This window comes from Podarcis tiliguerta (genome assembly GCF_965153285.1).
Source record: "Podarcis tiliguerta genome assembly, chromosome: 9".
Taxonomy (NCBI): domain Eukaryota; kingdom Metazoa; phylum Chordata; class Lepidosauria; order Squamata; family Lacertidae; genus Podarcis; species Podarcis tiliguerta.
The window spans coordinates 42,261,155-42,549,512 of NC_139542.1; the positions used below are offsets into that span (position 1 = coordinate 42,261,155).

General features: G+C 41.9%; 4 protein-coding genes across 18 annotated transcripts; 2 read left to right on the forward strand and 2 right to left on the reverse strand.

Annotated features, from left to right (window-relative positions):
* Positions 1–20,610: 20,610 nt before the first annotated feature.
* On the reverse strand, positions 20,611–39,407 carry NPY1R (neuropeptide Y receptor Y1; the record flags this gene model as incomplete). 2 transcript variants are annotated; one of them, XM_083457445.1, is made up of 3 exons in its annotated part: positions 20,611–24,764; positions 24,886–25,553; positions 39,149–39,407. In XM_083457445.1, 3 exons carry the CDS (start codon positions 39,405–39,407, stop codon positions 24,306–24,308), a joined length of 1,386 nt encoding a protein of 461 aa, XP_083313571.1. In that variant the 3' UTR covers positions 20,611–24,305. The 2 variants fall into 2 exon arrangements, with proteins under 2 accessions (XP_083313571.1, XP_083313572.1); XM_083457446.1 differs by having other exon boundaries at positions 24,886–25,755; positions 39,149–39,257.
* NPY5R (neuropeptide Y receptor Y5) lies at positions 38,182–70,829 on the forward strand. Of its 5 annotated transcripts, none has more exons than XR_014515142.1 (3): positions 38,182–39,066; positions 39,172–39,413; positions 49,086–50,786. XR_014515142.1 is itself a non-coding variant. In XM_083457456.1 (3 exons), exon 3 carries the CDS (start codon positions 68,644–68,646, stop codon positions 69,964–69,966), a length of 1,323 nt encoding a protein of 440 aa, XP_083313582.1. In that variant the 5' UTR covers positions 52,819–52,871; positions 59,378–59,476; positions 68,635–68,643; the 3' UTR covers positions 69,967–70,829. The 5 variants fall into 5 exon arrangements, 4 of the variants coding, with proteins under 4 accessions (XP_083313584.1, XP_083313585.1, XP_083313582.1 ...); XM_083457456.1 differs by lacking the exons at positions 38,182–39,066; positions 39,172–39,413; positions 49,086–50,786 and adding exons at positions 52,819–52,871; positions 59,378–59,476; positions 68,635–70,829; XM_083457457.1 differs by lacking the exons at positions 38,182–39,066; positions 39,172–39,413; positions 49,086–50,786 and adding exons at positions 52,837–52,871; positions 59,413–59,476; positions 68,635–70,829.
* A 10,779-nt stretch (positions 70,830–81,608) lies between these two features.
* TMA16 (translation machinery associated 16 homolog) lies at positions 81,609–109,940 on the forward strand. Of its 2 annotated transcripts, none has more exons than XM_083457630.1 (8): positions 81,609–81,818; positions 86,721–86,833; positions 95,143–95,180; positions 97,080–97,164; positions 98,722–98,870; positions 102,306–102,348; positions 102,571–108,365; positions 109,416–109,940. In XM_083457630.1, exons 1-7 carry the CDS (start codon positions 81,816–81,818, stop codon positions 102,740–102,742), a joined length of 603 nt encoding a protein of 200 aa, XP_083313756.1. In that variant the 5' UTR covers positions 81,609–81,815; the 3' UTR covers positions 102,743–108,365; positions 109,416–109,940. The 2 variants fall into 2 exon arrangements, with proteins under 2 accessions (XP_083313756.1, XP_083313755.1); XM_083457629.1 differs by lacking the exon at positions 81,609–81,818 and adding an exon at positions 83,370–83,429.
* MARCHF1 (membrane associated ring-CH-type finger 1) lies at positions 103,940–220,107 on the reverse strand. 9 transcript variants are annotated; one of them, XM_083457375.1, is made up of 9 exons: positions 219,265–219,373; positions 196,129–196,402; positions 178,549–178,688; positions 145,602–145,652; positions 136,227–136,306; positions 135,189–135,938; positions 124,019–124,199; positions 109,946–110,093; positions 103,940–107,290 (listed from the first exon to the last, which is right to left on the reverse strand). In XM_083457375.1, exons 3-9 carry the CDS (start codon positions 178,648–178,650, stop codon positions 106,989–106,991), a joined length of 1,614 nt encoding a protein of 537 aa, XP_083313501.1. In that variant the 5' UTR covers positions 178,651–178,688; positions 196,129–196,402; positions 219,265–219,373; the 3' UTR covers positions 103,940–106,988. The 9 variants fall into 9 exon arrangements, with proteins under 9 accessions (XP_083313501.1, XP_083313500.1, XP_083313502.1 ...); XM_083457374.1 differs by lacking the exon at positions 196,129–196,402 and having other exon boundaries at positions 219,265–220,106; XM_083457376.1 differs by lacking the exons at positions 196,129–196,402; positions 219,265–219,373 and adding an exon at positions 195,674–196,114.
* Between the last annotated feature and the right edge of the window lie 68,251 nt (positions 220,108–288,358).

The following is a 288,358-nucleotide window of genomic DNA, read 5'->3' on the forward strand; positions in this document are numbered from 1 at the left end:
TACCCAGCAACAATAGAAAACAAAACTCTTGCAGTCCGAAGTAAGCTCCGCTGAGTTAGATGGAGCTTATTGTCAAGTGGGCTCAGCCTGGCAGTACATTGGTGGTTTTTCAAATTTTTAAAAAGATGTAAAAACAATTAATGTAAAAATATGAAATTATATGGGGAAGTAATTTATAGCAAGAGGGACGCGGGTGGCGCTGTGGGTTAAACCACAGAGCCTAGGACTTGCCGATCAGAAGGTCGGCGGTTCGAATCCCCGCGACTGGGTGAGCTCCCGTTGCTCGGTCCCTGCTCCTGCCAACCTAGTAGTTTGAAAACATGCCAGTGCAAGTAGATAAATAGGTGGTGGGAAGGTAAACAGCATTTCCGTGTGCTGCTCTGGTTCGCCAGAAGCGGCTTAGTCATGCTGGCCACATGACCCGGAAGCTGTACGCCAGCTCCCTCGGCCAATAAAGCAAGATGAGCGCCGCAACCCCAGTGTTGGCCACGACTGGACCTAATGGTCAGGGGTCCCTTTACCTTTACTAATTTATAGCAAAGTTTCATAAACTGTTATTTGAAGCACGAGCCACATCCAAATGGCCCACCACTAAGGTTGGTCAGGTTGACAGGTATCAGGGACGGAGCCTTTTTAGTGATGGCTCCCAAACTTGTGGAATTCCCTCTCCCAAGAACTCTGAACGGCTCCTTCCCTTTTAATATTTAAAGGGACCTTAACACTTCTTAAGCTCACCAAGCTTTTTATTGCTGATTCCTCCCTTCCCACCCCTATGCTTTTACACGATGCCGTTTTTATTAATACAATTTGTTTTATTTGTTTTATTGTGGGCCACTTTGTGTTCACTTGCCCTAAAAAGGGGATAGAATTAATAACAGAAGCAACAACCATGAAAACAGATACAATAATATAAATTGAATATGGGCTCTGCAATGACTCACAGCATTGATTCCTATAAGGCTTCACAAACCCCTGATAACTTAATTATGCATTTTGCCTCAGTGCAAAACCTCCTGGAAGTATGAAAAAAACAACAACCAAATGCTTAATACCTCTTTATCTTGACTGCCACATGTGCATAAAGTAGTGTTTTCTTGTTGTATGTGTTATTAAGTGCATTTTTTTTACCATGCTGAGGTCATTTAGATCCTTCCCAGCACCACTGCGTCATTCCCCTCTCCCTTCAGTTTAATTAGGGTCAAAATGATCCCGATGCTATTCCAGCGAAGTCCTCAGATTAACTAGCACACACACAAAGTGGTGTGCATAGATGGAAACACCACAGAACAGTCAACCCCTTTAATGGATTACAAAATTGTACATGCTAGGGGGAAAGGATCTGCATATTTTATAGTGTCAGTTATGCTATGACCCTAAAATATTAGATGATTCATTTTTTTAAGGCTCCTTCTGAAATCAGAGAATGAGAAAGAGAGAACTACTTTCATTGAAATATGGATTAGCAATGCTTTATTTGTTCATGTGTCGGAGGTATGCAAAGCTGTTGAAATTGGAACAACATTCTTAAATGTTGAGAGTTCTCAGCGGGTCACCTTGACAAATTAGACTGTTACCCAGCTATAGTTACGTAAGCTTTCAACTGGGAAGTTATCATCCTAGCCCCAGGTTTTTCAGAAAAATGACACTGAATGCAGTGATTTCACTTTTCTTTTGCTGAAGAACAGTCTCACATTAGCATGCCCTACCTAATAGAATGAAAACTCCCTCGTAAGTTCATAAATCTCTTTAAAGGCATCATAAATTGAACTATGAAATGAAGAATAGGTTTCAAGACCCTAAATCATCTTTGTTCAGAGAGACACACAAAGATTAATGCCCACAGATTCTTCGAAAAATTAGAAATATAATGAAACTAAATGCCAATAAATGAGGTGGTTAAAATTTAAGAGGCAATATTCTGTTAGAATTATTCTTTTGCTAAATGAACTACAGTGGTACCTCGGGTTACATACCCTTCAGGTTACATACGCTTCAGGTTATACTATTTCTAACCCAGAAATAGTACCTCGGGTTAAGAACTTTGCTTCAGGATAAGAACAGAAATTGTGCTCCGGTGGCGCGGCAGCAGCGGGAGGCCCCATTAGCTAAAGTGATGCTTCAGGTTAAGAACGGACCTCCGGAATGAATTAAGTACTTAACACAAGGTACCACTGTATTCAAATACTTTTGTGATAGGATTAGGAGTGAAGGAGCAGTTAAATTTTGGGTGTGGTTATGCTGTGCTTTGGACTCTTCCCGATGACCAGTTTAATGAGCATTCTTTTTTAAATAATAATATTTTATTAAAGCTTTTTTCATAATACAATAAGATAAAAGAAACTAATCTAAATAAAATCAAAAAGAGCGAGAGAAAGAAAGAAAGAAAGAAAGAAAGAAAGAAAGAAAGAAAGAAGAAAACACAGGGTCCTCTCTCAAAGCTGACTCTCTTAACCCTTGTCTCACACAGAAAGTGATGGCCCCTCCCAGCTCTCACCCTGGAGTTTTCCTTTCTTCTCCCAGTCCCTCACCCTAGGAGGTCTTCCCTTCCCTGCCTCTCACTCAGGCTCCTTCCACCAGCCATCTACTACTTTCATGTGTGTGTAATCCTTGCACCCCAAAAGCAGCCCAGAGCAGAGGACACTAAAGGAAAACAAAAAACTGCATTCTTTCTCATCTCCTTTTGCAAAGCTTATGCAGAGGTTGGACCAGGACGACTTCCAGACTGTCGTTATTTTCAGGGGGCAAATTCAGGACACACAAATAAAGCTCATTTGGAGCTCTTGTGGAACCCACCTGCTTCCCTAAAGGTTTGCACTTTTTGCACTAAGGAAAGTGATGGGGAAAGGCACTGGAAAGAGTGTGGATGATGCTTGATGCAATGTCCATTCAAATCAAGATCAATGCTCACTAAATTGTTGGCAAACAGTTCTCTAATTGCTTTGCAAACAAATCAGGCAGAATGGTTATCAAACAGGTCACCTGGAATCGGTCTCCATCCAGCCTTTATTGAGCATTTACATGACAGTGTTATAGGACAATGAACATAGATTCTGAATTCAACCTGATTTGCTTGCATAGTGGTTATACATCTTCCCATTAATCATCATTCTTCCCACACCTTTCTGCGCATTTCCCTGTCACCTTCCTAACTGCAAAAAATCTTTTTTTTAAAGTGGATTTATTGCTGACGGAAGAAGAGGGGAAACTCATTTTGCAGTCCTGTCTTTCATTTGCCAGCCTGTTTGATAGAAGGCAACTTTAAAAAAACAAAAACACACTTGTGTACTCTGTATTGCTTTGCAGGCTAATAATATTTGTGATCTTATTTGCAAGGCTGCTATAACTGATGTGCTGGGAGTCATTCTGCAAAGAAACAGTAAAGATGTTTGTACCTTTAAGAACTGTTTCTATGAACTTTGGGCAGATTGGGTACAGCTGGTCATGACTACAAAAGGAGGAAAAGTTGCAGTTTGAACTTTGCCTGCAAGGAAAAACACCCACAAGCTTTGTTGTTTGTTGTTTTGTAATAAAGCTTTATTTGATTTGGTTTTACACCGGTCTCATGGTGTCATAGCTTCTGTCTTCTGCCACCAGAGGAAAAAACCCCTCTAACATGATGCTCTCTGTTAGTGGGCAACAGTACCGACCTAAATTACAAGGTTGTTGCAAACCTTGCAATACGTATGTTTCATATCAAGTGCTCCGGCTACTTGAAAAAGCCAGATTAATTAATAATTTATTATTTATACCCTGCCCATCTGGCCGGGTTTCCCCAGCCACTCTGGGCGGCTTCCAACTGAATATTAAAAACAATACAGCATCAAACATTAAAAACTTCCCTAAAGAGGGCTGCCTTCAGTTGTCTTTTAAAAGTAAAATAGTTGTTTATTGCCTTGACATCTGCTGGGAGGGTGTTCCACAGGGGGGGCGCCACTACCGAGAAGACCCTCTGCCTGGTTCCCTGTAACCTTACTTCTCGCAATGAGGGAACCGCCAGAAGGCCCTCGGTGCTGGATCTCAGTGTCCGGGCTGAACGATGGGGGTGGAGACGCTCCTTCAGGTATACAGGACCAAGGCCATTTAGGGTTTTAAAGGTCAGCACCGACACTTTGAATTGTGCTCGGAAACGTACTGGGAACCAATGCAGATCTCTCAGATCCGGTGTTATGTGGTCCCAGCGGCCACTCCCAGTCACCGGTCTAGCTGCCGCATTCTGGATTAATTGCAGTTTCCAGGTCACCTTCAAAGGTAGCCCCATGTAGAGCGCGTTGCAGTAGTCCAAGCGGGAGATAACCAGAGCATGCACCACTTTGGTGAGACAGTCCGCAGGCAGGTAGGGTCTTAGCCTGTGTACCAGGTGGAGCTGGTAGACAGCTGCCCTGGACACAGAATTAACCTGTGCCTCCATGGACAGCTGTGAGTCCAAAATGACTCCCACATAGATATAGATACATGATAGATAGATATTGATAGATTCAGTGTAGAGTAGTGGTTAGAGCAGGGGCAGCTGATGTGGTGATCTTCAGAGGTTGTTGGGTGGCAATACCCATCCTCCTTGACCACCGGGAGCTGAATTCCAACAATAGGGTTGTGGGTTTGAGTCCCACAATGGGCAAAAAAAATAATCCTGCATTACAGGGGGTTAGATTAGATTACCCTTGTGGTCCTTTCCAACTCTACAATTCTTTGATTCTAAGCCCATGGAAGCCACATGTTGGCAACCCCTGGATTGTTAGAATAGGATTGGGGGGAGCTAGGTTAAAATCCCCCGCAGCCAAGAATCTCTCTGTGTAGCCCTGGACCAGTCACTATCTCTCATGCTGATCTACCCCAAAGGATTGTTGTGAGGATAAAATGAGGGGGGGGACCCATGTATGCCTCCTTCCACTCCTTGAAGGAAAAATGAGAAATGCACCCTGTGATTAGTCATCATCTGTTCATGTTTTGCTTTTCCATACTGAAAATCTATTTTTAATTATCAGGACTATTTGTTACCTATGTGCAGAACAGGGGTGTACGTCTCCTGTTTTGTAATTACCTTAAATTTAGCATCACCTCTTGAGACACACCGAAGATCATTAAAACAGGATTAACAGAACAACACAAACCTAAAGCAGATCATGCAACTGGCTCCATTTCATAGTGCAGCTTTGGCTGTCTACACATTACCAGCTTGAAATGCAGCCAGGTCATTCTTTTTCTCAATTTGAATTGAAGCTGGGGTTTTTTTGGAGGAGTGAGGGCAGTGGCATAGCATGGGGGGTGCAGGGGGGCCTGGCCGCACCGGGCGCAACGTCTGGGGGTTAGGGTTAGGGGGCGCAAATCCACGGGTTAGGGGGCGCAAATTACTTGCCTTGCCCCGGGTGCTGACAACCCACGCTATGCCACTGGGTGAGGGTGAGGGAGAGAATGTATCAAAATGCTGTAGTATGTGAGGAATGACAGGATAGATATGGATTGTGGCTAATGTCATGCGTACACCACTTCTGCATTGGATGAAGTGTGGGTGGGAACACATGCACAGCCTTTATTTCGAAAAATAATGATTGTGGGGTGGGGGAGATTCCACTCTGCAGATTCTACCCATCTTGATGGTTCTTGTAGATTTCCCCCTAGATGTCTGCAGAATGTGATTGGCATTCTTTTTCATAATCTTTTTGGGAAGATCAATTTTATACGTGATGAAATGCTTGTCTTTCGAGTCTCTGTTTATTGTTTTAAAGTTTGATTGACTGGTTTTCTTGTTCTTGGAGTTCGTGCTTCTGTGTTTTATTCTTTTTTTATCCTATACATCGCTGTGGTGGCTTTGCATTTGTTTACGAGTAATAATACTGTGTGGTATACAATCAAATGACAGATTGGCTGGTTATGTAATAAAAATCACACATCTAGGCAGGGCGACCAGACGCAAAGGAGGACACAGTGTCTGTATCTTCCACATTTATGTAGACAAGGAAGTGCAGCTTTTCATGCCATAATGTTGCAGGAAAAGTTCTACCTATTGAAATCCCCTCAGCTACACACCATTCACATTTCACTCCACAGATTATGCTCCCATTTTAATACTCCTAATTATGCAATTTGAGCATCATTGCTAATACATAGTTCCTGACAATGCAAGCCCACACAATCTACTCCTCTGGGTGACCTAGTTTATGCACATTCAGGTTGCTTCCATCCATTTTAATGGAGGCAGGATCTCTACACAAATGAAAGGATACAAGCTCAGCACTTCTGCATTGTGTAGAAGTGTATGGATTGACCCTCACGGGTAGGAAAGTTAAGTCTTCTGCAATGATAATGCAGAAGACCACGGTGAGAGGTTTGGTTATCCCAAAGGTTGCTAGATGAGCGTATGAGTGTGATATATATATATATATATCCCTAGCAAGACAGAAGTGCTGATGAAACTTTGAACATGTAAGCACTCCTGTTGACTAGGAAACGAGCTGGGAATGTATTCAGGGAGCTGTTCCCAATCTCGCTGTTTGCGAAGAGTCATCAGAAACCCATGTTCATTAAAATGCTTCTAGCAGCCTTTTCACTGTATAAACTAACACAGTTGCTTTTTGCTGCTCTAATAATCAACAGGGGTTTTTTTCTTCTTATTACTTCTGGATGATATTGCAGGGAATCCTTGCAGGGAATGGGAGATCACAAAGCCATCAGATATCTCACTATGTTTCTCTAGTAACCGAAGAACTGAGTAAAATGGGAGATGGGCCCACACCACCAGCTCAGGAAACGTAGGTGACATTAAAGGAAGCGAAGTATCTGAAGAATCTGTGATCCTCCAGGCGTTGCTAAACTAAAATCCCCATCATTCCGAACCATTAGCCATACAAGCTGTAGATTACGTGAGTTGCAGAACAACAATATCCAAAGGACACAGGTCCTCTGCCAAGGGACAGTTTTAAAAAATCAAATTCAGATAAAGATATCTGTGAAATAGAGAGTAAACTGACCCAGATCCTAGTCAGGGAGAGCTTCGAGAAGTAAGGTCTTGGTTATTTTTCATTGGTCAAATAAGTGAGCATTCTGCCGCGCCTCATTGGACAAGAACTGTCAGATTTAAAATGATTGGCTTGAGGAAGTCCCCGCTGGAGCATAAAAGGCAGATCTCTGACCAATGTGGGTGGGTGGGTGGAAATGTCCCTGAAGGTGAGCAAAGAAGATTTAGCTAAAGGTGGAGTCAGATGAGGGACATCCTGGCTTAAAGAGACCTGGGGAGCCTGAAGAAAACCCAAAGACCTAAAATCACTGCTAGAGCAGAAGAAGAGCAGTGAAGAAAAGGAGAAATCCCAGAAGACAAGTTTTGAGGGAGCTCAGAAGCCAAAATATAGCATGGAGTCAGTGCTAAGTTCCTGAGGCAAGAGAGGATTCCTAGACCAGAAGGAGGACTTTGGCAGGATCCCTCCACAGTTGTCTGAGCATCTCCAGAGGCTTGGATTTGTGAGAGTCATTTTATAGTGGGGCTGGCATAGGATGGCTGACAATTGGTTTTGAGTAGGGGGAGGTGCTATAGAATGCATCATTATTTGAAGCAATAGAAGCCAAACTAAGTTTGATATAAAGCAACCTTTAACGCTAGCAACATCATTTGTTTTATTTATTGTTATTTAAAATACATCTTACCTTTTCTCTGCCTGCTTTTAAACAGTGTCAGGACTGTTTTGTACCATGAATAAACCACAGTTACTGGAGGATGAACTGGGCTTTATAATTAAATGGTAATGGTAACTGAACTACAGCAGCAGCAAAGAAAGCAGTTGAATGATAGATGACTAGATGATAGAGAGAGAGAGAGATAGAGAGATAGATACTCGTATTTTTCGCTCTATAACACGCACCCGACCATAACACGCACGTAGTTTTTAGAGGAAAATCCGTAGGCATGCCACCCGTAGGCATTCCCTCCATAACACGCACAGACATTTCCCCTTACTTTCTAGGAGGAAAAAAGTGAGTGCTATGGTGCAAAAAAATACGGTAGATAGATAGATAGATAGATAGATAGATAGATAGATGATAGATAGATAACAGTAGAGATTTTAAAAGAAACATCCAAAACTGGAAGCAGTGTTGATGGGATGATAACAATAGACAGAAATCCTCCACAAGCAAAAAATATTCCCCTGGACCCGTTTGCCTGTAACTTTGCATGCTTTATCCACACTGGAGGGGCTAGCATGCTGATTTTACACACTTCTATCAAAAGGGTGCAGGAGTTACACTCATTTTTAAATTTCCTAATAATGAAGAGGGAAAACAAAGCAGACTTAGACAGATAGGTTGAAATGGGCAACCAAAGAACATGCTGGTCTGTTTTACAAAGTTCCAAATCCAAATTTAAACCAGTTCTTGTGGTCAATACACCCCCCCCCACTGGCTGTGTAAATGAGCTGCTCCAACTGCTCATTGGTGGACCACGGCTTTACTGTACCTGGGAACAGCCATTTCAGGGTGGAGATAAATGCATAGCCCTCTCCAAGGCCATTAAATCTTTAGGCACTATGTGAAGATGAGTGATAGCTCACAAAATGAAAAGATCATTAGGACATTTTTAAAAAGTTCTCATTGTGCCAGCTTCGCTGACCTTGACAGCTCAGCAGACTTTCGTTTTGTCAAGATGCTCCTTCTGGGTGAATCAGTTGGGGTTTCAGACAAAGAAGAGTGGAGGTTTTTTTCCACCCAGACAGTATTCTCCAGAGTAAAGATAATGAGGAGTCTCAGGAAGATGTGTACCTGTCACCTTGGCCTGCTGATACGAAAAACCGATGCTTCCAACAGGAAATGATTTAAACTAATAATTATCTCATGCATTAAATTCAATCAAGGAAAGGAAAGCCTAGATAAATGCAGTTATTTATGGGATAAATAGGAAGACTGTTTATGCCTTATCTTCATCAGTTTCTTTGTGCAGTAATTCCCCTCCCCCCCCCAGCCTGAAAAAAATATATTAAAGAAAACATTTTTAAGGATGTGCTGTTGAGACATGAGCACAGAAACACTAGGCGCAGTTGTGATTCTGTATCGTTTACTAAAAATGGAAGATATTTAATTTACTGCTTGAGCTATCTCTCATCAGCAGGAACTTAACCTGCAGAGAGAAATGTAAGTAGATAGAAGTGACATTTTGAGAGCTGCAATCCAAACCCCATTTGCACAAGGCTGGAAAGGTGGGGTTGAATTGGAAGGAGGTATGTCTCTGTGGATACCTCTGCTGGCTTCCACTGACCTCAGAGTGACCCTAGGATCACTCCACTGGTGCAGAGCTTCCCATTCCACCTGCCAAATGGGTGGATGGATGTACTGCCAATAGGATTCCAAATGGCAGTGGCAGTCCACATAAAATGCCAAAATGGATCACTCAGGGTGGGGAATGTCTGCGCTGACCCAGGATCCGCTGGATCCTAATTCAGCCCCATTGTCACAGCATGATCCAGAAGACGGCAGGGGGCACATTAAGGCTTCTGAAATGTGTTTGCAGAATGGACAACATTCTTTTAGCCTGCAGAAAAGAAAAGAACGATATGAAAACAAATTCATATTTGCCTTCTACCCTGGCCAGCAGGAGCAGCAGATGTGGTGGTGGCTCTTAAGCCTCACTGTTGCCCCTAAGGCTTGGTTTTCTTCTTAAACGTTTTATGTCTATTATATGCACTGAACAACTAATGACTCACTGAGGTGTTGCTAAAAGTATGCCATGATAGGGTTGCCGTATTTCAAGAGGTAAAAATCCAGAGACAACATTTCCCCCTGGGTGGGCATGTAGGACTCCCAAAAGGGGACATGTCGGGGAATTCCCGGACATATGGCAGCCCTAGCCATGCATCAAGATTGCCAAACCCCATTTCCAGAAGTCTCTAATTTGTATTTAGTGCATTTGCAAAAGACTCGTTAGCAGTTGTTTTTATTTCAAGCTTCATATCCTTCTCGTTTTTCTTAAGCACTGTACAGAAAGCAGGTGTACAACACTTTTCTTTGTGCTGTAGGCTGCTCTACAGCCCACACATTTCAGAGGTTCTGCACGTATACCCACACATACCTACCTCCTCTATGTAAGCAAGCAAGAAATACCATTATACTTCAAGTACACAATCCAGACAGGCGAACACATTTGAGGGGGTTGCGGAGCAGAGCCAGTGAGGGGTGTGACCTGGGGAGAAAGGGCATGGCCTGCAAACAACCCCCATGTCTGAGGTTTTCCACCCATGATTTGCAATGCACCTCTTTACATGTCTAGCTATAAGCACGTCCCATCCATTTCTAAATGTTGTCAGTGAAAATCGGTAAATAGGCATGGGATTGCAGCCTCAACTAATTATCTACTGGTTAAAGCTTGCAATTTGAAATATTTCAGATGCTATGAAAGCTCTGCCTGTGGCCTTCAATCTGCGATGGCCTCTTTCACACATGAAAGTCAACACGGGTGTTGCATATGTGAACCAACCCTTAATTTCCATAGTACTGTACAGTATTTCATAAAGTCTTCATCATTCTATCATTTTTTAATGAAATTAGCAGTTGGGTTGCCAGCTGCTCCTTTCTCTAATAGTGGTCTGACTATTAGCTGAAATTTTCCATTGCTTTATCAAACCCTTACCCAGGCTTATCTCCAGGAAGATTTCATCCGCTTACTTTCTGAACGTCTGGCATGGGAGCACATCCAGTAAATTTGACAAGTTTATAAATGTGATAAACGATCATTCTTTAACTTAACAGTATTAATGATTGATAATCGCCATTACTTACTTAACCACCATTCTTACAAGGAGATCAAGGCGACGTGATTTGTGCTCCCCAACTTCATCTTTCCTCAAAACAACTCTTTGAGGCAGGTTAATGCTGAGAGAGACTGAGTGGTCCACTGTTACCCTATGAGCTTCATGTCCAAGTGAGGATTTGAATCCAAGTCTCCCTGGCCTTAGTCCCACACTTTACCCACCACTGTGGTTTTGCCTATGGGTGATGACAACCTTTAATTCCCACCCACCCCCCACCCCCCAGGACAGAGAAACTTTCATTCTGAAACAACTGACTTAAGGTAGTTTCTCCAATTAACGAAAAGCCCCCAAACATCATGCCAGTGCCTAAGCAAGCTCATCTAAATCCTTTTTATAACTCAGCATCCTTATCAACATTAGGTCATCAGTCGCTTAGCCAGAGAAATTGGATAATAATCTTTTTAGTCACACAAATATTATAAGGCTTAATTAACTGCTGTTTGCATAGCTCTTCGAAACAGAAAGCATTGTGCATATAATATATAATCTTGCTCATGAATGACCGGTAAATGAATGGAAGCAACACACTGAGTATAATGAAAGTCATAAAAGAATATAAATGGTAATTGGGAAGAGGCTAAAGTGAGATCGGAATCTAAAGAAGGGAAGAACTGAGTGCAAGTCATTGCGTACCAATGGCATAGTGTCAAATTATGGGGTTAAAGGCATTTAGGTTTGACTGACTTGGGCCAACACTGGCCATGGCTCTCCGTGGTCTCAAGAAGCCTTTCTCATCACCTGCTACCTGAATATTCATTCACTCATGAATATGGACATGCATTTAGAAAATAAGGAACAGAGACTGGGAACAAAAGAATGTTGTCGTAAAACCAAAAGGCAGCACATTGTGAAAACCCAGATGCACAACAATAAGGCTGCAATCCCATACATCCTTACTTATCCATACTTTTATGTAGTTTTTCAATTTCATTGTTCTGCATGGGACAATGACAATAAAGATATTGTATCGTATCGTATTAGGATGAAGCTCAGTTGGATAGAGCATGGTGCTGATAACACCAAAGTTGTAGGTTTGATCCCTGTCTGGGACAGCTGCATATTCCTGAATTGCGGGGGATTGGACTAGATGATCCTCAGGGTCCCTTCCAACTCTACGATTCTATAATTCTATGATTGTGTGAAGTCCTGTTGAACTTAGCAGGGCTTACTTTTGCATGGAAATGCATAGGATGGTGCCACTGGTTGCTTAAAGCAAAACTGCATCCCATGGCTTTCTACATTCTCATTGCGAATTGTGGCAATTACTGAATTGCAGAAGTCGGACATTTTATGCCAAGACTAGGAGGTCACTGGAACTGAAGACCATGGATTGCAATTGTATCATTCTTCCCCAGGGAACCTACCAAATTTTCAAAATATAAGTTCCTGGGGGTTTATAACCTTTTCAGCCCCAAAAAGAAACTTCAAAGTAGAAATACACTGGATTTCACTAGAAGGGAGTTTTATAGAAGGTCATTTCTTTACTGGCACCAGAGAACAAGAACTACAAAACAACGAAGGCAATACATTTTTTTTTAGTCGTTGTTGTGACTGTTATATGCCTTGTCTTTGCCTTTAGGGCTGACTCCGGCTCCTGCTTGTGATGATTTATGTATTTGTTGTCCATAAGACGGGTACCAGTCTTGCAGCTCTAGATATTAAGTGAGGCCACAAACAGGCAGAAAATAACCAACCTCGCTTTTGCCTGCCTGCCTGCCTGTTTAACAAAAGTCTGACATGCAGAAATCAGGAAGTGAAGCTCTGCATGGTATGAAAGTATATGTTCATCAGCTATCTGCTTTAGAGCAAAACTGCTATTAAAGGCATCTAGAGGGGTCAGTTCAAAAGCTGGAAACCCTAAAAATATGGATATGGACTGCTGAGAACAAATTTAAACTGAAAAACTGGCTTCCCAGCAAGATCAAGCTGTCATGTGATAGATAGACAAAGCCCCAAATGGCATCACCAAATCTTTAATTTTTTCTAGATATTTTCCGCTGAAACTCCTTTGAATTCAATGGGGATCCTTTGAATTCAATGGGGATCACTCTAACCTAACGTATCTGAATGCAGTCTAAACCCTATAACTGCTTTGATCAAATGTGATCACTGCAGGAACAGTCTTGGCTTTCTCACTGTTGGCTATAAAACTGACTGCTTGCCTGGTAAGCATTCAGTAAGCATTCAATTCTCTCTAGACTTGGCCATTGGGAACAATTTAGAATCCATTGACTAAGGGCCAATCCTCTTCTAACCTGATGGTGCTGAACTGCACCCCCCCACACACACACAATCAAAAGGTTTGCATTATGTCTGCCCCTATGCCATTCCAATTGGAACTGAGTACCCTCTCATGCAAAACGATTATTACGTAATTGATTATCATTCTATTACTATGTTTAGTTATCTTTACATTATACTAGTACTCAAATTTTGAACACTTGGTGATCAAGCATAACTTTTTCATCATGTATTGCTCAATTTTTTTGAGGGACCGAAAGACTAATCCTAGTGGTTACAGTGGTACCTCTGGTTAAGAACTTAATTCGTTCCAGAGGTCTGTTCTTAACCTGAAACTGTTTTTAACCTGAGGTACCACTTTAGCTAATGGGGCCTCCCGCTGCCGTCACGCCGCTGCCGCGTGATTTCTGTTCTCATCCTGAAGCAAAGTTCTTAAACTGAGGTAGTATTTCTGGGTTAGCGGAGTCTGTAACCTGAAGCGTCTAATCCGAGGTACCACTGTACTGTTCTTTATCGATAACAGAATTTTAAAAACAACAACCACTCACTCACTATCATTAGCAAATGCAAACTTTGGGAAGTTTTGAATAGGGTGGATTTAAAGGAACAGTCAAAATGATTACATAGATATATAGCAGACAAGTGCTAAGAGCTCAGCACACACTGCAGCTGGAGCTAAATGTTGCTTTTTTTTTAGCGTTTCTTTCAGTAAGTCTTAAGAATATATTGCAAAATGTTTGTTCCTATTTTTGAATAGCCATCTGCTTTGACCAAAAGCAACATGGAAAATATAAAACACATGCTGATTTGACCCTCTTTGGCCAGTCTTCTTTGAAGTTAAGTAAACACATGCAGTGGTTCAGAAGGGATGAGCGTGGCAGCTCTGCCCCCTCCCTTGCCATTTCTGTTGCCTTCCATGAGTTCAGAGAGTGTTTGTCTAAAGCAAGGGTTCTTGTGGAGGTTCCCTGAGTGCTTTAGAACCCTGGTTCCAAAGTGCACTGGGAGCACCCCCAGTAGTCAGGACTTCCCAAGACATTTTGGCACCTGAGGCGAACCACAAAATGGTGACCCACTTTCAGGGAAGAAGGGGTGAGTGGAGATATACATAGGGAAGAAGGGGAAGGGGAATCAAATCAACCTTACTTGATGGTTGAAGTGGGAATCAAAGGTAGCTATGGCATGAGTGCTCTGAATCATGCTAGGCCACAGTGGCAACAACAGTGGGAGATGCATTTCTTGGAGGCCAGATCAGATGCCCCTGTGAATCCTGCCGCCTGAGGCAGTTGCCTCACCTTGCCTCATGGGTGGGCTGGCCCTGAATGTAGTGCAGGAGGCTCCCTGCTCCAGCTTTTTAATAGTAATAACAATAATTTTGTTATTTATACCCTGTCTATCTGGCTGGGTTTCCCCATCACCATGGAGGGTGATGGGGAGAGGGGAGAGCTAGTGAATTCATGCTACCCCCTCTCAATTGATTTCTTAACTCAGAAGAAGAATACCTCCATAAGGCTTATAACTTACTGCTGCTGATGCCTGTTGGCAGCTCACTGCTTCTGTTCATATAGTGTCTGAGAGACCCTTATCTGTGTACCCCCTCCAATAGAGTTCCGGAGGGTGGTGACACAAGAATGGGCCTTTTCAGTGATGGCTTGTGAAATGTTCTCCATGAGGGCATGCCATCCTTGTCCGTTTCTAGATGCCAGGCAAAAACATTTTTTATTTGTCCAGGTCTATGGTCATTAATATGGAGGACCTCTTTTAGTAGGATTGGGTGACTATGTGCTTTAAATATCTATATTTATGGATGAGCATTTTAAGTTATTGTTTTAATTGATGTCTTTATATCTCATTTTAATTATGCTCATTATTTCTTTTCTTACTTTGTAAGTCACTTTGAGGCATTTTCATGTAAAAAGCAACAAATTAATAAAAACATTTTAAAAAAATAATATTTTATTGTATTTTGAAGAAGTTCAGCCAAAAAGCGGAAACACAATCTATAGATTCATCAGGTGTTTATTTCACCAGTTTTTTAAAAAAATATTAGAGAGGCATGCTCCATTTGACATGGAAATGAAACAGTCAGAGTAGAGAAACCCACTGTAATTTTGATCTCGAATGGAGCCAAGAAAAAAAATCCAGTGTAATTTATCACTCTTATAAATTGCTTCTTTATCTCCCCACTCTATCCAGCTGTATTCCTTTTAGCTTTAGAAATAATCTGTATTGTACAACCATGCTATTAAAAAAAAAAACTGAAACCAAAATCAATTTCCTTAATTCCCTTAGGGATGGCTCTCAAGCATCTTAGGGAAGGGGGAATTCTACATTTTTTATTTGAAAATAAATAATGCATGGTGCACATCTAGCACTCACTAAACCCATGAATTGCTTAAATGCTTGAAGGAGCTTTGACAGCCACAAATCTTGCTGAGGAAAAGTCATGTGCCATGTACATTCCCCGCTCTGAAGCTTCTGTGTTGGTTGAAAAACTTTGTATACTTCCTTCGAACTTCAGCAGCTGCACATCTGTTTGCAATTAAACAAAATAACAAGATTCCCTTTAACTCTCCTAAGTTAGGGTGAAACTTCCCTGCCAAAGCTTACCTAAGGCTAAGCTGTTGAGGTTGTTATTTGAATGGGGTGTCTGCTTTGTAATAAAAAAAATTAAGGTCTTATATATATATAATAAATGTTCATAAATGTACCAAGCAAACACGTACATAAATATATAAACCACATGTCGGAAGCAGCACAGGAAGACAGTCCTGAAACCATTTTGATTCCCCAACTGACCAAATGTTTCTCTGCAAGGAGGGAGGGGTTGGGGGAACCTTCCTATTGTCTCAGGAATTAAGTAATTACCATCTCAAAGGAATGGCCAGACTACCAGAAAAGGCAATCAGATAAGGCATTATCAGATAACCTGGCAGACAGGAAAAACAACAACATTCAAATTCCTGTTGTAGACCGCATTTTCTGTGATGCAGGTATGATGTAGGGAGGGGTGGCCCTGAGCTCCAGGGCAGGGCAATTCAATGTCTATGTAAGTGCGGGCACGCCTTTGTTCTGGGTCCTCCTCCGCTCTTCTGTGTGTGAGGGGACAGCTTTAATAAAGATCAGGCTTACTAGCTGCTTTGCTTCTCAGTGTTCTCTGGTTGGCCTCTGTTATTCACTTACCGATGGAGAACCTACAAAAGACTCTATAAGGGCAGATTTTGTTTACAACAGCTTGCAATATTTCCTTATCTGAAAATCACCCTCCCAGCTGATTTCCACCACCACTCTCTGGAGAAATACATAATAATTTACTATTATAATAATAATTTATTATTTATACCCTGCCCATCTGGCTGGGTTTCCCCAGCCACTGGGCAGCTTCCAACAAAAGATTAAAAATACATTAAAACATCAGTCATTAAAAACTTCCCTAAACAGGCCTTAATGCCTGTTTCTTTCTCCTGGCATCTATCTCCAAGTTGCAGCCCCAGTGGCTATGTTTGATAAAAATAAAGGAACTTCCCTTAAAATAACCAAGAAACTACACACAGCATGGAGTTCCACCCTCACTTTTGATTTTTTTGGGAGCTTGTACGAAGCCCACTCTGACGGCCCCTTATGCAGCTCAGCTGATGGGTAACTAGTCAATACCCTGTTATGAGTGCTTACTAGGGATCCTTAGGGATTTCATTTGGTCCACATTTGCATCCTTCAATTTACGCACTCTTCCAAAATTTGTGATAAAGTTCTCAGCTCAAAAAAAGTGCCAAAAATCAAATGAAAACATGTACAGTCATACCTCGGGTTAAATTTGCTTCAAGTTAAGTGCATTCGAGTTGCGCTCTATGGCAACCCGGACGTCAAAATGACGTCCCGCGCATGCGCAGAAGTGGTGAAAAGCGACGCGTGCGTGCGTAGACGTGCCGTTGCTAGATACATTTACCTCTAGATGCGAACGGGGCTCCGGAACAGAGGTACCTCGTATCTAAAGGTACCACTGTATTTACTAGGTTAGAGTGCAGACATAAAAGTGCACATTAGGATAAAATGCCTATTAAAATACATATGGTGTGTGGGGGGGGGGGAGATATGTTAAAACATAGTGGAATTTTCATGTGATTTAAAAAGAAATGGCAAATTGATGGGAACGTAGGACAGAAAAAAATTACAAATGATCATATTAAAAATTGACACAGATGGAGAATAGAACGATCTGTCCATCCCTAGAGCTTCTGTCCAGCTCTACCCTTGCAGACATGTACCTGGGACCCCCACCCATGAGGAGGAAAGCAACTGGGGAAGAGGGGCTGAGTGGGCAAAATGTTCAAACGTTCAGCTTCCAATTGCTGCTTTTCTTTTCACTTAGACAAAGGAGCATTGTTCAGTACAGTGGTACCTCGGGTTACATATGCTTCAGGTTACATACGCTTCAGGTTACAGACTCCGCTAACCCAGAAATAGTGCTTCAGGTTAAGAAATTTGCTTCAGGATGAGAACAGAAATTGTGCTCCAGTGGCGCGGCAGCAGCAGAGAGGCCCCATTAGCTAAAGTGGTGCTTCAGGTTAAGAACAGTTTCAAGTTAAGAACGGACCTCCGGAACGAATTAAGTACTTAACTCGAGGTACCACTGTACTACAGAACTATTTTGCCCAGGCCCTTGAGATGCAAGAGAGTAGCACTCCTTGAGTCAGGACCAAGAGGGTGGCATCTGCAGGTTTCCAGGGAATGGAAGAGAAATGGGGCAGAATGAGAACACCATGCAGATGCAACTCTGTTCCTCATGGTTTCAAGTAGCAATGAAGGAGAACAAAGGATCTGCTGACTCTTCCAGGAACCTGAGCAGCTGCAAGTTGTGCTGTTTCTCCTTAATTCAAGCCGAGACATTAGTGCCAGTTGAGTGTGTCCTACTCCCAGAATGGGGTTACTCTTCAATGCATTTGCCTTTTATCCATGTATTTTCCTAACCCCATCACATAGGGCAAGGCAGAGGAATATGTAACTCTCCTGAGGTTGTTACTATAGCTCCCACTATCTCTGATGGTTAGCTCCATCTGGCTGGGGCTGCGGGGGAGTTGAAGTCCAACAAAATCTGGAAGGTTACAGTTTCTCCATCTTTGATGTAGTGAATCAGTATATGACTTCAGGTAAGAGTTTAACTTTGTTTACTGGATTTCAATAGCCCAGGCATACTGAATGCAGAGTCTTGTGCAGCAAACTGTTTAACCAGAGCAGGAGGGAGAAGAAGGGTACATGGTAACGTGAATATTTAACTTTCCATTATGTTCTCTGTTTAGCAGATAACATTGTCCTAGAATATGTTAACTCGTATGATGTATTAGTGCAGCTCATAACAACAAGGCTAAATGAAATATGAGATTCAGGGTTAAGTTCAGGTTCTCTACGCCAATTTTGTCTGATGTTACTTGTAATGTTTCCAAACATACCAAGGCCTAGGGACTGAACACATTTCCTCACTCTGATTAAGAAACTACTCCAAATACATCAAAGACAGCATTTTATTTTATTTTATGCCATGGCTGATTTAGCACTAAATCTGAATCGAAGCATAAATATGCCACTAAGATGCCGGGGATGGCAGAGGAAGGAAATGCAGTTTCTGTTCTGGACTGAACCACCCAAACAGATTCTGCCCTAGCCCAGTCCGCCAGTAAGAGCAGAAGCAATCAACACACTCCCCATATCATTTCCACTACTGTCAGGCATGCTAAAGGGAGCTAGGAGACGACTATTGGTCAAATGCGCTGTCCCAATGGGTTCAGCGAGAGAATGGCCACACTGCCTTTCCTATAAAGTAGTGACTGAACCCAGAGGTGGGATTTTACTAGGCCCAGCAGAGTGAGATGACAGGTAATGGGGGCAATGAATGGTGGTGGTGAGTTGAAATACAGAGCTGTGTGAACCTGTCTGACCTGCCCTGGATCACCGAAACTAGCCTAGTGTCCTCAAGTGTGGTGGAGGATGCTGTTCCCTCAGCTGTGTTGAAGTAAGATTCAGTTACCAATCTGGTTTGGTCTGGTACCTGGGATGCGAGAGGGCGCCATCTTGTCTTTCACCTCAGGAGGCAAAATGTCTTAGGCCAGCTCTAAAGGTAAAGGGTAAAGGGACTCCTGACCATTAGGTCCAGTCGTGGCCGACTGGGGTTGCGGCACTCATTTCGCTTTATTGGCCGAGGGAGCCGGCGTACAGTTTCCGGGTTATGTGGCCAGCATGACTAAGCCACTTCTGGCAAACCAGAGCAGCGCACGGAAATGCCGTTTACCTTCCCGCCGGAGCGGTACCTATTTATCTACTTGCACTTTGATGTGCTTTCAAACTGCTAGGTTGGCAGGAGGAGGGACCAAGCAATGGGAGCTCACCCCGTCACAGGGATTCAAACCACCGACCTTCTGATCAGCAAGCCCTAGGCTCTGTGGTTTAACCCACAGCGCCACCAGCTCTACTCCCAAGCAATCACCACTCACGACATAACCCTCCCTCTGCCTTGCAAGCAGGACCTAAATTAAGACCCATTCAGTACCTGCAGCTTTTGAGTGCCATGGAGCTCTGGAAAGTGCCTATTCTGCAAAGTGCCTCTCTGGGGGATCTGATATAGTGCAGTGGATTTGCTGTTGGGAGTGTTTTAACATTGTCCCGCTTGTGAGAAATATAGCCAGGATCCAACGCACTGTGAAACTAGCTGTGTGAGCATAAGGTAGGCTGTAACGGCAAATTGCTTTGGAAGCCCACAGGAATTTCAAAAGCACTTTGCAGCAACACTGTTTGTGGCATGTGTGTGTCAATTGCTGAAAGACACAAAATTCCACTGGGCTACTGTGAACATTTCTTCGGATTCCAGGCATAGCATGCTGCACTCCAAAATAAGCTGAGAAAGGTAAATGGTTTTTAAATGAGGATAAATAAACAAGAGATTATTAGTGCAGAGACAAAAATCCAGCAACAGCTAGTTGCTCTATTCTACTCATAATACTAATGGCTCTCTCTGGGATGCTAACACAATAATTCGTAACAGCAATGATAAATAAAAACCCTGGCATGCTATAACTGTCCTGTGGTAGCCTATTGTAGCCTAAACAAATATCTAACAAAACTAATGAAATCTACAAAACTTCAGTGTGGTTTGAGGCTGAAATCAAATGCACACCAGACTGGGAGTAAGCCCCAGTGAAATTAGTGGTTCTTGCATCAGAATAAACCCGGATGGGACTGGGCTTCACATTTGACTAGTTTGTAGCCTAAATATTCTTTGAAATTTGAAATACAGACATGTATGGATGGAACCAGCAGTTTCCCCCTGACTGTGGCTATCAGAATTAATGACTTTGTTTGCAGAATGAAGAGCCAATATTTGTGAGTTGATCAAAATGTCACAAAGAACAAATCAGCAGTGTACATTGGTCTACATTTTATGTACAGTATTGAGAACACAATGAAATGATAACTGGACTGATGTTAGTACAAAGACATACTGTATGATTTTTGCACTGTGTGAATGCATTGTTCAAAATATTGCACAAGGCACAATTTAGTTTGAGATTTTTCAAGACACTGGAGAAAAGTTAAGTATTTTAATCTCATAGGCATTTATTCTTGGCAAATTTATAATAATATATAAAGTTCATCATCATTATTGGTACAAGTCTGTCCGTTACTTATACTAAATTCCTTGGTCACTGCATGGATAATAACAAGAACAAGAACGAATGCCTGACCTGGACCCTTGGTGATTATTGAATTGACAGGCACAATCAATATATAGAAATTTTAACAGCTGTAAGAAAACAGTGTCTTTCCATTTGCTTCAATAAATTTATGTCAACACAGATCCCACAACCCAACTCTGTAACTATATATACTGAACACCAGAAAGCCTTCTAATATAATATAGTTATCTACAAGACTGTACAATACATTGTTACCCTGCAATCCAAAGTTCTGCAAGAGCCCAACCAAGCTCTGAGTTTTGTGTGAGGTGGTGATGGCCCAATCACTTCAGTGTTGGGGGGGGGGGTGATGCTACAGGTGCACACGCCAGCCAAGCTGCTGCGTAAGACATTTTGCGCTGAGGAGGCCTAAAAAGATGTCAGTTATGGGGAAACCAATGCAGAACAGTTGGAATCTAACTAAAGTAGCCTAATATGTTTATAGTTATGTAGCAGCATTACCTTTTATTATGAGGGTGTGACTTCAAAAAAAGGGTTATATAAGGATATAACTTGGGGGGTGGGCAACCCTCCTTGTCAGTTAGCCCAGTAAAGGGCTCTCATTAACAAACAAACTGCGAGGAAAATATCAGTTTATTTCTTAAGGAGCTACTGGAATAAAATACTAGATGTATGTGTGTGTTTTTTTCTTTACATGGCCACAAATAAAAGGTCTATTTAGCTTGCCTTGCAGTCTTATTGGTGGTGGTGAGGTTTAATGGTGACTGCTCTGCCATATCCACAGCCCCACCAGCTTATTTCATGGTGGTTGCTCTGCCATGTCAAAAACCCTGCCAGGGTCAGCTTTCCACCACCATTTGGTTTGGTTTGGTTGTTCATTCCCTTCAACTGATATCAGGGAGGGAGGGAGGAATCACTATGCCATCTTCAGGGCTGGTATAGTTCTTTGCCCTTTTCAGGGGCATGTCAGCAAAATGAGGGGACCTGGATCTTGTGTCTCTAAGCCAGGCATCCCCAAACTCGGCCCTCCAGCTGTTTTGGGCCTAGCTAACAGGACCAGTGGTCAGGGATGATGGGAATTGTTTTGTAGTTCCAAAACAGCTGTAGGGCTTCCGAGTCTGAGGATGCCTGCTCTAAGCTCTCCCCCAAAAAATTCTACCTGCCCTCTTTCACGCTTAACACCAGTGGGTATCTGTGCCCACAGATCTTAGCATCTTCTCGGGTAAGGTACATCACCACAGAAAAACACTTGCACCACTTCAAATGGTCCTTTAGCAGGCCTTTGGCCAGCTTTAGGATTGCTTTGTTCGTATTTTAAAAGCAGAGGATCAACAGCAGTTGTATAGGGAGGGTGGGAAAGCCATCAAAAGCCAAAAGAAAAAGAGTAGATATGATTTCCAATGTGTGACAAGGAAACCCCTTCATCAAGGTGTTGTTGGTTAAAAAAAAAAGAAATGCTTCTGAAGGACAGGTTGATGGGGGAGGGTTTTCCAGAGCAGCACACCTAAGCATTCCATTTCCTCCTTTTATTTCATGGGGTGCTGTCTACCTTGTGGCTACAGCCCTGAACATTTTCCCAGTTTTATGTGAATTAGACAGCCCTGGCTTGTGTAGATTGCTATGGTGCACCATAGCTGCCAGACAACAAAGAGCCTCAAATAATCAAGTTAGTTTTCAGTCAGAAATCACAATGGATGCAGTCGCTGCCACTACCTTTCAAGACGGTTAAACCATGAAAATCTGGTCACAGACCATGAGCATAATTATGCTACCGAATTAGGCTAATGACTACGAATGGTATCAAGTCACTGGGACATATTTTATGTAATAACCTGAGATGCTTAGAAACAATAACAGTGGCTAATACTGCCTATTAGGTCGTGAGTCAGCCTGCATACTGAGTTAATCAAATGTGGCGCCTCAGAATTAGGACTTAAGTCCTAATTTACCATCTCAGTGTGCTTTGTCCCTGTGTACATTTGTGTAAATTGAGCTGCCCTTGGGATACAACTAGATGTGGCATTAGGAGACCTGGGACCAGAACTCCTGCTCTGTTTTTTTGTTTTAAAGAAAAGGACTTTAATGGCAGCTGTGGGGTCAGGAGGCTCTAATCAGGGCTGTGGGACTGGGCTCAGGAGTGATAAACCTTGCTCCCTGCCTCATTTTCCCAATTAAACACCCACACAGACATTTAAGCTGCTAGTTACCCTGTGGGACAAAATATACGGGTACAGGTAGTTTCTTTACAAAACTCAGTCAAATATATTTGTGGATACTGCTGTCAAAGTTACTGTGTGTATGAACTGCACAATTTTAAGACCCAGTGACTTACAAGAGAGGGTGTTAAGCATGTAACCAACTATCACCAGTATAGATATTAAAATAATAGTTAGGATTACACATCACACGCCATGGATGCTAAAGGGTGTGATGTGTAATCCTAACAATCCTTACCTAGAGGAAGGTGCCGCTTAGCCAGGGTGATTTACTCCCCTTGCATGTGTGCTTAACATTGGGGCCTTAAAGTGCTAATCCTAGGCTGGACAGGGTCCACGACTGGCTATTTAGTTCTGTTAATCCTGTTCATTTTTCATTTTGAATTACACACACCTTTAAATAACTCAGATGCAGTTAGCGAATCGTGTAAATTTAAGTATAATCTGCAGGTTTTGCAGTAATACTTCAATGGCAGTCTGTTGCTTCTGACACAGGAAGGTATTTTCTAAGACTAAGGCTGAAATCCTTGCTTCTGAGTTAACACATGGTTAGGATTCTGCTGCAAAACAGCTGCTCAAAGCAGAATGGCCTGATTCTGTTTAGAAGTGGGTTTATGCTAAAGCCTTGAGTCTTATGTGGGGGAGGGGGCCCATGGTAATCTACCCCATTTACTACCATTCCTCTGAAAACATTTATTTCCCCCATTCCTACAGTAATGATATTGGGGGGGGGGTCCCATTTTTTCTAATTGCTTAGTGTGGGGAACAGATATATAGGAATATAGATAGCTATCAAGTCGAGACAGCTGGCCCATCTGTCTAACTATTTTCAATACTAACTGGCAGAGGATTTCAAAGATTTCAGGCAGAAGTAGTCCTACTTGGAAATGGCACAGATAGATACCTGGGAACTTCTACAATGAAAAGTATATTTTCTACCACTGAGCTACAGTCTTTCCAGGTATACCTGCAAGTATTCTTTGGGCAGGGAGGATAAAATCTGGGAAAAGAAGGGGTAACACACCCCCCCCCCGAAAATAGTATGCATTCCCAATTAAAATATACTCTTTTAAATAAATACAGTTAACAAATTTAAAGGCAGAAATGTATCAATGCACAAAGAAAGACTCAAAAACGTTCTTTTGATGAGAGCTTCAAGCAGAAATAGACCCAACTTTCATTATATATTAGGGATTAGATAGATTTGCTCTGGTTTTTACAAGCATCAAAAAGGGGGTAGGGACCAGCAGCAGTTGAACCACAGAAATGAAAGTGACAGTTTAATGTTCCTCAGTGAGGGAGAGGGGAAGATATTGACTTCTTTAAAGCATTGTGCTTGATCCCTGAAACTATATCATCTGTTGCGGGAGCTTTGGGAGCTATAGTCTTTCATCGTCACTGTCACTAATTTTCTTAAATGCAATGGGGCTCGCTTGCTTCAAAGAGGTCTTTGAAATGTCTGTATGCATGGTGGACATAGCTATCGTCTCGTAGTCATCATCCCTAGGGTGGAAATCGCAGAAGCGAAAGAAAACCTGCAAATCCCTCTGGAAGTTCTTGTTGAGGAACCCATAAAAGATGGGGTTCACGCAGGTAGAGATCATAGCCGTGAGGTGACAGATCAGGAACAGCAAATTGTGGCTGCAAGAAGCAACAGGTAGAATTTCATGGTTCCAGTCAAAGACTGTGTTAAAAACGGTCAGAGGGAGCCAGCACACCGCAAAGGCCACCACAATCGAGATGAGCATGATGTTGATCCTTTTCGTTTCAGTGGCTCGGTATTTATTGTCTCTCATCTTATCCATCATGTTGCTCCTCCTTTTTAAGCGCATGTATATCTGCGGGAAAACAAAAATTCAAAAACAACTGTGTAACCTAAAACTGTGGATCCTACAGGCATTTCTTTGGAGGAAACAAAGAACGGGTAAGACACATCACGAAAACAAGATTCTCTCTTACCTTTAAGTAGCAAATAAATATAAAGCAAAGGGGTCCCAAGTACTGTATCACCAAGAGAGCCGTGGTATACGAGAGCCTGATTGTCTCCAGTGGAAAGGAATCCAAGCACACGTACTTCCCTTTGTATTCCTCTATTGTTAGATTGGTGAAAGGTTCGTCGGTCAGTATGTGATACACCAGGAAAGGCAAAGAGGAAGCCACTGCTAGAGTCCAGATCGCAGCAATCCCTATGTAGGCATGTCTGTTGTTTGGCCTCCAGCCACGAGGGTTGATAATCAGCTGGTGGCGCTCAATAGCAATGAGGACCAAAGAGAAAACCGAGACTGTGATGGAGACACACTGCACAAAAGGGTTCAGCTTGCACATGGCCTCGCCAAAGACCCAGTGGTCCATTAAGGTGTAGACAAAGGTGAAGGGAAGACACATGATGGTGATGAGGAGGTCCGAAAAGGAAAGGTTGACAATGAGGATGTTAGTCACGTTGCGCATCTCCTTTTGTTTTAAGATGATGACGATCAAGGCCAGGTTCCCAGAGATGCCCAGAAGGATGACGGCCCCGTAAGCCAGAGCCAAGGTGAACACCATCGCCAAAGGCACGTGACAGTCTTCATCCTCAAAGTGAACGAGTCCAGAAGCCTCCTTTGAGACATTCTGAATGGAATAGTTTCCTGCCGAGGAAAGAAGTGATGAATTCATGTTGGGTTTCCCCACACGCACACAACAATCTGGGCCCACGCTGAGCAGTGGTCTGAAACGGCAATCGGTTTCTCAGAAGCACATTCAAGGCGTTAATGTTGTTCTCCTTACACAAAGAACAGGCTCCCAGCAGAAGCTGCCACAGAAATGTTCATGCCATCAATAATGCACAACCTGCAAAGGCAAAAATAATGCACATGGATTTTTCTTGGGTTTTCAGAAATGGAGGGAGGTATTTTGTACTTTATTGGAAAACCAGGGACCTTCTTAATCACAGTTGGAGTATTTATTCCTCCTCACTGCCAGGAATAGGCTATTGTTTTCAATTATGTAGTGGCTGTTTAAACCTGAATTTTCACTGCTGAGGTAATATTCAGAAGGGACTGTAGGGTTATCAGTTGTGTGTCAAGGCCCCAAGCCAGCCCCCCATAAGAAATAAATTGACACTAACACAGAATTTTGGTTTAAGTTTAATGGGCAAAATTTAGGCCACAACTTTATTGATTACGGTAAATGTATTGGCTTTGGCATTGGCAATAGACTATATCTGACTCCTGCCCACCTTGCAGGGAGTCATGAAAGGGTAAACCACCGAAAGAGGTACCACATTGGGGGAACCCGCCTGTAGCTCTCCTCCATGTTCCCAGAGGCCTGGCATGGCCCTAGCCCCTCAAGTGGACTTCGGACAAGATCCAGGCCCTGGATTCCTTTAATGGAATACCCTTGGACATGGAGGGGCAGGCGATGGCTGACCTGCCCTCCCCCCTCCCACATCCATAAGCCAATGCCTAACCGCCAAACCTTACAAAGTTGTGACGATTGATAAGAGGTAGGTGAAAACCATGTGGCCAATGCCAGTCTGCCAAATGGAAAAATTCCTACCTGGCCCCCGTCCCAAGACAGGTGACCAACCAAAGTCCAAAGCAAGGCCAGAGGACACCTAAAATAAAAGGGTGGGTGGATGGGTGTTTGGCAGCGCGAAGCAGGTGCGCAGCACACAATGCGCTGCTGCTCATATACCACCACCCCCCCCACACACACAATCACCTCTCTCAAAGTGATTGGCCAAGGAGGCCTGGGATGATTGTGGTGCCACCCTGGCGTGTAAGGCCTCACTCCACCTACACTGGGGGTGGGGTGGGGTGGAGCTGTATTGAGGGCCTGCCCACAACCAGGATCATTTTTTAAGATGATCCAACTTCTCATTCCCTACAGCAGGCGTGGCTAACCTATGGTGCCTCCAGATTGCATTGGAGTACAACTCTTATCATCCCTAACCATTGGCCATGCTGATGGGCACTAGAATCCTACAACAACTGAACGCCCACATGCAAAGCTCCCCTGCCCTGCACAGAGACAATATTAATTAGACCTACATCTTTGTACCCAGAGAAAGGATTCCTCTTTGCATAAAGCTTAATTGCAATGCATTGCACCCAAAGACAACAAGCAATATCGGGTTGACTCACAGGCATCTGGCTGAAAGTCGTTCCTGGGGTGCGTGTTCCCAAGGACTTTGAGACAATAACCATGGGAGATCTACACATGCTGCTAGTTTTAGTGCCCAATGTTAAGCATGTTTACCCAGAAGCAGTGCTGGATTAATACACAAGCTAAGTAAGCTGCAGTTTAGCACCCCCTAGATACTAAATTTCAACTTTTACATAAATTATTTCAAAATCAAAAGGAGCAGGGTGAAGAAATTCTGAAACCAGACATTATTGTTCTGTTGTGTATATACTTAATAACTATGCAATTATTGGTCATATCACGTACAGAAACAACCACAATTAATATCAAAATTTCATTCAGCCAGGTGTCCATAAGCCGTCAAAGAGCACTGGTGGCAGACCATACCAGGCTTGACTGCAGAAAATATTTGGCCTAAACATAAATTAGTCTCATGTCTCATTTCAAAGGTTCTTTTTTTAAAAAAATCATGGAAGTGATTTAATTTTGATGTCATGTGTAGAACACACCTAGTGCATGTTGTATTGTTTCTTCCAGTGAATAAGTGTTATAAGTGCTCTTGCGTTGCTGGGACACAAAGTCTACAAATATGCTAACTAAGAAATCATAAGGCAGCCTCACTTAAAGTTATTCCACATGCAAAAAGGCTTATTGCAAAAATATTCATTTTAGTTAGATTGTTTCGTTTTTGGCTGCCTCCTTGCCTATGTGGTGGAATGTCTGCAAATATAAAAGTGTGTTGTTTCGATTTTCAGTGTCCTTTCTGTTGAAATAATAAACATTTTTGGATAATGCTCTGGGGCCTCTTAAACTTGACACAACTCTGCTCAGAAGTAAGTACTACTGAGTTGAAATGCAATTTTCTGCCAAGTAAGTGTGTCTAAGGTTACAATAGCGCAGCCTAATATAAGAGAGCCTCAACAGGAAATCTATCTTTGTGCCAGCATAAACCCACAGATGAGTTATGATTAAGAATGATGCCATGATACATTCATCTGCATTATTTTCTGACACTCAGTTCAAGGGTTTAGCTGCCATAATTTTGAATTCAGACTGCACATATAGGAACTTTTCTATAGACCCAGAGCATACGAGATTCCAGCAGTAAACACAGTTTAATGATCAAACCGAGTACTTCTTGAGTACTAACAAAACAACACATAACACATTCTTGGCCAGTTCAAAGCACTTATTCATTTGGAAAGGTCATGGAGTAGAGAAACACTAAGCAATCACCAATCTCATTCACATTAGGAATAATATTGCAGGTCACTGTGAGAAGCTCAATCCTCAAAGAAATCAAATGGAGGGGGCCAGCCCACTGAAAAATTTCCAGCCACCAGTCAGGCTGAGAGCTCATGAAAGTTCTCTCAAAGGTGAAGACTCCTTGCCCTTCAATATCATCTTAATGCAAGATTAGCCAATGTGGTGCCCTGCAGAGGTTGTCACAGAATACAACTCCCATCACCTCTGACCATTCACCATCCCAGCTGGGGCTGATGGAAGTTGTAGTCCAACATTGGGTCACCACATTGCTTACCTTTGTCCTAATGTCCCCAGAATTCGAAGACCATGATCAAGATGTATTCCTTGGTTCTTCAGTCACCTTGCAAAAGCATGAAGTTTGACATGCGCTGCAGGGTTAAAATGACAAGCGCCTAGAATTCTGCGTACAGATATAGGTTCAGATGATTGAAGTTAATTGCTAAGTATTTCATTCCAATAGATGTTGCTACAGGTTTGTTTTGTTTTTAAATTTGTTCCTGTTCTTTATATTGTAACGTACAGCAAATGTCAGTGGAGCAGCACGGTTCAGAATAAATTCCATGCACATACAAAACTGAAAACATTTTAAAGTGACTCTAAGGAGAGGGGTTAAAATGACTTGAGACCGACCCAGCTGAACACAGGGCAGTAGATATATATGATGGTCCACTAGAGGTGTGGTAAACCTTATGGGTTTGCCTCCTTTCTGCCTGCCTGCCTGAGATCTCAAAGACAGAAGGGCACGATGCAATAAATAGACTGAGGACTGCATTTGGATTGGTGGGTCACTAGTTGTAAATGCCTGAGATATAGATAGATGATAGATAGATAGATAGATAGATAGATAGATAGATAGATAGATACAGTGGTGCCTCGCAAGACGAAAAGAATCCGTTCCGTGAGTCTCTTCGTCTAGCGGTTTTTTCGTCTTGCGAAGCAAGCCCATTAGCGGATTAGCGCTATTAGCGGTTTAGCGGCTATTAGCGGCTATTAAAGGTTTAAGGGATTAGCGGATTAGCTGCTAAAAGGCTATTAGCAGCTTAGTGCCTTAGAAAAAGGGGGTGGGGAGCGGAAAAAAACCCCCAGGAATCGCAAGACATTTTCATCTTGCGAAGCAAGCCCATAGCAAATTCGTCCTGCAAAGCACCTCCAAAACGGAAAACCCTTTCGTCTAGCGGGTTTTCCGTCTTGCGAGGCATTCGTCTTGTGGGGCACCACTGTAGATAGATAGATAGATAGATAGATAGACAGACAGACAGATATAATGGCGCTATACTTTCAGCTCAAGGATCTAATTAGCTGTGATAAACACCTGAGTGGCTGTCACACACACACCCCGCCCCCTAGATCTCCTTGGAGCTTGCTGCCACCTTGTCAGGCCCCTACACAGTGGTGAGAGGATGCTACATTCTCCATCCACCTCACGAACCACCACAGCACAAATCCTGTGTTTTGTGCTTTGGATTCTCCCCCCCCCCCAAACCAGCCTCCCTAAGCCACCCACAATCTGGACTGGGATCACAGCCTGAGGGGGAGAGTTAACCCTTTCTTTCTGAACCTTTTCCCTACCAAGCCCCCACCCCACCCCCGCTACCTTTAAAACAAAGAAAACACAAAACCATATTGTGTTTCTGAGCTGGATCATGCCCCACACACTTTTAAAGTGGAGAATTCCAAGCATGGCTTCAGACAGAGACACATTTAACTTGCCATTGGGTTTGGCACTGATCTACTCAGTGGTGACTGGTGCCCATTGGGACAGAAGGCAAGGAGACCAATAGGCAGAGCCTGATGATGATAGTTTTGTTCCCATCCTCCTCCCTGCTGAGTGCTACAAGGGCCAGGATGCTGACAGCCAGTGCTACCCCATGGAGTGCTTGTAAATAAGTAAGCATGCGGGCAGGTGGGGGCTGGCTGAGGGCAGAGTGAGGCTGGTGCCCCATTCACCCTAATGGGCCAACCTCCACTATATATATATCTTTCGTGTTGTGACCTACTCTGAACCTCTTCTTTTTCTTTACTCCCCTTTACTCCCACTTAAAAAAAAAACCTTTTGGCCATGCTCTTTTCAGCTACCAAGAGACAAGCGCCCAGTGCATTGGAGCAGAGTTACTCTAATGGTTCTTGCAAGCAGTCTCCTTCCCTAGTTAATATTCCAGCTGGCCCCCGGAAGAACAGTAGGGGGCCGAGCACAAATAAGCTATCCTGGTTGCTTTCATCTCTGGCAGAACTGCTCTCTAGCAGGGATAGGGCAGCCACTGAGGAGACAGGAACAAAACGAAAAGGATTCAAAATTAAAGAGGATTTGAGGAGGGAAAGAGCAAATCAATATTTATCCACGGAACTCAAACATACACACAACAGAGCAATTTCTTGCCATTTATGAAGAGGCAGGATAGAAAGACAGAATCAATGGAAACTTAAACCAGCAATTAATTGACCCACATTTGATGCAATCAATAGACCGCAAAGCCTTGTGGGGTATTTCCCCCCTCTTCTGAAACCTCTTCATGCAACTTAAGTTTCCCCTTAAATGGAAAGGCTTGAGCTGAAGGCTGAGTTTACCAAGGCAGCCCACAGCCTTGATCCATAAGAGCACCTACTTTTCATTGGCTTATATCACAGATGGGGAACCTTTAGCTCGTGGGCCAGAGGTGGCCTGTGGGTCCCTCCAATCTGGCCCACAGCCTCTCCTCCTCAGCCCCTTGCCTGTGCTTAAAAGGGGAGGTGGTGCTAACAGAAACCTGACTGCTGTCCAGTGGGGTGAGAAGCAAATACAGTGGTACCTCGGGTTAAGTACTTAATTCGTTCCAGAGGTCCGTTCTTAACCTGAAACTGTTCTTAACCTGAAGCACCACTTTAGCTAATGGGGCCTCCCGCTGCTGCCACGCCGCCACCAGAGCACGATTTCTGTTCTCATCCTGAAGCAAAGTTCTTAACCCGAGGTACTATTTCTGGGTTAGCGGAGTCTGTAACCTGAAGCGTATGTAACCTGAGGTACCACTGTACAGCTGGAAAGGAAGAAGGGAATAAAATAATACATTCCAGCCATACCTGAAGAGTCACAGTTACACACACACACACACACACACACACACACACTTCCATTCAGGCCCTATCAACTTTCAAGGAAGGCACATTTCAGCCAGGCAAAAGTACTTGTGAGAGAACGGAGCAAAACTGGAGAGGTTCTGAGGCTTCTGGAGGGGAGGGAAGAGTCCTGAGGATTAGATAGGGAGGCCTACATTCAGCCCCTAAGCCTGAGCTTCTCCACCAGCTTAAGCCCAAACCAGCTTCAACGGTCTTTGGAGCTTGCTGGCTGCCCTGTTACTTTCCTCCGAGTTCTGATAAACAAACTAGCTTCATTTCTCGTGGTCAGCAAATGCAACATAGATGACAAACATGAAAGCTACAATAGTGGAAGTGTGGTAGAAGAAGACATGGCATTTCAACCAGGGAGGTTATCATTCACCAGCATCCACTGCATGCCCTCCAACATTTCTCTGTTGAAAATAGAGACGTCTCACTTCATAATGATAATTTTACTATTTATACCCCACACATCTAACTGGGTTGCCCCAGCCACTCTGAGCAGCTTCCAACATATATAAAAATCTAATAAAACATTAAACATTATTTTTTATTAAAAAAAACAACCCTTCCCTATACAGGATTGCCTTCAGACAGCTTGGGGGTCAAATAACTCCATGTCGTCCAACATTTGTCCAATAAAAATAGGGACATCCTAAGGACGCTAGGGACGCGGGTGGCGCTGTGGGTTAAAGCCTCAGTGCCTAGGGCTTGCCGATCGAAAGGTCGGCGGTTCGAATCCCCGCGGCGGGGTGCGCTCCCGCTGTTCAGTCCCAGCGCCTGCCAACCTAGCAGTTTGAAAGCACCCCTGGGTGCAAGTAGATAAATAGGGACCGCTTACTAGCGGGAAGGTAAACGGCGTTTCCGTGTGCGGCTCTGGCTCGCCAGAGCAGTGATGTCACGCTGGCCACGTGACCCGGAAGTGTCTTCGGACAGCGCTGGCCCTTGGCCTCTTTGAGTGAGATGGGCGCACAACCCTAGAGTCTGTCAAGACTGGCCCGTACGGGCAGGGGTACCTTTACCTTTAAGGAAAAGTGGGAGATTCAGGGATCAAATCAGAAACCAGGATGGCTTCTGTAAATCCGGGACTGTCTCTGGAAAATAGGGACACTTGGAGGGTCTGCCACTGTGGTGTGTCTGGTTTTTTTAACAGGAAGCCTAACACAGGAGGTAAGATGAACCAAGCGCCCAAGCAAGGTTTCAGTAACAGGACTTAGATTGGACTAGAAAGCAGAGCCCCTCAGCATGGAGAAAAGGTGAGCTTCAGCTTCTCCATTTAAAAGAAGACCTAACCTGGGGGGGACGGGGACTGTAAAGACCTGATGAAGAGAGCACAGCAGAGGTTACATTTTCTGAGAATCCTCCAGAAAAATAATCTCTCAAAGGACCTGTTGATGGCATTCTACCATTGTACTGTTGAGAGTGTATTAACTTATGGTCTGTGTGTGTGGCTTGGGAGCTGCACAGTCAGGGAAAAAAACAATGCTGTCCAGGGTTGTAAAGACTGCAGAGAGAATAATTGGGTGCACTCTTCCCACCTTGGATCAAATCTATGCTCCAGGTGTCATAAGAACATAACTGTCAACGTTTCCCTTTTTCCCTTGCAAGAAAAGGGGAAAGTTGACAGCTATGCATAAGAAAGCTGCAGAGATAGTGCAGGACAGTACGCACCCTGGAAATGATCTCTTTCAGCTTCTGCCTTCTGGAAGAAGGTACAGGGTTATAAAGACTAGGACTAGCTGCCTGAGAAACAGTTTTTATCCAAATGCGATTTTGGTTTTAAACAGAGTGTAAGGTAGTCTCTGTGGGAGTACAGTGGTGCCTCGCAAGACGAAAAGAATCCGTTCCGCGAGTCTTTTCGTCTTGCGGTTTTTTCGTCTTGCGAAGCAAGCCCATTAGCGGATTAGCGCTATTAGCGCTATTGGCAGTTTAAGGGCTATTAGCAGCTATTAAAGGCTTAAGGGATTAGCAGTTTAGCTGCTAAAAGGCTATTAGCAGCTTAGCGCTTTAGAAAAAAGGGTTGGGGAGCGAGAAAAAAACTCAAAAATTTTCGTCATTTTCGTCTTGCGAAGCAAGCCCATAGGGAAATTCGTCTTGCGAAGCGCCTCTGAAAACGGAAAACCCTTTCGTCTTGCGGGTTTTCCGTCTTGCGAGGCATTCGTCTTGCGGGGCACCACTGTATATTGTATTTAATTATGGGGTATCAGAGTTTTAGGGGGTTAACCAGGCTGGGATAGCTAGGATAGCAGACTTGTTGGTTTTTGAATGTCTGATGTAGATTTTTTCAATTTTGTTGTTCTGTATGGGACAATGACAATAAAGATTATCGTATCGTATCATATAAAAGGCATGTTATCTATGCATCTAGAGCTTAGAGGAAGAGCTTCCAGGCTAGATGGTGGAGTTGCATTCATGCGTCAACATCTCTCATTTTAGAAACATGTGGTGTGATCCTAAACATGTTTAATCAGAAACAGGGCTGCGAGTTTAGCGAATTTTATCAGCATGATGAATCCATTAAAATATATTGGTCAGCTAAAAAGGTTCCCCTAAATTACTGACCAGCAGGTTTAAATAATAATAATTATTTAGATGTTGTTTTTGTTAATTTATTTAATTTGTTATTCACCTAATGGCCTCTCTGCAATTTACAGCCAGGTTTTAAAACATGCATTTGTAAAAACAAAAGCCACCAAAAGTTAAACAATTGATCAGAACATAAAATGAACACCAGATTCCAAATGGGATGGGGGCTTTATCAGCAACCTAGACTGGTAGCAATAGAAATCTTGGCTTAGCTGGGTCATATTCTCGAAGCTACCAGCATGAGTCTGACCAAACTGCGGGAGGCAGTGGAAGACAGGAGTGCCTGGCGTGCTCTCGTCCATGGGGTCACGAAGCATCGGACACGACTAAACGACTAAACAACAACAACATTCCATCAAATGCCTAGATGGAGAGAAGAGTCTTAATGTGGTGCCAAAAATATGTCAACGTCAGTTCTAGGACAGCGTGTCACAGTCTGGAGATTTGGGGATGTCAGGGAGGAACAAAGGACAAGTCCCTCTCTACTGCTGCCACCCTCCAAAGCTTTCTCAGATGGGGCAAACAGAGAAGGAGCTCAGAGGACACTCATATGGTTCAGGTAGAGTTTTCTTAACAACAACAACAATTTGCACAACAAAATTGATAAAATGGATGACAGAATTTACTAATAAAACAGCAGATGACAAGCACCATCTTAGACAGGGAAGGGGAATCTGTGTTCCCTCAGATTTTCGTGGATTCTAGCTCCAACACCCATCGCTGAGCACTGGACATGCTGGCTGAGATGGTTTAGAGTTGTCATCTAGCAATATCTGAAGGGCCAGTGGCCCAATGCTCAGGGATGGGTGTTGGAGCCCGAATCCACGAAAATCTGCAGGAACACAGGTTCCCCTTCCCTGTCTAAGATGGTGCTTGTCATCTGCTGTTTTTATTAGCAAATTAGTATATTAGTAAATATGAAGCATCTATATATTAGAAGAGGTATTCCCTTCTGTGTGACAGAGAAGAGGGGATGTGTCTTCTCAGTGATGCTTGCTGCGACAATACATGTATCATCATCTAAAAATGAAGTGCATATTATTCCCTTATTTTTTTTCTCCTTTATGCATATTGAATAATCAACCAATTAAAATTCATTTGGGGCTTTTTCAGGTTTGCACATTATTTAGCTGCTAATACACTTCCCCTCTATTTGAATTAGATGGGGGCTGCCCACACCTGCACATATCTGAATTTGTATATGAGGTGCAGCTTCAGCTCTTCCTGTTCATGCCTGTAGCTGTTCTGTGCTTGTCCCTGTCTTCCAATTGGTTGATACTATTATGCCAGTTAAGTACTGTCAGGGCATGTGTGCAGGTAGATGCATGAGCCTTGTTTTTAATAAACATTTCACCACCCCACCCAAGAAGTGTGCAAAAGCAAATTCGTTCATTCCGTTTTCTGATTTTGTGCAAAAGAAAGAAAGGAAAACAGCCTTTGCGGAGCACACTGGAAATAGTTACAAGAACGACCACAAAAGAAATGAAAGCAATGAAGAAGTACTGGGTTTGGGAAGGGGAGGAGCAGAAAGTGGCAATCGCTCCAATCAACCACAATCACAAAAACAAATAATAATAAGTGATCCCAAGTGGAGTGGTTTGGAAGGGAATTTGCATTATTCCAGTATCAGGTGAGCCTGAATTTACAAGCAGAAGCATTAAGATGGGCATTGTTCAAGGGTAACATCATGTGAACAACACAAATTAAATGTGAATGCAAACAGCTGCAAACACACAGTAAACTGGTGTGGAAGAGCCCATGATTAATCAGTTAAGATTTCTTTCATTGGAAAACTATCCTCCTTCTAGGACCCATGGAGTAAGTTACTTCCTAGCTAAGTATGATTAGTTTTGCAGCCTTACATACTGTTCCACATGACCCCAATCTCCACAGCAGTGCAAGATTCCAGGGGACCGAGCGCTTACACAGGACCTGTGTTTCCTTTAGAAACAGCGAAGAATGTAGTTCATTTACACATATATACAACCTGAGTCCAAGCTGGAGGGCAGCAGCATTGGATTTAAACAGACACCTGCCATTTCTCTGCCTCTCTCTCCCGCCCACTGCTTACTAATTCTGTTGAATAACTCTACAACACTCTGCACGAAGCTTCGGCCCACATTACTCCTAACTCTCTATCTCTCCCTGGCTTTTTGCAACACAGGCAGAGGAGACCGTCCCACTCGCTTTGATCCTGTGTTGTGCTATATTACCCCCAGGCTGCCATCTCAAAGGGGATGCGTCTGACTTAATTAACACTTAATTTATGTTGATTCCCTTGGATTAGCATTGTCTAGCACACAGCCTAATCACAGGGGTTAGGCCTAATGCACACACAGAATCTGGCTATTTCCTGCTTCTAACACCCCCAAGCCTTTGTTAAATTCTAATATTGCTGGTGCCAGGAATTCAGGAAAAACTAAAACTTTGGTATCAGGCTGCATAGGTGCCACCCTAAACACACTAATAGTGCAACAACAACAACGGTGCAATCCTCTTTTACTTCAGTGGGGCTTGCTGTCAGATAAGAGGGAATGGAACTGCCTCTTTGTAATGCATTCCTGTACCACTTAACTGAGAGTTAGCCTCATTGAACCCAATTGTTCCCAGTAGAACAGGATGATTGCACTGTTAAGTAAGGAAAGGCATGGTTAAGATCATGCTGGTGTTTAATATTCACACCCTGCCTTCTTTCCCATCTATCAAAACTTTCCAAAGTTGATTGCCCTGAGCAAAGGCTGGACTGCCAGGCAAGAGCCTATTCCTGAAAGGGAATCTTGATAAACCTTTCTGACCCAGACACAGGCAAATCCTCGCATCAGAACGCAGGGGTGCCAACTTGAATACAATATTGGGGGGCATAATCGATCACAAGACGCACACATGCACACCATTTGAATGGCAATGTCCACTGATGGGGATGGAGGGGCTCAAATATTTTATGAGGGGGAGAAGGGACCTTGGCCCCTAGGAGTTGGCTCCTATGTCAAAACATAGCTCAAGAGGATCCCAGTCACTGACCAAACTGCAACCCTTTCTGCTTCATTAAAAGGGCAAAAAGCAGGAGGTGTAGACAGAAAACTTACACGGACCCCAATATAGCCCGATCCAGAAACCAGTTAAGCCAAAGGACATAGGATGGGGAGCTGAGGAACTGGCTTCTATGCATGGCAAACTTTTTGACTCAGTGAGACTTGATTCCAAACAAACACGCACACCCAACTCCCTACTCTTAAAATCTCTGTTGAAATCTTCTGAATACATTTATACTATTGTTGTTGGGAGAGGCCTATTATTATTATTATTATTATTATTATTATTATTATTATTATTATTATGTTGTCTGCCTTGCAAACGATGTACCCTTCCATGGGAATATGCTCATTGAACTCAATGGGAAAAAATATACATGGGATGAGACTAGACATAGTCAAGTGCATCGGCCAGAACGCTCTGTGTGTGTGTGTGTGTGTGTGTGTGTGGAGGGGAGGCAGGGAATGCAAGACTTCCAGTTTTCCTCTTCGGCCCTTAAGAAGCTCCCACATTAAGTCAGCATCTCGCCCAATCCCCTCTCTCACGCCCTGCATGGCTCCTGAATCCTAGGAATCTAAAACAGCACACTTAGAGGAGGGAGGAGGGGGATAGGATCCGCCTGTCTGTGTGTGGACGCAACCAAGGGAGGTTAGGAAAGTGGGATCTGAACCGGCTTCAATCTGATTCATCCTCACGACCAGTCTATGGAGTGCAGCAGACGTCAGGCCGTCTTCCTCCAATTGTCTTCCATTGTTTGAGCCTCTTTGCTTTCATGCAACAAAAGCCCCCACTTAACATGGGGAGAACCCTCCACCAACGACGGACCCCCTCGTGGGACTTGAGGAGACGTGGCTAGTTCGTTTCATCTGCTCTAATTCCATCTGCGCTTTTTCTGCGGAGGAGACCTGAGCCTCCTGTGTCTTGGTTCTGGGAAAACGGGGGTCATTTATTTGCCACGATCGCCTTCCTTTCTAATACATTACCCACAATGCTGTCCTCCCCGCCCCCCGGGTCTCCTGGAGACCTCGTGCGCTCCTGAGCCGACCGGCTGTAACTTGACACCCATCCCGTCCCATCCCACCGCGTCTCTCCAATCGGACCCTCCAGTCCGGATCTGCCCTAAACAGGCGACTCCCTGCAGCCATAGCTGCTGCGTCTGCCGAAGATTCCTAAGGGACAAGGTTCAGCGGGGTATTTACTGCCCCTTCCGTATACTTTCTGGAAAATAAAGGCTTGGAGAAGGACGGGGAACCTCCAAATGTCTCCAACGCCCATCACCCCTGACCACTGGGGATGCTGGCCGGCGAGGAGGGCAGGCGGAGCCCCACCACAGCTGAAGGACTACACAGGCTTCCCACTGTTGTCCCTTTCGACGGAAAGAGCGGTCCCACTTCCCTTCAGCGGGTTACCCTAATCCGAAAAGACTCTCAACTTCCAGCAGAAGGTGGATGGCCATCTGTCATGGATGCTTTAGTTGAGATTCCTGCTTTGCAATGGGCTGGGGGACCCCAACCCCCTACAATTCCCCTCCTTTCCTCCCTGTATACCAGCTTCTTCCCTGTGTTTACATTCCTCCTGGCTGAGAGAGCCAGGCGTGCGGGTGAAAGGGGCCAGAGATCGCGCGTCTAGGTCCTTCTGCGAAGCGCTCCGCGCCTCTGCCCGCCCTTTAGCCCTTCGCCGTTGCTGATAGATTCTCCCCAGTTTTTCGGCATCGGCTGGCTTGAAGACCTACAGAACAGCCTTCGGCTCTACTCACAGCTTCTTTCCTCTCTCTTCCAGCAGAAAAGAAAAAAGCCCCCTTCTCCCCTCTCCCTCCCTCTCTCCCTCCGATCTTTTCGGAAGTTTTGGTGGCTTGAGATGCGCCCCTTACAAGATGCCCAACAGGCGCGTCCGACGGCGCTGCCTCGGATCGGCTCGACAACTACGCTCGAAGCGGTTCTCTTCCCATTACTGCGAAGCCCGGGTCTAGCACGTGTCAGATTGGGGAGATCGCTCGTTTCGCGGGCACGGTCATTCCGTCCAATGTGCAAATGGGAACAGGTAAACGCCTTTAGGGGGTGGGGAGAGATCCGCTGGCTTTTTTTAAAAAAAGGATAATAACAGCCACAAAAGAGTCTCTCACCTGCATTCTTCCTTTCTTCCAAGCACCATCCTAAGTGCTGAAGCGAGAGGATAAGAGACGGCTGACTTGGGAAGCGAAAGGCAAAAGAAGGACAGACCCGCTGGCATTTGCCCACCACGGATCCCGAAGATTGGGTGAGCGGAGCAGGAGGCGTCCCCCTTAAAGCTGAACTCCACCTTATTCTCCCACTATCACATGACGGTGTGCGGTGCGGGATGTGAAGATCCCAGCACACGCGCCTCACCTTTAAGCTGCACATCTGGAGGTGGGTTGCCTAGTAATTCCGAAATAAATGTAATTAAGTATGGAAACTGCAGGGAAGGAGGGGGAGCGGGGAGGAAAGGGGCTGGGAAGAGCTCTCGGGTGTGGGAGACAGTTTCTGAAATGCTTCTGCAATCCGGATTTTTGTCGGCGTGGTGGTTTGCGATCCTGCGCCACCTCGTGGCCCAAGCCCGTCGGTGCCGAACCCTTCTCTGGGCATGGGGTTATGTAAAACGATCATTAGCGGGAGTAGCGGCTGGGATGTGATTTCATATGCAACCCCCACACCACCAAAAAAAAAACAACCCGCTTTTTCGAATGAGAAAATTCGACTGATGGAGAGGCCCAAACGTTTTGTGTGTGTGTGTGTGCTTGTGTGTGTATAAAAAAAATCTATTAGTTAAATGGAAAACACAAAGAAGATGAGCTATCACTTCTGAAATCAACTAACAGAGCAATACAGTGGTACCTCGGGTTAAGTACTTAATTCGTTCCAGAGGTCCGTTCTTAACCTGAAACTGTTCTTAACCTGAAGCACCACTTTAGCTAATGGGGCCTCCTGCTGCCGCCGCACCGCCAGAGCACGATTTCTGTTCTCATCCTGAAGCAAAGTTCTTAACCTGAAACACTATTTCTGGGTTAGCAGATTGTGTAACCTGAAGCGTATGTAACCATGAACTGTATGTAACCCGAGGTACCACTGTACATTAGTCCAGAACTGAAAATATGCCATTGCTATGCTGGCAGAACAGGGTACCACATCCCAGGATGGCAGGGAGAAATTAGCATAAAAAACAAAAGTGATGTCTCTGGGGAAATGACAGACACAGCCTCTTAGCATCTCTAGAAACTCTGGAAACTGCTGCCCACCATTCCAAAGCTGTGCTGTGCCCAGCGATGCCACTCCCCCACAGAGGCAGCCAATGAACTCAGCACAATTGGGACACACCCATTGCACCCCAGCACCACCACAAAATGACAACATGGAACCTACTCTGTTAAGCCATGGTGATGCAGCTAGCAACCGCCCCATTGCGACCAGTCCCCAGGCATGCTCTCAGGCAGGGCTATGAGTCCACATGTGTTCCTTACTGTGGCATTTGCCCATTCTTTTTAAAATGTCTGTACAGGGGGAGAGAAAGAGTTAATAGATAGACCAATAGAAAAGCCAGAGGTGGAGCCTACCTGTGTATAAAAGGGCTTAGCCCCAGGTTTGGGTTGGTTGGTTTTAGTTGGTTGGGAAAGGCAGTTGGGAAAGCAGTTGGCAGACAGTTGGAATTAGAGAGACAGTTAGTGCAGTTGGTTCTTGAGTGAGGGGAGGTAGAAGAGTTAGAGACAGGATAAAATAAGACTAAGAAGGTATAGAGTAACAATGTTTTGAATGCAGTTAAAGTTTATTTGTGTTTGCAATAAACTACACTCTTCTTTGTTAACTTGAGAACCTGACTGAGATTTACCCGGGAGGACCTGGTTGCTGGCAGCGGATTAGTGGTGTACGGGTCAATAGTCCATGGGACGACCGGGGGCCTCTGTACAAACGCCACACTTACAACTACTGTTTTCCAGCACACACACACACAAGGGAGGAAAGAGAGTCCACATGACATAGCATCTATATAGCTCCCTGGGCAGACCCACACACCAGCAGACACATTGGACAAGAGTGCATTGGCCCAGGGTGGGGCCAGGAGACACAGCAAGTGCAGCTACAGAACATATGAAAAGCCTGCTGAATCAGGCCAGTGGCCCACCTAGGCCAGCATCCTGTTCTCACAGCAGCCAACCAGATGCCTGTGAGAAACCAAAAGCAGAAGTGCACTCTCCCTGTGCTTTCCTGGAATTCAAAAGCATACTACCTCCAGCCATGGAGCAGACTGGAACAGAAGCAACATCCAGTGGCTCATTGTATAGGGCAGAAGAGTTAGCCTCTGAGGCTAAATGGTGGCTCAGTACCACTTTCCAAGGAATACAGAGAAGTATATCACAGAATAAATAACTCTCTATGTGGTTTACAAAAATTCATTGACAGTAATGTACCAAAAAGGAACATGCAACGGTTGAGCAGTGAATTGCCATTGCATTGTTCCTTTTTGGCCCAACCAGAAGAAGATTCATGAAACAGAGATTGAAATCTCATTGTCAGAGTTCTGTTGCAGCAGCAACAAGTATACACATCGAGAATTATTCTCTTGGACTCATTGCAGGAATATTTGGAATGCCTTTTTTGAAAAAACCTTGATTGCAGGCTTTGCTGGCTTCTTGCCACGCCCAGACATCCTGGATACTTCTTATTACAGCAGACAACTACAAAGACAAGAGTTTTCTATTTGGAATATTTGACTTTGATATATTGAATTGTGTATGTCACTATGATTTCGGCATTGTAGATATCATTTAAAACTCTTAAGTATTAGGTGGTGTTGATTACTGTCAATGAATTTTTGTAAACCACATACAGAATTATTTAGTTTGTGATAGGCTCTGGTGGCAGCAGCAGCCACCCTGCTTGTGCTCCCTGAGAGGTCTGCTCCCTCGTGGTACAGGGCATCTGAGTGAGCAAGGAAAGGAGGGACTGTGTCCTCTGCCCACCTCCTTCTGAGACCCATCCTGAGGCAGGCAGCTGATGCTGGATCATATTAGGGTCTGACCACTGTAGTTGCAGCCCATGTGATAGGGCAGAGCCATGCAGCCACCCTCTGGACACCAGTGGCTCTGCACCTTGGTCACAGCATACAGCTGTATGTACATTGAGCCCGTTTCATTGAACTTGTGTGCAGAACTCCCCAGGCCAGGCTTAGCAAAGCGAAAAGAGCAGAAGTTTGATGCCCGTGGATGTGACTGTTGTGATTGGTGCAGAAAGGTGGTTTTTGGCTGCCAAAGTTAAAATGTAAGAGAAATATTGATTTTTGACACCCACGAAAAACAAAATAGATCCTGCATATTGGTGGCTCACGCTTCAGAAGCTGCGAGTCCAAGGCCACATTCATTTTTTAAAGAAAGAAAACAAAAAGAAATCCGCCTGAGAGCACCTTGTATTTTAGCTGTTGTGGCAGGCTCCAAGCCAAGGGCCAGCTTGTCATTTCAAATTGCCGGATGAATGCCGTGAATAATTATCAGTCATACTCCCAACAGACTCAGGATACTAAACAGATACAAATCGCAGTGCTCCTGGAAGAAGACTATTGATTAAACAATAACTGGCAAAGGAAAGAAAATGTCAGATTGACTGCTGCGTTTAACCCAGATGCATTACGTGGAGAGCATATCCATAAGGCCTAGGGTGGTCAGATGAGGGTGCTCCAGTAGCCCAGTTTTTTTCATCCTGGCATATTAAGCCAAATTCATTTTATCTTCTAAAGTCCCTCCTTTGCTTCTGGTTGCCCTGTTTAGACTGCATGCAGTTGCTTCTGAGACGGGTTTGGGATAACTGAAGCAGGAGTGGTCATCAATGTGGTGCCTTCCCAATGTTTTTGGACTACACCTCCCATCATTGCTGCCCTTTGGCCATGCCAGCTGGGGCTGATGGGAGTTCTAGCCCAATAACCCCTTGAGACTACCACTGAACTAAAGCCTAATATCTTGATTTAACTTTAGTATCTCAATGATATCGAGCAAGGGATGATCATTGTGCACCTAAAAACTCATTGGTGCTCCTAGACAAGGTTTGGCTCCTAGATGTTCAGGTTCCAACTGCAACTATGAGCATTTCTCCATAGCCTTGTTTGTGCACCAGCTGCATCCTTTTCTGGAGAAGGCAGATCTTGCTATTGCCAGCCATGCTTTGGTCCTGTCCAGGTTCAGCTTCTGTCACAAATTCCAAACCTTAAAAACTACGGGTGGCGCAGAGTGCCTTGGCCAAATTGCTTTTAGGTTTCCTTTATAGCTGAGGTGGGAAACTCAGGCTCATGGGCTAAAAGCCACAACTCCAGGCCAGCCCCCTCCTTGAGTGATTTTTGCCTGACTGGAAGGTGTCCTTGATCTCTGATAATGACTGTGGTTTGTTCAGATGGAGGACAGAGAGTGTGTATATGCAGAAGCTATGAATGCAGAAGTACAAAGGTGTCCTGGCTCCCAGTTTCAGACTCAGTATTCGGACTCTTGGCTCGGGTATGATGCTTGTTCCAAAATTCATTACAGCGCCCCAACATAGTTCATGTTACAGGTTACAAAGTCAGAAGGCACAGCAGAGTATTAAGGTACATGGCCAGGTGTAAGCTAAGATGCTGTCCAAACAACTGCCATGTCCCATAAGCTCTCCTTTTGCAGAGTGGGGAGGACACAGTCATTTGTGTGGTTGTCCCCAACCTCAAGACTGAGCAAGCAAGTGGGCGCTCCAAGTAGGCTGAGCGTGCAAACTGTGTTCATGCCACTGAGGCTGCCTTCACGGCCTTGGAGATAGAGGTGGGGCTAGCTTGCTGTCCGATTTATCCATAGGCACCTCTCTTGAGAAGAATGGTTCTTTGCTAACAAGGAGTGGCTGTGGAGTCAAGTTAGCTCACTGGGATGCAGTATGCAAAGGATCCATTGACACCTGGACTAGTTGCTGTCCTAACCATCCACTGGACTCCTTACCTGGGTCCTGATCATTGCCTCCCAACCTGCTGTGTCTCCTCCCAAGTCTCCCACTCCTTCTCCCCATCTGACCACTCACAGCAAGCAGTGCCAACTCACCCATGAGGTGGACTGAAGCAGCTGCCTGGGGCGGCAGAATCTCATGGGACGGCACCCCCGTGAGCGCTCTGTTCCTCCCCCCCCCCCCCAACTCACCAAATGATACCATTAGGTTGCTGTGCAGACGAATCTCCTGCATGTTTCCTCCAAAGTAGGTTTCAATTAGTTCCACGGGACTTACTCCCAAGTTAGTGTGCAGAAAATAGCAGCTTTAATTAAACTGGGCTTTGAAATCCTGCCCAAAAGTGCCAAGCTCGTAATAAAATCAGCATCCAACAATCTATAATTAGGAAGGCAAAACGGATCAAGAATGTATTGCTCTTTTCTAGGCATTAAGGAACATTGAATTAGCCTTGTAATTAATGTCTACCATGCATTTAAAAACTTCATACTTTTATAACTCCCAGCACTTCTCAAACAGATTCCTGCCTATTGACGTGTCCGCTTCAGTGGAAAAATGAAATCTGAAGGTTTATTGAGTGAAGCACACTAATGGTTTTGGGCTTTCCCTACTCCAACTCCTGTGGGGCGGGGGGAATATATTGAAAAATTAAACAGTTGAAAACTTAATCCAGTTGCATCCATATTTTTCTTTAAAGCCAAAAACCTCTCAGTAGCTGCTGCTGTGAAATATAAACTCCCAATATTTGCATAAAGGATGGGGGGTAGATTTGCATTGCATAACGACAAACACTGCAATCCTCCACTCACCTGAGAATAAGATTCAATAGGATTCACTTCAGATTTGTTGTTGTTTAGTCGTTTAGTCGTGTCCGACTCTTCGTGACCGCATGGACCAGAGCATGCCAGGCACTTCTGTCTTCCAGTGCTTCCCACAGTTTGGTCAGACTCATGCTGGTAGCTTCGAGAACACTATCCAACCATCTCATCCTCTGTCGTCCCCTTCTCCTTGTGCCCTCCATCTTTCCCAGCATCAGGGTCTTTTCCAGGGAGTCTTCTCACTTCAGATTAGACCTGGTTAAGACTGCAGCCTAAGAGTGCAATCCTATACACAGCTACTCTGCAGTAAATCCCACTGAGTTCAATGGGGCTTACTCCCAGGTTAAGTGGGCATAGTATTGCATGTCTCATGGACTTCAGAGAGATGCACAGGACTTCCAGGAGTGACATTTGGAGACTGCAAAAGAGTGTGATGGAACCCTTTGCATCCTGGCTATCACAAAGAATTTATAAAATGTTTCACCTGCAGAGCCCAGCTCTGTGTGTGCCTCTGTGCTAACTATACACCAAGCCGAGGAGACGCAAAATTGAGAAGATCCATAATTGAGAAGGTCCATGTGGAGGCACCAAATTTTGGGCTCACTCTGGGCGCCATATTACCAAAGTCCACCCCTGGGAGTGAGCTGTGGAGAAAGAGGAGGTCAGAGTGGAATGAATCCGAGCAGCACTGGAAGCCGGTTGGTGAGCACAGCAGAGGAGCAGAACCCCCCTAATACAGCAGATGACAGAGATTTGTTCAGCGCAAGCACACAGCCCCACTATTCCACCATCCAAGCTGCTTCCCTATTAATTTCTGGGCACAAAATGTTTGTTTTCATCCATAGAAGTCCCTTCAATGGACACATTTCTTCTATCATGACTTTAAAGCCTTAATGGCTGTACCATTTGAACACTGTATTCAAGCAGCAAGAAGGTGAGCGCTGTTCTTGGTGGAAGCTGTGAAGCTTCTTCCCCACAGAAATTACTTTTGGGAATGCTGCAACACTTTTTCTTTGGGCTGCCGGATTCAACACCCAGTTGTGATTTAATGGATTAGGAAAACGTGTCTTGAAATCCCTGTTCAGCCATCTCGCTCGCTGCATGACTTAAGCTGACACAGGCGTTCTCTGTCAGCCTAACAGACTGCCCTTTGGCTGCTGTGGTGATAAACAAACTTGTGTATATCACCCTGACCTCCTTTGGTAATAATAATTTTAAAAAGTAAGTGTGACCTGAAACAAACATTGCAGTGTAGAGTGCTTTTGTTCAGGGTTCCAGCCAGCCAGCTATATTCTCGTCCAAGACACTGCAATCCATCCCGGATAGCTCAGTTGGTTAGAGTGCGATGCTGATAATGCCAAGGTTGTGGGTTCGATCCCCAAATGGGACAGCTGCATTATTCCTGTATTGCAGGCGATTGAACTAGATCCTCAAGGTCCCTTCCAACTCTACAATTATATGATTTCTTTCATTTCTGTGATCTCTTGCCTGTTTTTTTGTTTCCCACCCACCCCAACAGTCAGCCAGCATTCACGGCAACTCAACACACTCAGCCTTCATTGGGTTATCCTCCCTACCTGCTACTTTTAACTATTTCCCCCTAAGTTCCTTTTTTTGTACTTTGCCATTCCTCCAAGTCTCCGGACAATTCACTTTTCTGCACAGATGCCACCATTTTGGCTACATAAACGCCTGCATCTGCACTCTCGTTTGAACAATAGAAATAAAGAGACAGATAAATTAAACGTCTTGGGTTTAGCAAACATGAACTAATATTCATTGGCTTTATGATAATGCATTCTGCAGTTTAATACAGAGTTTTATCTTACTGATTTGAGTAGAAGTTTCAGTAGCATTAAGTGTCCCTTTGTCCTTCAGGTAGACCAGGAAAAAATCTAGCAATAAAAAGAAATAAATCGACTTTTTTTTTTTTTTAAGTTACGACGTTAGGGTGCAACACTCTGTACACTTACGTGCAGGTAAGCTCTATTGAGCAGTTCCCAAGCTGTGGTCCACAAGCATCATCTGGGTGGGCTGTGGCATGCCTGTGGATTTCAGGTTGAAGACACAAGTTGACACATTCATCATATTAAATATTCCTATTGATTTTAATTCATAGAATCATAGTTGGAATGGACCCAAGGGTTATCTACTCCAGCTCCCTGCAATACAGGAATTAATAATTGCATTTTATTGCTTCTTTTTATTTCTCATGTTGTATTTCATTGTATTGTAATAAAAGCAATATAATAAAATACAATGTATAATAAATAATTTAAGCAATAAAATACAATTAAAAAACCATACAGTATTTAGCGCGGCACATTATAATTGCTACAATAGGCAGAGATATCTTAAAGTAGTCCACTTTAGACCCTTAGCAATTTGCAAGTGGCCTGGGGAAAGAATGTTTGGTAACCATTGTTCTCTTGAACACAGATGGACTTACTTCAGAGTAAACTTACATAGCATTGTGTTGTAAAAGTTGGGAGACCCGCACAGTATGTTCAGAAGGTATCTTATGTACCCAGCACTTTCCTAAATGGAGATAGAGACAGTGCTTTTAAATAGAAGTCACACCACACATCTAAAGCACTCTTATACCGCATTACATGGCAGGCTAGAGTCTGAAACAAAGATGTGCTCTCCCAGGCTCACGTTCCCAACATGTTTGCACTCCTGTCTCAGTGATTTGTCTGCTGGCTTGGTCATGTCCACAGAATGGGAGATGGCAAGATCCCCAAGGATGTGCTCTACAGGGAGCTCGCTTCAGACCCCAGGCCTGTTGGCGGACAAACTCTGTATTAAACAGATGCCTGCAAACATGGCATGAAGGCTGGCAATATCAACCCTCCATGTGAGAATCCCTTGCTGGCGACTGCAGTGCAATCCATAGCAGTGACCGGAGGAGGAATGACTGCTGGTAGGAGCACAGAGAGAAGAAATGCCATGCTGCATTTGCAGCAGCACAACTAGATGACTTCATCTGCCCCAGCTGCAACAAAACATGTCTCTCCTGTATCAGTGTATACAGAAGGTGCTGCAACCTTCTAACAATTTGACTTCACCCTCAAAGTCACATTCTTCCATTGTCTTCCAAAACAGATGGATGCCAACTAACCAACCAACAACACTTTAAAAGTCATGGCTTCCCCCAATTAATCCAGAGAACTACAGTGGTATCTCAGGTTAAGTACTTAATTCGTTCCGGAGGTCCGTACTTAACCTGAAACTGTTCTTAACCTGAAGCACCACTTTAGCTAATGGGGCCTCCTGCTGCCACCGCACCGCCGAAGCACGATTTCTGTTCTCATCCTGAAGCAAAGTTCTTAACCTGAAGCACTATTTCTGAGTTAGCGGAGTCTGTAACCTGAAGCGTATGCAACTTGAAGTGTATGTAACCTAAGGGACCACTGTATAGTTTGTTATAAGCACTGGGAATTTTAAGGAGCCCTCTATTCCCCTCACAGATCTACAATCCCCAGAGGTTATTGGGAAGAATAAGTCATAAACCACTATGAGAATGATAGATCAGTTCTCAGGATTCTTTGGATTGAAGCCACGGCTGTTGATGTGCTATTAGGTAAAAAGGTAAAGGTACCCCTGCCTGTACGGGCCAGTCTTGCCAGACTCTAGGGTTGTGCGCTCATCTCACTCTATAGGCTGGGAGTCAGCGCTATCTGCAGACACTTCCGGGTCACGTGGCCAGAGTGACAAGCTGCATCTGGCGAGCCAGCGCAGCACACGGAACGCTGTTTACCTTCCCGCTGGTAAGCGGTCCCTATTTATCTACTTGCACCCGGGGGTGCTTTCGAACTGCTAGGTTGGCAGGCGCTGGGACCCAACGACAGGAGCGCACCCCGCCGCGGGGATTCAAACCGCCGACCATGCAATCGGCAAGTCCTAGGCGCTGAGGTTTTACCCACAGCGCCACCCGCGCTGTGCTATTACAGTGCTTTAAATGTAAGGTACGGATGTGGCCACATCCCACACTTCAGAACAAGCACTGCTTCTGTTCCTTTGGCTGTGGTATAAAAGTTGCAAATGTTCCACTGAGCAACTTCTAACTTCGCAGAAAGAAACGGCAGAGCTGTCACAGAACGTATAATCTAAAGTTCAGGCTAAGTTCAGCATGAAATATTCAGAAGTCCCTAAAACAGCCCCTTGACAGGGGTGTAACCAAGCATTTTTGCACTTCTCTAAAAGATCCCCTTTCAATAAAGCTTTTTCCACACTCCTGCCTTGACGTCCCCTATAATAATGATGTGACCTTTTGTTTCAGCAGAACTTCAAGAAAGTGTGACTCTTTAATGGCTTGCATAGATGGGATGGGGGAATAAAGACTATAGTCATCACCATGGCTTTACTTCAGCCAGAAGAAATGCAAGAACATGAGCCCTGCTGGATCAAGCTGTTATAAAATTAGTTAACCCGTTTAGCATTTGATAGAATGTATAGAATTTAGCATTGAATAAAAATGTATCTACTTTTGTAATCCCTGCATCTACACTCTATAATGGAGCCTATGCATCAGTGTTCTAATTTCTATGCCGTGTGGACTTCTCAGCCCTGACCCTCCTATCTTTCTAAGTGCTTCTTTGCATAGTTTAGGAATGGAATGCTAATGTGAAATTACCTTGAATCCTTCCAGGCATAGGAAACTATAGAAATTGTATGTTGTGGACTTTTTGAGGGTCTGGATGTCAAGAAAAGGGACAATAAATGAGTAAAATGTTAAATCCTAAGATGCCAAGGGGCACCCAAGATAATGGATGGAATGAGCTAACGAAGCCAAGCAAGACAGTTTTAGCTCCCTGACCTGTGACCTTCCCTTTCATGCATACATTCTATGAGCGAAAAACCCTATAAAAGCTGTGTTAAAACATGTCTCAAACACAGTTCTCCTAACTGGTGGTTCTCTGAACTCCTGGTTTGAGTAACTGTTGAAATAGCTTATCTCTCAAAGTGGGTCCCTAGTGGATACTGAGCTCATATTTCTCTCTTGGCTGTGTTTTTCTTTAAAGTGTCATTCCCTCACCTGGGCATGAACTATTGAGAGGTGGTTTAGAAGTAAATTCTTACCGCAAGGCCAAAGACCATATAGTCCAGCATCCTGTTCCCAAAGTGTTCAACCAGATGTGCCCATGGGAAGCCCAGAAGCAAAACCTGAGGGTAACAGCACTCTCGCCACCTGTGATTCCCAGCTCGTATTCAGAGGCATACTGCCTCCAACAGGGGTAGTAAAACACAGACAAGTGGGACTTGGAGTTTAGTTGGGACACAGAGTTTAGTTTTTCCCCTTTTGAGCCAGTCCCTTCTGACCCTTTGAAACCTTATTTTATTTTTTTCAGCTTTCCTTACAGAGCGTCTGTCACACTGCAAACTGCAGTGTTGCTGAGATTCTGGCCATCTGAATCTATGAAAAATATTTCAGTGCAGAATGCTCCTGTTCCGGATACTCCATTTCATTACCTTTCTCACATTCCTTCACCCTTCATTCTGCGGCCACTGAGCATGCTCATTCCTCATTGGGCTGTTTTGGGGGTTGATGCCCAGAATTCTCTTCTAACCCTCCCACCCTCTTTTTGTATTTCAACAAGCCTCTGGATTCCTCCTTGTGTGGGGATGATTACCACTTTGGCTACCAAAGGACTACCACTATGAGATAAGAATGGGAATACAGTTGTACCTTGGTTTTCAAATTTAATCTGTTCCGGGAGTCCATTCGACTCCCGGAACCATTTGAAAACCAAGGCGTGGCTTCCTATTGGCTGCAGGAGCTTCGTGCACTCAATCGGAAGCCGCAGAAGCCACGCTGGACATCCAGCTTCCAAAAAACATTTGCAAACCAGAACACTTACTTCCGGGTTTATGACATTCAGGAGCTGATTTGTTTGGGAGCCAAGTCATTCGACAACCAAAGTACCACTGTACATACATTCTAAATGTTTTAAACATTTAAAATAAACACCATACTAAATAAAAAGAGCATTTCATTTGAATGCCTTTTTATGCAAGAGCTCTTGAAGCCCACTCCTTATGTGAACTCTGACAAAGTATGCATTTTCCTTTGTTATTGCACCACTGCTTTCATCCATCCATAAATCTGAAGTTAAAAGGCCAGAGTCAATTACTGGGTTTGGTCTCTCTTCTACCCTATATGAACATTTCAAAATAATTGGACAATTAGCATGAAGGAAAGAATTGCCCACAATTATAGAAGCCCCCACCTTCTTAATCAAGGATGGAGGTGAAAATAAATTATATTGCAAGGGGTGCTTTAAAGAAGACACAAATACCAACATGGAATACTGCAGGCATAGGCAAACTCGGCCTCCAGATGTTTTGGGACTACAACTCCCATCATCCCTAGCTAGCTAACAGGACCAGTGGTCAGGGATGATGGGAATTGTAGTCTCAAAACATCTGGACTGGTATATCCAAAACATCTGGAGGGTACCACATTGGCAAAGATTGATGTAGATGAAGGATGGGAACCTGCAGCTCTTCATATGTTGCTAGGCTGCAACTCACATCATCCTTGACCATTGGCCATGTTGGCTAGAGCTGATGGAAGGTGAAGTCCAGCAACATCTGGAGAGCAAGGCATTCCCCACCCTAGGTATAGATTATTAGTGTCATGATTCATATTCATGCATGTTGCTATATATATATATACACATTGGGAAATGATCACCCATTGTTTCCAGTTGCACATACACAGAAGGGTGTGTCCTGTACAATAATAATAATATAGAAAACCTTTTCACACAGGCTATTCCCTATGCAAAAATGTGTTCCAGGTGGAATTTTGCTGTTTCAGGTAAGCCTAAGAGGGGCTCTAAGAACATATAATTACAGCTCTGTCCTTTGTGCTAGAATTAATGGAGAAAGTGTGAGTGGATTGGTGATGTCTGTGATGAAATTAAGTCAGAAAAGAAGATAACCAGGCGTGGGGTGGCAGGGGAAGAAATTCGTCCTCAAGCTCCAGGGGGGCTGGCCCCTTAATTTTAAGTGTGGCCCTCTAGTCTATGATCCTTTTGCATGCAGACGAGCCCAGGGTCAGTTCCTGTGTCCCAAGGGAGGGCTGGAATGTCTGAAACCTTGAAAAGCCATTGCCAGTCAGTGTGGAGCTAGATGGCTCAATGATGTAACACAGCCTCCTATGTTCCTAGATAAAATGAAGTAAGTCCAGGTGTGATGGGCTTGTAGGTTTCATTAAAGGGTCCACTACCTTGCCCCTCCCCACAGCATTGAAAGAAGCAGATGAATTTTGCAAGGATGCTTGGGAAAACATTTTGGCTGAAAAGCCAAAGTCCTGCCATAAAATGGTAGGAAGAGTGGCCTTTTTCATGAAATAAAATAGGGAAATGCAGAGATTAAATTGACACAGAGCTCAGCTGTGGAACCTCATTTTAACACAGGACTCCGCTCTGGACAGTGGAAATAATGACAGAGAGAGAGAGGATTGTTCAGCATATGCAGAGTGCATCTCTCTCTTTACTAAAGCAACCACAGCTCACCCCGCACAGGTTAACAGCATGGCAGTCCGAACGGGAAGGGAAAACCCTTCCTTCCACCGCTGAACGATATTTTCCTAGTAACACAAAGTGTGAATTATGAGAAACAAATCTTAGAGAAGAGGAGGAAGAGGAAGAGGAAGACTTATTTCAAACGTGATAAATCTCCTGTGTGAATAACTTGCCAGGCAGGTCATTCCGCGCACGACCAATTTATCCAATATGCCACCATAGCAGAAGTTACAGCCCGAGGATTCTGCCGGTCTCCACCTCCTGCAGCTTTTGCAGCAGCGGACCCTAAAAAACGCAGGCAGGCAAGGGGCGGCTGGTGCCTCCCACCCCCCTTCGGCATCTTAATTGGGAAATCGACGCGGAGAGAGGAAGGGAGATCGATCCAGCGGAAAGTTAGCCGAGGGAGACGCTGCGGTCGGAGGGCCAGGCGAGGCAGCGCGCTATGCGCAGCAGCAGCGCACATCTCCTTGGAACCGGGCGGACGCGGAACGGGCAGCCTGGCTCTTCCCCATCCGGCGCGGAGCACCTCGAGACCCCGGGTAAGCGCTGCTCTCCCCGCTAAGCGTTTCGAAAGGCAGATGCCCAAGTGCAAGGCAGCTTTAACGGGTCGGCGAGAGCTTCTTCCTGGCTGCCCGGGGGCGCTTTTGGTAGACCCAAACCAGGCACAACGCGGAGCCCCAGGGGCGAGCCGGTCCTCGGGGGGCGCTGCTGCCGGAAGGTTTCTGGAAGCCGAGCTTAGCCTCCGCAGCGAGCACGAGGTCAGGAAAGGGCCGCGCTGGGAGCGGGGTCCGGGGGAGACGCCGAGACAGGGCCCCGCTGCCGTGCCCCAGGAAGGCGCGCAGGGCCAGTAAAGAAAGACGCGCAGCCCCGATCCTCCGTAGCTTTGGCTCAAGGCCCCCCGCGCCTTTTAGATTCATAAGCGCTTTGTCAACAACCCGCCTTTCCCCATTTTTCCTCTTAAACCCAAAACACTTCTCAGCGCGCCCTTCGGTTGGAGAGCTTGCGTGGATCGCGCTGCGTGCGTCCAGAAGCACCAGAAAGAGCGTTTTCTTCGCACCAGGAAGCCAGGGAACTCGACTCCGTGCCAGAACGAATCTCTGCCTTCTCTTCTCCCTCCGCGGTCTGCAGTGCCGCGCGGTTAGGTGGTGGATGAAGGGGAGAAGGCGGCCCTGGGGAGGAAGCAGGGGCGAGGATCTCCGGGCCCTGCTTTTTCCACCTGCCCCTGGCGACGCCCTCCAACGCGCGACCCAGACGGGGGAACCCTTCTCTGAAAACGCCCTTACTTTGGATATTAGGGGGTTAAGGAACTTCTTCTTGTGGGATGTAAAACACGGGAGCAGTCAATGACAACATTCCTAGAGTGTAGATGGGGAGGGATGTCTGTCCAGCAAGCAGGTAAACTTCCTGGGGACGGACTTCCTCCGCATGTGACCAGAGGTGGGTGTGGCCTCACCTGTGCAGGTAAATGTAAAAGCACAGGGCAGGCAGCCATCTCTCTCTCTCTGCCATCTTCCTTCGATGAGGAAACATCTAAGGATGCTCTCTTGGCTCCCAGCCAAGAGAGGACTAAGGGACTATCTTCCATAAGATAGATTCTGAGTGTATTTTACCTTTTTAAGTCTGTGTGCCTTCTGGGATCATATTGTGAACAGAACGTGAGTAAACTCTTTTATACTTTTATGAAGACTGTGTCGTGTCTTATATTTTAAGAGGGAACAAAGGGGAAATTACCAGAGTAATTATTATAGAGGTTCTAGCGAACCTGTGCACACGTTACCGTTGCGAGCTAAAAGGGGAATGTCTATAAACTCTGCTAATATTTTGGGAACTTGTTAGCACAAGTTGGATAAGGATATAATTAGTCAATATATCCTCTCCTGCACCCCTGAACATTCCCACAAAGGGTTACGGGCCCAGTATTGCATATTTCTGCGTATTTTTGAAGGATTGCGTTGGATTGTGATTTTGAGTTGAGTAGTATTTTTCTGAGTTAACTTCCTGGTAAGCACATGGTCCTTTGTTCCATTGTGCAGTGGGGATTAAGCAACCCCCCCTTCCCTCAGAGTTCACAGTGACCCAAGGCAGTGAAGAATTGTTTTGAATTTTGAGATTTTTGAGATTTTGATTTTAAAATTTTGAGAAATTTTGAAATTTTGAAGAATTTTCAAATTTTTGGATTTTAAGATGGCTAGAGCAGCTTTTGATAGTGATGCAAAGCTAGGAATGCCTGTGCTGAATGAATACAATTTTATGCACTGGAAGCAGCGCTTGATAGCATGTTTAGATTATAAGCACATTTTGGAAGCTTTAGAGCCTCAGCCTACAGGATCGTCTGAGGAGAATTTAGCCAAGATAAGTGCTTGGAAACGCATGAACAGCGAAGCTAGACACATAATTTTGAGTGGACTTCGTGATGAGCAGCTATCATTAATAAGTAGCACAGATGATGCATCTCAGATCTTAAGAGATATTGAGCGTGTGTATGGAGAATCTAGCATAAACTGCTTCAGAAACTTGGTGTGTAAATTAACCAGATTGAGGATGAATTCAAAAGAGGAATTCACAGAGCACATCAACAAGTTTACTGAGATTATTCAAAGAATTGATCTGACTCCCAAAGCTTTTGATGAAGATATAAAGATAGCATTTTTGTTATCATCGCTTGGACCACGCTTTAGCGCATTTGTAAGTTTGATGGATCATAGACAAGGTCTGACTTTTAAAGACTTGATTGGTTATTTAAAAGAAGAATGCAGAGATAGAGCTGAATCTCCAGTGAGAAATGCTAAAATCAAGGACAGCGGTTATGCATCTAGGCAATTTACAAAGTCCAAAGAGATGCCTAAGAAGGTGATTTGTTTCAATTGTAACAAAGAAGGACACATTGCAAAGAATTGCAGGGCTCCTAAAGCAAAGAAACCCCACCCCTTTCAACCAAAAGCGGAAAAGAAGGGGAAATGTGAATGCACATGGTTACTGCAAGAAAGGAATTTAGCTGTCCAGAATCATGAAAATAAACGTAATAAATGGATTTTAGATTCAGGTGCCAGTTCGCACTTTTCATATAAAAAGGACTATTTTAATGAGATTAATGAGATAAATGATGAAGAAGGATCTGAAATTGAAATTGCAGATGGGAACATTGTTAAAGCAAAAGGTGCAGGTTCCATGAGTCTGAAATGCAATATAAACAATGAATGCATTGAGAACACAATCTCTAGAGTTTTGTATGTTCCAGAGCTGAGCTGCAATTTAATCAGCGTGTCCACATTGGACAAGAAAGGTTTCCAGATCACATTTGGAAATGGAGAATGTAAAGTGACTAGAAATGGCAAAGTGTTTGCTCAAGCAAAGCTAATAAATGGTGTATATGAGCTTGATCTTTCAGAGAACCAGTCTGCAAAGGTGGCACATTCCAGCCAGAAGGATGAAGCAGATCTGGACCTATGGCACAGAAGGCTTGGACATAGAGACACCAACGTCATTCTGGATCTACAGAAAAGAGATCTTGTAAGAGGTTTGCAGGTAAAGCAGAGCAACAAAGCTCCAGGAAAGTGCATAAGCTGTATTACTGAGAAGGCTGTAAAACCTTCATTTCCACGTTGTGCAGAACAAAGAAGCAACAAAGTGCTTGACATAGTGCACACTGACATATGTGGACCCATGAATGTTCCCTCACTGGGAAAGAATAGATATATTTTAATATTTCTGGATGACTTTTCAAGATTTTGTGTTGTATATTTCCTCAAAGAGAAGAGTGAGACAGTGGACAAGCTCCAGGAATACATTGCCATGGTCAAGAATAAATTCCAGAGAGCTCCAGCTGTGTTAATGAGCGACAATGGAGGTGAGTACTGCTCAAATGAAATGCAGGCTCTCCTGGCCAAGGAAGGAATTGCACACGTAACCACAATTCCTTACACACCACAGCAGAATGCCATAGCTGAGAGAAAGCTTAGGTCCATTATGGATATGACAAGGTGCATGCTAAAGGATGCACGTTTGCCACAGAAGCTGTGGGCCGAAGGAGTGTACACGTCGGTCTATTTGCAGAATAGACTGCCAACTAAAGGGGCAGAGCGCACACCATTTGAACTTTGGCATGGGAAAGCTCCCAATCTGTCGCACATACGTGTGTTTGGAAGTCCGTGTTACTTCCACGTGCCCAAGGAACACAGACACAAGCTTGACTCCAGGGCAAAAGCAGGTATCCTTGTGGGATATGCCTCTGGAGGCAAAGGATACAGAATTATGGACTTACAAACTGGTAAGACAAATGCATACCATGCGGTTTATGTTGATGAATATGGAAAAGTAGACACTAAGAACACTGTTGTGGATTCTTCAGATGAGTCAGAAAGGACTCAGGAGTTGGTATATTTCCCTTTTGAGACCCCACAAAGTAATTATCTGCCTTCGAGTGTTACAGCGCACCCTACAGGCGACGCACCAGAAGATGCAGAGGACCAGAACCCTGGCGGCACCAGAGACGAAGATGAGGACTCAGATGGGGACATGCCTGCGTTGGAGGAGGATGAGGAAGCTGATGCGGTCGCAGAACCAGAGGTCAGGCGCTCGTCCAGAACCAACAAAGGTGTCCCACCATTACGGTTGTCCTACTTTGCAGGGTCGGCGTTTCCACAGGAACCTTCCACTTGGGAAGAGATACAGGAGATGCCAGCTGCAGAAGCCAGTCTCTGGAGGAAGGCCGCGCAGGAGGAGATGGATGCACTGTATCAGAACAAGACCTGGACACTCACTGAGCTGCCTCCCGGTAAGAAGGCCATTGGCAGTAAATGGGTTTTCAAGGTTAAGAAGGGGTCAGAAGGAGAAGTGCAGCGCTACAAAGCTAGACTTGTAGCACAGGGATTTTCACAGCGTTTTGGTGAAGACTATGATGAAGTTTTTGCACCAACTGTGAGGTACAGCAGCGTAAGAATGCTTTTAAGCATTGCAGCCTCCAAGAAAATGAGAGTGAAACACATAGACATTGCTACCGCTTTTCTACATGGGCAGATTTCTGAGGAAATTTACATGAAACAGCCCAAAGGTTTTGTAAAACCACATGAGGCACATTTAGTGTGCAAACTCCAGAAAGGACTTTATGGACTTAAACAGGCTGCTAGAGCCTGGAACCAGAAGTTGCATAAAATGCTGACGCAACTTGGGTACAAGCAAGGTGACGCTGACAAGTGCTTGTACAGTAAGTCAAATAATGGACAATTCTCATATATCTTAGCTTTTGTTGATGACCTGATTATTGCCACATCAAGTGAGAAGGACTATACACAGATAGTAAAACACCTTAGCAAAGAGGTGGAAGTCAAGGAGCTAGGGGATGTCCAGTACTACCTCGGGATCCAGGTGGAAAGAGAAGAGGACGGCTCATTTCTTCTCAGCCAAAGACAGAAGGTCCACGAGCTAATTGAGCACATGCAGATGCAAGACGCACATCCAGTTGCTACACCGATGGCTACTGACTTCCTGAAGAATCAGCAGGATTCAAAGCAGTTGCCGGACAACAATGACTACAGGTCGGCGATTGGTAAACTTTTGTATTTAGTTACCACATGTAGACCTGACTTAGCTAATGCTGTGGGGATTCTTAGCAGAAAAGTGAATTCTCCCACTGAGCATGATTGGGCAGGTGTAAAGAGGGTGGTGCGATATTTGAAGGGTACCATGAATTGTAAATTAAGGTTACCAGCCGTCAGAGACCCTAAGTTGGTTGGGTATACTGATGCGGATTGGGCTGGGGATAATGCTGATTATAAATCAACAAGTGGTCATGTTTTTATGTTCGGTGATGGACCTGTTGCATGGGGCAGTTATAAACAGAGCTGTGTAGCATTATCTTCCACAGAATCAGAATACGTTGCAGCAACAGAAGCCTGCAGAGAGATCGCCTGGCTTGATCAACTTATGAAGGACTTTGGGTTGGTGAGAAAAGGGCCTGTCAGCTTGCTAGAGGACAATCAAAGTTGCCTGAAGCTGACGCAGAGTGAGAAGTTCCTGGCCAGAACAAAACACATTGGGGTTAAATACCACTACATACGCCAGATGATCCAGGATGGACTAGTGGAACTATCCTACTGCAGCACCCAAGAGATGACTGCTGACATCCTGACGAAACCCCTACCAAGAGAGAGTTTCCAGAATCTACGTGTCAAGCTGGGACTCTGGGTGGTTGAATAAAGTTGTTTATGTTTTGTGTATGTTGTATTGCCTGAGAAGGGGTATGTGGGATGTAAAACACGGGAGCAGTCAATGACAACATTCCTAGAGTGTAGATGGGGAGGGATGTCTGTCCAGCAAGCAGGTAAACTTCCTGGGGACGGACTTCCTCCGCATGTGACCAGAGGTGGGTGTGGCCTCACCTGTGCAGGTAAATGTAAAAGCACAGGGCAGGCAGCCATCTCTCTCTCTCTGCCATCTTCCTTCGATGAGGAAACATCTAAGGATGCTCTCTTGGCTCCCAGCCAAGAGAGGACTAAGGGACTATCTTCCATAAGATAGATTCTGAGTGTATTTTACCTTTTTAAGTCTGTGTGCCTTCTGGGATCATATTGTGAACAGAACGTGAGTAAACTCTTTTATACTTTTATGAAGACTGTGTCGTGTCTTATATTTTAAGAGGGAACAAAGGGGAAATTACCAGAGTAATTATTATAGAGGTTCTAGCGAACCTGTGCACACGTTACCGTTGCGAGCTAAAAGGGGAATGTCTATAAACTCTGCTAATATTTTGGGAACTTGTTAGCACAAGTTGGATAAGGATATAATTAGTCAATATATCCTCTCCTGCACCCCTGAACATTCCCACACTTCTCTTCCGGCGTCCTTCAGATAACGAGCGTTTCCTACTTTATTCAGCCTTGCTTGAAATAGAAGTGGGAAATTTTCTTTTTTTATATAAAGAAGAAGAAGGTGGAAACTTTCCGCCACGGGCGAAGGCGTAATGCGCCAAACCGTCACTAATTGCCTTGTGCTTGACTTGGCTGCCAATCGGTTTCAAATTATCCCACGTTTCGTGTTTTATCTAAAGCTAAATCAAACTCTTGCTCTTTTGGGGAATATCAGCCAGGCTTCCTCTTAAACGGAGCGTTCAGAAACTCTGCCTTCTGGAGTCGCAGTGGTGCAACAGGTTAGTTGTAATCCATTTGGCAGATTCACAATTAAAGATTATTTGTAAAGCCCACTGAACCCACTAGGAGCTACTCCTGAGAAGATATGCTTAGCACTGCGTTGTTAGAATAAATTGTTAAGTGTTTATGTGCTGGTTTTTTGGATGTATAGCTAATGTATAGAAACCGAGAACAATACAGTGGTACATCGGGTTAAGTACTTAATTCGTTCCGGAGGTCTGTTCTTAACCTGAAACTGTTCTTAACATGAAGCACCACTTTAGCTAATGGGGCCTCCTGGGGGCTCCGCCGCTGCACGATTTCTGTTCTCATCATAAAGCAAAGTTCTTACCCTGAAGCACTCTTTCTGGGTTAGTGGAGTCTGTAACCTGAAGCGTATGTAACCTGAAGTATATGTAACCTGCGGTACCACTGTACCTTATACCAAATCAGACCATTGGGCAATCTAACTCAGTGTCATCCACTGCTTTGCAACAGATATCCAGGGTTCAGAAAAACTGTCTTCCAGTCCTAGCTGGAGAAGGGAAAAGGGGAAAAGGCAGATCTAGATGGATCCTCGTGAATTCATATGATTTTTTTCATTCAAATTAAATAAAATCACCATGATACTGTAGACCATGTCTTACTCTGTAGACAGCATCAAAAAAATCATGCACCCACTATTTTGTGCGGCCGCAGGGGCGCAAAAACATGGTTAATAAACACGGATCCTCATGATTTTTGCACTAGATCAGCCCAAAGTCACCATCAGATCAAACATCATGGCCAGGGGCACAGCATCCACCACAAAAATCACGGATCCACGGCTTCCTGGCCATACCGTGGCCCAAAAACGTGGTTTTGAAGCACAGATCCTCATGGATCCTCACGCTTTTTACATTGGGCCAACCCAAACGCACCGTTAAATCATACATCATGTCCAGGGGCACAGCCTGCACCAACAAAATCACGGATCCATGGCTTCCTGACCACTCTGTGGTCCAAAAACGTGGTTTTAAAGCACGGATCCTCATGGATCCTCATGCTTTTCGCATTGGGCCAACCCAAACTCACCGTCAGATCACACGTCATAGCCAGGGGCACAGCCTGCGCCACAAAAATCATGGATCCACGGCTTCCTGGCCACTGCATGGCCCAAAAACATGGTTTTGAAGTACGGATCCTCATGGATCCTCACGCTTTTTGCATTGGGGAACCCCAAATTCACCCTTTATTCAAATATCTTGTACATAACCACAGATCTGACCACAAACATTATGGATCTACTGCTTCATGGCCCTGGCCAGATGCTACCCTGGATATATAGGCCACTTTTTAGGTGGGTGTGCTGGGATGGAGGAAACGGAGTCAGCTGAATCTCTATCCATTAAAGATGGTCTTCCAATGGCTGGGTCAGAATGATTTTGGTTCGGTTTGCCTGCTCCCAGCTCTTCATGGGGCGCAATAGTCACCTGTAGCTGCCATAAGGAGTCCCGGTGTGATCCTGGCTGCTTCTGTCTCTATGGAGGCATTGGTCACAAATGTAGCCAAACTGGCATTTTTTAATCTATGTCAGATTAGGCGATTGGTACTGTACCTGTCCCTTTCCAACCTATCCATGGTGATCCATGCAGTAGTCACCTGCAGACTAGACTACTTTAACTTGCTGTACACCTGAGCCAGCGAGCGCAGGGTATAAATGCGAGAGAGAGAGAGAGAGAGAGAGAGAGAGAGAGAGAGATGCAGGGCTACCCTTGAGACTGCTCCAGAAACTCCAAATGGTCTAAAATGCATGAGTTCTTACTTGGACATTGTGGAGAGCCCATATTCAGTTGGTTGTTCATCAGCTGGATTGGCTCCAGGTGGAGTATTGAATCAGGTTCAAGGTTTTGGTGCTGATCTTTAAAGCCCTAAACAGTCTGTGACCTTTCTTATCTGTGCAAATTATCTTCCAATACACCCCCATGAGTGTGACGCTCATTAACAGCAACCTACTGGTGGTCCCTGGCGCAAAACATATCCAGCTGTCCTCGACCAGAGCCAGAGCCTTTTTGGTGGAATGCTTTGTCTAATGAGACCAGGGCTCAGTGCAATCTATCTCAGTTCTCTCACTTGTCATGGTGAGTGGGCTTGCACATTCCTATGACCCTTGTGAGTGAAGCTGTCGGGAATCTCGTAATCCCAGCAGGGTCAACCAAGGCGGTAAGGTCAAAGAAAATTAAATATTCTCAGAGTCCTGTAGTGATTTCATGCTCTTTATTGCAGCTTGTAAAACAGTGACTGAATTCCCCCCCAAACCTCAGGCCTTTATATACATTATTTACACAATGAGTCCCGTCTGATTGGCTGATTCTGCTTCCCTCCTGGAGCCTGATTAGTCTTTTCCTGCAAGCCAATCAGTTCTTGCATTCTAGGATCCTACTTGCCTATTGTTCTAGGATCCAAGCTCCGTATATAACAGGGAAGGAGCTAGACAAAGAATGATCCAAGAAGTCCTCAATGGCAGAACAGGCGGATGATAACAAGCAGTGTGTTACAACGGCTGTGAAGGGGGATGAAGGCTGCAGCAGATAGGATCCACCAGTTCGTCGTGACTACTCATGCCATCAGAACAGAGCCCTACTGCGAAGACTGTGCGTTGGTCAGCGTGCACTGATCTCTACACATAAAACAAATTCACGCACAGGCGTATTCCAAAAACCCAACCCAACCCCCACAAACCCTCCCCCCCCCATGGCGATCACTAAATGGCTACGGAGGCAGGAATGTGAAATCTGGAAGCCCCTAGTCTTGAACCGACACATGGGCGTTCAGTCATTCTGACTCAAGGAATGAGGCAGTTGAGCAGCTCAGCAGCTGTATCCATGACTGAGCAGCCCTTTTTAGGATCCACTCTGCTCACCCCAAAAAGGGGAAGGGGCTGGAAACGGTGCCCTAAACATAGTCTGCCTCCCTTTTTCCCTGACTGGATTACCGCGCACAGTGGGGTCACCACCCATGGGTCGTAAAAGACAATTGAACTTTGGAACATGGAATATATGGACTTTGTCAGATAACACAGACAGCGAACGTCCTAAACGCAGCGCTTCAAGACTCTCGAAGAGCAGGCGAGGGACAACTGAAGGAAGAAAAAGGAGGCTACACATTCTTCTGGAAAGGTCTATCTGAACAAGAACATTGAATACATAGGTAGGCTTCACTATGAAAAACAACCTTGTGAAGCTCCTGCCAGAAGTCCCTACTGGCATTAATGAGCGACTTTCAACCCTTCGAATAAAGCTCACAAAAAACCAACAGACTACTATTATAAGCACTTATGCACCAACACTGGATGCTGATGAAGACATTAAAGAAAAATTTTACTCTCAGCTGGATACCATCCTGTCAGAGACGCCTAAGGAAGATAAAATTATCCTTCTGGGTGATTTTAATGCAAGAGTTGGGTGAGATTTTGATCTGTGGCCTGGGACTATTGGGAAAGAAGGAGTTGGCAACAGCAACCAGAATGGAATCTTACTTTTGACGATATGTGCAGCGCACAACCTTGTTATTACCAAAACACTCTTTTGACAGAAAAATAAATTTAAAACTTCATGGTCAAACCACTGGCACCTCTTAGGCTATGTTATTGTCCGTGCTAAAGATCAACGTGATGTGCTCCTTACCAGAGCTATGACGATCACCGACGACTGCTGGACAGATCACCAACTAATACGCGCCACGATGGCTATCAAGATTATACCTCAACGCAGGCTTCAGGGAAGAAAACCAAGGCACAAAATGAACACTCAAGCCCTTCACGTTCCCATTAAGCGGGATTGCTTCTAAATGACTCTTAAGGACCATCTGCTTTCAGAATTCCCTGATAACATCAAGGAACACTGGACCAAGCTAAAAACATCCATTATTGCAGTCTGTGAACAAACTATTGGATACCAAACCAAGAAACACCAGGACTGGTTTGATGAGAATGACAGTGAGATTGAATGCCATGACAAGACTGACAAGAAAAGGAAGGCATTTCAGATCTGGCAAAGAGAAAGAAACTGTGCCACTAAGAAAAAAAACAAACATATGCCAATGCTAAGAACCAGAGAACTAAAAAACACCTGGTGGATAAAAAAAAAGCTCAAGAGATCTAGCACTTAGCCGACACTCATGATGCACAGAGTTTCTTTAAAGCCACAAAGACCATCTATGGACCAATAAATCATGGCATATGCCCCCCTACACTCAGCAGATGGTACCACACTTCTAAAAGATAAAGAAGCTATTGCACTGTGCTGGAAAGGACACTACCAATATCTCCTTAACCACAACTCCCCCATAGCTGCTGAGGTCTTCTCACAAATCCCACAAAAACAAATTAGAGATGAGCTTGCAGTATCTCCAAATCTGGGAGAGTTGTGTACAGCTATTAACTAAGTGAAAAACAACAAAGCCAGTGGACCTGATGGGATACCTGCTGAAATCTTCAAAGTGGGTGGAATTGAACTTACACAACAACTTCACAAGCTCATCAAAAAAATCTGGGAGAGAGAAGCGATCCCAGCAGACTTCAGGGATGCCAAAATTATCAATCTCTTTTTAAAAAGGTGACAGAACTGGGTACAGCAATTGTCTGCTGCAGTAGGGATTGCCTAGTGATAAATATGCTGTTTGCTTGAACCTGGAGGAAAAGAAAGACCCCCCAAAAGCTGTAAGAGAAGAAATAGTCCTCTCCTGCCAGACAGCATTTTACATCATGAGTAAAAACAATGGTTTCGTCTCCCGTGGTAGCTAACTGTACCATATAAACTACCCAGAAGCAACATGGAGGAATGTAAGACCCAGAATGGGCCAAACTTGAATGAATCCATGTATTTGTTACAGTAAATTTATCTTTCCGCTTTCTCATCTGTGCCAGTAAGTGCATATGACCCCAGTGATAACTCCAGTTGAAAGGTGTTTTTTTAAAGAGATCTGGAAGACCAGGAAAGTGAAACCTCAGGTGCCAGGGCAGAATGTCTCCACATTGAGCATATTGCAAAAGAAGTTATCAGAGCATGGAGTTCAAGACATTTCTGTCCAAAAGAGGTTATAGCTGGTGAACCTGCTGGAGCTGAAAAAGGCACTCCTAGCCACTGAATATAATAATAATAATAATAATAATAATAATAATAATAATAATAATAATAATTAATAATAATTTATTATTTATACCCCGCCCATCTGGCTGGGTTTCCCTAGCCACTCTGGGCGGCTTCCAAAAGAATATTAAAATACTGTGATACATCAAACATTAAAAGCTTCCCTCAACAGGGCTGCCTTCAGATGTCTTCTAAAAGTCTGGTAGTTGTTGTTCTCTTTGACATCTGGTGGGAGGGCGTTCCACAGGGAGGGCGCCACTACCGAGAAGGCCCTCTGCCTGGTTCCCTGTAACTTGGCTTCTCGCAGTGAGGGAACCGCCAGAAGGCTCTCGGTGCTGGACCTCAGTGTCCGGGCAGAACGATGGAGGTGGAGACACTCCTTCAGGTATACTGGACCGAGGCCGTTTAGGGCTTTAAAGGTCAGCACCAACACTTTGAATTGTGCTCGGAAACGTCATCTGAGACTCCAATGACAGTGTTAAATCCAGGAATATCTCCAAGCTCCTTCCAGGGGAGTGCAACCGCATCCAGGGCAGGCCGTCTCCCCACCTCTTAGACATGAGAAATGAGGACGCACAACACCTCTGTCTTTTCAAGATTCTGCATCTGTTTATTGGCCCACATCCAGCCTATCACTGCCTTTAAGCACTGGTCTAACATCTCAACCACCTCTCCTGTTTCAGATAGAACAGAGAGCCAGAGCTAGGTATGATCTGTACAGTGGTACCTCGGGTTAAGTACTTAAGTCGTTCCGGAGGTCCATTCTTAACCTGAAACTGTTCTTAACCTGAAGCACCACTTTAGCTAATGGGGCCTCCTGCTGCTGCTGTGCCACCGGAGCACGATTTCTGTTTTCATCCTGAAGCAAAGTTCTTAACCCGAGGTACTATTTCTGGGTTAGCGGTGTATGTAACCTGAAGCGTCTGTAACCTGAAGCGTATGTAACCCGAGGTACCACTGTATATTGATGGCACTTCGCTCCAAATTTGTGACACCCAGAATCAGATGCCTGAGGTGACCACTATGTCCAATGGTAGGACTGGCTGCTGAGGTGAGGCAACAGTAAGTAAAAGGGCTGCCTATTTAGTTGGTATCATTCATGAATAATACTACAATATGTTGCAATTCTGAAGAGAAGCCCATGTGGTTTGCTAATCCCTCATCTCCATAACAAACAACCCCTGATTCATTCATGTTAAGCTGTTGGCAGAAATCAAAAGTATAACAGGAATACATTTTCACCCTCATGGAAGAAAGACCTAGCAGTGGAAAAACATGTCTTGGCCCTTCTTATATGTGGTTTGTAATCTATGTTCAATACATCTGATTCTTGGGAGCCAGGGTTGTTGTTGCTCAAAGTGATGGCACGTGCCTCTGCTGGTATTAAGGCATATTATAAACCAGGGGAGGCAGAGCAAGCTAAAAGTTACAGTGGACAAACAGTAGGAAGCAGCTGTTGCCTACATGCTTCTGACTTCCCAGAGATCTTTGGCTGGAAATAGAATGGACCATCAGTGATGAGATCACTTCCTCCTTGTGATACACAAATTCCTAACCCAGGGATGGGGAAACCTGTGGCTTTCCTGATGTTGTCGGACTTTAAATTACGTACATCCATCCCAGCCAAGATGACCAGTGGTCAAGGATGGTTGGAATTGCAGTATAATGGCAAATACCTGATGGAAAACAGGTTACCTACCCATATCGTAATCTATTCTCATTATGATCATCATGGTAGATGTGAGAAGAGCCTGTGAGTTTTGATTCTTTGAGCATGGCAAGTTGATCGTATGCAAACACTGCCATGCATAGAATTTTGCTGGGAAGCGTGAGAAAAAGGACTTCTTAATGCATACAGAAAATGAAATAAAGTATAGAGGGATGGTTGGCGCACCATAGACTGGAAACCAAAGACAGTTTATCAAGCAACCTCTATAGGCTAAAGTGCCATGGTTAGGAGAATAGGCTCGTAGCCTTTAATCAGAGTTATTTTAGAACACAGTGTCTCTCAATCAGTTGGAAAGAACAAAATGATTGTGTTCTCTTTTTTTATTAAATGCAAAATACATGGGACAGCAATGGCCCCACTGTCTGGCCTTTGGCAGATTTCAGGCTTTGAATGAGTAGAGCATGAGAAAGTGTGTGCCTCTTTGTATAAGTGTAACCAATGAGAAAATATAATACATGAAACAGAAAGGTGGAGTCTGGGTTTGCTCAGATCTCTTACATCCTTCAGGCTAGCCCTGTTCGCCTAAGCAGGTTTAAGAATTCAATATATGCTTACTACCCATTTTTCAGAATGGTGTTAGAAAAATTATCCCAGGCTGTTTAAAGTATATAAGAGGTCTGGTTATTTCACAGTGGGCAGGGAACTAGTGAAGGCTGTGACCGAGATACAGGCAATCAATAGCAATTTTCATGCTGACAAAATATAGGCACCTGCTAGAGAACTTAGGCTGCTGGAATTGTATCATCTATCTCTATTTGTTTTTCAAGAGTGCTGTAAAACTTAATGATCAAATATAAGGCAGTAACCTTCAGAGAATGTGTGGTGTCCTTTTGCAAAAGAAAATGGTATTTTATTACCAATCCATTTCAGACAAAAGGGGATAGGAGAAAAAGTAACTCACAACCCCAGCATGCTAATTGCACACAAAATCCCTTATCTAATCAGAAGAGGTCCTCACTTCACCCTAGTAACCAAAATCAAGAGTCATCTCTTGACACCACTGAAGAGCTTTTTCACATTAATGCTGACTGCCTAGTGGGAAGAATCAGCTATTGGAATAATTACAGGGAATTCTGTATTATTTGAGATTTTTATTTTATTTTATTAAAAAGAGACTGGTATTTCATCCCAGCAAAATTATATATAAGCAGACAAAATACTGATCCTCAAAATACAAATAATACAGCTACTGGTAACATATGCGGTACCCAAAAACTTGCTGGCACGTAATCTGAAAATTTCCTTCCATAACAAATAATACTGATGTTTGTGGAAGTGAAAGGCAGAAAGCACATTTTGCATAATACGAATTATCTGTATTGTAGAAAGTATGACTGCTATTAACTGCTATGTGTGGGTGGAGAAAAGGAGTCTCAATTCAATAAAAGGGGGATTGGTAAAATAATTTTGTAGTCTCATTGGTTCATGCTTTAGTTGAGGGATCCCAAACTGTGGTCCGTGAATCACCAATGTTTTGCAAGCTTCATTTGTGTTGTCCGTGGCATTTCTGTGGATTTGTGGTTGAAGGCAGAAGATGGCACATCCATCACGTTAAATATCCATACTCATTTCAATAGTATTTTTATTGCTTCTTTTCATTCTTTTATATTGCATTTTATTGTATTTGAGATCAAAATCATCAAGTCATCTGCCAAAAGCCTCAGCAGTCTTCAAGTGGTCAACAGGAGGAAAAGGTTTGGGAACCACTGTTCTAGTTACCACCAGATTAGATTACTATGATGTGCTGTACAAAAGACTGTCCTTGAAGTTCTGGTGTTTCTTAGAACCTGCCTGTGTTCTCTCTCTCCTCTCACACAAACGAACCGTTTTCAGTACCATGGCTGGGTACTGCACAGAGTTTGGCCGTTGCATCCAAGATCTGGAGTAGCCTCCTGCTTTTAGACAGTCAGCAGACAGTTTTTCACTTTGATGAGCTTTTGCAAATTATTTCCATTAAGTTGATTTTACACTAATGCTTCCTTTTTAGCTTATTGTGATATGTGTTGTTATTTGTATTATTTATGTATTATCTTAGTTCTCTTGTTTTGCAACTTGCCTTGAGAAAGGTGGGAAATACATTTTGAGCATCAATTTTAAAAAGCTGCTTCTGAAAGATGATTGAGAGAAAAATCTTTTCTTTTTTTTGAAATTTTTAAGAGGGAAATTTAGCTTTGGATAGAATACATTCTTTGGAATACATTTGCCACTTAAGATAAGTAAAATTACAGCACCACACTTATTTATTAGGTATTGAAATGTGGTTTGCATGAGTGCCCTTGTTTCTGCAGCTGATAATCATTCTATTTCCGGTTCCAAACAGGACTTCATTATGGACAGAGACCTCAAAGATTACAGTAACAGGACACTTGCCACAGAGAACAACTCAGCCCCTTCCAAGGGCTCCCATTTTCCTACCTGGGAAGACTATAAAAACAGCGTAGATGACATTCAGTACTTCCTGATTGGGCTTTACACTTTCATCAGCCTCGCTGGCTTCATAGGAAACCTGCTGATCCTCATGGCTCTAATGAAGTGCAAGCAAAAAACCATAATAAACTTCCTCATTGGCAACTTAGCCTTTTCCGACATACTAGTGGTGGTCTTTTGCTCTCCCTTCACCTTGACCTCAGTTCTACTTGATCAGTGGATGTTTGGAGAAGTCATGTGCCATGTGATGCCTTTCCTCCAATGCGTGTCTGTCCTGCTGTCCACCTGGATGCTGATTTCCATTGCTGTGGTCAGGTACCGCTTGATCCGCCACCCTCTTTCTAGTAACCTGACGCTGAGACACGGCTGCTACCTCATTTTCGTCATCTGGACTCTTGGCTTAGCCATTTGCTCCCCTCTGCTTGTTTTCCACAAGCTCGAAGATCTCCACCTGGAAGCACTGAAAAGCAAGCGCTTGTGTGTGGAGTCTTGGCCATCTACGTGCTACAGGGTTGCATTCACTATTTCCTTGTTGCTCATGCAGTACATTTTGCCTTTGGTTTGCCTCACCGTCAGTCACACCAGAGTCTGCAGGTCCGTAAGTTCCAGATTGTCAGGCAAAGAAAACAAACTGGAGGAGAACGAGATGATAAACTTAACCCTCCATGTACCCAAGAGCCAGGGGCCTCAGGGACAGCTCTCTAGCTCCGAGAGGTGGAGTTATACTTTGGTTAGGAAAAATCGGAGGAGGTACAGCAAAAAGACAGCTAGCGTGGTGCCAGCAATATTAAGGCACCATCGGGGCAATACTTCTGGGGATCTCCCTGAAACATCAGGGACAGAAAGAAGTCAGCTTTCATCCAGCAAATTCATCCCAGGGATTCCCATCTGCTTTGAGGTGAAACCAGTGAGTTCTGAAACACAGGATGGGATGACAATAGCCCGATCCACCACTCGGATTCGGAAAAGGTCTCGGAAGGTTTTCTGCCGACTGACGGTGCTGATTATAGTTTTTGCAGTCAGTTGGATGCCTCTTCACGTTTTCCACGTTGTAACAGATTTTAATGGCAATCTCATCTCAAACAAGCATTTTAAATTGGTGTACTGTATTTGTCATTTGCTGGGCATGATGTCCTGCTGTTTAAATCCCATTCTATATGGATTTCTTAATAACGGCATAAAAGCTGATTTGATGGCCCTTATTCCATGCTTACAATTATCATAAAACGGCTGTAAATGGAACAATAAAACACAAATCATTATCCTCGCAGGTTCAAACTGTGAAACATATCATCTGACTGCTTGCGGGAATGCGTTACGGAAAGTTCCTGTTGTCCATTTAATGTGACAAAGGTTAACTCGGTGGTTGGATGATTTGATAACACTTCTCAGTTTGTAAACATGCCAGGTGTCAAGGTTTGACTGGTCAATCTACAATCCTCTTATCATTCCCTCTATGACAACCACTCATGTCAGATTTTCTGTCAGGAGGCATCTATTTGATGTACAAAAGAAACAGATCGTTTTCAATATGTACACTATGGGTGGCATCCAGCAAAGTATTTCTGTTAGTGCAAGGATTCCGACTTGTGCAAGGGAACTTCCCCTCCCTCTACCCATAAACCCCATGCTCCCCAAATCTGCTCCAGAGTGTTGGGGGAATCCCCTGGACAGATTTAGAGGATGCTCAAAGAGAAGAAACAAAGGGGAAGGTCTCCTTTGTAGTCAAAAATCCTTGTGTTAGGAGCAGCACTGTGTTGGATGCTACCAGGGCTTTTTTTCACCAGAACTCAGTTCCTGCACTTCTCAGGTGGGCCCCATTGCCATGATAAGAGAACGAGAGAGGCATTCATGGTGAGTCCCGGAACCTCTTTTTCTAGAAAAATATCACTGGATGCTACCCTATAAACAGAAATGCAATATCGAAACGCAGTTCCACAAAGTTCCTTCTAAAGCTGCTTTAACATCATGTCAAAGATACCTAGATTGCAAATCTTGCTAGCAGATACTTAAAACAATGTATTGTCACGAGGTAACAATCAAATATAAAGAACAATGTATCGTTGTCATGAGTGAACCCATTGCTCTTTAGGCAATATTTCTTTTTAAATAAATCGTTGGCTTCTGTGTGAATGGAATAAATAAGGCAATCTCTTTATTGCTTGATATAAATAATTTCTATTTTAAGAAATCTGGTTGAATCTGGTTGAAAAGAAGCTTGTGCATACATGATGACTTTCTATCGTTTAGTACTACTGAATCAGAGTTTTTGGCTCTAGAAGCTTGCAATCTAAATAAGACAATAGAGGGAAGGAAGAGACAATGATAAGAAATAACCAGCATTACATTTTAGCACATACCCATGTTGTGTATATTGAGGGCTGTCTCAACCACGTCATACTCAGAGTAGATCCACTACAAGTCCATGGACCTAAGTTACTCATGTCCTTTAATTTCAATGGGTCTTCTCTGAGTAGGATTAATGTGGGATGCAAGCTACGTTTTAGACAAGTACAATAGAAGCACATGCATCAGGGAACTCTTGCTTGAGATTATTTATTTATTTAGAAAAAAATTGTATAACACTTCATTTTTTAAAAAAAAATATCAAAGCAGTTTACAACAAATATACATAGATATACAGTAAAAAAAAGGCAAAAATTTAAAATCAGCATTCAGCTAATTAGTTTTGCTGGAGTGCAGCTTTGAGAGAGGAGACAGAAAAAAGTAAATACTCTGTATCTCTCCTGTTCTGGAGCAGCCTACTGTATTATATCACATCAGAGACTTTAGTGGGATTGCATGCACGTAAATCCTTGCACTTTGGTATGTCTGTACTGTGGATCAAGCAGCTATACTTTAATACCAAAGTTTAGCTCAGCAAAGGGATGTCTTGCTTCTGAAAGAATTGAGCTGTGTTGCTGATCTTTTCTTTAAAGTGTGGTATGACAACTTGGTCATATCTCCCATTATATCTCTCTCAGCATAAGCATATCTTTGTGCCCCAGGAGGTGCTATAATCACATTGACTGTTTTCCAATTTGGCTACAGCTTTCCAGTTCTGCTCTAGCTGCCTCTCTAAGACCCCGTGCAGAGCCTTTCTGTGCTAGCTTGACAAGTGTAAGGTTGTGTAAATAAAAGACAGATGGGACTATAGGTTTAAGGATGTCAAACTGGTACCATGAAAACATCCCATAGCCCCATCATGTCTGCTCTTCAATTGTAGGTGGACCTTTCAATGTTAAGTTTTCTGATTACTGGTACTCCAACATAAGGAATGGAACTCATTACCAGAGACTGTGAAACTGCAGTATCCCCTTGTATTGGGGGTAGAAGACGCTAGTGACTGTTCCTGTCATCTACCACCATTTCACAGTGAAGAAAAGAATCCGTGGCCCCCAACCATGCTCTTACAGCTACAGTCTAGACTCTCTAACTACCCGAGCCAGTTGATACATAAGAACTGATCAATATTGCAGCCTGCCTTAAGTGCACAGTGGTGAGTTTATGTGCAGAATCCAATACAAAGTTAAAGCCTGGCAAACAAGAAATATCAACACAGATAACTGGTAGTTGATCCAGGGTCTTAAATGAAAAATTAAATTGACCTTTGGGAGCAGAACAGCAAGATCTGATAGCAACAAGTTGAGTATAAATTCATTAAATTAGACATTTTTATAAATCCATAAGCTTACAAAGAAAAACACGGATAAATGAATGCTCAAATGATTGTCTTTTTCTAACTTGTTATTTATATGAACACATCTAGATGAAATGAATATTATTTCATGCTGTTTTGCATTCATTTGTGTCTCTGTGTGTGTACGAACACAGAATGATGAGAAAATTGTATAAGCACTAAAATGTTGTAGCAGCATTTCTACCAGGCCATCCCTTCTTTTCATCCAGGCAGCATGGGATTGGTACATAGTGAAATCTTGATCCTATGGTCCTACTAGACTGGCAGCTTTTATGCTCTTGATATGTTGGTGATTATGTTAGTGCAAGGGAGCGCCCATCTCATGCACTCTCAGTGGCAAAGGAGAGAGCAAAACGGTATCAGTAGAAATGAGATTACATGACAACATCCATGGTAGAATGTCCATGGTAACACCATCTACCAACCACAGCAATTATGCATTAATGATGACCCCACCCCAAGCAAGGAAAGCACCAATCGATACTCAGTAATTGCACAGTATGCAGCATATATCTCCCATCACCCTTGAATACTGGCCATGCTAGCTGGGGGTGATGGGAGTCAGACTCCAACAGTCTCTGGAGAGCCACAGGTTCTCTATCTCTACACACACAATGCACAACCAGACAGCCATTGATACCCTATAGAGCAGGCATGTCCAAAGTCTGTTTCAGGGGGCCAATCTGCCCCCCCTCAGTTTTATCCAGTCCCTGTCAAAATCCTAAAAAAGCTCAACAACTTTGGGGTAAAATCTTTAAAAAAGCTCAACTTCGATCCTAAAAATTTTGGCTGGCCCTCACACATGTTCACTTCATCAAATCTGGCCCTCTGAAAAAAGTTTGGGCACCCCTGCTATAGAGCATGCATATGCACCAGAACAAGCCCTTATAGTGCAATGGACAGGTCAGAAACAACCACCTGCGAACTCCAGCCCTTTCCATAGTTTGACTCCCATGCCAGCCTGCTAACAACTGCCCTTTTGCCAGGGAAACTGTCGGAGCAAAGGAAGGCCTCACGGCCTTATCATAACTGGTAACCACCCTCCAGTGCCAGCACAATACATTTTGGTACCTGAGGTAAACTACAAAATAGCTACCCGCCCACCACCAGACAGTAAGGGATGAGCGAATATCTACATCAGGAACAAGAGGGCAATAAAGATATAAGGATCTGCTGCCCCTGTGGATCCTGCTGCCTAAGGCAGTCACCTCACCTTGCCTCATGGATGGGCCGGCCATGCCACCCTCATTACCCAGCAGGTAGGACGCCTGCACGGAGAACCCATGGGCCCCCAAAAGGGAAGGGCCTGAATCTCACCATGGGAATAATGTTCCCACAGAGATTGTTTTCAAAACACTCCACCAAACACACACACATTGGCGTCTGTGCGAGGGGAACAAGCATTTTGCAAGGGCTACATGTGCAAGGAAAAGTAGCAACAAGCTTAAAGCAGGCCGTAACAGGAGCTGCCTGGTAAATCTGTGGGCAGCTTCTGGTAAGAGCAGTAGAATGGAAACCAGGAGATACACAAGGCTTGCCATAGGGAGAGGCTGAAATAACTTGAGCTGTGGTCCCCATTGCCTTACTAGTGCCTCATCATTTATTTTCATAATGCATGGAACTTACCTGCTTATTTCTTTGAATGGTCCCTGAGTTGGATGTGAGTCACTAATGTGCATCTCTGCTTTACAAAGGTACTGCTTTACAATGTTTTACATGGGATCCATAGAAAACCTCAAAACAAGACTTATCCTTTGCTTCTCTATCTAAGGTGTGGATTCTGTCCACAATCATTGTCTCGTTGGCAACACTAGCCATAAATGATTTCACACCTCCTGGTGATTGAATGCTTATTAAAGGATACTGTTATGCTTACGAAAAGACAAACATATTGGACTATTGACTTTCATCAGCTGGTTATAAAGATCAAATCAATTTATGAAGGAAACAGGATGAAGATCAGCACAGCACCTTTGACAAAGCAGTCCCCATGAAGCCTGGAATAACTCATCTATGAAACTCTCACTCTGTGATATGACTCTCTTGCTGAAATGTGTCAGATAGGTGACAAACAAGTGAGCCCAGCAGGAAAATCCTCTTGCATCCTAGAGTTGAGAACAGGGAGGGCAAACCTGTGGCCTGCCAGATTCAAGAGAAACACAATAACAGCTAGCTTTTAGCTGTTGCTCAGTCAGTGGGTAAGACTAATGATTATTAAAACACTCTTGTCTTGGTTCTTTTCTCTGCTGGTCTTTCCTAGGTAGGCTGTCTGATTATATCCATGTAGCCAAAGAGAATTTTAAGAGCATGATATAATGGTTGGACAGTGTTCTCGAAGCTACAAACATGAGTTTGACTAAGCTGTGGGAGGCAGTGGAAGACAGGAGTGCCTGGCATGCTCTGGTCCATGGGGTCACAAAGAGTCGGACATGACTAAAAGACTAAACTACAACAACAACAACATAATAAATATTGATTTTGTTTAGCAACACCCACTATGAATCTATCAGTAATGACAGATATGGGCTATAGGCAACCTGCTTTCTTTCCGTCCCATCCCAGTGGCAGTTTATTGCACCAATATACAGCAGGACACAGTCTCTTCTAAGATATTTCACACTGCGTGCACTGCTGCTCTATCTCACCATGGCTTTATTAAAAGCAGGGCACTTAATAGGAATACTGCATGTGAAATTAACAAGCAGATACATTCAGCATGTCTTTACAAATGCAGCAATGAACACAGACAGAAGGCAGCAGCAGAAGCAATGGAACAATTTTTAATTGGATTCTGGAGTAGCCTATTGCCCTTGTCAATACCTAAACCTCTGCCGCAACTCTCATCTTCTCTGCGCGAATATTATTAATTGCATAGGCCACATTAATGAAAGAATTTTAATGAGATTCTAATTGCAGAAATAACTGCTAGCCTGCTTATTTGGCTAGCAGTGCGATTTGCTGCAAATGCCATTGTCGCTTTCATAGATCCTTGGCCAAATTTCTCAACTTGATGGTGTGATGGGAGGGTGGTTTGATCTTTACGTAAGGTCTAGAGAAATCAGGGCAGGTATAATGCTTTACAATCAGTTTGGTTTTGTAGCATAGAAGGCTGAATGATTTCCTGGAATCAATATTATTAAAATATGGTTGGGAGGGGGCAGGAACATATGTCACCAAGACAGAGCATGTTTACTTAAACTTCCCTAAGAGAAAATATCAAGAGAATTATGATTGAAACAGGATCTGGGGTCTTAGTAGACCACAAGCTTAACATGAGTTAACAATGCGATGCAATGGGGGGAGGGAGAGATAACGCTATTCTATGCTGCATCAACAGAGATAAAGTGTCCAGATCAAGAGAAATCATAGCACTGCCCTATTCTGATTTGGTCAGACCACACCTAGAATACTGTGTCCAGTTTTGGGCACCACAATTTCAGAAGGAGATTGACAAGCTGGAATGTGTGCAGAAGATGGCGACCAATATGATAAAGTGTCTGGAATTCAAGCCCTATGAGGAACGGTTGAGGGACTTGGATATATTTAGCCTGTAAAAAAGATTTGATAGCCATCTTCAAGTATCTTAGGTGCTTTCGAAAGATGGAGCAAGCTTCTTTTCTCCTGCTCCAGAGGATGTCCCAAACTAATGGGTTCAAGTTACAAGAAAGGAGATCCCAACTTCACGTGAGGAAGAAATTTCTGACAGTAAGAGTTATTCAACAGTGCAATGGACCCCACCCAGAGGCCGTGGACTCTTCTTCCTTGGAGATTTTTAAGCGGAGGTTGGATGGCCAGCTGTCATGGATGCTTTAGTTGAGATTCCTGCATTGAAGGGGCTTTGACTAGATGACCCTTCCAACTCTATTCTAATGAATAAAGAACACTCAACATCACAAATGAATCATATAGCTTTAAAGATAACTTTATTTTCACTGTGGCATACTGATTGATTTATTAATTTTTTATTATTAAATTTATTAAGAAGAAGAAGAAGAAGAGTTTGGATTTGATATCCCGCCTTTCACTCCCTTTAAGGAGTCTCAAAGCGGCTAACATTCTCCTTTCCCTTCCTTCCCCACAACAAACACTCTGTGAGGTGAGTGGGGCTGAGAGACTTCACAGAAGTGTGACGAGCCCAAGGTCACCCAGCAGCTACATGTGGAGGAGCAGGGAATCGAACCCGGTTCCCCAGATTACGAGACTACCACTCTTAACCACTACACCACACTGGCTCTCATTACCCACTGTAAACAGAATACCTACAGTTAGGTTGCTAAAAGTCATGCCTATAGTGAGGATGTTAAAAGAAAAAAAGTATTTCTCATTATTATTCATTGGTTGCTATGTTTACTAACATATTCAGTCCAAAGGAAAAGATGGAAAGTCTTTTTTATTTACCCAAAGATCCAGTTAGCTAACTTACCATATCAGGCAGCAGAATATAAAACCAACCTGAGACAAGACAGCTATTAATATATATTCATATCGAAATATTGTCCACTTCATACCGAGAAGGTGATTATTTTACCAAAGACATACTGTAGCACAGGAGGCTGGTCTGTTAGGGTGAATGGCGTGTTGCCCCGCCAGCCTCTGTAGGCCCTCAGTCAGCCCCCATCACCACCTGCCTGCCTTCTTAATTACAGCCAGTTCAGGTGCTAGACTGGTACTTGGAAGTGGTGATGGGCTGGATGTGGATCAATAAATTGAGGGTTCATTCTGGTAAGACAGAGGTGTTTGAATTCTGGAGTCTGAGAGATGAAGAGATGGTCTGTTCTGGCTGGTGTTGCACTCCCCTGGAAAGAGCAGACCTATAGCTCGAAGGTGCTCCTGGAGTCAACATTGTCACTAGAGTTTCAAGTGACTTTGGTGGTTAGGAGTACCCATTTCCAGCTCTGGCTGGTTTGCCAGCTATGACCACTTTTGAGCAGAGATGATTTGCTCTGTAATCAACACAGCACAAGACTCTCAATCTCAGTGTCATGGGTCAAGCCTCATGTTGGGCAAAATATTCCTGCATTGGACTAGATGACCCTGTGGATCCCTTCCAGCTCCACAGTTCTATGATTCCAGATTTGATCATTGCAATGCTTTCTATGTATGCCTACTTTTGAAGATGGTTCAAAACTTCGACTTGTCCAAAACACAGCAGCCGGATTGCTACTTGGGGTTCCATTTAGAACTCAGCCCTTTTTGAAAACAGCTGCACAAGATGCTAGCTCATTTCTGGGCCCAATTCAAGGTACTTGTGTTGGTGTTTAAAGCTCTAAACAACTCAGGCTCCAAATATTGGATGGGCTATATCCTTCCCTACAGAGCCTCTTGCATGTTAAGGTTAGCAGAGGGAGACATCTTGGTAGTTTCATCACAGCCAGAAGTTCAGGGAGTAGCATCCAAGAAGAGGATATTCTTCTAGATGTCCCTTGGAAGAGACATTGCTTGCTAAACCACTCTGGCAATAGAGGACTTCTAGCACCCTTAACAAACTCAATTTCCCAGGATTCTTTGGGGGAAGGTATGACTCTTTAAAGTGGTGTGCTACTGCTTTAAATGCATAGCGCAGTAAAATGATAAAGTGTCTGTTTAGCTCCTTGACTGGTGTGTCCTCAAAGACTTCCATGACAACTGCCTGTGGTTAATAAATGACACTTGCTCATAGCATGTAATGGAAAATGTGCTAATCTTATTGTTCCAGCCAAATGAATGAGCGCTATTATTTACTCCTCAGTTATTGTGGTAATTCTAAAATCAATTAAAGATTTGCTGGTGTGTTGTTTAGCACTGACTAATCCTACCTTCCCTGATAAGGACAGCTTCTTAAGTTGTCTAGTGGCACAGCCACGGGGATTAGCTGTTGATCAGCAAGTTTATTTTATTAAATAAACCAAACAAGTTTATTTTATTAAATAAAGCAAACATATGATAAAGAGCAGGATAATTTAAAATAAGAGATATATTTGGGGGGGGGGGGCATTACTTGTAATTTTCCATTCTGTATCCAGGCTGTAGATGCACATCACATTTATTGTTACTCTTACGACAATCAGTTAATATAGCACTTTCATTCTGAAAAGTGGTTATTGGTCTTTTGGTTCTTTTAAACCAAGCAAGACCATTAGTAGATTGTGAATTGGACCTACTTCCCCTTATTTTAATCCTATAGTTGCAGTGGAGGGGAAATAGAAATATTATGCACTATAGGAGGCAAGCTGTGTAGTTTTTGTAATAAAAACAAGAACACAGTCGAAACCTGTCTATAGGTATTTGAAAATGTGTTGCAGTGTTTTAAATTTGGAAACTACTATTCCAAAATGTCAATAGAAAATGCCCTATCAGACCCTAACCCCCATCTATATCTTATTGAAAAATAATATTTATCCAACCAGACGTTGTCCAGATAGCAGCTTCTTTGAGTGCTAGTCTTTAACACTAAACTGGAAGTACCTTTAAAAAAAACATAGGAAAAGAGGTACCAACTTTCATGAGGATTTGGACAGTAATCCTCGGGGAATCTGAAATGTAGATTATGTTATCCACTGCTGCACTGATACTTCCCTGATCTGCCATTTCTTTCCACCCTTTTTGCAATGAGCAGAGAGAAGCATTTTAGCCTCACAACAATCAAGCAAGGTAGATTAGGTTGTGAGAGAGTAACTAAGTAATCTAAAACCACTGAATAAACTGCAGAGCTAAGATCCAAATTACGAACTGCATGTGCTGGTGATCTATGCCTCCCTTGTCATGTGTAGTTGAAGAAACAGGCAGTGCAGCATAATCATATACTGTATGTTTTAACATACCCCATTCTACACCTCCCTTTAATAGGTTTCAAACTGGGTTTCCCACTGTCAAACCCAACACTCTGGCACTGTATAGATCTTGTTTCAGAAGATTTTTTTAATATATAAATCCCCCCCCAACAACTTCTTGAACTGAATCTGTATCAACTGAAGCATTCCATAAAGTACAGTAAATTTCTGCAGAAGCCTTGTAAATGTATTCATCTGTACCTAAATCAGACTTGGCGGAATATCATGACTGGCATCTGTAGTTACCATAATCAAGGCTCAATAAAGGGCAATCTTCTCTTGAAGCCGTGAAGTCGTATTCATCATTTCTCATCTTACTCATGCCATTTAGAAAATTGTTTTCAAATACCTTGACACAGGATGCAGCGTTACAAAAAGCACCTCACATTTTCCTACACAAATCAGCATGGCTATCTAGCTAGAGAACATGAAGCCTAGTAGTCAGATGCCCCGAGTCAGATGCCCCCAGGTGGCACACCCATGGGTGCCATGGGCATAGCCAATGGGCGGGGCAGGGGGCAGCTGCCCTCCAGTCAAGTAAATCAATAAAAATAACTAACTGAGGTTCTGCCCCCCCCCCCCCGTGAAGCTTGCCCCTGCTAACATAAATCCTGGCTATGCCCGTGACTGGTGCCCTGCCTGCCCTGCTGCTTCCACCAGAAGTGGAGAAGCGCTACTGTCATTGGTGCTGATTTTGGGCAACAAAGCATCCACTTGGGGTGAAATATTCCAAATTGGCACCATCTCACCTAAAATCAGCGCCGATGCAGCAGGGAGCATGGCAGTGGCTGAGTAGACAGCTGCAGGAGCAGGTAGGCAGTGGCAGAAGTGGCGGCAGCAGCAGGGCAAGCAGCATTTTCAATTTCGCCTCGAGTGGTGGAAAAGGATGCGCCGCCCCTGTATATAACCATCCAGGCAGTGTGAGCAGAGTAAATTGTTGTAAGTTGCTGCCGTCTTTACAGAAGGAGATGGGGACAGCACTTGGTGCCAAGGCTGCAAATCTTATGTGTCTTTAAATAGGAATCAATCCCACTGAATACTGTGGATTGTATCCAGTGGTGACTTTGCATTAATGCAAATAACTTCCGCTTTTGCAACTTGGGGTGCTCTGTTTTTCCTTACCTGGCTCCTTCTAACCAGAGCTGGTCTAGCCATTAAGCAGGGTAAGGCCACTGTCTCAGGTGGCAGAAACTCCCCAAGGTGGCATCCCTGCAGATATCCTGCCTGCCCCTGCCAGCAGCAGGAAGCGGAACCACCATAGGCACATCTATTTTGAGAGAATCCTCACCCCAAATGGGCACAATCTTGCCTGAAATGTGTGCCCATGCTGGTGGCACTTCACCAGTCATAGCTGAGGCAGGGTGGCAGCAGAGCAGGTGATGTAGGCAGCTGTGGCGGCAGGTATGGTGGTGGCAGCAGAGGCAGTGGCAACACTTCCCATTTTGCCTATGGTGGTGGAATGGGGGGGTGCCACCCCTGCTTCTAACCACCTATGTGCTCCTCAGAGTTGTAGGACCCTCCAGAAAAACAATTTTGGACTTGTGAAAAACCTTTTAATGTTGGCAATAATTTGCTATGGAAAAATGGCATAAACAACAGTTCATTTGGATGCTTGTTTTGCTAGCTAATTCAAGTGCCCTGTCCCAATTTACTTTATCAATGGGTGGGTGTCTAGTAGATTATGGGGACCTACTGCTATTTCTTTTTAATAAGACCAGTAGTACCCTGGAGGAAATGTGGGGCTAAACTGAATAATAAATTACGTTAAAAGAACAGCAACAACCATTCAGCCTCCTGCAACCTCGTGGTAGGTGGCCGCTTCTAAGTAGGATTATTATTATTACAATTTCTTTATGCCCTGCCTTTCCCCCTGAAAAGGACTTATTTCTTGAATTCAAAATATAAGTTCATGTTCTTGGGGGATGGGGGACCAAATTAGTGGTTGATGGAATACGCACCACACTTTTAAAGTACATTCAAAGTACCACTTGCCAAAAGCACGGGAGCTACAGTTTGTTAAGGGTGCTGGGAATTGCAGTTTTGTGAGCAGGGATAAACTTGTTTCCAGGATTCGTGTGTGTGCTCTCAATGTGCTTTAAAGTTCTGTGCATGCAGGCGCTGTTGTGAATAAAACTCACCAGAGAGCTAATTTAACAACAGATCTAGAACTGAATAGCTCTCTTTCTAAGGGATCCTTTTGATCGCTAAAGGAGCTACTGTAAACGCTCATAAGGGGCAAATCGCACACACGGAACCCGCGGATTTCCGATTTTTCGACGCACACGCGCACGCAGCTAAAATAAGACTAAACAACCGGTCGGGTACTTTCGCTCTTCTGACGGTTGAACAACACCCGCTCCTCCCAATCACAGCTCGGAAGCAGGAGTGACGCAGCCAACGGCGAATCAGCGGGAGGCTGCTGTTAATTGGCGGGAGGAAGCGGAACCGAGGGCTCGTGGGTCGCAGGGTCTAGCCGGGTGGTTTACAGCGACGGACTCCTTCCCCCACTCTGAGGCGCACGCCGAGCGTGCCGGGAAGCTCTGCTTGGTTTCTCCCTCCGCGAACATGGTGAGCTCGGGAGGGCGGTTGGGCTTCGGAAAGAGCGGAGGCGAGGGGGAATGTACACGACTCTTTACCGAGCGCGGTTGTCGCAGCAAAGGCCCGTGCGAGAGAGACAGGCTTGTTCCGGCTCGTTTCCAGTGGCTGCAACCCACGAAAGCTCAGGCCAAAAAATGGTTTTCTGCCCTTTAAGGCAGGCTTCCTCAACCTCGGCCCTCCAGATGTTTTTGGCCTACAACTCCCATGACCCCTAGCTAGCAGGACCAGTGATCAGGGATGATGGGAACTGTAGTCTCAAAACATCTGGAGGGCCGAGGTTGAGGAAGCCTGCTTTAAGGGGCCCCTGGACTGCTGCGGCCACTGCAGCAGGCCGCAAATGCTGTTGGATTGCAACTGCTACTATCTGGGGGGGGGGGGGGATTATTGGTATATATATATATATGTGGGTATATATGTGTGTGTGTGTGTGTGCATGTATATATGTATGTGTGTGTGTGTAGATATTTTATATATATATATATGTATACACAAACACATATATATTGATTTTGTTCTGTGACCCGCTCTAAGACATCTGGGTATAGGGCGGTATACAAATTCAATAAATCATCATCATCATCAGGACTTGAGTCCTACTGTGAATTCAGTGTGACTCATTTCTAAGCAGATGTGCCTGGAAACTACATGGTTAACAACGTTCTGTCCCCCCACCCATTCACACCTGCTTGTGCTTAGTAAGTTAGTAACTGGCTGTGTCCTGTCGATGATGGTTATTTAATGTTTATGGAGAACATTTGTGCCCTGCTCTTCAGTCAAAGAGCCTCCCAGAATGGCTTATGTTGGCCATCAATTGAAACAAGGCAGTCCCTGACTACAGGTTTTACAATCTTAAAACACAGAACACGCAGTGGAAAAGGGGGTAGGGAGGGAAGAGGGGAAAGGATGCTACAGCCAACCTGGCTGCCATATATTGTAGAAAAGTACTGCATATAGTAAATGGTTGTCTGTATTATTGCTTGTGTATGAGCACATGTTTAATCACTAGAGGTTATTCACTGCTAGCTAACAGCCAGCCCATATCAGGTGTTTGCAGCATTTGTTCCTAGATAATCTATGGTATTTGGCAAGTTATTGGTAGCATCTGTGCTCAGATGCTACAAGAAAAGGTTATTCTCTGCACTGTATAATATTTTTACTTTTGCACAATTATTTTCTGCTAGTTTTAGGGAAGATAAAGAACCTATAGGGGGCAGTGAAGTCTCTCTTTGAGTCCTTGAGGTATTTTTGGGGAAGTCGTATCTTAGATTTTAACAGGTTCCCCCCTCAAAACTTCCAAGTACATCTTTGTGACCATCCTTCTTTTACATGTTATGTGGAAATGTTTTGTTAACTGAATGATTATATTATTTTGGTAATGAATAATAAAAATGAACAATAAGAAGTAATACTAATTTTGTAGCACTTTAAAGTACCCAAAGCACTTCACTTGTATTGTGTAATTGTAGTTCCTACAATAATGTTGCATGGTAAGTCAATATAAATATCTCCCATTTTGCAGATGGGGTGGGATCGAGTTTGAGAGTGTCTTGCCTCAGGCCACCTAGTGAGTTTATGACAGAGGTGAGATCTAAATTTCCTTACTTCTGATTTGTAGGCCAGTCTCTTAGTTGCTGCAGTATGGAATAGTGTGGTGATGCTACTCATTCTTAACCACCAGTAGCCTTTACTTGGAAATAAGTCTCATTGATGTTATGTTCATGGATCTTTTCTGACTAAATATGCTCAGTTCTGCTGTCTAAAACTAAAATTCTATCCATTAAACTTAGTGAGATTTCTGCAAAACATTACTATTATTGGGCAGCATATGTGCATAAATAACTGCTTTTGACTATTTTTCATCATCACAAGAAATTCAGAAGAGGAGGTGAAATGTTTTGGCTTCATATGGAAAAATATAAAATCTGATTTGAAATGCTTCAGAGAAAATTAAGGCTATAGTCCTGTGCCTGTTTACCTGGAAGTAAGCCCCATTGAACTCAGTGGGACATACTGTTGAAAAGAGATGCATAGGATTACATTGTGCAATACTTTTATTTTTGATTGTCACACTCTTCAAAAATGTCCCCAATAATACTGTACTGAATACAAAATGAAAAACACACCATCTGCGCAACCCATTATCATAATTTGCTGCAGAGCAAACACATTTTTATTTTAGTTCTGGATGTCCCCCAACTGTGTGAGTTGGCTGGCAGTAAAATAAAAAATGTGATGGAACACTATGTTTGGAAAATGATTACCCCCTTCTTAAACTAAGCCTGCCAAGGTGGAAATGTGCTTTTCATTACGCAAGACTCCGGGAAAGTTTGTTGTACATAGAATAATAGTGTGGTTTAGAACTCTTGGTGATTGACACAGAATATAAGGGAGAAAGCATGAAGGGCCGTTTACTCAAACCTTTAATCTTGAATTGAGTTTGGAAGATAATAGGGAGATTGTGTCAAAGAATACACTTGAGGTTAAATTATATTGGAGCCATCCTACATAATCAACAGGACAATCCTTGTGGAAAGACAGCATATTGGTAGAAGGGTCCAAGTGTAGCCTTCTCCCAAGATATTCGGGTTTTATATGTGTTGAGCTAACATTCAGTTATATAACCCCCGCCCTGCACATCCAGTTTGATCTCTGAATATGAGTGCATCGTAATGTTTCTGACTTCAGGATAATGCAGCCTTTATGGTATCCTTCTGTGGTATGAATACATAAAATGTTGCTATTCCAATTCTCATAATGGACCTTAGTAAAATACACCCTTTAACCATAATCATGCCTGATTTTACAGAAATACATTTAAATAGAACAATTAAGCAACTGTTACATTTGTTAATGAAGTTGCTAATATAGGGTGTGCAGTTTTGTCTTTGGCTTTCTTCTCTTTTTATACCAAGAATGTTGTTGTTGAACTCCCATCATCTCTGACTCAGCCATGTTAGCTAGGAATGATGGGAGCTGAAGATCAACAACATCTGGAAGGCTACTGGTTGCCTCTCCCTGCAGGAGACAAATACAAGATATACTTTACTATAAATCCAGAAATAAACTTTATTTTGATGTTTGTAATTGCTTTATAGCCCATTCAGTGTATTTTTTCTTTCTTCATAGTGGTAGGTTTTCATTCTATTCTAGCTACTTTATCTCTCTTTTTAGGGAAAAAAACTTTAGCAATTCAATATTTTTCATCTTATTTAAGTTATAGCCCCTTCTATTCCAGAGTAGCTGGCAGGATAACAGCATGCTGAATTTGCTTTGCCCATTGTGAACAGACTTCACGTGCTGTTTTTCTTGTCACCAGTGTACTGAGGAAAACTGAGGGAGAAGGAAATGGCTCCTGGAAGTTATACAGAATTTTCGTATGTCCTAGACTGCAGTTGTCATTGGTTCTCTGCAACAAAAAGTATCTTTTATCTATTCTTAATCTTCTGACAATCATTTTCACAGAGTGACCCCCAAGTTCTAGTCTTAAGGAAGAGGGAGGAAAAAAATCTCAATTTTCTCTACAACAGGTGACTGGCCCACAGGCTAAATTTGGCAGTGTGATAGTTTTCCACAAACCATGCCCACCTGCCCCACTCCTGATTTCATAAGTAATCTTAGCTGTGGGGCATGTAAAGACATGGCTGGATCACCTGTGCAACAGATTAGATAGCCCCAGCTAGTTGTCACATATGGTATATGAGTGCTAGGGGAAGTTCCCCACCCTGCTCTATTCTACCCATAATTGTGTACACCTTGTTGATGTCTCTATTTGGTCATCTTTTTCTTCCCTCTAAAAAGCTCAAACACCATAGCCTTTCTTCTGTGTTGAATGCATCTACTCTTGGATTCTTTTGATTATCCTAGTATGTACCTTTTTCATCTCTCTCTCTCCTCTCTCCTCTCTCTCTCTCTCTCTCTCTCTGTGTGTGTGTGTGTGTGTGTGATTAGAATACCATTCACCTGCTAGACACTATGCAGAGAGTAAGGCCACCAGTGCATCTCATTGCTGTTTCCTAGTTCACAGTTAAAGAGTCCTGGGATTCAGAAAGCTGATGTATCTGTAAGTGTTTGTGGAGTTGGAGGACAACAACACATTTAATGCAGATGTAAAAACTGAACACCCATAGTGGTTGTTTGAGATTAATTACCAAGTGCCTTATATAGATCCTGTTCATAATTCTTCCCTTGGTTGTTTTTAGTGCTCCTTCTAATATTTAAACCTAGTTTTGGCAGCAATCCTACAAACTGAATAACACTGTCAGCAACACCCATAAAGGGTGTTGATTATTATCACTAACATTTCAAAAGGTAGACTGCAACAGGAGCTGTGTAGCCAGTAGCACCCCCACAATCCCATTGCACATACAGCCAGGGTGAAATTTACTGGGGGTGGGAAGGGAAGAAAAATTGGCCCTTCACTGTGCCAGTTCCCAGGGTGGTGCAGCAAAGACGTAGATCAAGTCCATTGCTGCCATGTGATGACAGCAATGTTCAGGATCCAGTCTGTTAGCAATGGGGTGTCGGGAATAAGTCTTATCAGCTATGCATTTAGAAATTATTGTTGGTATGTAAATTTGCTTTATCTCAGATAATAGCTTTATTGTTTTAGCGGGTATGATTGTATTTCATCAATATTTGAAGGTTAAATACGTTGAGTCTATTAAAATATCTCATTTTAAACCCTTACTTTGGTAAATAGAATGTTTTAAGTGACATAATCTGTCTTGAATTTAAGGTTTGACTGTTTATTTTTCATCAGGTCCTGCTGCTTCTGAGCTGCCTTTCACCCGCATGCAATAACTCCCAAGAAGCCTTTGAAGGAAAATACTTCTCAAAATTCTTACTGTGTCTTTCTTCTGATTCTTTTTTCAGCCTAAAGCAGCAAAGGGCAAAAGGGGAGCACAGGAGAAGAAAGTCATCCATCCCTACAGCAGAAAAGCTGCTCAGCTTACAAAAGAAGCACACAAACAAGAAAGGAAGGAAAAGTGAGTCCCTTTGTACTCTTCAGAGGCAGGGAAGAGAAATACTGACCTGCTGGGTTCTTCAGAGATTTTTCTTGCCCTAGAAATGTCGAGAAATAACTGAGTTTGCAAAGCTTCTCTTAAAGTGGGTTAACAATAAGATGAATTTGTCCGGAGGCGGCGCGAAACCGTGATGGCGGACCTCTTCGAGCTCTGAAGAGGGGCACCGCAGAAAAGGGTTGTTTCGCTACGGCGCAGCGGCAACCCATCAAGAAAAACCACGGACAGAGAGAGTCCGTGGCCGTGGGACTCGGCGGGCACCTGGAGCGACCCCAAATTCGCGGAAGGGACCCCGTAAGGGGCTCCGGAGTGAAGGAGGGGGAGCGGTGCTGTGAGTTCATCGCTCTTTCTGCGGAGGCGAAGCCGCGCGGCTGTCACGGATGAGCGCTGACCTTTCTTCCAAAAATACTATTCTGAAACAGCAAACCCGTGAGTAAGGACTTAAGATTTGTTATAATAACTTGAAGAAATTTGGCTGAAACCGGGAGACGAGAAAGAGGAAGTCCGTCTTCCGGCACTGCTTATAAGATCAAAGCAGACTGTTTAAAGAGCGGAAAGCGCTGTGAACAGGGAAGCTTTAAGGCTTTAAAGTGGGACTTTCGTGCACACTTGAAATTCTATTCTTAAAGGAAGAAAAAATACAGTTTAAATTGGACTTGGAGCGGTCCCCCATGGGGCGAGGGAAGACTCTAACCCCAAATCTTCGGGTGGCCGGGTGAAGTTGCTTGACTGCGGAACTGTTACAAACTTCCAGATACTTTTGTAACTGAAGTGCAACTTTTGGGCTTACTTAGTTTGAGTGGATACAATTGCAGGCACCTTGTTGGAACATTGTTAAACGTTTTAAAGTGCTCTGCAGGACTTTTTTCTTAATGTTTTGGAACTAACTTGCTTTTAAAATTGTTTTTGAAAACGGAAACTTTAATGGCGGAAAAGTTACCTTCTTCTTACTAACTTTTGGTGGCACTCCCCCTAGAGGACATTGGATAACAAAGGCCTGGGAAAAGTTTTTTTGCTTACTTTCTTTCTCCAGACTGTTTATAAATTTGGACTTGTCTTTCCCATGGGATTACAACATCTGACCTTGAACATTGACTGATGAGTGGTACAGGAAAGACAAGAGCAGCCAAAGCTAAGGAAGCTAAGGAAAATGAAAAAGCAAAAAAGCAGGCACAGCTTTTGCAAACAACTTTAACTCAGGGACGTAGACTATCAGTGCCTGCTGTGCTTGCAACACAAAAAGTAGAAAGTGAAAAGCCTGAAAAATCTGAAGAGGAAGATATGGCATCAGGAGGAGCAGAGGCAGCACTGAAACAAGTTTTGGAACAATTGTCAACATTAAATCAAAAAATTGATAACCAATCAACAAAAATTGACCAAGCTACATCCTTGATCCAGAAATTGACAGATCAGGTTTCCCAACACACCCAAGCAATTGAAAAATTGCAAGGAGCAACGGAAGAGAACCGTAAATTGGCAGGGGAAGCCGTTGAAATTGCAACATCAGCTAAAAAAGAGGTTGAGGAAGTTAAAGCAGAAGTCAAGCCTCTGCATAAACAGATAGGGGACCAACAAACCTATCTCTCTTTGGTGGAACTGAAAAACCGGGAGACTAACCTTAGGCTTAGGGCGGTCCCAGAAATCGAACAAGAAGATTTGATTGGATTTTTGACAACAGAATTTTCAAAGTTCTGGGGCTTAAAAGAAGAAAGTGATTTTAAAATAGTATCGGCTTTTCGATTGGGAAGATTGGTAAGAAAAGATAGATTTAGAGACTGTCTAATAGCTTTGAGATCAAGAGAGGAGAGAGACAAAATATTAGGCCTACACTTCAAAAACTCAATCGAGATACAAGAGAAAAGGGTGGAAATCTACCGAGATATTCCTAAACAGCTATTGGATCTGAGAGCCACCTATTCAGAATTGGCTAAGTTGTTGAGACTCAACTCAATTCCTTATAGGTGGGAGTTCCCACAAGGACTATCATTTACTTACAAACAGAAGAAGGTTAAAATAAGATTACCAGAGGATCTACAAAAGTTCCAGCACGACCACGGAGAAGATCTCCAAAAAGAAGCAGCAGCCCTTTGGCCTATACTTAAACCAGGACCCACTCTGCCAGCAGGCGGAGGGACGCCTAAACCCTCGGAATCAGAGGAAAAAGAAGATACACCGCTCTAGGTGTAACAGAATAGTTCAGGATGTCTCTGCAGCTATTCAGTTGGAATATAAATGGTGGAAACTCCCCGGAGAAAAGAAGGAAACTGTTTCATATATTGAAGAAAGAACAATTGGACATTATTTGTTTACAAGAAACCCATGTGACCAGGCTCCACAGGAAAGTTTTGGTTAACAAAAGACTAGGCCAAGAGTTTATTTCCTCAGACAAGGTAAAGAAAAGAGGAGTGGTGATTTATGCTAAGGAGAGCCTGATACCTAAATTTTTATTCAAAGATGAATATGGAAGAATTCTGGCAATTGAAATCCAGATCCAAGGAGAAAAAATATTGATACTAGGAATTTATGCTCCAAACGACGGGAAATCAGAATTTTTCAAGAAGCTGCATGAGACGCTGCTGGACTATCTGGACTATGCTAACATCATAATGATGGGAGACATGAATGGAGTGGTGTCTACACATATGGATAAGTCTTATAACCAAAATCTAACATCAGACGGCAGACTGCCTAAAACTTTTTTTGAAATGACTGACAATCTGGATTTGATTGATATATGGAGGACAAAGAACCCCCTAGGTAAAGAAGGAACTTTCTTCTCTGAGGCCCACCTGTCCTGGTCAAGGATCGACCAAATCTGGACCTCCAGGGGGCTGGCACCCAAGACTAAAAAGGTGGAAATCTGCCCAAAAACATGCTCCGACCACAACGCTCTGAAATTAGATCTCAGACTTACTCAAACCGGATCCTTCAGATGGAGAATGAATGACACTCTTTTAAGAGATCAAGAGATTGTGAAAAAGGCCCAAAAAACATTAAAGGACTATTTTGAGATAAATTTGAATACTACAGTAGAAAAAAGAACGATCTGGGACGCAAGCAAAGCTGTCATGAGGGGGTTTCTGATACAACAGAATACAATTAAGAAGAAGCTCTGGAATGGAAAGAAAGATAAAATATTGGAGAAAATACATCAAGGAGAGAAAAAATTGAGAACTAAACCAAAGTCAAAGGATCTGTTGAGAGAAATTAAATTCCATCAAGCAGAATATTCAAAATTGATTAATCAGGAGATCGAATGGAAAATAAAACAGATGAAGCAAAGATCCTTTGAATCAGCAAATAAATGTGGAAAGCTGCTAGCTTGGCAGCTGAAAAAAAGACAAAAGTTGAATACAGTTACAAATCTAGAGATTGAAGGAAGAACGGTGCAGAAACCAGAGGAAATTAGGAAGTGCTTCCACAGATATTTTAAAGAACTTTATGCACAGGGGCCTCAGAAAGAATCAGAGATAGATCATTTTTTAAAGACAAATGGACTATCAAAAATAACTCAAGATAAAAGATCAATCTTGAACTCTACAATAACCACCCAGGAAATTGAAAGTGCCATTCAGAACATGCAACTAGGCAAATCTCCAGGCCCGGATGGGCTTACCTCCAAATACTACAAGACTTTGAAAGACTATTTAACACAACCCTTGTTGGAGGTATGCAACCAGATCATGGATGGGAAGAGGGCACCAGAAACGTGGAAAGAAGCGTTCATCACATTGATACCTAAGATAGAAACTGAAAAGACTCAACTTAAGAACTACCGCCCCATCTCACTCCTGAATGTGGATTACAAAATATTTGCAGACATTTTGGCAAGTAGACTTAAAAAAGTTTTAATTGAAGTAATTCACAAAGACCAAGCAGGCTTTCTCCCTGGTAGACATTTATATGAGAATACCAGAAACATCATCGATATCTTGGAACTTTTACAAACTAACAGGAACACAAGGGCGGTGTTAATTTTTGTTGATGCGGAGAAAGCATTTGACAATATATCTTGGATGTTCATGAAGAAAAACTTGGAAGGGATGGGAGTGGGGCGGGGGTTTGAAAATGGGTTACGAGCAATTTATTCAGAGCAAAAGGCCAAATTAATAGTGAACAATGTGGTGACGGAGGAGTTCAAAATTGAAAAAGGGACACGACAAGGGTGCCCTCTATCCCCTCTTTTATTCATTTCAGTCCTGGAGGTGCTATTGAACATGATAAGGGAGGACCGGCTGGTACAAGGGATAGAGGTCGGAGTGAAACAATATAAACTTAAAGCTTTTGCAGATGACCTAGTTTTGACATTGCAGGAGCCAGAATCCAGTACAAAAAGAGTTCTTGAACTTATATCTGAGTTTGGTCGGGTGGCGGGGTTTAAGTTGAACAAACAAAAAACCAAGGTTTTGACCAAGAATTTGACACTTACAGAAACAGAGGGGTTTCAGAGAGAAACAGAATTAAATGTGGTAAAGAAAGTGAAATACCTAGGGATCTATTTGTCTTCCAAAAATTTGAATTTATTTAAGGACAATTATGAAAAATGCTGGTTGGAAGTAAAGAAGGATTTAGAAATTTGGTCAAGATTGAAACTTTCCTTGTTGGGAAGGATTGCAGCAATAAAAATGAATGTATTGCCGAAAATGTTATTCTTGTTTCAAACCCTACAGATCGTGGACAGAGAGGAATGTTTTGGAAAATGGCAGAAGGATATATCTAAGTTTGTCTGGCAGGGCAAAAAGCCCCGAATAAAGTATAAAATATTAACTGACTCAAAAGAAAGAGGGGGATTTGCCCTGCCGGATTTGAGGTTGTACTATGAAGCTGCAGCCTTCTGCTGGCTGAAAGATTGGTTTTTGCTAGAAAACACCGACGTCCTAGATCTGGAAGGTTTTGATAATGCATTTGGTTGGCATGCATATTTATGGTATGACAAGGTTAAAGTTCACAAATTGTTTAAAAGCCATATTGTCAGAAAAGCGATTTTTGCAGTCTGGATGAAATATAAAGACTTATTAGAGAGTAAAACACCGAGGTGGCTATCACCGGTGGAGGCCAAAGCTCGAAAAAGAACCAATATGGAGGCCTATTGGCCGAAATATTGGGAATTAATTGAAAAAATTGGAGACGGTTGGAAGTTGCAGAGCCAGGACAAATTAAAAAACAAGGTGCGAGATTGGTTACATTATGCTCAAATTCAAGAGGTTTTTAAAATGGATAAAAAGGTTGGTTTCCAGGAGGGGAAATCGAAACTAGAGACAGAATTGTTAGAACCAAAGACCAAGATTTTATCTAGAATGTATAACTTGCTGCTTATGTGGAACACACAGGATGAGACAGTTAAATCTGCTATGATAAAATGGGCACAGGATGTTGGACATAATATTATGTTTGAAGACTGGGAAAGGTTATGGAACACCGGAATGAAATTCACGGCATCTACTGCCTTGAAGGAAAACATTATGAAAATGATATACCGGTGGTACATGACCCCAGTCAGGCTAGCCAAGATGCATCACCTGTCTGACAACAAATGTTGGAAGTGTAAGGAAGCAGAGGGGACTTTCTTCCATCTCTGGTGGACCTGCCCAAAAGTGAAGGCCTTCTGGGAAATGATTTATAATGAATTGAAAAAGGTATTTAGGTATACCTTTCCTAAGAAACCAGAGGCCTTCCTGTTGGGCATGGTGGACCAGAAAATGTCAAAGAAAGATAGAACTTTGTTTATGTACGCTAGCACAGCAGCAAGAATACTCATTGCAAAGAGTTGGAAGACACAAGATTTGCCCACGCTGGAGGACTGGCAGACGCAGTTGATGGACTACATGGAGATAGCTGAACTGACCGGCAGAATCCGAGATTTGGATAAAGAAACAATTGAGGAGGACTGGGGAAAATTTAAAGATTATCTGAAAAAATATTATAAGCTGTATGAATCCTAAGAAAGTGCATGATTAGGAAACGTTAAGCTTCTGCGAATATGATTAAGTAAATGGTAAAATTAGTGACAAAAGAGAAAAGGAGACAATTTAAATTGAATATGTTATGTTTATTTTAAAGGTATTGAAATTGAGATATAATATATTGTATTTGGATACATAACATTCGAAAGTTACAACAAGGTATGAAATAAGGTAACAAAATGCTGACATTGTTAATGCAAAGAACGCAGAATCGGAAGGGGTGGGGAAGTCCAAGTTTTTTTTTTTATTTTTTTTTTTTTTTTGTTTTTGTTGTTAAAAAAAGAGAAAATTTGTTTCTTGTAACTACTCTATTTGTTTATAAACCTATAAAATTATGGAAAGAAACGCAATAAAAAAATTTATAAAAAAAAAAAACAATAAGATGAATTTACAGGTAGATAGCTCCCTGACAGCCAATTACCACTAAGGCCATAAACACTTTCGCCTGTGATCTCACAGGATTGGTGACACATTAGAGGCTGTGATGGAAAACATCAAGCTACTGAAAGGCCTTCCTCTCAACCTGTTGCATCTTGACCATGTAACCACTGCACAAATATTCCTCAGCATAACTGTTTTCTGATGTCTGCATCAACAAAAGCTACTGTCAGAAGATTTTGCCATTGCTCATGATTCAGTTTTATAAAACTTGACAATTTCGCATGTGGTTTTCGAAGAAACAGAATTGTAGAGTTGGAAGGGACCATGGCGGCCATCTAGTTCAAGCCCCTGCAATGCAGGGATCTTTTTGCCCCCTTCCGCTGTAGGTCAGGGGATTTTCAGGAGTGGCTTCGGATACAGGGTAGGCAAATGCAGTTGGAGTGGAGAATTGGGAGACATTGGACAGGTGGTGTAGACGTTCACTTGATCCTGCTCCAGAAAAGCAGCGCTTTCTTGGCTTGCACATTCTTGACTTACCTGTGTGCATGTATGTGGAAGGGGTGGGGGAAGTGAGAGGTTGCATTTTTCATGGAGCGAGTGCTGTGAAGGTGCATCTTCTAAAGGTCTGCAAATGCAGGTTGACTGAGCTTCTACACAGTACCTGCTCTGGGTGAAATGGGCTCACTAGATCCCAGGAAAGAAGAGGAGAAGCTAGTACATCAGTCAAAGTCAGCAATACCAGAGACAATCACAGTGGCTTCTGTCCTGTTTTACAGCTGTATGGATCAGGGTTACAGCCGATAAAAGCCTTATACAGGTCTGGTGTGTGTGTGAGAGGGGGGTGGGAAAAGTGATGGTACCCAGAGAGAGGAAGGTATAAGGAACCCATTTGCACTACTTTTACATAACCTTTAACATTTTGTGACCTTAAAAAAGCACGCTTTTCTTTTACATAGTTTTAATATACAGGCGGCGGACTCTTAGAATAGCATCTATATTGCCAGTGAATCATGGATCATGCACATATTTTAAAGTGCCAGGACATTCCTGTATTTCACAAGAAGTAATATGTCAACTGAGATTCTAACTGTATTTATATCCTAGAAATATACGCCTTCATGTTGACATGCAGAGCTTTTTACATGTAGGATGCTCTTTCAAAGGTGTTCACCTTGTCTTCCTGAGTAATGATGTTTTGCTTCCGTTGACTATTATATGGGAAAGTATTTATGGCATTTGTAGGCGTGTAATGCTATTTCTATTGTAAATATATATTGCTCACCTATTGAAATAAAAGATTATAAAAGAGCAAAAATCTTCAAGGGAAAATATTGAACTGACAGAAGAGGACTTTCTGGAGACTCTAGCAAATGATGCATATTTTTTCTTCCTTTCTCACCCCCAATATTTACTTCATTCCTCATCTACTTACAGCTATGCCTCCCCTTAAGAACTCCCACTAGCAGCTTCTCTGAAGATCTGCCACAATCTGAATTTGTGGAGTAGCAATGCTAGTAAACTTAGTCATAGTATGGATGACTAACTTTATTTTTATAACTGCATTCAGGCATGGCCTTGCCTGTATCAGCTATTACAAGAGAAAATAGAGCTGGGTATCATCAGTATACTGATCCTAATCTCCTGTTAACTGCCCCCAGTGGTTTCATATAGATTTTGAATAGCACTGGGGACAGATTTGTGCCCTATGGCATTCTGCAGGGGGCTGAGCCACAGTGACCCAATAATGCTCTTTGGTACTGACCCCATAAGCAGGAGTGAAACCACTGTAAAACTCTGCCTCCTTCTCATGAATGTGAGAAATTTAATCTTACCATTCTGTCTTTCACCCCGCTATGTGTGTGTTTGCGTATGTGAGAGAGATAAGTTCTTTATATAGGGAATAATTAAATTGGAGCTATCCTTTTGCAGGTTGAAAAATGAAAAGGCCTATCGTCTCAGCGTTGTGGGTGAGTGTGAAAAACTATTTTATTTTTAGACTCCAAGTTCAGCAGAATTAAGTTTTGTAGCATGCCTTAAGCCTTTAAGCCTTTTTGGAAAAAGGCAGCCTACATAAGGCAACATGCTCTATACCTTTAGAATGACAATGCTCTCAGCTTGGCTTCATGAAAGCTGGTGAAGTCACTGCTACTAGGATACTTGGTTCCTTTGATGTCTGTTCTTTGAAGCACATGCAGACATTTCTATTACTGCTTCCTTGTGGAGCTGCAGTGGGCATTTTGGCATCCTTCAGAATAGAATTGCAAATAGAATTCGGCCACATGTGGCTAAAGGTATCAGCTTTTTGCTTTGGATTTAAAGTGTGCATCTTGGAAACTGTGTTGTGTGATGTTTTTTTAAAACAAACATCAGCATTTCTAAAGTTCTGATTTGCCATTACTCACACTTAGTGCATCTAAACTTTTTTGCCTTTTACAAGCAAGTGGACTAACTTAGTTTTCCGCATCACGTTGCCAAGATGCTTAACTAGCAAATACCTTGCCTGGCTCCTCCTTCTTCTCCTTCAGTGAGGGAATGGGAAAAGGTTGCAGCTCAGTGGTTGAGCATATGTTTTACATGCAGAAGGTTCCAAGTTCCTTCCTTCCCCACAAAGGATGTTGGGTAGAAGGGTAGGGAAGAACCTCCTTCGACATAGGAAGAGTTATGGCATATCCTGGAAAGCAGTGTTAGGCTGGCTGGACTAAATTGTCTGATGGTGCAGTTTTATCTGTTCACTGTTAGCTTTAACAGCAGACACGGCTCCTGCATATTGAAGTTTTAGTTAGGAACATCACTGTCACATTTGTGCAGGAAGTCAGTCTTGGCTGTGCTGCTTCTCTGCTCCTATCTAAAAACAGGTAACTACAAAATCTTAAGAAGAGTGGTTCTTGACACTTTCCCAGTATAGCTTGGATAAACATTTGATAAAGGTAATCTATGTCCTGTTCACAGCATATCTAGTTGATTCTCATAAGTGGCCACCTAGTCCTCTGCTGAAAACGTTAAAAGTTCTCCATCTTCCTAGGCATCTTAGTGCACTGTGGAACTGTAGGATGTTCAGATGTCTCATTGTATTTTGGGAGACCTAGACTTTGGATGGGTAAAACCCCTATGGCATCCATAAGACGGGAAAGCTACAGTGCACTTGCCACATGCATCCTGCTGGTTGCTTTCTCCACGCCATCAATCCTGAACATGCTCATACTTTTTTCAATCAAGACAAGGAACTTAACTGGAATCACACAATCAGGTGGCACAAATATGATTTTTTTTTTTAAATTGTTGCAGCTACTACTAAAAATCCCTCTGGGTGTATCCATTTATATTGTCACATGTTATGTTACTTTATGCAGTTGGTCTGTTTGAGAATGTTTAAGAGCAGTTGCTTAGAGAAAAGTAAGCAGCAGGACAGATGTGTGAACCTACTCCATGTGTAAAGTGTCTGAACTCATATTCGTCTCTTCCTGTAATATATGTTGCACGTACCTTGTTTGCATTTGGGGGTTTATAGCAGATATCCTTGAGCTGAATTAAAGACTGTCCTTGGCAGATAAAATAAGTGACAAAAGATTGCCATAACCCATCATGCCTCTTGGACATTCTTCTGACTTCTAGGAAATGCATTGCTCTTGACCACCTTTTGTCTTCTAACAGCCACTGCCTGGGAGTTGGCAGCAGGGGCCTGTCCGGGAGCCAAGACTTCACTCTTGGATCCCATACAACTTTGTGGAACAAGTTCTCATCGTTTAGCTAACTGTCCCTTAAAATATTTATCTCTGATTTGTTCCAGAAACAGTGGGAGGCTTTTACTTCACCTGTGTTATATAACAGGTGTAGTAAGCTCTTGTGCCCTTTTTTTTCTGTTATAGGGGAAAAATTGCTTTGGTTTCAAAGTCACCTTGATCCCGACAAAGTGGAGTACACAAAAAAAGAAGCCTGTGAACTAACAGAAAAGTAAGTTTGCAGCACACAAGGAAACAGAAGGCCTGTTTTGGTGGCAGCAAGAGTGATGAGGTGCATTCTCCCAGCTGGTGTTTACATGTATAGGATGCCTTTCCTTTGCCATTATTTTCCCCTTGATGTTCACCAACTCTTGTCTTATTTCAACATTTTATGTGCGCTCAGTTTTCATGACTTTGTAGAAGACTTAAGTATTACATGGCTAAAAAAGTAACTCTAATAATTAGTAATCCTTAGCTCATTAATGTTCCAGAATCATTTTATTTCAGTTGTGCAGAATTATTTTGCACCTATTTACAAGTAGCTGTGAAATACCTGACCTCGTTTTTTATTTAAGTTGTTTGAAGCCAGGAGATAGGGGAAGTAAGTGAAAGCAACATAAGCAATCTAGTACTTAATGAATTGATGTTATAATCAATATGGTTGGTGAAAATGTGTTCAAAAGAGGTGGCACAGGTCTGTTTTCCCATTCCAAAAGCTGCTTACTGGGTGGGATGGAGGAGCTGGGACAATTTCCCAGCTAGTGGGTCTCAGTTGCTTATGAAGAGGAAGAGGTGAGAAGACAGCAACCTTGCTCTTCCTACAGCAGGCTTTAGTGTGGGTGTGTATGGTACTGTCCTAGAAGCATGAATAGCCCTATACCCTCCAATTTTATTTCTACCTTCTGGGAAGCTAGCATAGTGGTTTCACCCTGCCACTTTGTTCCTTTCATAGCTTTGTCATGCGAAATCATGGGTGGGGAATGCTTTTCAGATGGAGGGCGTCACTCCCCTGTGGCTGACCTTCCAGGAGCTACATGGCAGCTGTGAGTGGGGCCAAAAGTGAATGGGGCAACCCCAAGTCTCTCACACAGCACACATTCGTTCATTCATTCATATTCTCTCTCACACCCACACCAAGTTGCTCTTGTTCCTCCACTCCTTTCCTCTGCAGCAATGACTCCTGAAGAAGCCTCCCTTTGGAGCCAGTGCAAGTCATTTAAAAAATATTAATTGCTTCATCAGGGATTTCCAGAGGGATGGTGATCGCAGAGAATTGGAGAATACTTCTTCCGTGCCTGGCTGCAACCCCTTCTGCTACACCCCCTCTCCCAAGCACTTAAGACTTCAGTGCCAGTGGAAGGCATTTTTCAAGCCTAATTGCTGCATGGAGTTGGAGCTAGGAGCAGAAGGCCCTGTAGGCTGTAGCTGTCCTACAGGCCAGAGGTTCTTCACTCTTGTGATGCATATAGATCATAGGTATAGACCAGTGTTTCCCAAACTTGGTTCTCCAGCTGTTTTTGGACTACAGTCCCATCATCCCTGACCACTGGTCCTGCTCGTTAGGAATGATGGGAGTTGTAATTCGAAAAGAGCTGGAGACCCAAGTTTGGGAAACCCTGATATAGACAATGCTTTGTTGTTGTTGTTGTTGTTGTTGTTGTTAAAAAGCTGCCAGTACTTAAGACCTCTGTCCGAGCTGCTTCTTGGGGGCTTTGTAGAGCAACTGCAAGGGTGTAATGTTTGAAGGATGAAAACCTTTCCCCTCATTGACATTTTTACTGTGTTACAGTTATTTGCAGCGTTTCAGCGATGAGTTAGAGCAGATTGAACTGCGTAACAGTATTAAAGGACGGCAGGGCAGACAGCACAGTTCCAGAGAAATGGCCATCAAACAGACTATGGAACGTGAAAGACAGATGTATGAAGGATATGGGCTAGGTATGACTGCATTACTGCCTTGCCATGCTAATAACTGAATCTGTTACGAATAATTTCTTGCAGGCAAATCAGAACTCTATACAGGGCAGTAGTTCACTGGATTTCTGCTTTTGGACATAACCCCCTTCCATAACCTGCAACAGTTTCCTTAGCATTATTTTCCTTTAATTTGCTGTGTGACACCTTCCCCTCCTCAGTACAGTTGTATCTCACATGGCCTTCACAATAGTGGGTTAGAATCTCCATGGGGGAAGCTGGTGAGTAGATACTTGAGTTGCTTGGGAATCCTAGGAATCAAAAAAAGGCAGTGCAGTTTTGAGAGGGTTAGTCTGCCATCTTGATTAAAAATGACATCCATTTGTATCTAAACGTAGATGAAAACCTGCCTTTGATCTTAGGACCCACTGTGCAAAATTTGGTTACAATAACTTAAGGTTTCCAAATGCAGAGTAAACAGACAGACACAAGACAGGCAACTCTGTATTATTCAAGAAGCAGAGTGAAAACTCATTTTAAAGGTTGCGTGTTGTATAGAAACTAAAAATACACCTCAGCAATATTCAGAAAGTGTGATTTGTTGGTGGCCCTTTCCTTGTTAAAGGTAACCTCCAATCATTCATTCCTTGTTAATGCTCCTGCTGTGGATGTTGGCACAATGTCTGTACCGAGCTTCAATTTAAGGAAAATTGTTGCAGCAGATAGTGTAATTAGAGCCTGCAGTCTAAAATCTAGAAGTCATTTAGACCATGTAGCGTTACTTAGTTTTAAAACCTTTGGCATCTCCAGGAAGTCTCCCCCCCCCCCCCCCCACCCTGCAGTTTCCTTTCTCTTAATGAGAGAGAATTTATGTAGGCTTGATTTAATTAGTTCTTTTCTTGCCGAAGATAAAGTTTCTCATCCCTCTTGGGAAGAGAAAAATAAGTCTATCTGGACTTGCAAAAGCAGCAAAATAGGAAAGCTTGTGTGTCCTTCCAAGATTTGTAGGTGTTAAGCAATGAGCAAACTGTCTCACTTTATGTTGTCATGGTGCGTGGTGGCACACTGCCCTCCTAACCACGCCCTGGAGCCAGTTTGGGGCATGGCAGTGAGGGCAGGGAAATCACAAGATTGGTGGCCAGACTTGCAAGTTCCTACACATCTGTTCCTGTCGCTACTGCCATCGACCTGGTGGTACTCTGCTGTGCGCTCTGGCTTCTGTCACAGGGTTCCATTGCGTCAGAAGCAGTTTAGTCATGCTGGCCACATGACCCGGAAAGCTGCCTGCAGACCAACGCCAGCTCCCTCGGCCTGAAGTGAGATGAGCGCTGCACCCCATAGTCGCCTTTGACTTGACTTAACCAACTGGGGGTCCTTTACCTTTTACTTCTCTGCTCTTGCTGTCACACCCCATCCTGGTCCAGGTGAGCAGTAGCACTACTGCAGTTGAGAGACTGGTGTGCTGGCAGCTCTGCAGTTCACACAAGTGTTTGTTCAGCAAGCTACATATGTTTTTTTTAAAAAAATAGTACAGTAACAAACTGGGCTGACCAGGCAAATCAGCAGGTGTTGCCTAAAGATCAGAGGCTTTCTGGCAGTTGGAGACAGGGGTTTCCAAAGAGATGCTGTGACCTTCCCTGAGTTTCTATACCTGCCCTAATATATCAAACCCCCAAACATGTGGTTGATGTTACTTCCCATGCATCATTCTTTTCACTTTCCTTTGCTGCACTGTGTCAATGGCTGAAGGCAAAACGGAATTAGTAGGTTTTACTGAAAATATTATCTTTCCCCTTCCTGTTCCCGTCAGTATGGTAAATGAGCAGTTTGAGCTGTCAAGCACTCTGTTCTTGGTTGTTAATAGCTCCATTTTGGGGAACTGCATGGTGATGTCAGTAATCTGCAAAATAAATCCAAAATCTTACACCCCTGACACACACAATGGCTGTATGAATCAGTTACTAGACAATGGACAGTTTAGTGTTAATTCAGTCAGAACATTGCAATATATATTTAGTATCAAAGTGTCCATCAGAATAATCTCATGCAGCAGTCAAATTGGGAACTGCATGCTTTAATGCTCTCAATGTCAAGAGTGTTCGTTCTGCACCGATAATTATTTCCTGCTCTACCTTTCTCACGATCACCTATGTTGAATGAGCAATTTGCTAGTATGACTACCCTACTCTGACCCAATCTGCTCCCTGAAATTGCAAGGCGGCTGTGACACCTGCTTCTTACGGGTCTTACTTCAGTGGATTCTCAAATGAGCTAGTTCTATTTGACAAAGAAATATACTTCTCTGATTAGGAGTGGTTTGATTAAAAGCTTTCAATCAACTAAAATGGTGTCCCTGATTGGGCATCGGATTTTTCAAAGCATATTTTTAAACACAAGTGTTTCTAGAAACTCCATACGGCAAGCACCAACTTGAAGCATTCTCCCTTGTGTCAAACACAGGAGATATGCTTCTTCTAAGACTATGCTTGCTGTAATACTTGTTTCATCCAAAATGAAGGGGGGGGGGAGTATTCTTGCTTCAGAAATGCTTATTAATTATATACAAATTTAATCAGCCAACTAACACTCCTATGCAAATTTAATCAGTCAACTGACACTCATATGATCAATTTAAAGTGTCTTCAATTGAATTGCATCCCTGCTTTTAATGGTAGCTTTCTTTAAACAATTTGTTTTTTGCTCTTTGTTAGGGGCATGACCTTGAGACTTCTAAAGCAGCTACCATTTCATTTCAGTGCAGCCTTCCCCAACCAGGTGTTATCCAAATTGTGGGTAGGGGGCTGACTGGGGCCAAGAGGAGTTGTAGCTGAAAACATCTGGAGTTGCTATGATTTTGACCTTTCTAAGTAGTATAATCAGTAGAAAAATGATGAAAATTCAGTAGATGAAGTGCACTATCTGGCAAGGTTTTCTTTTGTTTCAGAATCTCTGAGCACAGATGTTATATAATCTATGTTGCTGTGCATTTGGAGATACTGTAAGATTTTGTATGTGACCAGTAATATAACCACAGCTTTAAACCATTGGACAAAGGAGTCAGAAGTGAGGTATTATCATTATCACCACTGATACATCCACAAAGATCATTGAGGTTTAGCCAAATTCAAAAAGCTCTCAAAAGAAGCACCCTCCCTGATGTACAGTAGTACTTAACAGGTTGGTGCTAAAGATGCTTTCCCTAATAATTCTTTCTTTCATAGTAGACAGAACTCTTGGCAAGAGTCCAGTATTTGTTTTCTGTTTTTTGAAGGTCGGGGGTGTGGACATTCTCAGTTTCTTCTAGGTAGGTACTAAGTCTCAGAGCAAATTGATTAGTCTCTTTCATACTATCAGAACCAGAAGTAGAGGGTCCTTCAACTAGCCTTTTAAAGTGTTTCAAATCAAAATTTCTGTTTAGAAATGGTTAGATGATCTTGGTTTTTATTCTGTTTCCAACAGAGATCCCCGACATTGTGAACTGTAAGCACCTTAAAACATTCAGGTGAGTTGTTTTCTTATTTAAACTCACTCATGCTGTAGCAGTTCTACCGGGGGGGGGGGGGGTATCAGTGTGGGGCAGTCTGCACGTCAGAACAAAGTTTGGTCACTCCCAAGTCGTTAATTTAAGGCGGAACACCTTAAATTCACTGGTAGAAATGTTTGATTAGCAGTGGTTTCCATGGTCTAAAATACTGTCATTTCCCCTCCTTTCCCTACTTCACAGTACCTGGGATGGTGATTTGCAGAAGCTACCAAACATTAAAATGAGGAAGATATCCAGTAAAGATGCTCTTAGCAGTTTAACTAAGAAGGCAACAGTTGAAGCTGAGACGGACTTGGATGTAGCAAAGGATGCAGAGAAACAAATGCTTACCGGTATGGGAAATGACAGCTGAAGCAAATTGCCAAGCTGCTATTTTAATGTTCAGTTAGAGCTAGACTAAATCACATTTTGAGTGCAAATGTGACAGGACCCAGGTATCTTGACTAAGACCAGCACTGTAATTTAGCCTTCAATTCATGATGTAATAAGATGATGTTGCATCATTGTCTTTTGAAAAACATTAAAATATTTCAAGTTCATAGACGTAGCAACTAGATGCGGGGTACTCTGACCATGCTGAATTTATTTGAAGCAGCAGGAGAAGGGAAGGGTGAAAAAGCTATTCCTTTTGACAGGTTCTTCCCAGCTGGTTTTTTCCTGGAGGGTGAGGAGTGGTTTCCTTTCACACCTGATCTCAGCAGTCATTAAACCTGCTGGGGTATATCAAGCTGGGAAGTAAAATAGAGACAAGGAGGCAATTTCAGTCCCCTTACTCCTGCCTGCTTGCACTCTGATTTAGCTACAATCCTCCTTGCTTGAATTTGGTGGCAACCTGACTCCTACAGAGGGTTCTGCTGCCATAATGTCTATTTTGGCCGAAATGGATCCATTTTTATCATGCGCTTTCAGGATGTCGTTCAGTAGGTTTAGGGCAGGGATGGCTAATCTGTGGCTGTCCAAATGTTGTCCGAGTCCAACTCCTGGCATCCCAGTCAGCCATGCTGTCTGGGGCTGTTGGGAGTTGGGGTTCTGCGACATCTGGAGGGTCAGTGGTTAAGCACTCAAGATAGTGCATTCTTGAGAACTGGTACCCCACCTCCCTTCTTCCTGGATAAGACTGTTATATAAAATTGGCAGCTTTCAGGTTTTACCAGTACAGAATTTGTGGGTGCCAGTACCTCCTGCAGTGCCCTCAAAAATCCAGAGTGTATGACCACTTGGCCCCCTTGCTCAGTGCCTGTTTGCGCTGGCTTGGCCTGTTGTGTACTGAACATGCCCCCTTAAACAGGTCAAGATTGGATACCCCCCCGCTTTTCCATTTTGAGGAGATGGGCAGTGAAATGTTATTTTCTCCATAGGTGGTGCGTCTCTTACCATTTTGTGGCCTTGTTATCTTTTTCTGCTCTTTAGATTTAGCAGCCTTGTTGTGTTGTGCCATGTACCCCCCAAGTTGCCGCATCATTTTCTCAAAATTTGAAATGCATCCATTAGCTTGGAAAGGGTTGGCAGCCCATATTATCAACATACATGATTGCACTTTAAAAGCAAATGACTTACAAGTAACCCTAGAGTCATCTGTTTAATACAAATACAAATTTGTTCCACAACAATTAGTAGTTTATATTAAGTTTCTTTCCCATCCCAAATACCTTTTTAATACACAAGTCACCCACAAAAGCATCTAAGCTCTTTTGCAAAAGAGAACTGGGTAAAACAAGTAACAAAACTTTTGGGTCTCAACAATATACACAGTAAAATATTTGTATTGTAGATTGCATTGCAGTGCAAGTTTCAGAATTTGATTGCTAATTTTGGTGGTGGAGTTGTGTACTGATGTACACATTTTAGAACCAAACTATTGACTGCTTTCCAGCTGTGGCAATAGCACCAGTAGGCTGCTTAGTTATGCTTGTAAAGCTAATAGAACAATCCATAGGGGAAAGCCCCTGATAGCCCCATACAGAGTTGATGAAGACAATTAATTTGGCATTTAACACTACCTCATTGTTAACTTTCCATCATCTTTGTTTTCTAAGGGTAACCTTATTCCACCATGTAAACATTTTCTTTGATACAACTTCTGGTATCTCTAATGGTCATCTATTAACTGGCACTAGAAAAGACAGATAACACTATAGTCTGTGTGTGACAACTGGCATCTCCATTTCGTGGAAAAAAAGTGGTAACTATTCCTTCAAAGCTGCTTCAGCCAGCTGCATTAAATTTCAGAAGCATCATCTTAAAAAGGAAAAGCTCTTGGTTCTAAGCAATGGAACCAAGTCACTAGTATGTCTTGAAAACATGGGCTCCATACATGGTCTCCTTCTGATGATAAAAAAACAATTTCTGCCCTATGCATTGTGATTTATACTCATGCCCGTCTGAATGAATCCAATGCTTGATTGCTATGCTGTCAGGAGAAATGATCAGTTGGCCTTCTTTTAATTTGGTAAATGCATGGGGACCTAAAGATAAAACGTTGATTTGGTTGCATTGAGACTTCAAAAATTAGCATTTTGAATTGACTTACTGGAATTCAGTAAGCAATTTATATTGTGCCCTGTCCAGTATGGTGCGATGTGCTGCAGCTGCCTTATCTTTTAAAGTATTTATATCACAGTAGTCAGCTGTTTATGCAAAGCAATGGTACATTATTATAAATGGCTATAGCTGGGCAGAAAATCACCAGGTTAGCTATCACTTCAGTTTACAGTTAGACTATATCTGGATGTGTGTGTGTCTTTTTCTTAGTGAAATGGATATGAACCACCCAGTTTGGAATTAATTTTATTCTTATCTTAATTTTCTTCGGTCCCTCCTATGACCTCTATTCAAATACACAGTGTTCTAAACCCCACAAAGAATTTGTGCTGCTCCTTCATCTGACAGTTTAAATGTTAAAATGCATTTCTTCATTTTAGCATTAAAGTCTTCATCAATGGGTTATTTATGCAACTTCTACTCAAGATCTCCATTATCAACTCTTTTTGCTAAACTATTGTCTTACATAATCTCATTTTAATGTTTCCAACTAGTGCCATGATTCCAATAAGAGAGGCCCTATTTCAACTACTGAAATCACTGGAGAAAGGCCCATTAATTTTAAGGAGGCTATGTGCTTTTTGCAATGTCTCAGCTGATCCATCACATACATCTGCTGAGCATTTTCAGAATCTATGTCTTACTGTGTTTTATAAGTATGAAATGTGAAATGTAGTCCTTTTTAAAAATTACTTAATCCACTGCAGTTTGCCACCATAAGTTCCTCTCATTACTAGTAACACTGCTCTTGTATAACTCACATTACTTGGGCACAACTCACAATACATTCAACAAGCATAAGAGTGGTATAAGGACAGGTGCAGTGCCCTTTCTTTTTAGGACATCCAATCATTTAGTCTGCTGAGGTACATCATTCTGAAATGGGATGCCAAAGTTATTGGCTTCCCCCCTGTGCAAGTCATCCCTGCTGGGTACAACATGATACTGATATATATCTTCTGCATTTTCTATTTAGTCACACTTCAGTCTTACATTACTATGCTAAAACCACAATAGTAACAACTGAACTACTGAACCATTAATGATTCAGCTTTACTCCTGTATAGAAGGTACCACATACTTTGTCAATTTAGTGGACATCAGAGAGATACTGGCATATGGGTAATGCTGCCTACTTTGACTCTTTCAATACTGTCCTAACAAGTTTCAGAATCTGTTCTATCCTGATCTCTTAAACAAAAGAATAGAATTTAATCTCCCACCCTTTGCATATTTTACACACTAATATGTAAGTACTAAAAACATGTTTTCAAAGTTTCCTGCTGCTCTGTCTGCAATATACCTCTGATTATAGAACATATTACCCTTTAGCAGAATTTTGGAGGTGGCAGGAATATTCTGTCAATTTTAGCTCTTATGAATAAGCAGCCGTCAAATTGCTGCACCAAATGAATATAAAAATGTGAAAGAAAATGATCATTTGTGCATACAAGGGATATTTTCAGCTACCTAGTTTACAAATACTCACATTTTAAACATACGTTTTCAATGGTAACTTTTGGAAAGGATTTCCTTCATATCGCCTTCAAACCATATATGCTGCAGGTCAGCCACCTCTTTGTAAAATTATCACATTATGAGGTTCGGGTACTTTGTGCTATGGTGCATATCTCTTTGCATGACTTTAAGGGTAAATATGAATCGTTTTAAAAATTGCCTTGAAGAGAGTGTGTCCAAGATTACGATAATTAGCAAAAAAGACCATAGTAACAAATAGATGTAAGGGTTTTCTCCTTGTAAACAGAACACTGGTAGTAAATCTGCATATGCAGCTCTTTTCAGCCATCAACAGTGGTACTTGCCATGTTTGTTTGCCTGTTCGAAAGTCATCTCTGATGCGCTTTCTTCTTTGCATTTTCACTATGCTTAGCCACTTCACAATTACATTCCAAAGGTAACGTGTAACTTCGCTTGATCGATTTTCCCATTTGTTCTTCCCTCAGATTTACTTAGTGGTTTTGCTGTTTTAATGTGGCTGAACAGTAGGAAAGCACATTACTTTGTTCTTCAGTAAAGAAAGAGAAACGCAGCTTCCATCAAACCGGCATCACATCAGAAACAGTTTCTTCTCCTGATTGTTGAGAGTTTGTACCTGTCTGTGATACTGGCACCACTACGGAGTCTTTGATTTCAGTGTTCTGATTGGAGGAATAATTTTTCTCCTCTAGTTTTTTGGCAGTGTCTGGACAGTTTTGAACAAATATCACTCGATTGTAAGCCTTAAGCCTTCGCCACAATTGAATGTAGACTTTACATTGCACGTACATGAAGACAAGGCCTCCCGTGAACCCAATGGCCACCACAACCAGTTTTGTCCAAAATGGCCACTCCAGCACACCTTTCAGAGTTAAAAAGGGGGTGAAAGAGGTAGAGTTAATATCACTGTTTCATTTCCCTGCAAAGTTGCTATTTGCTTCTAAATTGCGCTTAGTGAAACCTCCTGACACATGGAGGCTGCAAAGGCTCCCCCTACCAGCTCAGTTCTAAGGCCTCGTGTTGAGCAGTGAAGCTCTGAAGTTTTCTTAATATTATGGTTTTAGATATAGGAGGGTTCCCAATAATGAATTTGCCTGTACTGAACAGAAAGAATAATTATTTGCTCATGTATGCAAGCTAAACTTTCCTGACATTTATGTGAAAGGGTTCAATTCCATGAGATTAGGTGGGGGAGAAGCTCTAGGCTGTCATTATCCTGCCTATGGAGTTCCCATAGGAATCTAGTTGGGTACTGTGAATAGAACACTGGATTAAATGGGTCCCTTAGGCCTCTTTAAGTTTTAAACCGGATGTGGAAATCACTTATTTGGGGGTCACCCCCTGTCAGATACCCACATTTGCAATTGACTTTTAGGTCCTACTTTGGGCCTACTTTGGGCAGAGCATTTCTTTTTAACATTTATTTTTAGAAAATCCTTTTACCCAGGAGATATTTCTTTTGAGTGAGTTAAGATTTGCTAGAAGAGAAATTGTTTCCTGCAGGATATAACTTTTAAAATGCTCTTATGCCGCTGAGATTAAGAATCTTGCCTATTTGAATGCCAAATGTATAATTTGCCACTGCATAATTTAAGCTTGCTGAGGGCAGTTTTACTGGGTGTATGAAAATGTTAAACACATCAGTAAAATATCATTTTTGCTTCATTTATTTTTTGCCTAGCAGGATCTCTTAAGCTTGAAAAAGAAAAATAAGGCATGCATATATGCATTTTTAAAAGGAAAAATGCAACGTTGGAAATTGTATTTCAGAGCAATCTTGGGCACAGTGATACTCAATGTGTTTGTTTCATGTAGATATACTCAGTTGCTTGTCTTTGGAATATCATGACACCCAGTGGCTAGCCTCAAGATAAGTCACTTTACGAAGTAGCCAGGGCTGCTTTGTAAAGTCAGAACGTCTTCTGAGAATAGATACCGTATTTTTCGCACCATAGGACGCACCGGAGAATAGGACGCACCTTGTTTTAGAGGGGGGAGAACAAGAAAAAATAATTCTCCCCCTCTCTGCCCAGCACCCCTTCAGCGAAGCGGCAGGAGGCGCTGCGCAGAGAGAGGGAGAATTTTCCCCCTCTTGTTTTCCCGCTCTAAAACAAGGTGCCGTTTAAGGTGCGTTCAGGCGGCTACCTTGGAAGCCTGGAGAGCAAGAGGGGTCAGTGCACACCGACCCCTCTTGCTCTCCAGGCTTCAGGTTCCTTTCAACCTGCTTTTTGGGGCTGGCGGGGGGAAGCTCACCACCAGCCCCAAAGAGCAGGTCTGAGAGCACCGGAAAGGCACAGCGGAGAGGCTGCTGCCATAGTCGCACGTCACTTCTCCAGCTAGGAAAGGGTCGCGGGGCTATGGCTTCTTTAGCCCCACACACGCTCTCCCAGCTGAAGAGGTGGCGTGAGGCTAAAGCGGCTCCTGCCATAGCTGCGCGTCACCTCTCCAGCCGGGAGAGGGTGGCAGAGGGGCTGCTTTAGCCCTGCGCGCGCTCTCCCGGCTGGAGAGGTGACAGGTGGCTATAGAGGTTCCTGCGCGTCACCTCTCCAGCCGGGAGAGGGTTGCGGGGGGCTGCTTTAGCCCCGCACGCGCTCTCCCAGCTGGAGAGGTGACGGGCGGCTATAGAGGTTCCTGCTATAGCCGCCCGTCACCTCTCCAGCTGGGAGAGGGTCGCGGGGGGCTGCTTTAGCCCCGCGCGCGCTCTCCCGGTTGGAGAGGTGATGGGCGGCTATAGAGGTTCCTGCCATAGCTGCGCGTCACCTCTCCAGCCGGGAGAGGGCCGCAGGGGGGCTGCTTTAGCCCCGTGCACGCTCTCCCGGCTGGAGAGGTGACGGGCGGCTATAGAGGCTCCTGCCATAGCCGTGGCGTCACCTCTCCAGCCAGGAGAGGGTCGCGGGGCTATGGCGCCTTCGCTCCATAGGATGCACACACATTTCCCCTTCATTTTTGAAGGGGAAAAAGTGCGTCCTAGAGAGCGAAAAATACAGTAAACCATGTTAACCATGCCTGCATATGCTTTATTTTAGAAACATAGGAAGGGGCCTCAGACCATTTGTCCATCTAGCTCAGTGTTGTCTACACTGACACTTTGGGGATTCAGACTGGAGATATTCTCATCCCTATGTAGAGATGCAGGTCATTGAGCCTGGGTCCACCTGCATGCAGTGAACCCCATTTTGAATAATTGCTCTGTCAGCAGGGGTGGGGCAGTCAATGCAGTGCAATCAAACCCCCCTAGATGCTGGAATTCCCACCCTAAGCAGCGCCTGCAATTTCACTAGACATTGGCCACATGTTTTGAAACCTGTTGCCTGGGGCCTAAAGGGCTAGAAACCTGCTTCTTTTATGTTCCAAAGTTCTCAGAACACTGGAACTAGGGAAGTTGGGTCAATGCTCCCATTTGAACCTGTTGCTTTTGGTTCTGTACACTCACTTGCCTTTACAGCTTTCCTCTGTCTCCATTTCTAAAATCATACTACCTAAGAACACAAAGAAAGAAAATGATAAATACACTCACCATTGTCATTGCCTTGCTTAATTTCCTCAGCGGTCCGATCTATTAGCACATACAGTGACCAAACTACGCAGGTAATAGCAATAATGTGGAATGTGACTGAGCAGACAATCTTCCTCCTCTCACTTGTTGTCATCTGTAGTTTTTCCCACTGCGAATGGCAAACAGAAATGGTTGGGTTTGCAGGCGTTCTTATGTTACTAAACTCTCCCCACCCCGCTAAAATTAGCAATGAGGATGACTTAATTTTGAAATCTCCTACTTGTTCTCTAAAATACAGGCATTCAGGGCTTCCTTAATTGAAGGGAAATAGCAAAATTAATAAAATAAGCTCAATTTTGGAGAAAACCCATGATGTATTTTATTCAAGGAAGGCACCCTTTCATTAGTTTTGTGAAGTGCCGAGCAACTGTTTAAAAGTTTCCCTGTCCCATTAAAGACTAGTAGCAACTACCAGCAAAATAATATACTGTATGTGCAGTTTGATTTTGAAGAGAGAGTTATGCCACTACAGGCACTCTTGAAATGGGAAAGTTTGTCTCCTTTTAAAGTGGTACAGTTTTTATTGGGACAGAACCAGGCCCATATTGGGCGACTCTGAAATCTCTTGCATGTATTTAAAATGTCTGCTGGCAGGTATAGAGGCCTAATATACACAAGGAAACCAAAGGCCTCTAAGGAATTCTTGAGTAAGACACTCAACCATGAATTCCAGTGGAGTTCAGGGTGAATTCAGACATCATGCTAATCACATGGTTGGTTCCTTCTCTGCTTTTAACAAGAAGTAAATATCAACTGAAGGTGTAGGGTCTTATCTGGATCATGCCCATGGTTTGCTCCCATTGTAGTCTTAATCTGGATTGCCTTCCTCCCACAACTGCTATTTAGTAACAAAATAAGAAAGCAAGCGAGGGCCAATCATGCAATCTACTTTGTCCCTTAGCTATCATAAGGAAATTTGAATTAACCCAATAGTGGGCCTGAAAACTTAAGCAAAAAGCATTTTCTTCTCTAGATCAAATGTGGATTTTTAGCCTCATGCAAATCATGTTTTCCTCTTTCATAAGTAGATTAAAATACTGAGCTGTTGAGGCTTTTCAACTTTGGAATATTACTTTTGGATCTCGTTAAAATATCTCAAGTGCTGGAGAAATGCAGTGCAACGCTGCCACCTTCCTGCTACATGGCTGAAGTGCATGTTTGAAACAACATTTTAATGTGCGCACTGCATTTCTTTCAAAATGACTCCAAATAGTTGATAAGGCCAGAAGGGAAATAAAAAAGCAAACTTGGAGAAAGATGAAGAAATAAGGTGAGTTTTGCATGCCAACCAAATTGCTTCCAGCTTCAAACGGAAGTTGCACACATTGTCATAAGCTGCTCATCTTAAAATTGCTTTTTACAATATACAGTATTGTGATGTTTCCAGTGCAGTATTGCCACACTAAAGTCATAAATATTTCTATTTCTCTTATTTGTAACAAGTTACAGCCTGCCTGTCTTTTAATACTATTTAAAAGAACGCCATCATTGAACAATGATGTGTGCCCCTGCCCCCATGGCAAAAGAAAGGAAACAATGGCTGCTTAAGACAGAAGTGATTACGAGCTTTGACACACAAGCAGAAAACAAGAGGCAATAAGCAGAACCATTTACCCGAGATGTGCCAGTAAGGTGTTAGAGGTACTGTTACATTAGAACTCTAGTATCAGATTAGACCCTACACCTTCAGTTTAGCCACTATGGGAACATCTTTCGGCTGAAGAAGAGCAAAGGATGGGGATATACTTTATATATCCCAACAGGATACCAAGTCAATTATGCACAGAAGCACAATACATTTATTTGGAGAATTTTTGGGGGAGTGGGCACAGCACACTGCTTCTTTAAAAGATGTGCAAGTGAAAGCGATCAAAAATCATAAGAATGACTTGCACTTTCTTCATGCTCACTGCTACTAGCAAGTTCAAACTTGGAAAGAAAAATCAACTTAATGATGCTTTTGTTTGGTTTGCCTCCCGCTTTTTCATATTTCTTGAATTTTACATTTTTAAAAAAAACCAAGGGACGAGCACAAGTGCTTTTTTTTTTCAAAAAAAATGTTTAGGGGTACTGTCATTTTGACTCAAGAAAATCACCATTTTATAGTTCAAAATGGGGGGAAATACAGTAAATGGACAAAAGTACAAAGATTAACATAATGTTTGGGGGTATGTATACCTCTGCGTCCCCCCAGAAATAAAGCACTGGACATAGTAATTCATGCATGCCCGTCCATCCCCCCATTTAGGGTATTTCTTTTATAATTTCATAAATATCATGCCACTTAATGGTTGGGCAGCTTACCGTATATCCTGCCTTTCCAAGGTGTCTATTAATGGTGTGTAAAGGAATGCAACCATTGAACAACTCAAAAATTTAACAGACAGATTAAAACACCAAATAACTACCTTGTTGGTCAGAAAGTCTCATGATCACAGTCTGCTGTATTCGACTTCCTCATTCAAACCAAGTGCAAACTAAAGCTTTGTGGGCAAAACATTGCAATAAAGGAAAATGAGACTGGGACAGATGAAGGAAAAAGTGAGAGCGTGGGATAGCATAGCTCTTGGGGAAGGGAAAATAGCTAAAGAGTCATGGGTGCAATGGAAGGAGCAATAGCATTGACAAAAGTACTAGAAAGAGGCAAATGGGGTGGAAGCTGGAAGCAGAAAATGCATATGCCTTCCCATAGTTATTTGACTGGCCACTTCAAAGACAGCTTGCTGAACTAGGTAGACAATTGGCCTGGTCCAGTTTGCTCTTCTTATGTTCCTAAAGAAAGAGCTAAAAAGCCACACCAACAGGGAACAAGCCAGGAAGAGAAGGAAGAATAGAGAGGGAACATATTATACCAGGTCAAGACTTTGTCTGTCTAGCCCAGGATTGTCTACTACTTGATTATTTTGATAATTTGTAATTTCAGGTTATCTAAAGGGGTATACTAAAAAAACTCAGTACACTCAAGCTAGAAATTAGTTACAACTATAAAATCACAATTCAATTAAAATGCCTGCAGCAATAATAATAATAATAAAAAAGGTCTTCAGTAGACACCAGAAGTTCCACAGGGACAGGACTGTCTGACCTCACCTTGAAGAGTTTTCAGCCAGAGCTATACCTAAACATACCAAGGACAGAACCTGGTACCTTTTGCATACAAAGCAGATGCTCAGCCACTGAACTATGACCCTGGTCACTGATGTCAGATTATTGCATTTTCTGTTGCAGAGAGTCAAAATGAGAATAAAAACATGGATTTTTAAAAAGTAAGTTTGCAAGCGTAGAAATGTGTCCCACTTTGCTGAATTAATTGCACCTAGTTATATCACAATCCAGACATTCCAAATTTCGATAGTGTTATGGTTACATTGAAATGTTAGAACTAGAAGTGCAATCTGTTAGACACTAGAGGGTAGCAAAGAACTGTACAAAAGATGTTCCATATTCTCAGTGATTTAAGCACAACCATGCATGCCTAGATTAATGTTAAAATATATTTCTTAGAATACTGTATCTAGGCTCCCCCCCCCCCTTTTTTGCAGACTACATAGGATTACAAAAACAGAGTAACTGAAAAACAATCCAATCAAAAATAGCATTGAATAACTTCAATAGTATTTAAAGATAGCCACTAAATAAAACAGCCTAAAAATGGAAATTAAATGATACCACTGAAAGAAAACCTTCAATTTCAAAAACAACATATATTTATAGACTGGTTGTTCCATCTGCCAATTTTATATTGTTTTCATTTTCAATTATCAGCTCTGTCATTAGACTAAAAGCAAAAAGGGAATTATATTGAACACCATATAGTTTTGACACTGCATTTCATTTTGGCTTGAGCCTTCTATAAAACATGAATCCAAACAGCTGTACCATCATTAAGCAGAGTACATTTCCTATTATTTAGGCTTGATTTCCATAGCTGAAATTTAAAATTCCCATACTTTCAAGCAGCTGGCGTTCTTGTTCAATCATACATGTGCCCGTGATCAGATGGGGAAATGTTTGTGCAAAGCAGGTCATGCTCTGATTCTTGTGATCACACCAGCTGGGGAAAGTGAGGTACAGCCGAGAAAATGGCTGATGGCTTTCTCAGTCTGCAATTTAATTTATGCCGTTTCCTGCCACAATTGTGGAACAGCACTTTTGAAATGAAGTGGAATCAGATCATGTGAAACAGTCCTAAAGATTCTGCCTCATTAGTTTTCTTCTGTACTATTTGTTGACACATTTCCACAGAATCTGGGCTTTGCTTTTCTCCCACACTGCTTTAAATACAGGATGCTATCCCACAGACACTGCTTTTGCTTCAAGAGGCTCAGCATCTCTAAACTTAACTAAGAACATCAGGAGAGCAACAGTGCAGTAGATTCCTCTAGCAAGTGATGAAAAACATTTTTAGTTTGCCTTGGGCAGTCAAGCTCACAGTGGTGGTCTGCATAAAATAAATTCTTATATTTAGCTGCCGCCAAAGCTACTACAGTGTGGCAGCTAGGAGAGTTTTATTTATTTTCATTTATTGAGTTTCTATACCACCCTTCTTCTGAAAATCACAGGGCAGTTTACATCTTAAAAACACAAAATAAAAACACATGAAGTCTCCAAAACACTTGACTATAAACTTGTTGCTGTTATTTATATAGTGCTCTCTTACCCAAAGGCTCCCAAAGCAGTCAACAAAATATTAAATAAAAATAGTAACTAAATAAATACAACATAAAACAGCAAAATTACTAAATGACCACCACTGCACCTAGGAGCAAGCCCATGCATAAACAATCACCCAAGGGAAACTGCCCTTAGCCTCATCACATCCCCCCTCCCAGCTAGGAATAATCTGGGTGGCCTTACACAAGTCACTGTCTCACAGCCTTAGTTGGCAGCATAGTTATAATAGCCTCCTTTACAGGGTTGCTAAGGTTTGTGGAGAATGCTCTTAAAGCCCTTTGGGCACTTGGAAAAGTATAAATGCCAGGCATTGTTATCTTATTCGTGCATATTAAGCTTGCCAGACACTTGGTGGCGAGGCCTCTCGAGTGTTAATTCTGCTGAAGATGCACGCCTTTAGAACAGGTTCTTTCACCCCAAGTCACTGCAAAGTGACTGTCCAAAGCAGCATTTTGCAATAAACTAGCCCCACTCAAACATCCAGGGCATGCGATGATAATTCAGTGAATCGGGAGAAATCACTCAGCCTGCCTCTATTGTCATGCCTATGTTGGTTCCTCCCCAACGCTATCCACATGCTTAAGAACATGGCTGCATGGGGCAGGCTGCCAAGACGTGTAAGCTCTCCCCATGAGTTAGAAACTTGAGCGCTCAGGGTTCCAGCTCACAGGGACAGCCTACTCATATCATACAGAGTCAGTAGTCTTTATACTGCGTCAGATCACATGCATTGTCTATTTTGACTGGCAGGCTCTCCAAGAGTTTTGTAATCTTGCCACCTGAGATCCTTTTAAGTGGACATATCAGGGCTTAAACCTGGGGCTTACGGCCTGCAAAGCATTCACTCTATTAGACAGCTGTTTAAAACAATCATGTTTAGATTCATCAAGCAAGCTTCCCCAGAACCACAGAGGCATCCTCTTCCCTTTCAAAATATGTTCTGAATTGGTGCAACAGAAAAGCAGTTCAGCATAGGCATTTCTTCATCAATGTTGTATAGCAAGCCTCCTGCCTCACGCACATGATCTCCATCAAGGCCTCCCGTAACCTCCAGCTAAATGAAAAGGTTTGGCTCCCAGTAATTTACGTACTCCTATAATTTTGCATCTAATTACAAGCTTCCAAACCATATGCTATTTACATAGACAATTTTGTCATTTAGAGATGCAATCAGTCTGTGTGTGAGAGAGGGAGAGGGGAAGAGAGAATATAATTAAAAGTGCAAATGTAGAGACATTTCATAACTGTAGTACCCTAGAACTGCTTGCAACAGGGGAAAACATACCTTTGTAGTGAGCTTCAAAAAGAATGAAGATGATAAAGAAGGCTCCTCAGAGCGCAAGAAATTCAGTTATCTGCTAGCAAAGGAGAAATGACAGCTCCAGGTCAGTTAGTGTCCTGAATGCTAGTGCCATTGAAGCAACTCAGAGAACTGAGTGGTTCAAAGGGGACATTCTAGGAATGTAGTGCATGATCACATAGCAAAAGGGCAAAAGATTATGGCATCTGGATTTTGTCACATTCCCAGGCTTCTAGTCAGGGAAGTCTGAGAAAATGTGTTAACAAATAGTAAAAGGTAAAGGACCCCTGGGATGGTTAAGTCCAGTCAAAGGTGACTATGGGGTGCTGTGCTCATCTCGCTTGTCAAGCTGAGGGAGCTGGCGTTTGGCCACAGATAGCTTTCTGTGTCATGTGGCCAGCATGACTAAATTGCTTCTGGCACAACAGGACACTGTGACAAGTGCCAGAGCGCATGGAAACCCCATTTACTTTCCTGCCATAGCGGTACCAATTTATCTACTTGCACTGGTATGCTTTTGAACTGCTAGGTTGGCAAAAACTGGGACCGAGCAACAGGAGCTCACCCCACCGTGTGAATTTGAACCGCCAATCTTCTGATCAGCAGGCCCCAGAGGCTCAGTGGTTTAGACACAGCGCCACCCAAGTTCCCAGAGAAATAGGACAGAAGTCTGTTATAGACTGTGGCCTGGTTCATGCATCATGCTAAAACAAGCCTCAGGTTAGCATGAACATGTGAGCTTCGAGATAAGTGCACAGCAGCTTTGCTCCTCCCTGCCCCCCCCCCTTTATATAATTTTTTAAAATTGAAACTTTTCAAAATTTAATTTAAAAAATCAAACTAAATGAAAAGAAGGAACAGAGAAAGGGAGGAAGGAAGTTAACAACAAAAAACGGAGAGCCCTCTGTCAGAGGTAGATCTTAACCCTTGTCCCACACAAATCGGGGTGGACCATCCCAGCTCTCACCTGGGAACTTTCCTTTCTTCCCCCCGCCAAATATCTTCCATTCCCTGCCTCTCATGCAGGGTCCATCATCAGATACCCACCACCTTCCTGTCAGTATCCTCATTAACCCTGAATAGAGGACATTAAAACAAACAAGTTCATGTTGAGCAAAGCAGCTACAAGCTCCTCTCTGGGAGCCTGGTATTCACACCAAGCTAAAATTTGGCTGTGTGCATGAGGCCTGCGAAATTCACCAATGACTCGTTAGCAGTCTTGTAACAGTGCTGATTTCCCGCTGTAGAGATTTGCTGGATTTGTTCTTCCCAACATGTGATCATTGGCAATTGCCTCTCACAGCCCTATAACTGAAGATGCAAAAATCGAAAGTGTTCCGACTTACTGGTCACATTTTCTACATATAAGGAAATGGATATAATTAACTTCCAATCTATATACCTGCCAACATTTCACAGATGCACAGTTGTGGTTCTTTGTTAGCTCCAACTTTCTTAATCATTGTGTTATACATTTTCTCCACTGTTTAAAAATGGAAAGAGAAGGCCACTATATTTCTAATTAGATTTCCTCAGGTGCAATTAAATACACTCATGGTAGCAGGAAAAGCACAGAACCTTTCCAGAAAACTTTGCAGAGAGTGACATGCAGCCTCTTTCTCCATGAATTCAGAATGCAAGCCAAAAATATATCAGGTAAATTATGAGAAGCAAGGCTTTCATTACATTTTTCTACTGCTGTTAAAGCTGTTGAAACATCAGGTGTGACCTACATTCTGTAGGTGCATGCCATTCCCTTCCATGATTTGTAAACCTCTTTCTTGGTGGCAAACAGATCACCTCTACTTGTGTAGGTCCTGAGAGAGGCATGCTATCCCACACACGGTGGGGCCGACTGCAGACAGAGAGCCTTTATGGCAGAGCACAGTGTGAACCAGCCTGCACCTAAAACTGAGATCTGTGACCTATTTTTGTGTGTGCAAATGTGTGCCATGGAAAGCCTGCACTGTAAAAACTAGTGGGCATGATCATCTATATACAAATTGGCAATAGCTGTCTGTTTATTGCTAAAAAAAATAAAAAGGCTGTATCAGGACTTGTTTCCTCAAGGCATCACAACCAGATTTAAATGCTGTAGAATTAGTTTAACTTTAAAAGCCTTAATATACACACCTTCCCCCGAGACTCTAGCTGTTCTCCATAACAACATGATAGCCAATAAAGAAAAGGGAAATATTGTGCATAACGGTTAGGTATTTGACCTTATGTATTACCAGGAAAGACAGTGATTTAAGGTGGGCCATGTCTGAGGCACAGTTTACTAGTGGAAAGAAAACACTGAAGCTGGTTGCCTTGACAACGTGCCGCAGCGGTGCTGAAAATTAAAGGAAACATAGGCCTCTCTGTCATGGGAAAGGCTTGCAAAGCATCCACCAAATTAGGTTAAAAGAAAACTAATCCTACAGCAAATCAGTGTTACCTGTCCTAAGCAATATCAGCCATCACTTTTTATCATGATCCTTGTTATAAAACTGATGGGAAATCAGAGTGATTTATATAAGCTAAAGGTAATAGGCAGAGCCACAACAACAAGAATACATTATGGTGTTGAGAGCTCAAAAGTTTCTGATTTCTCCCAGGAAATTGTGCAGGTCACTAGAGGTTCTTTGTGGAACCTACAGTGCTGAGGGAAAAGGAGAGAATTCAAAGAGGGACTAGTTTAATTTCTCAGCAGCATCTCCCATAGCTCTCCCTGCAGGGAATACTGCTTTCAAGAGCCAATACTGCACGGCATGGTTTTAAATAATGAGAGTAAATAAGAAAGATCAAAGTGAAGCTATGTTTTAAAACAAGACATCAATATCATTCAACAGCCTAGTTACTTTGTAGCTCACAGTATCCAAAGCCTAATTTTCTCTGTAAACAGTGGATTCTGAAGCAGACTCACCAATATATCCGTGCATTCCTGTTTTATTTGCTACTTAAATATATTACTGACTTCAGGGCATTAATTGAATCCCGTTTCAAACAAAGCATGCTATCAAGCTATTTGAACCAAGGAGCCAGATATTTCAAATATCTTTGACAGAATCCTTTGATTGAAAGTATTGTTGTATGGCTTTCGGCAGGGAAAAAAAAATTAAAAGCCCCATTGATTTCAGCAGGACTTACTGCTATGTAATGGACTGCAGCTCTGGAATGAAAAGTAACTCTTGGCATAACACTACATACCTGTATAGATAATATAATGTTCCTAATTGGTTAACTGTGGTTAAACAAAAAGAATTATGGACTCCCTCCTCACCACCATCGCTCTTCCAGAAAACCAGTTCCTCCACCGTACCCATGTGTGGCTAACTGCTTCTAATGCAGTCACATAGGTGGAACTAACTAGAGTTTCTATTTGGCTTCAGATCTGAAATAGCTTTCATTGGTTTTAGATAAGCTAAAGGGGAAACATTTGGCTAGCTTTAACCATGATTAATGTTGTCAATATGATTAAGCATGATTAGGCCCAGTTGGAGGAATTCCCCAAAGCTGAATTGGTTAAGATGTTACATCAGCCCAGTCAGTAAGCTGGTATCGTCAGGGCTGGCCCTCTCATCAGCTAAGTTGAGTCTCTTGTCTTGAGAGGATGGCAGATTGATGCCCCCAATGCATTCACCACTGCCTCCCCCTGCCTGCAGGGCTACCAAGCACCATGGCTTGCTTTCTCATGCTGCCTTCCAGGCTGTCTGGCCCCTGGTCGGTTGTCAAGTGGCTGATGACAGCCGCCTAGGACTTCAGGAATGCCAACACCAGTTTGCCACTGCAACAAATTGGTAGTGGACCTCCTAATGTGCTCTCTGGGTTACAACCTTTGCCTTGGCCTATTGTGAACAAAGCTGCCCAGAGAGTGCCTGTTTAAAGTTTACTACTACTACTACTGTGAAACTTTAAACAGTATTTGCTACTGCAGCCTGCCAACAAAGATTCTGAGATCACCTTACCCACAATGCCATGCTTCACCTTCCCAAACAGGGTTTAGGAGCAATCCTGTATGACCCAGTAGGTATAACTGAAGAGTGGGATTTCTAATTACCGTATTTTCCCCTCTATAAGATGCACTTTTCCCCTCCTAAAAAGTAAGGGGAAATGTGTGTGTGTCTTATGGAGCTTCAGGGATAGCCGCCCGAGGCCTCCTGAGTGCAGCGGGAGCGCTCTCGCTGTGCTCCAGAGGCTTCACGTTGCTTTTGCTGAAGCCTCCTTCCGTTTCTCCTCCCGCTTTGCTGAAGAGGCGCTGAGCAGAGAGGGAGAGAATTTTTTTTTCCTTGTTCTCCTCTAAAACTAGGTGCGTCTTATGGTCGGGTGCATCTTATAGAGCGAAAAATACGGTAATGTCTGACCCTAAAATATAAGCTAAAACATTGGGTGTAAGTGGGAGAAAAATGCTTGCTCACGTAAGTCAGCTTTAAAAGCTATTGCGGATTTGGGGTTGTTTTTTGTCTATGAGTCAGCTGCCTGTGAAGTCAGGACGTCTGATACTGTTGCATTGCACTGCCCCCTAGAAATGAACCAGAAAGCCCTTGCAGACAGGGACCTCTGCGTGTACACTGCCATTCCTAAATTTCAAAATCTATGGGTCATCATTCAAAGGAAAGAAATATGCTCATATTCACCCCTCCCGAAAGACTAAGAAAAACGGGAACAATGTGTTTCAAAAGAAATATAAACCTCAGAGACCAAATGTCTATAAATAAATAAAACCAAGGAATTAAATAGGCAAAGTCATTTGAAAAGTAGTCATAGCAAAAAGCTTTGGGGAAATCTCTGTTTGGAGATACATTACTGTGTTTATGTACATTTTAATTCTCTCATCCATTCCATATGGATCACAGTAGCATGTTGATTGCCTTTATATTTTTATCATGTTTCACGCTTCAGATACCAGATTAAATATACATCCGGTTCTCAGTTATTTTTTAAAAGGGGGAAATAGTTTCTCTCAGGAGTGCAGAGATATCCCACGATGAAAGGAGGTCAACAAAAAACAACACTAAAACAAATGAATTGTATAATTTAGAATCTCTGCACTGCATTGCAAATCTACTTTCTAGTTTTCAAATACAGAATGGGAAAGCAAATTAAACTTCTTTAAAGCCATTAATAATGGTAATAAACACGGGAGAGGGGAAGATGATAATATACAGCAAACACTTTTTCCTCTATAACCTTGCTCTTCCACTGCTGTCATCAGTGCTTGCTCAAAAGTACCCCTCTGCTTTTTGAAATGTGATTGGTAGGGACATGGAACAAAGGCTTTCCGGCTGCATTGTCCATGCTGCGTGACTCCCTATCCAAGATGGGCCAACTGGCCTGCTCTTTACTGGTGTTTGGTGTATTGTTATGAACTTTTGTTTGCTGTGTCTTTGGATTGATTTGATTTCATGGCATTGTAGAATTGTAGAGTTGGAAGGGACCCTGAGGATTATCAAGTCCAATCCCCCTGCAATGCAGGAATATGCAGCTGTGCCATATCGGGATCGAACACGCAACCTTGGCATTATCAGCACCACACTCTAACCAACTGAGCTATGCTGCAAGGGTGACAACCAGCCTTTTGGCCACACACCATATTGAATGAAAGGTAAATTTCACATTTGATCAAATCTGTACACTAAATGGAAATTTAAAGTTAGCATTTGATGAGTACATCTGATCAACATATATGAATTTGAAAGCTTAATGCTTCATAGAATTGCAGAACTACAAAGTTGGAAGGTACCACAGAGGCCCATCTAGACCAATCCACTGCAGTGCAGGAATCCTGCCCACAGCTGTCCCTGGGTGGGCTCAAACCAATGACCTTCTGGTTAACAGCCAGATATCCTGACCCATTGCAGTTCATCAAAGACCTCCTTTCTTATTTCTCTATGAAAATATTTATGTCTTTCAAACCCACTGAACCCTAAGGTATGCCCAAAACATCAAGTTTGAAAACAATGTAATAAATAAATATAAAATCTATTGAATAATAGAACAGAAATGTAGATTCCTAAAATCACAGAGCAGTAGGGGGAAAATAAAGCAAGACAATGCTAGTTCACTACAGCTGCTTTTAAGACTTATCCAGACCCAGCTCACTTTCATAGTTATTAAGGACAGATTTACCTGATGTCTTCAACTTTGTTGAAATTAAATGAGATAGGCATGTATTATTGGTTTGAGAGATAAAAGCTCAGAAATTACATTTTTTTCCACCCATCAATCTTGCTAAAATAAGTTCCTTTTAATGGCAAGCCTGTATGTGTTGTAACTAGAAAAGCAGACGGTATGATAATAATCGGAGCTTAGATTCAATATAATTAACAGTTATAAGAGAGCAGCACTGGGAATGTTACAAGGATGTTATAATAAAGCCAATCACAGCAGAAACAAACTTCAGTAATCTGGGCACAAGAAATAGGATATGCAGCATTTCAGCTTTCATTTTCTGCTGCACACCTAGAATGTTTTTGTACAGTACCAGACACTGAACTTTCATGCATAATTGATCTTTTTGGAAAGATACAGCTTTTCCCACTTTAAAACAGGAAATATTTTTAGGCCCCAAGGCTGAAAAATACAATGATCCAACCTGTAACACCAGGGAAATGTGATCCTGACAAAGGACACTATCCCATCACTAGACTCAACTGCCTGTCTATTCAGCTTCTGTGCATGGAGTAGAGGCTGGGGGATGCAACATGAAAAGCAGAATTTTGCAAACTATATATTATTTTAAGATTTCCCCAATTTCCCCTCTCATTGTGAATGATTTATTCTCCTTCTACCAGTCACACAGATAGAAATGTATTGAAGCTGCACACTCTGACCACTGGAAACCTCAAGCAAGTCCTTTGGCTTCTGACATTTCACTAGCTATTGCTCACACACTTTCAAGCATATTTCGCAATAAAAGAACTAGAGACATCCTTTTTTAAACATTAAAGCCCGGAAACTTGGGGATCTTGATCTATTATTCCTGGTGAATTACACATATGGCTGGTTTTCTGGTCGTCTATGGAATTATGGCATACATACAGGGTGTGTTTGTGTGTATAAGCAAACCTTTTATTAGCTTTTTGGTGTGTCTTAACTCTGCAAAGTGCATAATTATTTTCATAAAATAATTTTCATATATTTAATTAATTCAAGTAAGCAAGAGCCTGCCATTTGCAAACTTTGGAATTTGGCGAAAAACTTTAGAAGTCAAATTCAAAAACTGGAGAAATAGTGCTGATGTGGAAACCCTCAAATAAATATGTGATTTCTGAAAGCCAAGGGATCAGTCTGTCCTCTTGAGGATTATCCTATGGATGAATGATATCTGGTAATGGTAGCAATGTAATTAACAAGAATAATCATGTCTATGACTTTTAGATAATAACGTTAGACTCACTGTACAGTATGCTGTGAACAGGATAGAGAGGAGGACAGGACACAGGTGTGCTTGGCAAGGAGTTAAAAGGTTAGGAGTAAAATGAAAAAAGAATGAGGAACAGGGCCAAGGACAGTGAACTGAAGGCAGGGGGCCCAAAGTAGTGGCTGGGGGATGGGTCAGTTATATGAAGCCAACTGCATATAAGGAAACTGAATACATCTGGGGATACAATGTGGCAAAACAGAGTAGACCATCCATGGGCCAAGGACTCCAAAATAATTGAACTGGCGTGATTTGAAAGTGAGGGAGACTTGACTTCCACACTGATTTCAGCAAAGCAGCAACTGACTGTTCAAGATTTGTCGTATGTACTTGATTAGCTTAATACAGAGTCTCAATCAAGGTAACCGGAAATGAGCAACCTCAGAAACTGTAATACAGTGCTTTGCGTTAAGCATATGCATAAGAAATATGCATCGTAATATTCCAGCGGAAGGAAATTAAAAGAAATAGCAGTTATAAGATGACAAAGCTGAAATACGAGAATTGATATAGCCCAAGATCGATGGTGTTGTAAAATACACACTCACAGAGCTGCATGCATCAAACAAAGCAGAAGAAAGGATGACCTAGACTGGAAATGTTAACTTCAGCTTTGCCAGCTCACATCGGCTGGATTTAATTCTTAGCACCGTACCTTTCGAAGAGGCTTGAGCTTGGTCTCCATTATGAAGTCATACTTGCAGAGTTCACAGCAGCGTGTGTCTGAACTCTTAATCCATTGATGCAGACAGGCCTGATGAACAAAACGCAGGGTCCCTGTGCAGCGACACGGTGTGATGAGGGGGCTTTCGTCATCTCCCTCACAGTGACAGATCCTGACAGGAAGGACAGCAACAACGAGTGAGCAAAGGTAGAGTTTATTTGCACTGCCTTTCATACCAAGGGTTGACATTCAAAACACTCTGAAAGTGCTCAACCTTTGAGATTAGATCTGAGAAATGTATTTCTTTTCCTGTTTGTTGCTTAGTTACTATATGTTCCATTTTTAGCATTACTCAGACATGGAAACATACAAGGTTTCCCCAGTGACACATATCAAACTCTCCTTCTCCCACCTTAATATTTATATAATATGGCTAATTGAACCCAGCAGCTCTGGGCTTGTATGCTCCTTCTTGCATGGCAATTCCATGCTTCCTACTTTGGTTCGCAATCAAACCATAGTTTAATTTGCTGGCTCAGAAAAATGGTTAAGTGTTGTTTTTTGTAAACTAGAATAGGAACTACCTTGCATAGCATCACTGTGCATGATTGAGATGGGGTAATAGGAGGGAATATTGTTGGCCCAAGGCTCCTGACAGCTTGTTCATGGAACCTGATTTTGATGTTCCACTGTGTTCAATAGGATTTACTCCCTAGGACCAAAGGCTAACTCTCCCACTTAGATAAATGGTACCTAGATGTGTCCTTAACTGGACTGAATCCTGCCTACTGTTGAAAATTAAGTTCAATACTCTTTAAACATAGACAGTTTACACTAGAATTCTATGCATGCTTACTTGGAATTAAGCATTAACTGTGTTCAGTGGTATTTGCTGTCATGCAAGTGCGTACAGGATTGCAGTTTATGGCTCTTGAAATTCCAAAGCATATTGTAGTCATACGAAGGAAATGCAATCTGCATCTCATCTGTTTTTGTGCTGAAGTTGCAACAGCTCTGAGTAAGATGGAATCACTTTCAAAGATGGGCTATTTTCACTCAAAAATGTAAATGACTGTAACTGTAAATGTGCATCCAGTTTTAATTTAGGGGGAAAGTATGGCCCAACTATTTGGTTGTGGTCCTGTAGAAGTGCATAGGTTCAACTGAGAGTGAGTATTGTGTGGTGGTTAGTGTTGAACCAAGACCTAGGAGATCAGGGTTGAAATCCCAACACAGCCATAAAACCCAACACTACCTCACAGGAAAAAACAGGGATGAGGAGATCTATGTGCACCACCTTGACCTGCTTGGAGGAAAGTTGGGATATAAATATAGTAAAATATAAATATATGGGATTTATGAACAAGTAACCATGGACACAATCCAGTTCTCATGAGCGCAGTAAATGGACTAAGTGGTATATAGCGGGGGGACGGAGTAAAAAGAGAGCAACAAGTTCCCACATGGCCCTAGCCAAATCCATTACTACCCACCCCATCGAGAGTGCCTCATCCTTTAGAAATAACTTACCAAAAAGTGGGGAAAGAGGGAAGCAAGTTTTCCTTGGCATACAAATGCATTTTCCGACTGATCCTGTTCCTTAAGGGCAGCATTGAAGGAAACAGTTTCCTGTCTGGAAACTGTTTCCTTCAATGGTAGGAAATAGTATGAAGCCCATGTAGGATCAACACATAAATCCATCATCAATCTACATAGGGGTTTCACTCTGTTTCCAACATAGAAAGTGTTTTCAGTGCAGGAAATCTGTAATGTGTGAAGCAACCCTGAGTAACAAAAAAAAAGAATAGTGATATGTAAGGCAGTAACACCCCTAGCAGCTAATTAACTTTTGTGAGTGTCCTCATGATTTCGCCGGTGCTCCAATAGCAATTTCTAAGTCATACCCTTTGCCAGTTTAGATAAAACTTTTATCTCACTGTAAAACATTACACGAAGAGAGCAACATCATTTTCTTTTTAAATTAAAGCCATTTCCCAAAGGGGAAATACAGGGCTTTGTTCATTTTAATCCCAGCTATATATAATTTATTTTACAGACTTCAGTGTTTAAGCCATTTAGAATTTAGACAAATAAATTGGGTACCCAGGAGTCCTTTTCAACCACTGTCAGAATTGTTTTGAATTTTAACAGCTAAAATATCAACCTAAAATTCCACTGGGATAGACAAATAAAACGACACAGCCACTTTGAACACACAATGATTCTTCAACAGAAACACTTAACACAAAACACTGAGTGAATTATAAATTAAAAACGTGTAATGAGAATATTGAGTGCTGTGGCAATAGAAATAATGTCCAGAGGAAATGATTATGGAAACAGCTTTAAACATATTAAGCGCTCTTGTCTTCTGTTTGTTTTTGCTCTGTTTGTAATTTATTTCCCTATAAAAAGATTGGTTGATAATGATGGGTTTGCCTAGGGACAGAGAGAATAAATATGTCTGTGCACGGATGGAGCATGCGAAGGATAGTGGGAGAGCTTGAACCGCTTTGTGTCCTCTTGACGAGTTCCTTCTCCACCAGTACTGAAGACTTGATGTAGCCAGAGCTACAGAACCAGGCTGCTTCTGTGCATCAGGTTGTATAAATAAATGCCCTCTTTGTATGCATCAATAAGAAATCTTGGGAAGGTTACAGCTACCAGGCCTCCTCCACTGTTTGCAGTTCAATGCTGGACGTATACCAACCCTAAGAGCAGGAAAATAAATACTATACAAGGAGTCATGCCCCTGTGCCAGCAGCTACTGCTTCTAGAGAGAATTTGCTTGGGTGTCACCCGCTGAAAAGGGTAACATATGGTTAGCAGATTTTTTTCAATGAATCTGGGGACACTTTTTTTTTTTTAGCTGAGTAGCAACAGGGAGTCAGTAGTGGGGATGGTGAGGCAAAAGACCCTGGGCCCAAGCACGCATGCATATTGTATAAAGGTGCAAAGCCCTTCTTGTCGCACTTTGTGAAACATAAGCTTCATCCTGTCGGTATCTGCTCACAACATTCTTGTGTGTGTATTCTTAAGCCCTCAACCAATATGTAATTGATTACTGTTTTAAAAACGCACAGTTTTGCTCCTTCCTTTACACAGAAATGACTGGTGTGAAATGATTATGTAATTAATTAAATTCATAACTCAAATAAATAAATAAATAAATAAATAAATAAATAATATCAAACAGCATTTAGCAGGAAGAATAACAGTACTTGGTAGACATGGAAACAGCAGGTTGTGATGAAGATGGGTCAGAACAAAAACCACTATCTTCTTACACTCCTGTTTTGGAGTTTGCTTAACACTTAGTGTAATGGTTCTAGGGGTTGCTCGTGCATAAGCCGGTGCTTATCTCCCCGGCTGGGTGCAAACACCTGGCTGGGTTGCCAAAGTGAACCTTTTCTGTCCGGACAGCCACTCACCCGTGGCTGACTCAATCGCTGGCAGAATCCATCAGTGGGCATTTCTTAAACTTCTTCTAGCAAAGAAGCTCTTTGACGCCTAGTCTCCTCCTCCTCTCTCTGCGCGAAAGCCTTCTGCGCAAGGAGGGCGTGGGCAACAGAGGACCCCTACTCTCCCCACTAGTCCCAGGCAAGGAGTCATGGGACCGCCTCGCCACTTCCCCCATCTGCCCCCCTTCTCCACTGGTGCTACGCTGATTCTCTTCCCCAGAAGATGGGCTGCTTCTCCCGATCCCTGGATGCTCTCTGGAATCCCTCTGGCTTTTGCTCTCCCCCTCCGGCACTGATGGCAGTTCCCTGACACTTAGCAATGGGATTAAAGCTGGCTATTATTTATTTATTTATTTGAAAAAAAGAAGAATGGATGAAATCCATGTCTGAACACAGAAGTATAACAGAACTCTGAACATAATCACGAAGGATCTCAAAACAAGAAAAAGGCATTCAGCTATTTTTGGTGACCTGATCTCGGGCTTTTGCTTGGACGTTTCCCATGCATGAAGTTCCTTTGCCACATGTCTTGATAAACTAGGAAGTCAAAAGGTTATAACAATAGCCTGCTGGATCAGGTCAGAGGCCTATCTAGTCCATAATACTGTTCCTGCATTGGTCAGTCATATGCCCATGCTAAGCCTGCAAATAGGGTCTGGGTGCAACTCTCATCTGCAATTCCCATTAACTGGTATCATCTCTGACAGTAAAGGAAGAACATAGTCATTGTGGCTAGTAGACACTTTCACAGAGAATCAGACTAACTAACCGGTTTCCTGTTTTATCCAAACTGGGAAGCTATGGTTAACACCAAAATGTTAAAAACCAATTTGAAGTTGGTTAATGATCCTGGCTTCTTTTGAAGCTGGAAGCATAATCAGAGACCTGGCTTATCAAGGGATACCACTAAGGAAGGACAGAAGGGCAAAAGACCTTTTCATTTCTCATTATTAAGATGAGAACAATTATCCAAATGTAGCCTCTATGGCCTAATACCTGTGAACCACAGCATTTTGGTTTCAGTTACATGAACATTGTACTCGAACATTTCCACCCCTATCGTTCAGCCTGGACACTGAGATCCAGCTCTGAGGGCCTTCTGGCAGTTTCCTTCACTCAAGAAGTGAAGTTACAGGGAACAAGGCAGAGTAGTCATGCCTGTCCTGTGGAACACCTCCTGTCAGATGTCAAGGAGATAAACAACTACCTGGCTTTTAGAAGACATTTAAAGGCAGCCCTGTATAGGGAAGTTTTTAATGTTTGATGTTTTACTGTGGTTTCATAGTTTGTTGGAAGCCACCCAGAGTGGCTGGGGAACCCAGTCAGCTGGGCAGCATGTAAATTAAAATACATATAATATTGTTGTTGTTGTTTTGTTGTTGTTGTTGTTGTTGTTGTTGTCAGCATGTAAATTAAAATACATATAATATTGTTGTTGTTGTTGTTGTTGTTGTTATCCCCCTCCTGTTTCATGAGCATGCCAGACAACTGTTGTAGGGTGGAGATTTAACCTGTCACCATGATCTTCAAGTCACCAGTCTATGAAGTAATGAAACTGTTTCATCAATTTATATTCTGTTCTTTTTTTATAAAATGGTTGCTTTCTTTTTTTAGAGTGTGTTCTAAGCCAAAAGGTTCAAAGTTAAGAGGAGGGCCAAAAGTTAATTTGGCGGTTAAGAGGAAAATGAAGCCTCAAGATAAAAGGAGGGTGGGCAGCCTAACCAATTAGGGGAATTGGACTCTATCCTCCCCCCAGTTGAAATAATGTATTTAAGCAGGGAGTTGAAGCAAATTAGACAAAAGAAAAGCTGAACTATAAAGTTATAAAACACGCTTGCAGCACTGTAGAAGAAAGAAGCCATGACAGAAGGCCACAAATGGAACAAGAAGCAGAATTCTGAGAGAACTGGTTAAGTATTGGCTTAGTGAGGCAAGCAGCCTAGTATACGTTTAGCTTATTTTGCTCTAATGGGGAACTGATTAAACTATTTTTAAAGTTTTAATCTTAAAGATCCTCTTTAAAAAACTGCTGACTTGCCAGTCTGCTTCGGTAAAAACCACATTTGTTTGCATTTAAATATGGCTGCTATCTTCTTATTCATGCCATACTTAATTGCCTTCTCACTCCAGCCAGTATTGAGAGCTGGCTTGGCCAGTTTGAAAAAGAGGCATGATTAGTAGAGACAGCGGTGGAAAAGGATATCTGCTTGGTGGCAAAGGCAAAGTTAGCAAAGAGGAGGAACTGCGTTTGCTGGCTTGCCTTCCTTCCTTCCCTTTCAAAATGCAGGCTAAACCTCATGCTGTCACAAATTCCCATTTCAGGTATTTGAATAAGAAGGGGGAGGGAAATTAGGCAGGTTGTTCTAAAGTGTGTGTTTGAAAAAAAGAAAAGGGTGTAAGATCAGATCCTATATACTACAAAATCTTAAGGGTAAACAGCTGATTCAAGCAGGGCTATGAGAAAATGTGTTTTAAAAAAGCAAACCAAAATTGACTAATTTCCTCCCAATGTGAAGTAGCTCTAAATGAGTTCCTCCTCACTATACATACATCAACATATTTTATGATGACAGAAGTATAGCCTGACTCAGTAGATGACTGAAAAGCATCCCCTGTTGTTCCAGTCACTTCGTTCTCAGATACAACAAATTTGCATTCACAAAGTACATGGTTCTGTTTTCAGTAGTCTATGTACTACACTGCTATTGTAACGTACGGAAAAGCCTTTATGGAAGACAAATCCCTTTCACCTGACCCCTACAACTAAGTTTGGAGAATATCAGACCAGGCCTATAAATACACTGAGATGGCAAATACACCAGCAGAATTCTCAACTCTATTCCACAGCAGATCCAGTTGACATAGTATATTTGGACTTTCAAAAAGCTTTTCATAAAGTACACCACTAAAGACTCCTGAGTAAGCTTAGCAGACATGGGATAAGACATGGGTAGGCAAACTAAGGCCCAGGGGCCGGATCCGGCCCAATTGCCTTCTAAATCCAACCCACAGACGGTCAGGGAATCAGCATGTTTTTACATGGGTAGAATGTGACCTTTTATTTAAAATGCATCTCTGGGTTATTTGTGAGGCATAGGAATTCGTTCATTCCCCCCCCCCCCAATATAGTCTGGCCCCCCACAAGGTCTGAGGGACTGTGGACCGGCCCCCTGCTGAAAAAGTTTGCTGACCTCTGGGATAAGAGGAGAGGTCCTCTTGTGGATCAGGAACTACCGTATTTTTCGCACCATAGGGCGCACCTGACCATAGGGCGCACCTAGTTTTTAGAGGAGGAAAATACGGAAAAAAATATTCTGAATCAAATGTTGCACTAAACTATTTAAAGCAGCAAAGCGGGCGGCTCCTGTCCACTTTGCTGCTTTAAATTGAGCCTCAGAGAAGGGTAGGAAGGGGAACCATGGCTTATCTAAGTCCAGTTAATAATGCTGAGCCTGACTTATGGCCATCGAGATTAGCCTGACCATCTCAGTGGAAATCTGGGGAGGCTGAGGTGGACTTTCAGTGGTCAAAGTGTGGTTGTGTCTTCCTGCCCGGCCTCTATTTCCTGCCCTCTTTCCCCCCTGCACCCCTGCACCCTGCTTTGAGGAAAGGAAGCGGAGCCATGGATCCTCTGCTCGCAACTGCAGTGGATTCCCTCCACTTCGAAGCAGGAAAGTGGGAGAGGAGCTGCTTACACAAGTGTAAGCTGCTCCCCTCCCACTTTGCTGCTTCAAAGGGAGCCCGGGAGAAGGGAATCTGCTGCATTCGCCAGCAGAGGATGCATGGTCCCCTTCCTTCCCTCCTCCGTAGTTGCTTTGAAGCAGGAAAGTGGGAGAGGAGCTGCTTACACGAGTGTAAGCTGCTCCCCTCCCACTTTCCTGCTTCAAAGCAATCAGGGAGGAGGAATCCACTGCAGCCGTGAGCAGCGGAGGATCCATGGTCCCCTTCCTTCCCTCCTCCTTAGTTGCTTTGAAGGAGGAAAGTGGGAGAGGAGCTGCTTACACAAGTGTAAGCTGCTCCCCTCCCACATTGCCGCTTCAAAGGGAGCGCGGGAGGAGGGAATCTGCTGCAGCTTCCCCCACCTCCCGCAGAAGCCGTGCGCTCTTTAAAGGGGCTGCGCGGCTTCTCCTGGCTTTTCTGGGAGGTGTGGGGATTCCCCCACCTCGTAGAAAAGCCCGCAGGAGCCGCGCAGCCTTTAAAGAGGGCGCCGCTCTTTGGGGCTTTTCCCCGAGGAGGGAGAACGGACCGATGCGGCCAGTCAGTCCCTTCTCCCTCCTGAAGAAAAGCCCGCAAGAGCGCACGAAGCTTGTGTGCAGCTCTTGGGGGCTTTTCCCGCCTGCCTCCCGCTTGCATTCGCTCCATAGGACGCACACACATTTTCCCTTGCTTTTTAGGAGGGAAAAAGTGCGTCCAATGGTGCGAAAAATACGGTAAATAAGCAAAAGGAAGTAGATAGTAGGAATATATGGTTAGTTCTCCTGATGGAGGGATGTAGAAAGTGACGCCCCTCCAAGGACAGATACTTTTAATTCATGGATACAGCACAGAGTCAATTCCTGGAATAGCCAGGCTAGTTTCCTGGTGAGGTAATAACCCTTTAAGTATGGGCCATTAAGAGAACAGTCTCCAAGGGCTTTTAAAAAGGATTGGATGATTGTGCCTATTAGCCACAATGGTTATTTCCACCTCCACTGTCAGAAGCCAGTATGGCTCTGAATACCAGTTGCTGGAAATCACAGGTGTGCAGAGTGCTGTTGCAAAAGCTATATTCTCTGCTACTGAGCTGCCAGTATCTGGCAAGATACTGAGCTGCCAATACGTGGGTCCATTATACCCAGCTGGAACCATCTGAGCAAGTAGTGGTTCTCTAATCCAACTGCGCAGCTTTCAGGTGGCTCTGCTGGATTTCAAGATAGCCACTTGTCCCAAGTATGTCGCAGCAGTAGCACCATTGTTCAAAAGGTTAGTGGCAGATTATGTGCAGTTCTGCATTAACCACTTAACAGTATAAATAAAATATGGTTGACGATGAGGGACAATCATTAATTGATGCAGGACTAAGTTCTGCACCCAGCACTCTTTTCACATTCACAGATTAGTTAATTGATTGATCAGTTTTACTGAAAGGTAGCAACAACAGGAAGAAGCAGATGTAATGGGACTGTTGCCAGAGTCTATTTAAAAAAGGTTGTTTCCTGGACTCCTGACACTTTACCTGTCTTTTTAAGAAGTATGCGTACCCTTTTAGTTTTGGTATGCAAGTTAAATTACCCAGTGTTCAAATGAGACAGTGTAGTAGATAATCTCTCTTTTCTCAATGAATATTTTATTGCATTTTTTTTCTTTTTTTCGAAGAAAATGATGACTATCAGAAAAGGGACTACAAATTGGCTTTTGACTCAATGCAGGAATGTATCACTAAAGTAAAAACAGGAAAGCCTGTTTTTAGCTGAATCAGTATTATTGGGTCATAAATCTCTCCTACTTGTTCTCTGATAGTTTAACAAGTAAGATAGCTTACTGGTGATAAAAATTAGCATGCAGCAGTTTTTGCAGCATTTACTCTTCATGTACTTACTACCTCTCGGTGTGATACATTTAGGAATGATTACAAGATATATATCACTGTCTTGGAGAGCTCAGTTTGTGTGCCAGCATGGAAAAATAGTAGTCTAATTTTCATTACAGCTGAAGAGACAGAAAACATAAATGGAGGCCTGCTGGATAAAACCAAAGGCCCATCCAACCCACCACACTGCTCTTGCAATGACCATAGACAAATGCCTATGGGAAGTCTGCAAACAGGATGTGAATGCAAGATGTGATGTTGTCATGCAACACGAACACATGCTCCAGGAAGGTTGGCCAATCATAGCTTCCAGGTTTGTGATACCCATCACCTCAGGAGTCACCATAGATTCAACTTTTTATCCACAATGATTATTTCTATCCCAGTCCATCAATATATGGCCAGTCAAGTCCTCACTATATATGAGGTCCAGATGATATTAGTTGCACACTTCCTGTAGACATTGCTATATGTACACTATGGTAGATTACAGCTGTGACACAATTAGGTACACAGGCTGATGCATGCAACTAAATCTGTCGGCTCATAAAACATTTTAAAGCAATCACCATGAAATGCAAAATCCCTACAGAACTCTGCTTTGTGAATGAGTCCCTCGTGGGCGTATCTCCAAGGCCCCACATAACTGCCCCCTTTTTAAAAAATCACATTGCCCCAAAAGGTGCACATGGTCTGAGTTATAAAAAGAAAGTCATGCTTCACTTGGTAGGCTTTGATCATGCCTATGTCTTGGTGATAGGGAGAAGACAGGCTAAGATCTACAACAGGATCTGCTGCCCCTGTGATCCTGCTGCCTGAGGCAGTCGCTTCATCTTGGCTCATAGGTGAGTCAGCCCTGAGCTAGAGCATAATTGCTTGCGGTCTCAGGGAAAAGGAAAGCTGATTCTAGCACAGGCACAATTGTTAAGATATATCAGGCAACTGTTTTTCCTTTATATAAAGTAGTTCTAACTGATTGATATTTTCACATTTGCCAAATTTCTATATTTCGAAGGCAACTGGTGCAATCTCTACATCCAAAAAGTAACAGCTGATTTTGAGCCTTATCCACTTATATGACTCAAAACATTTCCTCATTTCAATTCCACTTATGCACACTTCTGCCTAGGTCATCACAAAAGAAAGCCAGCAGATCTTTTAGCAACATGTAAGGACCAGTCACACAATAATTACGTGGACCATTTACCCAAGTCTAACAGAATTAATGAACTTTATATATTTATTGCGGCACGATAAGGGAGTAAAACAGGGATCTTGTGATATCTGCTGCTGTTGCTTTTCAGCGGATTTTAATGTTGCTTATTGTTTGATTAACTGTTGGTTTTTTTTGAAATTGCATTAAATTACTGAAAGCTGCCTTGAGTAGTACATGGGGACTAGAAAGGTGGGATAGAATTTTATTTTATTTTTTAAGAATAAATAAGACTGGAGGAAAGCTTATTATCACAAATCTCCAACAGTAACTAACTGGATCAGGGGCAAAGGACCATCTAGTCCAGCATCCTGCTCTAACAGTTGCCTATGGAAATTTTGCAAGCAGCAGCTGACTGCAATAGTAGTCTTCCCCCTTCTGATTTCCAGGAACTGTTATTCAGAAGCATATTGCCTCTTACAGTGGAGGCAGAACTGTAGCTATCCTGCCTATGTTCATATTATTATACAGGCATAATAACTTGCATAGTGCTACTTAAAACTATAGATTGATGACTTAAGCCTAGGAAAGTTGGTATTATCATATATAGGTTATAATTCATATCATCAGGAGAACATATACTTTTCAATGCAATAGTGTTCTTGCCATGCACACAGCATCTCAAAAATCCCACCCCAACATAAAAGAAGGAGCATCTGAAAGAGGATTCTATATCCTATTGCATTTTAACAACTTTTTAAAAAATGACCCAATATCATGTCTCAAGATGGTTTTTGTGATTCCAAGATTAAAGTCTGTATGAAACCCAGACTACCTGCTGCTGTTTAGTTGCTAAGCATGCTTCTTATGTATCTAGACACCAAAAGCAGTATGAATCAGGGAGGAAAAACAACAACCAACCATCTCCTTTATATAATTCATAGCACTTAGAAATTCCTTTTGCATTAGGAGACAAACCTGCACACTTCGAAATCATCAGACAAGTCATCATAAAACGCAGGTTTCTGAAGAGCAGCCGATGCAGCAAGCCCTGTCCCAGCAGGTACTCCATTTTCTGGAACTGACAAAATATCACTGTCTGGGCCTTTCTCTGAACCACTTTCCTCCTTGCTTGCTTTGACTCGTCTCATGTTCCTTGAAGGCTCTGGATCCTTGCGGCTGCACTTGTCCTGGCGTTTCCCACCTTGTCTAAAGGAGCTCCTTGCCTCCACAGAAGACGGTGAGCGGCAGGTCTCTTTACACCGTGAAATCCTTCTCCTGCGGTGACTAGGAGTGAAGCCTTCAGGCTCAATCTTCTCCTCTTGCTTCTTTTCCCTACCTGTCCCCATAGTTACAAGTTCAATGGCATTCTTCCTGGAAGAATCATCTGTCCGAGTGTTTGAAGTACTCCGCCTTCTCATTCTCCTGGGCATGTTGGCTCTCTCTCTCTTTCTAACCAGGGCCCAATGGTTCTCATCTGAAGATGATGAATCGGATGATACTTTGCGCAAGGCATTCCATGCACGATTTGCAGTGTTGGGGTGCAACTTGCCATCCTTCTCTCTTTTTTGCTTTTCTGCATGCCCATTATTCTCCTCAGGTTCTTTCCTCCGCCTAACCCTTCGCTTCACTTGTTTCCTACCAGTTTCTTTACTAGCTGGACTCAGTACCGTGACAGGGGTCGAGTTTTCAAACTTATCTTCTGATATGTCATGCAAGGTGGGAGGTCTAAACACAAAGCAGCAAGCGAAGGAGATGGATGGAAAATGATAAAACGAAAAGAGAGAGAAAGAAACGAAACAAATCAGGATTTTGAAATGAAAACAAAAATAATTGTGACTTAAACAGAAAAAAAGATATGGAAAAGACATAACAAAACATTGAAAATGACAAACCAAAAGTAGATTTGAATGTAAATCCATGGGGGGGGGGGGTTAGGCAAAAGCAAGAGCTACGGATCATTAGATAAAGAAGACTATGCATCAATCAGATTAGGACCACTCTTTTATCACGTACCTACAGATGTCCTGAGTAGAAGGGCAGACAGATAACCGTGACTGGCTTCTGGGTGCTGTCCCTGTGGTAGGACTGCTTGCCTGTTGAAAGAAGTTAGATAATTTTGAATCTTTATCAATGAAATAAAGAGTCGATATTTTACTGCTTTTCCACATGATTAAAACAAAAGTTAACTTGTGCAGCTCTTTACGATGTTTTCACATCTACGCACTTCTAAAATACAGGAAGTGCCTGCAAAAGCAAAACCCTTTTGAGGAACTAAATGTTCCAAGGGCTACAGTTGCAGTCCACATACATATTTTATCTTGTTTGAGGAACAAACTTCTGCAGGCTAAAGGTTTCATTTTGCAGCCGGGTTTACTGAGAGAACAGAGCATGAAGGAAACAACAGCTGCCAAATTTCAACAACGATGAGGCTCCTTACTGGAACAAAGTGAACTGCACTGATATTGTGCTGAGTAAGGGCTGAGGCAGGGCTGCCAGACCGTTGCAGTGTGGGAGGGCAGAAGCAACATGAAGCTTAAATACTATTTTTAAAAACATCATCAGAGCAATCAAGTTCACTTTCAGAAACTATTTACGTGTCCAAACATCTGAAGCAAAACACTTCCACAGTATGAGCGAGTCGCATCATAAAGCAGCCACAGCAATTTGCAGACTAAACCTGTTGACTTGTTTTGGCTAGAAAACAAGATTGTTCCATGGTAGCTAGAAGGTTACTAACAATATAGTTTTGCACATAGCTAAACTCTGTAGTTAGCTTAATTGTTAATGACCTGAAGGCTTATGTTATGCACCAGCTACATTACTCTTAAAGCTCTAAACTGAAGTCCTCCTTGGCATAAGCCTTGTGATTAATCAGTATTCTGGCTGGAGGTGTAGCACAGAAGACTGCTTAACACACACAGTTTCACGGGACACTGTGAATGTCTTTAGTATTATGAACAGTTTCTGAAGTGATGATTGGATATACACATTACTCTGAAGACATGCATATGAATATCAGCTGTTGAGGAACAAAACCAGGACAGTGCTATCACATTCAAGTCCTGCTTGTAGGCATCTTGCTAGCCGCTGTGGGAACAGACTGCTACCCTAAATGGGCCTTTCACGTGACCCTGCAGGGCTCTTCGAATGTTCTTATGTATAATCGGCCCATGTTGCAAAATGTAGGAAATTTGTCATGTTGAAGTGGACCAAAAGCGAAAACAATCAGGCCTATACAATATCTTAAGATTCACAATCAAAGTATTACAGTTAAAGGCAACACTATTTCCCCTACCCTTACAATCATGTATTGCCACAAATCTACCTCAGAGCTCTCAGGAATATATTTTTTTTCTTAATTTTGAACAAAAAAAATCCTAAATATATTTCTGTTATTAATTATTATTATTATTACATTTCTATACCAACCTTCCTCCAAGGACCTCCCACTCTCCATTATTGATTTGTTCCCCCTCTCTCATTTTATCCTCAGAACAACCCTGCAAGGTATATTTGGCTGAGAGACTATGACTGGCCCAAGGTCATCCAGTGAACTTCATGTCTGAGTGGAGATTTGAACCCTAGTTTTCCAGGTCCTAGCCCAACACTAACCACTGGCTCTGTCGATTACTAAAAGTCTTCTCTTGTTTAAAGTGGGTGTGGTTAATCTACAGGCCACATCTGGACCCTGAAGAGACTTTCTGTAGACTCCACAAAATCTGTTGCTTTTAAAATAACAGAGCAAGTGTCAGAATAACAAAGAGCTCCTAACATGAATTTGACCAAACTGTGGGAGGAAGTGGAAGACAGGAGTGCCTGGCGTGCTCTGGTCCATGGGGTCACGAAGAGTCGGACACGACTAAACGACTAAACAACAACAACAAATGTCCCTTAATAGAGGGAAATGGCCAGTAGGGCTCAAAAGGCACAGTTGAGCTGGGGGGTTGCCACTGCTGCTCCTCCTTATATACCAGCACCCACCGCCTCAGATGTCCCTCACATGCTGCCCAATGGTAGGGCTGGCCTAAAGTCAGATTTTCACCAGGCTGAGTTATAAATTTAGATGCAGATCACTCTGCATGTTCATTTCCATTTACATCACAATGCTAACTCAGCTGATGTGTATCTACATCCAGGGCCATTACATGTGACAATGTGCACTGGGACCTTTAGGCTGAGTAAAACCCACTGAAATTAATAGAACTTACTTTTAAGTGGGCATGCACAGGTTTACACTGTTAGTTTTTAAGAGACATCCACACTTTGTAAGCTTATTGTCGCCTGGCTAAAGATGACAGTATAATTCAATTATAAATTTAACCAGCCTGAAACATTTTGGGACCCATTATTGCTTTTTAGAAGCACAGAACTTATATGAGTATGCTTGATTGCTATTCTTTATTGCATAATGTTTCTTTGCTGTGGTGATCCTAACACACAACCCACAGACACTGCCAGCCAGATGTGTCACATCAAACTTTGTGCAGTAGAATGTACAAACGAGACCTATGTTGGGAGGGGGTAGGAAAGAATAATTTCTTGTTCTTGAGGGTTTTCTTTTTCCCATATGCAACCATTTCAATTAACATTTCTGTAAGAAGAACTACAAAATTGGAACATTAGGGGAAAGATGCCTGCTGCAGATATTGGCCACAGCTGGTGGGTATATGACACATATTGCATTCCGTCTTTTCTTAACATCTGTGATCAGTTGCGGTAACTCATGCGGGAGTTAGGCATGCGTATCCAGAGATAAACACAGCCTTTTTGTGTGTGCATTTCATGTATATTTATTCAATTTTTATGTTGCTTGTTTTCATCCTGGAAACAAAGCTAGCTGAAGTAATTTGGGACACCCACTTTGTCTCCTGAAGCCTTCTGGACTACTTATTGCTTTATTATAAACGGGCTGGGAAGGAACTGCTTCCTTTTCATCCTAAATAGCCATCATATGTACTGGGCATAGACCTGGGTGAGGAAATCCATGCAATTGCCGGATAAAAATCACTTCAGCTTAACAGAAGTTGCAATCCCATGCATGCTTTTATTACTTTTCTATGAGGTAGGAATTCTTTAAAAATTCAGACCCCACGCTGGAGTAAAAATGGACCAATCCATGCAGCCCACCACTACCTATTTGGAATTTTGCAATCTACAAGCTTTTGCAGTTATCCTAATAAAAGCAACATCGTTCTTGGCTCTTTACACCTATCAAATACGTATTTTATTTTAACAGATTTATTTGTTTGTTTGTTAAATGTGTATACCACCCTTCATCTGAAGATTGCAGAGGGGTTCAAAGGCATAAAAAATATATAAAAACACAAAATACATAATGAAAACAAGGGGGAGACAAAACCGATAATCTCCCCCCCTCCGCCGTCCTCCCAAACTTATTATTTTCCCACAGCTGGTAGTCAGTATGGTACAGAGGAAGCAAGTATATAACATGGCACACAGCAAGTACGCAACATGGCACAAGGATTGTATATTCATTGCCCTCCTGGAGGATGACAAACAGCTGCAGAAACCATGTTCAATTTAGGCAGACAGCGCATTGAGTACATGATTCAAAATTAAATGATTTTTAAAAATATAAATTCTAATGCAATTGTCACATCAAAGAAAAAAAATAGAAAATATGTGCAGCACATATAGAACTACTAATATGCAAGGTTAACATGTAAAACTTCGCTGTCGCAACCTCACATTTAGCACATCATGATTGTAGGCTGTTACTTGATTGGCTACACAAAAGACTTCCATTTCATTTCATGACAGCATAATTAACTTCAAATGGCAAATTCCTTTAATAGACACTTCATAAAAATACTTTATTTTAAAGCACTATTTAAATGAAGGGAAAAAGTTACAGCAGAGGACAGCTGCAGAAAATTCATCAACGCAGATTGTATTGGTAGCATAACTGAAGGCAGCAATACAAAATTATGTTTTGCAGCAACATATTTATAAACAAGAAAGCGCATTTCTTTATGGGAGCAGAGCTAGGCCTCAGAAACAGCACCAATTCTACCAGATTAGTTCTGGCCTTCTGAAATGTTTCTTTTGTCACTATGTCAGAACGTAGCAGTTACATGGTGCTTTAGAGCACTCGCATTCAACAAATGTGTCGCGAACCATAATTGGGTCGCCACCTCACTTAAGATGGATCACCGCAATGCTGCTGTCCCCATTCAAAAAACAAAAACAAAATCCTGGCGAATTGTTCTGAGCAAGGGTGAGGTGAAGAAGTAATAGGAGCTTAGAGCCCCAGTGGCTATGAGTGGAATTCATCAGCCCTGCTTGCCCACTACATGGGGCAGGTTGCTTCCTAATTCCCAGCTAGTGGTGTGGTGGAGTCACTGCTCCATCTGGAGTTCCACTACTTGAGCCGGGCAGGGCAGAATATGTTCGTGTGAAGAGGGCTATTTGTGAATTCTGGTGTGCCAGCTCCAGGCTGCCACAACAGAGAAGACACTCTGGCTGCTGGACTAGTTTAGGATCCAGAAAACCCAAGCCTGATCCAATTCTGTCCCTTCCGCATTGCCATTCTTTGGGGCCTTACATCAGCTACGGTGGTAGGAACACCATTAGTGGCTACCTGTTGATTGCCTATGCCACTGGTGGGTGCAGTAGGGTCCTCAACCTTGGCTGCAGACACCCCTCACCTCCCAGGCAGGCAGAGATCACCAGTGCCAGGTGGAAGGATATCTCCACCATATCTTACCACCACCACAAACACGCACACACATGCGCGCGCACACACAGAGCGAAGAGTAGGGCTCAGGGGTTAGAATTGATCTCTCAAAGGAATGGATTCCTCCTATGGGATATCTGCCATCTACCTTAAAAACTCTGGATTCTGGAGTTTTTTCTTATGAACCAATAAACAAATAAAACAAAACCACTATATGCTCCCGTAACTAGGCAGTAGGGAAAGCTTCAGCCACCTTGAGTGTATGGAAGCATGGGATATAATTTATGGTCACGAAATATATAGACAACTCCACAGAATTGTGACACTAGTAAAACACTCTGCAAATAAATTGGCACATCATTTTCAGCCTCGCCAAAACATGATCCACAAGCAAGGCCGTCAGTTGCACCAAGTTCAGTTTCAGAGTTAGTGTCTTTTATTCTGGCATGTAAGAAGGAGATGTCAGGTGTACTCATTCATTCCATGGCTGACACGTTAGATCACAGCTTTTCATTTCTACATAACTTAAGTTTTGGGTTTTCACTCTTCATTTTGGCCAGTCCTCACCAGCAAGTTTGAAATGTAGCTCATTTCTCTCTCCCCCCCCCCCCCAACTTGTAATGCTTCCACTTGCAACATTAGTGACAGCAAAGGAGTGGGTTCCCTCCAACACAATGAATGCAATGTGTCCTAGAACAGCATTAGCTGCCATAGTAACAAGCTCTTCTCCAGTCAGCATCATTCACAGACAAGATTGTTGAAATCATTGTCCATATAAATGTCATCATATTTGTGTAATACTAGAAGTCAAAATCAGTGGGACGCGGGTGGCGCTGTGGGTAAAACCTCAGCGCCTAGGACTTGCCGATCGAATGGTCGGCGGTTCGAATCCCCGCGGCAGAGTGCGCCCCCGTCGTTTGGTCCCAGCGCCTGCCAACCTAGCAGTTCGAAAGCACCCCCGGGTGCAAGTAGATAAATAGTGACCGCTTACCAGAGGGAAGGTAAACGGCGTTCCGTGTGCTGCGCTGGCTCACCAGATGCAGCTGTCACGCTGGCCACGTGACCCGGAAGTGTCTGCGGACAGCGCTGGCTCCCGGCCTATAGAGTGAGATGAGCGCACAACCCTAGAGTCTGGCAAGACTGGCCCGTACGGGCAGGGGTACCTTTACCTTTACCTTTTAGAAGTCAAAATCAGAGGGCTGTGGTGGTGTTTTCCAAACCTTTAATGAGAGTTTGGCACATACGCTGATGAGGATGGCTAACTACATCATATCTAATCGGGATCAGAAACGCCTCCCTCTATAATAATTAAGGGGAAAGTCTTTGAAGCAATTCACATACTTAGCTGAAAGGTACTAAAATACTGGAAGTAAAAAGTACTGATTTGAAGATATGAATACAGAAATCAAGGCAAATTATTCTACTGAGGTCAATATGACTGTACAGAGGAATAAGGGCATGTTTACGAAGACATTCTTGGCTTTCATTTTCCTTTTAACAGATGTACTCAGTAATATTGTTATAGCTTTTAGCAAGTGCATTTTGGTATGTGCAAGTCAGTTGCTCAATTTAATAAACATCTGTTTATTACCCTCTTTGAAAACAAGCATAGTATGGTTAATTTGAAAAGTCCACACAGACCAAACCTTTGGTTGTTTATACAGATCATATCCAAGTGTGTGTGATGATGTGTCTAAGCCAAGATGAATTACAACAGGCGTTTCTTGCACAACCATTATATTTATAAATTTTTAAAATAAATATCTGATTAAATAAGTCACTCTGCTGAATCTGCATAGCAATTTTAAAAATCAGTTTAAAGAGGTCAAGTGTATCCAGAAACAAACTGAAAATGTTCCAATACAGTTTAAATCATTGACGCTGCTTTAAACACTCTCAAATCTTACTAGGGCATGACCAGACTTAGACCTGCAGCCATGGGCATAGCCAGGATTGGGGGGGGGCAGGCTTTTTGTTAGGGGGGCACATAACCTCATTTGGCTATGTATTTTTATTGGTTTTGGGGGGAGGCAATTTCTCCTCCCTGCCCCCCCTTGGCAATGCCCATGCCTGCTGTGTTATTTGGGAGGGAAAAGAAAATTCTAAGTATGGAAGCAAGAGAAAACACCTAGAGCAGTTTAAGGAATAAACAATCTCCAACATGCAACTACTAGAGATGTTTGCACCTCTCCGAACTGGGAGACATGAGTATGAGGGGCCTTAGGCTACAGCACCTGCATCTTCCTTCAAAAAAACAACAACCCAAAGCGGGAGGTGGCATACACATGGCTGCCTTTCTGGAGTAGATGATTATTTGGTTGTGACTGAGTTTTATCTACTTTTTACTGTTAACATCTAACTAAAAATTTCCATCAGGCTTTTACTGGCACATCATATTTTCGCTTTATTACTTATTAGGGAAGACCCGATTATTAAATGCCAAGCTCTTATTTGTGGCCAACTGACAATGCATCAGTTTAGAACAAAGCGACTCGTTCTTTTTACTATGTGCTAAATTTTAAATATGTGCGATGAAGAGAATCAGTCTTCTAAGAAATCCTTTCACTCCCACACATCTGAATGTGGTTGTAACAAGAACTATTCAGTACAGATCTATACAAACCATTCAATAAAAAAGAAGCATTTTTTAAATAAATCCCTCTTTGAATTTCTTATACTTCTCAGTGAGAAAAGAGGGAACCCTCAAATAAAATATGTGAACATTTTCATACAAGCAGATAGTCTCACACACACCAACATATTACAAAGAGTGGACTGTATCACACCGAAAAGAAACAAATCTAGATTCTTCTGACATTGTTATTGTCATATTAACTCACACATTTCAAAAGCAATTAAACATTTAGAAAGAAAACACAGAGAAGGTAAAAAAAAAAAGCAGCATGCTTTACACTGCAGAAATAGCTAGAAACGTCTGCTGGGAGAATCAACACTAAAATGTAAAATAATTAATGTGAAATTCTAGATAGAATTCCTAGATTCTCCTGCAAAAAAAGGTAATTTCCTCCAAAATGGTACACCTGCTCTCACTGTTTTAGATAAAGGACAGTCAGGGAATGATCCAGCCCCTCCCCTACATGTATGCATGGAACTGCACATGAGGCAGGAGGCTGGAACTCATCACTATGGCAAGCACTCTCTGCATGCATGCAAAGCTACAAAAATATTTGAGAAATAAAATGTACGGTATTTCCCCCCTCGAGACAGAGAGATGCATGTCCCACCCCTGAAAGAAAGGGGGGGGGGGACATGGATTTTCTGTAACAAATGCCATCCATATAAACAAAACACCAGCCGATTACCAGGAGAAGTGGACACTTTCCCATCCTCCTGTCACTTGTGCAGATTCACATACTGCCAGCCGAAACCTTTATGTGTGTTTGTGTGTGAAGTTGCCGCTGGCAGGTAATTCAAAAGAAAGCACTACATTGTTTGAGCCCTTCTTTGATGTGTCTTTCCACTGTATAAATGAATGTCAAGAGGAACAGTAAATTTGGCAGGTGGGGGAAAAAAGATTTACAATTGCTTGCCTAGGTTGGCAGGTTTACTCTAGAATGCCGCTGCTTTCACAAACACCTAGCAACTACCCTGCCTTCAGGTGTAATAAGTTACTGTTCATATTACCCTCTGATGTAGTGCTCACCTTCTCGTATCTTGCTCAGCAGCTTGGTCAACTATGTTTAGTGGCCACAAAATGCAGCTATTTCTTCCTTACTCATTCAGACTCAGGAAATCAATTTCTTTCTCCATTTATTCAGAGTTTTCACCTAATCTGATTTTCATGCTCCAAATGACTATTATTATAAAACTTATTAATCTCCTTCCATAATCTCCTGTGCTCTTGGCACCACAAACATTATGGAGCAGGCTGAATATCTATATCTTCAACCTGCTTTTGAAATGTGAAAATATATGGAAGGCAATTTGTCAAGAGCCTGCAAAATAAATTTAGACACACAAACACACACAAACATATAGGGAACCGAAGGTTTGAGAGAGCAATATTCAGATCTAGTGAAGCCAATGGACTTTATACTGTTGACTTCAGTGAGATGTGGCTTGTTTCCAGAGTGACACATCTTGGCCTTGGGTGGGGAGAGGAGTATAAGGCAAAACCTTGGTTTAGTACTATGAGAGCAAGCCATAGTGATTCTTAGGCATGCATACTCCTTCTCCAGTGCAGCCACAAGAAAGTATTGGGAAGCTTTCACTTCTGTTTTAAATTAACCACAGCTTTTCATGAAATCTGAACTGGGACAAAATATGGTTAATTTTAACTATGGTTTGCTGAAACAATTCAATTTCAAACCATAGTTTATAGCTCACTTGAACAAACCATAGTTGAGGTTAACCACAGTTTTCTATTTAGACAACACAGCAAAAGAGAAGCTTCCAGACTTTCTCCTTGTTGAGAGGAATAGAGGGCATGGGAGAGGTGTCTGTGATCAAGGCTTGCTTCAGCTCATTCTTGTAATGCTAAACCACAGTTTAGTGTTAAATGAAAACATACTCAAAGTATTAGAAAGCCCATTTAAAAATGCAGCCCAATCATACTCATGTTTACATTCTACTGTATTCAATGGGACTCACTCCCAAGTAAGTGTGCCTCAGATTACAGCAAGAACAGTATATGTCACAGTAGGTCTGCCTGAGAGTAGTTCGTAACTTACCTTTGAAATGTTACTTGAGAGGCTTGTTGAGCGGCCTGGAGATTTCTCATTCTGTAAAAAGAATAAGTAAAGGTTGCTTAGCTTCTGTCTAAACCAGAAAATTAAAATTTGCACAGCATTATCTTTTGCTTTAACTCTCAGCATCTGAAAACCTACGAAGTTCATGTCATTGAAGGATTACCAGCTGGTATCCAAAGAAGTACTTTAAGCAAGCTCAAGACCTCAGGAATTTTAGTTATTTCTTCTTTCCACAGCAGATCTTTATGCTTTAATCATAATTTTAAAAATCCCCACAATCTGTTGTCCAAGAAAGGAAGTTAGAAGCCCCTTAGGGCATGTGGAACATTTCTTTGGTTTCTAGCCATTGTTTAAAATTACTTAATAAATGTCAAATCTGGGAAAGAGAGAAAGCTGACAGTCTCTGTAGCTTGTGAATGTTGCTCTGCACAGCTGCAGGCACTATATGTGGGACACCACCAAGAACATGAGGAAGAACTAGCTATGTATCCTAGACATTTTCCAACAATATTTAAAGCGTATTTACAAATCAAAGAAAACCATGTACATCTAGGCATAAAACTATCTTGACTCATATGAATGGAGCCTGACCCTAAAACTCAGCTAGATATTGTTATGTATGATATACATATACATACACAGACACAAGGAGTCAAAGGAAAGTATTTCTTAAGCCAGGGGTCCCCAAACTAAGGTCCGCGGGCCAGATAAGGCCCAAGGGACTCGTTTATCCAGCCCATGGCGACCCCCGCTACCCGCTGCTGCCACCCGCTCTTACTGGCGCTGTGCTGTGTGGGTCGGAGGGGCAGCAGAAATAGCTTGTGCACATGCGCAAGCGTTATTTCTGGTGCATATCTGGGTCAGAGGAGGCCTGTGCACATGTGCACAAGCTATTTCCTGTGCTCCTCCGCCCCGGAAGTGCGCTGGAAATAATGTTTTCGCATGCACATGGGCACGCGCTCCTCCGCGCAATCAGCGCTGGAGACACCATCCCGAGGCACGGTAAGTTTGCTGACCCCTGGCTTAAGCAGTAGTTATGCCCAAGTCAGCAGAAAGATGTCTCCTAGTTGAATGGTACTTAACTCCCAACACGAGTGGGCATATATTACAGAAACTTGCCAATGATTAAGTCCTTGAGGGATACCAACCACCAAGCAAAGCTTGAATTTGTTATGTTTCCAGTAAGAATTCTAGACAACAACACCCTGCAATATCTCAACTATGAAGCCCCTATTTCTTTTCATCCTGAGAAGCAGCAAAAAAAGAGAAGGTGGTGATGTTCTGAGAGGGAAACCATCTTAGTAGGACAGATCATAGTTGGATGACCTACAATTTTGTCCTTGTGTATATGGAGAAACAAGTGTACCCAACTACAGCCAAGTTTGTTCTTTGGAAAATTGGACAGAGGCGCAAAAGCCGGGGAAGTGGGGGAAAGTAGAGGAGAATATCTAAAAATGGTTGTGGGCACAATGGGTGGGAGAGGTGCTTACTGGACTTTTCTGTGTACTTTTAAAAACATAACTGCACCACTGGTACAAGCAGAGATAGAGCTGCAATCAGTGGCTCACCATGTCTCCACACAATACTTCAGTTAGAATTGCTAAGCTAAAGCCTATGCACAAAAAAGAGCAAAATTATGTTCATTTCACAATGCATATGTAAAGATACTGCCATAAATATTAATGCATTACAGATGTTACTTGCTAATTGCTAAGGCATATGTCAAGCGCATTTAGGTTACGAACATCTATGGCAACAGAATAAAATACAGTACTATTTCTATATTTTCCCCGTCAGACATATCTCTTATTCAGCTCTGGAATTTTTCTTTAGTTTCCTACAACATTAATCAATGCATCCAAGTAACAACCTAGTTTTTGACTTGTCTGAGCATGTCACAGTCACCTTCTGTTGCTTCTTTGCTCATGCCTAAATTACAGTCATACCTCATGTTACGTCCGCTTCATGTTACACTCTTTCAGGTTATGTTCCGCGGCAACCCGGAAGTACTGGAAAGGGTTACTTCCAGGTTTCGCCACTCACACATGTGCAGAAGCGCAAAATAACGTCACGCGCATGTGCAGAAGCGGTGAATTGCAACCCCTGTGTGCGCAGAAGCGCCGCTGCGGGTTGCGTTCTTTTCATGTTGCAAACGGGCCTCCAGAACGGATCCCATTCGCAACCAGAGGTACCACTGTACCTGGAAATCATTAATAGAATGTGAGAGTGCACCAACATTTAATACTATGTTAAGGCTAAGGAAGCTTGAGTATTCATTTACAGTTTTACAAAAGGTATGAACAGCAAAGTATATTTTTGTTGTTTCCTTTACCCCCAGCCTGCAAACATGTTCAAGTTGCTGTGCAACATGTACAAGGTACACTAGCCTGTCAGCTAAACCATGCTTTTATAATTAAAATCATTTCTATGTTTCCAAGCACAATTCGCAGGCTATACAACTCTAGGGGGCAGAGATGTCGTCAGCCTCTTCAATATTCCTTAGCAAAGGGCTCAGCCCCCCAAATATTCAAGGCGCAAGGGAGACTGGCATAGCCAGGCGCAAGGCCTAGCTGAAAGCTGCGCTGGCTCAGATGGTGTCAGGAGAAGTTGCACAGGCTGGTGCAACATCGCACCAGCCCAAGCCAGTCCCTGCAGCATCTCCTGACACCAGGGGGACTTGCATGGCCTAGTAGAAGGCTGAACTGGCCTGTGCTGAATCTCCCATCATTGCACAGGCCAGTGCAGCCTTCCGCTACACCACGTCAGTCTGGCCTGCATGGCGTTGGAAGATGTGTATGACATCATGTGATGAATGTCACACAGATATAAGAAGGTAGGTCCTAGAAAGAAGAGAAAAAACACCTAGCAATTTTATCCATAAAGGATTTTGCTGGGCTCTCAGTCCGTGACTTCCTGGCTGCACAAATATATCACACAGCTTGCTTGAGATTTAATGTTTTCCACCTTGACTCCCAACAGGAGCCTATAGTCCTCTTCAACATTTAATGGTTCTGTTTTAGAACTCCTATTTCTGCTTTAGAAAGTTAGTGGTAATATGTTAGGATTAACATGGTTACTTCTTTGGAAAGTATATATCAATTTCGAAACTACAGTGCTCTCTTTGAGGGAAAGAATGTGCTTTGGAGGTGACGTGTGTACACAGCTTTAGAGTGGCTGTATGGTGCCTGTGATCAATGGGCATCCCCTCATTTCCTCAACCTGGGTTCACATTCTGGATCTCTTGAGGTTTCATTCTTGATCCGGTAAAGTGTCACTGTGAGCAAGATGGCGACGGAGGTAGTAGCCTAGTTAACTTCGTCTGTTTTTAGATTAAGTTTTAAGTAGTTTTAAGTAGTCTTTTTTAAAAAAAAACCCCCTCTGGGCTTTTATTGTTTTATTGTTTTATTGTTTTAGATTAAGTTCCAAGTAGTTTTAAGTAGTTTTCAAACCCCTCTGGGCTTTTATTGCTTTATTGTTTTATCACCTGATTCGAGCTTCAGCTTTGCTGCCTTGCCGCACCCCCCGTTGTGCATCTGGTGCTGTGGAGCTGAGTAATCTCCTGAAACGAGTGAGTGGGGAAGGGAAGAGGTCTGGCCTGACTCCCCTGCCGTGAAGGGATCCCCCGTCACTGGAAAGGAAAAAACTCAAGACGGTAATTAACAGACGGGGAGGCCAGCTACTCCTCTGGAAGGACGCCGAGCTTTTCATCTAAAAAAAAAAAAAAAGGAAGGAACCGAAGCAGCTACAACCCCAAGAAACATAAGGCAAGTTTAACTCGATAATCATTCCAAGGGGACTTCTCTCTTTGTTATACTGCCTAGCTACTTTACTGGTTACGTCGTGAGGCTGCTGAATGAGGGAGAAAGAAAGGAGTTATAGTATGAAAGCCTAGGACCAGCAATATTTTCTAACATCTTAAATGACTGACACCTCACAAGCCCCGATGTAAATTGCTGGAGAAATTAGCAAGTTGGTGAGGTTGGAGAGGTTTAGGAGGTAACTTCCACAAACCGGCATCTCTGCTATTACTTACTCCAGCTTAGAACAAAAGATAAATCGCCGACAAGTAAGCACCCTCTACCATATACCCATATATACTCATATATCCACTATGGTCCTCACTAGGAAAAAATACAAGGACCAAGGAATTTTGCCTAACTCACCACAGAGCCCGATGGAGCGCCGAGAGAGACAAAGTAAAATTATCAGTTACTTTCCCCAAGAAGACTCGGGTAGGAGAACTCAGAAGGAGAGTATTCTAGATGTAGCTATGCCTTTGCCACCCACAGTGCTGGATTGGTCAACACAGATAAAGGACTTGCAAACAAACAACAAGAGGACAAACTATCCAACAAATCTGGCCCAAGAACTTGCCATAGCAGAGAATGCTACAAAGGCTAATACAGCCAACACACCTGATGCTAATCCGCATTTGCCATCGCGGGAACTTGGAAGTAACCTTTCAACCTATTGGTTGAAAGCCAATGACAATGGAACAGAAACGCGAGGTGATTATCTTCGGGAGCAGATACGCCAGATCTCTACGGATCTCCTTAACGTCAAAAAATTTTTAGCAATAACAAACGGGCTCCTCCTGACTCTAGTGGATAATTTCAAACAACATGTGAGCGCTTCAGACCAGATTACAAATCCCCTAGCCAGCCCGGATCCACCATTGTCCACCAAACCCCGGAGGAAAAAAGCTGAGCGTAAGACGAAGAGAAGCAAAAATATGAAAAACCTAAGGCGGCCTAAGACAACTCACCGTACTTGTAAAAAATATTGGCAGAAGCTCTTTAACCTTCTCCCATCCCTTTCCACAAGTGGAACAAACAAATCTAACTCGAGTGCCACCAATGAGACACGTAAAGTAAATACATCCATAAAAGAATCTAAACCAAGTCTTGAAGAATTAACTCCGAGCTGGGACAAAGGACCTAATCCATCTACAGTTATACCGCCTCAGAGTCCTCTTATGGCCAGCACAGAATCTGCAGACAGAGGTGCGCTGGCGACCCAAACTATTAAGGGGAACCACTCCTCTCAAGTTCGACAGATGTTGTGTCCCAAAAGAGAATGGAGTTTAGTCCTAACCCCTCAAAAGCTCGTCTTTGCTAATTACCCCAAACCGCCCAGATTTTATGTAGGGTCGGACCGTATAAACCATTTCTTGTCCATTATAAGTGGCATTTTACCGGGGGTAGTAAAAGCAACTGACATAGCCGCTATAGAGTATTTACATCAAGATGATTGCTCGGTACGAGCATTGATTACTTTTTTAGACCACAATCTGGCCAGTTTTATGTTTAGAGCTAAAAACCTATTCAAAAAAGAAAGAATAGTCCTATTAAGAACATTTGAAAACAGAGCTCCTTTAACCTCTCTGATGGGGCCCAAGGGCATAGGAATGGAAGTTCACAAAAGGGAAAAAACCAACCATCAAAACCATCAAAATAGAAAGCATAAGTTCCAGCAGGATCATCTCCATCAAACAGTACCAAATGAAAAAAAGGAAGCCCCACATCCAACTGGCGCCTGGCCTCTCACGTGTGACAGTGAGGACTCCGCTTGGGAGGAAGAACTCTCGCTGATAAAGCGTTTCTGGTCACTGCATTCTCCAGCTCAAACTGAGATCTTGAAAAGACTTGATTTACTTAGAAGCAGACTAGTAAAAAAGGATGACCAAGGTGAGACAATGAAGGACCCTTATGTGCAGCCCATATCTCCCAAATGTCTAGTGGATAAGAAGACAGTGGGAGGCACCTTCAAATGTGTAGACGTGGAATTACAATCTGAGCCCCCTGTGATGTACAATAAAGTAAAACCTAATCAATGTGTGAAATCTCAAAGCTCCTGGCACAGCTACCTTAAACTGTCTCCGAATGAATTAGCTTCCCCCCCAACTCCAAAATCTAGCCCCAATTCACCAAGAAGAGAGGATCAATACACTCTCTCCAAGCAATCATCCTCGAAAAGAGCCAATGGGTGTGTTTTTTTAGACACCAAAGAACTGCTGGACGTGGTGGTGACATAGATCCAGCTCCCCGAAGGGCCCGGGGCCTAAAAGTGCTGTCTTGGAACATTGCGGGTTGGCACGCCAAGAAAAATAACCAACAATTTATGTGCTACCTTAAGCAATTTGACATCATCTTCTTTCAGGAGACATGGCAGAACGACCCCATATTTCTCAATGGGTATAACTGCCACTACCTGCCTGCCTCTCCATCTTTAAAGGGCGGCAGATCTAGTGGCGGCCTAGCTTGCTTTATTTCTACGGAGCTGGCGCATTCTCTAACAGCCCTACCCAGCTGCAATTCTTTAGCAACAGCCGCCCTACTTAGCCTCAAGAGAACTACCCTTTTGCTGGTCAATGTCTATATTCCCCCAGGCCAAAAAAAACCCGTTGTCAAGGCTACATGGGCTGAACTAGAGGCGTTTTTAGAACCTCTTGAATCTACTTACCCGTCTGCCCTGACTATTGTGTGTGGAGATTTTAACGCTCGTATAGGAACAGATGACATCAGTCTATACACTCACTTCAACCTATTTATGGACCCTGAAGAACAGACGGATATTGGTGCGACACGACTGTCCAAAGATAGCAGAAGTAATTTTTCAGGTCTCTGCCTAGTGCAGGCTGCCAGACGGAGGGAACTGCTGATATTAAACGGCAACATAGAGGGGGATCGTCCCGGGGAATATACCCATTTTTCCAAGGCAGGGGGAAGCGTTATAGATTATATTCTAATTTCAAGATTTGCCCACAGCTTTGTAAGGAAGTTCCAAGTAGGCCACAATACTCTGAGTGACCACCTACCTCTAATCCTAGAGCTTGCAGGTCGGCCTTTTGACTATTCCATTGCCGAGCCACAATATATACCCTCTGTAAATTTGGGTATACCTGCTCCCAAAAGACTCAAATGGTCCCCAATATTGAATGAAAATCTAACCCTCCTCCTTCAGTCAGCGGAGTTAAAGCTTATTCGATCCGCTATTGTGACAGGCAATTCAGTAGATGTGATTATGGAACGCTTTAAATTACTTATGGAAAGACTGAAATCCAATTTAACAACAGCGATACATAGCTCCGCTACAAAGAGGGCAAAGAACGGAGCTAGCTGGTTTGACTTGGAGTGCAGGCAAACAAGGAGACAAACGAGATCAGCCTACCAGAGATATAGGAAATCAGGGACTGCCATTCTACTTAATGCTTATATTTATCTGAGACGGTCCTACAAACAATTATTAAGGAGAAAGAAGTTGGAAGCTGAACGAGCCGCATGGCAAAGTTTGGTTAAGGCATCGCACGAGAAAGATACTACTTGCTTTTGGCGAACCATATCTGGTCTACTGGACCAGGAGCGCACTAATTCCATCTGCTCAGTGGAACCAATGGAGTGGTTGCGCCATTTTCAATCTTTGTTCTATGACCAGGAAGTCCAACATTACAAACTATGCATCCAATTGGAGGACCTACCTCATTGGCCACCAGTAACTGTAAAGGAAGTTGAGAACTTAATCGCACAATTAAAGAACAATAAGGCCCCAGGGAATGATTACATCCCTGCCGAACTTCTGAAGTCCAATATGGGCTGGTGGGCCCCCCTGCTGGCCTCTTTATTTTCTTGGATTGACTCAACGGGTCTACTTCCAGATGGTTGGACAGAGGCAATAGTTATTCCAATCTACAAAAAAGGACCCATGCCAGACCCGGCGAGCTATAGACCAATCAGCCTTCTGCCTATACCCAGCAAACTATATGCCAAACATCTTCATATTAAGCTAACTAGCTGGCTGGAAACCGAAGCTATTCTAGCGGAAGAGCAAGCGGGTTTCAGGCAGGGCAGATCCACTATAGACCATTGCTTCACCCTAGCCTATTTAATTGACAAATATGCCAAAAAATCCCGTGGGGTGCTATACGCAGCCTTTATTGATCTAAAGGCTGCCTTCGATTCAATTCCACGTGCAAGACTCTGGGACAAATTGAGCACATCAAGTATAGACAAAAGACTATTATTTCTGATCAGCTGTTTATATAAAGACACGGTGCTGCATGTAAGAACTTCGTTAAACGGCCACCTTATAGGACCAGTTCCTGTCAGCAAGGGGGTCAAGCAAGGTTGCATCCTGGCCCCAGTTCTATTCAACTTTTACATCAATGATATGGTCAACTGTTTGTCATCTCCGGACTTTCATGCCCCCAAACTGGCTGACAAATCAATATCCGTGCTTTTGTATGCTGATGATGCGATACTCCTATCTCGAACAAGAATAGGCTTAAATAGGCTCATAGGTGAATTTTCAGCATACTGTAGGAGAGAGCAACTGGCAATAAATTATCAGAAAACCAAAACCATGGTTTTTGCAAGGAAATGCAGACAGTACAGCTGGAGGATGGATGACCAGATAATTGAACAGGTTAAAGCCTTCAAATATCTGGGTATCGTTTTCCAGTCGACCGGGTCCTGGGATGCCCATCAAAAATATGCCAAAGAAAAAGCAGCTCAAAGTATTAAGATGCTGTCGCGCTTTTTCTACACGAAGGGGGGCAGATACATCCCAGCAGCCTTTGAAGTCTTCCAAGCAAAACCTCTGGCGCAGTTACTGTATGGGGCACAAATCTGGACGGGGAACCACTGCTCCAGTCTTGAAACTGTTCAGTCTAAATTCCTAAGGCAGATATTCGGCGTCCCCTCCTGTGTTCCAAACGCTGCTTTACGACTCGAGGCCTGCCTTCCATCTGTAGAAACTCAGACCTGGCAAAGAACACTCAACTATTGGCTTCGTCTTAATTTAAATCCATCTGGTCTACTGCCTCTAGTAATGCAAGACCCTCATAAAAGCATGTGGTTCAAAACTGTGCATCAAAAACTCCTTACATGCGGTCTGCATTCGCAATCCCTATTATCAATGGGCCTCATTAAAGCAAAGAGTCTAATAGGCCAGCGCCTGAAAGACATTGAACGGCAAAACAACCTGACTATCTTAAAGAAACTGTGCCCATGGTATACCTACTATCACCCTTCCCATTTTGACTCTCCAGCTTCATATTTGTTTAAATTAACCATCCCAAAATACAGACGTGCCTTTACATTGGCTAGATGGGATGTTCTTCCCTCTGCCGTACTCGAAGGTCGTTACCAAAAGACTCCATTTGAAAAACGACTCTGCCCATGTAGAGATGGTAATACGGAAACAGTGTCCCACGTCCTCCTATCCTGCCCCCTTTACAAAGACCTAAGGAATGAGATTATTACTCCACTCATTCTCCCCAACCCTGGCCGCTCACAGGACATTATACTGTTTTTTCTCTTATCTGATACGGATAGTCAGACAACAGAGAAGGTCGCGAGGTACATCGAGAGAGCTATGAAATTGAGGGCCACCATCTGAGTGAAAGACTTGTTCATCTGACGGACCTCCTTCTGTTTGTTCTTATCCTCTTTTTATTCTCAGTTTGTTTTATTTTTAATTCTTGCATAGCTGTGGCCTGTTGGCTTTGCTAATAAAGTTCTGATTCTCATTCTATATCAATTTCTAGAGAAGTGGGCATGTTAATGTCAAATAAATGAGCAACTGTTATGAAAAGCTGGTGTAAAAGCTATGCATGTAACAAAAATAAAATTATGACAAGGGCCAGTGTATATAAAAACAAAGCCTCACTCAATACTAAGTTCTAAGTTAAAAAAAAAAGGAAAAAAATCTAGAGATATGAAAGAAGCAGAAGTAAAGAGATGCTGTCATCACCTTTCCAAACCACAAAGGAGAATAGGTAATTTTTTACACCAGGAAAATCTATAGAATGAGGCTCACAACTACCATCTTTGATCATCCTTTTTTCCAGTATCTCAATCAAATTTAAGCACTTTGATTAGTATTCCTTCTTCCCATTCTGATTAAAGTACATTTAACCTTCAAATATGGACGCGGGTGGCGCTGTGGGTTAACCCACAGAGCCTAGGACTTGCCGATCAGAAGTTCGGCGGTTCGAATCCCCGCGATGGGGTGAGCTCCCATTGCTCGGTCCCTGACAGAGCCAACAACTGAAATGACTCACAGAAGCTGAGGAGGTCTCTGGGTGAAAGTCACTGTCCCAGAGGTAGCCTTCGAGAAAGTTATAAGACCAATTCAGTAGGGTTGCTGAGTACCTGACGAAGCAGAGTTTGCTGGCACTGAAGATTACAGGAAAAGTCCTGATAGAAGCCTGATAGACGAGGCTGTGGACCTGAGTGAAGACTGCAAGTAGAGTCCTCAATGCCTATAGGTGAGGGATTGAATCCCTTAGAATAGTCTTCTTAAATGTTAAGCCTTTACATGCGTAAGCCTTTTAGTTAAAGAAACAGTATCCACGTAAAGTTCAACATATGAATTAGCATTACCATCTTTTTACATTGTTAATTAAAGTAAAATATATTTTGTGAAGCTTTCCACTGCTTTGTACCACTCTTATGCATAGCTACTGATTGGTAAACCAAGGCTTTGACTTTGTATTTATACAAGGTGGCAGGAGTAAAAGGGTGGGATAGATAAGTAAAAGTTTTCAGCCTGAAGTAGAGAAAGCAAAACAGCTGAATTGTGCTTCAATTAATAATAATAATAATAATAATAATAATAATAATAAACAATTGTGTCGGAGATGGGGGTAGTTCGTTACGATCTGGTGGCAGTGCGGTGGGAGTTGTGACAGAACTTCATCTAGCTCTGTTCTTAGTGGAGCAGAGATTTATCTACAAAATATAAATGTTTAGATTCGTTAATTTAAAAGACAAATTGAATTATTTGGGAGCCAGAATAGCTCGCAAGGAAATCCATCAGGCCATGCTAATTGGCAGACAACAGTCAATTAACATCCAAGATGAAAGAGTAGCCAAGTACTTGACAAACAGCCAAAAGCATTTCAGAAAGAAAAGTGCATTAATTAAATACACAGAACAGAGGTGCCTCAATTAGTACAGAGCTGGAAAACAACCTTGTTTATTTTATTTACAGCACATAAAATGTGGATCTTTTTCATACCGTACATTCCTGCACACTACTCAAAAATGAGTCCCACTGAGTTGGGTAGGACTTGCTCCCAAGCACATGGGTAGTGGATGACAGCAGAGCAGATTTGCTTTACAGAAGCCATGGGGTCACAATTCATTCCATGAAATCCTTTTTAGAAAAAAGCAAATTTGCGAATAAGAATCTTGGAAATCAGAGAGCTGAAAAGAAATGGCTGTTACTTCTGCACCTTATATGTTGATGTAGCATAAAGTGTAAAATAACTACAAGAATAGGTTTTGTTGTACCTAACACTTTCCTTCAATAATATTTTTTTGTAGCCCAATAGCTCTTTTAGCACTATTGCTAAATTTTATCAAGTTGCAGAGAGAGCCACATTCCTACTCTATATCTACCAATTGTATATATTAAAATAGATGCAGTAGCTATTTTCCCACTGCACAAACAGGTTATTGTTGCATGCCAAATTTATATACAATAGAACACTGGATCTTACTTGCCCTGTCAGTTGTATTTATTTGGATATTCTGTATTTTGCTCCAAAAACAAATTTCATTTGTCATGAAACTCATTGGGGGACCTTGGGCCAGTCATCACATTGAAGGATTGTTGTGGGAATAAAATGAGGAGTGAGGTAACGAATGCTACCATGAGCTCCTTGGTGGAAGCTCCTAAGAAATCTAAATGTAATAAATTAAATATTCTACAGCATCCATCCAATGGCTGACCAGTAAAGGTACAGCAACTTTTTTTAAAAAAGGAAATACCTGGACGCCAAAAATATTCATGAAAGCGTACATTTTACAGTGGTACCTCGGTTTTCGAAGGTAATCCATTCCAGAAGATCGTTCAGCTTTCAAAACCAGGCATCGGCAAGCTCAGCCCTCCAGATGTTTTGTTACTACAACTCCCATCATCCCTGACCACTGGTCCTGTTAGCTAGGGATGATGAGAGTTGTAGTCCCAAAATATCTGGAGGGCCGAGTTTGCCTATGCCTGTCCTAAATGTTCGAAAACTGAAAACGGAAGCCTCAATCCAATAGGAAAACTCAAAACGGAAGCTGTGTGGCAAATTCAGCTTCTGAAAATCATTCAAAAACTGAAGCAGTTACTTCCGGGTTTTCGGCATTCAAAAGCCGAAACATTCAACTTCCGAGATGACTGAAAACCGAGGTTCCACTGTATATGGAATTTGAAAAGTGAATGCTTGAAGGGTAAATGCAAATAAAAGTATCCTCTTCTCCCTCTCTTTGGTCTATGAAAGCTATTTATTATGATCAAACACTGACCTCACTCTCCATTAAGATGCTGCTTTTACAGAGCTATGGCAGCAAACATCTCACATAAGCAAGCTCCATGCTGATCTCCATGACAACAGGTTATATTCTCTACCAATAAAAACTACTGTGTCCAAGGTTATTCCTCTTTCTTCTTCCTGTGCAACTATCATAATGCAGAAATATAAAGCTGCAATGATTAGCTATTCATTGTGAGATTACACTTAATGACAAGATGTCTGCAACCCCCCAAAAATCAATGAAATAAAACTTTTAAGACATTGTGATAGTATGTTCATAGTAGATGCTTACATTGTGATGGTCTTCATCTTGCCGGTTAAGTGAATATAGCCTTTATTTCTACTAGAATCCTTTCTAGTAGAAATCCTTAGCTGGTGGATTTGTAGCTCTTTTGTAACTGAACTATGGGATAATCCATTCAGACAGGAGAGCAGACCATGGGGATATTGGAAGTGTGCTGATGTGGCAAATAGTGTTTGCCCAGGACACAGTTTGCCATGATAAGATGCAAAGGGAAACTGTGGTTTCTCACCAACTTGAAATCTCTTCCCTTTGGGCTTGCGGGAAGGGGCAGAGGAAGAAGATGCTGAAGGCCTATATGATTCCTTTCCATATCTCCAGAACATAGTAGGATTCATAATACAAGTGCACTCTAGTATGTAGCCTTTCCTTAGACTTGGGAGATTTCCTGAGCTGGTCTGGGCTAGGTTTTGATCAAGTGTCAGACGCTAGCACAGTAACTCCACAAAGCAGTTGTCTAACTAAAAAAAAAAAAATGTTTTGGTAATCTTAGTGGCATTCTTGTTGCATCCACTTAAAACCACACAACACTACCTTGTCATCTAGGGCATAGATCACCTGACAGAGTTGCACAATGCGGTGCTCACCGTTACAGACACATTCAGCCTCAATTTTGTGTGGACCACACAGGACTAAAGGTAAGGGATGGGGCACCTCTGACCCATGGGCCAAATTTGGCCCACAAGGCTGTTTTCCCCATACTCAACTTCCTAACATCTGACATCATTTGCATCATCGGGTGTGGGGCAGGTTACATGACCATTACATTGGCTACATGACCAAGGTCTCTGTGAGGAATTCAATAATGCAGCTAATCCCTATATAAAGCAACTCTGTCAGCCCCATGCTTGTGGCTTGGGAAGTTCCAAGTGTAGGGCTGTTGTCAGGGTCCAATAAGGATCAGGCCCACTAGACCAAAAAGATTCCCCATTCCTGCTATGGAGCCTTGCAGCACAACCCATCAATGAGGGTAACACCACATCAAACATCAGTTGCTTTCCTATATTCATTGAGAAAGAAGTTGTTGAAATAGATAGAATGGAGGCATAGTGACAACTTCCTACTTTATACACAAATGTACGGCTAAATACTCACCACCCTCAACCAGAAGCAGCAGAGGACAGCCTGGGTAGAGAGAAAATGAGAGGGTTTCTCTCCTCTCTGCCTGTGTAACAGTGATACCAGATCAATCAGAAGGAGGAGAAACCTAGCTGTCATTTCTTCAACTTCAGAGAAAAGAAGAGGCCACTCTGTGGCCTGGTTTGCACATAACACTAAGGGCATGAGTTGTTTAAGAAACCACAAGTTAAACACAGGTTGTCTGAGATGACTAGAGAAACAAGTCCTATTTCCCCCAATGTTTGTTTTGCTTTCCAGCTACTCTTGCCTCTTGTCTTTATAGCTCGATGAATTTGTGGAGTAGGGTGTTCAAACAATCCATGGTTAAGACACATTATGGTTTATTGCCAGTAAACACATAGGCCAGGAAATCATGGCTTAGCTGTGCAAACCAACTAGCTTGGCAGGCAAAGTCATAGATAATAATAATTTATTATTTATACATCACCCATCTGGCTGAGCTTCCCCAGCCACCCAATCGAGTGTTAAGATCAGGTGATGAAATATGTGGCTGCTCTACAACTCTGCAATGATTTACATTTATTGATTATTAATTGAATTTAATAATCAGGCTTTGGGGGAGTTCTGCTTAGGTACAATATTTTTCCTCTTTTGTATTTTAAAAGCTTATTTTTGTACAGAATACAACTGAATACAAAACAGCTTGGGGAAAATTGAATATGGTAACCAGATTGTTCAGTTTAACTTAATTGAAAATGATGCTAAATTGCAAATAGTGTCTTTAACAGAAGGCATACCTACTATATTAACACATGTTTTGTGAAAAATGCAATATTAAAAACTATACAACATTTTCTAATTGAAATAAAATCTAACGATCACATAGCTCACCTGTATCAGAAAAAAAGTTGCAGAAAGTTACATGTCATAGGATGGGTTTCACAAATTGTCTTTGCTGACTTACTGCATTTTAGGGAGCCTGAATATGAATATGCTAATATAAAGAGACATGAGGTTTAAGATCAAATCAGCAATCCTTTAGATGACAGTCTTCCATTTATTCTGAGATAAAAGCTTTGAGGAAACAATTACCTTATGTGTCTTTTCCATTAGCCATGCAGTACATGGAACTGACCAGATCATTTTTATCTTTTGCCACATTGTATTTTTGTGTGTTAGCCTGATCTTTCATTCTCTGGACACACTGGAGAATTCCCTTTATGCGGAGGAGGATCAGGAAGAAGTGTCCTTGCTGCCTACTATAGGGTTGGAAGAATGGGTAATTTAATTGTCGGTGAAGCAGGGAGTGGATAAGATCTAGTACTGCTCATTTTATCTGGAGCCTAGTTTGGGGGGGGGGAGGGTTAGCTCTTGGGTTGGGTCCTAAACAAGAATTCATTGAGAGAAAAGTTAGTAAGAAAGAGTGGAGAAGAGCCCTGACAGAGGGAGATGGGGATGAAGGACTTGGAGGACTGGAACTTGCTGTTGAGTGAATACGTTTACAGTTGCCAGAGATGTTTATCAATTTACAGGTGCTCACTGTATATTTTACATTTATTTAAAAGTATATTATCATTTTTTCGAAAATGTTTCGTTGGTGATGCTTTTCCTCAAACATATCAGGAATATATGCAATGGAAAGAGCAAGCGAGTGAAGGAGGCTAACAGCACTGATTGAAACCAGCAATATAAAAACAGCAAGAAAATACCAAACACTGAATCACAGAATCATAGAACTGTGGAGTCAGAAGGGACCCAGAGGATCAAATGGGTCAGTGCCCTGCAATGTGGGAATCTCAACTAAAGCATCCATCACAACCTCTGCTTAAAAACCTCCAAGGAAAGAGAGTCCACCACCTTCCAGTGGACTTGGTTCTACTGTCAAGCAGCTCTTACCACTGGAAAGTGCCTTCTGATGTTTGGTCAAAATCTCTTTTCTTGTATCTTGAAGCCATTGGTTTCCATGTGTCAGCCCTTTAGATATATGAAGATATGCTCCTCTTTTCCAGGCATACCCAGCTCAATCTACTTAACTGTTTTTATCTACATTGCTCTACAATTGGTTCAACTAAAAAACACAACTCTACAAAATGGCTGAACTAATTGTAAACCTTACACATTTCAAGAGCTAATAAGGCTTGAATGCTGAAGAGGAAGAAATTTTGTGAGGTTTGGAAACATTTTATGGCAACAATCAGAAGAAAACTGACTTCCACCACAAACTGCATCAAAACTCAGTCTCAATGCCCATTTATCATGTAAGATAAGTGATGATATAATTATATGAAGTTGATGGACTACATGGAACTGGTGGAAATGACTGGCAGAATCCCAGACCAGGGAGAGGAGTCGGTGGAAGAAGACTGGAAAAAGTTTAAAGATTATTTACAGAAATACTGCAAAATTAATGAATGTTAAAAGATTGTTGGAATGAAACTATATGGCTTTAGTAGAAATGTTATAAGGATTTAAGTATAAATAGATTAATGGAATTTCAAAGGTAAAATAAGGTTAGAATGTGTTAGGATAATTATGGGACAGATAACAGAGGAAGATGGAAAGGAATTGCTGAAACATTTGACAGAAGTGGATTACAAAAAGGGAGGTGTGAGGAGGTCGGTGAAATAAGTGAATGAAAGATAAGATATTGAAATTGTTTGAGTGTTTTAAATTGGTTTTGTTTGGTTTTGTTAGTTTAATGTGTTTAGTGTTATGTAGTGTCTTTATATGGTATTGTATTGTATTGTTTTTTTCTGTTTCTATTTGGTTTCGTAGTGTTTAAATTGTTCAAAAAGCAATAAACATTATTTTAAAAAAAGATATAATTATATGAAAATACATGAATTGTAAAATAAATTGCCATGAATACTTGATCAGCTAAAGAAGCTATATAAAAAAGTTATAATACGAGAATACAATCTGAATTTGGAATAATCGCTGCCCAGGTTCATATAAACTGTGTTCAATACAAAATTTTAATTGTGAGAGACCAAGGCAAAGAGTGATGGCATGAAGTCTAGAGCTCAGATGTTTTGGTCTCTCCCTAGCAGAGAAGTCATGAACAGTTATTAATTCAGAGTAAGCTTGCTCATAAGGCACTACCTTTTTATGCCTCATTTTTTTACTAAACCTCTGTGAAGTCTTATTTGCCTCTTCCATCAAAAGTTGCAGCAGCATCCATCCAATGACTAACTTACTAGACACTTTTGCTGAAAGATTAGAGAGCACGAAACTGCCTTGAGGAAAAAATGGGGAGCAGCTAAGTGCTCTTTAAAGAGAATGGACCAGATGCTGACTGGTAGTATAGGCATATAATTTTTCAGACTGCCATCACTGAAGCAAATTAAAGATGTGATTTATGCAAGATCAGTGCAGACTCTGTGCACTATGACTCCCAAGGATAATTATTATCTGTGTTCTGAAGGACAAACTACAGTTCTATAAAGGTCACTAAGCACTATAGAATCTTGTGTGCTTGAATATTAAAGGAACAAAAAGAATACCCAAGGACCTGCAAAATGATGGATGAGAATAAACTACTGCTGTGTTTATAGCACTGTCAAACATTATACAGGATTCTTACTTATTCCCCTAAATGATAGGCATCTATCTAGGCACTAGTTATAGCTCATTTCTGAGCATCACTATATGCATAGGTACTACCTAAATCAGATCACAGCTGATAGCCAAGAAAGAATGAACAGCAATAAATGATAGGTGCATCCATACTTTTTAGCATGTAAAACCTGAACTCCATTCTCAGTCCTTGGCAACAGCCAGAGAGCTCTGGGATCCAATATAAACATTTTGTTAAGCATGTTAGTGGTCCTTGAGCAATACTAAATAGCAGCTACATTGGGGAGGGATCTAGATTTTGATCGAAACATTACCACACTTCTGAAATGGAGTGCTCCACAACTGATATCTAATAAACAACTGATACCTACCGTAATAAACAATAGTTTATTAGTTTAGAACTTTCCTTTCCCTCCTACAATGGATACAGCAAAACAATTTTACAAATATTCATTTTGATCATCATTTTCCAAATCTGAAGTCAATGCAATGAAACTAAATTCAGGACTGATTAAGAAAAACATTTCATCTGCTAATTTATCTCAAAGCACTTAATGTTTTGCTCTTATATTTATCATTTTAACTTCTACATTTCAAAGTACATTTTTTGAAACATTGCGAGTGATTTATTTTCTTAATGCTGTAAGTTCATTAATTGTAGCACTCTATAGGGCCCATTTGGTTGTACTAGCTTTCTCCGCTGCTCAACATTTAACAAATCATTTGCATTTAGAATCTTTTCAGCATTTTTCAGACAAACTTAATTTTCAGCACTAAAATAGCTAAACAAAAGAATGTTTTTAAAAAGACAACACAACACTTTCCTATTCATTCAATGCAAGCTCATTGTTTCTATAAAAACACATATTTTGTTTTTAAATGAACTACTCAAATTTTGTTGCATTGTTTTGAGTTCCTAGGCTATATGAAAAATTCTATGGCCCCAGAGTATGCATTCTATAATCAATGAATGCAAATAAAGTTTTACAGTTTGTTTAAACAAAATGTGAACTTCAGCAGCTATATTGAGGTGAACTGGAAAGGTGTAGGCAAGAAAAAGAAAGCTTGGGTTGATTTGTAACACACATTCCATTTTTACATTACCAACCATTGTGTTTCTCCGAAGCTTATAGTTACCAAATAATTCAAATCCCTTGTTACCAAAATTTCATCCCAGATCAACAACCACAATCTGTTTTATCTGTTAAATGGTTTCCTGCCTTTTTTCAACAGTTTTCTCAGTTGCCTTGAAGGGCAGTAGAGATCCAAGAATATAGGAAGTAAATAAAATGTGTGGCCCTAATAAAAAGGTAAAGGGACCCCTGACCATTAGGTCCAGGCATGGCCAACTCTGGGGTTGTGGTGCTCATCTCGCTTTATTGGCCGAGGGAGCTGGCGTACAGCCACTTTGAATAGTCACTTTGAATTCAGCACTAAAATATATAGAGATTTAAGGGAAGGGAAAGGATGCGGGTGGCGCTGTGTGTTAAACCACAGAGCCTAGGACTTGCCGATCAGAAGGTCAGCAGTTCGAATCCCCGTGACGGGGTGAGCTCCTGTTGCTCGGTCCCTGCTCCTGCCAACCTAGCAGTTCGAAAGCACATCAAAGTGCAAGTAGATAAATATGTACCGCTCCAGTGGGAAGGTGAATGGCATTTCCGTGCGCTGCTCTGGTTCGCCAGAAGCGGCTTAGTCATGCTGGCCACATGACCCGGAAGCTGTATGCCGGCTCCCTCGGCCAATAAAGCGAGATGAGCGCCACAACCCCAGAGTTGGTCACGACTGGACCTAATGGTCATGGGTCCCTTTACCTTTACCTAAGGTAAGGGAAAGGGGGGATCTTGTCAATTGTAACAGGTTTGCATAAGTGCTCCATGGTGAAATCCATGTGTTGTTAAGATACATAATAATAAAATAATAGCTAACTGCAGGGGCCTTCTGAATAGATGCCAATTTTACTATTAGTAGGAATGACATAGCAGCCTGTGTTTTGTTGGCCCCAAAATGGAAAGTGAGCAAGGTCCTTTGCAAAGAGGATTGGCAACTTAAGGTGTTAGAATATGCAGAACTTGTAGTTTTAACCTACAAAATAAGCGAGCACCAAGAACATATATTTTAAGAGTGGGAAATATTGAATGTATGGAAAATAATTGTACACAGTTAAAAACGCTGGCAGCTTTAAAATAAATTCAACAGAGTAAATACAGTGGTGCCCCACAAGACGAATGCCTCGGAAGACGAAAAACTGTCAAGACGAAATAGTTTTCCGTTTTCTGAGTTGCTTCGCAAGACGGATTTCCCTATGGGCTTGCTTCGCAAGACAAAACGTCTTGCGCCTTTTTTTAAAAAACCGCCAATGCATTCCTATGGAAAACCGTCAATACACATTGGTGCTTCGCAAGACGAAAAAACTCGTAGAACGAAAAAACTCGCAGAACGAATTAATTTCGTCTTGCGGGGCATTAGTCCAGTAGCATCTTAGAGACTAAGTTAGTTCTGGGCATCAGATTTCGTGTGCATGCACAATTCCTCTTCGTATCTGAAGAAGTGTGCATGCACATGAAAGCTTATACAGTACCCAGAACTGGCCTATTTTTTAATTTCTAATTTCGACTGCATCAGAGCAACACGGCTACCACCTGAATCTAGAGTAAATAATATTTGATTTATGTAAAAGTGGAAAATTGATTTGAATAGTTATGAACCATGGAAGGAGAAGGAGGGAAGTCTTTGGATGTTTTAAAAGTTTGTAAAATAGTGTGTGTGTGTGTATGTGTGTGTGTGTGTGAGAGAGAGAGAGAGAGAGAGAGAGAGAGAGAGAGAAGGGTAGGGGGTGGGGGGGGTGGCTGAGAGAGACGAATGACCGAATTTATCAGAAAATGCCCAGTCACCATCTGTGATGCTTACATGAACTGAGGAAGACCTAAAAGTAATAATGGAAATAGGACATTTTGCTGCATAATGGTCTCCTGCTGCTGCTTAAAAGCCAAAACGAAGTGACTCACTCATGATTATTCAGAAGTAGGAGATATTGATCTTGGGGCAAACGGCTGCAGTGACATTTTTATTATGCCAGGATATTGAAAGAAGCATAGTCATTTGCATTGTTATAAGATCAAGGCAGGTATAGTGAAATAGTTGAATATTCTTCAAAGTACTGCATGGACCACAGCAACAGACCTGAACACTTCAGTCCACTCCATATGTATAAATTGCAGCAGAGACCACAGCTAAGTGTCAGTGTTGGCAGCATTCCCTACTCTCCCTCCCTCAGTTAAAAAGAAAACAAAAGCAAGCTTGCTATGGGCTTACTTGTTGAAGAGGACTACGGAGGAATTTTACTCACCACACAATTGGCTAATTCATGATGAGATTTTTGCCTTCTCATAGCAACATGCATAGTTGGTAGATTACAAAGTATACTCAGTACTTTTTTTCTAGGAAAGTAGGTGCCTGTAATCACCACAAAGTTGTTACAGTAAATGCCACACTTTTTAACAACAACAAAAAGAGGTGCCAGTACTGGTTACCCTTGAGTGCTCCCTGAAAAAAGCACCGAATATACTTGTTTTGTTCTCAACAACAACAAAATGTTTTGAAGTTGTTCTTTGTCACAACTTGCAATGTTGGTGGGGAAGGGGCAGGATCCATAGTCTAATAAGGGGACCCCCACAAGGGAGCTTGGGTGAGGCTATCCTAAGGCCTCAGCTCTACGTCAGGGGCTGGGGCTGGCTCCCTTGCACCCAGGTTCATGTGGGGGCTTACTGGAATAGCCTAAACCAAGCTGAACCATTCCCTAAATTCTGACAACTCCCTCCCTTCAGATCCCAGCCAGCAGGCTCGATATGCGACATTGGTCAGCAATTGGGCTACCCTAGTCCAGTATCCAGCTACATTATAATCATAATGGGGATTGACCTTGGCATAATCAATAAAAATTGTGTGCGGTGTTTGCTCCTTCTTGCTTGCACACCTGGGCCTGAGGCACCGTAAGATGATTATATTCTAAAATCAACATACAAACACACAATTACATCTCAAGAGAGAGACACGTTTTCATCTTTGTACATAAATATAATGAAAGTAATAAGGGGCTCTCACATGGCACTCTTTATTCAAAACTATCCACAGGCCAAACAGCAAATGTTTATTATATGTTAATATGTAAAATGAACATTAAGGTTTTACACTGATCTCCTATGCATGCCTAATCAGAAGCAAGAAAATCCCATTGAGTTCAATAGGGCTTATTTTAAGGTGAGTGTTCACAGGATTGCAAAGAAATCTAATGTATGACAAAGTTGTCATCAAACTGCTTATGCATTCTCTTGTGCAGCGATGTTCCACTAGGGCAAAATATTTCACCAAAAGAACAAGCATACAACTAACTGATTTTAATATAGCACGACACTGGATTTGGTCCATTGTTTTTATGTTGCTTTATTGTATACTGCACTGCATAAACATTTTTAAATACTAAGTGATTTAGAACTGCATATATATAGATATAAATATATAAAACTTGACAAGAAATGTTTCTCAAGGCTGCACACACCAAAAGTGCACATCATAGTAGGCTGATATGCTACTATGCAAATTAGTGTCAAAACATCCAAGATTTTCCAGGTACCAACACTCATTAATCAAAGAAGACTATGGATGAATAAATGTAATTCCTGCATCTTATGCAGTCCATTATATTTCAGTGAAAAGCAGACAAAATAGAAAATTGTATTGAATTTTCTCATGTATAAAAGAACAAATTTCATTCAATCTACTTAATTTTTTTTATCTACATGAATCTCATTACAGAGTTGTTTAAATAAAAATAATAATTCTACAAAATGACTGAACTTTACACATTTTGGGAGCTGATAAGCTACAAATTTCTAAGCAAATACACAGGAGAAACGACAGAGCTAGCTAACACAGGTATCATTTAAGGAACAGTATTATTGAAGAGCAGCTTTACCTCCATAGCCTGTATTTACAGGAACATACCACTTAAAATTCCAAATCACTGGCTGCAAAAACAGCTGGAATTACTGTGTACCGCTGAAAATATTCTGTACCATAAGCAACCATTATGGCTGCATGCGACAAAAGCAAAATGAGAAATCACTATACCTACCGTATTTTCCGCCCTATAGGACGCACTTTTCCCCCTCCAAAAATGAAGGGAAAATGTGTGTGCGTCCTATGGGGCGAATGCAGGCTTTTGCTGAAGCCTGGAGAGCGAGAGGCGTCGGTGCGCACCGACCCCTCTCGCTCTCCAGGCTTCCAGAAGCTATCCGCAAGCCTTGGGAGCCCGGCGGGAGTGCCCGCCGGGCTCCCAAGGCTTGTGGGCAGCAGCCTGCAGCCCGAAGCACGTGGTGCGCTGCGGAGCACGCCCCGTGCTTCGGGCAGATGTCCGCAAGCCTTGCGCATCCGGCGGGAGCTACCCACACAAAAAAGTTACCCACACAATAGCTTCCTCACGAGCCTTCTCATTTGTTCTCTAAAGTTTTCATCCAAGTTTCCCCCAAATCCCCATATAATTATAAAGTTGTGACAATATCCTCAGCATACTCATTTTGCCTGCAGGCTGCTAGCAGGTACTCTTTCGTTCTTAGGTAGCAAATTGTGTTTTGTCTCATCACTGCTAAATGAGTAATAAAAGTCAAGTTTCTAAACAGAATGTCTGGAACCTGAGTGATAAAAATGTAAAATCCAAGGAGTCCAAATGTAAAAAAACCAGTGGGACCAGATGTTGGTAATTACATCTAAGCTATCAGAAAGGCATGAAACCAAAACAAGGATAAAAACAACCTTTCAGTTTATAAGAGAATGAAACCTGAGGACAAATCAGTCAGTTCAAAATCATTCCTGTGTGGTACCAGGGATAGTTCTGTCGGACCATTCCTCTAAATTAAATTGATCTTCATGGAAGAAGGATTACATTTCCATGCTAACAGAAGAAGCATGAACTGATTTGTGTGTGTTTTTTTTTTTTAAATGGCAGGGGGTATTTCAATAATATTTCAATTTCCTTTAGTTTTGTTTGTTTGTTTTTAATTCTACAATAAGATAAGCAAAATATGACTTCTTGTGTTCCATATAAGCTTCCAAGCACTTTCAAGTCGTTCATGGCAGTGGATTCAACTAGCAATTCAGATAAAATACAGCCAAGTAAACAATGTATTTCACTGCCTCTGTGATATCTTAGTGTAAAACCACCTGAATTTCTTTGATACTTTCAGAAGAACTCCAATTACTTTTCTAATTAATTCAAAAATCATTGCGGTTTTTGTCCTATGTTGCTGTATTGCATTTAACTTGCTATTGTACAGCGCACCAGAATTCTGTTAGCTATTGTATAAACAAGCAATATTTATTTATTCCAGAAAGGAATAACAGCCAATGAATGAATACAAAAACCAAAGGTAAAAGCACAATAAATCATGTTTAAGATAATCAGAATATATTTAAACGCTTGGATGAATTAAAAGAAAATGCCTTGAAAAGACGGAAGAGTTGGTGCCAGGCATACATCTCTGAGGAGGGCAGATTGTTGGGGAGGTGGCAATTCTTCAAATATTATGGTCCCAAGGCATAGCATGCTCACACTGTGGAGTCCCTATTGTGTGGGGGGTATGTGTGAGAGAGCTTACAGAGGGAAGTTGTCTAGTCTACTCCTCATAAATACATTTTATTTGATAACTGGCCTCTGGACATTAGGCAATAGGGCACCTTCTAGCTGAAGCCTGCATAGCCAGATAGATGGAAAGTGCATCATAGCACATTTCCATGCCAGGAGTTACAGTATAATCAAAACTGTACTTTGTTGTGGGAAAAGATAACTATGTATTTGCTCAAATTAACTGCATGTACAATGAGACAGAAGGCTCCAGTGAGCTATGATGAGAACAACCCCTTTCACCTTTCCAACAGGGAGGTTAATTGCTTAGCCCTTGCCTGACTTGCTAATTTTCCAGAACAGATTTTCACAAGTAACAGGAAGATTACCCTCTGGTAATGTTACAGTGAAAGCTTATGACTGGCTTTCTCATTAATTATTTCACTCTCTCTCTCTCTCTGTTATTTGTATACAAAACTAATACTCCTCAATCACATGGAAATCCAGGTCTGCATTGATACAGGTGAACCATTCCTGCTATACTCCAAAGAGAATCTAGTAATCACAATTAACACCTCAAACATATTTGGAGATTTGATTATAAAACAAAGGCACCACTGTGATTTGGAAACAGAATGGTTCTTGGGGGACTATTTCCAGCCCCAAAGTGACAGGCTTTATACCATCCATACAGATCTCAGAAACTGGGAGTCAGCCAAAGGAGGTTCTTGCTTTTAGCACTTGATCCTGATGAAGACCAAGAAACTCTGATGTCACCAAACTATAATGCAAGCATCCCCTTTTACATGGATTGTGCCTAGATTTTCTTTTTCAACCACAGAACCAAGAGACTGTTTGGTGCTAATGCCAGGCTTTATATTGCTAATCTCTCTTCCAATGTGTATCCAGTTACACCCTTAAGAAAATGTGTGTCCAGTTTTCCCTTAAGAAAAATATAATTGTGTGAGATTTAGAATTTCTCTCAGTGTACTCTTTGCTACATTTATGGCTATCTGTAAGACAGGTAGGCAGCACTGTTAATTTAGGACCAACTGCAATTAAAATACTTAGTTTTTAAGGTTTCAAGAGCAGCCTTTGTGTACGTATGCAAGTTCAGGCACAATCAGGATTAGGAACACGGAGCTTAGCCTCTTCCCCACACCACGATCCCTGTGAATATCCCCTATGAAGCTGCTCTTAGCCTAGAAGCAAAGGTTAATTGGTGCCAATAGCCTTCAGAGTCTAGTCACAGTTGGGAGGGGTAGAACCAGAGGTGTACCTAGGGGTTGGCAAAACAAGCCCCACTGACAGTGCAGGCTTTGAGGAGGCACAAAAATCACCCATCAGAGTATGGAACATATAATGTATAGGTGTGTTGCAGCAAGATCAAATGCAGGAAAAACTTTCCGTCCTTCTTGCACCACAGCACAAACCGTGTGGTGAACTGATTTGGGTGGGGAGATACAGCTCTTTCCAAGGGCACAACAGACCCTAGGTACACCTCTGGATAGAACAGTCTTAATCCAGTTAGTTTCCATTCCATATGTATTCACTAGAAATGGGATAGAATAGACACAGAAAAATCCTTTAAAATAAACTGCTTTTCTTCTCTTTTTACATATGCCAGCTGTCTGGAACTGCTAGTGTGTGATGCTTCTGCCACATCTGTGGAAAATCTTGCTGCCATTAACCCTAAGAGGGAAAAAGGAGGTGTGATGATGTGCCATCACTTTCAGGGAGGTTGTACAAGGGGAAAAAACCCTGCCCCTAAGGGTTCAGGGAGACAGACATTTTTCCCGTGTACACTCTCCTTGAGAGTGAAGACATGCTGTCATATCCTGTGGAAACTGTAGTAAGATTTACAAAATGTGCCGCATAAGTAACACTTTCTAGCTGTTCCGGGGCACGAGTACGTGTAAAAAGGAAAAGGAAAAAAGCTCAGCTCTCAGACCACATTGTAATGGAATCCAATAGGAGTGCAGATTCCAAACCAGACCCACATCTGATCCACACAATAGTCTGGGAGGTGCAGATTGGGCTAAGTCCGCTTTGGGTTACGAACTCACCAAATATATTCTCCATCCCTACTAACGAGTCTCTGTAGGAAAGGGGGCACACTAAGTGGCTATAAGAAATCAGTAAGGTGCAATGGGTATCACAGGTTTCAAAGACGATTCATCATAAATCACTTAAAGCATACCCAAAATAGGTCAGGTGAAAAGAAAAGAGGGAAATATGTCCAGGATGGCTAGCAATGAAAGGTGGGTGGTGGCAATATGTACACATCATAATGCTAATAGTTCAGTCTTCGGCTATATGTAAAAAGATAAATCTTTATGTATAAGTGGAAAACAAACATGAACAGCAGATTTTTCCAAGAGGCATTAACACCGATTCACTGGGTATACTAGCAAGGAAATGGAAGGGGAGCCATAGTTTTTCCTCCTCTTAGATTCAAGCATTTTACAATCCTACTGCTAGTAGCTATCTTGAATAATGTAGTTCCCAAGGCAGCAAAAATTGTTTTTGCATATGCTCTGGAAGTCCCAATGGTAGAGATGTACACATTGGGGGTTGGGGGTAGGACAAAAATATGTACTTTTTAATAACGAAACTTAAACAGTGTTGTTGAGATTTATTTGTTGTATAGCATCCATTCAGACCTGCAAATCAGGCTGAATTTTATTTTCTTACCTAACACAACCAAGAAAATATTATTCAGAAAGAATGATAACTGCATGGGAAATGGGTGAGCTACAATGTTCATGGTAAAAATAAAACCCCCAATGATTTATTTTCTTATAGAATGCTTGAATTGTTAAATTTATTGGCATAAACACATAGCTAAGACATTACAGTAAACCATATCTGAATTAGATTTCAAAATGCTTTTTTCTGCATGAAAGTGTAAATTTGTTCTCTGGCCCACTTAAGATAATTCTCTACATATATTTAAATGAGGGAATAAAATGAATATAAAAATGACTTCGTGCATTAGCTTGAGTCATAAGAAGTCATTTGCTTTGCCTTTGCTTCCGGTGTCTGTCTCACTAGTATGGGATAATATGGGGAAGGGAGATCTGGGCCAAGGGATGGCGTTATCTACTAGTTCCTCTCAACCTCATGTTATCTTTTAGGATATTATGCTGAGGCTGAGAAGCAGCAACTCTTCTATATATGCCATTGCTCTTGACTGCCCAAGAGCTGTGTCAGTAGTCTGAACCAAGGCCTCATCTGCACTATACATTCAAAGCAGGATCATACCATGTTAAAGAGTCATGGCTCCCACCCCCAGGAATCCTGGGAACTGTAGTTTATTAAGGTGCCATGAGGTGTTAGGAAACCCTTCGCAGAGCTAAACGTATAAGACTTCTTTAACCATTAATAATTTTTTAATTTAATTAATATTTTTTTCTTCTCAGAAAAAAATCTGAGAATTTATGCTCTATTTCTCGTTTTCAATTTCAAGTTCTCCTGATCAGACAGTTGTAGGCATAGCCTAGAATTTGTAAGCAAATTAAATTAACACCCCCCCCAAAAAAAAAACCCCCAAAGGTTTTAACAAACTGTGCTGATATTCACTCAAATTCCAAAATGCCAAGAAATAGCAACTGGGAAATTGCAGCTGTTAAGGGTTGTGTTCTTAACAGTTATGTTATTTATAGATATGGTATTCTCTTTTGTCCGTGGTTAGTTCAAGCATCACTATTACCTTGGTGCTCAACAGGTGTTGCTGGTTGTTGCCATTCTCAGGTAGGAATTACTCACTGGCCAATTCGGGTTGCACAATTAACACTGATTTGGAGTTCTTGTGCAACAACACTACTTTCACCCCAAACTAGGCTTTTTACAGTAAGGAAAGTGAAAGTCATCCTTTCCCCTTCTTTCTAACATTGTCTCAAACTCTGCCTTCTCTTTCCATATATCTGAATTTCTTGTCAGCTTCCCAATGAAGAGTCTAATTTGTCGTAAACAGATTGAACTTTGCTCCTTTTTCTTTCACCTTTTCAAAAGTTTTTACATGCTCCCAATCCTGAAAGATTTCCAGCTTATTTTCTAGCCACTATTAGTAATTTCCCAGCGTCAGTCTAAATTAAACCTTTTATCTTCTATCACAGAGGCTGACAGGGAGGTTTTAGGTGACAAAAAGTCCAGGCCTCCTTTTCTAGGAAAAAAAAAGTAAGAAAGTAGAAATTAAGGTGATGAAAAATGTCTTTTCTTTTATGGCAGCTGGGCAGGTAGGCTACTCTTCTCAGTAGCTACAAGAGGAAGCCAATTTTGGTTGCTATGAAAGAGTAGCAAATTGTTAATTGTTAATTTTATTTTTACTGCCAGGAATGGGAAAGGATATGCCAAAATAAATTGATCAGCCTTACACCCTGAATTGGAGTTGGGGGCAAGGGAGAAGCATTTACTTCTTCATCTTAGGCAACAAAATGTTCTTGGCTGGCCCTGCTGCCCACTGACTGAAGTTCTCAAGGAGACTTACAATTCATTTAAAACACAACGAAAAGGCCAGAATTCTAAGGGAAAGGTGAATGTGTATGTAAGATCCCAGATGTTCCAGGTCACTGCCACTTTGCTCCTGTAAGTTTGCCCAGATTGAAAAAACGAGCTTCTCTGAAAAATGTGTAAATCAAAGTCGAGTAAGTGTTGGAAATGCAAAGAGAAAGAAGGTACGTTCTATCATATGTGGTGGTCTCGCAGAAAGTTTAAAGCTTACTGGGAAATGATATATAATGAATTGAAAAATATGTTTAAAATAACATTTGCTAAAAAAAATAATCAGAAGCTTTCTTTCTGGGAATTATAAGGTTAGAACTACCCAAACAGTATAGAAATTTATTCATGTATGTGACTACAGCGGCAAGAATCCTATTTGCCCAAAAATGGAAAGAAGAAAGCAGATTGGATACAAATACTCATGGATTATGCAGAAATGAAGAAACTTACCAGAAGAACAAAAAATCAAGGCGACAAACCTTTTTGAAAGGAATGAAAGTGGTATATTGAGTATTTACAAACAAACAAACTGTAAACAGCTTAAGACATTGGCAGGATTATTGTAAAAACCTGCAGTTTCATAATAGTAAATAATTAAAGTAGATGAATAAAAGAGTAAGTTAAGGTAATTTAGACTATGCAGGAAATGGTAAATATAAACCACAGAAAGAGGAAGGACGCCGTTGAGTTTTGAAATGTTAAAATGACTGTAAAACTATTGAAATATATATAACTGAAAATAAAATTTAAAAAATTATTAACAAACAAGTTTCTCTGCACTTTCAGAAGCAAAGAAGTCACATGAAACTTTCTTCCTTCTATTTTGATAATGGCAGTGCCCCCCTGAGGCTGAAATGCATCCTGCTCTTGCATTTGAGAGTTGTGGTGCCAGTTCACAACTGAGGACTTGGCTGCCAATGATCTGATATTGTACACTGTCTTACATAAAAGTCTTTATTGAATGAGAAATCATTTTGGGGAAGCGGTTTGTCTCACAAATTATATTCTTCATTTGAAAAGGAAACAATTTTTTCCCTTTCCTTTCCTTTTTCCAAATTTTCAGGGGGAAAAGGCTTTGGAGAAAAGATCCAGGAGGGAAATTCCCCGCACCTCCCCATGTTTTCTGGTCCCCACCCAGGTTTCATATCTCTAACAATACCAATGTTACTTAAGGGCTTGTCAGCTGGAAAATGTACTGAATTCTATGTGAAGTGCAACAGGCTGAAGTACTGTTATGCATTAAAGATGACACTCCTATCAGGAGCTAGTCTTCCAGCTACAGCTTCCAACCTGCACTATTGTTGCTAACTTCTGAATTCCAACAAAATTATATTCTTTCTAGTAAAGCATCAAGTTCTAAGGTGCAACAGTATAGAGGCCATAGAAAATTCAGGTATCTGGCGAGTGGGGGCTGCCATCATATGCACTTAGAAGCTCTAGAAAAGTAGCCTACTTATCAACACTTATCTCTTACAGCTTCTAGACCATTTTGAAGTCAGCAGCACACATACTTAGACAGTGGCTAGACTTCATATGTCAATCATTTTCCCTAAGGAAAGTGGACTGGAGGGTGGGGAGAAGGTGAGAAAGTACTAGCAGACTTCTTCCACAAACAACTTGCTATCCCTTTCCAAGTGCCCAGTGGCAAACATAATGTGCTCATCCTGACAAGTCTCCCGGAACAAATCTAAAGCATTTGCCTCTGCTGTCTTCCACAACTCAGCCCAGCTTGCCACATAATCATTCGCCTTAGTAAAGAAACCTGATTTCAAACAATTATTCACTTCTCTTCTGTTTTGATGTCAGGTCCGTGTTTCAACAACGGAAGGGGCTGTTCCTTTCTTTCCCATTCCCTGTTCCAATGTTTCTTCTTGACAGCTCTTTAGTAATGCTTGACTGGATAGGCCTGCCTCATGTAAAACACCGAAAATGTTAAGCATTCCTGAAGAAAAGCAAAGTGTGAAAACTGACATGCCATTTGTTTTGAGCAAAGCAGCAATTCTCTACCACTTTAATACAAGAGTTTGGGTAAGAATTTCACTCAGAATAAATGGTTCTATTCACAAAATAAATGTCCTAGACAAAATATTGAGAAGGCAGCTAAGTAAGTAGGTGCAATATGCTAAAAATAGGGTGTACCTTGGGCACATGCTGTTAGGATATTTCCGTTCCACCTTAAAAGGGAGCAGGATGTTTGTGTCACAGCCTGCGTATTTCCTGTTCACAGGATGTTTCTGTTGTGTCTTTGCTTTCGTTTTCTCTCTGTGCCTGAGACACCGAAGCAGGCAGTCATGTTTTCTTTGTTCTGACCAACGCTGTATAAACTTGTAAATAATGCTTTCCTGAGTGCATCTTTTGCTGTGCATTATCTGCTGATAGAGCGTGCATCAGCTCTGGAATGTGGCAAGCTATTTCTGGAGCTCGTGTCGCTAATTGCTGATACTGCGTGTCTACGGGAGATCGATGGACGTCCGGAGACGACGTGGAGTCATGATGGATTTTGTCTCCCTGGCAGTATCCCAACACATGCTACATTGTAAATGACTACAAGTTACTCTGCTTCTTGTATGACTTAAAATGTCCATTTATAAAGTATTGTTTTCATGCAGTAAGCAACCAATATTAAAGAAATGGTAGCAACTTTTGGACGGAGTGTGTGTACAACAGACAGACAAGTAAATAGAACAGAGAAATATAATAGCATGCTAACAGGTCTAGAATTGTGGTCTGTTGACACAATGCAAACCTGCACAGTGATACTAATGCCCTTATTATTACAATGGATGTGGCAGAGCTCGATTATGCATTGTCCTGGATGCAGAGCAACAACTTGTGGCTCAAGACCCAGCACTGCAGAATGTCAACACTGTCCCCCAAAGCCTCTGTCTTCATCCACTAAGCTTACTGTGTTAAGGATTAAAAAGAAAAGAAAAGATACTGGCAAAGAGAGTGCACAAAACAATCCAGTAAACAAAGTTTCCACAGCTGGGCAAGTATGCAATGCAACATCTCCTTTCCCTTTATTCTGGCATATCTGCCTTTTGACAATCGGGTCGCTAGGCAGTTGGCAAAACATCTTCAGGCCTCAATCATGAGCAATTTGGTCATTCAAACTCTTATTAAGAAAGCTGCATCTCTCCAAAGCCTGGCTGTACTCCTGTGCAAAATATTTAAATACTACATACTTCTGTGAAATTCAGCGTTGTGCCTAGCATTAGTATGGATCTACACAGTTTCTTTAATAAAAAACTGGGCATCACTTTCACACACAGTAGTTGTACTGGGATATTTATAAAATATTATGAATAAGAGTGATTTTGAGCTGGTAATGAACCTCTTAATGGCAGGTTGCATGGAATTGCATTCAAATCAAAACTTAAAACCGCTCCTACTACCAACACAGTACGAATGGCAGCTAAGAGCTGGGAAAAATTAGCATCCCTCAAGCAAATAACCTTCAGCATGAACAATAGGCAACATATAATTTTCAGACAAAAACAGATTGCACTGATTATGTCTTTGGAACAACTATTCAGAACAGTAAAATATGGGTTGCATTAATTCAGTCTCTTAAATTTGTTCAAGATATATAAATATATATTTACTCAGAGTATACATTATTGATGTTGGTGAACATGCCCAAGTTAGGACCATTAAATTCAAATGGTCTACTCTAAATAAAACTCATATCACTCATAGAAAGTACAATGGAATGTAACTTTTCCAATACAGTGGTACCTCGGTTGTCGAATGTCTTGGCTCCCAAACAAATTGGCTCTTGAACGCCGCAAACCTGGGAGGGAGTGTTCTGGTTTTCGAACGGTTTTTGGAAGCCGAACGTCTGACGTGGCTTCCACTTGAGTGCAGGAAGCTCCTGCAGCCAATCGGAAGCCGCACCTTGGTTTTTGAACCGTTCTGGGAGTTGAACGGACTCCTGGAACGGATTAAATTTGACAACCAAAGTACCACTGTATATATTTTGGCTGTCAAAGCCTGCGATCATCCATCCTATGGAACATATGAAAAACAATATTCTAAAATACATTTTCTTTCTCGTCCATGTCATAGGCAAGTTTACAAACCAAGCAAAGCAGCACTTTTAAATAGGGGCCCTCTGTTCATGTCATGCATTGACAACTTTAAAAATAGCTGAACATATCTGTTTGTAGGAGGGGTCATTTTTACCTTAACAATACTCTTGAAGCTGCTGAAAAGGAAATTTTCTGTTTATAGATGTCAAAGCGTGCAACTCTGTATTCACCTTGATAGAACAGCAATATTATTTCAACAGCCAACACATGCGAGCCAAAAATTAAAAGGGGAGAGGTGGTTGGCAACAAAAGTACAATATAGTTGGAAAGCTTGAAGAAAGAACAGTTTGCATTCAAAGCAAAACAAAAAGAAGCAGGCAAAGCCAAAGTGGTTTCAAATAAAGTACAATAAGGCGCAAGCACTACTGTTTTTTTAAAAAAAGTTAATTTAGCACCTTTCAAAGGTTGCTGGTATGCTTTTGCACATGCCATCATCATGAAATAGAACTTTCACTCACCAAGGCAGAGATATGTGAAGCATCACCTGTGACCTCAGGGGTTCTTGTGCTGTTTGGGAGTCTGTGAGGATTACGAGCTATCGCTTGGCACCAGCCCAACATTTTCTCCTTCCACTTATCCCTTTTCAATTTCTGAAATTCTGAAAATAATTCACATTCCCTGAAACAGTGGTATTTTTAGTTTGTTGCATGTATGTGGGCATGCAATTATATATATATGCGTGTGCGTGTTTGATCTGCCTATAAATAATAAAACTAAAATGACGGGGGCAAGGTGGAGTGGGGAATCTAGACCAGGTTCCCCAACCTGGGCCCTCCAGATGTTTTTGGCCTACAACTCCCATGATCCCTAGCTAGCAGGACCAGTGGTCAGGGATGATGGGAACTGTTGTCTCAAAACATCTGGAGGGCTGAGATTGAAGAAGCCTGATCTAGACGCATCAATCCTAAACACACTTCTATCCAGAAACAAGTCCCAAATAAATGGTACAATGGCTTCTGGCATACCTATGAAGTTAAACTATAGATTCTTTACTGTAAGTAAATGTTATTGGATCCAGATTTAGTAGACCAGAGATTGGGAACCATGTACAATCTGAGGGTCGTATTACCTTGTTGGAAACATTCAAGGGGATATGTGTCAATAGTGTGTGGAGGCAAAGGAAAAAATAGGCAGAGCAAAAGGTGTAAGCAGGCTACATTTTAGCAATTTAAAAGTAAGAGGTTTCTGCATACATACACCCCCAATGTAGGCAAGCAAGAGGCATCATCACAATTCAAGAGCACATTTCATCAAGGCAACAGCACTTGAGGAGGGCATGGGACAGGGTCAGCAAGGGGTATGATGCAGAGGGGTTGCTTGGTCGACAGAAGATACTGATAGCCATAGAGAAAAGCCTGGAGAGACACATTGAGCTCCAGGCCTGAGATGCCCCACCCCTGGAGTATAGCCACTGGATTAAGTGGGATTACTCTAAATCTGGATCCAACCCAATGTTTTTAGGACTGAGATTTCATAGGAAACATACAGAAAATTACTAAAATGCATATATACTGGGAGAATTGTGCACACAATATTACATTACATGCATTAATGAATGCTTTCTTCAGGTTCAAAATGTCATGTACCACCAGCAGATCAAAGACCACACATGGATAAATATTACATTCTAATAACAAAACTTCTTCAACTGAAAATATATTCCACATTTTCCAGAATTAACCCCATTACATTCAAGTTTACGTTACTAAATTTTAAAATGTTAAGATAAAAAAATCCCAGATCAACTGCCTTTAGACTCCAGATTTATGAAACATGTAACCAAAAGTGTACTTCACAGCTGTATTCTGGATCATACCCTCTTAGAAATGGTACAACTCCAACAGTAATATCTTATGCTTTTTTTTTAAAGGAAAAGAAAAAGAAAAACCCAAAGACATTGCATGTGATCCTAAACATGCATAATTGTAAGTAGGCTCACTTGGAACAACCAAAGATTCCTTCCCAGTTAGTAGGAGGATATAAAATTGAAAATAATTCAAAATATTAGTTCATTTAATTATATCAGTTACATATTACATGTACTGATTTTTTAGCTTATTTCAGATGGTGAGAACAGGTTTATTACCTATTACCTAATACTTTAAAGTCTGAAAATGAATTTCCTTTTCACTTAAAACTAATGTATACAAAGTCACTGTAGCAAATAGGTGCAGTTGTGGATGTCACATATCCGTCTACTTTGTTATTCATTCTTTTATTGAAAATCCCTATGCTGAATATGCTGAATCTGATACTTAAAAGACTTCCTGAATAGTTTCCCTCACCAGCTTTTGTTCTGACCTGCAATAAGCCAGGTAGGACTTGCAGTTACTCTCCTGTTCTGGTACAGTCCACTCCACTGTTATAACCACACACATTTCCACCATTTTGATTTAATGAACATTTCACTAATTCAAAAATCAACCTACCATGTACCTCCTAGTATGGAAAGCTGTGCTCTCTGTCTTATACGCATCTTGCTTAATTAAACTTTCCAAGAGTAATTATCACCAAAACGTACACTCCATATTTTTTAGTAGAATTCAAGCATGTAGCCACAATTTATGTTGAATAATAAAAGCAACGCTGATGACAAATAACACAAAACTTTTGATTAAAATCAGATCCAGACCTTTCAGACATTCCAGGTTCAGATATGCACTGTGTACTATGCTATCTGTCATTCACACCAAGCATTCTGAAATGTATAAGTCTTCTAAAAGACTTCAAGAGACCCTTGAACAAAAGGATTCTATGAACTGGTATATTACATAGAAAATGCACAATGTCTCATAGAAAATCCTTCATTGCAGAAGTACACATTCACATTAAGTGATACTTGCCAAAGCAGCCATTAACTCAATGAAATACGTATCAGGAGAAAAATGATGACCAATATGAATATTATGGTATGACAATGAGGAAGAAAATGGCTGTAATTCAAAACATAGGCTTTTGGAGATAGTGGCAATGTGGCTTTTATCAGACCAGTTCAACCCTCATCACCACTGCACCACCCTCATAAGGCACAACAGTGGTACCTCGGGTTACATACGCTTCAGGTTACACACTCCACTAAGCCAGAAATAGTGCTTCAGGTTAAGAACTTTGCTTCAGGATAAGAACAGAAATCGGGCTCTGGCAGCAGGAGGCCCCATTAGCTAAAGTGGTGCTTCAGGTTAAGAACAGTTTCAGGTTAAGAACTGACCTCCGGAACGAATTAAGTACTTCACCTGAGGTACCACTGTACAAGATTTCTGAAGCTTCCCAAAATTTCAGGGTTGGTTTGTTGGGTGGCTAGCAGTTTCTCTTAAAGGAATTCCACTTAGTTGTCCTCTGGGTTCCTGCCTATAATGACAACTCACCAAGTTTTTACACAGCCCAGTAATCTTGACATTCATTCTAGGTAAAATGTTTTGTCCTCTGCCAAATTTTTGGAAACAATTGGAAATGCTGTTCCAAAGCTGAAGGCTGCCAACTAGACTGATTGGCCCCCCTTAACAAATTCATGCAAAATATCAGGCACCTCTAGAGGCTTAAGGAGTCATTATGCTTTGGAAAATATGCTGCCTACTCAACCTGTGAATATAAAATTTTTGCATCCCTTGCATACTTCTGTTGTCATACTGCTCAGTCAGGGTCTGATCACAGATGAAAATCAAGACAGCAGCGCTCAGGGATCATTATAACACACAGCAATATGTCATTGGGTTTGAGAGTTGGCCCCTTTTGACAAATTACAATAAAAAACAAGCATAATAACTAGTTGTACTTTCTTGCATACCTAGATAATGTGCATATTCTGATGCAATGGGGGAACACTGCAATTCTGTAATTTTAAACTGTGTTGAACTCCCACAGAAATTAATATGATCTTACTTGAGCTAATATTCACATACACAAGATTATTTGAAATTACTGTGGCCAACTGAGTCTAAGAACACCAGGCCAATAAATCCATACAGTCAATATCATATGTTCATATAGGCTCATATACAATCTTGTATATGGCTGTTCCTGGCTACAGCTGTGCTGGAATGTGATGAGTGACACAAGCATTTTGTCCCTTGATTTGTCCCTGGAAACTACACTTGGGTTCAAACCAATATTTTTAATAACTCAAGGGAGATGTAAAATTTAAAGAAAATTAATACAAATTATAGTCTGATGTATTAAAATTAACATTTGTTTCATCTACAAAAGGCAGCTCTCTTTTATTAATGCCATGTAATTTAAATATCTCAACAAGAAACGATTTGAGACACTTTTAAGTCAAAAGTTGATGCTGTCTGATTCCTTAATAAGACACACAAATGGCATTAAACAAAAGGAAATGAAACACAAAGCATTTTCCCACACATATATTGAACGACTTATTCCCCTTTCTTGGCAAGATTCCTAACAGCAACAGAATGAAGGAATTTTGCGGGTTATGAAACACATTAGCAAAGATGGACAAGAATGCCCAGGACTAGAATGGTAGTGGGGGAGGGATCTGAGCTCCTATGTGCTAACAATACTCTATTTTATTTATAAGAAAGTTTTTCAAAAAACTACCTGCAGTTTCCAAACCAGCCTTAAGGAAAGCACAACTCAAGAGTACATTACAAAAAGTTAAAATGCCAGCCATTTGAACCAGTTGCAATGGCTAACTGGGGTGATGTGAACAATGAGCCTGTAGGTCAAAGATAATCTAAATAAATAAATGCAGATATAATTGGATCAGGGTCCTGGGAGATGTGTGTGGTCCCCTCCCCCCCACACACACACATTGTCTCTCAGGGTAGTTATTCAGTATCATTGAAGGGCAAAGGAAGAATATGTTCTATAAAGAGAAAGAGCAGAGGACTGCTAGACCTCTAAAGCTCTCATACACAGACATGTAGCTCATGCCCAACACCAGTACTTATCAACTTAGTGCAATCTGTTACAGTTGTATTAGCAAAGAGGGCTGAAAAGGAAGACAAGCTATCCAGGGACAATGGTTTCATGAAAAGGGGAAGACAGCTGTATTCCCTAGTTTGTTTTTTAAAATGCAAAAACAATAATAATGGCCTACATTGTATGCTTTTTTCAGTTGCTGGTCTTGCTACTGCTATCAGTGGTCATGTTTTTATCTTGCCAGATTGGATTGAAGGCCTACAAATGGCTACTTTCCTTGAGAATATAAAAGGAACATAGGAAGCTGCCTTCTAACAGTCAGACCATTGGTCCATCTAGCTCAGAAATGTCCACAGCCTTCCCAGGTTTCAGAAAGCAGCTTTTCCCAGGCACACCCGGAGATGCCAACGATTGAATCTAGCACCTTCTGTGTGCAAAGAGTGTGGTCTGTCACTGTCACCCTAGGCCCTTTCCAATCTTGAGGAATAGCAATATGGTGAGCTTGGTAAACAAGAGGGAAATTTGACACAGGGAAGGCATATCAAATAAACTGAAAGAGTACAGTGGTACCTTGGGTTAAGAACTTAATTCGTTCCGGAGGTCCGTTCTTAGCCTGAAACTGTTCTTAACCTGAGGTACCACTTTAGCTAATGGGGACTCTCACTGCTGTCGCGCCGCCAGAGCACGATTTCTGTTCTCATCCTGAAGCAAAGTTCTTAACCTGAAGTACTATTTCTGGGTTAGTGGAGTCTGTAACCTGAAGCGTCTGTAACCCGAAGTACCACTGTATTGGACAAAAGGATCTGCACCAAACAGTTGCAGTCTATATCCAGGCTGAGTGTACCCAAACCTGTTTTCTCAGTCTGCCACTAATGCCACTGGCAGTACATGAGGGGAAGGGGAGAAAGCCACAGGGTTTGGTGAGGGGAGTAGGAGAAGCAACCAATCTGCCACACACTCAAGAAATCAGTGGGTCTGTAACCATCACTCTTGTTTTAAGTGTGTGCTGACCAGTTTACCTTAACTTTTTAAAGAATGTGTGTGCAGTGTATCTCCCCTCCTAAAAGGAGTTTTCCTATTCAGGGTACCAGCCAGGCATTGCTTCCAAGCAGGACTTCCCACTTTTGTTCATTGTCTCACATTCATTTTTTTGTTTTACAACTCTTGTTCTATATTACATGCTGCTTAGCATCCTCATTGGGCTGATCTTTGTGGTTTACCAACTCTGCAACCTTTTGGGTTCTCCCAATCTTGCTGATGTCTCCTCATTTTTCACTGGTTCTATTTTCGCTATAATCCAGGTGTGTGGTATTAGTAATGGGGGACATCCCAGTAAGTCATACAGAGTCTGCTCCTGAGTATGACTAACATTGGGTTATCACCAAATTATTTCATCTTTGTTATCTCCACCCAATTAACAATATGATGAAATCTCTGTAGCAACAGCATGATAGTACAGAAAGCAAGTTTATAGATTCCTATAAAATTCAATATTATGTCAGGACATAACTAGTCTCCACCTCCACACACAAAAACACACTATTCTATTTTTAGAACTCATCTGTCACTAATTCCCACTATATTTACTTCAAGAGAAAATTACCCCTTTGATCCCTGTTCTCTGTAGCAGTTTAGCTAATGCCATACAGCATGTATTTATTCAACAACTTCTAAGTTCAGAGAATTACTAGGAAATGAGTGATCTAGAATAAAATACAAGTGCAGCTTTTATTTCAGACAGCTTGACAGAAGTCCTAATTCTTTGACTTGTAGGAGTCCAAAATAATTGGTTTTCATTAACAAATGTTAAATATTTGTTATTGAAACTTGTCATTAGTTAATTTAAAACAGCAGAAACAAGAATTTTACAGAAACTTCCTCAAAGAAAGGTGAAACGTATTTGGAGAGAACTAAGCAGATGCCTGTCTTTTGTTTATTGCTTTGCACAATTAGATGGTGTATTAACCTGGAATACACTATTAACAGGCTTTGGGGAAAATATCTAAAAGTAAAATATCTTGGAATTACAATAATTGTGAAAATACGTTTCCCAATGATGCAAGAAAGAAAATGTTTATAAAATGATATATAAATGGTGTGATATATCCTGAAAGATACAAAAAAAAGTATCAAACTGTATTATGCCACAAATGCAGACGCAGTGCATGTTTGGTGGTACTGGAAAGTTATGCATTAATTCCAGGGAGGGGAAAGGTGGAAGTCACTTAGGCAATGATTAATTGGAGAGCTAGAGAAAAGGACAAAAGGAGGATCATAAGGTGTAGCTAGGAAATCTCTTGAAAAGAGCATAGATGCCGATTGCCAAGAAGAAGGAGGAAAACCCCCAAAGGTTTATATTAACAACTGTTGCAGGGAAAAATGGTATATGATGAACAGTCTGCAAGTATGAAGCATGGGCAAGTCATGGGAATAAAAGAACCCCCTTTTAAAACCAAACGAGGTTAAACACATAGTGTAGAGAACAGAAACTACTCTGAAGAAAATATCTTAATGGACATCCTGTCAAAGTTAAAGGTTTAAGGACTTAACCTAAGCTTCCTTTATATATTTCAGTATGTCTCATATGTTACTACCAAAGCAAAGGGGAGATTTTTCCAAATACAGTACATGCATACATATTTAAATCTCTATAAAGCAGACCCACATTACAATGATTAGAAGCTCATATACAGTACTGTGAAACCTAGACTATTTTCGCCCCTTTTTGTGAAGTTGTTAAATTGACTGCTTTTCACATCACGGTATAAGAGAGAGAGTGTGTGCAAGTGAGAGCCTGAATGCTCCTAAGAACAATTGTATAAATATTTTACACACAGCTGATAAGAGCCTAGGCCAGAGAGCATTCCCAGAGAAAGAAGAGTAAGATAGCTGTCCCCATGGATCCTGATATTCTCCCACACAGGGCTCTGATATTTGTACACACAGAAAGACAGCATGATGCTCCTGCAAGGTCTAGGGGTGAAATTATGCCAAATCCTAGGCAGTAAGGTAAAGGTAAAGGGACCCCTGACCATTAGGTCCAGTCGTGACCGACTCTGGGGTTGCAACGATCATCTCGCTTTATTGGCCGAGGGAGCCGGCGTACAGCTTCCGGGTCATGTGGCCAGCATGACTAAGCCGCTTCTGGCGAACCAGAGCAGCGCACGGAAACGCCATTTACCTTTCCCCCGGAGCGGTACCTATTTATCTACTTGCACTTTGACGTGCTTTCGAATTGCTAGGTGGGCAGGAGCAGGAACCAAGCAATAGGAGCTGACCCCGTCGCGGGGATTCAAACTGCCAACCTTCTGATCGGCAAGTCCTAGGCTCAGTGGTTTAACCCACAGCGCCACCCACGTTCCATATCCTAGGCAGTACTGTTCCTCAAATACTTGTATAAGAGCTTGCACAGTAAAACAAACAAACAGGTATTACAAGATAATAACAAAATGAGAAAGTATAAACTTTGGGTAAAAACTGGCAGCAATAAAAACACAGTAAAACATATAAAGTCATGGAAAATAAAGGCTTGACACTAAAAAATATAGAACATAGGTGCTGGGTCCCTGTCAGCCTCCCAAGGAAGGACATTGCATACACAGAATACTACCAACTGAGGCAAGATATAAAACCCTCTTCTCAGACATCACCTGCCTCAATTTCTCCACACAGAGGAGGACCTCAGATGATGGTCACAATTCACACTGCATGGACAAGCTGGTGTGGAGGCAGGCAAGTATCCTGGTCTCATGCTGTGCAGGGCTTTAATGGCAAGCACTTTAAAGACAGAACTTTGAATTGCGCTTGGTTAAGAAAAGGACCGGTTTATTATTGATGTGACATAATAAATTACAGAGATTCATTGCACTTCTCACCTCATTAAGAATGCCTTCAGTTCTATTTACATCATGTTCTGCTTTTTAAGAAATCTGAACAGCATTCCCTTTATCCAGTTTCAGAGTGTGAGCGTAGTAAAAATGCTATTTTTATTTGAAATGGGGGAGGGTTCAGCTTTCAACACTTATTTCAGTGGTTGTAAAGACTGCTTCAGGTATTCTTTTCTGACAGCTGCTGTACTTGCCTCTTTCAACCCTCTGACCTGCTCAATTTATCCATTGTTTAGTGAGAAAACAATGGACAAAAATGTTAGCAGCACACTAAACTGCAACACTAGAAGGTGCTGAGAGACCTATACATGGTTGGGTCATTCCTAGCCAGTTTTTCTATGGTTTGCTTCAGCGTGCTTTTAAATAGAAACTAAAGTCACAAGATCTTAATTATGTTCAAATTGTCCATACTATTTCCCCCCTCTAATTAAAGATCAATTTAAAATAACAACTTGAAAACCTCAGCTATTATAATCTCATTAAGCTCTTTTCCCTTCTAATTCATTAAAGGGCCTATTTTCTCCTCTAATAATCCTTTTCCTTGCAGATGCTGTTAAAAAATATTCTCAACTACAATGTGTTGATAACAAGCTAACACAGTTACCCCCCTAGAAACGAACATTACATAGTTATTTATAAGAATAGAGAAAATCCCTTTATAGTTTACTTATGTAATGGATACTAGTTATATAGTCGGTCACAGGTAATTACCGGCCTACCACAATAATCACCTGTAAGAGGTTCAATAACTAAAATCCATTTATCCTGAAAAATTTAGACTCCACCATCTGCCATTTCATTCTGTGAGCAATGATGGTGAACTTCAAACTTCATGTGGCATATACATAAATGGCAGATCTAAAAGAAGTTTTTAAAAATACCATCTACACTTTAGATGGAATTTAGATATGGAAGGAACAGGCTATACATGGAGTGTGATGGCATAGTCTTATCCCCTTTGAGCCTCAACAGATCATATGCTAGTTTGCATGCAAAGACATACCTTTTATTATCTGTAAAATATTATAGCAAATAAGGTATTTTAATTATACTGAGTCCTTGCCTTTTGAAGTTTCCACATTATACATGAGCTTTCACACAATGTGAAAGCCAGTTCTGGAACTATAGTGGGATGTTTATGTTTCTCCTTATTGGTACAAAATGTCGGGAAGGGCAAACATTTCTGCCCTGCCTTTTCAAACATTTCTTACAGGAAAATATCAAAATGTAACAAAGACTGAAAAACAAATAGAGCAGCATTTTAAAAGCAACATGTTAAAAGAAGAAAACCTAGGAAATGAACACCATGAAATCACCAGCAGGGGGGAAACACTAAATTAACACCCACCCACCCCAGAAAAGTTATTTTCCTGGTGGAAAAGTGACATCAAGGTAGGTACAAGGTGAGCCTCCCTGGGGAAAGTATTGCCACAGTCAGAGCACAATCACAGAAAAGGCCTTTTCAATAGGAACGTCTGAATACACATCCAACATCAGTATCACATGAAGGAGAGGGCAGGGCCACACCTTCCAGCTCCACTCTCCCATCTCCAGCAGCCCTGCCCCCTGCCACCCACACTTAGAGGTTGCAGTAAGGCTCTTCATGCCTTCCTGGCTTTCCTCCTTCAGATTTTCACCAAAAGCGTATGGAGCCAGGGATGTGGGACTGCAGATTCAGCCCTCCCTCACATGTTGTCAATCATGTGTGATAAGAACACTCAAATATAGCTATGATTATGGCAACACTGATTGTTTGGGTGGGATGGCAGTTGAGGATTAAATAGAAAGTTCAGATTCTGCCCCCCAAAAAAACATTTTTTGGAAAAACTTACAAATGTGGAAATGGCTTCATACTCTCAATTATCGGGCTTTGACCCAGAGAAGTGTCTCATAATCCCACAGTCCCACACGTGATTCTGCATATTATAGGAAAACTCCTAAGACTTCAGCTAACAGGTACATCAAACAATGTGGGAGGAATTAAACGTTGTGTTATTATGATCAGTTCCATCAGTGCGAGCATTTCTGCCTGTCTGACAGAACAATCTTCTCTCTCCTTCCCCCATGCACTGTTCTGAGGCCTATCTCAAGCACCCACCCCAGCCAATTTGGGGAAGCACAAAGCATGTTTTGGGTAAGGAGATGGGGGAAAACAATGGTTGCACTATTGGGGCTTCTTGTGGTGGCTCCAACTCTTAGCCTGATCCTCAAGGAAGGTTTTTCATAAGCAAGTCCCTGCAACTTCAATTGGGGAATTCCAAGTGGCCTTACTTCACCATCTAGATATGAGGTCCATAATTTAGGTAAGGTCAAAGTATAAACTGGTACAACACATAAATAAAACATCCTTGTTTTTTTGGTAGTGACGGAGTCCAGTCCCAATACTTTTAGTTGAATCTAAAATACATCATTGTGCAAGACAAACCGTACAGAGTGCATTGCTTATCTGCAAAACAAGTGTTTAAATATTTAAACCAGGATTTGAAGTGTTTTATGCTGCTTACTGATTGTTGGCCCTCTACTTAACGAGAAAAATTTTGACACACAATTTCTATCATAAAGCAATTTGCATATGTTTATAAGAAGAGTCCTTGAATTGCAAGCACCTGACTTAGGAGAAAGACTAATCCCAGGTGACCAATATTCTGTACTACTCTCATGACCTGAAGAATACTTCACACACACCCATTTTCATGCTATGAGCTGATTATCATGTATCCTTGCTTGTATGAATTAACTACCTGGGTTCCTCAGTCGAATGTGAAACATTAGCCAATGTCACTGAAAGACAAACTGCTGGCTAGGCTATTTTCCTCACTTTTCAACTCTTAATCTTTCAAACACAGAGAAGGTTAAAATATATATACAGAAGGAATAGTACTATCTTCAAAATAGGCAGCCATCCCAAACAACAACTCTAATTGATTTGAATGCTCTTGTCATGGGGAGAAGTGCCTCTCAATACCTCCCCACTCTGAGTTTTGGGGGCAAGTTACTGAAACGGTTACCTGACTTTGCTTGGGGCCATGAAGTGTTTGAGAGACACTGGGAGTAAGCAGAGAGAGGAATTCCTGGCCACCAGTTTGGGTGGACTGGGTCAGCTGATTCTGAAGAAGGTGCCCCCAGACAAAAGACTTGTGGCAGGACTTTGATTTGGAATATGGGGCAGGGGATGAAGTGGATTGGTCCAGGGCAGCAAGAGGAAAAATGATGAGAGAATTCCCTGTGCGCCACTCAGAAAGTAGATGTGTTCCTAGAGTTGTATCTTAAAGTCCTGTCTGCAGCTACAGAGACCGCTTTGGGACTAGAGTACGAGTCTGAAGTCTCTGATCCACAACCAAAGGGCAGACCAAAGAGAAATTGAAGGGCTCCAAAAAGACTGAACCTATGGTTTGAAACCCAAAGTAGCTGTTGACAAACATGGACTGTTGTAGCCCCACCCAAGTCCCTTTGCTGAGCAAGCAGGGACTACAAGTCTCCAAGGAACACTTGCCTGAGAGCAGAATTCACATATGAAGTCCAACAGTCCAGAGGTCAGGAAATCCAAATGACTGCAGAGTCAAGGGTCTAGTCCAGACATCAGGGAATCCAGATGATCACAGAGCCAAGGGTCCAGGCCAGAGTTAAGAACCCAGCAAGAAACAGCAAGGCAGGGGCAAGAACTGCAGGTGCTGTTACCAGCATCTGACTGCTGCTGAGAGCTCTGTTTAATAAGGCCAGAGCCAGCTGGTTCTCATCAGTGCCTTCTCCTCTGTGAAGGCTGATCAGCTGCAGGTGGAGTAACTCTGCCTTCTTCCCATTCAGGCTGCTGTTCAGCAGGTGAAAATGATTCCTGGCCTTTGACAAGAGCTTTGTGATCATCCAGAGCAGTGGAAGAGGAGCTAGTGGAATGTGCAGACAGACAAGCAGACTCCTAGCTACATGATTTTTACACACACGCCCCTTGGCCTCAGTGGGGGCCAACTTGCCCCACCCTTGGTACACTCCTGATCAGAGCCATACGAGGTACTGGTGGGTGCACTACTGCCAGCAGGTGGCATATTGCAATAACCTGATCTAGACTGGAAAGACTTGAGTTCAAATCACCACTCAGCCGCAAAGCTGAGTAACCTTAGTCTAACTTTATTTCTCATCAGAGTGCATCTCCTGAGAACAAAGGGAGAGCGGGACCAATTAGCTCACTTCTACAGGAATTCTGCACATGCCCCAAGATGGTGTGTGCATTTTGGCTATGCTGGGAGAAAGGAGAGTACTAATGTGGTAAACAGACAGCAAGCCTCCCCAACATGGTGAAGCCGTTGCTGACAGCAGTAGGTGACCGGACAAAAACAGGAATTGAATGAATTTGCTTAATTAAATTCTCAGAGTCCAGTGCTACATATTATTCAAAAGATACCTTAAATCCAGCCATTAATCAGCCCTTGTGAGTAGATGGATTCCTTCCGGAAAATTTATCCTGCTTTGATTAAAACAAATCATTCATTATTATTATTATTATTATTATTATTATTATTATTACTACTACTACTACTATTACTATGCTTCCCTTGAGAATTCTAAACATGGACTGAAATTTAAAAATTTCAGCATGGACAGTCATTCGTACCCCCAAGTTGTTCAGCTTTTTGAAACCCCACCAGAAGGCTGCTTCACACTGCTCTTTTTCATACACTCCAACTCCTGCAATGCTTTGATTAGATCTCATTGGTTCCTATACCCCTGATTCTTGAGCAGGTTTATTACATTTCTATTTCAGATCAGTAAGGCATCCTTTTTCAAGAGGTACTAGCTGGCATCTCCCAAGAGGGAAGTTGTTGTTGTTTTACCCTCTTTCTATTTTTAACAAGGAGGGCTTAAATGAACCCAAGGGAATACAAGATACAGAAGGCCCATGTTTGGGGTCAGCCGTCCCTTCAGGACCACTACTTTGACAGGCAGAATGATTATCTTAAAACAGCCAATCCCTGTCAGACCTCCATATCCCAGTTGTGATTGTGAAATGGCACACAAGCAGATCTGTTAACAGGGTAACAAGGTATGCTGCCCTGAGGATAAAGACAAAGGATAAAAATGTAATTAATATCCCGGTTTATTTTTTTGTGAAAACTCTTATTTATCCTTACCCCTTTTGTTGCAGAACTAGACCATCTAGACATTTTATTAGCACAAGGGGGGGAATCCCAAAGATTAGAATCAGGATATAGAACCTTTCATGCAAGATTAACTATCCTAAACCTTTCCTGAGTACATAATTTATTTAGTTCTGCAGCTAATGTTACAACAGATATTTGGATGCCTTACGTGTTGTTCCAAGGTCAAAAAGGTAAGTTACTTCTGAGTATATATGCAGACGATTCTGCACATGGCTCAGATTAAATAATATCCTTTAAGACAGGGCTGTTGAAACAGTACTGGGTGGCAGCCCCTTAAGCAATCTGGAAAGAGCAGCTAATAGCAATTTTATCTAAAGGACAGATGTGAAATTTGTTCAACAGGTGATGATAGAAGACTTTAAACATTCTGCATGTTTGGAGGGTACAGTGGTACCTCAGGTTACAGACACCTCGGGTTACAAACACCTCGGGTTACACACTTTGCAAACCCGGAAGTAGTACCTCGGGTTAAGAACTTTACCTCAGGATGAGAACAGAAATCGTGCGGTGGCAGCACAAGGCCCCATTAGCTAAAGTGGTACCTCAGGTTAAGAATGGTTTAAGGTTAAGAACAGACTTCTGGAATGAATTAAGTTCGTAACCAGAAGTACCACTGTATTGTCCCCTTATGTAGGGAATGGGAGAAAACAGTGATGTGGTTTGCACAAAAAGCAAAACCATAGTTTAGCAATATTTGTGAACCCAGCAGCTTAACTATGATTTATTAACTATGGTTAAAGAACGCTTGTTAACCAAGGTGTGTAGTTGTTTTTATGAACTTTAGTTAATGTTTACCAGAGCTTATTGTTATTGTGAACCTGGACGTCCTTCTTAACTATGCTTAAGGGAGCTGTCACCACCCAAAAGCTACAGAGCCACAAGTGAAGAGCAACAAAAAATTCAAGCTGCTTTCAAGACTTGGCTGCTCTCATTTGTGCTTTTAATTATTTTGTGGTGTTAGAAACAAAGGTTTATGTTATCATCTTCCAGGTGCCTCAGCTTTAACTATGGTTAATGTTAACAATGGTTTAGTGTAATGTGCAAACCACCCTTGTTTATTTGTTCTTGCATTGAAAGCCCTCTAGCTGTTCCAGGAAATCATTTCCTTTACCTGGAAATTATATCTGCCATGCATCAAAGGTGGGTCTTTTAGATCTGGCAACCCTTTCCACAAGGGCATGTGAAAGGGGTGTTTTGGGTTCCAGATGTTTGGGACTTGAACTCTCATCAGCTTCAGGCAGCAGAGTTGTAATTCAAAACATCTAGAGAAACATCTGCAAGGCACAGGTTGGCGAAGACTGCTCTACACCATGTATAAATTATAACCTGCTATCATATCCATCTTGCTCATTCTTCCCTTGTGTAACTTCTCACAAATAGAAGATAAGGAACCAAACCTGTCTCTGGTCTATACCATTTCAAAACGTAAGTTGGAGAGGGATGTTACCCTGAATGCTACTCCATATTTAGAAGAAAACAAAAAACAAAAACAAAACCCTGCACCCTGAATTGGCACAATGCAGAAGAGGTGCCTTATCTAATTGATATAACTAAGCAGGTACTGAAAGTGGCCTGTTTTCAACAGATGCAGCTTGGACACTGAGAAAATTTGGCAGATTTTCAGATTTAAATGGTGCAAGCTGAAAATAGATCAGCATGGACATGCTGGTTGCACTCTTCAATCAACCATAAGCCATAATTAGTTAGGAAGCCTGCTGCAGTTCTTGGTCCTGTCTTATCTATATACAATATTTATTTAAGCAAATAACAATCTTATTTTGACACTACCTGAGCTATAAGGAAACCTGCTTTTCTGTTTAAATTAGTATGGTATCATTTGTGCAATTTTACATAGAATAGATGACACTAGGGTTTCTGTATCTAAGTCCACTCACCTTTTGTGATGGGTGGTGTTGCGGCCAGGCATCCAGGTCCCTGCAGTGATGCAGCATGGGGGCGGGGAGTTGATGCCCCTCTTGTGCTGACTCTGGCCATGTCACTGGCACTGGGTGGGTCCACATCCTGTGTGGCCCTGCTGGCCAGTGTCACCAAAGCATGTGGCCATGGGAAATTTCACCACAGCGAAGCCGTGAGGGCTATGACACAACCATGCTATGGACAAATGTCGGCCGCCATATTGTTGGGACCAGGTAGGAATTTTTCTACTTGGCAAATTGGCACCAGTCATTTGGTATTCGCCTACCTTGTAGCAATAGTCACAACTTTGAGAGGTTAGGCATTGGGTAAGCCTTTGTTTGGATGGCAAGGTTGTAGCCTCTGCCTGCCCCTCCTCATCCTGTTAAAGGGATCTGGGGCCATGCCACAACCGCAATGGGGCCCCTTGGGGTGCCCCTATTTAATGTAAGTCATAAGGCTCCTCCTATTGGTGGTTTACCCTTAGATGGACTCTCTGCAGATGGGCGGGAGTCGATACATAGGTTGGCTTCACCTAAAGCCTAAGCCAAACCACTCACATCTGTAAGCAATAAAGTTGTGGCTTATTTGATCACATACACCTAAATACTTGTGTCTGTGTGTTCATTAATTACTAGGGAACCGTGGGTCACGGGGCCTTGGCACGCAAGTGATAATTTCTAAAAACCTGAAAACCTGGAAGACATTAAAAAATGATCTCATATTGCTCAAATATCATCTCCTGCCTAATTAGGAAATTCTATCTTACTGAGCCTCAGCATTCACTCACTCAGTGATAAAATGTGCTGTCCAAGGAATTTAAAAGGCATGTATGTCAAAGGTATTTAGGTTTCACACCTAGGAGAATATAGCTGATGACTTTAGAAAAAAGTTTTATAACATGCGGTAACGATCACCATTTCAATCATATCCTACAAATTATCCCCAAATCACCCACATCTTCTTTAAGAATAAAGTGCTTTAACAGAGTTTAGAAAGAATGATCTGAGTTTAAGAAGGAAAAGGATATACCCTCTTCTTCCTTCTGATAATGCTGTTTAGGATTCAAGATTCACTGGGTGATATCTGATATATATGTACCGAACCTGCCCGCTGATTTCAATGACTCTATGCAAAGCAAACACTGGTTATCACCCATTATTGATTGACTCTTGGGCAGAAAACCCCTACCTGAAACTCAGGATAGGATTCATTAAGCAGAACAGTTTAGAACTTTATATTATTTAAGAGCAATAACTACATTTATAAAAGGAAGAAAAATATTACAACTCAGTAGGTGTCATTATAAAACTAAAAGATAATATACATTGTATCTGTGTTTATTTATGTTACCTACCTTGAGTCATGAGATACAACAACATGAATTGAGAGAACAGAGCATAAATAAATCTACCAAGGCAATAACTATTCTTCTGCCATTTCCTCCTTGGAACAAAAGCCAACCCTATTTCCAAACAAGCACTTGTAGCACTAATCACAGATGACTCACAGTCTCATCTGGTTTTGCACTTAAGCACATAAGAAATTACATTGTCCCAAGCATGTGGGTTAGTGGGAAAACATAATTTATTTGTTTGCACACATTTTGACCTTTTAAAAAGAGCATTTATGCAAACTGTATTCTCTACGTAAAAGTAAGAAGGCTAGCAAAAACCACTCTTGCATGTGCATCTTCATATGTATGTATGTATGAATGTATATTCATATGTAAGAATGTAACTACTTACATTCATAAATAAAACACTGTGTGTGGTTGGGGCATGTGTAACTCCATGAAACAGATGGAAAACCTTCTAGGCCTTTTAATTGTTGTACTCCCTCCAGAATGGTGTTATGCTACTTTTTTCAATAAAAAGTTAGTATGCAGTTTTAATGTTGCATTTTTTCTGGATTGTATTTTATTGATATTTGTAAGCCACCCTGGGAAAAACATAACTGTAGACTGGGGAATTAATATTATAATGAACACATAAGCACATGTGTGACTGTGTATATATTTGTCACAATATTTCAAACCCTCCAAAGGCATAAAACTCTTTCCCAAAATTCCCTGAATCTTTCACTAATCAGGAAAGGAGGGATAATATGATATATTGAAAAGATAAGGACTAGACTGTTTGAAGGACCATCTTCTCTCCAATGAATATATCCATGTATTATGTCTTTCTTTGTATTCAGAAACCTGTTTAGCTGTTATGTACAGCCACGGTTGTGAAATTCCAGCTGGCACTTTTTCCTATTTTGCCAGGCATTTGGCTTATTTTAATTATTTTCCTGTCATTGTGGTTTCTGTTGATGCTGTTCCTGTTACTTTTAATTGTGTTATTAACTGTATTTAATTGGGTTGTATCCAATGCTGCATGCATCCAGTTCCACTTGCACAACAGGACATCTCCTTCCTAGCCCTGTGAGCTGTCAATATGTCCTCCAACCCTCTGGAGCAGTTTTTGCAGGAGCTGCAGGAAAGAGGAGAGATAGGAAAAATTCCAGTGTGTAAGTGGCAGCAGAGAGGGTGGAGCCAGGCTGGGCATGATTAGCTTAGTATACATGAACATATTTTTAAGTCTTGTGGACAAAGGCAGTCTAGAGGGCCAAAATTAAGCCCAGACAGGAAGAGGTCTACACATAAACTAAAACAGGAGACAACAGAAAGCTTGGTAAGCAAAAACAAAACAACAAACAGGAATAAAGAAACATAGGTATACAAAAATGGGCATGACTATTGTCATAAAGAAGCAGAAGTTTTTAATATTTAGCCAATTTTAATTATAGCATTCTGATATTTCAGCCATTAGTTTATGTATCTTCATATTACAGTATCTATAAATCTAAATTTAAATTTGATAGAACCAGAGATTGCTTGAACTCAATAGTATATGCTACAAAGACACTATTAGTTACTGATTTTATGCTTATGCAAATAACATGCTCTCTGAAATGTATTTCTTTTTGCACTTCAAGCAATGTAGAAGATGAAAAAAAACCTTTATAAAGCAGCTGGTCCTTATCACTATATATGTAAAACAGTCCTTTATTCTGTAACTGTAGTGCAGAGATTTCAGAAGACTGTTCCAAAATGTATTAATGTAAGCAGTTTAATCTTGTCCCACTGTGGCACTGTCTCCTTTGAAGTGATTTAATCTGAATCACACAAACACAACTTTACATTTTGTTAGAAGTCTTTAATTCTTCAAGCAACATTCATCTGAGTTGATCTAATGAATTATATAACAGGGGAGAGACCAATGTGACCCTTTTTGGTAAAAAGCTTTATATCAGTTGTTTATCAATCAACTGTGATGAAATTTCAAGATGGAGTGTGTGTGCTAAAATTAGAGGTGGACTGGTGGAGGGTCTTTCATGGCTTTGGGACAGAAAGAGATTTATTCAGTTTGGGAGGGCTGGTTCAGTGGTTCACTATATTGCAAGACAGGATGTGGGTAGCACTGTGGGTTAAACCACAGAGCCTAGGGCTTGCCAATCAGAAGGTCCCTGCTCCTGCCAACCTAGCAGTTCAAAAGCATGCAGTGCAAGTAGATAAATAGGTACCACTCCGGCAGGAAGGTAAAACGGCGTTTCTGTGCGCTGCTCTGGTTCGCCAGAAGCGGCTTAGTCATGCTGGCCACATTACCTGGAAGCTGTACGCTGCCTCCCTCGGCCAGTAAACCAAGATGAGCGCTGCAACCCCAGAGTCGTCAGCGACTGGACCTAGCGGTCAAGGGTCCCTTTACCTTTACACTGCAAGACAAGTCCTGCTTTCTTTTCTTTACATTGTTTTTTTTTTAAGCCTTGCCAGGTGCTGATCCCACCCAGCAAAACACTCTTCCCAGTTTTTCTATCTCATTTTCTCCTCTTGTTGGTTCAGACCTCAATGAAATGACATAGCAAGGAAGAAGAAGCTAGGCAGGAAAACTTGCGAGAAACTCATCCAAAATAACAGGACTAAAGAGTGCTCAGGATACCTCTCTAGATTCATCTGCTATAACAGTGGAGTCAAGGTCTCAGGGGATGCAAGTGGTTTTATCCTCATAATGCTTTGGAATATTTAGATCTGGTTGCTGTAGGCAATTCCAGAGAAATATTGTAATCAGAATTTGCAGTATCATGTAAAAGAGGTGGTCAGGTGATCAGGTTTGTGACACTGAAGCACAGCCCATTACTTCACCTGAGTCCAGAAAACAACCCCACTTCCAGTTTAAAGAACATAACAGAAGTTCAAGTTTCACTACTCATTTTGCTAATCTCATAAAACACTTAAGAAAATCATAATATGCTATTTCCCAAAATGCACAACAACAGCATAAACCAATAGGTAATTATAATTGCTCGTAACAACAGCAGAGAGAAAGTGACACGAATTCCGCTCCTGTCACCAACGTAAGCAGCATCTCCTCGGGGCATTTCAGCAGGCAAAAGCAATACCAGGTGTCTTATGTCTCAAAGGGAACAAAATTAGCCCTACTGTGAGATGATATTAGAATGCGTATTATATTAGTATACTAATGGGGATAAAGAGTTGCTTCACCTCCCGGGATAATTATGTGTAATCTAATTTCCTGGAAACAGGTTACTGCACAAACCAATTATAATAGCATCTCCTTTTAAAGAATAACTTGTTCCCTGCAAAATACATTTATACATTAGTTTGCTTGTTGAGGGGGAGAAGAGGAGCAATGTCCCTCCCCCACATGCTGCTGGTAGTGATGAGCATGCCAGTATTAAAAATAACCTCCTGAAATTAGCACCAGATTTATGTGTTATACTGTTCTCCATTTCTAATTAATTCCACAGAACTGTTCTTCATTTCAAAATTTTGTTTTCTCATAATCAAAGCAGAAGTGAATCTAATCAGCATTTTATCTTGGAAACTATTGTTGTATTAGCAAGTGCTACACTACTGACTTGGGTAGTTCATAAAAGGATAAAAACAGACTGCAAGTGGAACACCACCATCAATTTATGAAAACATTACTATAAAGCCCAAACTTTCCAACTTTTAAATTTCAAGATTTATACTGGAAATGTGTCGTTTTTACAAAAAAAAATATCAGTTGATGCCTATTTAGAAGTAGACATCTAAGCAGTAAACTTATTTGAGTTCAGTGAGGCTTTGTGATGTTACAATACAGTTAATCCCACCTATGTTCCTTTATTAGTATTATTATTAAAAATAATAATATTATGCTTTGACAATATGTAGCAAAAGCCATTATACATCAAACATTCTTGGTTCTCATGAAAAAGAAAGAAAGAAGTGAACTACAAAAGAGGGGGAAAGGAAAGGAAAGACAAGGAAATGACATATGAAGAAGGGAGAGAGACAGCATAACAAATACTATATAATACTATGAAAAAATTAAAAGGAAAGGAAGAATGTTGCAATTTACTTTGTCATTCCAGAAACATAAAAACTGGTATGTTTATTTAGCAAATTATTTGCATTACAAAATCAAGTGGTAAAGTTTACGGTTCTAAACTAACCAGAGCTGATGTGCTCAATTACAGTTAGTAATTTTTAAGAGTCTTCTCTAGCCAAATAAGCTCTCAATAGCTTTTCCTTCCAGCTAATTTCCCTGCCCTTCATTCACCCCCCACCACTCACTCACAACCAGAAACAGATGCTGTACAGCAGTTTTCCTCTGCTTCCAGCTCCTCCTGCTGTTTTAACTTCTAGTACAGTTCAGATATTTCAAGGACTACTGCCTTGAATTCACTCTATGGTCAGTCACCCTGCTACTTGAAGCCCTCTAGCACTGGACTCTGTTGCCTAATGGATGCTGCATGTGTTGTTGCTCTGCTTTGCTACCAGCTCCAGGTTTTCTTCCAGCAGGATTCTCTCAGATAACCAGGCTTATTCTTTTTTCTATGCTTCCCCAACCAACGACTGATCTACAGCAAACAGAGCTTTTATCTCCCCCATCTAGAACTTCTGACCAATCATGTTCTTACCCCTGTTTGGACCATCATCTAGTAAGCCTTCTTTCAGTGGACCACCTGTGGTTCTTTATGGACCTTCTAACTACCTATCAGGTTTAATTACCCCCTTTACCTACCAAATTTGTATTTTATCATCCACCCAGTCCATTTATAAACAGCATTTGTGACTTTTTTTTAGTTTACAAAAGGCAAGAAGTGCAGAGTTTATAAAATTATGTAAAGCATGGGAGAAAGTGAAAGAGAAAAGCTGCTTCCTTCTCTCTCACAACTCTATAGAACTCATGGACTTAATCAAGCTGAATGTTGGAAGATTCAGGCAGAGAGAGAAAAAGTACTTATCAGAAAAGTGTAACATATAACAAAAATTAATCTGCATAAAAGCTGTGCCCCTCAAAGGTCAGTACTGCACCCCTGTGAGGTCTGAGCCCTTGGTGGCTGTCCAGCTGGCCTAAGGACAGATAAGCCCTGCCTATCTGCACCACTCCTTTGTGGGAGCAGACTCACCATATATTTCTGCAAAGGTATATTGAAGGCACACATCAAAATTTTGTCCATTGTGGTGTTTTAGCTTTGGTAATGTCAGGGGCTGGGACTTAGGAGAAATGGTGGGGACCTCCCCTCTTCTCCTGAACCTTCCTGAGGATAGGAGGGCAGTATAGATTTAGAACAGTGGTTTGCAGAAGGGCATAGTTCAGAGGCTGCAGAGAGCAGAAGCTGGGAAATATTGGAAGAGGAACAGCAAGAAGAAGAAGAAGAAGAAGGGCAGGGGCGTAGGAAGGGGGTGCGGGGGTGCAGTCCGACCTGGGTGACACCCTGAGGGGGGGTGACAAAACGGCGGGCAGCACTCACTGCGGGGCTCTGCACTGTCCCCCCGCTGCCTCGCCCCCCAGCTGTAGGGCGACTGAGAGCTCGCATGCGCCATCAGTATGGGCACTGCGTGTGCGCAGCCCGGCGATTCACCCTGCACTGGGTGCTGGACAGGCTTCCTCGGCCACTGCACCAGGGGAGCGACAGCTGGCAGACTCAGTGTCCTGGAAAAACATTCCTGCCCCCCCCCCTCCCATGACCAGGCGGCCATTGAGGGTATTAGAATAGAGAGCTGAGAGGCAGAAAGCTCAGATTAACCACCACAGGAGTGACGTCGAATAGGGGAGACGTAGAGGGGTTGGAACAATGCCATTATTAGGGAAGGCTGCATTCCTTTGTCGTTATCTGTGAATTATTGAATAAATTGCTTCGTAAGAACTTTAATTGTTTCTCTGATTCTGGGCTGCCACCATGGGAGGGATCTGATCCCCCAAAGCCTGACAGGTAAGGCCAGTATTGTTGATATGAAATACCACGTGCATAGAAGATGGGGTGCAGCATCAAAGTACACAATCTGCACTATGTCACTCTCCTGATCTGTCTTAGAAAGGCGTAGATGAAAGGTCTAGCTTCTGCTACATCTGGCAGCATTTGTTTTGGAATATCAGACATGCAAAGCATATAATCCAGAAAAAATTATCAGAGGGAATTTAACACACACACACACACACACACACACACACAAAAGCATATCTTAATTTATGCTTTATTTGGAGCATTTTTTTAGGGTGGGGGAATATAGCCATGATTAATAAGCTGCACTGAAGTACAATAAGTCTGTTACTTACATACATTTAGCTTGTGCGCATTCAGCTTTACGCATGTGGCAATAAATAAAAAAGGGGATGGAAATGGGTGGGGTTTGGGGGGAAATGATATTGGCAATCCCACCCACCATTGAACCCAATGTGTTTTGACTACATGTGGTTTTGGCTTTAGGCGCAATCCCTGAAACGTAATCCCCATGTAAGTTTGTGGACCTCTGTATGTACCATGCCAGGAAGGTGGGCAACACAGCACAATCCTATTCATATCTAATCAGAACTAAATTACATTGAGTTCAATGGGATTTACTTCCAGCAAAGTGAAATAGGACTGTAGCTTTTAAGCTAATAAATAATAATAATAATAATAATAAGCAATATAGTCTTATACTTGTCTGGATCATGAGAGTGCTGTTGCAATGATTACGTTATTTTAGAACTGATCTAATAAGAAGAAAATGAGAGCTCCTCTTATTAACTTGCTGTTACCAAAGCAACATATGTGAGCAGTAGGAGATCCAGAAAGATGCATAATTCTTTCTTACATTGTAATGAGCTAATTAGTTTGTGGCCTTTGCTTTCAATTATTTATTGCTAAAGATTCTGCTCTTACTCTTCCCCAAACATTACACTGTAATTGTATTCCAGTTTTAGGGCTAATTTCATTAAGGAACATGCTTCTGAAAGATCCCACATTTGCCAGTCCTGTCTATTCTCTATCAGTTAAGAAGGATGAGAGATCAGGCTTACGAACACTTCCTCTGACAAATTTATGCGCCTTTAAAAACTATGCAACATGCTATAACTCAACAGGTGTCATTTTTTTCCTAACATGGTGATGCAATGATGATAGATGCTTCATCTACTGGATTTTTGATACTCATATAGGTACTTGTTAAGACTACGTACGTGTCAAGAGTCCTACCAGAAAAAGAGTTGAGCAATCTTATCTTAGTTATGAGTAGCAGGGACTTCAGGACATAGAAACTGGCAAGGTCCTATTAAATAAATTATCATGAATCTAACGGGCCTGATGTTTAAGGGATATGACCAACATGCTCTGATAGGAACTCTTTTGTGTAAGAAGCAAGAAGTACGGCTTCACCATTGCGGGTGAAATCCTATAAACAGGGCAGATTAAATTGTAATTTGGTATAAAGAAGCAATTCAACTCCCTCTCCTATTCAACGAAAATTCATGCTCTAGCGGCACTTCAAATAATAGCTTTTGTTCCCAGTGTAAGCATTGACAAATATAGGTAAAAGGGAAATGGTTTTGTCCAATTCCACTTTGTACTCCAGCTCCGTGGTCCAAACTCTGTGTCTAGGGGGATGGGAAACCCTTTGAAACAATGTACAAGGTGGTGGAGGGATAAAGGGGAATGGCATAAAATTGCCTCCCCTCCTCTTCTGTTAGCAGATAACTCCACTGGATCAAAAGCTGTTGATCAAAACCTACAAGCAGGATGACAACACTGGATTTCACCCGCAATAGTGAAGCCATACTTCTTGCTTCTTACACAAAAGACAGCAATGGAGGAAAACTACTGCTTAGTAGAGCTGTTACATTAGAAGTTTCTTTATTCAAATGTGTGCAAATCTAGGCTGCAAAGCTAAGCACGCCTTTTCTGTTTTCTGCAAAAGCAATGAGTTCTTTTTTAGATATTCCATATATCAGCTTGCTCATTCACTCTTTTCTATCCTCTAAGGCCAAAACATTCAAAGTGAATTTTAAATTCAGTGAATCACGCAATCTTTGAAACTGTTTGGATTAAGTAAAAAAAACACTTTCAAAGATTGCAGTATGGGTGCTTGAATGCTCATTTGTTTGATCTCTTGTGCTTTAGTATTCTGTCATTTCTCCATTATGTACTTTGGTATTCATTCGGTTTGTTGTTCCTTTGTTGTTTCTTCAAACAAAACTTGCAGCATCAATGTTGAAAGCTGGTGAAGTAGCGATCTTCTTAGACAAGTTGGATAATTAAATGAAGACCCAAACCAATAAACAGAAACTAATAAAAGCAAGAGATTATATTTCATCAATTTATTAAGGGTACAAATTAAGGACAAGGTATTCATTACTCTGTGTGAATAACTCAAATTAAAGTTGGTTAGTTAATATGCATAGCTGTTCCTTCAATTTACATTTTAACTGTGACTTCTGAAACTGAAATGGGGTTCAACTCCTCAAGAAGTTAAGACTGCGATCCCTAAAGTCAACAGCATGCTCACAACATTCTGAAATTCAATGTAGTAGTTCCCACCATTAAAATGGAAACTCCTTTTTAAGCCTTGTCATGTTTCTAAGCCACTTTGATCCAGCATTGGCAGTTACTGGGCAAAACACACAAGACGCCTCATTTTTTATTTTATTTTAAGAAGGCACTGTTTGAACTTGATAGTATTCAGTTCTCAACCCAGTCAGTCCGTGTTGGTTTCCACTATCAGGGAGACTACATCTTTTTATGTCTTTTAAGATGTCAGTATAACTAGATTCATGATTCAAGTTTTGCTGCTTGAAAGCATTTCACTTTTAAATGGGCCACAGAGAATATAGATCCCTAGGAATCAATGGCACATGCAGCTATGCTCACTGAAACTAAGGCCACACTAGTTTTACACAAGTTTTTGGGCTTCGTATGAAAATCTAAGCTGGGGAAAAAATATTTTCTCAATACCTATGGCACACATTTTTAATATGGGGGTACTGTATATTAAATGATCTCCGGAAGACCCTATGACCCTGATCTGTTGTACAGCTTCACTACCAGTTACCACTGCTACAACATAGCCATTTTTAACAACCAGCAGAATCAACAGCATAGCAATAAAAATGAAAATATAGAAATAGTGATAGACACGCCCAGAGCATCCCATGAAACCTTAGCACTATCCACTCACAATTCTGTGGAGCATCAATGCCCCCACAATAGCCATGCACGAAAAGCACAGCTGTGGCTTACCTGCTCTATGATATCACAGCAGGTTAAGAGGCCTGCATAAAGAAAGCATGCAGCACTGTTGTTCAGAGGAAAAGGACAAAGGACGAGATTTGGGAGAGAGAATGGGAATTTCAATCCCCCATGGAAACATTTGAATCTGGCCACTCTACAAAGCAAAGCATATGTTTTGAACTCCAGGTGGAAAAGGAAGTGACAGCAGGATCACTTGAAAAACAGACAGCCTCAGAACCAGACATACAGACAATAGAGTCTTTATAGCAGGTGTGGGGAATCTTTGGCCTACCAGATGTTGCTGAACTACAACTCCCATCAGCCTTAGCAAGCATGGCCAGAGTTGGAGGACAAGTTCATGATATGCCCCCACCCCCCTTTTTTGTAAACCATTACGGGTTCATTTTACAATCAAGATTTTGTTAAATAAATAAATATTTATGGCACCTTTGATGTATGGAATAATTTACGTTATTCTTATATTATTGAACACCTCTTTGATGTAGGGTTGTGGTTCCCCCCATTTTACAGACAGACAAGAGAAGCTAGGAACTTGGCATGATGCCGACTTTTACCCCTTTCTCAACTGCTTCCCGTCATCCCCACAGTTACCATTTGTCCTAGCAGGAAAAACATACATGTGCACATTATGTTACATCACTGGAACTAATCACAGAGCTAAGTCATTTTAGTATTTTTGCTGGGGATTGGGATAGACTGTATAATCTAGAAGGCACTACGAAGGAGCTGTTTAGAGCATTACAGAAGGCAATACTGATGCGCTTAAACCCAAAATAGTAACTTAAAATCTAAAGCATTATAACTCATGACATTTTAAAAATGCTTAATGGCAACTTGTACAACAGTTATGGAATTCTTAATTTATAAATACACAGTGTGGCTCTTACACTTTATGAGGAAGCTATAATTTGGAAGCTTTCAGCTTGTATGCTGCGCATAATTTTATACTGCTGTAGCTAATTAACATTTTTAGTGTAATCATCTGTCTTGTTTTTAACTTTAAGTCAAAGAAAGCACAAAATGGAAGTTTTGTGAGTGTATACCTAAATTGTGGATGTACTATCCAAGATATTCTTATATACCAATATGATGGCAAATGAAATAATTTTCCAGACAGCTCAAAACAGATCTATAGCACTTCCTGCAATAGAAAGATCTATCAATGGTACAGAAATCTCAATAGATGTAGGCTAAAGGAGACTCCAGAGAACAGGCAAAAGTTACAAACATCCCCAGACATAGGAAGATAATGGGGACCAATTATTATGCAAAGAATCTACGTCTGGATCACATGCAGGAGACAGTACAGAAATACAGATTTATGATTATAATCAAAAAATATATTGAAATGAAAGAAGGCAAACCAAATATAGGAGGAAGGAAAGGAACACAAGGCAGGAAAAACATAGAAAAGAACAAAATCTTCTTCTGAATAGCAGCTTCCATGAATCAGCCATGGTTTGTCGAGCAAGTCACAATTAGTCCCTTAGGCAAGCAAAGAAACTGCAGTTGTTTCACCCAAGAACCTTGCAGCCATGAACTAGAATTTCTAGGCAACAGCTAGCCAAGCCAACAAACAAACCAATCCTGAAGGGGGGAGTGGAAATATTGGATTGGATTGGATTGGATTTTCCTTCCTTCTAAGAGCTTCCTGCACCATCTTAAGTAGATGTAACAATAAGGGAAACTACCTAAAAGTTAAGTTGTGCCTTCAGTATGCAGTCTTGCATAGATGTTAGAAAAGTAATAGAGTGGTCTGTCTACATTTTCCTCCCCTTATAAAGCAGCTGGAATGCAAGGTGAACTGGCTTACGGGGGGTGGGTGATGACCATGGTAGTGTTGTGCAGGAAAAGGAGCATGTTGCCGGTCAAAATGATGAGAAAGCGCAAGAGCACTATTTCTGGCAAAGTGAAACCAACAGTCACTTAGTCAAAGGACTGGTTTCATTTTCTAGCTACTCTTGCCTCTGTAGCTTGGAGAGCAGCTGGGGCATGGCACCAAAACAAACCAAGGTTAAGTGAAGATCCTAGGTCTGGATAGAACAACAAACCATGGTTAAAATAAGACAAGATTCATAAGCCATGTTTTCAAATTCTGGCTGGTTGTCCAGGGTGGGTTTGGATGTGCAAAGAAGCCACAACTGGAGCACACAAACTACAAATTAGCTTTACAAGAGAATGTAGCCCATGGAGTTGCCAGTGTGGTATTTCTATATTTTTTCAACAACAACTTCTGTCATCCCTGAACATTGGCCAAAGTTGCTGGGGCTGATGCACATCTGGGAAGGACTGGCAGGGATCTGATGAATGTGTGGTGGAGCCAGGGGAGACGGAGGCTGATCCAGGAGAGGGGGACAGCGATATATGGGGTTTTGTGCTACCCGCAAGGTAGGAGCCAAGGCTGGTGGAAGGAAATGTGTCTGAGCAGTCAGAGGCAGGTTGTGTGAGAAGTGGAGGAAGAGGCTGTTCAGGCAAGGGTCGGTCTGGTCAAATCCTCATCACCCCCTGCCCCACTGCCTCCTAGAACCAGGAGGAGCTTGAAGAGGCGAATGCAACAGCAACTTCTGTTAAATATGAGACAGGTGTTCCTTTTGCTTGTCTTTTTGCAGCCTACTGAAGACCTTGCTCTTTCTACAAGGCTTTTAAGTAGCACTTTTTCCCAGTCTGTGTCTGCATTGGAATTGTTTTTAAGTGTTTGGTTTCCTTTAGGAGGAAGGGTGGCATGTAAAAAAGAATTTAAAAAAGAGATTCCAGAGCAATGACATGATATGCACGCAGGGTTGTTGTCTGGAATTCAATAATAATTTCCATCTGGAATAAGATTAACTTTTAAATTTTATTTTGAGCAATTTAAATCAAGTGAAGATTAACTGCATAATCACAATTTATAGCACAAGATTGCACCATTTATTTTGGAGAAGTTATCCAAGGACTACTACTCCCAATTTTGTATTCTATCATTATTATATTGGTGTCATTATTCTATTTGGGAGTATAAACTGAAGGGTGAACCCATCTGCCTCTTTCCCCTCTGTTGTATTTACAATTGGAGTGGTTAAGAGAAGTGGCAAGGCTTCACTAAGAAATGGCCAATCTGCATTAAGTGAACTTGCATATATCCAAATAATTTCCTCTGCCCCTTTCAATTATTCACTATTATTCATTATCACATAATTTGTAGAGGGATAGTCTCAGCAGCTGCTCCTCAAGCATATCTTCTCAGATGTTTGTTATTATCATCATCTAACAATATCTGTTGCAAGCAACACTCAGAACACAAATGTAAAATCTAAAACGTTGAAAAACCAAACAAAAGCAACTGAAAGCAGCAACAAAGGAACAATGCAACATGCAGAAAAACTAACAGCAGAATACACTGCACATATGAAACATTAATTGAGCCACTCTGTATCTGTACACTGCCAAAATTCTTCCTAGGGACTGGACACACAAGGCCCAAGCCACCTGTCTTTGCCAGGCTCTCCTTTTCTCTCTCCTTCCCCTCTCACCCTTCACCTTGCTTTCTTCTCATGCCTGTATGTTAAGGGTTCTTCCCCTGCTGCCATCTGTCCCTCTGAAATTGGCCTCTTCCTGACTACTTTCTAAGCTGCCTTCATTTTTGCCTCAATTCTGCTCTGAAGCCTGACCTGACTCACTCCTTTTGTGCATCTCTTTGCATTGCCTCACCCTTTCACACAGTGCCAGTCTTCTGGCCACTTCTGATTTCAGCCTCAGATGCAGTACACCAGCAATCCCCAGTGACATCACTGCCGGGCAATGCACTCTGCAGTCAAGCCACTCAAATCTCCTCTGCACCAGGTGAGAGCTGAATCAGGCAGCAGTTACCGTACATCTCACACTCTTCGGAAACAATGATGTCCTAAGCACTGAAGTTCTTGGATGCTGCTGCCAGTGGGAGAACAGAGTTCTATGCTAGATAGACCGGTGCTATGATTAATTCAGTATCAGAACCAGAAAAGGCAACTTCACATGGAAACCAGGAAGGCCTTCATAATAAGAATACTCCATTTCCACAATGGAGAATGTGTGATAGAGACATTAATTTAATGAAAGGTGGCATTAATCTGGTTGGAACTAGTCCTTATTTTGCTCTATATGCTATTAAGTTCTGATTCAGACCTTCGGTAACCATCCTCAAGATCTAAGGATAGACATGCATGAAATTGCTTACTTTTCTTATCAGAGACAAACAGCAACTGAGTTATCTTTATATCTGTCTATTATAAAACATTTTCTTCCTTTTTTAAAGAAATAAATAAGGAAGGGGTAGACTTCTTCCTTTTACAAGCATCCCGTTTCTGTGCAGAATCATTCTCACCTTAAACTAACAAAGATATGTCACCTTTTAACAACACTTTGCACTTGAGAACTCCAAAGTGTTTTACAAATACCTGTGACTTTTTCTTTAAGTGGGTCCTGGAGAGAGAGAGAGATTTGCAATCCCCACTGAGTTCAGAAAGTTCAGATAACCTAGTGCTAAAGCAATGTGCTCTAGTCTTACCGGCATGAAACTTTAGAAGTCAAGCTGAAATCACTAACTCCATTCTTTCCCTGCTATTTTCTATGTCACTGGGTACTTGCCTTTTTCTCTGAACCACAAGAAAAAAATGCCTTTCCTAATAGAGGAGATACTCTAGCCCCCTGATCATTGTTGGTTGTCCTTTTCTGAACCTTTTCCAACTCTACAACCAGAATTATACACAATATTCCACATGCGGTTGCACCACAGAATTATATGCTGGCAGTTTTATTTTCAGCTCTTTTCCTAATGATCCATAACATTGTATCTGCCTTTTTCACAGCTATCATGCACTATCCACTACAACCACAAGGTCTAATTTCTGGTCAGCCACTGCCAGCTCACACCTCCTGAGAGGACATGTGAAAATGAGATTACTACTATTTTTTGCATGAACAGGTGTCATTTTTACACTTGCTTTACACTGAAAGGGAAGCATCTGACTAGCCACTCCTGGAAATAAAGTACTGGACTAGATAATACAGGCATAGCTCTTCTTACATTCTGCAGGCAAGGCCATTATTATATGCCTAACGTGCATCACATGACAGATTGGAAAGGCTTTAGGACAATGCCTGCAAGACACCACATCACATGATGGCAGAGTGTCACATGATACAATTGTCAAGTCAACTGCAGCTGTTTCTAGCTCTCTTGTTTCTGTTTGCAAGCCCTTGTGCTTTAGATCCCATGTTCCACACTGAACCAAGACCCACTAAGAGCAATGATGTGCTGAGAGGGCTGCAGAATGGGGAGGCCAAGCAGCCAAATACATGCAGTAGCACTGCAAGAATGAACTACCATTATTGCTGTAGGGTCTGCTTTACTAGCATGTCTACTGCAGGGAACGGATTGGCAAAGCATCACTCTGCAGGATTGAACCATCCTACCTGTTGCAGCTGCAGTATCTCCTTCACCTGCCTCCACCTGAACATTACATTGCTCTCAAATTTATTTGGGGCTAGATCCCAGTTAGGTCAGGGCCCTTTATGCACAGCCCTAAAGTAAAATACACTATTCATTTAGAATAGAATTCCTGGGCATGACTGGGTACCTTCAGCTAGCAGAATAAACGTTTTGGAAAGTTGTTCTCTGTGCATTTAGATACATCCTAAAACGTTGTAACCAAATTTTGGATGATGCTTCCTGATATAACGTAACAGGTTTTTGTCTATATTTGGATACAATTAGACACACTTTTAATCAAGATGGTGGAAAGAATTTTTCAAAGTGCAGATTTTTGGGTTTCTTAGAATTCCTAAGCAAGGCTGGGTACAAGAGTACAAGGCTGCCAGTGAACTATGAGTTCAAGCTATAACTAACAATGCAATTTCCCACACTTCCACTATGGTTTCCCTAGCCTGCTTAGGGGAAAAAATGCATTTTCTGCCTACTGTTTAGAACTCACTGAAATCATAACAGAACTTAAAGTTGAGCCATCTTGTATGAGTACACAGAAAAACCATTTATATTACAAGCACTGTGTACTTCTGAAGTCCGCAACAGGGAAACTCTGGCAACATATAATTAATCTAACTGACTGCAACTTGCAAAAGGGAAGGATTGCAGGGCAAAGGGAAATTATAAAATATTGTTGATTGAGTATTATTCATGTATAAATACATACATTCTGCCCCCCCCCCAGTTAATTTTATCAGTATTATGTTTCTGTAGCTGAAGTATAACAACAGACGTTTTCCTCTCTGGATCAACACAAAGCAACTCCAAAACAAGTGATTTCTGAAGTCCAGAATAAGGATCTAAATTATCATCAACATCCAGTGTCACACTGAAAACACTTAACAGAATTCTGCATCTTTTATATTGACCAGACTGTATAAAACGTCAGTTCTCTACACAAGACTATTCCTGGTAGGGCAGTTTCAATGTCCCGTCTGCTACACGTAGAGCAAGCACAGAGTTGGCTTGGCGAAATGTGCCCTATGCACACAAAAGCCTACATGCAAAGTGAAAAACAAACAGCTTCCAGGTTTTATGTGCACAGGTGAATCTCACTAGGGCTGGTGGCCTGGCTCTTCACACAGAGTCAGATCACATCATTCAAACATCCAGCAAAACTTACTTCTAAGTGTTTACGTCTAAAAAAGATGCAGTGTAAATATCACAGGTTCTGTTTTTCCTATACCCTACCTAACATCATGGTCTTATTACAACCTGCCCCAGTAACATTCTTGCAAACTGGTCTGTGCTGCTGCAGAACAATTAGAAAATCACAATGCCCTACTCCCTCTTCCAGTGCATCAACACAGGGTTTGTACGTGTTTTACTGAATAGCAATAAATACCTGCTGTAGCTAGTCCACTGATTACAATTTTTGTAGGTTGCCACAACTTGGTTAACACAGTTCTGTTGTTGAAAAGAAGAAGAAGAAGAGTTTGGATTTGATATCCCGCCTTTCACTCCCTTTAAGGAGTCTCAAAGCGGCTAACATTCTCCTTTCCCTTCCTCCCCCACAACAAACACTCTGTGAGGTGAGTGGGGCTGAGAGACTTCAAGGAAGTGTGACTGGCCCAAGGTCACCCAGCAGCTGCATGTGGAAGAGCAGAGACGCGAACCCGGTTACCCAGATTACGTGACTACCGCTCTTAACCACTACACCACACTGGCTCTCAGAAAAGAAACCCTTTCGGTCTTCTTTTTCCTCAGAAATTATTTTTTATGCTCAACTCAACTTGAACACTTTGTTTACAATGTACTCAGAGGGCAAGATAGTCTGCTCACCCAGTTCTAAATTAATATGAATTAGGTAAAGGTAAAGGGACCCCTGACCGTTAGGTCCAGTCGCGGACGACTCTGGGGTTGCGGAGCTCATCTCGCTTTATTGGCCAAGGGAGCCGGCGTACAGCTTCCGGGTCATGTGGCCAGCATGACTAAGTCTGGTTGTGGCAAACCAGAGCAGCACACAAAAATGCTGTTTACCTTCCCTCCAGAGCGGTACCTATTTATCTATTTGCACTTTGACATGCTTTCGAACTGCTAGGTTGGCAGGAGCTGGGACCGAGCAACGGGAGCTCACCCCATCATGGGGATTCGAACCGCTGACATTCTGATCGGCAAGCCCAATGCTCTGTGGTTTACCCACAGCACCCCCTGCATTATTAATTCAGAGATTCTTCTTCACAGTGTGTGAGATACAGTGAGAGAGCTTCAAGTTGTAATGTGCAACATGTCAGTAAATATTTAGTTGCATTCATACGGGGAAGGGTTCATGGAAAGTCCCTTTTCAGTTCTTAATAATATGAGATAAAGGATCACAGAGATCTTTACAAAGAAGTCAACAGATTAGTATACACCACAGAATGTGGAACAGCTACAAACTATAGATTTGCCATTACTATGTCTAAGATCAAATTACTGCAACACCTCAAAACAACTGGCTAATTGAATAACAGCTAATTAATAGAATATGTTGTTACCTCTCACATCTTATGATCTTCTGCAGAAAACATATTACTGCATTGGAAGTTTGGGTACAAACGTAAGTTTAGGCATGTTATAGAATGGCCATGGGCAGAAGAAATGAAATATTGAAATGAAGAACATTATAGCCTGAAGCGAAGGACATTTAATGTGCAGATCAGTGGAAGAGCACAACCACAAATACCCCTTTAAAGCATTTCCAGCTTCCTTAGAGAGGCATGAAGAACACCAACTCTTCTGGCAAGGGTTTCGGATATTGTTGAGCAGCTGAGTGGAGATCTGCAAGGAACCCTTTACACTCTACAAAATTATGAAATGACATCAAGTATCCTAACACATGGGACCCAGGTGGCGCTGTGGGTAAAAGCCTCAGCACCTAGGACTTGCCGATCGAAAGGTCGGCGGCTCGAATCCCCGCGGCGGGGTGCGCTCCCGTCGTTCGGTCCCAGCGCCTGCCAACCTAGCAGTTCGAAAGCACCCTTGGGTGCAAGTAGATAAATAGGGACCGCTTATTGGCGGGAAGGTAAACAGCGTTTCCGTGTGCTGCGCTGGCTCGCCAGATGCAGCTTTGTCACGCTGGCCATGTGACCCGGAAGTGTCTCCGGACAACGCTGGCCCTTGGCCTCTTAAGTGAGATGGGCGCACAACCCTAGAGTCTGTCAAGACTGGCCCGTACGGGCAGGGGTACCTTTACCTTTACCTTATCCTAACACATGGAATGGGGAAACATGGTACTCAACTGATCATTGGTTCAGCCTTCCACCAATTTCCTGTTGTAAAAATCAAACCCAATTGTACCATGTGATGAGGCCATTTTCATGACTCACTCTATGCAATTTATTCCAATTACCATTTCTAAGAGGCAAATACTCTCCTGTTCATTTTGTACTTTAGAAAACACAATGATTCAGCTTTTAGAAGCTTGAAATATTAAGTGCAAAAAACTAATTTTGTAACCAGCTCCGAGTGACTTTATGGCTAAATATATTAGTTTTGACTTATATTATTTATAACATAAAGAATACATATAAAAGTGCATCAATACAATATCACTACAAACCTTGATAACTGTCCAATGTGCTGAAATTATTCATTTTGCAGCTAATGTTTCTGTACCTCAATCTAGAAGCTTCAAAATTAATGTAATCTCAAATAATTTGTTGGGGGGGGGGTTGAAGGGTTTTTAATATATTTCATTTGAAAATTCAAGGTTTTCAATAAATAAACATTTTGCTATATATATTTGTGGACTAGACAGACATTTCTAGTTACTTTACTAGAAAAACGTAATTTTAATAATACATTTTAATATCACTCTTCCTCCAAGAAGCTCATGGTGGTATAGGGAGGGGAGAGGCTAGCTCAGTGATAGGTCCCAGAGTAAACCCCCAGAATCTCCAGGTGGGGCTGGGAGGGACTACTTGTCTAAAACCCTGGAGACCCACTGCCAGTCTATTTGGCAGAACTGAGCTAGATTGACAAATGCTCTGATTCTGTATAAGGCAGTTTCCTATGTTTCTATTCTTCTGCCCTTCTCACTTTACCCTGCCAACAACTCTGAGTAAAGTTAGGCGAAGAGACTTGCCCAAGGCCATCTACTGCACTTCATTAATGACTGCAATGCTTTACAGTATTAAATGGAACTTTTCCTACTCTCACATGCTCGTTAGGTGATTAGCTTAGCAATATTTAAGTTGCACAGAGCTTTTTTTGTTGGATTTAAGTTGTTCTTTTTTAAAGAAGAATTCACTGGAACCAGTCCCACTAAGTTAAATGAGGCATATCCCTAGGCAATATGCAAAGGACTGTAGTCTTAGAGGAATTTACCAAGGTACTCATCATATATTATCATTTTTTATGTTTTAAATTTGTTAGTCACTTTATCTTGTCCAGGGCAACCCAAAGCAACTTAATTTGGTGCAGTGCTGGGGAAGGCAGAGGCCAAACACATCCCTGCATATGAAGTACAATGCTAATATTAAAGTGAAACTAAAGTTCTAGTTTTCAACTACAGAACTAGAAGAAAGTTGGTGAACTCTACTTTCTGAAAAGTAGGTCTAAAACAAGGTTTTGTAGCACATTTCTCAAGGCTGCCAAGTACTTGCCTCTGAAAACCTTCAGTTCAATTGAAGAATGGTTACATAATGCTTTAGACTAAGTTAGAGCAACAGATTTCAAATGATTACTTTTATTCAACTCATCATCAATACACTATTTGGATTAGTAAACTGTGCTGCTTCTGAGATTAGTGAATTGCATTTCTAGCAGTTGTTCTTAACAAGAAACCTGAATGTGTTCAATCTGTAACCAATTCCAGTTACATAGTCAACTTATTAAATAAAGCATCTAGTAAGAAACTGCTACAGCCAAGCACTAAACTGAAGAACAGCAATTAATATTTTCTTTTGCCTTATCTCCATAAAAAAATGTTCAATATTTTACAGGGATTATAGGCAGCAATGAAGTGAATACAAGGCACTTGTTTTGGCCTAAGTAATTTGAGATTTGCATTGAAAGATGTTCAGAGCTTTACATTTTAGTTCTCAGTTCAAGAGAAATTCCCTGACGTACAGAATCCAGCTATAAACAAGAAAGCATCATCAGTACCAACCAAATTGTCTATCCTTCACATATGTGCACCTTGTTGAACAAGCATAAAACTTGGAGACAAACACACAGAAATAAAACATGTAGCACAACATAATAATTACTAACATACATATAGCCTTTTAAAACATGTAATGTGCTTCACATTATATCACTGCAGCCCTGATAAAATAACAAATAGATCAGTGTTGTCATCTGTAATATCAGGAATGAAAGGTGAGAGAGGAAGAGAAAATGGCTTGCCTATGAACACACAATGAGTTCATGGCAGAGATAAGATTCATACCAGAGATTTCCCAATTTGTAACTAAATATTGTAGCCACTAGACTGCGCAAGCTCTCATAGACCTGAACTTTATAGCAAAACATTAACATTCTGCTGCCTACCTTTACTGCCCTCACTAGCATGCAGCAGGAAAAGCTACATCTACCTATTATTCTGTACAGCAGATGGTAGACACACAATGGAATCAGGCATGGTCACACTGCCAAATTCCCCTGCACAATTGAGACACAGCTGCATGGAGAAAGGCAAGCATGGACTATACTATACACACAAGGAGCCAGTCTGTCCTTGCTAATCTTGGAAAAGGTGCAGCTATAACAACTGCTATGACCATGCATCTCCCCATGCGAATAGTGGGTCTCACAACAGTCTTTTTTCATATCATCATGCACCAAAGTACACAACTGCAGTAGAGACTTTGTCAATGTGAACCAATCTCAGGCTGTGAACCTGAGCACATTCACTTTCAAGCCTTGCATTTAGAATTATAGTCTAAAGTGGCAATTCTATGAATGCTTTCCTGGAAGTAACCACAACTGAACACAGCAAGACTTACTTCCGAATAAATACGTGAAGGATTGAGCTATTCTATTGTATACCTTAGTAGCCTAAATGCTGCCTAGTGGAGGAGCTAGTTCAGGGAGGTTTTCAAACAGTGTTCAAGAGTCCCATGATGGCTTATCAGATGTTCCCTAATAAATCAAACAGTAGCAGAAGACAAGCTTCCCTGGAAAGACAGCTTGCTCACCATGCTCCATCTACACGTGGTAGACTTCATTCTCAGTTCCCATGGGGCAACAGTGAGATTCAGCAGACCTTCCAGTGCCCTGGGGGAACTGTATGTAAGCCCTAGACTGAGCATGTCCCAAATCACCTTTAATGTGGTGGGGTTCCATAGCAAACAAGTTTACATGGAAAGAGATTCCCTGAAAGAAATTTGTAAACCAAATTTGTAAATTCGTTAAGATAGTGGGCTGATGTCTCAATTTCATCCACTATTTCAGAAACATGACATTCAGCTCTCTTTTCTCAGAACAGAAAACAGCAATTCCTTTCATTATTATCACTTTTAACAATAGAAATGCTGAAGAAGGGAACTACTGACTACAGGATCATTTCCTCAAGTGGTAAAGTTGGGGATCTTTTGATGTGGTCAAAGTGAAGAGAATGGAGGATATGGAGCAAGAAGAATGTGCCCCCAAGATTAGTCTGGCAAGGGATTTGGAGGGAGGGTTGGGGCAGATCAAAACAGAAATTCCAAGAAAGTGTCCTCCAGTCTGACAGTTCTATAGAAGAAACAGCTATAGGACCAGGAGGCTATTTTACTGATCAGATCTGCTAAAATGACCCCAAGTCTGGAAACATGTAGAGTTGAAAGAGTTCCAGTTTTGCAACTGAGATTGATGCACACTTAACTTAAATCAAGGGCAAAATTAGGCTTTATTTCACCTGGGTCAAAGACTCGGTTAGGCAGCCCCCATGCACATTTGCATGCACACACACACACACACACACACAGAGAGAGAGAGAGAGAGGTTGGGAGCCTCAATGGCAACCCTCTGGAGGCTTCACCTGCACAAAAAGCCTGGCTAGCGCCCCCCTCTCCCCCAGTAGCCACGGCACTGCTTAAAGACAGAAACAAAACCATGGAGCAGTAAAAACAAGAGGGTCTTTTCAGACATGTTAAAGTACACTGAATGCTGCTCAAAACTGCATATCCTCCCCCAATTTACCCTCAAACAAGTCATTCAGGTACACTGTGAATCTAGGCTACTCATACATAGAACACACTGTTCAGGATTGGACCATGATTTCCAAGGATCTGAATAAAGCATTCATGGATCTACTAGATGCCCACGACTGTGTATGAATAGTTTTGTGTAGGAAGTTTTGTTTTCTTTGAAAGAGGAGTGATGTGAATGAAAGTGTAAAGATTCTGCACAAGAGAAGACAATCTTACCACACATATCTTTTCTCATTTTTTTTAATCAAAATCTTTGTTTTTCCGATGGTTTCTGAACCATCTATGATTCTATGATTCTATTCTATGATTCTACCTTCTTGAATACTGCTTCCGTAGCCCACCATGAGGTTCTGAAACGCAATACTTTTAACAAGCAGCTCAAGCTCAAATTAAACTAAACTCAAATTACACACAACTAAGCACTTCATTAAAAAAAAAAAAACCTCCTCAAAACGAGGAAAGAATCCATTAAAGAAATCTTTCGTTTTGTTTGTGTCTGCAATAATGGGTTCTGGAAGAGACAACAGCTCAGTTGTGGAGCATCCACTTTGCATAGCAAAGGTACCAGCTTCAATCCCCAGCATCTTCAGGTAGGGCTGGGAGACATCCCTGTTTGAAACCCTGGTGGGCCACTGTCAGCCAGTGTGGACCAATGGTCTGACTCAGTATAAAGCAGCTTCCTACATTCCCATGACAACAACTCTGTTGCCTCACCCTAAAACACTTACGTAACTGAGAATTATGCTGTTAACTCATCATTCTGCCAACTTTATACTTTCCCCCTTTTCCAAGCTTTTTTCCCCCCCTCTCTGAAACACTTTCACTTTAAAGTTGATCCCTCAACAATGAAAACCTCTTACTCTGATACTTCACAGTTTTCAGCATCATGTTTGATTGTTCATTTCAGTCCATTTTAGGGGAAATAATATTTAATTGCTTTGGAAGAATAACATCAGAGGAGGCTGTAGCTGGGAATAAGGGAGCCATAATCACTGCATTAGTTACAAGTCAACTGCAAAGGCTAAAGGAGGCTCTCAGCCAAGTGTTAATAAATCTACTGCTATTTTACACAACTAGACAAATTGCGAAGGCATAAGCTGTTGATATCTGAAAGCGAAAAGGAGATCATATAAACCATAAAAAAGAGTTACAGTAAAATGCAACGTGGAAATGCAAATCAATTTTCCCCCAGTCAAACATTCAAATATTCCCATTTGTTCTCTTCCTGCCACAGTTATTCACAACTGAAAATGTGTGTGTTAAAGATTAATTATGCATGTTTACTAGGCAACGTTTTTAAAAGGAGCCAAGTGGCTTCAGGAGTCACAGCAGTTAGTTTTCCACACACCATCAAATAATTTAACTACAAAGTCACCTGCATATATTTACCTTGCGTAAACTGGAATCTGTGCCACAAAATACTTCTGTACGTCTTAATTATTGCTTGTGGACTGTTAACTATATACGTATAAGCATTTAGGAGCCCATAATTTATTATTCAACAACAAGAGTTTCTTCCATGTAAGACAGAGAACAATGGAAATAGGAGGGGGGAAACAGATGGGTTTCACATGAAAACGGAGAATTCTTAAATATGCATGAACGTCACACATACACATTCAGTGGACTACTGATATTGCTACTTTATTGCCTTTTTCCATTTAAGAAAGGGTTTGCTTTATGTCATTCCTTTTTGCAACACTCTCCACCACCACCACCCGCCTCCTCTGGAACAAGACGCTTCGTTGCCTTTCAGCACAGCCACCTGAAAAGTACAGAAGGAACAATGCCCATTGTCTGCCTAAGTCACTGGACCATATCTCTCCCTTGCACACAGTGACACACACATACACTCTCCTTAGGGGAGTCTCACGCGAAACATTTGCATCCTCTTCTCAGCGCCGTCCCTTATACATGCGCCAACCCCTCCCATCACCCAGGGATGCATTTGAGAATCCTGCATTTCAGGCGTCAGCGAAGACTTGCATCTCCGCGCGCCGCAACCATGTGTGCAGCAGCTGCTGCCCTCCAAACCTCACGCCTCCTGCCTCTGTCAACGGGGTGGGTGGGGGGTGGGGCATGTGGCTCTCCTACCACCCGCCTCCCACCCTTTGGGAGCGCGATTTGCCCCGGCCGAGCGCCCCTGCTCTCTTCTTACCTCGACTTCCTTGTTCTTCTCTTTGTTTCTGCCCATCGAACTTCTCCCATTGCTGGCCGTCTCCCGCGCGGGGACTACGGAGATCCGCTGGAGAGGCATTTTGACAGGGCTGCAGGTTGCCGGAGCCTGATTGGACGCCTCCGAGCTCCGCTCTCTCCGAAGAGCCCACCTGTATAATAATTGTTCATATCCTTGCGTGGCCAGACATGGAGCTGCTTCGAGCGCGCGCAGCTTGGGGAGGGCGGGGTGGGGGGCAAACCCACGCGGTCTTCCCGCAAACAATAACAAGAAGGAAAAAATGAAATATATTTATATAAACCACATCCCCCCCGGTTAACCTAGGCAGAAAGAGAGCGGCCCAAAAAGAGGCGTCATGATAATCCAGGGAGTTTGGGGAAATTCTCCGCGAGGCGAGTTACTGCGGGTCAGGAGAACTCCGCCGCTTCGCCAGTGGCGCAGCCGCCGCCTCCTCTTCCCCCGCCCGCTTCCTTTCTCCAGAGCATTGTGGGAGACAATTCAATTTCTCCGCTGCCCTAATAACTGTCATGGAAACCGAGGGGAAGCTGGGCCCCGGTTAAAAAGCGCTTCCTTGCGCGGCTCCTTCCATATTTGCTGCGACAGCGGACGAGGCGTCGTTGTCGTCGACGGCTTCTTTTCTGCTTTCCTCTTCCCGAGGGAGCGCCTAGCCGGAACCCGACCCCTTCGCGCCGCCGCTTGAAGTAATAATAACAGAAAAACCGAGCGCGAGGCTGCAAGGCGGCTTAGCGTCCTATTTTGGAGCCAAATCCCCTCCTCGGGAAGCGCGGCGAGCTCGCCGTGTCCTTCATGCGCCTCGCGTAATCTGTTTAGGTTTCAAAGGAGCTGCCTGGGACCTGGGGGGGGGGGGAGCAGCTGCGGTTGAAACGTAATGCTATTAAAAAGTGGGGTGGGGGAAGTGGCACCCACAAAGAAGCGACTGGAATTGGGTCTGCCCCCAAGGTGGCCAGGAGAAACTGGCTCCTTGCAGCTCCTGCACACTAGGGCGCACAGCCTGCCCTTCCTCTCTCAGCCAGAGTTCAACAAGGTTTAGCTTTGGATTTAATGATCACGCTTCAGCTCCGTGGCATTTGCCTCTGAGGATGTCCAGAGTGCCATGGCAAGGGTTGGAGATCAGCCAGACTGGAGCCTCGGGACAACCTAGACCTAGCCCAGGATTGGAACTTGTGAAATGCTCACCCGGGGCTTTAGGAGCTAGGACCTCAAAATATTTGAAGGGGCCACCGGCACCCCACAAAGTTAATGGGCACTTCATCTTGTGATTGATTATGCAGGACTTACCTGCTCCCTTCCCAATGTTTTATTCAAGTGTTGGCACCCTGCCAAGGGCATGTGTAAAGTGCATTCGCCTTACCACTGAATCATCACAGCCAGTTGAGATTAAATAAGTAGCCTTTTACACTAGCACTTTTTTGGGGGTTAGAGATTACGCTGCTGCTGAGTAACAATCGCCCACACCTCTCTAAAATAGAGGTAAGGACATCAGTGGATGTGAATTTTGAACAGGCAGGCTTCAAGTTATCTGTCTGCCCCATGAAAACAGTATTTTGACTCCCTTGCAGCACCATGGAGCTCAAGGGTTTTTCCAAATTTCATCCCAGTTCCCCTGTTCCACAGAACTGGAACAAAGGAATTAGGCAAAATAGTCTCCTGGGGGAGATAACTATCCTTGTACCAGAGACTGAGTTAATCCAGGGTCCACAGACAGAAATTGTATACTTCCTAGTAATTTCTGATTATCTCAGAACCACTGGAAATCCAGGCTGGGCCTTTTTCCAGGCAGATTTGAACTTCTGTAGCCCTAGCTTTAGAAATTAAAGCCTGATTCCTAGTGCATAGAGATGATGAAGTGTGTTGATTAGGAGTTATGTTTACAAAACCCACCTATTTTGATAAAATAAAAAAACACTTTCTTTTTTAAAAAATATCTAACTTAAAATTTTTGTTATTCATTGTAAAGGTTCTCAGCTTGAGACCTCAGGACAGAGAACCCACCCAGAGCACTCCCACAACAAACTGCTTGGTTATGAAACCCTCTAAATGCCAGTGACATTTCACCTGTGTTGTTTGTTCCAAGCAATGTGTTCACATGTCTGCAAAACTTCTTTATGTAACTGACTAGAATTTTGGATGTTATCACATACAATGTTATACTCATAATCAAATTTAAAAGTAAATAAATTGCCATCGCATTGGAAAACATACCAATGGCTATAAATAGCCCTGTGTATCAGTCAGAGATCTCAACAGGATTAAGCACTAATCAATTTAATCCATCTATGTATTTCTCAATGGGGAAGAGGGGGAAGGAGCTTATAAGGTGAGACAAACAGTAAGCCTAACTTGCTTCCTTTCCCAGACTAGGTCAGCAGCCTATTTAGGTTAGTGGAATTCAGTATCCTATGTTATTATCTAATGCAGTGACCCTACACACACTTATTTGGTAATAAGTTCCATTAAACCTAATGGGCTGTGCTTATGACTAAAGATCCCTAGGATGAGACTGTAAATAAAATGAATATTGGTCTACATGACCTTGGTGGTCCCTTTCAACTCTATAATTCTATGATTGCATAACCTTTGAGTGTGTTTCCAATGACCCCTTCCCACCCTCCAAAAAAATCATAGTTCCTATGGATTCTCCCAGGGTGTCAAAGTGAAGATTCATTGGGGGTGAGCAAAGGATGTGTGATTAAAATAAAGTTGTAAGAGACCGTAGGCCGTGGGACCTTTTGAGATAGTAAAGCTCTAATTCCAAAGGAACTAATAGTATATTAAAAACTAATACATCTCCAACCAGATGTCAAGGAAATAAACAACTATCTGACTTTTAGAATACATCTGAAGGTAGCCCTGTTTGGGAAGTTTTTAGTGTTTGATGCTTTATTGTGTTTTTGATGTTCTGTTGGAAGCCATCCAAAGTGGCTGGGGAGGCCTGGCCAGATGGGTGGGGTGTGAGTAATAAATTATTATTATTACAACAGTGGTATCTCGGGTTACATACACTTTAGGTTACATACGCTTCAGGTTACAGACTCCGCTAACCCAGAAATAGTACCTTGGGTTAAGAACTTTGCTTCAGGATGAGAGCGGCGCAGCAGCAGCAGTAGGCCCCATTAGCTAAAGTGGTGCTTCAGGTTAAGAACAGTTTCAGGTTAAGAACGGACCTCCGGAACGAATTAAGTACTTAACCCGAGGTACCACTGTATTATAAACATGTCTTGTGAAAACAATGCCTTGCAATGTATTTCTACCAACAAGTTTTAACATACCACCGGTTATATTGATCACTGAAGTATTAAAAGGAAAGGGAAAAGTCTCAGCACCATTTTTCTGCTTGATCTGGGATTTAATGGGGAAGGTGTGCAAATGACAAAACAGAGTTAGAATGGCATACCACATAAGCAGTAGGTGTTTAAATTGTCTGCCTGGCTGGCTGCCTGCCAGATTTAAAAAGCAATATGATCAAAACATTTAGCAAAAACGTTAACACCACCTTTCACATTCAATTATGAACATTTGCTCTTCCAAATGATGATGGACACATAATTCAGTAAAAGCACAAAATTTGGTCTCTAGACTGAAATCCTTAAGGCTGTAATCCTATGGGGGTAAATAGTCTCATTGAACTCAGTGGGGCTTATGTCTAACAGACACATATAAGATTTCACAGCAACTTCCCCAGTGCAGAATTCACTGTGGTAAATACAATATAAATACTAGGACATATTTACATGTTCGCTATATAATTATCATCAATGAATTATTCTCTTTGTTGGCAATGAGGTTTTGTTTTTGTTTATTTAAACCCAATAAAGAAAAACTGGGCCCTCATCTATTCTATACATTTAAAACAAAATCATACCACTTTATACAGCCATGGCATCACCCAAAGAATCCTGGGAACTGTGGTTCATTAAGGATGAGTTGACCACAGACCTTCATTTCCCTCCCCACAGAATGGCACCCAATTGTAGCCAGGAATCATCATGCAAAATTGGGTTATGAGCTCAATGCAGAGCAAACAAACAACTTTCCAAAATACACAGTAGTTTTAAAACATTTTAACCCACTTTTCCTCCAAAAGAGGTGGCTAAAACAGATAAGACAATTTGTGGTGAAGCTGGAACTACTTACACAAAAGAAGGCTTTTACAATGTTATAAAAGGACATTAATGAAGTAGCAAGGTGGGTTTCTGTTGTGAGTCATTATTATTACTACAGTCATATCCCAACTTTCCTCCAAGGAGCTCAAGGTGGTGTACATTTTATCTTCACAGTAATCCTTGCAAGATAGGTCACACTAAGAGACAATGACTAGTCCAAGGTCACTCAGTAGGCTGAGTGGAGGTTGAACCCTGCTCTCCCTGGTCCTAGTTTCAAACCTCTAATGTCACCACAACACTGGCCTATGACAGGCACAGCTGCTAAAAGGGCCCTCTCCCCTGTATCAAATAGATGTATTTGTTTTTGTATATGTAAATGTTGATATTTCCACTGCAGAATCACATGGATATTGTTTTAAATGAGAATTGATTCAAACACAAAATCAAATAAATAAACAACTATGTATTTCAGGGATCACTGAGACATGCAAGAGAGCAATCTTAATAACCAGTCAGGAGCACACAGAAGAAAGTGAAAGGATTAGGTCCTATTGAACTCAGTGGGAGTTTACTTCTGAGTAGCCATGCCAAGGCTGATGCTCCGTGAAATGTTTTCTGGCTCTCAGTGGTGACATTAGAACAATCAGAAAACTTAGGGTTTCCAAATGCCAGGCAATTTGCTCTTCTTTAGTTCAGCTCTGCTTCTGTGACCAATAAAAGCAACAAAGAAAGGGAGGGAAAGTAAAAGCAAGGCCAACATGAAGGAAACGGCTTAAATAGCCAAGTATTAAGGGTTGGCAGAAAAATTAGGCAACCAAAGTGTTAGAATTCCTATTGCTAAAGTGATGCATGTGGCTGTAAAACCCTGAAAGGTAGGAAAACAACATTCACTGACTCACCTATTGTGGGCAGTATTCATTATACTTTGATTATTCATCAGAGAACTATTTCTGTCCACAGATGAAAAAAGACAAAAATACTTGAAGGACAGATTATGCATTCAGACACAGAAGACATATTTCATCATGAGCTGAGCAGGAAAAAAAAATGGCATTCTGTTGACTTTAGTAGATAGCAATAAAGCTAGCAATATCACATTTAAAAAACAGCTCCTTTCAAATAGCATATGAACGTGCAGCTCAATTGTATCTCTGAATAATATTTCCAATACTGAAAACACTATGTAGATTTAATGCTGAGATATAATTTCAAATATACTTAGAAACAAAACAAAACAAAAAACCTCAACAGATTACTATTTAAGTCAACTCACTTCTGACAACTCTCCTTGCTACATGGGATGACACAATGTAAATACAGTGGTACCTCGGGTTACAGACGCTTCAGGTTACAGACTCCACTAACCCAGAAATAGTGCTTCAGGTTAAGAACTTTGCTTCAGGATGAGAACAGAAATCGTGCTCCGGGGGCGCAGCAGCAGCAGGATGCTCCATTAGCTAAAGTGGTGCTTCAGGTTAAGAACAGTTTCAGGTTAAGAATGGACCTCCGGAGCGAATTAAGTTCTTAACCCGAGGTACCACTGTACTGAGTTTGCATGATTCCCCCGCCCCTCGCAGGCTATTTTTGACATATGTAAAATTAGCTTTTATCGTGGAGCACCAAATTCAAATCTCAAGGGAACACATACAGTTCCAGCAATGATGTGACAACATCTGTCAGATTTTACAGTGGCCAGAGAACTGTATTTTAATTGCACATTCACAGTGTAAAGCTACCACTGCATTTTAATCACCACATTCTTTCTCAGGGCAGAGCTATATAGGAAACTGCTTTATACAGAATCAAGCTGTTGGGCTACCTAGCTCTATATTGTCCACACTGATTGGCAGCAGCTGAGACAGAGTTACCGTATTTTCCGGTCCTGCTTAGAGATGCCAGAGATTGAACATGGCATCTTTTACATGTCATGCACATGCCCTACTGCTGTTTTCTTCCTGCAGAAATCATGTTTAATCAAAAGCCAATAAGGATATCAGTGGCAATGAAAATAAAACCATTCAAGCACTTATTTATTATTTCCATAGCCCTTCACATGAATAAACTAAATCAAATCCCTACTAACCATTGGACTCAGTCAACTGCATAAATATTTAAGAATAGCAAAGGTAAGAAGACTTTTGCATCTTTAAGGCCCTCTGGCGGCTCATTTACCCCAAACCAATACAAATATATTGCTTTGTTACACATATACACAGCCACAAAATACATTTTAAAAGGTTGATTCTTTGCTCAGAACAAAGAAGACATAAAATGCTTTGTGGCCCTTGCTGCAGTGCATAAGGCTTTCTTTCTTTAAGCAAAAGAAAGTTTGAAAAATATCCTAGCCAAGAGAAGCAAAGTTTTTAGTTGAAATTCCACAGGACTTTCAGCTATATTGTGCTCCCCATTTACATTATTATGAGTCCTCCAAGGCCCCATTTGCAACAGGGGCTAAATTATGTTATTTTTATTCACCCATTATTATCTATATGTGTGGGCCAAACCACATAGTGCAAAGGGTTCAGGGTTTTGTTTTTTTGAGTTTGCATGGTTTTTGTTGTTGTTGTTGCAATATGTAGCATTATTTCCAGACTATTCACTGTGTAAATTAATAAGAGGAAAAGAGGAGACTGAGAGGAGATATAATAGCCATCTTCAAATATCTAAAGGGCTGTCACATGGAAGATGGAGCATGCTCGTTTTCTCCTGTTCCAGAAGGTAGGACTCAAACCAATGGCTTCAGGGTATAAGAAATGAGATTTTGACCAAACATCAGCAAAAGCTTTCTGACAGTAAGAGCTGTTCGACAGTGGAATAGACACCCATGACAGGTGGTAAAATCTCCTTCCTTGGAGGTTTTTAAGCAGAGGTTGGATGGCCATCTGTCATGAATTCTTTAGCTGATATTCCTGCATTTCAGGGGGTTGGACTAGATGACCCTTGCAAACCCTTCCAACTCTATGGTTCTGTGATTCTATTATTGCATTGTACAGCAAGTTAAGGTTTTAGAACAGAATTTCAGGGGTTGTACAGACCTCATTCTGACCTTGAATGCAGGGCTGAACTTAGTGTTGTTTTATATATGATGTAGAAAATTATTTATTTATACACTCATGCTTTTACACATCATTGATCCCAGGCTCTGCCTTTTGCATGAAACTTTCACCTGAGCTTTGGGAATAATAAAACCTCTGAGGAAGTGTACATTCTTCCCCTGAAGCCGTTGCCTTAGCATAATGATCTCTGTACTGGTAAATATGCAGCTACTACGTATGTCAAGTAATACAATCAGCGTCCCTAGACAAGATGTCAATGAAAACTGTAGTTGTTGTTTATTAACTTTGTGGAAGTAATGTTTAATCTACTCCATTTCTACCTTCATTGAGTCTTTTAAATAAATAAAGAAAGGCTGATGAAGTGGGATGAATTAAATAAAGTTTGTTCTACATATGACATGTAAAGGTAAATAGGTAAAGGATCTCTGGATGGTTAAGTCCTTTCATAGGCAACTATGGGGTTGCGGCGCTCATCTTGCTTCAGGCCGAGGGAGCCGGCATTTGACAACAGACAGCTTTCTGGGTTCTGTGGCCATCATGACGAAACCACTTCTGGCACAATGAAACACCATGACGGAAGCCAGAGCGCATGGAAACGCCACTTACTTTCCTGCCACAGGGGTACCTATTTTTCTACTTGCACTGGTATGCTTTCGAACTGCTTGGTTGGCAGAAGCTGGGACAGAGCAACAGAAGCTCACCCCGACCTTCCGATCAGCAAGCCCAAGAGGTTGTGGTTTAGACCACAGCACCACGCACGCCCCTTACATGACATAGCAAACACTTGAGTTAAAACTTTTTTCTTTAAATTTGATACTGCTTAACCCATGTTATATGTCTACATATTTTACTTTGCAAATTGTCTTTTAAAATGCAAGTCATTTTAAGATAGTCTTCCAGATAATACCTTTTATGCAATGAAGGATAATGGGGGCAACATAAACTACAATACAAAATTAATAAAAGGGTGGGTGGGAATAAATCATGAAGCTAAAATATAAACTATGTAACATAAAGGTAGCCAGTATGGACTACAACTCCCACCAACCCAGACCATTGGCCAAACAGGCTGGGGGTGTTGGGAGTCATAGTACAGAACACCGGAGGGCAACACTTTGGCTATTCCTGATCTACCAAGACTGCACTGGCAAAGACCATGTGGTTGATGCTTTTTAACTACAGCTTAGTCCTTCTGAATGCATTCATAAATGTGGGTGTTCAATGAATTAATAAAACTTATTCAGTTGCCTAAAAATGGATGAATGCTAGATAACGCACACAGCTGAGCACAAGCACCTCATAGGATCCAGTGCAAGCATCCAAACATCTGTCTACGAACACTAGTTGCCTTGTGGTGCTAGGAGTCAACTCTCTTGGCAGCACAATAGCTGCCCAGGGTGTTGCTCTCTCTGTGTGTCTCCCACATTCCATAGGGTACAACTAAGTTACAAAGGGCCACTGTGTGGAGACATACAGTGTGGAGACACACAGCTTGCTCCCTGCCCCTATGTGTCACAGTCTCCCTAGATGTTGGCCATACCAATAGCAAAAGAGAAGCTTTCTCTGGGAAGTGGGCCAGGGATATGGAAGAATGATGTTTTTCCAGTGATGGGATTCTACAGCAGTGGGACTGATTACTATGTGTGCCATCAATTTGTTCTTTTTGTAGCTCCAAATATGTGGCTTAACTGAGCTGAGCTGCTCAGAGTTCAAGCTCTTTAAATAATTCTTCTAAGTTAGACCTGAACTCTCTACAGCAACAAGTTCAAAGGAAATAGAAACAGGAAGTGAAGTCCTCCAACAAAGAAAATTTCAGTGAACACATTCAGGCCAGTATTCTTCTCTTAACTTAAAGGGTCAAGCACATACAAAGGGTTGTAATTACACAACCTACAAGCCTTTTCAGCACAATTGCAACTGAAAACTTATTTTCAATGGTCTCCCTTTGCCTGTATCATGACTATTGAACTTTATAAAGCAGACCATCTAACTCACCGAACTCCACAAGTCATTTTCCTATGATAATTCATTTTGGAAATTATAATTTTATTATGTGGTTTCCTCAGAAGCCCCAATGTCTTAAGTGTATATCAATAAAGCTAGCAGTGCTCTTCCTTTCATTTTGTTGATGTTGTTGCCTTGTCACTGAATCTCTTGCAGTTCTCAGTTTACAGTGTTAAATTTTGCTTTTGGTATTATTTCTCACTCTAGTGCCATTTTCCAAACTGTCATATATATAAAAATATGAATGAAAGAAAAGATATGTACTTTCTCCTATCTCCCGATAATTGTCTAAAATTGAAGTCTTGCAGATAAAAATGTCTCTGGGCTGTTATTTTTTATATAAAACAACACACCTGTGTGAGGAGGATTAGGAACGATATAGAAGAGAATGAGATCAATGGCAACAAGACAACCACCCTTGTTGATGAGGACGATTTAGAAAACCCATTATTTGCTAGTTTTCGTGATTCATATACAGCTCTAGCCAAATCACAATGTGTTACCATGTTAAAACTTTTGTGCTAAACTTCAATGCAAACATGAATTTTGTTATCAGTGTCCAAATTTCACATAGGAAAATGCAACTTTGCTTTGTACCATAACTTAACTATGACCACAAAGAAGTAAGTAGCATTTTGGTGGAGTAAGATATTCACCATTTTGCTGTCTTGGAAATCCTTGTCAAAAGGTCATGAAGACAAACACAACAATATTTTAGACTTCAAGCAAAGGAATTTCATTATGGTGGCGATGTGGAAAAAGGATTTTGATACCTCTTGCTCTGAATCCAATTAGTAGTTAATGTCTGAGTTTCCTCTTCAGCAAACGTGTCTTGCAGCTGCCATGGAGGTCCCTTGTTCCAGTGATGCATTTACTGCTGCCATTTGCTTTAAAGAAGAAATTTTAATTTTACCCTTATCTGGCATTGGGCACCTTCCCTGGGACCGAACTGCAGAGCTAAATTAGTCCTGCTGAGAATTGCTGTCCTTTAGACTAAATTCACTGGCAAATGGCCCAATTCAATCAGCACCATAGCTATGATATGAGTTGGACACAGTATTGTAAAGACTTTTGATCACAACAGCTTGCTGTTTAACTATCAAGTATTTTACATGTGTTTCAGTTTATACCTGTTCCTTGCCCACCCGCCCCCAAAACAGATAAGTAGTATACCATGACAGATTTCTTTAATATTTTTTTCCCCATGTGTCACTTGTTCAACACTCCCTTAGAAGTTTACCGTTAACAAGATGTCATGAATGATTTTTGCATATGAGGTTGCATGGAATTAACATAATTTGCACATGCTGTTCAAAGCACACTTGATGGATATACACGTATTTCACTTGTTCTCCCAATTTTCATTCAGATTTTATGATCCAGTGAGTGAAAGACTTAAGCCAGGTTTGGAATTCTCAGCTAAAGAGCTTCACAGGGTTCTGCTGCACATATTGGACTCAGTGTGGACCTGCCTCATTCACTTCAGTGTCAGGGAACATTATACATATGCAAAAGCATTGTTTGTGCCATGTATACCCTGGCATTTCAGTGGAAGAGGAAAGTACATACGTCTATGAAACTGTGTCAATGAATGAATATATAAATGCAATAATGTCTTTTTTTAAAAAAAGAACAGACAGCCTTCCTGATGCATGGAGGCAGAGACAAAACTGACATCTGAACAAGCGTTTGATTTATTGGTGTATATACACCTATCTATTCTGTCATGAAGCTGTGCTGAAGCAGAATTGCTCCGCAGCTTGAGAATTTGCTGTGAGCTCCGTTTCATTATAACTTTCTTTACCCTTCGTTCCCAGGAAAGAGTTACATGCACGTTACATGCTTTCTGTCATTAACAGTGCAATCCTATGGACGTCTACGCAGAAGGAAGCCCTTTTTAGTTCAGTGGGATGTATTAATCCAGGTACACATGCATAGAAGGTGTGGGGGAATCCTGGAATCCTCCTGTTGTTGCTGCACTCCAACTCCCATCAGCCCTAAGCAGCTTGGCCAATAGTGACGGACAGAAGTTGAAGTCTAACACCTGGAGGAAATATCGCTTCCCCACTCCTGGAGTAAAGGTTGTAGCTGAAACAGTTATGTAGGCAATTCCAACACAAGAGAAGAGTGCTGCATGTATATACCTAAAGGATTCTTAAACTGAAAAATTATTAGAACACACTGGTTTTGATTTGTTACTTTTAATTTTTTAAAAAGATGCATGTGGGATTAAGAATAATGAAAATAAACTGAACCCTGCTGAACTGACCCTTCATAAATGTGCTATAAGAAAGAAGGCAAGGCAAAATAATTATAGCACAAAATGTCAGACACTTCAAGCATCAAACAGATTCTCTTGCTCTTTGGGTTTTGAAAAACGGATCTACTTCTGCTCTAGTCTGTAACCTATGCATTAGTCATGGCAATATGACAGCTTATGTCAAAAACATGGAAGTGCATATAATTATTATTATTATTTTAGGACAAATATGTGCTTCCATCATCTAGAGACTGCACATACCTTACACATTCATTCATTCATTCATTCATTCAAACAAGCAAGCCACTTTGGAAAGAACTGAAGAGATGCCCTGGGAAAAAAGAATGGATTGAGTAATTCCATTAAGACTGGTTCTCTCATCTATAAAATATTTTTTCCCTGATTCGGCATCAAACTCACCTCACAAGATGACCTTTTCATTATTGTTAAATGATCATGCAATGCTGCGAGCTTTCAGAACAGGTATGTCTCTCTCTTTTATGCTATTTTAAATTATTTTTATCCCACTGTTCAACCTCTCAAAAAAAGTATTGTTAAAAACTAACCCACATGATGGAAGCACACAATAAATCCACAATAAGTAGCCCAAGCAGACTTTATCTAGCATGTTTATAGAATCCAGAGAGATTCTGAAATGCCACACTGGAGTTTCTGAAATTTGTGAGAATGTTCCTGGAAGCTGATGGATCCTGATCGTTTCCTGACAGCTCTTGGAGGTCTTCCTGTTGGTCTGGTGGGTTGCCCTGCGAAAGCCCTTGGTTGAGCAGTGGAATGGGAGACAGACAGGATAACCTGTGGGGAAGACTATTGGGTTCAACCCTACTGTTAAATGGAGCAAGTTAATCACCTTATATAGCAGGAGCTAAGTGTTTAGGGAGTGATAGCAAGGTGTCAGTCGGCAGAGCTGAGGGTGCCATGTGGCCTGCCTTGAACCCCCAGACCTGTCTGCTTCCCTTGGGTACAGTGGAAGATACAGCTTCCTCTTCACTATTGAAGTAAGATTCAAATGCAACACCAATTGAATTCTGTATATGGGAATGGAAGGGGAAGCCATCTTGTCCTTTGCCTCAGGCAGCCGAATGTCTTGGGCACGCCTTGCCTTGACATCCTCTCCTTCTACGTAGACTCCAGCCAGATCTTTGGTATACCCAGCAGGAGTGAGCCCTGCCCTCACCAATTAGCTGACACTTTGGGAATCATGCCCTCATGGGCCAACTTGGATTGGCCCACAATCCAAAGATTCACCATCCCTGGTGTATAGGATTGCCTCCCCGGCATGCAGTAAATGAGTAAATCTCATTGAACACACTGGAACTTAAGCAAGCACACTGAGGGGAACATGTCATTTTCAAAATGTGCATTTACAATTCCAAAGTCAAAACCTCTCATTCCAAATTTGGCCAGATTTGGTATTTAGAAATATTTCTTTCAGCTCCTGTGATCCCTCCCCTCCCCTGACTTATTCCATCACTCCATATACTTTTTTCAAAGACCTGAGCTGCATTCCTGACATTTCCCCCCTTGACTCAGTGGGTATCGAGGCCTACAAAGAAAAAGAATGAAACATAAGAGAGCTGAAAATCATATGAACCATTAAAATATCAAAGGCACAATCCTGTTTTCATGTTTCCAGACATCTCTCTTACTGAACAAACTTGCTGATTTGGAACCATTGTACAGCAGTGGAGTCACTGTAGGGTTCGTGCTTCATTGTGTAATATGTGCGAGGACTGTGAAAATTATTTTAATTTTTTTTTAAAGTGCACTCGCATCCTGTAGCATTGGGGGTCACACTTTCAAATTAATAGCAGGTAAAATCAGCCAACCTTATCATTTCGATAGACAGCATCTCTTCTTCCTGGTTGTTATTCCTAATTGGCCTTCTCCGACATCCTGAATAATTGCTCTGTGATATTGCTTGAAAGGAAAGAGATAACAGAAGGATGCACTCAATGAGTTATGCTTGACCTCTGGGGAGCATCTGCTTTGCATGCAGACGGTCCCAGCTTCAATCCCCAGCATCTCTAGGTAGAAAGAGAAAGACTCCTGCCTGAAACCCCGAGATGCCAGAGAGGTGCTGCCAGTCTGCAGAGATGATACAGACCTAGATGAACTAGATATAAAGCAACTTGCTCTGTTGCTTCCTCATTTTGGTCCCATCTGCACAAGCAGGATCGCACCACTTTAAACAGCCAAAGAAACCTGATAAACATAGTTTGTTAAGGGTGCTGAGAACTGTTAAAGGTAAAGGTACCCCTGACCATTAGGTCCAGTCATGACCGACTCTGGGGTTGCGGCGCTCATCTCGCTTTATTGGTCGAGGGAGCCGACGTACAGCTTCCGGGTCATGTGGCCAGCATGACTAAGCCGCTTCTGGCAAACCAGAGCAGTGCACGGAAATGCCGTTTACGTTCCCACTGGAGTGGTACTTATTCATCTACTTGCACTTTGACGTGCTTTTGAACTGCTAGGTTTGCAGGAGCTGGGATCGAGCAATGGGAGCTCACCCCGTTGCGGGGATTCGAACCGCCGACCTTCTGATCAGCAAGTCCTAGGCTCTGTGGTTTAACCCACAGCTCCACCTGTGGCCCGCTGAAAACTGTTAGGAGAACCCTATTCCCATCACAGAGCTACAATTCTTAGATTGGTTTCACAGTCAACTTCTCTTTCCAGGGAACTTTGTCCCATGGAAATCAACCCAGCAAATACCATCTGCCAGGCCCGCCAGCTTGCAGTTGCCACATGCACACGCCAGTGTGTGTGATGATATTGCCTGTGGCAGCAGGCATGCTGACGTCGTGCACGCATGCCCATGTGGCGTGCGTGGCTCCAGCCCCAAATATTGTGGGTGCCCAGCCCCTTCATGGGGAATGTTGTGGGGGTTGGAGCATCCAGCCCCCCCCAACCTGATGCCTATGCCATCTGCATTCACTTTTGTTGCTTTGAGCCTGCAAACAATACATCATTGATTACCCCCCCCCGGCCCCACCACCATTTGCATTGTGCTCACTTTGTACTACAATGAATGGGGTGGGATCAGTGGCGGAACTTCATCCTCTGGCACTGGGGGGGGGGCAGAGAGCAGGTGTGGGTGGGGCCAGTGCATGTCCTCAGGGCATGGCATGCCACCTGCAGGGGGGTGGCACCCAGCGCGGGCAGGGGCCAGCCACAATGGCACCCCACCCAGATCGTGCTGCCAGGGGTGGTGTGTTCCCCCCGCACTCCTCTTCCTCCACCAGTGGGTGGGATAACATAAATGGCCATGTATTTTATATAATTAACTGTATAAGTGATGTAATTTCACTACAGCAGGCAGCAGGGCTCAGAACATAGTTTTTGGCTGAACACAAACTGCAGTGGAATGGAAACAGAGCTGCATGCAACAAATGCAAGGCAGAACCGAAGACTATGTGCTTTTCTTTGCATCCTTATCAAAAGCACTTACCGTACATCACCAGATGCTTATGGTATAAATGTAAATACTTTGAACCCGAAGGAGCTTTTCCCAGGGTGAGGCTCAGCCATTGCATTATGGCTGTATAATTTGTGGTAGGTACAAAAGCCCTTTATTTAATAGGTAGGGCCCCGTGTATATTTTGTTGAGAGCCTTCTTATATTTTTTCAGAGGGTATAAAGAATATGGAAGCTAACTACTTTTGAAAATGTAGTTCCCCTACCTGAATAAGAAAAATCCAGGCCATTGAACCTCATTGAATCTTGCTCAGAGCCCTTTAGCTGAAATCTGAAATGGCTCCCTTATAGACACTGAGAGCCATAACAGATATCAAACTATTAAACGACATTCAGAATACAGTAAGAGCTATTTGGCAGCTGAGATAGAAGGTAAATATTATATTTTAATAGCCAAACTTGTTTCAATGCAAAAACGCTTTCTTCACTCTCATCATTCAAATGTAATTCCTGTTAAGATCAAACCCTTCCAAAGTATGCAAAATTTTTAGCTTTTTTCGTCAGAGCTTGTCCATTTATTTCACCTTCAGGAAGTCATAGTTCCCTCTCATTTTAACAAAGCATAAAATTATGTTAGAGTAAAGTAAATTATCCTTAGGAACACCAGGGACAGACGTTGCATTTCCTAGTGTAATTGGTTTAGATATATCAATTTATATTTTCCATTATATCCTGTATATAAAAAAATCTACATAATACATAATGAAGCAATAGAAGGAAGACCTTTACAATAATTTATTTTTTTCTAGATGTGCTAGACAGCTTTATACTAGCTTATGATCAGGATGATGCTTACTGAATTCAGAAAAGGGCAAAATTAAAATTTGATTCTCCTCAGATAGAACCCCACAGAGAAGTACAGCAAAAAAAACAACAACTCTATTGTTTAAATCCACATTTAATTTAGAATAGTGTGAGCAAAGGGCATATCGGGGATGGAATGTTTTCATGATGCCAATTTTATTTATTTTGAATTGCCACACTCCTTAAGAAAGCTCTTTCTCTGGTTGGGAACCTTGAACAGTTTTCCTAAGCACTGTAGTCTCAGTCCAGTGAAACTTTCTTGGAACTCAAGCTGCAAGCTTCTCTCGGGACAGCATTCCACAAGTGCGGAGCCACTGCAGAAAAGGCCCATTCTCGTGTTGCCATCTCCCAGACCTCTCATGAAGGAGGCACACAAAGAAGGGCCTCAGATGACAATTTCAGGGTGCAGATCAGTGGGGGAGATGGTAGGAAGTGGGAGGCTCCAATTCTGTATACAGTAGTACCTCGGGTTAAGTACTTAATTCGTTCCGGAGGTCTGTTCTTAACCTGAAACTGTTCTTAACCTGAAGCACCACTTTAGCTAATGAGGCCTCCCGTTGCTGCTGTGCCGCCGGAGCACAATTTCTGTTCTCATCCTGAAGCAAAGTTCTTAATCTGAAGCACTATTTCTGGGTTAGTGGTGTCTGTAACCTGAAGCGTATGTAACCCAAGGTACCACTGTATATCCATATCAACCTCACACTGAAAGGTCGTCTCCCAGCCCAAAAAGAAGGCTTTTGCAAAGGTGTTCAGAACTTGGCTAGAGATGAATTAGGAATGGTTTAAGTAAGAGCTTAAGGACTCCAGTCGGTGTGAAGCTGATTTGACAAACAATGAATGCATCAAACAGCAATATTGGGGGGTGGGGGTGGAGAACAAGCTGCATATGCATTTTTGGATAATGCTGCATGATCATGGATTAAAAACCCAGCCCTGGAAATGCAACAAGTGCACAGTAAACAAGAGTGTGAACCTAATTTTGTTTACTATTAATAGAAAAAAATAAGGTGACAACAACTGAACCATTCTAAATTGTGGGAGAAAGAGAGAGCTAAACTGTTTTCTTTCAAATTCATTCTTTCATTATGAGCAGTGAAAGCTATATCGGTCTCTCCTGCATGAAAAGGTGATAATAGATGCAAAATTGTACATGATAAACCAATTATCAGCTGGATCTAAAAGTGTGATCTTTTATTAAATTACTTTGGGGGAAAGAGTGATACATCCAACATTTGTCCAACCTCATTGTTTAGCAAAGTTAAAATACTATGCCCAGAGAAAGGTGCATCGTTGCATTAACATTCCATCAGGCATTTCACTTATTTCTTGTTGGAAAAGGAAAAGCAGTAAACCGCAGAAAATGACATCAGAAGAAGACTGTGTTGAAGGAGTTGTCATGCTTAGACTCCAAACACCCTTCAGAGTTGCAGTACATTAAGGCGGATTCATGTACAGTGGTACCTTGGTTCTTGAATCAAATCAGCTCCCAAACATTGCAAACCCAGAAGCAAGTGTTCTGGTTTGCAAACATTTTTTGGAAGCCAACCATCCAATGCAGCTTCCGCTTGAGTGCAGGAAGCTCCTGCAGCCAATCAGAAGCTGCGCCTTGGTATTCAAATGGTTTCAGGAGTCGAACAGAATCCTGGAACTCATTAAGTTTGAGAACCAAGGTACCACTGTATTATCGGGGAAAGATGGGAGTTTATCTTCTGTAGGCATCACTAAGAAGGGACTAATGACACTTTGGAAAAGGAAATATTGGAAATGTTTCTACCATACCTGCATCACTTGCCCCCTTAAAGAAAACCTTATAGAAATACAAAATGCCATTGTGGCCAAGATATGGGGGTGGGGGCACTTGTAATGATTTCCTAAAGGTAAAGGTAAAGGGGTCTCCTGACCATTAGGTCCAGTCGTGACTGACTCTGGGGTTGCTCATCTCGCTTTATTGCCAAGGGAGCTGGCATACAGCTTCCGGGTCATGTGGCCAGCATGACTAAGCCGCTTCTGGCAAACCAGAGCAGTGCACGGAAACCTTCCGGCCAGAGCAGTACCTATTTATCTAGTTGCACTTTGACGTGCTTTCGAATTGCTAGGTTGGCAGGAGCTGGGACCGAGCAATGGGAGCTCACCCCTTCGCGGGGATTTGAACTGCCGACCTTCTGATCGGCAAGTCCTAGGCTCTGTGGTTTAACCCACAGTGCCACCCGCGTCCCTTCTGATTCCCTACAAAGAACCTATTGACCTCCCAATGTTTTATAGTGCTTTCGGGAGGTTACAGAAGATAACAAAGGCCCTTGTTAGAATAGCAAGGGTCATCTGAGTGGCATATTATTTTCTACAGGAGCATTACTATGAACTGCTGATGTACAAAGGAACCAAATAATTATGTATATGTTCATTTTCTGTAAATGTGGACAGTTGCACCTCACTTGTGTTTTAAAGCTTGTTTGTGGCCAAGGATGCAGCCCTGAGAAAAATAGACGATAAAAAAAAAATGTTGAGAGAGAGAGAAACTGTGTGCACTAATAGCTTGCATCAACTTACCATCGGTGTGTGCGTGTAAATTCCCTGCTCTGCCCCTCCCAAGTAATATAATTTTTTCATTGGGGGAGGCAGGGAGATTAGCAGTAAATTAATCCTTTGTTGAGCAGAAAGCTATGCATGTGAAAAAAGGATAGTGTGTTCAGGGAGGCATTCTTGAAAACAGAATAGTCAAGATATTTCTCCTCAAAGCTCTTATTCCTTTTGAACAAAATCAACCTCATGTGAAAGCAGTCACAGGTCAAAGCCAAAACCAAAATTCAAAGGAAGCCACACACAGTTCAAAGGCATGCAGCAGATAAAAAGTGTAGACCCTTCAAAGATATGTCCACAAGTTTCAGTGTTATTTTCTCCAAACAAAACAAAACAAAATGAACTCTCACATCTTCCCTATTATTTTTTTTAAAGGAAGACAGTCTGATTGGGGCATTCTGGCTGATGTATCATAGTGTGTTTTCAAAAGGGAAATGGCAGCGATAAATTAAGGGGTGAATTGTGATTATACTCAAGTGATGCATTGGCTTCTGAAGACTTCATGTTACACAAAAGTTCTCAATAACTCCGTCTCCTCTATACTTCATGGCTTAACATTATATCTGAATGCAGACAGTGTGGTGGTTGAAGGGCATGATAGGTGGAAGCTTCATTCTTCTAATTTGTGATTATGATCTACTTTGTTTTCAATATGTCAAATAAACAGCAGCCATTCCAAATCAATCAATCAATTGTTTAATAATTAATACACATAAAATATAGTTAGACCTCCATAACTGTCCATGCTTTGCTACCATCACTTATTCTTACATAGTTAGTGAACCTTGCCACTTCCCCTGTTTTCCAACAGCTATCCAGCTTTTTTGCACTATTTCCTACTCATTAATATAGCAGCTGTAGTTCGGAGATTCCAGATTAGTTTAAAATTGGTCTTGTCCAGAATGTTGCTTCAATTGCCTAACACACTGATACAATTAAGAGTGGTATTGTCAGATGTTATGGCATTGATTTCATGTAGCATCATCCTCTAAAAGAGTTATTTTCAAGCAGTCCCACGTAAAATCACCTGTTCTCACTTCCCGATGGCTTTTATGACTTTTATTTAGTTTTGGTAGAATAAAAGGCTGAACCAAGAAAGTATTTTATTTTACTATTGGTGAATAGTGGTTACACTAAAACTAGGATAACTGTTGATTATCCAAATTCCAAAGCTGATAAAGTTGATTTCAGTAAGTTTTCTGAAATGAAGCTGGACCGCCCTTTTGCAAGCCAGGAAAGTGGAAGCAGGGGGGAGCCAACTGGCTCTTACTTGGGTGCATTTCCCCACTGCAACTCAGGATGTCATGGGCAACCAAAGCTGCTTCCTGAGGGTGGGGCAAATGGGAGAAGATTTTCTCCCTCTGAGGACTGGCCTGATCTGGGGGCTGGGAGGTGCGCTCAGTGTCGCTGCCTTTGCCTGCCTCCAACAATTGCGGTCACCGTTGCTTTGGACAGCTGGTTAATGGCTGGAAGGAATTTCACTGATGGCCTTAACTGGACAACCAGCCATGAGGTTTCCTTCTCCAGTATAGCAAGTACATCCATTTGTTGGCTACATCAGTCCTGCCCGTTGGTGGATGAGGGCATTAGGCAGGATCCATAGCTTATGAGGGGATCCCCATAAAGGGTCTTGGGGTAGTGGCAAAAAGCTTCAGTTCCAGTGAGGGGCCTGAGCTAGTGACCACATTCCCATGTTGCTTTTCGGGCCCACCTGCTTGGTCCCTGCCATTGTAGGCCCCTCCTCATTGCCAATTTATTTGGCTATTCCAGCAGCTGGACTGGGTGGTGATCTCAGCCAGCAACTAAGCTATGCAATGGACGGATCCTTGCCCTATGCCACACCAAACCAGATATAAAGTTGCGGCCATACTTAACCCACACTCTTGTTTCAACTTATTATTGCTGCCAAACTCTGCCTTCCACATTGGTGCACCTGGTGCGCAAGTAGAATCTAGCATTGTGTTCATACAGATTCTCAGGAAACAACCATTGCTATTAACATAGCTGTTTAAATCTTTTCATAATGAAGGAATATCTTAATTTAACGAATGTGGCAGAGGCACACAATTACACCTTACATTATTGAAAATCTAATTTAAACACATCCTGGAAATATGAGAATGACAACGCACCTCCAGAAGTCAAGCGCTTTTATCTTGGAGGTTTACAAAATTGCTAGTTCACATGCTGAAGGGAGGTTTTAAAGATTTGAACAAAATGATGGTAATTATGATCAGGGAAGCAAATGTCACCCATGTAATTTGCAGGAACCTTTGACTGTATTCCATGAAATGAATAAAGAATTTGTGGCAGAGATTATCATAATATGAAAATTTCTATATAAAAAGAAAAAGTTACCACTGTTGAAAGAGTCTGAAATGCATTTTAGAGATTGCCCGTAATCATTTGGATCTTAACACAGAAATGTTTGTGTCTTAGTATAAATGATGTTGTAGCCATCTGAAAGCGACAGATGGATTTATTCTGCAATTCTGTAACTTCTTCCCTGGAAGGAAGTTATACCAAATTCAGTAGGACTTACTTCTGAGTAGATATGTATATAATTAGAGCAATCTTAAAATCATCCACTGGATGCAACTGCAGTTCATTAAAATAAACCAGGCTTCCTCAACCTCGGCCCTCCAGATGTTTTTGGCCTACAACTCCCATGATCCCTAGCTAACAGGACCAGTGGTCAGGGATGATGGGAATTGTAGTCTCAAAACATGTGGAGGACCAAGGCTGAGGAAGCCTGAAATAAACAAAGGTGGTGGCAGGGAATACCTTAAGGCAGTGCTGAGAAAATATGTGGCTACCAGCTTCTTCCACGATTCACCATGCTGACTGAGATGCCTCCACCAAGAACTTCTTCCAAAGCATAGCAGTATGGGCAGACTTTTCTCTTTCCCATCAGTGGCCCTACAGTGACATCCATTGATTCCATCCTCACTATCTGCTGCTGCTCCTGTAAATGTTCTTTAACGACGAGGGCCTGACTGCATGTGACATTAACAACACAATTAGCAATCCTGCCGTGAGGTTTAAAAATTTGAAAACAGGTTCATCATTTTTATAGATTTATTTTTAGATGGTATTTAACACTGAGGCAGCTTAATCATATATACTCAATAGTGAACCGATCTTGTTGGAGATATAGGATGCCTAATGCTGACATTTTACACATCCTTTGGAAATGTCCCAGATTAAGAACATTCTGGTCTGATATCATTAAGGCAATTAAAATTATTATGGGGAATATTCTACCTAGTGAACCACTGATTCTTCTTTTCAGATATATCGAAGTATAGCCAAAGCCAAAGAAGCCATACCGTGAAACAGGTGACACAGAAAGAGTCATTTGAACAACTAAACTTAATATCACATCAAAAACTGGTTGTGCAAGTCCTCCCCCCCCCCAATTTGAAAAGCAGTTTACCTGGCTGCATGGAGAGCTGCCATTGAGGAGAACAAAGGCCACCTCCCTCCATCACTTGGGTTCACAGAAGAATGTATTGTAGTTTTTGAGGGGTCAGTCTGGATATCAATGGGTCCCTTCTAGGCCTACGATTCTGTACCCAGTCAGGTTCAGAATCAAGTAGAAGCAGCTCTTGAACTCTTCAGACCAGCCTGTTTGCAAGATAATTGCCTTAGCTGGCAGTTAAGTTCTGTCATTTACATGTCCAAAGAGGTTGCCCTGTTGCCATAGAGACAAATGAGTGGACCTTTTCCCAGCTCATCCAGCTGAATGTCATGTTATCCTAGGATGGAGAACAATGAGTCAAAGGAGGCTCTGTTTGTGTGTGAGAGAGTTTGGTTGGAAGCTGAAGGCATAGAGGCTTTGTCAGGCTCTGTGCTGGTCCCAAAGGTCTGGTGTGGGGATCTAACAAACAGACAAGTTCTGTGGCTTGTTAGTGGTGCGAGCTCCTCCATCCTAGCCTCAGGTTTGGATTTGGATTTGTTATCACTACCCAAAGGAGTCTCAAAGCAGCTAACATTCTCCTTTCCCTTCCTCCCCCACAACAAACACTCTGTGAGGTGAGTGGGGCTGAGAGACTTCAAAGAAGTGTGACTGGCCCAAGGTCACCCAGCAGCTGCATGTGGAGGAGCAAGGAATCGAACCCGGTTCACCAGATTACGAGTCCACCACTCTTAACCACTACACCACACTGGCTCTTCATTGACGGTTGTATATATATGTAAATACAGCCATATATGCTAAAGACACCACTGTCTCTGTTGATATTCATTCCAAGGAAACCAAAGTCTGGGAAAGGGCAGGCACCCCTGGAGTCTCTTACCACTTGGAGAGTTGGGTGTGTGTAACAGTATTTACTGTCATTATCCTCACTTATTGTTTAAAATTCTTCGCATCCTAGCCATGTTTCCCTCTCCTGGGGTGCAATTTTTGCTACCATGCCTTGTTGTTTCTCAGCATCCAGCAGGTATATTTGCAAACACTCTCCATGGTTCTAACTGTGAAATGCATTTTGTGGATCAGAGACCCAAGTTTTCTTTGTGCAGCTCCTACATGAAAACATTCGAAGATGCCAGGGAAGAAGAGTTTTGCCCATTTTCAGAAAGAAAAGCATTACTTCATGGTATGAGTTCTCTCTAAATTCAGCTCAATGAAGCATAACACCACACAATTTTGACTATCGCTCTCTCAAACATGGCTCAGCGTTGAAGGAGAAAAAGAAATCCTGATGGCTGGCATCATTACAACTCTCAAGTATTTCTTGTTTGATGAGATATCACAAAGGAACCATGCAGGGATGAATACATAACGAGTTCCTCACTTACCCCTCAATGTATTATCTATTTCTGCAACATTACACATGTTTATGGGATAAAACACTTCTTCATTTGTAGGTTGTGAGAAGTCTGACTTTATTCTTGCACACAGATATGTCTCATTAAACTCACTTCCTTTATTGGGACTACTTACTACACGTGTAGGACTGCAGTTAAAGGTAAAGGTACCCCTGCCCGTACGGGCCAGTCTTGCCAGACTCTAGGGTTGTGCGCTCATTGCACTCTATAGGCCGGGAGCCAGCACTGTCCGCAGACACTTCCGGGTTAAGTGGCCAGCGTGACAAGCTGCATCTGGCGAGCCAGAGCAGCACACAGAACGCCGTTTACCTTCCCGCTGGTAAGCGGTCCCTATTTATCTACTTGCACCAGGGGGTGCTTTCGAACTGCTAGGTTGGCAGGCGCTGGGACCGAACGATGGGAGTGCACCCCGCCGCGGGGATTCGAACCGCCGACCATGTGATCGGCAAGTCCTAGGCGCTGAGGTTTTACCCACAGCACCACCCGCGTCCCTAAATGTAAACAGTAACTGCAGTTACTGTTCAGCAAATCCTGATTATATGAATTCACTACTTCACAGTTTGTTTTATCCAGTGACAATGGCCTTGCTTTGGCTATATGGCATAAACCTTAACATGTGAGATGCTGGAGCCCAAGTCTGCAAACTATGAAAGCTGTTCTTTCTCACTAGCCTAGAGATGTCTGTGGGCCCTTGACAAGACCTGTACAGAATACATAGCCTGGACCAGCATAGGCTGACCACAGTGGTCCATGCATTGGGAATCTGAAGGCTAGATTACTTTAATGGACTTTAAGGAGGGGCTGTCCATATATCTGGCCCAGAAAATGGAGATGGACTGGAGAGGTGAGTGATGGATTTAAAGTTGCTTTTATCCAAAGAGTGCCTTAGTTTGAGATACCAGCTGATTCTAGTGTGATCTCCCAGGAATGTCTGTGAAGTGTCTGAGCAATTGGTGAAGCCATGTTTAGCTTTGAAGAATCAGAGTTCACATCAGGCTTAGCATCTCAGACCCTCCACATGTCCCTATTTCCCAAGGACAGTCCTGAATTTACAAGAAGCTTGTTCTGGTTTCTGATTTAAGCATGGAATGTCCTGCTTTTCCTTAGGACGTTCCTATTTCCATTAAAGAAATCTTGGAGGGTATGGAGTCTCTATACATAATTTATTCTGAATTAGAAAGTTCATAGGAGGCCTTAGAAAGACTTCAAGGAAGTGTAGACAATCTTTTACTCCTAGGTAAGTGTAAATAGAATTTCAGCCTAGGAGTCTAATTACATATATGATGACTGCATTTAAATAGTAATAGCAACACTGACAACAAATCAGAAAATTACTTATAACTCAAGGATGAGCACAGTGCAAAAGCAGAAAAATCTGAATGTTTATGTTATATCATCCTTTAAAGCAGGATATACATACACATGTAAAAAAGTGTGTGTGTATGTGAGAGAGAGAGAGAGAGAGAGATTATTAAGCTTTTAAGATTCATTTAATTGAATATGATAAAGTCACACCTATTCTTAAACAACACACTTCTTGAAATTGTGGGATGATAAGTGCTTAAATTTGACTAGATCCCACTCGGTGCATGTGTAATAAATAATATTAAAGTGGATAATTATGATACAGAATTGCACAATATTACTTAATCATAAACAAAGTGTCAGCAGGCCCATCTGTGATTATGCTGTGTGTACCCAACAAACTTGATATATTGCCTCTTGGCTTATGCCAAGTACTTCCTGAGGTCTAATTGTATATTGCTTTCAATTAAAATGGCATAAAGAAAGACCAAAATGCAATATGCTAAAGGAAGTGAGTTTCAGTATAAGCACTTTAATGTGAAAATGATATCTCTGGCCTCATAAACATCTGTTTACAGCCATGTAACTAGCTTATTGTTGGAACGATCTACTGGGAAATTCTCCCGTTCCATATGCCCATTGGAACGAATGGGAGCAGCATGAAAGCCATGAATAGTGGATTGTGCTCTACACCCTTAGTCCAGAAAAAAACAATTAGAAGTGTTCTGTGAAACAGATTCCTTATTAAGAATTGAATGGCAGAAAAACAGGCATATTAGCCATATTTTTAGTTTAATTGCTGTAATCCAGCGATGGCAATCATGTGGCGATCAGCTGCAGCTTGAGCACAAAAGCTAGCTGTGAGAAAAATAAGCCCCATGTTTAGCAACTGGCTGATAGATGTCGCTCGGGATGAGCTACTGATCAAACAAATGGGTTCTGTTTACCTACCCATGGCTTAATTTGTGGCTTGAATCAAGCCCACAACTATGATCCCTGCTTGAGAGCCACACATAGCATTCAGTGAAAGAGGAAAAGACTCTGTGTTCAATTCTCACGCAGTCTGGGCAGCTGGACTGAACCAGTAATGTTCAGAAGATGGTGGAACTATGGCAAAGGGGAACCTGTGGCTCTCTGGAAGTTGTTGGATTCCAAGTCCCATCAGGCTCAGCCAGCATGAACCAGTAGTTGGGAATGATGGGTTTCTGAGTCCATCAACATCTGGAGAGTCATAGGATCCCCACTCCTCTTATGACAGATAAACAACTCCACTTAGGAGAGGTGAAGCAGACAATATGAACCGCAGAACTGGGCCTCGAGATTGCAACAAAATGGTGGTCAGGGAGGCGCTGCTGTTGCCCATATTCCTGTTTATGCAGGGATAAAACAAAACAGATTAGAATGCTGTGTATCAGAGTGTTAAGATCACCCTACACTGTATGACAGAGAGAAATGCATCTCTGTCTTTTAAAAAATGGAATTAAAATAGCAACCACAGCAGTGGGGTAGAATGATCCTTGCATTGGAACAGATAAATGACAAACTGGGCTTGAGCTTCTGATGGGTTGGGCTTCAATAGTAAAGGCTCAAGGAACAAGGAACTCTTCATTTCACCTTTCCAAGCCATTACGAGTTTCCTTGCCTCAGCTAACAACTTCATCAGCTGATGAAAGTGTCCCTATTGTGTGTATTAGTGCTACTGGCTAATGCCCAAGACACCACAAGGTCCCACTGAGCAACCCTTGACCAGAGTTCAGAACTGCTTTTGTTCTGGCACCTGTCACACTTTGCAGAACACATCGCAGCAGTTCCAACCGTGCCTGACTATAGCACAGTCATAACTCCCACAATTTGAAACAAATTACAATTGCTTTGTTTAAAAAAGTGCCACACGCTATGGTGATTTTTGTTTCAGGGTATCACATGCCTTCCTTTTCTAAGTTACATAATCTTTTTTTCTTTTTTACATGGGACCTGTAACTGTTTATTTAATTTTAGGCCATCTGCTCCACAAATGTTATTGCTAAGCTATCTCCCGAGTCCCATGGCAACACTGAAAAGCACCAAGATTCCTGCTTTTCTTTACAGAGATGCTATGAAGATTTTACTTTTCTCATTGTAAGGTACTTTGTAGCAGTTTTGCAGAGCAAGGGGGAGCATGCATTTTGTAACAAATTTATTTATTTAGAATATTGATATACCGCTCTTCACAACACAGAGGTAAGAACAGCAGGTAAAAGCTTACAATCGTATCATACTTAACAAGCCTTAAGAAACTAAAAAGGTGTTTAGCTGTTGCCAAAAGATAATCATGGTGATATTGTATACAAGCCTCCCTAGGAAGGCCATTTCCTAACTGCTCATAGACAAATAACCCCCCTTTCTAGCCGATACCTGTGAAGCAGAAGCCCCTCAGAAAAGGCTATAAAGCAGAGGATCTTAAAGTGCAAACTGGTTAGTACTGGAGTAGACCAGATGTGGTTGGACTGCAATTCCCATTCTCTCTGACTGTAGGCTATGCCAGCTGAGGTTCATCGGCGTTCTAGCCCAACAACATTTGGAGGGTCATAGGTTCCCCACACTTGGAGAATATGCTCCCCAAATAAAAATGTTAATTCACCTGGATCATTTCCAGTGCACCTCTCTTAAAAATGAGGATTTATGCCTGTGTCTTTGGAGAAGGGGACGACAGAGGACAAGATGGTTGGATAGTGTTCTTGAAGCTACCAGCATGAGTTTGACCAAACTGCGGGAGGCAGTGGAAGACAGGAGTGCCTGGCGTGCTCTGGTCCATGGGGTCATGAAGAGTCAGACACGACTAAACGACAAACAACAACTTTGGAGCCTGCACTCCATTCTTTTCAGTTGTGTGTGTTCTGCACGAGGCCTTTGTGGTGAGCTTTGATGTGTAAGACTTATCGCCATTGTTTATTGTCATCACCCTACTTCTTTAGCAGCATTATCCAAGACATGACTGGATTCTACTGAGTTCATTGGGCGTTATTCCCAGGTAAGTGGGCCTAGGACTATATCCTTAACGCAGCATATTCTATTACAATCATTAAAAATGAAAGCGTAGGTGATGTAAAAGGCTGCTTTACAAAAGATGCAACATGCAATGCAATCCTATATACATTTTGCTGAGTTCAATGAGGTTTACTCCTACATAAGTAGGTATAGGATTATAGCCATAGTTAAATAATTCCAGAAGGGCACTAGAAATGGATTATACGTAAATACTGTAAAGCAGGATTAGGCAGCAATCTCCCTGACATGGGAGTAAGTTCCATTGAGTAGACAGATATACAATTGCACTGTTAGCAAGATCGGTCATAAGCCATGGCCATGCTGTTGATAGATTTTACTATCATTAAATCCCGCAAAATATTAATTTTAAATGGGGTACAACATAATTAGTGAAAGAAAATGCTACGTAGAGCAAGAACGTCACATTTTAAAAATTACAGGGCATGGGGTTATGGACTTGAAATGACTCTTTCATTTAGCACTATTAAACAGATTCAACCAGACTGCTAATTTTATATTTCATTCTATTTTGCTGCCCCCTTATTTACAGAGCGCTGCCAGATCTCAGTAGTTAGGAAGCTTGTCAAGAAACTCCTCTTTCATATTAAAATTATGGGTTTGGTCTTATATTATTTAGGCAGTTAATGTATTTTTTTAAAAAAACACAAAACCCACTGTCAGAGCTGGCTCCAGGTCCCAGCTCACAGAGGACCAACGCTAGCCGGTAGTAATGTACAAAAGTCTTTATTGAAGAACAGTTTCCATTTTCAAACCGGAGCGCCCCAGCTCTACGTCTAGGGTTTAGACCGGCGAAGCTCCATCTGAATCTCCGCCTCCTGTACACCAGTTTAAGACTCTAGCTTTACTCCACCTCTTCCGTCTCTCCTTTCTCCTCTGGGTCCTGCTACCCCCCGGGGTCCCTTCCTTCCTGGATTCTTCCGACGCAGACGTAGACCCCCCTGACTCCTCCCTCTCTCTTCGGCGGGCTTTGGGACCTGGCTCCCTATCCGGGCTGCCAACTGCTGCACCCTCCTGTACATTTGAACTTGGCGCGCGCGCGCAGCCTTCAACCTTCCTCTCGACCGTTTTCTCGCTCTCCGATGGAGGCGTGGCCAATCCTGGCTCATGTCCTCCCGCTGTGCGTGCGCTGCCTGATCCCGATGCCTGGGACTCCTCCCCCCTGCTGCACTCTGGTGTGGACGCTGGCCCTGATTTCCAACTGCTGCTCTCTGAGTCCCCCCTGGCCCCTTCTTCCTGGGGTGTCCCCCTTGGAACCCCCCTTGCTCTGACCATGGGAGCCTCTTTCTGTGAATCTTCCGATTCGCTGGAAAGACTCCGAGAGCTCGGACCGCTGTCATCGCTGACATTTCCTTCGGACTCCTCCCCCTCGCTCTCCATTTCCTCCCTTTCCTGTGCCTCTGCTCCTGAGCCCCTGACACCCACAAACATATTTATTAGCATTTTCTCAATATTGCAGATAGAAAGAACAAACAAAAAATAACTTCTGAAACCTAAGAATGTAAAAGAACTCAAAGGTGTCAGGTGCACTTAAAATAGCCTCCACTTCCACAAAAATACAAATGAACAGAATTCATAGGGCTACACCTAAATCTCAACTCTAACTGTACAAGTCTACACATATAGTTATAAAATATTTGGGTGTGGGTGGATGCAGGTGAATTGCCCCATCGCAAACCTGTGTCCTTACCTGTTTGCTGTGTGCATAAAGCATACCTCCACAAACTTTTACATGACTCTGAAAGCAGTAAACAAACAGGTACTCCTGCAATCCCACCATCTCCAGTGCATGTTTGCTGGATGTGACTAGGTGCATGAGAAGAGGGATTTTATTTCTGTACTTCTTCAGTTCAACATTTAAAGGGGGGGGAACCACTCTGCAAACGGATAGCTAGACAATGTGTCTATCAAAACAGCAGCAGTAGAACCTATGGTTTCATCAGATCTTCCTATGATATGAACAGAGGTGCTAGGGTGGCCAGAGGATAGACCTCTATTTGAAGGTCTCCCTGGTCCAGCAAATAAACAATTAATAAATATCAGTTACTTGCCGAATATGTTTTTAATGTCTGATATTTTATTATGTTTCTATATGTGTTGGAAGCCGCCCAGCTGGGTAGGATATAAATAACAACATTATTTATTATTATTGCAAAAAGCAACCCTTTTAAAACCCAGATGGAACACTGGCAAAGGAGGAGCAAATAACAACAAAACCTCATTCTTAGTGCCATCACAGAAAAGGCCATCTCATAGTTATATGAGCCAGCTTGGCCGCAGGGATTTTGACACTGTAACCTTAAGACTTGATCACTGAAATGTGCTGTATGTGGGGCTTCCCTAGAGTGTAACCCAGAAGCCACAACTGGTACAGATTGCAGCAGGCAGATTGTGGATTGGGATACCCCGCTGACACCATATAAGGGGATGACAACTTACCTGGCGCAGGGGCAGGTAAGCCCGGCCCTGCATCATTGATCACAAGACAGCACACACACAGTATTTGAATGGCAATGCCCATCAACTTGGGGAAGCTCAAATATTTTATGGGGCGGCAAAGGAACCTCAGCCCCTAGAAGATGGTTCCTATGCCATATAACATCACTGCTGAAGGAGCTGTACTAGCTGCCAATGTACTACCAGGCACAGTTCAAGGTTCTGCTGTTAGCATTAAAGTGACCAGCAAGTTGGGACCAAGATATCCCTGCCTGGAAACGGTGCTAATATGCCTCAGATATGCACTTGGCCTTTACTAGACCCAGGGCTTTTAGTATTGAAGCTCCAGGTGTCTGGAACCAATAACCAGCTAAAATAAGACAGGAGCCTAGTGTGATGATACGTAGGCACCCAATTTTGTTTCAAAAAGCTCTCCATGAGGTGTAACCTAGTCATTTACAGGAGCTCGGTGTTATATATCTAATGAAACAGGTACATTCTTTTAGAGTTTGTGTGGAGAGTTTTATTGTTTTGGAATTTGTAGAGTTGGTTTTGTTGTTCGTAGAGCTTGTGTCTCATTCTGTTTTTCCCATGTATACTGCTTCAATGACTTTGTGCTGTGAAGTGGTCTATGCATTTGTTAAATAAAAATAGTTATTGTTGCCCCTACCTCGGAAGGTGGTAAGAGGGGCGAAAGGGCATCATTAGACCACCTTAGTAGATGGGCAGTCTTAAGTGACCATTTTGAGCCTACTTGAGAAAGAGTCTTACCTCGTAACCAGTATGCAGCACTACAGCTTTTATTACTACAAACAGATGGTGGGTGGAACTCAGCATTTTCAAAAAGCTGATGTAATATTGTTCATAAAAGCATTAAACAAGAAATAACCCATAATATACTCTTGTTTCATCTCCTTTGTGACAGAGATGCTGTTTTGTAACACTCTGTGGAGTTAGTTCATATCCTTAGGCTGGAATCAGAATGCTAATAAAAAACCCAACCTTTATTAATCTTAACAATTTGCAGTTCAGATCGTTTCAAGTTTGTTCCCTGCCCCCCCCATACACAGTAGTTCTATGTCAAAAATGGTTTTTAAATCAAGACAAGCAAGAGAAAAGGCCTATTTTTAAAATCATATTTGCAAATAAGATCTGCAAGTGAAAGGAAACCGTACACAGTTTCATATCCTGCTCTGAAACCTCAAGGAAATATAACTATCTATTCTGCAAGGGGGAAAAGGGGGTAAGGGAAGAGGGGTAATTGATTTGTGGCCAGGGAGTAGGTTGCTTCTTGCTTTTATTATGCATTTTGTGTTTTTATCTTGTATTTTTATATTGTGAGCTGTCCTGAGATCTAGGGATGAAGGGTGGTATAAAAAATTAATAAATAGTAATAGCAATAATAATAAAATACCACATTTAAGTCCCAACCCCATCCTCAAACCTGAACAGTATGTTTGGCATATAATTTTTCCAAAATATCAAGATGTCTGTTTTTTCTATGAATAGATGCTAAATGTTTGTGGCTTGTGGCCTGAAAATGTGGTTTGTGCAACCAATGTTGTCTTTCTGTCTTTTCTCTTGTGTTCCTCAGTAGCTTCCAACAACCCTGGGGGGTGGGGGGGGGAGAAGGTTGGGACCTTCTCCTGGACAGTTGGGCAGGCTGTGCCATACGGGGCTGAAATCGAAGAAATAATTCAGCCAAATCAGGAGCAGAAATCTTGGGCTCAAGACTGTTTTTAGTGCTAAAAGGGATGGGGGGCGGTTTCTCTGGGGAGGGGGTGTTTGTGGAGGGGGCTGCAGGTGGCGAGGAAGGGAAGAGAAACTTTGTTTGCATGAACTACCTTCTCCTTGCACAACCATTAGACATAGCTCTATGTCCTTTCTTATAGGTGTTGACAACAATGCTGAGTTCTTCCATCTCCAAGGAATGAATGAATATTTCCATCAGCCATTGGCCATAGCAATAAAGCAACAATGCGATATACAGTGGTACCTCGGGTTACATACCCTTCAGGTTACATACGCTTCAGGTTACAGACTCTGTTAACCCAGAAATAGTACCTCGGGTTAAGAACTTTGCTTCAGGATGAGAACAGAAATCGTGCTCCGGGGGCGCAGCAGCAGCAGGATGCCCCATTAGCTAAAGTGGTGCTTCAGGTTAAGAACAGTTTCAAGTTAAGAACGGACCTCCAGAATGAATTAAGTACTTAACCTGAGGTACCACTACAAAGAATAAAAATAAAAAGTCAATTATATAAAATACATTTTAGGGTCTTGAATCAATAGTCAAATAGTGGATCTTATTCTGATTGCCCCAACTAAAAACCTTGCAACCTTTGCTGTCATCTGCTCATCTTGATCTGCCAAGAGGACACTGTAGTTGGGCGACCCAGAATGGACAATAAAAGAGGGGTGATAATCTCATTCCTCAAGTTTTTATAAAGAGTGCAAGCCAGAAGGGCATGCGCCACCGATTCGGTACTGCCATCTACACAGCGACATTTTCGTGTGGAATCTGTTGGAATCATCCCTCAAGTACAGCCAAGGGCAATACATTCAATCTTGCGAGAGTAAAAGCGCGTCTGTATTTTGGAATTGCTAGCTTATGCAGATAGGGTGCCAGTGAGTCAAAATGGGAAAATAGTCATCCCATGGGCAAAATTTCCTTATTGTGGCCAAGCTGCATCTCCAAGGAATTTATTCCATAGAACTGATATCACAGGGAGGCACAGCATCCAGCTGTTGGGCCAGATCCTTATATTCCCCACCCCTACAAACCACACATTCCCACAAATGTTTTTGCCTAGCTAGACTGGGCCCTTGAACTCCGAGAATGTTTCATGCTTCCCTGGAGAAAGGACAGTGCTAGGGTGTAGAAATTTGCCTACCGTACGGAAGTTAACACTTGTTGGTCCGCATATTTTTGCCTCTGACCCTGACCACCACTGACATGTGTCCCTCAGAAAGATTGTCTAGAAGGGAATGTGGATGTCAGAATGAAAATGTTCCTCACTCCTGCCTTAGGAACAAGGAAAATCACACAGAAGTGGGGATGGGTGGGGGTGGGAGCGAGAGAAAAAGCCGTAGTCTGCATAAACAGTACCATACAGTTATAGCTTTTCTCTTAGTACATTGTTTTTAAAATGAGCACTTTCTTTATAGGTTTACTATCTTTTCCAGACAATGCTGTTGAATTAGCAGAGATCTATGTTATTGGCTTTATAGTCGTCATGATTATTCTCGGCAAATTGCTCTAAAATGGGCTTTGTGCTGCAAATCTAAAATTATTAACCAGGAGCTTCCATGAAGGAGACGCAGCAATAGTGGCCATGAAAAGCGATAAAAACCTGCTAATAATGTAATCACTAGCAATCAGTAATCAGTCCAGGGTAGCGTATTTACTTCTCCATTGTGACTTAATTACATTTCCTAGGTGACTTCATATTGTGCCAAAATACAATTACATCAAAATAGGAACTAAACCAAGAGGATGTTGCAGAAACATTTCAAATGCTCCCCCCGCCATAAGCAGCGACTTGAAGTGAAACAGAAAATACATTTGTAAAGAACCAACATTTTTTCTTCATTTTGTTGCAAAGGCTATAATTCTCTGGGTTATTAGAAGCCACTCAGAGAATGGCTAAGCAACCGGTACTGTATTCATTTATCCTTTTGTCCTTTTAAGCTCTCAAGCTGCAGTGTCTCCATAGTAACTCAGTCTTTTCACTCTGAAATCCATTAGCTGGATTCAGCACTACCATAAAATCAAAGCCAGGAAATTTTTAAAAAGTGGCTTTAAAATTTATAACAAAGATTACTAGAGGGGGGAAAACATTCCTTTAAAGGCTGAGTTAAAAAAAAAAAAAAATCTTAATACTTACTTTCTTTTTTTTTACAGCTTTTCCTGTAAGTGGAAAGCTAATGGGCATTAAAGGACACTATCCAGACTGTCATGTCAAACGCATCGTAGGATGTGCTAGTTTTAAATTACTTTCAAAACAAACATTTCAATGTGCTTGTTTTTTAATTATATGATGAAGAAATAGTAGTACTATCTCCAAACAATTCACTTAAGGCCAGAGGACGATAACATTCAGGTTAAACCATATATTTTCTAATGTCAAAACTTGTCCCTGTGCCAATTAAACGTGTTGTTCGTACTCAAGGTATTTATTACATGAACAGAATTGTCACACATTTGCAACTAAATATATCTTGAGTGTACGTATATTGAAAGACTGTATTGTTTCCTTATGTCCTCCTACATCTCTATACAGCTTATAATGGGCTGGATCCAGATTGAAGCTGCAACTCTAAAGACACATCCTAAGGAGTAAGCTACAGTGAACACAGTGGGGCTTCCTTTCGAGTAAACATCTATAGGATTGTGCTGTGTTAGCTGAACATAGTCATGACCTGCCCCATTGAGGTCCATTGGAACTCAGTCTGGATCCAACCCCTTATACAACTCAGATGATTCAAAAAGACTATGAATACTGTGTTGACCACAGAACCACATGCATGACTAATTACACAGCACACTGCCATTATATCTGAATATTTGTCCAACCCATCATGGTCAATACTAGTTGGCAAGTACTAAATTAAAACACCAAACCAGCCACAAAATATTTGGGGTTCAAAACCAAGTGGACCATTTAATATTACATGAATAAATCACCTGATTGTGAAAAGCACTGAGGTGCTGCTAAATATTTCAGCATATTAATTTATTTCAGTATTAAGCAAATGTATTTTTTCAATCACCAATGCAAAGCATTCAACACTTTAAATGCATAATATTTTATATTTGAGAAAGATGTTACCTTCATATTCATTCCTGATCTTTTGTAAGTTGTTTCAGGAAATACACACTTGAGCTGTACCACAGGAAGCAATAACCCTGACATTAAAAAAACAATATCCTTGATCAAAGATTAAATATGTTATTTAAGATACGATTTTAACAAAAGTTGCTGGATTCTAGGAACATCAGCGCAGGTTAGTGGGATATTTAATACTGTGCAGAAACTTTCCCTCAGATCCTAAACGCATTACACGGATTTATCAATGATTTCAGTGGAATTTCTTCTCCTGTAACGGGAGAAATCTCTATTTTCTACTGCTTGCAATATGAAAGCAATATTGAAAAAAAGTATTTTATCAAAACTAAACTTAGAAAAAAAGGTTTAAAGCAAACTGAGATGAAGCCCATATTCTTCTGCTTCTCAGAAATATGACACATATCCCTGAAATAGAAACATGAATGCTGAAGATTCTCTTCGTTGTTATGAAAGGAGCCACTTACTTATGATTTCTGTGTTCGGAATTACCCTTCTTTTTGTCATTTATTCAGCTTTGACTTTGAGTAAATGCCTTCTTTGTGCCTCTGTACCATGACTGTATAATAAAAAATGCAGAACAATATTTATTACAGTTTGAATACTCTTGATGCCTGAAATCTTCAAATATCAATGCTGCAAACAGCAAGTACAACATATTATTAGTCACCTTTTCTATGTGCTACCTCCGTAAGCCCTCTAACCATATATACACTGGGCACTTCATTTTGTGTATCTGCACAAGAAATGTCCTATCACAATAACAATTACTGGAATCATGGAAAGCCTTTTCACTGTGGCATCACTGCACAAATCACTGCACCACCCCCAGTGGACTAACATTGCCCTGGTTTGCACATACAGTGGTACCTCGGGTTACATACGCTTCAGGTTACAGACTCCGCTAACCCAGAAATAGTGCCTCAGGTTAAGAACTTTGTTTCAGGATGAGAACAGAAATTGTGCTCTAGCGGCAGGAGGCCCCATTAGCTAAAGTGGTGCTTCAGGTTAAGAACAGCTTCAGGTTAAGAACAGACCTCCGGAATGAATTAAGTACTTAACCCGAGGTACCACTGTAGCACTAAATCATGGCTTATCAAACCATGACTTGGTGTTATGTGTGAACCTTGCCTAGGAGCTTAACTACTGCTGTTTGCTGCCAACAAATCACAAACTGAAGTTATGGTTTGTTGTTGGCCTATGAAGTTTGGCCTGCTTTAAGTATTTTGCATGAGGGTTCTGTTCCTGGCCCCCACATGCATTGGCAGAGCATGCATAAGCCCACCCAACCCCATTCCACTCCCATTCTGCCCTCAAGTCCAAAATGACTCATGCATTGGCAGTCACGTGCCAATTGGACGTTCAGAAAATGGTTGCTGCCTGTATGGCTTGGTGTTATGTGTGAATCCAACACCTTTCCATAAACATGGTTTGCTGGACAACCCCACCCCAGATGCTCACTAAAGCACATAGGTGTGAGGCAAGAGCAGCTGGAAGGCAAAAGCAACTTTGGAGAAAGATGCCATGGTTTTTTTTGATTACCTGTGGGACAACTTGTGGTTGACCCATGGTTTTCTAAACCATGGCTTACAGTTATGCCTCCCTTAGGATTGCTGGGACTTGACTTCATACCGTAGTACTGGAAATATGAGAAAGAAGTTTCAGCACAGTAGTGTACAACTTGTGCATTTCTGTGTTCGTTTCCCTGTTCACAATCTTTTTAAAATGGAGCCAGAAACTGAGTTGTTTCATTTGTGACTGACAGTACAATCCTGTGCACGTTTACTCAGAAGCAAGTGCCACTGTGTTCCAATGGATCTTACTCCTTAGTAAGTTCATTTAGGATTACAGGGTCAATTCTGGGAAGCCTTTGGTACAACGTCTTAGTCCTCTGCCCCACCTCAGAGATTTAAGGCTCTGTCAATTTAGGTTCTCTAGGTTACTCATTTTCCAGTCTTAAATTCAGTTTTTCACATTTTGCACCAATCTTCTTTTTTTTAGAATTCAAATGGAAATCCAGTATTTTATCACAATTAAAACACATTTTAAATGGAGTTTTGACTAATGTACACATTTTTGTAAGCAAGTTCAGCTAATATAATGCATTTTGTGTGCTATTTTCATTATTATATTCATTTTTATGCACATCTCCCCGTAACATGCATTTTTATAAACATTGGTTGGAGAGGGGCAAATTTCAAAGGACAGTTGTGTTTCATACTGCATATTGTTTTGAAAATTACAAATTTGATAGATTCTACCTCAAAAATGTACAGATTCAAATTTCTCCTTTCCATCTCCCATTGTATCACGACAAATTTACTAAGCCTAAGTAGTGAAACAATCTTTTATCCATTTGTAACCTTCCTATTTCTTCCTCTGTTGGCTCCCAAGTGTCTATAAAGACTATAAAGAGACATCACTGTGGGCAAGCTTCCCTGGACTGATAAAACAGATGAGCTGGGCAATCAAGGATATTGTCAGAAACAATTCCTATGATAAAGATAACAGGGGCAATTTCCCCTGCAGTGTATTGAGGGAAATGGCTCTGGGGCACAAAATAATAGCATGTTATTTTAGGTGTGTGTGTGTGCATGTGTATTTTCAAAGTCTTGCGCTGCACCAAGGAAAAAACTTTTCCTAAAGTAGCTACAATTTTAATAGATGAATTTTCATAGTTAATATATGAAATGATACCATCTGCAGGAAGAAATTTCCTTTTTGTGGGTCGGGGTGTGTGCTCAGAAAAAGACAGTGGTCTTCACAGAAGAATTGCTTCACAGAAGAATCCAATAAGCCCTCTACCTGCTTCTTCACAACCTGTTTGGTCATAGAGGCTCCATGTGAAAAAAGCCAGCCATCGTATTCACCAAACAAGTTGCAAAATAGCATGAAATTTGAGCTGCCGTATTCCAAGGTAGCAAGAAAGCAGCCCCACCCCTCGCTGACAACAATACTCTGCTTATAATTTTAAAATTGGGTGATAATGAATCATTCTACTTTTTACAGTGTCTCGGGATATTAATTTTATTTCTACAGTGCTTTTGCACCAGTTTTATCTAACAATGAATTATGTGGCACAGCTCTACCTTTGTGACTACAGCAAAACCCTCTTTCAGTCAATAAATAAGATACTTCAGAGGTGTTTGCACACATGCTCAGGCATGCATGAGAAAGACAAAAGCATGAGTAAGTTATTTGCTTTTTCCTTTATATGACAGTCTAACTCATTCATGTAATGGACTGAAGTTCCTTAGTTTCAATGGATGTATTGTGAGTATGATCAACATTGGATGTCACCTACTATTGGGGGTGGGGACTTAAATCTTTATGCTTTTAAAAGTCTGATCAATTATTATAAATTTTATTTGGAGCACTATATTATTTGGAAACTGAACAAGACTAAATCTGTTGGGGGAGCAATTTAACAAGGCCTTCAGTATACTCTGCTTCTCCATGTAATTTCATTTGGACATTTTTAAGAATGACATTGATCAGAAGCAGGGAAACCATTATTGTCCTTATCTGGTTTGACACAGACCCATTTTACAAGCCCATATAAATCATCACCTGACTACTGTCTTCTCCATTTCCTAACACTCATTCATTGATCAGCCTTGTGCTACATCAAGGGTGGAAAATTCCCAGTTTGCAGTCTGGATAAGGCATACAGCTATTTTATCAGGCCCTCTGGGTTCCCTCACACCCATGAGATGTTCAGTGGGGAACAGCTGGGAGGAAAAGGGGCTTTAATGTTGTGAAAAGTGTGCAATTGTAGCTCCTTCCTCCGCAGGAAAATCAAAGGAAAGGGGGTATGTTTCAGCAGAAAGGCAGATACCGTATTTTTCGCCCTATAGGACGCAATTTTCCCCCTCCAAAAATGAAGGGGAAATGTGTGTGCTTCCTATGGAGCGAATACAGGCTTTCGCTGAAGCCTGGAGAGCGAGAGGGGTCAGTGCACAACGACCCCTCTCGCTCTCCAGGCTTCAGGAAGCTCTGTGCAACCCTAGGGAGCCCGGCGTGAAGCCGCACCGGGCTCCCGAGGGTTGCGCAGAGCTGCCTGCCCTCCCGGGCTCGGTGCAGCTCCGTGCAACCCCCTGGAGCCCGGTGTGAAGCCGCGCCGGGCTCCCGAAGGTTGCGCAAGCTCCCAGAGCGATGCCGAAGCTGCGCGCAGCTTTGGCATCGCTCTGGGACCCGTTCGGGGGGCTGGGGTCGGGGGAAGCTCGGGCTTCCCCTGCCCCAGCCCCGCGCCTGGGGGGGGAATAATCCCCCCTTTATTCCCCCCCCCCCAAATCTAGGTGCTTCCTATGGGCCGGTGCGTCCTATAGGGCAAAAAATACGGTATATAGAAAGGGTAATACAATTTGCAATTGAATGCATGTAACTTTCAGGATGCAATTGCATTTTGAAGCTTTGAGACAGTCCTTGCAGTTAAGTTGCACAATTATGCTATTTGCATTCTTCTGCTCAGGTTACCGAGCTCTTTTTGGCTTTTGCACAGTCAGAACAGATAAAGTGGGGTTGAAGAGCTTATTTTTTTACAATATTTTAAAGGCCATAGAGGAAATGGGAGGTGAAACTACAGGGGAGTTACTAAGAATTAAATATTATTATTATTCAATTTATATACCGCCCTATACCCGGAGGTCTCTGCTTCCATGGGAAATAGCTTTGAATGTAATTGCATATGTGATTGTGTTTGTTAAGTGTGCATGAATGTGTGTGGGTCTGCCCACATTCACTACAGTGGAACCTCGACTTACGTATGGCTCTACTTATGTACGATTCCATTTACAACCTTCAGTAGGTGCTTCGACTTATGAAATTTCCTCTAGATATGAACAGAGGCCTTGCCAGCAGCCCGGAGCTCACCTGGCCAGCAGCGGGGCAGCACTGGGGCCTCCATCACCGGGGAGAGGCCTCTGGTTTACCAGAGCTCACCCCGCACTGAGGCCTCTGCTGTCGGGGAGAGGGCCCTCATCCCACCCCCGGAACTGTGGAAGAGGTGTCAGCTGCAAGATGCACAGCAGGGCACATTGCAGCCCCAAACCATGCCAAGGAACTAACCTGAGGAAGTCCAGAGAAGAACCTGGCCTGACAACAACAAAAAAGTGACCCTGGCCGAAGTCAATCAGCTCTTTACTGACCCTTGCCCCACCCCCAGCTTGCAGCCAGGTAAGCCCACCCACCCTCAGTGCACGTAAGGAAAAAAAATGTTAAATTTTTTTCCATCTACAATACCATATTATTTATTTGATAGTACAGTACATTGAGTATTGCCTTCATTTTATGGATCTATGGTCTCGTTAGACAGCAAAATCCATGCTAAATTGCTGTTTTAGGGGTTGTTTTTCATCGTCTAGAACAGATCAATTCACTTTTCCATTACTTTCTATGGAAAAGTGTGCCTCTACTTATGTACGTTTCTAGTTATGACAGGACCTCCGAACGGATTATGGTTGTAAGTAGAGGTTCCACTGTACTGGAATGCAGCCCTAACAGCTTTTCAATGGGCTACTGCACTACACTAACCATACTGGTTGGGGCTGATGGAAACCATAGTCCAAAACATTTGGAGGGCATCAGATTAAGGAAGGCTATTCTACACTAAGGCTGCAATACTGTGCACATTTACCAGGGTGGGATTCTCACTAAACTTAATGGGTTTTACGTCTAGTTGTGTTGTAAGACTAGTTGGTTTCATATCTACTCAACATTTGTTAGTAACGTTTATACAACTGTTCCATGGGAGAGAAGTAGTTTTACACAGAGGAGAAATAGGGAGACCTTTCCACTGGCTCCAACTAACCACCAGAGCAGAGAAAATGGTGTGTGTGGTGCGTGTTTGTGTGTGTGTGTGTGTGTGTGTGAAAGTGTTTGGGATTCTGGCAACTTACGCCTCCCTGCAATGCTTTCCAGTTCTTCCAAACTACTTCTCTAATGTATTTTATAGACAAATCTGGCTTGAACCAAGCAATAAAAGCAGTGTGGGGAAATGCACCTAGATGCAACTATTGCCTTAAACAGAAAAACATGCACTTAATTTTAGGACCCAAAAGAAAAATGACATAACAATCAGTAATAAGGCAAAATGTGAACTAATGCGAAAATTATGCTGGTTCAGCACCTTGGAGAAGTCCACAGCTTCATTCCGTTCAATTTGTCAGTAACGCTCAGAGTAATTCTTATGAGGTGGGAACCCGATAGCTCACTTGAGGACATACAAGTTCTGCTAGGGTATCACCAGGTTTTGTGAGAACTGACCCGTGCAACTTTTTTCTCCATTTAAACTCATTTTTCTCAGGACATCAAATACTCAGACTTGTAAACTGGGTTCCAACCAATTTGAAATATACCTGTGAAGTCTATCTACCCACTGAGAGCTGTAATGAGTACAAGTGAGCTTGGGGACATGGAAAGGAGAGGCAGTTTTAAGCTCAGCTAGGGCCCAAGTCATTCATAAAGCATTTAGCTGGGGATTGTAGGTTCGTGTCCCACCTGGGTTGTTCCTTGTTCTTGTTTATCATAAGGATAGATCAATTGGTTAGAGTGTGGTGCTGATAATGTCAAGGTTGCAGGTTTGATTCCTGTATGGAACAGCTGCATATTCAGGTTGGACAAGATGATCCTCATTGGGCGTCCCAACTACATGATTCTTCTAATCTATAAGGCTCTATAAGGAGGTCCTGCAACAAAACGTGGCAGTGTGGGGTCTTCCTGTTCACTCCATTGGTCATGCCCCTCTCCAAGATATACTATCCTATTCCATCTCCTACTTAGGTTTTCATTTCTCCATTCATTCATTCATTCAGTATTCTGTAGTCATGGGCCATGCTCAGTCTTCATTGAGCTGCTTTGTTGTTGGGGGAATGGTGGCTTGTTTTCGTCCCTTCAGGATTTTCTTGCACTACTGCAGACCTCAAGTCTTCTGCTGCTTCCTTCTTTTTTCTGTGTGTGCATGGATGCATACAGTGCTGTTTTGACTTGATTAGAGAAGAGCACGCCATGGGCGGAAACCAAAGCTTAAACACTGATAGGGCAGTTTGACACCCAAGTGATCAGTATGTGCTTAATCACTTTTGTCTCATGACCACTATTTGGTTCAATAATAATAATAATAATAATAATAATGCAGGAGTTCAATGTAGGATGTATTAGATCAATTACAGCATAATCATAAGCAGATTTCTAGCATATAACCATCACTCAAACCAACCAAATTAGGAGGTATTTATCAGCTTAGAGAGATTTTATCTTAAAAAACATAATAAAGGAGATGATTAATGTTCACCAGCATGTTTTTTTTTTTAAGGGGGGAAAAATACTGAAAAACAACAGCCCTTCATCTGTTAGAAGTTTGACGATAATATTTTCTGTCCGGAAAGATTCTACAGAAAAATCTGTTATTCGTGAGTCTTTATTTTGCTTCAACGAGTCACTGAGAAGAAGAAAAATCCCCTTTTATGTTACATTTACATTAAAAGGGGTCAAAGTCAGATCAGTTTCCCAAGCATTTGCATCGAAAATCAGGCTTTATTGTGTTTATGACTTGCTAGGTCAGGGACTCTGGAAATAAATCTGCACCAAAAGGTGCATCTAGATGTTCAATGAAATGTGTGCTTAAGTGCCAAAGTCATCTACCTCTACTGAGATTGTATTTGAATATACACCCCAAGTGAAGATCTACCCCTTAATAACCACCATGCAGGGGTGGCTGGTGTCACTTTACAGGATACATTAAGAGATCCTGTAAGCATGAACGCTGCATGCTCCCCAGACAGGTCATGTAGTAGACACATCGACCAGTCTGGAATAGAATTCACAAATCCTTCCTGCCCCATCTCAGCCCACCTCTCTGGCGGCACTGCAGCACCCATGGAGTCCCTTCAGCCTAGGCGGATGGATGACAAGGTCCATGGTTCTCAATCCCACTGGACATTTCTTCAGAGGGGCATTCAAATCCATGGGTCTTCTGCACTGGGCCCTGAATCGCCATCTCCTCCCTCCTTTTGCTTCAAAGTGGCTGGATGCTACATAAAGTACTGCACTGGTGAAACAGTTGGCTCTCATCTTAATTTCATCCATTTAAAATCAAAGGCTATGATTAAAAAAAGTCAAGTTCTAAAAAAAAAAAAAAAAGTGGCACAAGTTCCCCTTACGGCATAAGTATAAGGAGAATGCAATCAGCAGAGGTCTGACAAGTATTAGCAAGCGTCAATAATTTTGGAGTGTTAGAAGCTCATCAGTTAGAAGATTCTGTCAAAATGTTGCTGTTCAAGGTTTTCCAGTAGAACTTCTTCAGCCAAGGCCCAAAGTGCTTGATTTCATAATTGGATCACAGCATGCTCATTATCCTTATATATGCATAAAGACTGAGAAGAGATGGATCCGAGTTTACCATATTAGTAAGTGCTTCTGAATCAGTCCCTGAATGTAATAGATGAGTCATTCTGTAGTAGTTTGGATAAAAATCCCCCCAAGCCACATTATTAAATACCTTTCTCCCCCCCCCCCCCCCGCCATGCCTTTTGTCAAGGCTGCAAATCGGATTCATTTTCATCCTCATTTTGACTCATGAATGATATCTGCTATATTTAAAAGAGTTGAGGATTTCAATCCACTTCCTAATTGACAAGTCTCTACATCTTACATGCAGTCTAATTGGCACTCTGCTGGCAAAGCCCATCCACAATATCTTAAATAGGACAGCTAAGGGTTTAATTCTCTTGGAGAATGAACTAAACTTTCAATGCAAGAAGTATCTTCATTTCTCCCACTTGTCAGTGAAACCTTTCAATAAAACAGAAAAGGATATCAAATTTTACAGTGGTGCTTTTGGCAATGAGCTTATACCGGTGACAGAAATGGGTGGTTTCACAACATTCTTCACTATCTTATGCTTAATGGGTGGGTGGGTGATGGGGGAGGGGAGAGTAACAGAGGGAGGTGGCTTCTATGCTAAGGATCCATAGCAAGAGTACAATGCCTCTGCAGTGCTATTTGGCTGGAAGTGCAATTGAAATGGTGTTCTACTCAATACCAACTATAGTGCTAGATTCCTCACAAAAAGGAGCCTGTGCTTATCTGCACTGGCATGACCCCAAGTATGTTAGCTGAGAAGTGAATGCCATTTGGTTTATTGGAACTTACTGCATATAAGGTATTTTTAAACCTGTACCCTTTGATCACTCAATAACTCCCCAACACCACCATAAAAACAAAACAGCGAGTAAATGCCCCATCTATGCAGGAAAAATGAACTTATTGATAAAGGGCTGCTTCAATAAATGAGAGAACAGGACATAATTAAAGTGAAGCTAGCAGAAGCTGGAGAAATGTCATGCAGGTTTGGCAGAACTGGAAAAGTTCAAAAGATCTACTGTGCAGGTTGGGCGAACAACGCTCATGATAACGGGATATTCGATCTGGATGGTCAGGGGTATTAGGAAACCAAAGATCATGGCTTTGTTGCATCACTGGAGGATATTTTCTCTTTCATTCAAACACCTACAAAGAAATAGATCAAGTTGAGCTTTGAGCTGATTGGGTTTTGACCGTGTTTCATATAGTTTCAAAGCAGTTGTCCTAGTGAATTTTCATAGATTCAGTATGTGTGTTAAAAAGCACTCCTCTTTTTGAGTTTATTTTATTGAATACTTTCATTTTATTGCATTCATGCCCATATTTAAATTATCTAGTAAGCAAGTCATTATCATTCTTTGGTGGGGGTGTTTTGAAATTAAAAATAGTATTTTTAATTTGTTTTAATATATCTGGTTGATTAGATTAATAAACATACAGTATGCAAACTCAAGTCTCTCACGGTATGTCTGATTAAGAAGTCAAATTTCTGTACTATTTGCAAGAAAGACCCCTCCTGTGCTATAAAATCAGTAACACTTAAAAAATATGAAATCTTATTAAAAAGAATTAGAGATCCCAATAGAATGTGTTTCTGTCCAAGTGTAATACACACACACACACACACACACACAGAGAGAGAGAGAGAGAGAGAGAGAGAGAGAGATTCATTTAGTCTGTTGTATTATTGAGCAGTTTGGATGTACTCAGAAACTAGGAAAATTCATATCGCTAAGGACTATGCAGTAGTTGCTTAAAAACTTGTCACGTGGGCTTAAAAACCAGATACAGTGGTACCTCAGCTTACAAACACCTTGGGTTACAGACTCTGCTAACCTGGAAGTAGTACCTCGGGTTAAGAACTTTACCTTAGGATGACAACAGAAATCATGCACCATTAGCTAAAGTGGTACCTCAGGTTAAGAACAGTTTCAGGTTAAGAATGGACCTCCTGAAGGAATTAAGTTTGTAACCAGAGGTACCACTAAACATCTGCCCTGATTATCATGCATTGAACCACAGCATTACCACCATTCTCTATGGAAGTCTGAAAATATGAGAAAGTAAAGGGATGGCCATGCTAGACTTTACTTTGTGGTCAGAGACTACGATCAAGTCTCAATTGGTATATGGCTATGCAATAAGCTGTAAGTGGCTATTATGTGACTTGCGGTTGTCTGAAGCTTCCTTGGTCAACAAGGCTGCCACTGCCTCTACCATTGTTTTCTTATTGGACATGACATATATATATATTAAGCGATACCTTGACAATTGAATCAGCTTGGTCCATATCTCTGTATTGTATACACTGACTCACAGCAGCTCTTCAGGCTTTCAGACAGAGAACATTCTCAGACCTACCCAGAAATGCTAAGGACGAAACCTACGACTTTTGGTATGCAAGGCCGATTGTCATAGTCCTGTGCTGCCAGCCATGACAGAGCACAGTGGAGGGAGAAGCCAACCAACCAGCCAAGTCTCAGGGGGGTACTTGCCTGAAGGCAGAGTCCATATGCAAGGTTCAGTCCAGTCCTAAAGTCAGCAGTATCTCAGTTCATGTAGTCAGATGATCTGGGAGTCAAGAAAGCTGAGCATCCAAGGTCACAAGAAGCAACAAGGTCTGGCCAGGAATGACAAATGTTGTTTCCAGCAACTGGCTGAGGCTGGAAGCCCTGCTTAAGAAAGCTGGAGCCAGCTGGTTCTCATCAGGAGCAAGAAGGCTGATCAGCAGCAGGTGGAGTCACTTCGCCTTCTGCTCTTTCAGGCTGCTACTCAGCACGTGAAGCCGATTCCTGGCCCATTTCACTGATGCTGTTCCACTAAGCTTGGTCCCTCTAAAATATAAGTGCTGTGGTTCAGCCCTACCTGAAACTATGGCGGCTGACTGAAACAATGCATTAAAAGGACCTCTCTTCTCTAACTCACAATCAGGTGCACAATAAAGCTGTCCAGTAAACTTTGCCATATCAGAGGTTGGGGTTGCTTTGCAAAGCTAAACACTGATAAGAGTTGGATTTACCTGTGCACTGCAGGTGCGCTGTAAGGAAAACCACAATACCATCCTTAAAGGGGACAAGGGTGGTAAAGGAATTAGGCTTTTGGTGGCCATTTCTCTCATGTGCCTCATCAAGTTATTAAAATTCAAATGATATGCCTCTTTCCCTGAAATGTTTAAAATGGAATGTTAAACCTTAAATTTATGGAGAGGGAAATTTTAGCTGCAAGGGCAATTCGAAGGTAAGTAATGGGATCTGCAAGAAAGGTCAAGGTAGGATCATTGCTAAAGTGGTTTAAGATGACACACAGCAGGGATTTTTATATGGCTGCAGCGCAAGGAGCAGCTCCAATTATTTATGACACCATGAAAAGATGGTGAATAATAATTCTGCATCACTCTTCTAACGTTTTATTACAAAATGAACGCAGGCAACAAAGTAGGGTTCTCCTTTCCTTCCAAGATAGTTCACCTGCATTTCAAATGCTAGAAGTTTCTCTCTTCCTGACCCGACCTTTTGCTTCACCTCTAGACCTTTGCTAAAACCATCCAAGATAAGCAGCATGAACACTAGAAAAAATATTGCTTATTTATGAAATAATTAAAATAAAATGCTGCCATCATAAGGATTTGGAATTTTAACATTTGAACAGTGGCTATTATGTTTTAATTTCTGAACACAATGAATGTTACATTCTTACAATTAGACAGGAGAGCTGAACAAATACTTGATGAAAGGCAGCCAATTAACACAATTTCACAGTTAAGGAACACAGGAAAAGTCCCAGCCATCCTGAGAGTCCATTGCAGCTCATTCTCATTTCAAATTCAGTTTTTAAGGAAGTTGTGTAATCATACAATCTCATTTTAAACTTAGGTCACACTGAGATTTAAGAAATAATATCACTTTCTCAGAGAAATAATTATGCATAGGATTGGCTATGAGCGCATTCACAGCCTTGCCCCTTCTGCAAGAAAAGCAGAAAAACAGTTTGATCCTTAGTATTTTCATTCAAATACTCAAGAAACTACACACGATTGCAGCCTGAGAAGTGGTGCAACAAAGCCAGCATGGTTACTGCAGCGCTTATAACCAAGAACTAAATGTTGCTAGCCAAACTCCACATCTCAATAACCTTATTTTGCTGAACATATCAGGACTTGAGGATTTATTTTAAAAACAACAACAAACAAGCCAGGAGATCTGATGGAATGAGTGCAAATCTTATTTCTCTGCCCTTTGGCCAGCAATATAGATTGGGTCAGAATTGTCAATCTGAGAGGAGAGAAAATTAAACGGCAACAAGAAGAACTGCTGCAAAGGGAAATGGGTGAAAAGGAGAAGCAGACATAGGATGTGTGGAGGAGCAGATAGATGCAGGAGGTGGGGTAATGGAGAACAGGAGGAACTAGAGACAGCATCAGACAGACCAACATCTCACACATGAAAAGAAGAAGCCAGCCCTCTAGATACAGAAGCCTGTGTGGAATGGAGAAGAAGGCCAGGGAAGGGAGATAAGGGCAAGTTTGATATCCACAACAATATTAATTCTGGCTTTATTTCTGAGAGGTAGGCCTCAGAACTCACATATATCCCACATCCCTTCAAAAGTACCTTGGGTTAAGAACTTAATTCATTCCGTAGGTCCGTTCTTAACCTGAAATTGTTCTTAACCAGAAGCACCACTTTAGCTAATGGGGCCTCCTGCTGCCACTGCACTGCCGGAGCACGATTTCTGTTCTCATCCTGAAGCAAAGTTCTTAACCCGAGGTACTATTTCTGGGTTAGCGGAGTCTGTAACCTAAAGCGTATGTAACCTGATGCGTATGTAACCCGAGGTACCACTGTAGTATGGGAAAATACCCTTTGTGGTTTCTGGCTAAACACCTAAACTCCATCCTTTCCTCCTGCACACACACACACACACACACACACACACTTTCATACACAAGGATGCCATGAAGTTAGCTCTGGTCATGTAGTGTAGACCCCCATCCTTGTGAATATGAAGTAACAGTTAGTAAATAACAATTTTTGTCTACCAATGGGACTCCTGTGTGTGTGTGTATGTTTCCTTCTCAACAATGCTAGCGATGTGTAAATGCGACAGAACAGGTGGTGGGACTGAGTAACTTCAGGCAGCTCCAGCTTCCAAGCTTTTTAACTCTGCTACATATCTACACAACTTATAAGCCAACTAAACTAATTTTTAAAAAAACTTATCAGTTTTAAGTTTCTTTTAGTGCAAGAAGAGAGCTTCCAAATCTGCAGCTCTCAAATGCTAGAACTGGAGTACAAACAGGTCCCACTTACCAAACACAATGCACTCCCTGGAAATCATTCATTAGGCAAGCGTTCACATGACGAGTCTGCAGTTTCCACTGATTCCTATGGGAACATTTCTAATATGTGATTTGTCTGATCTCTCTCCTCCCTCCCTTCATGGCTGGAGCCAGCAAAAGAGAGAACAGAGGAAAAACTGATTTGTCCAATTTCTCCTACTCTGTGATTTGTCCAATCTCCCTCCCTTGCTCCCTGCATAGTTTCTGCCTGAAAATGGCTGCTGCTGACCAGCAAAGCACAAACAAATAAGGAAATGAGAAAATTCTGGCAGTTTGAGTTTCTGAATTTGAGGTTTGTATAGTCAGGTTTGGGTACTAATTCCTTGTGTTTGGCTAAATGAATGTTTGTGTAGTGAGCGGAAAGCAGAACTTGCATATAGATTACAGTAATTAAGTAATGCACCCTGCTCCACACACAGAAATCTCATAGCATTCATAATTTGCTCCAGTTGCAGAATTTGGGTTTGGCTACTGCAGAATTTTGAAGGTGGGTATTTATCTCATTAGAACCCAGGAATTAGAACCCAGAATATACGCAAGCAAACATCAAAGCAGTGGAACAAAACACAATGCCCATCACTTCACCTGCAGAATACACAAGCAGGCAACAACTAGTGTCCAGTTATTTTTGTTAGAAAACGGAACTCTGAATTTCAAATAGTTTCTGAAGGCAGTGTGTAATCTTGCAAAGTCTATTGTAAACTCAGTGAATCAATAACTCCTCTTTATATAACCTCTCCAGGAAAAAAAAAATGTCACAAGAAGCTGAATAATAAAGCTTAGCAGCAAAATGTCAGACAGTTATTACTGGCTTTATTTTAATACCTTGAATGGGTGTTACTATGACTGAGAACACTAAGAAATGATTAAATATGGAAGCAAGTGAACCACTTGAAGGAAGATACAATGACTGATGGTGATTTTGACAGCCTGATTACACTCTGCATTTTATTAAGGTACATGTGACCTTCTAGCCTTTTGACTCAAAATGCAAATATGTGATAATTAGTGAAAGAAAACTTCCTTTCAATACCATGACTGTGATAAAAGAACTGCCAGTAACATGCTGCACTTGGAATGCATTTAGGGCAATGTGTGACTGTGATATTTTACAAAAAGATAATGCCATTATTATTATTATTATTATTATTTATAAACTACCTACAATTTTCAAAGTACTGTACATATATTAAAAGATAAAACTGACTCACAGTCTAATAGACATGCTATAAAAGGGAAACAAGATTAAACAAGATTATATAATAGTCTACAGTATTTACTTTTCAAAGAAAAAATGAACTTCTAGTGATTACTGGACAAATGCACCAGATTTTAAGATGAGTCATATGTGAAGCTGGAGAAAAGTGCTTCTACCTACATGTACACATAAATGCTCCCTTCACCTCTAAACACCATGGATTGATCTAGAAAATCACAGCACAGTGCTAACCATGTCTAATCAGAGATAAGTTCTGTTGAATTCAGTGGGGCTTACTCCCAGGTAAGTGGGATTAGAATTGCAGCCTTAGTTGCACTTAGTTCCATGGAAATTAAGGGGAGAACATAGACGTGACTTTTCCTGTTTATTTCAATAGGAACAAATGGATCCAAGCCCCTGCTGTCATCTGAGAAATGCAAAGCATCATTTTATACTACATAATATATAGGTTCTTGATCATAGAAGAAAGGTGAGCATGATATCTATGGAGGTCCTTGACTTCAAATTGTGTAATTCCCTATCAATAAAAAAACACAGATTCTATTATAGGACTTCAACTGAAATCTGAGCTGGGTAAAAAAAAATATGATGGGGCTATAGATGTCTAAAAAGGGTGTGTGTGTAAGATTGCTACATTTTTTTAACCTACTCACAGTAAATAGTCATATGATGGATCAGTTAACTACATCTGCTACAGCCATTCTGCCTTGGGATCTTTAGACTAACTGTATAAAGGAAGAGTATAAAAAGGAAGCATGAAGTCCTTGGCTAGTTTGCTAAAAGGCTTGTCATTCATTGGCTGTTTTCTCAGATTAAAATGGAGTGCCATGCCTAAACTAGTAAACAGCAGTACTGTATGCTGATTGGTCAATTCAGTTACAGAGCACTAAAAAGGTTATGGCACCCCTCTCTAGCTGATACATTTCACAATACCTAAAAAGGTGCATTAGCTTTCTGATCCTGTTTTCTCATTTTTGAAACTTAAATATAACAAGCTTTCTCATGCACATTCCTTAAAGTGCCCCAAGGTTCAGTATCCACATAAAAGTGTTTTAGTCTTTCTATGATAGTTGGAAGCTGCCTTGTATTTTTAGGGAAAGCAGTATAGAAATATTTGAAATAAATAACAATAGATAAATTTGTATCCATCTAACAGGAATATGTCTTCCCATGCAGGAATAACAATGTGTTAGAATTTTGCTAACCAAATTGAAAGGTTGTCATGTGAAGACATCTTAAGAAAGTGCTTAGTTTTTATATTTTTATTCTCTCCTTTGGCCCTACCAAAATCTTGTTTTATGTGATTTCTGTCAAGAAATCCTGTCTATAAAGAAGGTTTTGATTCCATATGCATACAACATAGATCCAACACATCTGGCTAGTTATTAGAATGGAACAACCCACACATCCAGATTTTCTGGAGACAGGCAGCATGAAATTTATTTGAGAAAGAAGGATAGTGTGGCAGGTAAAGACTTCTTTTTCCACAAAGATGGAATAAAAGGCATGTCCAAAATACAAAAGGTCCAGCTAAGCAGGGTTACCATAGAAACCAGGTTGCTATAACAGACTAGGCAATGTTGTTTTTGCTCTTTGTTAATGCCAGAAGATAGAAAGATGGAGCCTGACCTGGGTTCACATCCTTGCTCAGCTTGGGCTCACTAAGGTAGATCTGGGCAAGTTGTTATCTGTCCATCTCCATTTCCTATTGTAAATAAGGATTGTGGTAGTTTCACTGGCTTATAGGACTCTGAAATAGTAAGGTAAAAATATAATGCAAGTCTTTAATCACTTAATAAGTGTGATTATCAACTAAACCTTTAATCAAAAGTGCAAACTTGCCACATAATTCATTCATAAAACCAGTGCAGGCTGGTCTACTAGGGCTACTGGGCACAGTTCTCCCAAGAAGGATGTCAAACAATTTTTAAAAGCCCTCCCCCCCAAAAAAAATATCCCCTCAAATCCATACGTTCTTTCCTGTCCCACACACATTTTATTACTGCTCAGAGAACCTCTGCAGACATTTCTGTCAATCTACTGTTCTCTGTCTGATCAAATCACTCCACCATTCAGCCAGTCCTAATCCAAATGTAAAGCTGTGGCAAAAGATATCTCTCCTGTGTGCCTCTGGGCAAGGCAGGGAACATGTAAGATTTGAGTATTTAGGACTGTCAGTTTTTCAGCGTCTGTATGGGAGAAGGGAAGGCCACATGAACATCTATCCTCCCTGCCTTCTGAGCATGCTTAGAGCTGTTTCCTTGAAGGCTATACCAGCAAACAGCTCAAATCACATTGTTTGTAGGTATTCTTTTATTGATATTTGCTAAGAGAATGATGATGGACCATGTATGAGTCTCTTTCTATAATAAATTTACCTATTTTTTACTTCATCATTTGCACTTGTATTTATGAATGATGGGACAAATGGTAGGTGGCTTCTGTGTGGGTTGCAACTTTCAGCACTTGTGTTACTGGAACTGTAGGATTCCCCCCCCCCCTTAGATACCATGAATTTTTGTACACAATACCTGGTTAGAGACCTGCTTTCCAGATGTTGGAGAAGTGAAGATTTCAAAGGGTGACTGAGTTTTTGTTCACCTATTGTTTCATGAGGTGTGAATTAGGTGGGCTCGCCTTTCAATGTGAATGGAACCAAATTTCTCTTGCATCTCTGATTCAGATTCAGTATGCATGCCAAGATGCCGTGGGGGCAAGTGTATTAGATCTACAACCATCACTGCTGTCCTGAAGTTGGAGGGTAATCATCTGAAGTAGGTAGTCTCCAGCATTCATGGCGGTTCAGTGCATGTCTTTGAACAGTAGAAACTCAGGGTTCTAGAATGGGCGTGGAACCTCCCCAATTTCAGCAACCTTTTGCTTCAGATGACTAGCCTCCAACCTGAGGAATGGGCATGGAACCAGTACCCACTCATACCATGACCATTGTCATATGTGTACCTAATCCAAATGCCTAAAGAGAGCTCATGTTTCAAGACTTACATGAAAAGCTCAAACGCATCTGGATATCCAATGATTTCTGACTAATTCTTAAAGCACAAACAAGCAGTCATCACCTCAGTGCATTAAATTAGATCCTGCCTTCACTGCTGAGCTATCTGTGAACAAGATGCAGAATGATGAATAATGCAGGTGTTTACACAAATAAAAAACCCGATCTATTCTTTTTTTTCTCCACGTGCATTTAAAAGTAGAAGAAAATTGAAAGTGATTAATAGAAGCATTTGAGCAAATACCCATATGGTAATGTTTGGAAGACTTCTAGATGACAGTTGTTGTTTTCAAGTATAAATCTTAAATATGCAGGCAGCACTTGCTTTGGTGAGATCCAAAATACATTTTGTGAAGAAAAAGATGTTAGAAAGGAGCTAGTTTTAAACAATTTAATGAAAAATGCAGCTGTTTCTAAATATCAAATGTCACCTGTTACAATATGATTCCATTTCAAGTTACAAGATGACTTAATTAATGGTTATATAATTGTTGTTGAGCTGGGCAGGACAGTGTGGTTTTCCTCTTTTGCTACTGTGCAGTGTGACAGATATACCTGGAAGGGTGAGCGGGTTGCAAGAGAAAGGAAGAGTTTGCTAAAATCCCCTCTTCCCCCTTTCCACACACAGAAGCTTTGACTAGAACCTTCTACCAGCAGAGGGATTCTATTGCTTACAATCCAATGCAGCAATATAAAATGTTGAATGCATTTAGAATACTTGCAAGTGGCCAATTTTATTTACCTTGTCTGAAAAATTCTATTGGGTGGATAAATGCTGATTTGTACAGAGTCAGGTTGTCTGACATAGGATTTAAATAGGGATGGAAGTGATAATCCAATCCATTTTAATAGTCATAGTAACTTTTCATTCTAAGACCTCGGTGGAATGGTTCAGCAGTGTTACAGCTCCTCCTGTTAGGAAATCAAGCTGTTTCTCCTCCCGATCTAAAATAAGTGATTGTTGCAAATATAGAGGCAACAATATTTGGCCTCAAATGTTTCTCTGCAACTCTGCATAGAATCCCTTTTATGCGCTCAATACAACCAGCACTTTATGTATGCAAGCCGAGTTCATTCTATTTGCAAAAATAGAAACAACTTAGTCTTCAGTTATAGGCTCCAAAATTACTTCACTCATTAGCACCTGCTATTGGAATTCCTAATTAAACAATCTATGGCCTTTTAAACTATGTGTGAGGGTATTGTTTCTTGTTGTTACTATGTTATGTGTTGTTGTGTCTTTATATTGTAAACTGCCCTGTGATCCTCGGATGAAGACCAATATAGAAATGTAATTAATAGTAAAATAAAATAAACACAACCATTCTGAGGAAACTAGAAGTGGATCACCACTGTCCTGAATCATTCTTCTTCTTTCCTGTGAAGTTGAAGATTTTGATATATTCTTTGAAGGAACTGGTAAAGGAACTGGAAGAGCAATAGCTGCATTTCACCATTTGAATGGAAGCGCCAATCCCACCTAGTCATAACTGGAGCAGGGCAATCACTGTATTCAAAACCCATGTTTCTCTTTGTTCCTTCTGATCGCCATGACTGCTTCAAAAACATACCAGAGCACAGCTGGTAGAAGTACATGATGACTTTGATGTAGCACCCTAAGCAAAATTCAGTTGGGGAAAAATCCACACCATCTGAAAAAGCTCTGTTGTGTTTCGGTGTGTGCGTGCAAGAGAGAGAGAGTAATGCATATTTAACACAAATAGATATTTGTTTTAGTTTTTAATTACTTGGTGTCTGTCAAAATATATTTCCATTAGTGAGCAGCACATTCCCCCGGCCTGCATATATTAGATAATCTCCTGTCACTCTACACTAAAAAAAATACCACTACTGGAGTTCTACCAAATCCCTAACCTATCACAGAATGCTTGTGTTTTATGGAGTATTTTCAACAGATCAAAAAGCAAGTGGCCTATTAATGAGCTCAAGGAAAGATGAAAGAGCAGAGTATGATTTCAGATGCTTAACGCTTAGCAGCTTTGGACCATACCTCCTCAGGGACTGCCACGCTTCCTTTGTATGATCTTGACAGATTTTACTGACGCACTCCTTACTGCCTTGTTTATTTCCCCCTTGTGTTTTTCATGTTGCATATCTGTATCTCGCCGTTGTTAGCCATGTTCAGCACCATTCAATGGGCTGGCGAACAGGCAGGCACCAGCAGCAGCAGCCACAACAGCCGCAGCCAGTTGGCCAGCCATGATGTTGATGCTGGGATCAGGCTGCCTTGTGGGCAGCAAATTGTGCCATCCACGACCTCTCATGGTGCACTGCTTAAGCCATGTGACTCAAACTAAATTTAAATTAAATTGGGATTTAAACTAAATGGGGTATTTTGTGTTGATCATGTGTGCTTTGTTGCATTTTAACGACTGTTGTCTACCGTGAGCTGCTTTTAGAGGGCAGGATAGAAAATGAGCTAACAAAATAAGTAAGAGATGGTGAGTTATTCCTATGAGTCAGTGGAGTCTGATGTACTCCAGTCTCCCTTTTGAGGGAAAATGCCAGAGAACATTCTCCAAGCTTGTTTTCTCAGAAGCTGTGCCTTTCATGCAGTAGCAAAATCAATGTAAGGTTGTTGACAACCAGCACAGTTTATGGCATAACTGGCCTGCAAATAATCTCATCTCTTCTTTCCCCCTGTTTCTTTTATCATGACAACAGGATGGCATTTGATTTTCTTCCAGTTCTTAGTTCAAAACCAATTAACATTGAACATCTCGTGCAAGGTCCTTCAGAAAAGAAGCACAGCACAGTTGCTAACTGTTGAACAAAGGTGGAAAGTAGAAAGTATGGGGTCTAATAGAAAACAGGGATGGGAAATGATGGGAGCAGTAAATTTCCTTAAATTCTCAGATATTCTTTCTTACTGTATAGTGAAGGAGAGTACCTCCTGTGCAAGAAACTAGAGCAAAGAAGTGTTTATGAAAGGTGAAAAATTGATGTGATGATTTCTGGGATGGGGGAGTTATGTGTCAATTCATACATTTTGCCCTGAAAAAGTATTTGCAAGAAACAGGTAGTTTTGCACAGTATGGAAAGCAGACATGGTCCCTCTTCATCTACTCCACTCCATTGTGTGAATAGGTTGAATAAGGATCATAGCGAGAAATAGCTTCTTCTAGTAGAACAAGAATGCCACACACACTAAACGTTTTATTATTAGCTCTAATACTGATGGATGGAACAATTCACTGTGAAGTTATTATCTCCTCTTGGAGAAAAAAATCAGCAGCAGTACTTAGACTGATTCAAGCCTTCAAAAAAAGCATGAATGACAATTTTGCTGGTACACACATTTCTATTTTATTTCTGTGGGCTGTTTTGTCTGCTATCAAGTCAGTATTGAGCAACGTCGGGCAAGTAGAAAAGGAATCACATGGTACAGCTACAGCTAGACATAAAAGGTTGACTTGTCTATTCTGCAAAAGGAGCTGTCATTAGATAAGCAATGGAAAATGACACAAGGAATTATAACCTAGCGTACACCAATTTTCTCAGAATGCTACTTTAGAAACCCATTAATGGCACTATATCTGCCTTGATTCTGAATTTTCAAAATGTCCATGTCCGGGGGTGGGGGAAGATAGCACAGGGAATCTGCAAAGCCAGAGAGAAATAGTTTTATGAAAATGGCAGATGATCTCAACATAATCTATATTGATTTATTGTGTATAGCCAAAGGCCTTTACAATGAACACAATCTATATCCATTTTTATTATTTGAAATCTTAAAGCAAATGAGAAATAGGGAGTAGGAAATTCAGATCACTTTATTTTTATTTTAAAGCATAGAGTCTTGGGTTAGGTTAATTGCTGATCAAGAAAATGGCTCTAACTTCCAATAGGTTATTTGGTGATTTCTACATAAACATTCATTCTACAATTGCTGTCCATATTAGAAAAAATGAATCTAAGTATCTAGTCAAGGATCTAAGCCTTGATGTCTTTTTGTGTTATAGTAGCTGGATATAAGCAAGTCTTTCTTGGGAGAACAATTGAATGGGAAGTTCCATAGATGGTGATAACATTTTCTAATCAGGCAGTTATTGTTATAACATTTGATGAGATAAGCTAAAATGAAGGTCCCTTTGCAGGGTAAGAATGATTAAAATCCATATCCAGTCAAACAAGAACAGATTGCAAATTGAAGGTGTAACTTTTGCAAGAAAAGACAAAAGATCAACCAAAACTAAAGGTTCTAATCTTCAAGATAAAGTTTTTAATTTTATGGGATAGGAAAACCATCTCAAAATCAATTTAGGTCTTTGTTTTTTCACTGACAAATGTTACACAGAATGTCAACATGGGAAAAATGGGGGCTTGACAGTCACTTGTTTCTGCTGCCAATGCTGTTCCAAACTGGTAATGTCACTATAGGACAATTCCCTCAACTGGGTAACCTGCTGTTTGGCTCTCCAGCTTCACTCAGTCAGACAAGATAACAGCCAAGCAGAGGCCTGGTTTCTTTTGGGTGTGCTCATGCTCAAAGAGAAAGGAATGGAAATGATTTCCTGTCAAAGAAACTTTTCTCAGACTGGAAGCTCTTGTTCTTGCACCTACTAGGGTTGGAACAATTTATTCATTAACCAAGGACCATCCTTATAATGTGTCATGCTGGTCAGTGCCTATAGGATCCCCACCAAAGAATATGTGACCTGTGGACTGTGTTTAGGGTTGAATCCCAACAATTCATAGGATCAGGCCCAATATAAACTGGTATAAAATAAGATACAGCTTCACAAACTTTTGTTGATAGAATCTGATCTTCTAGATCCTCACAATAACATGCACCATATAAGATAGAATGTGTTTTTAGAATTAGGGCTTGCCTACACTTCCACTTGTCCCAAGCCTAGAAATCATGGGTCCAAGCGGTTTCCCCCTTGCCCCTCTCCTTCCCCATGGAAAACTCCCACTTTAGCTCTAAATCATCTGATACCCTTTTAAAATGTGTTTTTTGGGGAGGATTATTGGTTGATTTTTGTTCTTATTTCTATTATGTATTTTGTGGGTTTTATCCTGTGTTTTTATGTTGTGAACCGCCCTGAGATCTACAGTTGACAGGTGGTATACGAAAGAAAGAAAGAAAGAAAGAAAGAAAGAAAGAAAGAAAGAAAGAAAGACCAGCACAAACATCAGTCCAGAGTAAACATGAATCGCCATTTGCAGCAACTGAGTGCTAAAGAGTGGTTTTCTCCAGGGAAAAGCAGTGGAACAAGAGGAAGTGTGGATATGCCCTTAGATTTAACATACCATTAAAGTGCAGGACTCATTTATTGTTCTGATGATCCTAGTAAAATAGTTTCACAAAATGCCACTGTGTACATTGCAGCTTAAGGTAAAGGGACCCCTGACCATTAGGTCCAGTTGTGACCGACTCTGGGGTTGCGGTGCTCATCTCGCTTTATTGGCCGAGGGAGCCGGCGTACAGCTTCCGGGTCATGTGGCCAGCATGACTAAGCCACTTCTGGTGAACCAGAGCAGCGCACGGAAACGCCGTTTACCGTATTTTTCGCCCCATAAGGCGCACCGGCCCATAGGACGCACCTAGTTTTTTGGGGGGGAAATAAAGAAAAAAAATATATTTCCCCCCCAGGTGCGGGGCTGGGGCGGGAAGCTGTCCCCCGAGCTTGTGGGGCTGGAGGCGGGGAGAAGCAGGCTTCTCCCGCCGCCAGCCTTCTAACCAAGTCGGGGGACAGCGGGAAAGGTGCGCCGCGCCTCTCCCGCTATCCCCCGAGTTTGCGGGGCTGGCGATGGGGAGGAGCAGGCTTCTCCCCCCGCCAGCCTTCTAACCAAGTCGGGGGACAGTGGGAAAGGCGCGCTGCGCCTCTCCCGCTGTCCCCCGAGTTTGCGGGGCTGGCGACGGGGAGGAGCAGGCTTCTCCCCCCGCCAGCTTTGTAACCAAGTCGGGGGACAGTGGGAAAGGCGCGCCGCGCCTCTCCCGCTGTCCCCCGAGTTTGCGGGGCTGGCGACGGGGAGGAGCAGGCTTCTCCCCCCGCCAGCCTTCTAACCAAGTCGGGGGACAGTGGGAAAGGCGCGCCGCGCCTCTCCCGCTGTCCCCCGAGTTTGCGGGGCTGGCGACGGGGAGGAGCAGGCTTCTCCCCCCGCCAGCCTTCTAACCAAGTCAGGGGACAGTGGGAAAGGCGCGCCGCGCCTCTCCCGCTGTCCCCCGAGTTTGCGGGGCTGGCGACGGGGAGGAGCAGGCTTCTCCCCCCCCCCGCCAGCCTTCTAACCAAGTCGGGGGACAGTGGGAAAGGCGCGCCGCGCCTCTCCCGCTGTCCCCCGAGTTTGCGGGGCTGGCGACGGGGAGGAGCAGGCTTCTCCCCCCGCCAGCCTTCTAACCAAGTCGGGGGACAGCGGGAAAGGCGCGCCGCGCCTCTCCCGCTGTCCCCCGAGTTTGCGGGGCTGGCGATGGGGAGGAGCAGGCTTCTCCCCGCCGCCAGCCTCCAAACCAAGTCGGGGGACAGCGGGAAAGGCGCGCCGCGCCTCTCCCGCTATCCCCCGAGTTTGCGGGGCTGGCGATGGGGAGGAGCAGGCTTCTCCCCGCCGCCAGCCTCCAAACCAAGTCGGGGGACAGAGGGAAAGGCGCGGCGCGCCTCTCCCGCTATCCCCCGAGTTTGCGCGGCTGGCGATGGGGAGGAGCAGGCTTCTCCCCGCCGCCAGCCTCCAAACCAGGTCTGGGGACAATGGGATGGCGGCGTTCTACCTCCCTGCTCTCCCCCGAGCTAGTGGGGCTGGGGTGGGGCTCTCCTGAAGCCTGGAGAGCGAGAGGGGTCGGTGCGCACCGACCCCTCTCGCTCTCCAGGCTTCAGCGAAAGCCTGCATTCGCCCCATAGGACGCACACACATTTCCCCTTCATTTTTGGAGGGGAAAAAGTGCATCCTATAGGGCGAAAAATACGGTACCTTCCCACCAGAGCGGTACCTATTTATCTACCTATTGATGTGCTTTCGAACTGCTAGGTTGGCAGGAGCAGGGACCGAGCAACGGGAGCTCACCCTGTCGCGGGGATTTGAACCACCAACCTTCTGATCGGCAAGTCCTAGGCTCTGTGGTTTAACCCACAGCTCCACCCGCATCCCTCACATTGCGGCTTACTCCCAGGTAAATATGCAGAACATATTTTTATTACCTTGAATCATATTTTTACTGTTTGGGGGTTTGTTTTTTTAAAAAATGATGTTTTTACATCTAAGTACTACTTCAGTTGTTACTATAATTCCATTGTACAGCTGATTTTGGTGCTTCACTAAAGGTGGTATAAAAATGTTTAAACATTGCATCCCCACTCCAAGTGAGTCTTTGTGGAGCAGCAGGGCCACTGCTGCATCTGCAGACCTGTTAGTCATGGCACCTATGGGAGAAGAAAACTGAACCCAACCTGGACCTGTCTCCTGCACCAGCTCCATGCCAGTGCAGTAGTCAGACCTGATGCCATCAAGAGACGACTGTGAGAACAGCTCAGGATCCAGCAGCTCCTGGGCTGGTTCAGGGCTACTGTCTCTGTGCCCTTGGAATGACCACTTTCAGGGCTTTCCATTGACTCCCATCAGCAAGGTACCTGCCAGTATGCCTTCCAGGTGGCCATATGTTTGGTGGGTGTAAGAGAAAGATTGGTCCTTGCTCCATTGGCAGCAGCCAACAGGATGCCAGCTGAGCTGGGAGAGTTGGGTGGAGGGACACCTCCACTAATCCAGCAAAGTGGCCCAGCGAAGTGGGGTTGGGTTGCTCTGTTGATGTGAGCGGCATATGTAGTGCCAACAGTTGGTGTGGCATTGCACTATTTGCTTACAAATCTAGGTAGCAAACGTTGGTTTAATAGAGCAGTGAAAGGATCTGCTCAGTCCATTTCAGGTTCCACAGCTGCTGCAACAGGGATCCTTAGCTCTATTTTTACTTCCTTATATGACCTTCCTCGGTTGGGGTGATTATTGTAAAGTGTCTTACACTATCATGCAGTCATTCAGATGTCAGATGCATTTATTTGATGCACTCCATAGTTATCACTTCTTTATGGCTGCAGTCTTTAATTTAAGCTAAGCTCTGTGGAAGCTGTGCAAGGCAGAAGGAAAGAAGAAGAAGGATGTTTTGCAAGCGTATGTTCTCTAGGCAGTAAAGCCAAGGTCAGGTCACTGATAATGTTGCACCTCCATCATTTAAGGACTTCATGAAGAGTTTAGTATTTATATATTTCCTTTCATTCAGTTAACCTTCAACCCTTTGGTACGTACCGCAGCGAATGCTTCCACTTATTCCCAGGTTTACAATGGAGCAGTAAACATTTTTCTAAATGACAGGATATGGAAAACAATTTTACACATTATTTGCAAAGGTCTCAATGTCTAGAGTCTGCCAGTGATCAATCCACATGTTCCTGCTGCCTTCCACCGCTTGTTTCTGCAGACTTCAAAATACCTGCATGGCAGCGTATGCTTCACAGTCTTTTTGATTCATGATGGAAGGAGTTGACACAATTTTAACAAGCTAATAGCATAGACAGTCTATTAATATTTAAATTTGACATGACAACAGAAGCACAACATGATCGAATTTAAGGATGTGTTTACCGACATCCTTATTTAAACAGTCCTAATAGGTGAAGCCTGAAAAACAGATGGATAACATACTAATGATCTTCCAGAAAGGCTTTTTTTCTAGTCATTTGGTTAACCCCAGTAACACTGTAGCAATTTATTCTGGTGGACAAGCTTTGATATACACAGGTAATGAGAGGTTTTGATGTACACAGGTTACATGTTAATGAACAATAGTCAAGCTGAAACACAAGACTTACTACTCCAGATACAGCAGTGTTACTGTGCATTTCAATTTGACATGAATATAATCACAAAGGAAATCTCCCCCCCAAAAAATGAAAGTTATTTTGGAGGAACAAGCTGTGAAGGGCTGCAGAAATTATCACTAGCAGATTCTAGCCTTCCAGACCTCCTCAAATAAAGTGTAAACTGTCAGAAAATGCTGCGTCCTCTGCATATTTATCTGTGTAAGCTGTCTGAATTCTATGTTAGGGTTGAGCTTTTTTTATACCAACCCCAAAGTTGAGCCAAAAAAATATGATTTACGTGCCCAAGATCCAGGATGAAGCACCACATTTTGGAAATTCCCCCAGATGTCAATTCTGCCTTTGAATGTCAGTAATGTCCAGGAAAATCCAGATGTATGGGAGCCCTATTCTATCTGGTTTGAATTGTATTGGTGTAATGATTTGTAGACCTCTTTACAAACCTATAAGAACAGAACCCAATTGGATACTGCCATGCTTGTTGTAAGTATTCAGACCATACCTGACCAAAGGCAAGCTACAGTTTTACTTTGGGCTGAACCAGCATAAGGTCTCAATGTCAGAAAAACCTCACACATGAGAACACATTCAGTTTTACTTTGTTAGCAATTCATTCTGTCTTTCTATCCAGCAAAATATACAAAACTTTACATTTGCCTGGAATAACTATCTGATGTCAAGGGAAGGTATTGTAATATGGTTCTGGGTAAAATTGAGGATGAGAACTCCCTCTATTGGCTAGAATCCCATTGTACAATCTTTTAAGGGAGGGTGGCCAACTTTTTCAGCTCAGAGATCCTCCCTGGTTGCTTCGGTTAAGAGGTAGATACCCTCATTCTTTCCCCTCCCTCCCTGCCATGGTTAGGAATTTTGTGACACCTAGAAGTCTAACCAATTTATTATGGCATAAGCTTCTAATGGCTGCTAGCCATAATGGCTGCATCCTACCTCCACTATCAGAGGCAGTCTGCCTCTGGGAATCACAAGTGGAGAGAATGCTGATAGGTTGTGAAGCACCATGAGATCTTCGGATGAAGAGCAGTATACAAATTTAACAAATACTACTAGTATAACTAGGCTTGCCATACATCAGGAAAATTCCTGAAGCGTCCTGGTTTTTGAGTGTAAAAATGGCACTGGGAGCCAAATTGGCAAAATGTCAGGAAAAACCCGAATTTATGGCAACACAATGGGAAAAGCAGCAGAAACAGCTCAAGAAGTTTAAAATCACTATAAGTTTAAAAACTATAACAGGTCTAGTTTGGGTGCTTCCCACAAACATCTGGTCGGCCATTGTGATAACAGAATCCTGGACTAGATTGGCCATTGGCCTGATCCAGTAGGTTTGTCTTATGTTCTTATTAGAATTCACTTTAGCAGATACATGATGTCATGGGGCTGGGGAGCTTTCTGAGATCCTTCAGATTCCTGGGCCACAGGAACCTTGTCTACTTCTCCTTGGCTCTAGTTACACCTCACAAATAGAGGTAAAGGTAAAGGTAACGGTACCCCTGCCCGTACGGGCCAGTCTTGACAGACTCTAGGGTTGTGCGCCCATCTCACTTAAGAGGCCAAGGGCCAGCGTTGTCCGGAGACACTTCCGGGTCACGTGGCCGGCGTGACAAAGCTGCATCTGGCGAGCCAGCACAGCACACGGAAACGTCGTTTACCTTCCCGCCAGTAAGCGGTCCCTATTTATCTACTTGCACCCAAGGGTGCTTTCGAACTGCTAGGTTGGCAGGCGCTGGGACCGAACGACGGGAGCGCACCCCGCCGCGGGGATTCGAACCGCCGACCTTTCGATCGGAAAGCCCTAGGTACTGAGGCTTTTACCCACAGCACCACCTGGGTCCACAAATACCCCAAATAGAGGTACCCTAGCCCAAATAGAGGTACCCTAGCCCAATGACAGAGGGGCCCTGGTTAAAAGTATCTCAGGTAGCCTGTGATGGGAAAGACCTCTGTCTGAGACCCTGGAAAGTGGCTGCTAGTCAAAGTAGATAATATTGAGCTAGATGGCCAAATTGTCTACTGAGTATAAGGCAGCTTTGTATGTTCTTAAATCTTCCAACTTCCAGGGCAGTGGCAAGGAGAGGGAGTAACAATATTCAAAATGCAGCTGATCAAAACCATGTTTCAATCTTGGCACATCACCTTCCTTAAGAAAGAAGAGAGAGAAATAAATCTTTTAAAACCAGTATTGCCCATTTTATGCAATGGTCAAAATGTGAATCACGAAAACATCCCCCCGCCCAACTGTTCTGAACAGCTTTCAAGACTTCTGCCTACAAATAACAGACATTAGACACATTTTCCTAAACCAAGTTGCACATTTATTTTGAAGGCAACCCAATTATCTCTGTACTGAATGGCTCAGCTGGCTAAATTGAAGTTTATATCAGATGGCAAGAAAATCAAGAGACATGAATGTCGGAAGAAAAAGAATGCCACCCACAAATAATTTTCATTTTTAAAACATAATAACAAACAGCCTCTGAATCAAAATCAAGCCACATTAATCACGCTTTTTAAGCTATTGTAAAGGAAACAGAGGAGAATGTGCTATTAGACAGGATTGTCAGCTTTCTCCGAGAGCAATGCAAGATAATTACCTGCTAAAGGAAATATTAGAAGTAATTTCTACTCAACAAAATGTCTCTGCTCCTCCTCCACAAGGCCTGCCAAATAGGCATTGCCAGCACAGTCTTAAAGAAGACTCAAAAAACTATCACTGTGGTGTTGTTATATTCAAATATAACAACATATAGGATCTGCAAACAACCAAATAATCATAACTATCTGAATCAAAATATAGTCTGGGCCGGGAAGTTCCCTAAGCTTGGAAGGATTGGGTCCCTCTCTACTCCTGGTCGTAGACTCCACCTATGACCCTTCACCAAAGGATAGGAAAGACTTCTTCCTTTTCGCTGTGAGAACCTTGCTGTGTGAACCTGACAAGCACACTGTGGCCCCAACCTGCCAAACCTAATGCCTCAGGGATTTCCCCCATCAGATCTCAACTGGTCTTTCCTGCCTGAACGGAAAGTCAATTAAACTAATCAAAAGCACCACTCCAAAAACAGGACTCCTGGAAGTATGGAGTAGCTGTAAAGGAAGAGTCCCAAGTCCAATCCGGGGCTCCTCCCAAAATTCCTACTCAGCCCCCAAACAGGCAGCTAGCAAAGCCCATACTGCAGAGTGAGGGAAGGAAGGCTCTGCAAAGAGAAGAGGTGGAGGCAGCTCATAAAATCGGGCTTCTTCCCTATCCTGATTGGCTCGACAGCCCACCTAACCCTTAGCAGGTCAAAACTACTTTGAGTTATCTTCCCCGAGGAGCTGGTGTGTGGCAAATTCTTTTTCACTTGAGGATGAAAGTGGCATTATATTGCCAAACACCATATTGCAAATTTGGGGTGGAGTTTTTCATGTTCCCCACTATATGCAATTTCACATGTGTGGTACCCAGTAACATAACCCCCACGTAAATGGCAATATGCCTGAATTGGGACTACTGTGTACTAGAGACCTGCAGCAGCATTTTGGCTGGGAAATTCCATAGTACATGATCCTCATCTCCAGCTACCTAATCAATAGACTATGGGAGGATCTCTGTTTCTTTTCCTGTCCACATTCCTAATACATGCTCTCTCTTTTTCCTCCCACCCTCTCCTCTTCTGGTCTTTGCCTCCCTTCATCTTCCCCCCAAGATGACATTTGTGATGTTCATCATGCAACGGCACTACTACAAGATTAATACAATAAGAAGGCTTTTTCTTCTTCTTTTTACAGTCTGTTCAGTGCATTCACGACACTTGGCAGAAGCAGGAGATACACCATTCAGTTCAATGCTAGGAAATGAGGCTGCACACACGCACCCTTCCATTGATATGAATGACGCAGATCCTGCTTGTATAGAGTTACATGTGTGCACTGGAGTACCAAAGGAGTAGAATAAAGCAGAGAGAGAGAGAGAGAGATGATAGATAGATGATAGATAGATGATGATAGATAGATGATAGATAGATAGATAGATAGATAGATAGATAGATAGATAGATATAGATAGATGATAGATAGATAGATAGATAGATAGATAGATAGATAGATGATAGATAGATAGATAGAGATGATAGATAGATAGATAGATGATAGATAGATAGATGATAGATAGATAGATAAATGATAGATAGATAGATAGATAGATAGATGATAGATAGATAGATAGATAGATAGATAAATAGATAGATAGATGATAGATAGATAGATGATAGATAGATAGATAGATAGATAGATAGATAGATAGATAGATAGATAGATAGATAGATGTACCTGAGTCTGCAATCCAATACCCACTTACCTGGGGGAAGCAGCCCTACTGAACTCAATGAGGCATTCTTTTGAGCCTACATATAGGATTGCAGCCCGAATGTATATATTTTTTAAGCAGGTACTTTAGAGTGCATTTACCCAACAACTTGTAGCAACCTGACAGCAAAACATATGAACAGCATTTCAATCCTGAGCTCCCTAAGCAACATTATTACTGTAGGTGCAGTTAATTTGGTATTTATCTGTATGTTGTGGGAAATGATGTCACACTTGGGAGTCTTCACTGCCACCTCAGGCCTAAATATTAAGCCAGACCTGCTTTATAGGCACCATTCATGTCATTTGTTACAAGTTAGCAAGTAAATATTTTAAAAACTAAATCCAGATTTGTGCCTATGTGCTCTGAGAGTCTCGCTTCACTAAAGGCAGCTGTGTTGGTCCATAACAGAAAAACAACAACTCAAAAACCCACAGCAGAATACCAGAAACACATTTTAAAATTGAAACATATAACAAAAGTAATGATAGCATATAAAGGCAACTTTAAGTCATTTGGTTACGAAGTCATGCCAGCAGTCATGGCAATTGTTTAAATTTGAGCTTTCTCCCTCAGGTGCCAAAACTGGCCTAGAACATTACACTCACCGCTTTGCCGAGTGATTAATATGGACAGATATTGTAATACTAGATTAGCACGCTCACTTCGATGTCTATATATGGCTGAAAGATAGAATTAAAATAGTTTTAGATAGCCTTGTTCATGCATTATGCTTGACTGGAAAATATTAACATAAGTAGGAAGCATTGGCCCATGCGCATTGTCCCCACACCCAATGATCTCCCCACACTCAACCATCAACCTTTGCAGGTTGAACATGGAAGACCTGAAGGGGGTTTCTACCCATGTTTGCTTGAATGTAAGTAGAAACTTCTAGTGTTCAAATGAACTCAGGAGACCCCTTCATAGGAAGGTTGGGTACTGAGTTGGTGGGGACCATTGGTTGTGGGGGCAGGGGACATGGGCCCATGCCCCCTACTCCTGTTCTTCAGACCTTCTCCACTTAACTTGGGGAGGTCAGAAACAGGAAAGGCATGGCCAATGCATGTGGACACACTGCGCTTGGGTTTCCATGCTTCCTACACATGCTAATATTTGTTGTTCAAGCATAATGCCTGATCAATGCAACTTAGTTCTAGAGAACAGTACATATGTGCAGAAGATGGTTCGTTAAATTCGTTAAATTCATATATGCACCCAGGTTTTGTGGGGCAAGTTGGCAACTCTTTAAGTAGGCCACTGCTGATACCAAAATAGATAGGCTCTTCAGCTGAAACTGCGGGATTTATTTGTGATTCAAGCACTTTGTCCTCTTTCCAATGTACTAGTCTCTTTAACAACTTGTCATGACTCAATATTGACTTTACACCAGTGAAGTCTTCTTGACAACTAACATAAAACATTTGGCATTTTAAGACATACCATCACTATAATTACGGTGGTGGGGAGGGGAATAATCTTTTCAAATTTAAGTGGAATGTCTTGAATGTCAGAACCTAGAATAGATAGGCTTATTTTGCACTATTTTAACTGTATTCAAATTATGATACTGCTTTAGCAAAATATATGTCTTAGTCTGTCTTTTCTAACCAGTTTTTTCCCTGTTAGAACATAATCATAATCACCTTTTTCAAACAAAACACAATCTATCCATTCATTGTCAGTGCTACATATTTTATTTCCCAGGAATAGTGGGAGAAAATGTGTATATGGAAATGTGTACACTATGCATGGGTGTATTAACTTGCTTTTGCTGAGGCAAATGTCATGAAGTTGACTCTCTCAGGGTCTTGACAGCCATGGCACTGGGAAATGCGGATCAGTGCCTTATGGTGGAACCATTATATTCTCAAGTCATTATTTTCTAGGGTATGTTACTTACAATTTGAATGTCAGGTGGAGGTAAAGCACAAAACTTAGAGATACAAGTTGTGATTATAAGGTTTAAAGGATGGGGAGTTACATGGGCTTCAGTGGTATTGACTTAAATTCACCTCCAATAAATCCTTTCCTTTATTAAATATTTCACAGCAATAAAAGGGGGGATTAAAGGTAAATTTGGAATTGTATTCTAGGCTATTATTTGCAATCAGATCACTGAGCTTGTAGTATATGGAAATATCATCATCTGTGTTTATTTTTAATAACTTCATGTCTTGAGTTACAATAAGCACAGGAGTACTAGATGTCCCTCTCCAAGACAAATTGCAAATAGTTTTCATGATGCAGAGTCTATCAGACGCCTTACATTCCATGCATTCATATAGGGATGTTTTAGGAACTAAATTGCATATTTCCCCATCTGATCCCTTTTCCCTGTCTGCTTTGTCAATCATGTTAATGTTTAGTTCATTCAGTGATGTTAAGTAGGAGCAGGCTGTGTATGCATTTTGTTTTTCAACTACTAATGTCTTGCAGGATTCAATTGTTTTATATCAGATGAAATCAGGAATTTGGGACCTTTCGAGAAAGACATTCTGTTTTGCAACAAAAGTACATAAATATTTGAAGGAGATCCAGACACATTGCCTGAAAGTTCCAGTCTTTCAACTGCAGTATTATTATTATTATTTTCAATGAAAAAAATGTGATTTTTCTGCTACAGTGTTATCACATCCATTATAATTGAGACAACTGTATGCAATGTATCTGAATTTGTCACATGCACTTACTGTACTGTGTCCATGAAATCATTAGTGATGAGCATCAGAACAGATTGCTTGCTCCATTTTGTCAACTTTTAAAAAAATGTCTCTATTTTTACATTACCTTAAAAAAAAAAATTTTGTAGCACCTCAGGGCAAGCCTGCTATATCATTCCAGCACAGTAGTGCTTCACGAACTACAGTTCTAACTCCCCATCCTCAGGGTAAGAAGCCATGGATACAGAGGGCATCTTTGTTTTCTCGGTTTTTCTTTATTAGATATATATTCTGCCCTTCAATCTGGAGGATTCCAAGGTGTTTCATGACAAAATGTATAAATCAACATGCAAAACCATAAAACTGCAATATAAACCACGTGTCAGAAAACAATATCAAGAATATCAAGAATCAAAAATTCCAAATAGTCTAGCAGCCACTCCAAAAACTCTCAACCAAGACATGAAATTCCTTGAGCTGATCCCTTAAAGGGACAACCGGATGTCTGTGGG

What these genes read in the sequence shown, in the direction of transcription:
- NPY5R (XM_083457458.1), top strand. Translation starts at nt 68,644, where the DNA reads ATGGACAGAGACCTCAAAGATTACAGTAACAGGACACTTGCCACAGAG.
- TMA16 (XM_083457629.1), top strand. An exon ending in CTATCGTCTCAGCGTTGTGG is followed by an intron (nt 95,181 to 97,079) that starts GTGAGTGTGAAA and finishes TTTCTGTTATAG; the next exon opens with GGGAAAAATTGCTTTGGTTT. An exon ending in GTATGAAGGATATGGGCTAG is followed by an intron (nt 98,871 to 102,305) that starts GTATGACTGCAT and finishes TGTTTCCAACAG; the next exon opens with AGATCCCCGACATTGTGAAC.
- MARCHF1 (XM_083457373.1), bottom strand. Translation starts at nt 195,307, where the DNA reads ATGTTGTTGTATCTCATGACTCAAG. An exon ending in CTTCACATATCTCTGCCTTG is followed by an intron (nt 145,653 to 178,548) that starts GTGAGTGAAAGT and finishes TTCTTTTTACAG; the next exon opens with AATGAGAAATCTCCAGGCCG. An exon ending in TCTCAAGTAACATTTCAAAG is followed by an intron (nt 136,307 to 145,601) that starts GTAAGTTACGAA and finishes TTCTTTCAACAG; the next exon opens with GCAAGCAGTCCTACCACAGG.